The 237,074-nt window shown below is 41.8% G+C and overlaps 1 protein-coding gene and 1 long non-coding RNA gene across 5 annotated transcripts; one reads left to right on the top strand and one right to left on the bottom strand.

The window, feature by feature from the left end:
- Positions 1–16,807: 16,807 nt before the first annotated feature.
- Positions 16,808–149,513, bottom strand: birc6 (baculoviral IAP repeat containing 6). Of its 4 annotated transcripts, none has more exons than XM_026190469.2 (73): positions 149,063–149,513; positions 132,801–132,982; positions 129,449–129,586; positions 123,558–123,751; positions 120,171–120,282; positions 118,150–118,232; positions 117,834–118,059; positions 117,127–117,296; positions 116,363–116,421; positions 113,399–115,057; positions 107,237–107,386; positions 106,924–107,149; positions 105,749–105,909; positions 105,439–105,570; positions 105,138–105,269; positions 104,562–104,728; positions 104,052–104,185; positions 103,754–103,915; positions 103,499–103,630; positions 103,003–103,100; positions 102,755–102,902; positions 102,509–102,642; positions 101,508–101,654; positions 101,236–101,423; positions 100,329–100,640; positions 100,054–100,153; positions 99,635–99,849; positions 99,290–99,498; positions 96,572–96,924; positions 96,228–96,447; positions 93,131–93,267; positions 92,780–92,917; positions 91,785–91,912; positions 91,448–91,579; positions 90,984–91,199; positions 90,705–90,888; positions 89,901–90,104; positions 89,321–89,454; positions 88,482–88,635; positions 88,251–88,367; positions 87,982–88,142; positions 87,411–87,537; positions 87,197–87,307; positions 84,821–85,079; positions 84,134–84,705; positions 83,319–83,494; positions 83,089–83,185; positions 82,330–82,524; positions 82,014–82,214; positions 81,182–81,461; positions 80,848–81,104; positions 80,075–80,183; positions 79,500–79,736; positions 78,534–79,377; positions 78,181–78,324; positions 77,233–77,362; positions 71,866–71,997; positions 71,576–71,737; positions 71,285–71,458; positions 67,066–67,265; positions 66,516–66,849; positions 65,912–66,129; positions 62,681–62,845; positions 61,942–62,113; positions 42,243–42,465; positions 40,706–40,851; positions 37,814–37,924; positions 36,206–36,423; positions 33,487–33,648; positions 33,004–33,081; positions 29,603–29,791; positions 21,011–21,145; positions 16,808–18,040 (listed from the first exon to the last, which is right to left on the bottom strand). In XM_026190469.2, the coding sequence occupies exons 1-73, from the start codon at positions 149,271–149,273 to the stop codon at positions 17,861–17,863; spliced, it is 14,997 nt and encodes a 4,998-aa protein (XP_026046254.1). In that variant the 5' UTR covers positions 149,274–149,513; the 3' UTR covers positions 16,808–17,860. The 4 variants fall into 4 exon arrangements, with proteins under 4 accessions (XP_026046254.1, XP_080144337.1, XP_026046258.1 ...); XM_080288211.1 differs by having other exon boundaries at positions 89,321–89,364; XM_026190473.2 differs by having other exon boundaries at positions 89,931–90,104.
- LOC145419774 (uncharacterized) lies at positions 51,592–54,578 on the top strand. The gene is made up of 2 exons (XR_013901116.1): positions 51,592–52,581; positions 53,301–54,578. It is a non-coding gene; the product is annotated as an uncharacterized LOC145419774 (long non-coding RNA).
- Positions 149,514–237,074: the final 87,561 nt, after the last annotated feature.

The raw sequence follows: 237,074 nt of genomic DNA, 5'->3' as shown, positions 1-237,074 counted from the left end.
AGCCAAACACTAGGATCATCTCTGAAATTTGGCCACCGCCCTCACATCTTATATACCCACACAGACATTCAAACAAAGAACATTCCACAGCACATCACGTATCCCTACACCTTCAGTCCAGCCCATCCTTGACCCCCTCCCACTCTAAGAAAAGTTACGACCACCGATCACCTCCCTTGAGCAGGGTACCTGGATGTCTTCAACTTACTATAGGCTCTCTGTGAAGGTGCAATAACATTTCAGGCCCACTTGTGATAACATTCTACATGCATGCATACAACTGGTGAAAGGAGTGATCTTGCTGTACTAAAGTGAGGAAGTGGTGGAATAGAATAGAATAGAATAGAATAGAATAGAATAGAATAGAATAGAATAGAATAGAATAGAATGTCTTTATTGTCACTATACAGTTGTACAATGAGATACAGAGCATCTCCAACTCAATGCAAACATCATGTACATCATGTACAGATATATAATCCGGTGTAAAAAAGTAAATATGTAAATAAATAGTGTTATGTATAATACAGTACGGGTTATTGCTCACAGAATTTGGTATTACACAGTGTTGATGCCTCGGCATCTCAACTCAACTCTCTCCTGCTTACTCTACCGCTCCTTCACTGACACACACACACTTTTGAAATGTGCTCTAGCACAACCAAAGTCTAGTTTAAGCATATTTAGTTACCCTACAGACAGCCAAGTGTGAGTATGCCCAGAGTAGAGAGTCCAGCACATGAAGTGCAAACCAAAAAGCCTGTTAAAGTGGAAATGGGTATCCCCTTAATGCCTGGTGTATCATATTTGATATTCACAGTTTTCTGCATGAGCTGTGTGTTTTTCTCCCCTGAAAAACCAAAATAAATTTCACAATACATTTTAAGCAATTTTTAAAAATGGCGGATGTAGCAAATATGATACAAATTAAAATTTTTATATGGAAATTAAAATGTTACGTCCTTGGTGGCAGAGCCCCTGGTGTGGATGAGGTCCGCCCCGAGTTCCTGAAGGCTCTGGACGTTATAGGGCTGTCCTGGTTGACACGCCTCTGCAATGTTGCGTGGAGATCAGGGGCAGTACCCCTGGACTGGCAGACTGGGGTGGTGGTCCCCATCTTTAAGAAGGGGGACCAGAGGGTGTGTTCCAACTACAGGGGGATCACACTCCTCAGCCTCCCTGGGAAAGTCTATGCCAGGGTGCTGGAAAGGAGAGTTCGTCCACTAGTCGAACCTCAGATACAGGAGGAACAATGCGGTTTTCATCCTGGTCGTGGAACACTGGACCAGCTCTTTATCCTCTCGAGGATACTTGAGGGTGCATGGGAGTTTGCCCAACCAGTCTACATGTGTTTTGTGGACTTGGAGAAGGCATTCGACCGTGTCCCTCAGGGTGTCCTGTGGGAGGTGCTACGGGAGTATCGGGTGTCTGGCCCATTGCTATGGGCCATTCGATCCCTATACAACCGTTGCAAGAGCTTGGTTCGCATTGCTGGCAATAAGTCGGACTCGTTCCCGGTGGGTGATGGGCTCCGCCAGGGCTGCCCCTTGTCACCGTTTCTGTTCATAATTATTATGGACAGGATTTCTAGGCGCAGCCAAGTGGCGGAGGGCTTTCGCTTTGGTGGCCTCAGAATCTCATCTCTGCTTTTCGCGGATGATGTGGTTCTGTTGGCTTCATCGGGTGAGGGCCTCCAGCTCGCACTGGAACGGTTCGCAGCCGAGTGTGAAGCAGCGGGAATGAGGATCAGCAGGCCATGGTTCTCAGCCGGAAAAGGGTGGAGTGCCCACTCCGGGTCAGGGATGAGTTCCTGCCCCAAGTGGAGGAGTTCAAGTATCTCGGGGTCTTGTTCGCGAGTGATGGGAGAAGGGAGGGGAGGGGGCTCAGAGTAGAGCCGCTGCTCCTCCACATCAAAAGGAGCCAGTTGAGGTGGTTTGGGCATCTGACAAGGGGCAGACCGAGGACACACTGGAGAGATTATATCTCTCGGCTGGCCTGGGAACGCCTTGGTATTCCCCCGGATAAGCTGGAGGAGGTGGCTGGGGAGAGGGAGGTCTTGGCTTCTCTGCTTAGGCTGCTGCCCCTGCGACTCGGCCCCGGATAAAGCGGAAGAAGATGGATGGATGGATGGAAAATGTTATTAATTTTTAAAACAAATTCATCTGATGGTTCGATAAACTCTCCATTTTTAGAAAATAAGAATAAGAAAATAAGCAATCATTTAATGATTCAGGCTTTAAAGTGCTATAAAACCTAGAATTACCAAGACTATACTGATGCAGGCATTTTGTTATAAATGATAACAACAAAGATCAAAAACAAACAAAAAAATAAATGGGAGAATTGAAAGAAATAGGAAAGTTTTCCAAAAAGTAATGGATAAAAATGCATCCACCTGTGGGTGGTTGTAGCTTAGGAGGTGGAGCGGGTATCTACTAAGGTTGGTTGTTCGACTACTGGCTGCTCAAGTCTGCATGCTTAAGTATTCTTGGGCAAGATACCGAACCCCAAATTGTTCTCCAATGTGCTCATTGGAGTGTGAATGTTAAATAAAAAGCATTTAAGTGTAGAAAATAGTGTTTGGATGAGTAGAGCAAGTTGTATAAAGCACTGTGAGTGCTTGAGTAAAATAGCAAATAAGAACCAGTCTTTTTACCATCTTCTTGTTTCCATCAGAGAAAGGAGAGTGCAGCCTAATTCCACCCCATGAGATATTTGCAGCAGCAAAAGTATGACTACACAAATTTAGATTCTTCACCAAGTGGGAAAGGGTAGAAGATGCACTGAAACTGGCCCTCAGTTCCTCCAGCGTGTCTTGGGTTTTTAACCAGGTTCACTCCTGGCACCACATTTCAGAAACATGTCATAGATCATCATCACTGGCAGCACAATTTTGATCCTTTCACCTGTTTCTTTGCTTTAATTTTATTGTATAATTTTCTTCCCCATACTAAACTGGAGTATCACAGTTTTTGGTCATTCCTGCAGAAATATGACATGTAAAATTAGCTGTTTTTTTCCAAGTGTTAGCAACCTAATTGTCTTAATCCTAGCAAGTCTTAAAACAATGCTTGAAACACAAACAAACAAAGACTCTCTGTTCAGTTACTCAAACAAGGAGAAGCACATATTTCCTTTATAAGACCAACTAAAGCAGTTCAGTTGCAAAAGTCAGCAATTAAGTGGTGATTACCACAGAAATCTTTAAACTTGCATTCACTGAATTCAGTCTATTTTTATAAAATAACACAGGCCAGTGTCTATGTTTTAAAAACTGTGCTGTGACAGATATGGAAATAAGCAGGACACAGAGATATAAATAGCCCTTTGACTGATATTTATTCTTGGCAGCCTAATTATGTCACATCATTGGAGCCAAATGCAGCTTTTTGATGTGGGTGTGTTATGAACAAAGCAGTGTTCAGCTTTGTGTACAACCACCTCAAACAGACAACTGACAGATGAACATTTTTTGATAGATACTACTCGTAACAGCACACTGATACGATGCAAAATAACGTGTTACTGATGTTATTTTAGGGGTGCAATTTAGAAGTTTTAGGATATACATATAATACCTATGACTGTGCAATTCCATAATTTTCTGTAATGGCCTGCATTTGTATAGCGCTTTTCTAGTCACTAAGGACCCCAAAGCGCTTCACACTACATTCAGTCATTCACCCATTCATTCACACACAGGCGATGGCAGCTACATTGTAGCCACAGCTGCCCGGGGCGCACTGACAGAGGCGAGGCTGCCGGACACTGGCGCCACCGGGCCCTCTGACCACCAACAGTAGGCAAACACGGAGTTAGTACCTTGCCCAAGGATATTTGGCACGCACTCAACAACACTCAATGAAATCAACAGAACCACGTCATCTGCAAAAAGCAGAGCTGAGGTCCTGAGGCCACTAAAGTAGAAGCTTTCTGGCCCTTGGCTATGCCTAGAACTTCTATCTGTAAAAATTCTATGCAAAATCAGTGACAAAGGGCAGCCCCGGCAAAGTCCAGCACCCACTGCGAATGAGCATGATTTATTGCGCGCAATGGGGAGTGAGTTCTCACTGCAGTGGCACAGGGACCAAATGGTTTGCAATGATGGGCAAGATATCCCATACTCCCGAAGTACCTCCCACAGAATACCTGATTTTATCCTCTCCAGTACCCTGGCATAGGCCTTCCCAGGGAGGCTGAATAGTGTGATTCCCATCTAATTGAAGCACACCCTTCAGGCCTCCTTCCTAAAAATAGGAAACCACTACCGCAGTCTACCAATCCAGAAGCACCCCCTCATATCCCTACATGCCGTTGCAGAGGAATGTCAACCAAGACAGCTCTACAAAATCCAGAGCCTTTAGGAGCTCCAAGTGAATCTTACCCAACCTAGGGGACCTTCCACCAAGGACCTGTTTAGCTGAGTCAGTGCACTTGCTCTAGTGATGTACGAGTCATCCCTCTCAGCCAGCAGTTTTATTATTAAAGTGCAATTCGAAAATGTTTTTTGAAATGAAGACTTAAAAAGCATTTTAAAAGTCAGTTTATTAAATTGGAATTCAAAAATGAATTTACAAATGCAGATTTTATTCTACAATTCATTAATTAAGCACAGAATTTTTTATTTCGATGCGCGTGGCTCTTGTGGTCCTCCATACTTGTCTCCCCAGAAACACTTCCCTTGTGCTTTTGGAGATCTGTTTTTTCCTATTTCCGTTGTGTTTCGTGTGCTTTTGCAGTGTTTTTCTTATTGCTGGCGTTTTCTTAAATTGCAGTCCATTTGGCCTCTCAGGGCCACCGTAAAATTGGCGTTCTAAGTCCTATTATGCTAAACTGAGAAAGAAATAATTTTTTCACGCAGATACTCTTTGAGAGATTCTCATAATACTAAGTGAGAAACTGAACCGGTATGAAAGCACATTGGTGGTGTTAAGGCGTTGCCTTCAGTCTCTGGAGACTTGAAGAAACTCTGCTTTCTTGACTTGTGGTGACCATTTGGCATCTACTCTTGAATTTCCTTCATCTGCATGACCACTGAAGGGTTGGGCTCACTTTTGAGTTCTCACTCTCAACTATCAAAGTATATATCATGCTTAAGTATCAGAGATTACTTTGGATATCAACATTAAGCATGAAAAAGACTAATAGAGTAAAAGAAGAAAAAACATGGAGGGACCACACGATCTGTTGCTCAAAGGTGAGAAAGTCACCGCACTAAAAAAACCCAATCCAGATTCTCCTGCATCTTTGGGCTTCTGCCCACAGTCATGTACATTAAAAATGTAATATAAGATAAGATAAAATACAATATTATCATTATTAGTAGTAATAATTTTAAAGATTGTTTAAACTTTTTGAAACGCATCATTTATTTGTATGCATCAGCTGAAGAAAGCATCATCTAGCAAATAGACTATTAACAAATATAGGTACTAATATACTGATGAATCACTACTTTGTATGTGTAACATTTGTACACACCATGTACATACAGATTTGTGCATACACACAGTTATATGAATGAGGTCCATTGTCTCTGAAACTGAGACCTTAGTAATCCCAGGCATTTTTTTAGTCATCACAACTCTAGTATTCTGAACTTCAACAAACAAAATCGACTCAAAATCTGGATATTTGTGACCCTTGACTGTCAGTCATGCTGTCAGGCTCAAAAGAGACCCCTTTTGGAACATCTTTTGTCCTGTATTGTGCATTGTATGGAGAGTTTTGTATTGTATGAGTTGTAAGTTGGGGCTTTAGACGGGTACTTGAAAGTACTTGAACAGATTTGTGTCCAGAGGTTTTGATCTGGATTAATGGAAAGATCTCACTCTCACTTTGTGGTTGGGAGGGGGATTGAATTCTCAATTTTTAACAGTAACTTATACATTTTATACAGGTCTTTATATTAAGGCTCTAAAAGCAATTATGATACTTAATACCGTTGCTTATAAAAGGCAGATTAGAGAATTTTGTGTTTCCACAGAATACTTGCTCTAGGTCCAGCCATGGGCTGTCTAGCGAGCTTGATTTAATTAATTTTGAAATATATAGCAGTCTATAAAATAAGAAATAGTAATACAAATTTGGTAGTTCTAGACGACCACTGAGTTTTCAAACTTATTTGTGACGGTTTATTTTTCTATAAAAATTTAGAGATTTTTTAGTCTAGTGACTTAAACCAGGCAGCAGAGGGTTTATTGGGGATCACAGAAAATAAGTAGTTTATTTTAGGCAGAACCATCATTTCAACTATGGCCTCTCTTCCCATGAGTGATGTAGGTACTGCAATATGTAAGATCATCTTCTACTATTTTTAGTGGAGAAATATAAGGTCATTCGTACCAAGTCTGAGAGTCCGTAGGAAAAATTTAATATCTAATGTCTAATTTGCAGTTCAGCAGCAGAACTGTTCATTTACTTACCAGAGCAGTCTGACATGGATGAGAACTTATCCATGAAAGCGGGCAGCCCCGTCTGGTTCTTCTGTTTAGACTGAAGTTTTGGGAAGGAAGAACATTTGTCCTAGCACATGCATTTGGAGAGCTGGAAAACCTTTTGATCCAATTTATGAAGAACGAACCAGATTTGTGTAGAACTGCTAATAGAAATGTCCAGTTTACTGGGTCAAATTCTGTCTCCCAAAGAGACAACTGTGGTTTATAATTTGTGGATGGAGCAAGAATCTATCACATTTACTAGTCTGCATGTATTGCTGGCTGAGTGTCGACCCTTGATAAAACCTGTTTGATCGGGGTGTGTCGATGGAGTGATTTTTTCTAATGCTCTGGCAATGGCTTTGCAGAGTATTTTGGGGTCTACATTTATGAATGAGATTGGGCAGGAGGTGGATGGGAGTGTAGGATCCTTCCCTGGTTTTAGAAGTATTTGTAATAATGGCAGAGTTCATGTTTGAAGATCGTGTGTCCTCATTCTGAATTTGAGTTGCCATTTAAAAAAAAACCTGTCATAGCGTACTAGCATAAACCAGCGTAGACCAAAATTCTTTGTAAAACTCTTCTGGAAAGCCACCTGGATGTGGGGCTTAACTGTTTCAGAAATGTTGCAGGGCTTTGTGAATCTGTTTTATCTGGATATCTGTGATGACTATAAAGCTTCGTAAAAGTCTTTATTTATTGATTTGTTGTGGATCATGAGTAATGCTCCCAGTCAATCTTTAGAATAAATAGCTGTTTTTTCTATATTTAGTTTTAACTGGTTAGCAAGGATTTTCTTTTAGATTTGTTGCCATGTCCAAAGTTTGACATCGTGTTTTCTTCTTAAATATTTCAATTAATTCTAGTTTTAGTTTTCTCAGGGTGTTAATTCATGTGGTGAGGAAGCATAGGCAGATACTAATAATTATTTACTAAGTAATTTTTCTTTATTTTTTCTTAAGAGAAAATTAAGATATTTTAAGATATGCTGGTGTGACTCTTTTCTGTCACAGAGGTGCATGATCGGTCTTAGTGATAGAATGAGTGTCCGTAATATCCCTCAGTATCGGTGTTGATGTCTGCAACGCTGGCCCTGCATTTACTTGGTATTGGATTGAGATGAAAGTTTGCAGTATTGCACGCCAATAATTGAAATTTCCTTGTTCTGTTTTGGTTTTTAAACAGTCTTCCACAAACATTAGGTGCATTAACACCACCTTCTGGCTGCAAGCACATTACATTTGGTAAAAAGTGTTAACAGTATATAGTGTAAGAACTGAGCTTGTATTAATAATTTAATGAAAATTAGAAAAGTGATAACATTTTCTACTATACGCCCATCATTAATGTAAATAAAACATAAGTACACTGTAAAATATAACTTGTTGTTTCAACTTAAAAATATGATGTAAAGGGCTGCTTAAATTTTTAAGTTAAGTCAAGAAATAAAGTTTGTTCTTGTAACACAACCAAATGTCATGTTGATGAAAAATCACATGTTGTCTAAACTTTCGTCTTAGTTGACTGAGATTTGTTAGTCAGTTCAACTGCTTTAATTGTCATTTTTACTTGGGAAAACTCTTTCAGCTAAATTAAAATAATCTATTGTTTAAACTCTTGTCCTAGTTCAGTTGACTTGGGTTTTTTAGTTAATTCAAATACTTTAGTAGTTCTTTTAACTTAGGAATCTATTTTAGCTTAACTAACGTAATCTGTTAGCCAAGTTGATTTAAGTTTATTAACTCATTCACTGCCATTGACGTCTATAGCCGTCAATGGCAGTGAATGAGTCAATGGGTTTAATTCATTCACTGCCAATGGCTGGCAGTGAATGAGTTAATTAACTGAGCTCCTTAAGGTATCTGAGTGAACTCGTGAATCAGTTTCATTTTAATTATCAGAGTTGATTGACTGGATGTAAAGAAAAATGTGTATTGAACATCTTAAGTTTTTTTTTTTTTTTTTTTTAGCTTTCCAACATCTATTTCAGCAAAACTACTTGTTAGGATTATCTTAGATCTCAGGTTTAAACATCTACATTCCTTTAAAATTTCTGTTGTTTACAGAAAAAAATTAAAACCCACAGATGCTATTAAAAGTGTATCTGATCAATTCATGCAGAAAGTTTGTTTTAAAAACATGACAATTACTCAGGAGCACCCAACATTCAACATTTATTGCGCCATCTTAGTCATCTGAGAAACAGAAAAATCAGTGACGTAACTCATCAGGCTCACAATCCATCAAAACTCAAAAGTTGCTGGCTGTGAAACAATAAATTTGAACTTGGTCTTGAGCCCAGTTTGGGGGAAGATTAAATTCTGACCAATACTCTGGAGCAGGAGGGATTCTTGTGAATTGTGGACAGCTGGTCAACAGAACCCTCACCATGGCATGAGCTTATCAGACTTTCAACAAGATGAGATAAATACTGCTGTGTTAAAAGTAACAACATAAAGTCTGCATTATTGTAATGTATCAACGGGACACTTGCTATTTTACAAAAGTTATTCTTTACATTTGCAAAATTTTTAAACTTCATTGTGCTCAGTCACACCTGTTAGCATAAAACTTGAAATATTAAAATAGTACAAAACCTTTGATAAGTGACAGTAAAGATCAGTTTATAACAACTAAGACATCAAACTCTTGTATTTGTCTTTGTTTACAATTGCAACAAATTCCACAGAACCAACAGCTCTGAAAATGAGTGCATGCTCCTGAAACATTTGATAATATGTAAGTTTCAGAAACATCAGTTTCAGTCGGCTCAATTGCAAAACAAAGGAAAAACTACTGACTTGCATGAGATAAGCATCTGCAGAGTCCACCATTATATTGTTGTTCACAGACGTTTCTTAAACCATGAACAAATGAGTAATTGTCTAATCTGGAATGTAAAGTGTAGTCATTTAGTGACATACAAAAGTGAGAATGAGAACTTGCAAGTATCAAAAAAACAAACAGTAAAATAAAAACTGTCCTTAATAACGCTAAGGCAATTGTATGCTGTGAGCATACAATTACAGTTCTGTATGGCTTTCTGCAAGAGTCTGTTTCTTGGACCATGCACTAGTGAGACGCACTGCCTTCCACCAATGTTCACGAGGACGTTCTGAATGACTTCAAAGATGCCCTTAAGTTCCTTTGGATAGTCTATGTTGAAGGCAAAAAGAAGGCCCATCAGCATGGAAATGGCACTTGAGACATCCCTCAGATTAGACAGGATTACTGCCGCCTCAAGGACAACCAACACATGGATGATGTCTTCTTCTTTCACCAACACAATGCCAACTTTCATCCTCTTAGTAAATGTGTCTTCAATACCTGTCGGCTATAAAAGGGTTCAAAGACAAGTCCCCTAAGGACTCCAAAGCGCTTTACACATCCAGTCATTCACACACATGGGTGGATGACTGAATCGTGGCTCAGGAGTTGACAGTTCGTCTTATAATCGGAAGGTTGCCGGTTCGAGCCCCGGCTCCAACAATCTCGGTCGTTGTGTCCTTGGGCAAGACACTTCACCTGCTGCCTGCTGGTGGTGGTCAGAGGGCCCGGTGGCGCCAGTGTCCGGCAGCCTCGCCTCTGTCAGTGCGCCCCAGGGTGGCTGTGGCTACAATGTAGCTGCCATCACCAGTGTGTGAATTTAAATTTACTTTTGCTAAATATTGGCTGTGCTCTAAACCAAATGTGGCTGAGAATACACGAAATGTGCAAACTGCAGCTACACTACAGGATCAGATTGTGGCTCCACAGACCATGCTTCTTTAATCAGTAAAGAGTTTATTTTTTCCTCTTATATTAACAGCATGAAAAAAGAGCATATAGACATGGCTGGACACGTTGCATAACTGGCACTGAATATCAACATCTGCTTTTACCCAGCTGCCCAATGACTCTGGGCCAGTAACCTTTAATTGCTTACCCAGTCTACACAGTCTCTTTCCAGGGTCCAGGACACTTCACCAAAGTATTGCCCCCCACAGCTGTAGCAGTGCAGCCCCTTAAATATCCTAATATCTCTGCCATTACTATATACAATATGAGAAATCAAACGTAAAGCTGAAGTGAACAGTACAGCAGCGAAATGTCAAAGACCCTGGGGAAGACATGAATAAACACAAGACACTAATAATATCAATGCTAGCTTGCCAGTTTGTTTTTCTGAAACCCAGACCATCTGCAGTGTCAAAGATCTTGTAATAATACATTTGGTGAGGAAGAAGTACACATGTTATCATGTGGCATCTATTGTTTCATCTAAAATCCACTGTGGTGCTGTCATTATTAAATTTACTAAAATAAACAATGCTAACCTTCACAGTCTTGAGAGTGTGTGAGGGATCTTCCTTTAGAAGATGAGGCCCTCTGTCTTCTTCCTTTGTGTAGTCAAAGGTCAAAGAAGTCAAAAAGAAAACAAAAACACTTTTTAAACAGTGTTTATGAAGTTCACAGCTTTTTGATACATAATTCCATCAATAATATCAGGACATTCAAGTAGAATATGATATCCAACCTTCCACCAATATACACAGATTCTGTAAAAGTTACCACACTAAATGTCCAGTTGTGAAATATGATGACAGACTTATCAGCTTTCTTTCAATGAGTTCATCAGTTGAACTGGATAACCTGAAACTTAAACAAAGGATTAGATTTCGCAGTTGAACACTTACATCATCACCGAAGCATTTTATGAGCCTAGTCAGCCCTCCTATGCCGCTCTTGATTTTGTACAGCTCCATGAACCTCTCCATATTGGTCAAGCACAGCAAAAAGGAACCCTTTCAGGTCAACAGATGTAAGACGGGCAAATTCTGCTTCAGCCTGAGCAACAGAAGAAGAGGGGTGGGGAGCACAGGCAGAATTTTAAAAAATGCTTTGAGACCCAAATTTAAGCAAACCGTCATCTGAGGCCCATTAGAGAAAACACAAACGCACAAAAGCAAACAAACAAAAAGATGCACGTTACCTGCCGTTCAGCAAACAAGGAAGTTCAGAGAACAATAAGCTCTGTCTTGAAATCTTTTAAAGTAGAATGATTGTGAAAATGACTTATGTGATGTAAAACTTTAGTAAACGTGTGATTAAAAGAACACTGAGTAAAAGGACAAGTAACAATTTCCTTATTCCTCAGATGTTTACCTTGATGAGCAACACTGCTTTAGTCCAACTGCCTCAAAGTTACACAACAGGCTTTTTACATTAAAGCCAGCGAGTCCATTACATACTCGCTTTTTATATCTGAAATACTGTGCACATTCTGTGTATATGTAGTGGACAGCAATTTACCCAAGAGTCCACCTCACTTAAATGACAAAGACAGATGTGATCATCTAGACCTCTGAAAAAAAATGAATGACAAACCTGCAGTTATGGATGTTATTACAACCACAAGAGCCTAAACAGTCTGCTCCACTGCTTTGTTAATGAATCATTTGTTGGTAGCACGTCTGAATATTTAGTTTATGCCACCTGCATGCGATCATCAATATTACTTCTTTAGAAGGACCCTGACACTACAATCTTTATATCATTTGTTCTACAGAGCTATTAAGCTACAATATAATCTGTGTTGTTTCCAGTATGACAAAATGCACAAATTGTAACTTACCATTTGACTCCACTGACAAAAATAAATCCCCAGCAAGTGTCCTGAGAGGACAGATGGTTTGAAAGAGGAGTGAAAGAAGCCATCTATGTCCACTGTGAGCGACCATCTTTGAACAGAGGCGGGGGTTTACGACACCAACTCTCTGCCATCTATAATCCAGTTTTGAGATCCCTTCCCAGACGCCTTAACGCCCACTCACATCCTGGGCCATCTGATCTCAGGAATTCGCATGATAAGGTGGGGCCAGGTGTCACAGTGAACTCACCCAAAACTCTGGCTGATTGGGACCCACACCCAGTTTCACACCTTGGCTCAGGTGATTAGAGGATCATTAGGGGGTCCTTTTGTCCCTCTGTGGGGGGAAACTCCCACTAGGTTTATATCTGGGACTCTCCACCATTTGACCTTAGAACTGAAGAAGCTTCTCGGATGAGAGGTGAAACGTCTTCAAGCAACTTAAAGAAGTCCAGACGCTTTGCTTTGCAAGCTCCTTTGACTACGTTTACGATGACCTGGATGACTGAGAACCTTCACAGACATATCAGACTGATTCCAGACAGATATGCACAAGGAGGAGGAAAAAAAAAAAAAAAAAAGAGTCCTGATCTTAATTTTACATATTCAGTCACAAAAGAAATATTGTAAATTTTGAAAATCATATCTGTCATGTGACTTGAATTATATTAAAATTTAATATACCGCTCATTTTTAATTGATGTTTGCTGCAGGGATTGCATTTGCTTCATTCCACTTTGAAAAGATTCAACAAAATAAGCAATTTTCCCAAACCTTTGTGTGCAGTTGTTTTACTGCTCAAACTCCTTATTTAGCTTCCTATTCGTACAGGTTTTGGGCCCCACTATAGTCGAAAGAGTCTAGGTTTTAAAGGGTTTATACATGAAGTACTGCACTTTTTTGGTCAACACATCCATTCCATTTGTAAGAACATTTGTATCCTTAGAGATGTGCTTTCAGCTGCTTCACAGTGTCGTACTATATTTCTTACTATTTCTGTGCAATGAAAACTAGCACCACAAATTCTCTCATCATGTTTATTCATATTTAAAGTAAAGCTAAGATATGCTTGCAGAAATAATTACATAAATAAAAATCCCAAGATGCAATTTCATGTATTATTTTAAATAATCAGACAAATGAATTCCTAAATTACTAAAACAAAATAAAACATTTACCAAGCGAAAATTGTTTAGTTGAGGTGCCTCTGATGACAGTGGCACATCATCAAGATACATGACATCAAATGGCATGGTGTTCTTTCTTCAGTTACAGATATTCTGTACTTAAGTGGAAGTACAAATACTAATATTAAGTTAAAATACTCAATTAACTTCTTTACTCAAGTAAAAAATTACAGGCTCTGAAATGCACTCAAAGTATGAAAGTAGGATCTCTTTGGAGGACGCCTCTATTTTTGTGTAAAGCTAACTGAACCTTTTACTATATTAACATAACAATAAAATAATATCAGTATATGCGACTACAACTTTAGTCTAACTTTTTAAAAATTCTAATTATGCTAAGCTTGCCTCCGAAGAAAAAGAGGAAAATAAACATCTATTTTCTGTTGCCTACGTTGTAGAGGGTAACTGCCTCAAACGGGTGGGATTCAGCACGTGGGGAACACTAAACTGGTTGTAATGGCTCAGTGTGAGGAAAAGAATCATAACCCCGAACCCCAGTAGATTTTCTTAGTGTACAGGCTGTGATCAACTGACCTGTTGCTCTTTGTCGATGTACACAGCTTAATTCAACCAGATATCAGCAGATGTTTCAGGAGTTGTCCTGGTCAATGGTCCTAATCTAATAATCATCATTAAAGGTCCAAATGAATCTCTGCAACACTTGATGTAACCTTACTCTCACCATGAAACCAAAGCCACTGTGTACCAATGTACTGTAAATCCATCACAGTGCAGCAAACTAACCTGCTCATCCTGCACTAACCTGCAGAGGATTTTCATGCAGCCTTTAAATAACAGTTAGCCTACCTCGGTCTGATTTGCAGCACGTTTTACTATATGAAAAAAAATCCCATAATGTCACATGTAATTTAAAAACATAAGGACCTACACACTGAACACTCCTTACCTTTAAATCTGGATATGGTAAAACTCTTCGTTGGATGTTGGCTTCATTTTGTGTTGACATGATTCCATACTGCTTTAATAAATTTGAGGTGTGGACTGCTGGTGTTGCATTGTGTTTTTCTACAGCATTGACAGCGTTTGGCATTACTTTCATGCTGAAGAATGGAGCCCTCGTTAATCAAATGCTTTCCTTTTGATGGATCAAAACCCGACAGTACTTTTTAACATTCATAATTTCATTAATGTTGACAAGATCTCCAACATCACCGGCTGAAATGGAGCCTCAAAACATGACAGAACCTCCGGTGTTTTACAGATGGCTGCAGACACTCACTGCTGGATCTCTCTCTGAACATATTGTTAATGGACTGAACCAAAATTCTTACATTTGGATTCATCACTCCATAACACCCGTTGCCCCTGATTTTCAGTCCAGATCACATGTAATTGGGAGGATAAATGGCCTGTTCTCCAATGGTCCACCTAGAGTGACTCTCATAAGTGAACAAAAGACATAAGTGAACAGTACACTTGCTTGGCACCCACTATAACTATTTTTTCCCAGTAACACTACTACTACTGATAAAAATAACAAGTTTAATATTTTTTGCATGTGAGAGTGTCAATTCTTGATTATTCATATCAAAGATAAATTACTGTACAAAAACAGTTTCATGTGAACTGGGCACTGATGACAGGGCATCTTAACAGTGTTCAGGCTGGCCTGAAGGACACTACTCAGGCTCTGAACATGGCAGCACACAAACACATCCCAAGCACCAGATCCACAGAGGCAGGAGTCTACCATAGCCAACAGATGTGCAGACTGTGCCCTGGAGACTGCTCAACACATAGTAGCAGCATGTAAGAACCAAGCTGGGCCCAAATACAGAGTGCCACAACAGAGTACAGGAAATGTATGTATGTACGTAAATGGTAAATGGACTGGTTCTTAAATAGCACTTTACACAACTTCCTCCATTGGCACAAGCATTTTTTTCTGTGCTTGAGTGCTTTCCATTTTTTATTCACACTCCAATTGATGCATTTGGGAGCAACTTGGGGTTACCCAAGAATATTTGACATGTAGACTAGTACCCAGGGATTGTACCACCAACCTTGCAATTAGTAGATGACCTGCTCTACGTCCTACGCTACAGCCACGTTATATACATACATATATACAAACTTTCTTTTTTCTCCCAGGGATTTTTTCATCACTTTGTACTGTTATTAAAAACAGCATTAACGTGCAACAGTGGAGGTCAGGAAGAGAAAACTGCTTACAGAATTGCTAATAAAGTAAATCAGAAACCACAGTGATGGTGATTCTACCATACAGCCATACCTGAACAATATGACTTTAATGTAAGAACCAGCAGAAGAAAACGTTATGGTCTGATGCATTTTTGGTCCTAGAGTTACTGAGCTGAAACAGAAATTTATGCTTCTCAACATATCAGTGATGGACCGAAGAATATGTTCGATAAAACAGCAGCAAATTTTGGAAACATACTTTGTAAGACCTGGAATACTGAAGATGGAAGAGAATAATGATCTTAAACAATAGGTTTCACCTTGATCCTCACATCGTTCAAACGAAACATCACTGAATATCTGTGGAAAGACCTTAGAAGTACAGGCACACAAGGAGCTCCAATTTCTTATCAGCCAGTGCTAGCAAAGAGGATGGACCAAAATCCTCCAAACAGGACCTGAAAGAGTCTCAGAGGTGCTTCACGAACCATTTGCAAGCTAGTTGCCAAACTTGGTATTATTAATTGTTGAGCACACAAGGTGTGTTGCTCAGATAAGATGTAGGCAGTATCAGGTTCTATATCAGGGGTCTTAAACTCCAGTCCTCGAAGGCTGGAGGCCTGAAACTTTTCCATGTGTCCCTGTTGCAACACATCTAAATACAATTAAGTCATTAGGAAGACTATCGAACTTGAGTGCATGCTGAGGTGGCCATTCAGCTATTTGATTCATGTTACAGCAGCTCATGAGTGAATGAACATAGTGCAATAAAGTACTTTTAGAAGTAGATTTTTCCAAACACTTACATTTACTAGAGTGGGGTTAGGGGTTGCCACTTCAGCATGCACTCAAGTTCTATACTCTTGCCAATGACCTAATTTTCCCAGGGGTTGCACCATAGCTTTATAGCACATACAGCAGGGAGTTGTGCACCCCTGGCGTAGGTGCTATTAAGAGCTGGACTTGCCCAGATCACCACAGAGCAGTGTCAAAACCAGCCAGTAACATAAGCTACACCCTTGCATGTGCTGCAGTCAGTTCTTCTTTTTTCCATTTGATTTTTCAAACTTCTCTCTTCAATGACTTTTCAGTCAAACTCATCAACAAGTCTGCATACCAACCTGTAATTGTTAACTAAATTAGGCAAAGATACCCTAGTAGAGAAGAACTGGAGGTTTCATTTGAAAATTCTTCTCTAAATTCCTGCTTTTTGGATCTCAGCCCAGGTTTTCCTGAGTAAGCTACTCAAATCCCCAAGTTTTCATAAAATGTTCTGAGAATCTCAGTCTCCCTGTTCGACATGGTCTCCAGTTGTTTTCCCCCAACACGCTTTCTAAATCAGGCGCTGGGAAATACAGAGGAAAAAAAAAAAAAGCATTCAGTCAGTCACATACTTTCAAGCTCCATTTAATGTCCTAGCAAAAGGAGAATGTGACTGCCCTAAAGAGTGAGTAAAATAGAAAGTGCATTTTTTGTTCACTGGAGTTCAACATAAAAAAGATCAAAGAAGTTTCTTTTATGTCAATGGAGCAGAATATTCTTAATTTTGTAGAAATAGCAAAAGAAATCAGTAAAATCAGTTGGGAGCATTTGGTGGTATGGTGTAGATCAAAGGCACATCACAGCTTTGTATCTCACTGGGGATTGTTGCACACGCACAGAAAACACACATACACATGCAAAAGCCTTCAAAGTACATTGCCCCTGTGGCTCTGACGCAGTCTTGCTGTGATCTACAGTCATGTCGATGGAAAGCGGTCATGGAGGAGTTCTGAGAGGCAACAAATGTTTATCCAGAGCATGGTGCTTTTAATTTGGAGCCTGTAAAAGTGATAACATAGCATTTAAGAATGTCCATCTGAACCTTATTCAAGTGGATATGATCCTAGAGAACGCAGACGAGCATGAGCAGAGGGGCTTTTTTAAAAATCTCGGATTGTGTTACCTGTGTGTGCGTTTTTTTGTGTTTTTTTAGGATCCTTAAAGACCAGTACATCCTTGGTTACAACTGTTCTTGCTCTAACAGTCCAAAAAAAAAAAAAAAGGAAACGAACATTCAGTAAACATTCTTCTCTTAAGGTAGTTCCCTTATATAATCTGTAATCTTCCTCTGCCGTGTATACATAAACAAGTTTAATAACATACCAATCAGTGGTTATTTCACAATTGGAAAAAGCACAAAATGTTTACACTCCTTTACAGGTAAATAAAAGTTTCTGTCAACTCTTTAATAAAGGCGTAGCATAGATCAGAGTTCCTCTTGTCGCCTTCGCGTCCCCTCGTTCTCTGCTATTCTAGTTAGACCTTTACATACAAATATGGACAAAGTGATGGCTCGTGCTCTGAAGCCACCAAGTCTATGAAAGAGGAGGAAGATGATAAGGAAGAGGAGGGTAAGGGCTGGAGATGCTGGAAGGGTAAGGAAGGGGGCAGGTGGGAAGGGCTCATAGCTGGCCCTCACTGCAGTGGCTGTCCTGACTGCCACCGGGCTTTTCTGTGTCCTGACTGGATAGCTCTTTGAGGATGAGGGCGCTGCTCTTCTCTGTAAACTCATCACCGTCGGGCTCCAGTCCGTCAGGGCAGGGCAGCTTCAGGAGCTCCTCTCTGAGCTGAGCTGTGTGTCTCTGCACAAGAGATGAATTAGTGTTAGAATCCTGGTTACTTCTTTGGCCTTAATTTGTTTTCCCACGTCTCACGTGAAGAGTTCAAAGGTGGCTATTGTAACAATTTTGAAACCATTTGGGACAAAATTTAACAGCGAAACAAACCCGAACAACAAATCGTGACATTCCTATTTACGTTGAAAGAGGACAATGATGAAAAAATGATACCCGAGTCTTGGTACTGAAAATATTGAGAAGGAGACTTTTCCAATAAACTGCCACTAAAGTTGTACACCAGGGAGGGACCAATGTTCTAATGGGTTTTTGCCATGCTAGTATCTGTGGGGACACAGAAAACTGCAGTACCACTCCTTACGGCATCAGCTGCTCTGAGTTGGTGCTAGTTGGCTAACATGGTAAATATCTGCAAATCAGTATTTTCAAGTGGGCTGAGACTGTGCCTCTCATTGTTAAACATCTGTCTTAGTTTCTGGAAAGGTTAAGTACCACCAGACACTATCAACAGACTCCTTCTCTAACCATCTGGGTGGGCAAACAAACATTTAACCTGCTGAACAGTTTTTAAAAACTATGTTCACATCAGAGTTTTTTGCTGCCATTTTGCTTTCACTTGGAAACAAATAACTCGCATCTTTCAACAGACAAATATTTTTGTGTTTAGGGAAAGCTGGGTATTCTTGTCATCGTGAAAATGACAAACTCATTACCACCACTGACGGGCCTGAAGTCAGGCCATTATGCTCCAGCTGGCGCACCGGAGCAGCAGACGGCTCAGAATGGGGTTTCGGGAAGCAGATTTCAAGATATTACTATAATTCTGTGGTGGTTATAGCAAAAATACCACAGAGGAAGAACAGCAAATGCAAATGCAAATGCAAAAAAAAAAAAAAACGAGCAACAGCTTTACTTGTGTCAATGATGAAGTGGATTGCTCACGCCAAGTAAAAGATAAGCATAATGACCCGTTTATGCTCACTGCTGTCACCACATTACAATTGCTGGTCTGCAGCATGATCTGCTGTCATTTCGACTTGCCATGGACCTTTTATAACTACCTCTTGTAACTTGTGGCACATAGAGTGAATGGGCTGGGGAGGCAAAAGTGTGATTTGGCTGGTCCTTTCTGTTATTTTAGTGATATATCAAATCGGAGCTTAGAGATTCACAAAATACAGAGTGGGAGATGCTTTGTCTGAGCTATGACACCCAGACCAAGTGTGCAGCAAGTCTGGCTGGAGTGAATCTGATCACCGTGAACTAAGCTCCATGTACATTTTATAGTTTACATGTCTGCGAGTCAGCTAGGGTCCACTTGGGTCTGACTTACATAAATTTTGTCTTTAGAAATTGAGCAATCGTCTCTGAACCGGCCAGTGTTTCTGTGACCGCAGAGAATTTAGATTATATTGCACCAACTCCACACGGGTACTTAAAGCAGACTTCAACTGCCTATATAAGTAACAAGTACCCATGCTTTGTGTCACCACCTGTCCGTGACCTCAACAGAGTATAATCCCGGTTTAACAGTCATTATGGCAGAAAACAAGTTGCGAAGGAAAAATAGTAATTGTTACAGCAGTACAGGAAACAGTATTCAACAAAGGAGGAAGCCACAGCAATAGAGAAGGACAAATGAAGACAAAGAAATGTGAAAAAAGGAAACAAAAATGAGTGGAAATGCACAAAAAGCATGATCAATGACTGTAGTAAGGACTTTATTACTTTCGAATATCTTTTAAAATCTATTTCACTACAAAGAAGCTCTGACTTGTGTCCTCTCTGCAGCAGGGGCTAAGCTATAGAATCAACAAGTACATAAATGATAAGCAGCTCAAAACATATTTGTAACACTGCCCCTAAACAAAGCTTTAACATATAGATGTATCTGTAAATCTAAACAATACATAATGCCAATTCAATATCAGTCAGTTTTCAGATAACAGTGTATTAGTGTTGCTGTAACCTTTCTTTTCTTGCTATACTACAAAATAAAGGCAGAAAATGAAGCAGAACCTGTCATTTTCAGCCATGGAAGCTTCTTATTAAATAGAGCTCATTGTTATTTAGAGAAAGGACTTGTTATGTGCAGCCTCAGTTTGCGGGTGGGGGTTACAGTGTTACTTTGTGTGTGTTAGAAACTCCTGTTTGTCTCAAAAGGAAGTCAGGTGGGGACAGGAATTAGGCCGGCCGAGTCCCTGTCCCCTGCAGGTAGCTCACTGCTTATTAGTGCGACATGCAGGAGAGCGCTTACATGCACTGCTGCTGGCTAGCTAACTCTGTAAAGCTTCATATCTGAAACACAAGGCCTGGCATCATCCAACAGAGTGTGAAGTCAGTGTACAACAGCAAAAAAGTGGTCAAAAAAATCTGTAACCAGGATGTTTGTCAGTCTCTTATTATATCAGGATTCTCCTTCTGAATGTAAAGTCACAAAATCATACTGTTCCTTGATCGACCCTAGATTTCAGGGGAGCGCAAAAGGAAGTGTATATATGTGGCGGACATATCGTCATCATGATGTACGGAGAAACTCAAGCATACAATTGAAGTGAAAGTGAAGATCTTTATCATTTTAAACATTTTGAGGTTTGGGTGTTTATTAGCAGCAATTTCCTCACTGACATCATTACTGTTCTGCTGGATTATCATGTTCTGATAGGTCACTTGCCAAAGTTTGCAGTGTTAAAAGGTGAACTAAACCAAAGTGGATGAGACTAAATTCAGTAACTGACAGCAAAATTAAACAAATATTGTATTAAACGTCAACACACTTCAGGATTCACATAAAAAGAGCTGGCCATCCACAAATTAAAGAGCTGCTGCTCTTCCACTAGTCTGCATATCCAAGCGCCCTTGGGACACTTAAAGGCATGGAATAAAGTCTTGCATGGATGGATTATAGTAGAAACGATAGATGTTTTGAGTACCCAAAGTAGAAAAGAACTATGTAAGTACTGGCAATATCTTTACCTTTAAAGCAGCAGCATGATGGGACATGGTGCGGCCGACCCTCTTGTCGCTGCTGTACTGCTGGATGTCAGCGATCCACTCCTCACACTGAGACATGATCTCTGTTCTCTTCAGGTAGAAGTGTTTATGGATCACCTGCAAACACACAACAACACCATTTATTCAAAAGAGAATAAACTTTGTTATGAAACTGTCACTGGCTCTGCCGTGTATGTTTACAGAAACATTAAAAACATTTAGCACATTAAGAAATAAAAAACAAACAAACAGGACTCCAACCTACTGATAGCTACCCAGGTTCTAACACATAACTGAAACAACGCATTCCTCCACAAACGAGGCACACTCTAGTCTCAAGAGTCAGGCTGATATTATTTGTGCAACACTGCTTGATGTCAGCCATCTACACCCAAGTCTCTTGCTTCCCTGCCCCTACAGTCAACTTCCTAGCAACAGTCGCCATGGCTGTGCTATCAGTATGCAGGGAGTGCGGTGCTAGATGTGTCTGTAGCTGCTATTTGTTGCTATTGGAGGGAGGGGATGAGTTATCATGGTGGCTGCTGATTTGCTGTTTATTAGAAACAAAAAGCAGAACAGGCAGCAGAGGGGGTTTAGGGAATGCTTTAATCCATCTTTCCTTTCTACAACTCCCTCCTCTCCATCTCAATTCCATCTTTTCCGCTCAAATGGTATAACTTTAGTATTTCTTCTCTTATCTGTTTTAGGCAAACCAAATACCAAATATCAAGAATATTGTTGGAAAATGTATATATTCCATATAGATACAATTTCTAATAGTTTTCTAATCAAGTACTTTCTAATAGTACTTCACCCTATTTTTGATGCAGATAATGTACTTTGCCATAATTTAGTGATTCTTTTTAAAATTGTAAATTTAACATATGCTGTAATATTATACATCTACACAAGCATACTTCACAGGCATTCTCTTTGTCCTCAACAGACACACATCAATGTTTTAACATCCAACCCCATGTTAACTACACCTGACAACCTGCTGCTCCATAATTCAAGCATGTACTCTATAAATAGTAAGTCACAACACTGGACTCTCAAACATTCTTGTGCCAAAAATCAAATATTACCTATGCCATTAGAACTTTTACATTTACACAGCTCAACAAAATTGGTGGTAGGAGAGTGACGACAGTATTACCTCCAAAACCACAATATGCAGATTTTTACTGGTTTACTGGTTATGTGGTGAATGAGATGCTATCAATATGAACTCCATGCAAATAAACACCGCACAAGCTTTAAATATTCAAGACATTTGTAGATGGGAGATTATAGTTTTCTCACAAGGTCACAAAAAAACATTTCCCATTGAATATGTTCAAATGATTCTCACCCAGTGTTCACTGTCTTTATTGGCTAACTGACTAAAATGTCCAGAGTATGAGCTACTGTGATTCAGCCCCATGATAAGAAATATAATGTTCTTGGTAGAAGAAACCCTAAATTAATACATTGTGCTGTCTCAGTCACTGATACTGGCAGCACAAACAACATTTTTTGGTAAGAGAAGTATACTATTAGTACAAATACACCAACTGCTGGCAAGGAGGTCTACAGTACGCAGGCAACTTTCTCAACTAAGCAAATCAATTGTTTCCATAAAATCAAATGTAGAGAGAATTTTTCAGAGACTCTGGCTCAAGCAGTATTTGATTGACATGCTGAGCTCATATGGTAATCACAGCTTTAGAAGACATTTTCTGTGATGAGGAGGCAGCAGTGTTCAAAACAAGGCCAAGATGCTTGATACATGCAAGAAGCTGATGACAGGGCTGGAGAATAGTGGAGCTGTTTCTAGCTTAGTCAGAACAGCAAACGTGGATACAGTGAGGCAAAAAAGTATTTAGTCAGCCACCGATTGTGCAAGTTCCCCCACTTAAAATGATGACAGTGGTCAGTAATTTGCACCAGAGGTACACTTCAACTGTGAGAGACAGAATGTGAAAAAAAATCCATGAATCCACATGGTAGGATTTGTAAAGAATTTATTCGTAAATCAGGGTGGAAAATAAGTATTTGGTCAATAACAAAAATACAACTCAATACTTTGTAACATAACCTTTGTTGGCAATAACAGAGGTCAAACGTTTACTATAGGTCTTTACCAGGTTTGCACACACAGTAGCTGGTATTTTGGCCCATTCCTCCATGCAGATCTTCTCGAGAGCAGTGATGTTTTGGGGCTGTCGCCGAGCAACACGGACTTTCAACTCCCGCCACAGATTTTCTATGGGGTTGAGGTCTGGAGACTGGCTAGGCCACTCCAGGACTTTCAAATGCTTCTTACGGAGCCACTCCTTTGTTGCCCGGGCGGTGTGTTTTGGATCATTGTCATGTTGGAAGACCCAGCCTCGTTTCATCTTCAAAATTCTCACTGATGGAAGGAGGTTTTGGCTCAAAATCTCACGATACATGGCCCCATTCATTCTGTCCTTAACACGGATCAGTCGTCCTGTCCCCTTGGCAGAAAAACAGCCCCATAGCATGATGTTTCCACCCCCATGCTTCACAGTAGGTATGGTGTTCTTGGGATGCAACTCAGTATTCTTCTTCCTCCAAACACGACGAGTTGAGTTTATACCAAAAAGTTCTACTTTGGTTTCATCTGACCACATGACATTCTCCCAATCCTCTGCTGTATCATCCATGTGCTCTCTGGCAAACTTCAGACGGGCCTGGACATGCACTGGCTTCAGCAGCGGAACACGTCTGGCACTGCGGGATTTGATTCCCTGCCGTTGTAGTGTGTTACTGATGGTGACCTTTGTTACTTTGGTCCCAGCTCTCTGCAGGTCATTCACCAGGTCCCCCCGTGTGGTTCTGGGATCTTTGCTCACCGTTCTCATGATCATTTTGACCCCACGGGATGAGATCTTGCGTGGAGCCCCAGATCGAGGGAGATTATCAGTGGTCTTGTATGTCTTCCATTTTCTGATGATTGCTCCCACAGTTGATTTTTTCACACCAAGCTGCTTGCCTATTGTAGATTCACTCTTCCCAGTCTGGTGCAGGTCTACAATACTTTTCCTGGTGTCCTTCGAAAGCTCTTTGGTCTTGGCCATGGCGGCGTTTGGAGTCTGACTGTTTGAGGCTGTGGACAGGTGTCTTTTATACAGATGATGAGTTCAAACAGGTGCCATTCATACAGGTAACGAGTGGGGGACAGAAAAGCTTCTTACAGAAGACGTTACAGGTCTGTGAGAGCCAGAGATTTTCCTTGTTTGAGGTGACCAAATACTTATTTTCCACCCTGATTTACGAATAAATTCTTTACAAATCCTACCATGTGCATTCATGGATTTTTTTTTCACATTCTGTCTCTCACAGTTGAAGTGTACCTCTGGTGCAAATTACTGACCTCTGTCATCATTTTAAGTGGGGGAACTTGCACAATCGGTGGCTGACTAAATACTTTTCTGCCCCACTGTATGTAGCAATATGTAGGCTTCTGATGAATCTGTAGGGCAAACACCACAACACTTCACATGCATGTGAAATATATCGCTACTATTTAGACAAAAATAATGCAACAAGGAAGGTTTCCAGTAATTATATCTGTGCTCAACCATGAAGGCAGTTGATTGTGAGGATTCCTCTCATCCCACTCATCAAAGTGTCACCTTCCTATGTCAGGAATCTAGGTGCTGAAGGTTATCCTGTACGAGAAATGACATGTTGTACTTAGGCAAGTTAGAGACGCGACAGAATCTGTCTCAAGACAGATCAGCTGAGCTGCAGCTGAGACCACCGTGTCAGAATACACTACTGCATCTTCAGCACCAAAGAGGAGTTTTACAAGGTCGCTAGTCAATGACTGACACGAGTCTCGCTCTTCAATTCACATATGGTTGTCCTCTTTTCACATAAATGGACTCGACTCCCTGCTCAAATGAGCATTCCTCCCTGTTCAGAATGTGCACATCATCACTGAAACAATGACCACTGGCCTGTAAGGTGTAAACAGATTATGGTACGCTTGCGTAGTGAGGTAGCTCATCTGAGTTGTGCCACCTGCTTAGCCAGAGGTTGTTTGGTTCCTGCATGTTTAATTCACTATATTACTTTGTGCTGGAGCACCAGATCCTTGGGTTGGACTAAAGTTTGGTGATGTGTGCTTTAGGGTTTAAAAGCCACAGAGATGTGTTTTGAAGAGAAAAAAAAAAAGACATCCCAATATTCCTGACACATAAGGGATCGCTAATAGTCTTGGTTTAGGCAGTGGTTGTCGTTCTCCTGTCCTGGATTGCCTGGATTATTTTTAGGTATCGTCATAGCTGTGACAAAGGTGGAATAACAACCTTTACTCAGGGCTTTTTTGATAAGATATTCTTCTGTTAGCCTGGGGATAGTGTTAACTCTGTGTTGTAGCATTCTGATAAATCCCAGTTTGTGCTTCAATGCATGAGAGTCAAACCTCCAGTCAACCAGCTGGAACACTCTGTGTCAATGTCTGCCTCAGCTGAGGACATGAAGGTGCTAAAAGGCCAGTGGTGAGAAAAGCACATGGGAGTACCTCACCAAGCTTCATTAAATTTCCTTGCGCCTAACGTGTGTTATTGCTCAGCTGGGTGGCATTGTCAAGTCCTACTTATGTCTCCTCAATATCTTTTGCTCCAATACTCCATTTCACCTACTAGATGTCACAGATTCATTTTTTACATTTAATTTGAGCATTTACTTCTGTATAAAGGCCAGAGGGGTTTCTACTGTTTCGCCTTTAAATGTCACTAGAATACAAGCAACATTGATTGTGGATACATGCCAATTATGTCCTGCAACATAATTTCCTGATTTCCTGGGACTCTGTGAAGAACATGGAGAGGAAAGGCAGTTGGTCATAGTGATATACCTGTGCAGGAATGAAGAGGTCTAGGAACAAAACGCAGAAGATTTTTTAAACCATACTGTTTAACAATTTTGGAGACTGAGAAGATACCTGTGGAATGGAGAAGAAGTATGATGATGCTGACTTTCAAGAATGAGGGTGATGTGCAGAGTTGTAGTAACTAGAATGATAAAATTGATGAGCCATACCAAGAAGGTATGGGAAAGAGTTGGTGAAGCTAGGTTGAGAAGATAAGTAACAACTGGTGAGCAAAAGTATGGCTTCATGCAGAGAACACGTTAAACATGGTATTTGAGAGTTTTGATGGAGAAGTACAGAGAAGGTGGAAGTAAACAGAATGTCAGAAGGGGTTGCACTGGGTCTGTGGAAAGAATGCCAAGAGAGGAACTTGGGGATTACATCAGAGATGGGTCTCCTCTTGTTTGCAGTGATGATAAATGAGGTCTGCCTGAGCAGAGTGTCTGTGGACAATTATGTTTGCAGATGACATTGTGATCTGTAGTGGACATAGGGAGCAAGTGCATGAGACCCTAGAGAGGAATGAAAGTCAGCAGAAACACAACAGAATACACTGTGAATAAGTGTCAGGGGTGATTTGTGACAGGAGGACAGACTGTAGTGAGACCTACATGGTCTATGGCTTAGAAACCGTGGCACTAACAAAAAGACAGGAGGCCAAGCTGGAGGTGGCAGAAGTGAAGAGCCTAAGATTTCCATCTGGAGTGACCAGGATGTACAAGATTAAAGATGAGCATATCAGAGGCATATCAGGTTGAGTGTGTTGGAGACAAAGCCAAGGGTGAGATTATAGTGATGGTTTGGACATGTATAGACGAGAGACAGTGGATATACTGGACAAAGGATGTAGAAGACAGAGCTGCGAGCAGGAAGAAAAGAGGAATGTATGGATTATTGTATTGTAGGAGGACATTCAGAGGGTTGATGTGACAGAGGATGTTGTCAGGGATAAAAATAAATAAACAAACAAACATAACAACAACAAAAAAACATCATTGATTTTATACAGTACAGTTTTCTAAAAGTCAAATCTTTGGGCATGTTTGCTGGATGACTGTGTACATAAGCATTTTCATAGTCATAAGTGTTACTTTATGTGAGTACAAGGTATTTTCTGTCTTTCTGGCCATTTGATTAAAAAAAAAAAAAAGATGAGTACTGGGTACTGGTACAGCTCACCCAGTTGAGAAGACGACTCATCTACTAAAATGCCGGTGAAGGGTCCCACGTTGGTCTTTTTGGCATGTCTTCTACTCTCTTTCCTGTGCACTCTCAAACCGAAACATGTTTTTCTTGTAGCAGATGTATTCTATGGTAATGTTACTCAAATTGGGCTTGAACAACTTTTTCTAAATTAAAATTTCAATATGACAAAGAGTTTTGTAAACCTGCACTGAGTCTATTAACAATGTGAAACTTCAAACCAGGGTGATGCTGACTCCACCAGATATGCCACAGGTAATTAACATTAATTTAGCAAGTTAGTCAAACCAATCAGTGGTGGTTGTTATGCCTACTGCATACTGATTAGTGGTGTAATATTCATCTAGAGGGTCTGCCAGATTAAGCCATTACAATCCAAATAGCCTTAAGTGGTAGGATGGTAATAAAACCCTCCAACACTAAGCTTGTACTTAAAACCTACACTCTGAAGATGGAACACATCTTTTATGGAAGAAACATATGGAATAAACTACTTGGTTAGAAAGCTTTAGCTCGTGCATGTTGTTAAGAAATGCCTGAAAATCTTCTTTTTATTGTTATAAATTCTAATGATAAAAGAAGAAGAAAGAACAACGTCAAAAGAATATTAGGCAATTGAAGCATATTGGAAACACCTGAATGAAAATGACAAGGAACATATGATGGATACAATCTCAATAGATCCAACTGATGGCAGTATAAATTATTTGAGATGTTGAATTTGAAGATTGTATTTCTGCCAGAGAAATGGCTAGTGTGTCCCAAAGCTTGCCACTTCTATACAATTTTTTAGCACCTGGCAAGTGTGACTTCACACACAGTGACACTCTTGACAGAGCAGAGGGCACAAGGGATGGATGGAATTGGTTTACTGTGTGGTATGTAATTTTTGTATGATGCATTAACAGGCAGAATGTGTGATTTCTCAACTCATACTGCTCAGGTTAATGGACCCGCCAAACGATGAATAAACACCAAGCCTCTGGTCTGTCCAATGATGTCCAATTATCCTGAACATTTACCAAAGGAGAGAAATGCATCTTTAAAGCTGAAAGCTCATTGCTAGCTCTAATCATTCTTACTAGAAGGGCATTCAGAGGATGTCCTTTTAACATCAACAACAAAATGTAATGTGTTCTCTCTTCATCATGCTCTGCCTCTCTAAACCATTTAGTGAAATTGGTCCAGGTATTTTTTTAAAAACAAATTCAACTGGAGACAATTTGGCTTTTACTCGAATGAAGAAATTCTGAATATGTTTAATGCATTTTTTGTATGAACTTCAACTTGAATATACAGGTCAGGGACATTTCTAACAGTTTTCATTCTTTATAAAGCAGAAAAAAAGCACAAACATCATTTCTGAATTTCTTATATTTCTTCTCCTGAGACGGGAAAATAAAACAGGATTCCAATCCTAACATTCTGAACAGATTGTTCATTATCAGTATCGTTATGTCCATCCCATTCATGACTAACATTTACTCCACATTTCCTCAAGCAAGAAATTTTTATGTTAGTAAAGTATAAGGTAAAATGTGTGGTCGCCTGCCATATATTTATTTAGATTTGTTCCATTTAGTCTGTTTTTCTCATGTAGTGTCATCATGATGATGGGATTTTTTTCCTTTTCTCCCTCTGTTCATTTCTCCCTTTCTCATTTTCATCTCTAAAGCACTCCTCTTCCTTCATTTTGCTTTCCTGACATTTCTGAATGAGCCTGCTTTGGATGAGCAGGTTGAAAGATTGTTATCCTCCCCTGCACTGTCTGTCTCACCACAGGCCATTTAAAACATTGCAAGGAAATCAAAAAACTGTGAGGGAGAGAGGGGGGAGGAGAGGCAGGCCCACCTCCAGATGCTGCGATCCACCAAGAAATTCTTGTGAAAGGAATTTATTTACTTATTTGTTTTTAAATGGCTCTTGGGGAAGAGAGGTTTTGTTTTCGGTTTTCAAATGTGATGCTGAGAGGCATGTAACCAATCTACTATGAGGATGAATCATCCAAAATGTTGTATTGACTACAGAAGTATAAAGGAAAAATAAGATTTAGTATAAAAATACATAATAATAAATAGAAGCACGAGATCAAAAAGTAAATTAAGCTGTCTGGGTTAAAGTAGTTGCTCAGTACATTGATGTGAATACCAGGGTTAATACTCAAACTGAGTCCAAGTCTACAAACGTTAAGGGGCCTGGGTCTGGGGAGAAATCTTTGGATCTGGTGTCAGCCAGCAGTTTTCACGTTATTCAATATTAGCGGCTAGAACTGGGTTCAGGGTAGAGTTAGGTTTTGAGAATTAGTTGTGATTTTTAGCTTGGTGTTAAAAACAAGAAAATATGACAACTGATCATCCAAACAACATCAAAGTCGACACTCACCTGGGTCCAGTTTTTGTGTTGTTTTCTACCAGAAGGATTTTTTTTTTTTTTTTTAAAAGCAAATTGAAAAACAAGGTTTAAGTGTAAAAAACAATGGTCCCTACCTCTTTAAAGCATGGAGAAGGGTTGCGCATTTGCTCCAGCATGGCCCACTTGACAGTGGCCTGTCGGATGTTGCCGTCGTATTCCCGAGAGCTCTGGGTGCCACTGGGAGTTCCTCTAGATCGTTCATACCCTGGCTCATTGAAGTAAGGCTCAGCCACCAGGATAAGGGACTGCACTGACACTAGCACCTGGTTTGCAAATTAAAGGAAATATGGGAAAAATGGAAAATGTGATTCAGGATTTCAATTGCAGGCATTATTATTATTATCATCATCATCATCATCATCACCACCACCACCACCACAATAATAATAATAATAATAATAACAACAATAACAGTAATAATAGCTTAGTGCAGCTTCCAGATAAGCTAGGAAGAAAAAACCCCCCAAAAAAAAAACAAACACATTTTAAGACTTACAACCAAGTTAGGTATAATCCTGATACACTGACAAAATGAGCCTGAAATCCCCTCAGTGTCCTCAACATATGAATTGATCTTGGCAATGGTGTACACTTAAGAGTCTGACAAAAGCAAGGGATGTTTTGGCCCCATAAAAATACAGCCTTCAATATATCTTTATTAACAGCTCCATTAATGCCTCGGCCTGTCTCAAGGAGACTAAGGACATCTTCCTGCATTGCTCTGTCTGTTCCAAGCCACTACATAACCAACAATGACGATGTTGTGATTGGAGGCCTGCCTGCTGGCCTGAGCCACTGTGGAGCTGGATGAACTTGAAAATGCTCCATCAAGTTGATACCAATGACCTTCAATTGATACAGTCTGCTCCTCTTAAACTGGGCTGCCTAATTTCAGAGCCAAAATCCACTCCAGATGATGACCACTTTATTCTAGCCAACTCCGGTCTCCTTTTCAACATATTTTCCAATATTGATCACACATTATAATCAAAAGACATCATCCATTCATCGATTCATTCTCTTCCACTTATCTTTGTCTCAGTCAAATAATGATCTGAGGGATGTGTTAACATTTCATGTTTAGGGACATATGTATTTATCCATAGACAATGTAGCAGACTGAATTTAACACAAGAAATTACAAGAGTAAGATAATTATTTAGCTTGAAATAAACAAAATCTAGGCTTCAGCAAAGTCCAGACAACTGTACTGACACACACACTGTAATAACATGGGAATGGTTGGTGATATTAAAGTCCTGTTTGTGGCACATTAGTATATGTGAGGGGGCAAACTCCTCAAGATGGGTGGTGACCATGGTGGCCATTTAGAAGTCGGCCATCTTGGATCTTGGAGCGGATCGAAATTGTGTTGATATCTGGTGAACGCAGTAACCGGGTCATTGCAGCAGATTTCAATGCAAGACACCCTACGAGACCATCCATCTCCCACGATCCCTCCAAGACTGTTGGAACAACAAAAGTGATGGTTTGGTGTGGGTCCATTCTTCATCAATGGAAACCTCAAGGCCACTGGATATTTGAAATCGCTACATGATGATGTGTTTCCCTCTTTATGCACTGAAGCTGGCACGTTCCCTGAGTTTTTCCAGCAAGATGGTGCACCACCACATTATGGGTGCCAGGTCCGAGCATTCCTAGATGAACAGTTTCCTGGAAAGTGGATTGGTCGTCGTGGGCCAGTTGAATGGCCCCCAAGGTCTCCCGATCTGACCCCCTTAGACTTTTATCTTTGGGGTCATCTGAAGGCAATTGTCTATGGTGTGAAGATACGAGATGTGCAGCATCTGAAACTACAGATACTGGATGCCTGTGCTGGCATTTCTCCTGCGGTGTTGCTATCAGTGTGTGACGAGTGGGAGAAGAGGGTTGCATTGACAATCCAACACAATGGGCAGCACATTGAACACATTTTATGAGTGGTCAGAAACTTGTAAATAACTCATGAAAGAATAAAGTTACATTGAAACCAAGCACACCATTGTTTTTCTTGTGACGTTACCAATAAGTTTGATGTGTCACATGGCCCTCTTCCTATTGAAAAAAAAAAAGGTTGTATCCAAGATGGCCGACTTCTAAATGGCCACCATGGTCACCACCCATCTTGAGGAGTTTGCCCCCTCACATATACTGATGTGCCACAAACAGGACTTTAATATCACCAACCATTCCCATTTTATCACGGTGCATCCATATAAATGGCCCACCCTGTACAATGAGATTCAAGTCCAAATACGTTTTTCCTAAATAGAAACTAATGGTTCCAATTGAGAAATATTAATTTTATACATTTTGGGACATCGATGGCAAACAATATACAGTTAAAGAAAAGTGAAAAATGTTTAATGATACATCACTAGGAGGGCTAATAATAACTAAGCTAGGTTTGAGACTTAAAATAAGTCTTTATGTGGATTACTCATCATTGTATTTTCTTGAATAACAGCTTTAAAACACACTTTGTTTCAATACAGATCCTTTAGGATATAACATTTCTGGGCCAAATCTTGCAAAGGTACCTGGCCTGGGCTACTTGATCATAAATCAACAAAATAGTGTGTATGTGTATTTTCACAGTTTATATGGAGCCCATATATAGTCGTATGTATACATGACCCCCTGTAAAACCCCCTGAGCACATACTTTTTTGTTTTTGTTTCTTGCGGTAATCACACTGTTCTTAGTTGCTAAAGTTCAGCTTGTGGAACACTGCTGCGCCTGTCAATGCCAGTTCTCTCAGAGAGACCAGTAAAAGGGCATTGGATGACACCACTGGCAGGAAAATTTTCAATAATCAGTTTGGTACCATACCATTTTAATTTTCAGATTTATTACTGCTCTATGAACTTTATGCTGAAAGGGGAGTACTGGAAACAATACTGTCACTGGTATATGCACACACATGAAAGAAACACCAGTAAATTCTTCTAGCAAGCAAACACATCAAGAAATAAAGACATGCAGACCATCAACCTTTATTACTAATCCTATTTCAAAATGAATGATATCGAATTTTCAGTTCATCTACATCTGATTTTAGAGAGGCATCTTTATGTCTACATCCAAAGAAAGGTTTAACGAAAAGGGGAAAAAAAGAAATAAAATTAAAATTAGAAACATTTCAGATTAAGAGTCTACAAAATCAAGTCTAATGACAGATGGCATCTTGGGCATACATGCCAACTGATTGCAACTTCCAGATGAGTGATGTGTGTAAGCAGGCATAACCCAGAGGCTGAAATGATAGTGGTTTGTGTTTGGTTTATCAACACCCACACAGTCATAAAGAAAAATAATAACAGAACTTTAAAAAGAATCCTTCATGGTAGCTGTCAGAACCCCAGGGCCATTAATACAAGGTTCCTAATAAACTATAGCCTATGACACAAAGACTGAGACAGAAGCCTGCTGATCCATTGATACAGGTGATTGTTATGATGGAAAACCATCTTACCTGTAAAAAGCTTGAGGTCTGTGGGTTCCATTTCTCTTCTGGTCTCCCGTGCCATGTGTTGAGGATACTTAAACAAACCTGATTAATAAAAGACAAACAAAACATTATGTGCCAAAATCCATGTGTATTACCAATGTTAAACATACAATATTTAAGTCCAGTAGATTTTTGTTACCCCTCTCTCAGACTTAATATGGGATGTGGGCAAATTGTCTGATCTATAGAGTGGTTCAGATATTCATTGAAGCTTGTTTCAGTGAACACACACACACACACACACACACACACACACACACACACACACACACACACACACGCACAGACACACACACACACACAGCAAAGTGCTCAACCATCTAATCAGATTATCTGCACAGTTTGTTTCTTCTACTTACAGTACCAAAATTCTGAGAATTCAGTGAATTGGTTGGCAGATTTTGCAATTAATACACATTTTAAAAAGAAGAAAAAAAATACATTTACTTTGCCATCATTGTAGAGGTTTGGGTTAAAGCGCACACTGTGTCCGCCAGTGGTCTCCAGATTGACCAGAGGTGGTGAGTTGGGATAGTCTTGGGGAAAATAAACATCAAATTCGAAACAGCCATTGGCATATGGTGTGTCAGCTGGACCAGTGATGAGAACCTATGAAAACAAACAAAAGGGAAAGCTTAAATATAAACAAAGATTAGTTATCAGCTTAGTCATTATCACGCTGAAAGAGGGTTAATTGGAGAAAGGTGAATGTACTGATAACAGTAAATTTAGATTTTAACAAAAGTGCAAATGGCAAAAGTTTTAATGGAGAAATGGCGCAGACACAGCTAATGCTGTTTCACAGCTGCAACAAAGTAATTACAAACAGGCCAAAGGGTAAAATTAGAGGAGAATTCTAACTACAGTACTCACTGCTGAGCATTTGTGGCAAAATCTGATTTATTTCCTAAATATAACAAACATAAATATAATGTCTAATTGATATTGAGTAGACTTGCTGTTTAACTAGAGTTGCTTCACACAGCACAGTTCATAAACACAGACGAGGGCAGGGACATTGACTGCCCAATAAATGAACAACCCTGCCTTCATGTTTAAAGCTCTCTTTACCACAACAACAAGGATATTGGCTGATAACACTGACAAACAACGGGGACAACTAAGCAGTCACTATGCAATATACTGTGCCATAGACCATTTGGCTGCTACATCTCATTAATGAGTATATTTCATTGCTAGCTTGCCTGCACTCAGTGGATCTGCGTTCGACTACTCCGCCTAGGCTGCACTGTCGAGCACAGATCCACTGAGCGCTCAACACAGACAGCATCGTCAGAAGGAAAGTTGATAAAATAAATTGAAACATTTGTATTGTTGGATACATATGCGTACCGAACCGAAAGCACTGTATCAATCGGTTCAATATCGATACGAATATCATTGCACCCCTAATATATGCATGCACACACACACACACACACACACACACACACACACACACACTCTTTTTCACCAATTTTGTTTTATTCTGATTTCTTACTGTGCAATTTCTGTCAGTGTTCTGCTACTGGAAACTGAATTTCCCAGAGAAACCTACCCGAGGGATTAATAAAGTTCTATCTAAACAACATCACTGGCAAAAAGCAATGACATGACTCCCAGACCACTGAATCTTTTTCCCTTGTCTAAAGTTCACAAATTAAGTCCAAAAGTTTACAAACAGAATCGGCAACCAAGGGCACCTCTAGCAGTCTAAAACCCACTGGGTTAACGTCCTACTTAATACTGGCTACTTGAACAACACAAGTCACTACAGTAGTACGTATAGGGACCAAATAGTCTACAACAATGGGCCAGATAAAAGATTTAAATATTCTATTGAAATCAAGGACTTCAGAACAACTTTGGGTTCAATGACCTCAAGTCATCTTAGGAATGAATTTTCAACCTTGGCACATCTTTCTTTTATGAGTTTCTATCATTCCTCTTGGAAAATTATTCAACCTCACTATCAAGTGCTTGAATTAATGCCTCAATTAAAGGTAGGTGTATGGTGCTGCTGGACCAAGTCTGGACTAAGAACTTCTAAATACCTCTAGTGAACATATCTATGCAGGTGCATTGCATAAGATATTCTATTCACATACTGAAGTGCTCACTGAATTTATATCGGGCATATTCTAGTCCTAAGTAAGGTAGACGTGTTTTCCTTTCATAATGCGAACATCCTGACCCTTGTGCAAACGACCACATTGGTCTTGAGTAGTGTTAGGGGTTTTGTAACACTGAGATTACGTAGCAGCTACACTAAGATTTCTGGAGGGCACTGGGTGCCACTCATGCATTAAGGTTATTTTGACATCACACATCACAGGCACATCACTTTCATTGCACTTTCCACCAAAGTCAAGTAAATCTGGTGTGGAAGCATTTTGAGACTGAAACTGACTGTGCCACCTGGAGAGTGCTGAATAAATGCAGTTGGCTGTTTGGTTATTAATTTAAGGATGTGGGGTGAGCTACTAGGATGTACTGACCCCTCACAGATCTTGATGTTTCCACCTCATCAGCCACTGTCCCTCTCTGCTCATGCTATTCCTTGGGCCATGCTATTATAGGGGGAAGTTAATTTTGGTAAATTCTGAACATGTTTGCATAACAGGGGCGTTAACTGAGGTCAAAGATATTTTCTTACTTCAGTTTGTGATTACAGATAAGAATATACATCCATCCATTGCATTTCTTGACTAATCAATGTCAATGTTGCACTGTTGTGTGCAGTGTTTTAATCATATGTCAGCTTTGTTGTTAGTATGCTGCGTCTTTATTTGGAATATTTTCCTGCCAAAATGGAGCTAAACAGATGAGAATTTTGACATTTAGCAAAGGAGACTTTGCCATTAATCAACTTGCGGTGTAAGAGCCATTTATCAAATGTCACTAGGGGAATGACTAAGAGCTGCTGATGACAACTCATATGGCAGGAGCACCACAGAAAAACAGCACACAAAAATCCTGGGAGTGTTGATTCACTCACCCACTTCTCACACGAGTGGATTCTACTAAACCCAGAGTGCATTCTCAATCAAAACAGTTACTACAACACACAATGTATCCTCTGTATTCTTATCATGCAGTGTGAAGTCATCGTAGCCTGCTATAAATCTGTAGCCCTAAGCCTAAAATAGCGGATAAGCTCTATTACCTTCATGATATCCAGCCTCTCCTCATCGCAACGGACAAAGACACTCGAAGAAGCAGACAGAGGCAGAGAGGTGGACAGAGTGACAGCCTCTTGGGCAAGGCGGCGAGATCTGGCTGCGCTGTTTGTATCACTGGCGTTCTTCACCTGAGACATGTAGTGGTAGTTCACCTTGAACATCAGCTTTCCATCCTCATCTTCTGATACCATTTCAAAGGTGTCTGGACAGAGAACAGACACACAGGTCAGGATAAGTTCAGCGCATTACTGTGCTCAACCCAATTATAAACACAAGTGAAAATGGAGTTTTTTTCTTTTATAAGCCATATTCAAACAGATAAAATGCGATCTAAATTCACGGTAATAATTAAAGCAATAAAGGGAGATGAAATACTGTTTGTGGTCGTGGTATGTTACCCGTTACAGGAAGATCGACCTGCTGTTCTGAGTTTATGAACCTCATACTCCATTCCAGAATTAATCAGATCTTTTATATTCATTTTTATTCACTTACATATACAACACACACACACACACACACACACACACACACACACACACACACACACACACACACACACACACACACACACACACACACACACACACACACACACACACACACACACACACACACACACACACACACACACACACACACACACACACACCGAAAGATGGACACTATAGAACCATGACAAAAAAAGATAAATAAATAAAATAAAATGGACACAGCAGCCCTGCTAGCACTAAAAACTCTGGACTCTTCCAGAGAAAAGGCTAATGAATTCTGTGTGTCCCAGGTTAGCTCACTGTCAGCATACTTGTAACAAGTACTTGTAACAAGTCTCATAGCGAATATATTTATTATTTTTTTTAAGATCTCAGATCCAACTGATCTGACATCGATGTTTGTGCTTTATGGCCAGGAATGTGAACTTCTTGTGAATAAACTGGTAATAACAGGGATTAGTAACAAAACAAAATTTAAAAGAAAAACTGTTTTTTAGTTAAATGCTAAAATGACACATACTGCACACAATTTTTATTAACATCCTTATGCAACAAGTCTCTTGTACCTTCATTGAATTTATTTTTAACTCCCGATCTGACTGTACTTTTTTACCACAAAAAACAAAAGTGTGTAAGTTACTGAACAAGTGCAATATCTTTTATAGCTAAAATGCTACAAAAAAAGCTCAGATATTGCTGTATATTGTTTAAACAATATACAGCTTGAGTCATAACGTGAGAAACATTCAGATGAAACAGCCACCCTGTCTTGAGTTGTCTATTTCTATGCTGTCTGCATACCCAAACACTGTTTACAGTCAAGTCACTTACAATGACCTCAGACATCAACCTGCTTACAAAATCAATTGCAAGACAGCAAAAACAGTGTAATTAATCATGACATGGCTGAGTGGAGAGTGATGGACAAGACAAAAGAGATCAGCTGGATGGGAAAGTAGCCTGATTCTGCTTCCCTTTCAGAATACTGGTGTGAAGACATTAGTAAGCATGTCAGACATGAGATAGAACAAGAAGATTTATAGCAGAATGGTGCATCACTTTTTGTGTGTATATATTTACTGATTGATAGAAACTCACCAAACTGTAGTTTTTTCATGGCAGCTACATATTTTTCCTCCAGAGAGCGGAGTACGGACAGGGGCTTCGGCCGGCTTGACACCTTCCTTGAAGACTCCACTAGTTTCTTCTCTGGTAAAGAAAAGGTTGAGAGTAGGGAGCAAAAATATCAAAGCCCAGAATAAGGAAAAAGACCTAGGAATGTGTGTGTTTTATGTTTAGGTGTTTCTCACTGTGCTCATCTTTACCAAAACCTCCCACATGCCCAACAGGTTTGTTATATACTGAGAGTTAATAATAAAAGTCAACTCTACCTCTCACTTATCACATCTGGTTTCAAAACACCAAGACGACAATGACAAATACTCAGCTAGAGGCTTCAAAATGGGATTTCAGAAACCAATGCAACTAAATCCATTTGGTGCACAGTTTGTGTGTGTCTGACCAATGTAGCCAGGACCACTGAACAAAGGGATATTTTCTGTGCATCTAAGAGTCCCTTTAGAAATGAAGTGTCCTTTAACTCAAATGAAGACTGAGGAAGTGCAATATAAATTATGTCCTGCTACATTCACAAATGGAAATTGATGAGGTACAAACTAAAACCAATACATTCCAACATAAAGGTTCTGTAATAAATTCTTGCTTCATTAAGGTTCTAGTCAATATTCAGTTTTAGTTTGAAGTGTTAAGTCAATTCAGTTTGGAGGCTTCAATTTTAGATGTCACTGACCTACATTGCATTATATACAGTTATTCAGCCTTGTTTATTTAATTCAAGGCGCTATAAAGGGATGAGTTATTTCTAAGACTTTTGGATAAATACTGAATTTCAATCAGCATACATTACGTCTATTAGTGTTACATTTAGTAATTGTATTTTCTGAGATTAATTAATAATAATACTGTCTTCACCTAGCTACCAAGACATATAAGCAACAAGGCAATTAAATAGTATTGTGACAAAATATTTTACAATTCAGCGGCAGGCTCATAGTTGCTGGCCCACTGAGGTGATCTCAGCAGCTTTCACAAACACAGGAAAAATGATAGAAGTGATAAAACTTACGAGAAAAACAAGAATGGGTCAAAGGCTATGCTCTCCATTTCCACTGCTGAGATTAAGTGTAAAAAGGAAATAGTGGCAACAGCAGCAATATAATTACAATATAAGACTCAAATTTTTTTTGTCTGCCTACTCTATAGAGCAAAGGCACAGCTAATTGTCCTGGAAGATTTCAAAGGCGAAGACCAACTTAATGGATGAATATGCAGATCTTTTACAGAATGTAAAAGATAATCTAGACAACCTATTCCACAGAAAATGTTGCCCTCTTACTTAAAAGATCTATGATTGGCCAATGTTTTCTGTGGAATAGATTATCTAAAGCTTTAAAATAGAACCTAGAATTCAGGGTTTCTGCAGGTGTGCTAACAGACATGAACCCTATAATTGCAATATGCTCAAAAGTACTCTACTCCTCCACCATTAAATCAAATTCACAGTTTTTTCCTGCTCTCAAGCACATCAACAGTCATCAATTGCGAGACAATTATTTACAAGCTCAAGAAAGAATATTATACAATTTTTCCATAAGGATATGTTTAACAAACAGAACTGCAATTGAATCTTGGAGGAATACAAACTGTAGAGAGCAGTGGCTGATATCATTATCTGGCCTGTTCAGATAACTGAACACTTCAAAGGGACTTTTTCTCTTCTCAGTCAATATAATCAAAACAGAGGAGGATGGTAACTCATGTCAGAGACATTTCTTAAAGCCTCTACACTAATTAAAAGATTATTCATGTATTGTGCACTAATGCTGCAAAGCTATACACTGGACAACTCTGCATAACTGGTAATCATAGAGCCCTTTGCTATATGGATTTCTTTACATGAAATGACAGAACATTAATCTTTATCTATAGCCCCCTACCTCACATGCACACTTCCATCAAGTCTAATAGCCAGCTCCCCACGTAAGTGCTCAGTTAGATGACCAATTTATGTAGACAGAGCATAAAAACTTAATGCAGGGAGTAGCAAGAAATGGATGGGTGGGAGAAACCTAATATTGTAATACTGTGAAGCAGCAGAAACAGGAAATGTGTCATGCTTCATCATGACACAGACATTTTACTGATGGCACTGCTACCTTAAGATGGCTAATGACTTGTCTCTCTTTATTTTTCGATGTCTTATACATGTTAGGTCATATGTACTTTGGCCTTTTCTATTCTTCAGTCTGAATCTTGTGTTACAATTTTAACTGACTGTTTATCTTTGTAGGGCTCATACGACATTTCAGAACCCACCTTGGAGGAGGGAGAAAAAAAAACCCCAAAACAAAACATAGGCCAAGGAATGTGGAGCAAATTTAAACAAGACAAATTTCCCACGTGTGGGACTAATAAAGGTTATCTTATCTTATCTTAGTAGCATATAGTCCATCATCCACCACAAAAGCTACAGGGTAACATTAGAAGCAGATTTAGATAACAGTGAATGTGACCTGCAGTTTCAGACAGTTTGGTCAAGTTCAAATTTTCAATAACAGTCCAATGGTGTCCTTGATTGAAATTAAATTGTCGGGCTGCAGTCAGTCATTTAGACTTTGATAAGCTAAAGACAATAGATCTGGCACCTGCTAAAATCATTCAGCTCAAGTTGTGACACGGGAAATTTGGAGGGAGGGAGGGGCGTCTCAGAGCTTCACATTTTTTAAAAAATATTTGATTTCCAAACTTGTTTTTATACAAATCTGGGTATGTGGTGTGTTCACTTAAATGTACTGAACAGTGTGACCTGAGAGCCTTCAGATTTAGAGCAAACAGTGCAGAGAATGAGAACTCGGCAAACACAGTTGTTTTTTAGGTAATAAAGCCTCATGTTAGGCTGTGTATACATACCCTGGTTGGCCTGCCGTAGGTTTGTAGTAGCAGCGTAGACTATCTCAGCTGTCCTCTGGATGTCAGGCACCAGCAGAGTCAAACCCTCGGGCTCTGGGTCTGAGCTCTCTGATTTTGCCACACCTTTACTTTTATCTTTCTTTGACCTGGAACACACACAGATTGTGCTGTTTAATAACTTGGTTTTTTTTTTAGAAATTTTTCTGAAACAAAAGATGATTATATGGATGCAGGTTTTATTGCTATAAATTATTATTATTGTTATTATTATTAAGATCTGTTGCCTGTTATTTAAATTATCCACTTCTCTGGGAATATAACCACGTCAGTAATCTAGATAACAATCCCCATCCCCAGTTTACACATTTTTACCCTGAAAGAAAATAAAATTGCTATATAAGATAACAATGTGTTTGTGTGGTGCTTCTCTTCCATGGCCACTCTTAGAACTTTGCTCTGCACATTTTAAAACAGTATTTTACATTCTGCCAAATATATGGGCTCAACAGCTGCTTTCATCAACCCAGAATTGTGACTTAAAAATGAAGACAAGTCCCTAGGAAACACAGCTGACAGTTCAAGTGATCACTCTCAGTGCCTGGGTATTTTTCTTCAGTTTTTAAAAAAAAATAAAATTAAAGTCCCTATTTTGTGTGTGGACCTGGAATGTGAGTACTGTGCTTGTATAATGTCCTATGGCCATCAAAATGATGCTCCACACAAGAAAGGCAACGCAATGCAATAAAGGTCTGTCATTTTAAATGACATCTGTCCCTTAGGTTATATCACAGACATTCCCATTACACCTGACATGGATTCTAAACTCCTGTGGCTCAAAATCTTACCTGCACCAACCACTATATGCCTTCAATAAGCTATCTTGCTCTCACTAACCTGTTATGAACTACAAGGTTTGCTGCCCCTTGGTATGTTAAATAAACTATGCTGGCAGCATGACAGCTACTGCAACATTCATGGCAGGCATTTTCTAAAAATACCTTCAAATGCATCATTCATAACAAGGCACTGTGACATGTATGTACACAGTGTGTGTGTGTGTGTGTGTGTGTGTGTGTGTGTCAATCTCACTACAGTATGTTGTCAAAAAGCTTACAGCAGCAGTGGTTGAGCTGAGCGTGCTGGATATAATAAAAAATGCACATACATTTTTTTTTTTTTTACAGAGCACAGGCAGTGTCCCTTTTGGGGTACATTTTAATGGTAAGTGTGAATACAGCTTGAGAGATAAAGAGCCCATCTTCAGCAGTATTGTTTGTTAATGATAATGAAGAACTGGGATAGTAAGGTCTTGGCTACATCCAATATTCAACTTAAATTTGTGGTGACATAAAGGATCTGATTTTTGTAATCTAAAATGCAATGAAAAAAAAGAAAAAACAAAACAAAACAAATAAACAAAAGAAGCCCATAAATGGTTTAAATAATTGAGATCACTTAAAAATTTAAAACCTTAAACTCATTAAAGCTTTCTCTTAAGGTGAAAAGAGTTATTCCCACTTGATTTTATTTGTGTCACCTGAGGCGATTGGTGTATGTGTCAACGCATGTTTTCATCTTTGCCAGCAGCATCCCAACAGAGGTTTGGCCCTCAGCATGCTCTTCGTCCTCTTCTTCCTCATCCTGGCCTGGGTCTCCAGTCAGAGGCAGCAGCAGAGGAACCAGTGCCGTGCAGGTAGAAATGGCCCTCAGCAGCTCCAGTAGTGCTCGATAGAGGGGGACGTGGCGTGCCATATCTAGAACTGTAGAGACAACGTGGATACAGCGTTACATGTTTGCTGGTAGATATAACCTAATCTAGGGTCACCATTCCCAACATCATGGTCCAGAAAACTGATTGCTGTGAAGTTGCTCACCATCTGTTCAGTGCTGCCACTATTGACATGATTCAATATTTCAGCAGAACCTATGAACAAAGTAGTGGAGTCCTTTCTGCAGCTTCCAGACACTTGTGAAGGCAAACTAATGACTAAAGACTTCTGCCCTGTAGCCTAAAGGAGATGGAGGTTTTCCAACAACATAACAAAGACTTGCATTACACTTTGTTTTGTATAACAATTAAAAAAAAAAAAAAGTAGAATTTCACAAGAAGGCAGCACGGTGGTTAGCACTGTTGCCGCACAGCAAGAAGGTCCTGAGTTCAATTCCACCATCAGGCCGGGGTCTTTCTGTGTGGAGTTTGCATGTTCTCCCCGTGTTTGCGTGGATTCTCCCTGGGTACTCCGGCTTCCTCCCACAGTCCAAAGGAACTCTAAACTGCCCATAGGTGTGGATGTGGGTGTGAACGTGAGCGCGAATGGTTATCTCTGTCTATGTGTTCACGCTGCGACAGACTGGTGACCTGTCCAGGGTGTACCCCCCTCTCGCCCTAAGATAGCTGATAAAGGCTCCAGCCCCCCGCAACCCTGAAAAGGATAAGCACAAGTGGATGGATGGATGTGGAATCTGGTTTAGCTGTCAGGGCCTCTTCTAGCTCAGCTTAGTAAGCCATTACCATGGAGATGTTGTGGGCTCTTACCGACAGAGCTGCTGCCTTGTAGCACTTATCCATAAGGCTAGACTAAAAACGGTCTGTCTTGGAGGGGAGGGATGGAGCCGATGAGGGTAGAGACGTCTTCGGGTGAAGATGGCTTACTACCATTGGCTCCACTTGCGGCATCTGGCGGAGGCTGACTGACTCCATCCCCCTTACAATCCAGCAGGGAGCTCCCCACGATGGGGTGTTTTCTCACTGTATGGCTTTGCTTTCCACGTCACCGCTATCTCATTGAGTAGCTCGGGGAAAACAGGCAACATATACTTCCCTGGGTTTTTTTTTTGCATTTGGCAATTTCTTACCATCAAAACAAGATTTTACAACCCCAGTTTGCACAGCGGGCCACAGATTGTAGACCCTCGCATCTTCGGACTTGTACATTTTCCTGCACGTCGGCATCCAGGGGAGACGGCGGTGACAATTTTTCAACCTCGCTGGTAGCTGAGGGCTTTGCAGCTCAGCGGCCACACAAACCCAGAGACCTCATGGAGCCGCAACCCACAGTGCTCAAGATCAAGCTGCAGTCCACACCACTGCGTAGTGCCAGAAAACATAAAGGCCTCTATCAGAGCCCAAAACACCCTGAAGAATGTCTTCGGTAAGAATATATGTACGACCATAAATAACAGTGAACTTGCCTAGATGCTTAGCTACTTAACAAAAAAGCTCTTTCGCCCAGTGTGAAGTCAGTCTTGTAGTTTTATTTCAAGATGTTTGAAGATATTCCAGTCTGGCTACAAGGAGCACAGTGTTTGACAATGTCTCTTTTTCAAGGTTTGGCTGCCTTCGGTAAAAGTCTGATGACAAGTAGCCACAGGAATGGAGAAAGGGATTCCGAAAGTGTTTGAAAGAGGTCGCTTGTTTTTTTGTTTTGTTTGTTTAGAAAATAAACTATTTGGCAAATGTGATTTATGACTCAGTGTTGGGCTCATTTTCAGTTATTGTTTGCATGAAGCAGCACCTTACAGAAGCCATCGAATACAAGGGTCTGTTGAGACAGTGTCAGCCTCCGCTCTTGTTTGTGGCTCCCAGACTGTTTTACATTTATATTGAAATTTCCAAGTCCTTTCTGTTCTACTCCTAGCATCTGCACAACACTGAGCTTTAATCCTTTAACCACTGTCTGTGGATGACACCTTGCAAGAAATCTCAATCCCCTTTTGATACATCTATGTAATTACTGGGGGCAATCGAATCCGAATTCCTCCTATGAATTGTCAATGTCCGGTTGTTTTCTCCAACCTTAAAAGGAAGAGGAAACCAATTTAAGCAGGCTCTACTGAATGGGGGAAAAAAAGAATATTCGAGCATCTTTTAAGCACATAAGCAAAACACAAGATTAAAATCAGACAGTTTCAGAAGGAACATAGGCAGTTAGTTTTAAAAATTTTACTGCTTTAAAGACACAGCAAAAACCTCTGTTTGAGCAAATCACATAATTTGTTTTGACACTTTCTATAAGCAAAAGTAATATTTCTATCCTTTTTTAACATGGCAAATTGTAAATAGACTGGTTCTTATACAGGGAGTGCAGAATTATTAGGCAAGTTGTATTTTTGAGGAATAATGTTATTATTCCTCAAAAATTCCTGACAGTGCGCCCCAGGGTGGCTGTGGCTACAATATAGCTTGCCATCACCAGTGTGTGAATGGGTGGATGACTGGATATGTAAAGCGCTTTGGGGTCCTTAGGGACTAGTAAAGCGCTATACAAATACAGGCCATTTACCATTTATTGAACAACAACCATGTTCTCAATGAACCCAAAAAACTCATTAATATCAAAGCTGAATGTTTGTGGAATTAGTTTTTAGTTTGTTTTTAGTTTTAGCTATTTTAGGGGGATATCTGTGTGTGCAGGTGACTATTACTGTGCATAATTATTATGCAACTTAACAAAAAACAAATATATACCCATTTCAATTATTTATTTTCACCAGTGACACCAATATAACATCTCCACATTCACAAATATACATTTCTGACATTCAAAACAAAACAAAAACAAATCAGCGACCAATATAGCCACCTTTCTTTGCAAGGACACTCAAAAGCCTGCCATCCATGGATTCTGTCAGTGTTTTGATCTGTTCACCATCAACATTGCGTGCAGCAGCAACCACAGCCTCCCAGACACTGTTCAGAGAGGTGTACTGTTTTCCCTCCTTGTAAATCTCACATTTGATGATGGACCACAGGTTCTCAATGGGGTTCAGATCAGGTGAACAAGGAGGCCATGTCATTAGTTTTTCTTCTTTTATACCCTTTCTTGCCAGCCACGCTGTGGAGTACTTGGACGCGTGTGATGGAGCATTGTCCTGCATGAAAATCATGTTTTTCTTGAAGGATGCAGACTTCTTCCTGTACCACTGCTTGAAGAAGGTGTCTTCCAGAAACTGGCAGTAGGACTGGGAGTTGAGCTTGACTCCATCCTCGACCCGAAAAGGCCCCACAAGCTCATCTTTGATGATACCAGCCCAAACCAGTACTCCACCTCCACCTTGCTGGCGTCTGAGTCGGACTGGAGCTCTCTGCCCTTTACCAATCCAGCCACGGGCCCATCCATCTGGCCCATCAAGACTCACTCTCATTTCATCAGTCCATAAAACCTTAGAAAAACCAGTCTTGAGATATTTCTTGGCCCAGTCTTGACGTTTCAGCTTGTGTGTCTTGTTCAGTGGTGGTCGTCTTTCAGCCTTTCTTACCTTGGCCATGTCTCTGAGTATTGCACACCTTGTGCTTTTGGGCACTCCAGTGATGTTGCAGCTCTGAAATATGGCCAAACTGGTGGCAAGTGGCATCTTGGCAGCTGCATGCTTGACTTTTCTCAGTTCATGGGCCGTTATTTTGCGCCTTGGTTTTTCCACACGGTTCTTGCGACCCTGTTGACTATTTTGAATGAAACGCTTGATTGTTCGATGATCACGCTTCAGAAGCTTTGCAATTTTGAGACTGCTGCATCCCTCTGCAAGATATCTGACTATTTTTGACTTTTCTGAGCCTGTCAAGTCCTTCTTTTGACCCATTTTGCCAAAGGAAAGGACGCTGCCTAATAATTATGCACACCTGATGTAGGGTGTTGATGTCATTAGACCACACCCCTTCTCATTACAGAGATGCACATCACCTAATATGCTTAATTGGTAGTAGGCTTTCGAGCCTATACAGCTTGGAGTAAGACGACATGCATGAAGAGGATGATGTGGACAAAATACTCATTTGCCTAATAATTCTGCACTCCCTGTATCGTGCTTCTTCATACCACCTGGCTGATTCAACTATGCACACACTCATACTTCAACGGACTCCTCAACTTGGGGTTTCTGAGCTACAAGCAGCGCTTTGAGACCTAAAGGGGACCCATTAACCTGATTTATTATTAGGGTTCAGATTAGCTTTGCAAATTTCAGTGTAAAATAATTTAATTTAAAATTCTTTGGAAACCACTCTTTGCAAAGTCACAGGTCCTGTAATCAGTAACCTTTTTCCCCACAGAAAACACCAAGCTCAGCTATGAAATGCTTGGTTCCAACATTTGTTGAAATATGAGCTTAATCTTAATCCACAGAAATGTGTCATGGGCAAAAGATGTACTTGGAAATATTGACATTTATAATATTTAAACTAGCGTGACAGAGATTTTAGTTTCAAAGTGAAACGACTCAACAACTACTGGATGGAACATCCATATTACACACAGACGGATTCTAACAATTTCTGCCAATCCAAAATGTGCAGAACACTCATTTGGATATCACAGCTCTCTCTGAATAAATTAATATCCATGATATCTGTAGTCTCCATCACCAAATGGAAAACTGAACAATGATGTAGAGCAAACGGCAAAGACAAGAATCTGACCTTTTGTGCTCAGCCACAAGATGAGCTGCAACCCAAAGAGGATGAACATCCATCAAAACTATGACCATTCTGGTAGTGCTGACCTGCAGTCATTGCAGCACTGAGAACAGACAATCTCCACTCTGTGTGATTTAAGGCCTTCAGAGGGCAATATGGAGACAGGTGTTTGGCGCAGCAATTCTGGATGTTCAGCCTGATTAATAGTTATCAGGCCTATAGACCTGTAGGAAAGCACCTGTGATGAATTAGTGTGGCATGTATTAGAGCTGCTTGAAACAAAAGTATTACTGCTGGATCCTGTTCACCCATTTAATCTCCACTAGTTTTAAATCAATCGTCTTACTGAAATTATGCATCCATATGTTGCATACCTCCAGAAACACAGTGATGTTAAGATGTAGATATTAAAGGCAGTCTTCGATTAAAGTCTCTTTAGTAGACAGAAGCAGTAATTTTCTCCCCTAACTTTTCAATTAACCACTGTGTTAATTTAATGCCGTACTGACAATTTTTGGTATCAAAAAACAGTGTCCACAGTGAAATACTCATTTAGATTCAGTGTTGGCTGATGCTCCTGTCTGCTTGGGGATGTGGAGTAATTTACGGTTGGTCACATACTATGGATCAGAACAGTTATTTCAGGGAAACAGTAAAATACTGTGAGCTGTAGGACCCCTTTCTTTATTTAAAAGTCCAACATTTGTCTGCTCATTATAACAAAGCTTACTTCTTGTGAACGAAGAATTTTAAAAACCAGAGTGCTCATCAATCCAAAACAAGACAAATGATCTAAAGGAGAAAATTCATGACTATTGCTTCTTTCCATAGAAGGGGGAGTCCTGCTAAAATGACACAGAATCTAAGAATTCGAGCCAAACATAATTAGAACTGTTAATTAGCCACTGTAAGAAAAACACCTAATAGGAAAGACGACATAAGAAGAAACACCTGCTCTCAAAATGTTAAAATGCAAGTACACACGCTTTCAATTTGAAGGTTTTATGCATCAAGATAATTCACAAGTAGAATAGATTTGAGACAGTTGAAAATCTTCCCAGAAGCAGACATCCCAGTAAATTCACTGCATGACCAGACTGTGCAATGGTCAGAGAAACTGGGAGGAGAAAAAAAAGCTCAGCTCAGCACATTAAATGTTACAATTCGTCACGACCTCGTGGATGGTTTGCTTAGAAGGGTTGCCATAAGAATGCCTCATCCTTCTAAAAAGAACACAGCAGCAGATCTTAGATTTGCAAAGCAGCATTTGAATAAATCACAAGACTTCTGAAACAACACTCCCTTCTTACTCTGTGAGGAAACGCGTTAGTGTAGCATGTTCAGTCAACCGTTCACACCCGGCCATACAAGAACTTCTTTCAATGCTTCTTCTACAGAAAGGCTTTCTATCTATCATTCACATTCATAATGATGGATATACTTTAGAGACTAACTGCCGATTAGAGTGACTGCCCCGGATGACCTGCTCTTCCTCCTGAGCTACAACCACCTCAGATGCTTTATTAATCATTAATGCAGAATTCCAAAGGACTCAACTTCTTTCTTGCAAGTATACGCTCATTAATCATAACATTATGACCACTGAAGTGAAGATGAAGTGTTGTGAACTGATGTAAACAGTTTTTGATCTAGCAGTGAGTTATTGTAAACAATGGTTGGGGAAAAACAAAAGACTTAAACCGCTAACTGCTACTTTAAAGTTCTAAGTTTGCTAGTTGTTCAAGTGACTAAAAAGATATCTGACATTTGCTGATCTCTTTGTAACAACATGCTCTTCTTAATGTTAGCACCCAAGGAGACAACAGATTTTGACACCTTTCATCATGAACTTTACATACCACCACAATTAGTAATTAAAACGGTCAATAACACCAAGTTAAATAACATTAAACAAGTGTTCACTGAGTCCGCTTTAATGGGGAAACAGGAGAGTTGATGCGTAGGCAGGTTGCTGCTACAAGGGACGGGTGTTGAGCACACGGGTCACACTGAGTGGGTGGCAAATACTGTGACTCAAGCACGGCTGGACAGTGTCAGGTCTTCCTGACCCCTATAGGGCAAAGGAATAGAGCGGGGAGTAGCTGAAATAGTAAGACTGTGACATGCCTCCGCCAACACACAGTCTGCCTGAGTGGACACCGTAGATAATGTGCATCAAGGAAAGTCTGTGTGGAACAACCAGAAAAAAGTAGCCTGGAGCTCTGTACCATTTTAAAGCACAGAAGAAATAGTGGCTGCATTTTTGTGCAAAAAGAATCCCTTTACAATCCAAGCTACTCAGGTTACTTAGTTTTGGGTTGGCACACACTGTGAACACAGTAACTGGGTTAGAATAAGTAGGAAAACAAAGTGCCTACCAAGAAATAAATAAATAAACACAATTCCTCGCTTCTATTTCTAACTATTGGGGCCAAGAAAAAACAGCCTCTTTTGGGTTTATGTTTTATTATTGCCATTTATGCATAGAAATTTATAATCATTTATGCTTAGAAAGTATATAAATGTTTGTAGACTGATAGAGGTTTGATCCTTAGCAGTCTGTAAAGACTGTGTGTGCCTTCCAGAGTGTTCTGGCATGCACATACACACCCTAAGGTCATGAGAGAGGTCATACCTTCTCTTCTTGATTTATACTATAGGAGGACACCTACTCTGTATCTGCATCTGCGTAAGTATAAGTGCCTTTTGTTTAGGTGGACCGCTGGACTCCTGGCACCAGCTTTGGGGACTCTTCACAGGGTCACATGTTGATCCCACACACACGCATGCCTATACGTACACACGGATAAGGTACTCTTTGTTCACATGTATGCCTGTGTAAAACGTCATATGTTAATGAACTTGTGCATAGACGTGTAACCACAATAAAGAGCAGTGCTACGAGGGAGCAGACGAGAGCAACTGGGGTCAAGCGAAGGAACGACGCTCATCACAGTTCTCTCCGTCGTGCACGAGCAATACAAAGAACTTTGCCGACTCGTGTCTTTGCTGTTGCAGTAGAATTGTCTCGTTCCAGCGGTGGGTCTGTGCTAGACAGACCCACCAGCCTCCTTAGATAAACATTTTTATTCATCAAAGTTAGTTACATGAATAAATTAGCAATGATTTCCAAACTATGACTAAAATGACAACTAAAAGAAATTCATAATTATCCCAGTTCATCATGTAATTATCCTACATCCCACCTCATAAATAAGACAAAAGATTCTTAATCAGACATGATACCAAAATAAATAAATAAATAAATAAAACCCAGCAGAAACTCCTTATTTGTTACAAAAATTCACCTTTTTGATGTTGATGAAGTATATTGAGATAGACTCTTTTACTTATAACATTCTGTTGTACCTGGTTACCAGGTAAATTAAATACTGCTGAAGCCAAATTAATTCAGTCTTAAATTTAAGGTCTGATAACTAAAATTAATTAATTTAACGTTAATGTATCAACTAATGTTTAAGCAAACATATCCCATACATAGATGCAATAAATGTGTGCATATGAACAGAAATGAAACAAGAGCTTAAGAGAGGATTGAAGCAGAAAAAGCCTTAACAAAGCAGACTCCTCTAGTCTGCATGCCTACACATTCCTTGGGCAAGATCCTGAACTCCAAGCTGCTCCAATCCATCCACTAGACTGAGTGTGTGCACAAATGTTCAAAAGTGCTTAGATAAAAGTACTCTATAAATGAGTGTGACTGGATTAACAAGAAAGCACCTTGAGTGCTCAATTATGTACCAGTCACTTTACCATTTAGTACAAGCTAACTAACTGAACACATAGTAATTGAGCCCAACAACACTGACCTTCTTTTCCTTTATTAAAAAAAATATCACTAATGGTTTTCAATGGTGCTACAGGAGGACTGGAAGATGACACATAAAAAAAACGTATCAACATCAAGTTTGTTTTAAGGTAGTAAAATATTTCATAGAAGCATAGAAAAAGGTTACAGCAGAGTGAGGAGGTTCTATCACAAAATAAAGGGGGAAGTTAGAAAGACAAAATAGGCAGGCTTGGTGTCCGTTTCAGAAGCCACTGGTTAGAGATGAATATATCTAACTGCGTGCAGACCCCCACATCTTTTCACGGCCTCATCCTCTTTGTCCTCCAACCAGTCACATCCATCCTTTATTTCCCCACCGCCTTTTATTGCTGCCTCCTCCTCCTCAACTCCTCCCCTCTCTGCAGGTCTTCCAGAATAACAACAGCTGATGACGGGCACGACTGAACTCAGCCGAGAGCAGCGCAGAGAGGCTGAATTTGCCTCCTTTTTGGATATTTGTCTTGTGTTTTGCTAGGTGGTAAATGAGCGAGTGTGTGCATGAGTATATGTACTCCACCAGCACCCACAGCAGTGGAGGGAGGAGACAACTCTAAGCGTGAGCGATGTCGTCTCCCCCCTTCCTCCTCCTGCTCCTCCTCACTTCCTCCCTCCCCCCTTCTCTCGTTCTCATGCTTCTTCCAATTCATTGCCATGGACATCAGGATCCGTTCTCGCTCTCTTGCCATCATTCTGCTTGATTATGCAATGCATAGTCCTCCCACGATGACTAACTGGTGTTGGAGAACCGCCGTAACAGTGCTGTCACTGGTGGTAGGCGCGCATCCATAGTGTCATATCGATTGTCTGACACCCCGACTGCTTTTGGTTTTCTACAGAAATCTGCTCCATGGGAATTTACAGCTTCTCCTGCTCCTCTGGAATATCACCTGCCACAGACTGCTAATTTGGGGAGCTGCATGTTCTTACCAAGCTCAGAGGAAGCTTGGTGACAGAGAGACTTATCAGTTCATTCAGAAAAAATAATCACATTGCTTGCAAGGCTTTTTTTTTGTTTTGTTTTTTTAAAGGCATTCATTTCTAATAGAGGCCAGTAGAAAATTGGGGAGAGTGTGTTACAGCATAAGGTGTAGGCAGGCAGGGGGGTTTCAGCAAAGCCGTTACAGGGAAATCAAGAGAAGGAGCAGACGGTCAGTATAGGAGTAATTCAGGGGAGGTGGGAGGGAACAAATGAGGAGAACCCCTCTCCTCTCCACTACGCAGAGGCTGCTGGTGCTTTAGCAGCAGCAAGGCAAACCTGCTGATGAAAAAAAGGAGAAAAAAAAAACTGGCAAGACAAAGGGGGAACTTAATCAGAAGGGAAGTTTGTGGGTAGGGTTGTTGAACTTGACAGGTGGCGCTATAAACAGGAGAAGGAGACAAGTGTCACAAGGAGGTTTTCATTGGAAGCGTCGCTGAGCACCGAGAAGCTGTCGTGGCATCGCCGTCTCTCTCCGCCACTTGGTCTGTCGCTTATAGGCACTGGAACAGTCTCTACCCAGCCTCCCCACCTCTTTTTTTTTCTCCACATGTAGAATGCCCTTAAAGCCATGGTTTTTCTGTGAGGACCCAAAAAGCATGCCGGATGATGATGTCTTACACCTAAGGCGCTTTAGGGTAAGCCACTTTCCCCTTCCTACCCTATTGCTTTTGACTTATCTGAATTTAAGAATAATTTTCCAGACTTGAAGGGAAAGAGTGTGAATGTTATTCTATTATAAACCCAAGGATAGAAATATCCTGTTCATCTTTCAGACAACATCGTTAGCTCCTAATTTTTACCTTCTAAGACTTATCCATAGGGAAAATGGGAATTATGCTCAGAACAACTACTTCAAGGAGCCTGGGATAGGGGGGATTATTAATTTAAGACCTATACAGAGGAGGTGGGTGTAGCATGCTCAATCTTTAAATCAAACTTATTTTAACATGGAGAATGCCAATGAGCATCATTGCTAACAATTTAAAAGCTTCATTCCAAGTAATCCTAAAATGAGGCTGACTAAGTGCTGGCTCCTAGCTCACAACTGAGGAGCTCAGCTACAATCTGTAGCAGGTTGTAAGAAGCAGTCTTCAAAGACTAATCTCCATTCCACTCTATGCAGCCATTGTTGTATTTGATTCATGATTAATTTTCCTGTGGCTGGTGGGGTGGGAGAGATTATGTTGGCACTGCCTGAACCAGGGCTGTTTGAATGTGTTTTTTGAGCAAAAACTAGCAGATTAGTAGTACAGTAAAAAGGATGCAGCTGAGCAATGAAAAGACACCCAATTATGATTTGATGTTACTTTCAGTTCTTGTCTGACACAGTCCCCTTCACTTCCTTTCATTCCAGATAAGTGCACCCTTGCCAGGTTAGGTGAATAACAGCACCATGGGTACTACAGTCATCACCCTTGATGACGTGCGGGCACTGGAGCTCAAGGAGGAGCAGGAGGAGTCCATACTGGCCATGCTAGGCATCATTGGCACATTTCTTAACCTGTTTGTAATCGTTTTTGTTTATATCTACACCACACTGTGACATACCAAAACTGAAGAAAAGGATTTCTAAATCAGAGAAAATATGCCAGAAAAGCTGAAGTGAGCAGTAGTGAAGGACGGGGTTAATTAGAAAGCCACACATGTTGGAGAAAAAAGTTTGAAATGAAAGTCTATCCCAGAGAGAGGAGAAGGGAAATCAACAGACTGGTTAAAGATGTAAACAAACAAGCCATATTGCCAAGCCACAGCCATGAGCCGACAAGATAACAAAGGGCTGGGAGACATGGCAGGAACAGGACTAGGCTGGAACCAGGGTATGCCAGATGGACATCATCAAGCTCCCAGCCAGGACTGACTCCCCCGTGTGGCCCAAGAGGAAAAACAAAATTTCCCTAGATCAGATTTTTTTTGGACTGTTGTACTTACTGGAAAGAAGTGTTGTAGAAACCCGATATATTTTCTCTCTTTTTAAATTCAAAACTTTGGGGAGCATAATTGCTACTTGTCTGGAAGGAGTTCTCAACAATATGATTAAAGGCAAAGTCTATAAAGTGACAACTGGAAGCTGCTTCTGGAAACACTGCTGGTCACCTGTAAGTCTTCAGGGCCACAAAATGTGTTTGATTCAGGGCCCTTACAGTAATACAAATACAGCACTCTTCCTAAGCAATGTGGCTATACAACAACTTCCGACAGACCTGCAACTTCACATCATGTGTACCACAAATTCACACTATACTGAGGTGTTCTAGAAGTGCTTCCCAAACCCCAAAAGTGTGAAACTATTTTTGATAATACACAGGTCTTACACAGAAGTCACAGTTGCAAGACATTAAGGAATGGGATCAACTTGTAATTAAACTATGTAGTTTCCATTTGAAATGGGGCTTATGCTCTATATTCTTTCTTCATCTCTGTCCATCTTTGAAAGTCGGTGAGTGTGAGTAAAATGTGTCAGGTGCAGAGGGATCGCAGAGGTCTCTTCATTTATTTGCTCATATTCATTTAAGGGTAGTGTCAGCAATCATTTTCCTGTATTAAAAAGCTTTTGATAAATATCTGAATAACGTCTAGATGTATTGTGGAATTGGGGGACATTTGAACAATAAACACCCAAGAATAACAATAAGAATGAGTTTCCAGCCTCATCTGTGAAAACCCCCAAGGTGTTTGCGTAGAAGGATTCGTGTATATAACTTTACATGAATGGGATCTAATTACAACAATGATCACTGGTGGTGGCATCTTACGTCTCACCTTTGCCCTGATCCACTTCAAAGTGCTCATCTACCCATTTTAACTGCAAGGAGGGAAGCGTGTGGTAATAGAATCTACAATTCCACGGGTGAGCAGTGATAAACTGCAAATTCACAAATCCACAGGGACATTGTGGTAATGAATGAAGGTGGTGCTGTGGCGTATTTAGCTTTCACCTTGTACTGATGTCAATAATATGCCTTGTGATGTAGGAAATCCTTGAAGTGTGTACGGGTTTGTATAGGGAACAAAAGACTTTCTGTGCACAAGGTCAAGCATTTCATTCAAAAACATAGTTTTCCTTAGCCTGCTGTGAAAAAACAGTTAAAACAAATGAGTGGACAAACTGTGAGGCCTATGCATTTGGAAAACACAAAGGAACTGCTTTCTTTGCCACATGATGAATCACTACCGACCATTACTCTCCTACATTATGCTAATGTTTAATCAGCAGGAATGATGTACCAAAATGGCCATTAACTGCATACAACATATTTTAACTTTAAATCATATCTGTTTGAGACAAAGCAAAACTGGAATTAAGTAGTAAGGTGGAGGGGACATGTGTCATTTCTATTTATGAAATGGATTCCAGATTACTTAATTCCAGTTTTGAGATGTATGCAGAGATGGCAAGGGGGGCAGACATATTTTAGTTCAGGGGAGTTATAAAAAAAACAAAACAAAACCTCGTAAAAGTTGACAGACCAATTTAATGTCTTTAGTCAAGTAAAAGTCAAAAACCTATGACCTACAGAAGATTATCTTGATGGACAGGCTGTGATTAGTTGACCTGTGCTGCTGCTGCTCTGAGATTTACTGCTCATTAAGGATATACAGTGGGGCAAAAAAGTATTTAGTCAGCCACCGATTGTGCAAGTTCCCCCACCTAAAATGATGACAGAGGTCAGTAATTTGCACCAGAGGTACACTTCAACTGTGAGAGACAGAATGTGAAAAAAAAAAAAATCCATGAATCCACATGGTAGGATTTGTAAAGAATTTATTCGTAAATCAGGGTGGAAAATAAGTATTTGGTCAATAACAAAAATACAACTCAATACTTTGTAACATAACCTTTGTTGGCAATAACAGAGGTCAAACGTTTACTATAGGTCTTTACCAGGTTTGCACACACAGTAGCTGGTATTTTGGCCCATTCCTCCATGCAGATCTTCTCGAGAGCAGTGATGTTTTGGGGCTGTCGCCGAGCAACACGGACTTTCAACTCCCGCCACAGATTTTCTATGGGGTTGAGGTCTGGAGACTGGCTAGGCCACTCCAGGACTTTCAAATGCTTCTTACGGAGCCACTCCTTTGTTGCCCGGGCGGTGTTTTGGATCATTGTCATGTTGGAAGACCCAGCCTCGTTTCATCTTCAAAGTTCTCACTGATGGAAGGAGGTTTTGGCTCAAAATCTCACGATACATGGCCCCATTCATTCTGTCCTTAACACGGATCAGTCGTCCTGTCCCCTTGGCAGAAAAACAGCCCCATAGCATGATGTTTCCACCCCCATGCTTCACAGTAGGTATGGTGTTCTTGGGATGCAACTCAGTATTCTTCTTCCTCCAAACACGACGAGTTGAGTTTATACCAAAAAGTTCTACTTTGGTTTCATCTGACCACATGACATTCTCCCAATCCTCTGCTGTATCATCCATGTGCTCTCTGGCAAACTTCAGACGGGCCTGGACATGCACTGGCTTCAGCAGCCGAACACGTCTGGGACTGCGGGATTTGATTCCCTGCCGTTGTAGTGTGTTACTGATGGTGACCTTTGTTACTTTGGTCCCAGCTCTCTGCAGGTCATTCACCAGGTCCCCCCGTGTGGTTCTGGGATCTTTGCTCACCGTTCTCATGATCATTTTGACCCCACGGGATGAGATCTTGCGTGGAGCCCCAGATCGAGGGAGATTATCAGTGGTCTTGTATGTCTTCCATTTTCTGATGATTGCTCCCACAGTTGATTTTTTCACACCAAGCTGCTTGCCTATTGTAGATTCACTCTTCCCAGTCTGGTGCAGGTCTACAATACTTTTCCTGGTGTCCTTCGAAAGCTCTTTGGTCTTGGCCATGGCGGCGTTTGGAGTCTGACTGTTTGAGGCTGTGGACAGGTGTCTTTTATACAGATGATGAGTTCAAACAGGTGCCATTCATACAGGTAACGAGTGGGGGACAGAAAAGCTTCTTACAGAAGACGTTACAGGTCTGTGAGAGCCAGAGATTTTCCTTGTTTGAGGTGACCAAATACTTATTTTCCACCCTGATTTACGAATAAATTCTTTACAAATCCTACCATGTGGATTCATGGATTTTTTTTTCACATTCTGTCTCTCACAGTTGAAGTGTACCTCTGGTGCAAATTACTGACCTCTGTCATCATTTTAAGTGGGGGAACTTGCACAATCGGTGGCTGACTAAATACTTTTTTGCCCCACTGTACATAAGATGTAAACAGATGTTTCACGAGCCATCTTTGCTTAGACTCCAGCCATTATCAGTATACTGTTTACACTGCCCTTAAACTAGATCATATCAAGTTGCATAAAGTTAGAATTAAGTGAATTAAAAAAGAAATCTAAGTATCATCTAACCACCTAACAGTAACCATTAGCAACACAGCCATTGTGCACCAATTCAGAACAGTGCTTTACTATAAACTCACCACAGTATGACAAGCTAATCAATTTATCCTGCACATCCTCCAGATGTTGGATCTTCACGATCTAATACACAATCTAAATTGGCACCATGACCACAATTATGGACATTTTCAACCAAAACACTGTTCCAAATCGTTTCAACCTAGTTAACCTCAACTCCTCAGTATAGCACTATAAATGATGAATAAATTATGTATTTGCATCTTTAATGTTTTTGTATGTGATAATCCAGTGATACACAAATAATATCGTATTTTGTGTGCTATTGTTCATCCATTTAGGATCAAATCAGTTTAAAGGTCTGAAGGCTCACACTGATGCCAAAAATCTTTCCTCAAATGTGTTAAACCCTAAAGTTACAAGCCTGTTTTGAAAATATGAGGAGTAAAAAGAACAGATTTGTGTAAATACTCGAGTACAATTAACAAGGTACATTGTCAGTTCCCACCTTTGGATATTTAAAACAAATCTTCCTCTTACTCATTGCAGTGGTAGGCACTGTAGGACTGCAATCTTCTGGACAGATACCTCTAATGTTAAGCCTGGAATTACACTTCCAGTTTGGGAGTTATAGGTCCTAATGCTCCTAATCCCACTGGGACCACTTAGAACTTAACTTTCTAAACCTGTTCCAGTGGTTCCCGCAGTCCTTGATGCTTCTCTATTTTCTCGTGCTCCTCCTTCCTGATGTTGTTGTCTCATCTATCAAACCTACAGTCTTCTGCATCTTCTCAACCACAACTATGTCTGGTTGGTTGGTCACAGCTGCTTCTCTGTGTGAAGGTAGAAATTCCACTGACCGTCGCCCTGTTTTTAATTCATCATCACCTTTAGTGGTGTCCCATATTGGTTCGATTGGGGCTTGAGGACTTCTAATCTCTATGCATCACAGATGTTCTTGGACACTATAAGCCACTTGGTTGTGCCTCTCAGTGTACATAGTCCCAGCTCACATCTTCCATCTTGCTACTATGTGTTTGATAGTCTCTGGGGCAGTCTTGTAGCAGTCTTCCTTTCTACCATGCTCAGAACACCTCTGTTCTGTCCTTCCTAGCCACTGGTAAGATTGATGTCAGCCACTTCCCTGTGTAAGTCAATGGTACATCCCATGTGGCAGATTAAAACCAACCAAGGCCCTGAAACCAACTAATCTTCACCCTCAACCTTTCAGGTACTCGCATAGCAGCGCCCTTATTTGTGCAGTCAAGCAATCAAGGAGTGCTGTTAGCTTCCTCAGCTAGTACGAGTCATTTTGGGTTCTGGTGCTGTTCAGGTCTTTATTCTGGAGACTCGTTGTTTCTGCTCTGGAAGATTGCTATGGTACGCTCAATTTCAGTTCTGGCTGTGTCTTCCATTGTGAAATTGCTCCCTTGTAGCTGAACATATACTCTGAATGGATCTTTGGCAAGCAGGCCATTCATTCTCTTGGGCTCTGCTTCTCTGGCATTTCTTCAGCCTAGTGGGCAGAGTTTCGCAGTTTTTGGTTCTTCAGTTATCGAAAACTTGTTGTGTCTCTTTTATATTCAAGACATGACCCAATTTGAGCAAGCATTTGGCAATAGTGGGAAGGGAAAACTCCATTTAACAGGAAGAAACCTCAGATAGAACCGAGATTAGGGAGGGGCACAATCTCCAGAGAGACAGAACAAAAGACACTGCAGAAGAGAGCCAGAGATGAAAAGTAACTAATGATTAAATGCAGACAGGTGTATAAACATACAGTAAATGAAATAGGTGAGTGAAGAAGCAGGATAGTCCAGAATGGGAAGCTCCCAGTAGCCTATTGCAGGGCAACAAAAGGAGGATAAAAGTTCAAGACCCCAAGATCCCTCACATTGTTACTTGAGGCCAAGGTAAGGCAATGCAAGTATCTTTTTTGACACCAGGAGCAAAAAAAACAAACAGCTGAATTATGTTAGTGTTAAAAATTCTGAAACAAAGTATGTTTTAGCCGAAAATATGAAAAATCTTACAAATATTTCAGCTATATTTAATAAATTGTCTTATTGAAAAAAAAAAAGGTTTTATTTTTCAAAAAGACATATTTTGTGTTTTGGACCATGCTGTATTTAAAAATGAGATGACAATGAATTAAGTGCTCCATCTCTCGATGTGTGTCAAAGTGCCCGTTATAAATGTTACCTCGAGCCAGTTATCAGATTTGAAAGAGGCAATGAAGGCTAAGGTGTAGAATGAAGAAACTTAAACTGCCAGTTAAGGATACTACAGAACATGGCTAAAAAAAGAAACAAAAATAGCAACATTTTACTAAAAGCTTCACAGACTAGAGTATATTAAAAAAGGACGCAAAATTTCTATGGGACTGTATTTTTTCTTGTGCGCGTGCAGTCAATGTGATGCTAAATTAAATAAGCAGAGCATAGACAATAATGTTAGAGAAGGAGAGAAAACCAGTGTTCACTACAGTCAGCTCTGGTCAGTCATTTATTCACACCTTGGACCTCCTGGCCACCTGGCTTTCATGTAAAAGGTGGTCCAGCTGCTCCCAGCTTCTATTTGGCAGGACACACCATGATTTCAATTAACTCTAATCAATGTCTACTCAACACATGACATTATACCTATGTGCTATTAAGCTGGGTGATAAATATATCAGTTTTAAAAGTATTACAAAGGACATGCTTTAACACAGCATGTGGAAACACTTGGATTTAAACACACGTCAGAGGCTTTTACCAGATAATGAGGAGTAATTACAACACTCACAATGCTATTTATCAGCTGTTATTTAATTATGAGACCAGGGGCACATTAATACAAGCCAGCATGCATGCTTACATACTCCTGCAAAGTTAAACAACCAGCAGCATTAGGCACACACAGGTAGCATACACTCACTGTAACAGGCTCTGGGATGATACTAGCGCTTTACCAGTCCCTAAGGACCCCAAAGCGCTTTACACATCCAGTCATCCACCCATTCACACATGATGTGTCGCCATCACCAGATGCCCAGGTGATGGCAAGCTACATTGTAGCCACAGCCACCCTGGGGCGCACTGACAGAGGCGAGGCTGCCGGACACTGGCGCCACCGGGCCCTCTGACCACCACCCGTAGGCAACAGGTGAAGTGTCTTGCCCAAGGACACAACGACCGAGACTGTCCAAGCCGGGGCTCGAACCAGCAACCTTCCCATTACAAGGCGAACTCCCAACTCTTGAGCCACGATCGAGGATATAAGCAGTGGGCTGACCTAACCTTAACTGTGCAGCACCGTCTACATTCACTTGCATTCATGTATATATTTATCTGCTTAGCACTTTTACTTTTTGAAATTGGAGTTCTCTCTTTGCTATACAATATAAAATTACTCTAAAGTCCCTGGAATCCAAGATTTCATGCCAAAGCTGTAGCTTTGTCTTCTTCTTTGCAAGCTCCTTTGACTTTGTCTTCAACAGTATCCCTGCTAGACTCTTAGGTATAAACAACAACGAACACGTTTAGCCAGTGAGCATACAGCTATGGTTAATTGTGTAAACAAAAACTTTAAAGTGGCATATAGGTGTTACTTTCTCTCTGTGTCCACAGAACACCGAGTGTTAAGTAGCAGACTGCTTTTCTGATTTTTGCTTCCCAGGTTGATAGCAATCAGTTAAATTTATCATTTTTGAAAATTGGTCTTTTTTTTTCTTTTTTTTTTAAAAATCTGCCCACAAACACAAATGCCAGAAACCCTTCAGGAAATTGATTTCATGATGTTTTCGAGTATGTAGAATCTAAATAATGAAACATGGAGCGGTAAGACTTCTTAATGACAGATTTCTAAACACATACTATAGGAGCAATGATAACCACAAACTTATCAAGCCTATTGGAAGTATGCAGCTTTCTGCATTTTTATAGTGGGCAAGCTAGATTCAATTACAGGATATTACATTGTGCTTGTCACAGACTTACTTGAGTTGATCAATATTCTCAGTGAAAAATGTAAGTTACTATCAAGCAGACAGTAACTTACATGTTACTTTTGGTAAGATGCATACCAGGTCTCAGCAAACAGACTGTAAATAAAGATGTTATGAAGACTCAAGGTGACTTGAGCCGTAAACTATCCCCATCTTGATGCCTAATAAAAAGTGAAATGTTTATTTTCATTCTCGTGATTGCATTCTCAGTTGTTCTATAGTTCTGTGTCATTAATCTCTTACAAACTCAGCTACCATCACTTATCAGCAGTCTCTCCTTAGAGAATTTAACATGTTGCCTAAAGGTCTGTGTCATGTTTGATGTAAACCACAAAAGTCCTATTTCCTTTGTGTGGGTAAGCACTATTCATTTCAGTGAATAGAACGAAAGATCTAAGGGATACAACATTATTTTTACAGATAACCCTTTCATGTCCACTTCAGTGTGACAGGAGAGTCATCTTTCTTGCTTAGTGTTTATGGTAGAAATTCCTACGTGATCACTCTGTTGAGCTGAAATATACAGAGGTTCAAATCACTTCTCCTCAGCCAACCGGTGGGGCCTAGGAATCAAGGCGCACAGAGGCTAGATCCGTCTCTCTGTTGGTCATACTCATCACTTGCAAAGACATGGGCCCTACCTGAGTCGTTGCGTAGGTAGGAGGACATGGCGGGAATGAGGCAGGACTGGCTCAGCAGCTCTAGCAGCACTGCTGGCAGTGCTGAGCTGTTGTGAGCTCTGCTGGCTGTTGAAGAGGCATCAGCAATGTGGCAGCCACTTGAGCCTGCTGGGTTGATATAGCTTGCCAAGACCTAGTAAAGAAAAACAAATGCAGAATTAAAATTTACCCTTTATGAAGAAAAGCGTTCATGTGACCTGCTCTGGATGAGGGCGAATCCATGTTTTTGATCACTGTGTGTCTTCAGATGTCCCTTCCTACACACCACAACTGCCAGGATGATAAGCATACCTCTTTATTGGGAATCAAATATATGCACCAACTGTATTGTTGGGTGCTCATCTCTCACTATGACAAGGCACAGTAAGTAACATCAAAAGAAATTAAACATAGCTAGATATGATACCTTTGCGTGGTTCATGGTTCAAATGAATCCTTACTCATCTTAAATTGAGCATTGCTGCAGCCCTTTTTTTATCCCCTGCCCGAAACAAGCCGTTTTAGTTCCCTGCCCTCCATTTAACCCAGCTGTCTGCTCATTATTTGCGTCTTGTAGTTTGGTCAGTCTGTTGAATTTGAATACTATAGTGCAAGTTCACAAAAAAATTAATGGGTTCATTTATGGCCCATGTTTCATAGGGAATACCAGGCAAAAATAACCCACCTTAAAAAAAAAAAAAAAATGCTCATTTGCACTTACCTGGAGTAGACAAGTGACATGCTCTTCCTCTAGCCTTTGCTTGGTGAGGGCCTGCTCTACGTCCCAGCCTGACGCTGTAGATCCAGTACCAAAACCCGTTCCTTTAGCCCAGTACAGCTGTTGCTCCTCACTGGTCCCCCCACCATGGCAGCTGGATATCTGTGGCTGCCACACACACACACACACACACACACACACACACACACACACACACACACACACACACACACACACACACACACACACACACCAAAGATTTTGCATTTTTACTTCCCTTTAACAATTATTAATGAAATTCAGGCGTAAACACTGTTGCTGCTTTTTCATCACGTTTTATCATGTATTCAAAAAGGTCAGAGTTGGTTGTGGCCTACATAGAAAGCTGCCATAAAACATTTGTGATGGTCACATGGAGTCAAACAAGAAATGAGTCAAAGGAGCAGACAGAAAATTGGTCCCTGAAGTTTAAAGTTAATGTTTTGTTCAATTGTCTCTCATGTTTAAAACACAGTGTCTTATCTCACACCAGTGCTACCACTCCAGAACATGGGTCTCAGGAGATCAAGGTCAACCACTGCCAGTGTGATGCGTTTGGCTCAGATTTGTGTATTCACACAGTCCCTGAACAAGCATGAGACCGGACACATCACCACCACAACAAAAACAAGGCAGGTCTGCTTCAGGAACCCAGTGACAACACCTCCACTCAGGGGGTGAAAAACTCATAAGCTCATATGCTTTAGCTAGATATGTTTTAATTTTTTCAGTTTGGTGTTTGAAACATGATAAGAAAACAGGTCTAACTGGTTTATTCTTTTTCTGGGATACCAAACCATTGTTGACTCTGTTCTTACGCCTCTCTTTGAGGCCCCTTTAATTTATAAAAATTAAAAAAAAAAAAAAAAAAAAGCGCTGAAGACCTACACCTGAGATCACAGTAACTATGATTTCAGATGTGACCTCTGCCATTCACACTAGGAAAACAATCATTGATTTTTCCTACACATTAACACAAGCTGCCATTAAATGCATACAAACACAAACCAGGCTCTCTCTTCCCGACTTTATTTAAAAGCCCATTGATGCTATATTGCTGTCAGAATGGTTTGTAAATTGCTCTACATTTGTATGTAAAGCACATCCTTAATTTTTTTGTTTCAAGAGCTAAACGTCCATATACTTTGCACTTAGGGCTGTGCGATATGACCAAAATCTCATATCCCTATATAAGACATCTATCGTCCCGATAACGATATAAATCACAAAAATGTAACATTTTCTGTAAATTCTGTCAATCTCGGGCAGCTCGACTTGTGTGAAGTGTTTCCAGCTGGGCGTCGTGTACCTGGAGTTGAGTGTTTTAACAGAGGCATGAAACTATACATTTTTAGACATAAGTTGTAAAGGCTGCAGTTTTCTTTGAGTATTTATTACACAGCGTGCTGCGGGGAAAGCCTGTTCTAACGTTTGAGTCTAAGGTTTATTTTTTAGCACCTGGTGGCTCTTTTTTAATTCTCATCTGTAAACAATCTGCTCTTTCACGTGATTCAGTTTATTTTGAAAAGTCTCAACAGGATCTTAAGCTTTATTTTGAAAGATTTATGCGGAAAATAAACAAGCCAACACGTGATGGTTTTACTGTCGTTGTTGCTGACGACAACACATAAAAACCAATGACTGCGATCAAAACAATGAAAAAAATATTGCCATAAACGGTTTCTTTTGCGACACCACGAAACAATAGCGTAAAATGAAACGATAGACGTTTTTATATCGTCATCTGATATATATTGTTATATCGAACAGCCCTATCTGCACTTCTTCAGGTCATAGAAGATGTGCAGTTAGCAGAGTCAGGCAAGTCGAGGTGAGGTACTACCCGTTTCTCGGATGCACAGCCTTTTCTCCCTGCAGCTGTTTGTTTTTTATCATTCACTATGAACAATTAAGCCATTTGCCAGGCAAAGGTACGCTAAGGAAGCCGTAAGTAAAGCAGCAAGACAGAGGGTCATTAATAACGGCAATCGTTTTTATCCTCAGTTACTCCATTACTGCCAACAGCAAAACACTCAGGCAAAGTGAGAGTAGCCAGTGGCATGAAGCTGGGTTAGTCTGACAGAAGTAAGAAAATGACAAGAGCTGGACAGGACTCTCTTTTCTTAGACATCTCACAGGCTGGTGAAAGGTTCAAGAAATGATTCACAATGCAACACCGACAGGAAGCTGTCATCAGCCACAAATTTAAAAGAGCCAAAATGTATCATCAGGTAGGGCTGGGCTATATCATACCGTTCACGGTAATACCGGTAACTTTGGGCAACGATAGGAAAATGACATATCGTGATAGAATATGGGTAAAACGCGCATGCGCAGTGCCTTTGTTTACATACGCACATGGCGGCGACGCCGAATGAGAAGAGCGAAAGCGGATCGTTGAATGAAACAGATGAAGCTGAACTGGTTTGTAAAAATGCTGCAGCTTCAGTGGTGTGGAACTGGTTTAGCTTTCATCCGTCAGATACACAACAAAGCACTATTTTTGGTAGCGCATGCTAGCGGGCCGTCGTTATTACCGTGTTGTTTGGAAAATACGGCACACTTAAAATCAATCCTTTGATTTTTCTGAAAGTCGACAGAGCCCCTTATAATCCCGTGTGCCTTATGTTTGAATCCTGGTTGTGTTTGCTGACCTCGAAACGATTTTATGTACACGGTGCTCGAAAATCTGTCAAATGTTTTAGTACGACTTTGCTAAGCTACGAAGCCGCACCACTTGATAGATTGTCGGAGCATTACGGCTTTCATAGGCAGGAGCCTCGCGGAGTGATACGTACTGTGCTCCAACATAATATTACCGTATTGTGTGTGTATAACTTCTTTGAAGTTTTGTGGATATTATACATGGTTATGCTGAGGATATGTCGGACAGTTTCCACTGGAAATGCCTTTTGGTTAAACTGTCAAGGAATTTGCACTGTTACGTTTTTATATAACTTTAATGCACATAAAACAGCTGCTTGTTTAAGTGAAAATACATAGATTTTTTTTTGCACTAATAAAGTTGTGGAGTTGTAAAGTGTTTTGTCTAGTGTCAATTATATCGTCAGTTATATCGTTATCGCAAAATTTCAAATGTATATCGTGATAAATCTTTTTGGTCACATCGCCCTGCTCTATCGTCAGGGACAATTGACGATTAGAAACAGAATGTATGTGTGATATGGGTCATACCTCAGAGACGCTGGTATTGGCATTGGGGTTGCGAGGGGCGTGGTGGCTCAGAGCTGACAGACAGGCTAGAATGAGGTGGATGGCACCGATTTCCAGAGCCATGCGACGCAGAAGCACACCGTCGTCTGTGGTCAGAGGGGTGCTGCTGAACAGTGCTCGCAGGACATGGAATGGTAGTGTGGGGAGCACGTTGGCTGATGGAGATTGCAGGATGTGACCTAAGAAGATGTCAAAGCAGACACTCAAAATAAGAAGGTTTTGATGCTGCTTTTATATTTGTTGTTTAGATTTGTGTTTTAGTCGATTAAATCACACATGAACAATCCATTTTTATTTTACTTTTCTTGAAGGGGGGGGCAAAAAGGAAAATAAGACACCGTGCTGACAAACTCTCGCTGGTTAGAAAACACAGTAAATTTTATATTTTAGTCAATTGGGGACAGACAGGAGAAATAGCTGTGTGCAAAGGATCTTTGCAAGAGCTTTCTTTCAAATAGCTTAGCAATTCTCAAACTTTTTCTGGCATTAAATACTTCCCAAGCTAAAAGTTCAAAGCCCAAGGTGAATTTCAGTGCGGACAGCTGTGACGTGTTTTCAGACTTACTGCCTTCTCCATCGTCTGTGACACCCAGTACCAGCCGCAGCAGACACTGGGCATGTTTCCTCTCCTTTAGCAACACCTCTGCGTAACCTGGCAGGCGCAGGAAGAGGCCAAAAGCTGCCAGTGAGTGGGCAGGGATGGGCGACATGGTCTGCACTGAGGATGATGACGATGAGGATGTCTGGGACTGTTGTTTGTTGATGGGCGGTGGCTCCGCTGCAATGGACTCTGGTGCCTCATACACCAGCTCACCCGACTGCTCTATGGTCACCCACTCAAACTGGTCGCTGTCCTTGGGCTTCTCCTGTGTGCTGGAGGGAACCACAGGAGCGCTGACCTGTGAACAACCGCAACGACGAGTAAAGGCTCAGCGAAGGTGTGAAATGCAAGACAATGCTGACAGGTGAATTTAGGAGACACACAAGGCTCTTTATCAGGGCAGGTAAGCTCAAAACATTTGTTGTGAAATAAAAAGTTAATACTAAAGAACTGCTGTATGTATGCAAGTTGTTCAATTTCTAATTTTCTGTGCCTCTTGAAAGCTGAGTTTTACCTGCTGAATGACATCGGGGTATAGCATGGGCAGCCTCTCCGCTATCAGGGCCAGGCCCCCCATGCCAGCAAAGACTTGCAGAGGTGACTGAATGGGACTCGTCTCCAGCAGGGACTCATCAGCTGCGGCATCCAGACATTCTTCATTAGGCATCATTGGTTCATCCTCAGGGCAGCTATTCAGGATGTCACAGTGATCCACTGCAAGTAGAGCAAAGAGAGGACCTTGTACGTTCATCCACTGGCTGAGACTGAAAACAATTACAAGCCTTTTGTTTGTTTCAGCAAACTCTTAACAGTTCAGTAATCTCCTGTAAATCCACCTGCTATGTTTGTCTTAATTCTGTCCATAATAAATATTTTTACACACATTATTATGTGATATGTTCTGAGGTTCAACCACACTATACACAGAGAAGGTAAGGTTCCCTGCAGGGTTCCTTAAGCTAAATCTGGAGAATCTAACGCCTTTCTGCAGGTCTAACTGGTTTAAGCATTAAATAATTTAACTAAAAATGTTTATGTTTAATTACTAAAACTAAAATGTTTACAAATACATTTTTGATGACAGAACTAACGAAAATATCTACAAATTTTAACAATTACTAAGATCTTTTTGGAAGAAAAGTGAATTCAGTGCTTTATAAAAGAGATTGATTGAATTACAGGTTATTCTGAACTGCAAATCACAAAAAGTTTAATTGTCTTAAAAAAAAGCAGCAGGCAATAGCAGGTTATATCTACTTTGAGAAAACTCCTTGGTCATTGTGAATAAAGATGTGACGTTACTTGTGATGAACTTGATTAACTGGGCTGATTGCTATGCATTGTTGCATTGTGTCAACTCATGGTTAAATAGAATCAACAGAATCTTTTAACCATATTTAACTCTTTCCCAGAGTTTCATCACTCTTGCAATCCTTATCCAACGTCTGTATTAATCCTGAGGATTCTAACTGAAGACAACACTGTGTGTCACAGTTGTGCACTGTCACAAACTGGTAAGTTTAATTCTGTAATAATAAGGTTTGTGGAAGTGAAGCCTGACAAGGTCCTTTCTCTCAAAAGAAAACCAACTGGTTTACAAAATATGTAAAGAATTTCCCTTAATGAAATTAAATCCCTGATGCAAAGTCTGAATCAGAGAGAGATTTCACCGAGCCACAAATCCCTGTCATCGGTAAGCTGTCCTGTACTGCAGGTGTCTAATCTCTACAGGTTATGGAATGACACAGTGAATCAGGATCCACAGAGAGGATGACTCTATTGGTTAAATGAAGATAATGACAGACCCCGTCAAGCAGTTAGTGTCTGGGCAGTGGGCACATTTGGGTAGTTTATTCGAGTTCATTGGAAGGAAGTGATGAGTCAGTACCCATTCGTTATGTGAAGGTAATGGCTAAAGAAAAACTGAGCTGCTCAGTTACATACTCAAGGTATGTAACTGGGGTGAAAACCGTTAACAGTTTTCCTTTTCTTAAATATCTGAATTGTCTGTATTTGCAGGCAGTGAGTATTCACAAAAAATTTGTGGATAGAAAAGACTCAAAAGGTGTACAATTCATCCAGATGATGGAGCAAAAAAAAAAAAACCAAGAAAAAAGAAAAGAGCAAGCATAAAAGAAAAATATCTTATAAAATAAAGTAAAAGTTAATAAACAATGATTTCTTTAAAATATTTCTTGAAGGTATGTCCTCCTGGGATTTTACTTTTTGTTCTATATCTTTTGACTTATTTGAGCTCCACTACTAAGTCCTGATGTGCTCAACTAAGGGCATCCTGGCCTTATCGATGACATCTCATGTGTTTGGGTGGCCTCATTTAGCTCCAGAAGATCCAAAGCTGGTGTGTGCTTTACATTACTGCATCCGGCACTTTGCATTGAGTTGTGGGGAAGTAAGGTTTGGATGCAGGTGCTAAACATGGATACACATTCCATGAACCTCTTTGTACACTGTTCTTCAATTAATCTGAAGTTCACCTGAAGTTTGGAGGTCTGAAGCGATCGGACGTTGGTGACCTCTGCAATGGACCCTGCTCTGATTTTGTGGCCTATCACTTCGTAGCTGAGTTGATACTGTTCCCAGTCACTTACACTTTATTACAATACCACAGTTTACTGTGGAATATTTAGCAGTAGTGGATAAATTTTACGTGCAGGTGGCATTATGGTTCGCTGTAATTCACAAAGCTCATGAGAGCAACTCAATGTGTGCAGAATTAGTCTGCACTCCTAGCTGCTGATTTCATACACTTCTGGCAATGACTGGACCAGTTGAATCCTTTATTTGGATGGAGGAGTGAATACTTTTAGAAATACAGTGTATTTTGATTTAAAGAATGGTTCACCCAAGTCACCCAAATTCTATATTGCCTTTTTCTCAAGTTATGCCATTCACATGATTTTCAGAAAACATTATTTCTGACATTGAGGTCAAGGTCACCAGGATCCAAAAACTTCCAAGATTTTTAGTACATGTACCTATGATATCAATTTGAAGCTCGTAAGTCACTTTATTCTATAGCTTTCACATTCACAAACTCGGGTATCTACGCCGCCCGCTCACCTGACAACATCTGCCCATCAGCCTTTACAGCCGAAGGGTAAAAATGGTAGTTATAAAAGTCTCATTTCACATACCCTATGATTTCTTAAACAGTGACACATGAGTGTTAAGATGGAAAATATGGATTGTGGATAGGACATGTCGCATGGATAAAGGGAATATGAGCATATCTGCAGATTCACCAGTGCTGACATTGACATTAAAAATTAATTTGACCGAGTACTGACCCATGAGTCTGCAGAATCAAAACGCTAAATATAACCAGCCTGAAAGTCACCACTTCTACAGAATGACAGCATAGTTTTGAATGGGATATCAGCAGTTGGATTCAAGCAACAACCTGTCCTGACTGAATGAAATTCAATAGCAATTTACAATGTGAGTCAATAGGTAAGACTCTCACAGTAAGTGGGCACAAATTCAAATATACCATCTTTCAGCCATAAAAAAAACCTCATGTTCACAATCGTTTAGAGACACAAATGCAACACTAACGTCCCTATAAATGTTGTACCAAAGCAACATATAAGGATGAAAAGGCTTAACTCCCAAATGAATGCAAAGGTAAGCAGGAAAGTGTTTGAACAGTTTGTGCTAAAAAAAAAAAAACACTCTGCAAGCTTTTAGACTTCAAAGCCTCTCAGTACAGCCTGAGAAGCAGCCAAGGTGATGTGAACTGAGTTCAGACCAAAGTACAATTCCATTAAATCTTGATGTGAGAGTAGAGTGGAAAAAAACAGGTCTGGATTTTTACTACATTTTAAAAACTCCATTTCTATTTACTTGATCATAGTTACTGAAGTGGTCTTGAAATAATAATAAAAATGAGAAGAATCTTAGTTTCTTCCATTTCTATTTGATAAGTTAACCTTCATTTCATATTTAGATATGTGAATTTGACACAGAGGCACCACTGAATAGACTAGCTGACCGTGCCAAAATCCCAAATGTGACATAATCTGAAAGATACTGTTTGCACAGTTGAGAAAAAACACCAGAACAGGTGCAGGACTCATTACAAATTAAGAGTTTGTTCAGCCTCTAACCAGGACTAGCGTGGTCTTTGGTTTGGGACAGCTGAGGGAGAGCCTGATGTGGGTAGTCAGGGGTGTGAATTCAAAGTAGCCAATCACAACATCATGTGATGACAAAGTGAGAGGATCAACTTAAGCACACTGTAACTAAGGTCCTGTGAGTTTTTCAGCAGGCAGAGCCTTTTTCGTTTGTTGGTCCTTTGGCTTTACTTCTATAATATTGCTGCATTTTAGCTGCAGTATCTCAATTATTTGGTATGTAGACATCCTAGAAAATGCTGCATATATGGCTGGGTGTCTGCATTTTAGTTTAGAAATGACTGGATGTTTGGTGCTGTTCATATGTCTGACTTCACGTATTGGGTGCAGCTTGATGCATCTTTCACAAAGATTTGGCTTGTTTATGTTTTGCGCTCATGTGCAAAAGAGAAATCTCTAAATTATCAGTGAAGGAATTTAGACTGCTTACAAAAAGTTAAAATTGTAATTAATCATCAAAAGTTTTACAGTTAAAGTAATAAATAAGTCAGCTGTATTGATTTTTTAAAGCATATTTTTAGTGGGACATCAGTATAATATCTGAACTGACTCCTCCTTAGGAGCTGTGTGTTTTATTACCTTTCTCAGTGCGGAGTCTCTTGAACGAGTCAGTCTTTGAAAGGCCGGGGTCAGAGATGACCTTGGAGCCCAGTTTCACTGTCAGGCTGATGGACTGGTAGCCCTGCGGTAGCTTGCGGTCATACAGAAGTGTGAGTAGCTGGGCCAGGGTCATCTCAGGTGGGAGTGGCTGACCTGGATAAGAGGACAGAGTACACACCGTTTCTCTTCGGTAATATGTGAACATTTTACATTTTACTCAAAGACCTGCGCTTGTTGCTGTCTGATATGAATCGGTTGTGTATGTGGCACCTGGAAGCAGCTTGTGGTAGAGGTGGAAGACAGGGACACTGATGGTTTTAGCTGAAGGATCCACACTGGATGAAGCAGTTAACTTGTCACTCATGACACGGCCTCTCCTTGATGGAGGCCGGGGAGGGGTGGAAAGAGCTCGCTTTGATTGGGACTTTAAGCCTGAAGGCAGAGAAGAAAATAAAAATACAGAAATACAGAACAATATTTGTTTTTCAACAAAATGCATCATAGCTTATATACTGTGTCATTATTAGGTGTGTAAATGACACAAGACACACATACTGTACCTGAGGCTACTACAACACTGTAGTTGTCCTGGAAGCCGTTGTCTGCCTTCATCTTCTCTTTCTCTTCATGATTCTTCTTCTCCTTATCCTCTTTCTGCTCGTTGATCAGTTTGGCAGTAATGCTGGGTGTATCTGGATAAACAGACACAGAAAATTAAATATATATTTTGTCACACTTCTTGGTTTTTTTTATTGCTTTGGTTTAAATAACATTAGCAAGCTAAAAGAAAGAAGGAAAGAAAAGATGCATCAGATGCAAAATTTGTTCACCCACACAAGAACAGCCAGAAGATGCTATGTCTTATAGACATGCATACTGCCCTGTAACAGCAGCAGTGTATCAGGTTTTTCAAGGTCCCAGGGGGTGAGCTATTCATCATAGCTGCCTTGTACTTAACAGGTAATACCGAAGCTCACAGCATCAGCGCTGCACAGCTGACCTTGATAGCCAGAGAATGCCAAGTGAATTAAACTGCAAGGACAGAGCTGACTGCTGGGATATTTTGTTAATAATTTAGGCTGTAATTAAAACTGCAGCTCTTATAACTGAAAAACATGACTTCTCCAGTTCTTAATTAATCAAATTTTGCTTGGAATTTGAGAAAGGGCTGCCCCCTTGTGTCCTTACTTTACAAAGCCAGTTAAAGTTGAAAAGCGTGAGTTGATCACCTCTCCCTTCTTTCTCCGAACATAAACAGGATCTCTATGCTCAAAGAGCTCTAGTTTTTTGTCTCAACTGATTAAAGGACCTACTTGTAGCATGCATATTCTTTTTCCCAATTGCATCAGCATACTTCAGATTGGATTTGTGTTCTTCAGAAGTGTTTTTTCGTGGTCTTTAACGTTGCAGTTCGTTCCTGTACAGCTTTCTAGTAATGGTCTTCTTTGAGACTACAATTCCTGACTTGGCTAAGTCATGCACTAATGTCTTGGCAGTGGTTCTGTAGCCTTTAGACCTCACTAGTCTCATTTACAAAATCTGAAATTTTCCACTTCCTACTTCTGCCAGGCTACCGTGTAGCTCTCTTAGATTTTTTTTTTTGATCCCTCCCCACATCAAAGTCAAACGACTCACCAAAGTTTAAATATCGTAACACTGATGAGAAACTATGAGCTCAGACCCCAAGTGGCTACAATCCTCAGTGAAGCCAATAGCGTGCAAGCACGATAAGCCAGACAAAATATTCTCCACCAGTATTTGGGGTTACTCTTTAACCCAACTGAGGCCAGGGTGTATATCCTGCTCCCGCCCAGGCAGCACAGACATTCAGGACGCGGAGTCCATAGCACTGCACAAGCAAAGAGACAATAATCAGATGCAGAAGGACACCAGCGAGCACAATCATGGTACTAGGGCAGCCCTGCAGTCTCAAAGGGCAGCCACCCAACTCACCGACTGCTGACGGGAAGCCCGTTGCGCAATGTGACTCCCAACCACCATTTCAGCCTGCCCCCAACATCAGTAGTACATCTCTATGTAAATGAAGCTATTCTAAATCTTGCATGTGCCAAGCTACTGCTGCACATTAAAAGAACAGAGATAGTTAAGGTCCAATTCCACTTTGTAAAGGACCGGGGGGCAAAGGACACCAGCCAGCATAAGTCCCAACCAACCCACCCAACCCAAACTTTACAATTGCATTTCATCCATCCATTCTCTTCCGCTTATCCAGCCTATCCCAACTACCATAAGGCAAGAGGCAGGGTGCAGGTTGCCAGTCTGTCGCAGGGCCAACACATAGGCTACGTTCACACTGCAGGTCTTAATGCTCAATTCAGATTTTTTGATCAAATCAGATTTTTTTGTCTGCTCGTTCACACTACAAATAAAATGCGACAGCAAACGCACTCTAGTGTGAACGCTCAAAGTGGCCCGCATGCACAAAAGAAGACGTCACACACACAACGGCTCTGTTTAGACCCAGAGCAAACAGTATTGTTTGACTGATGGCCCTTAATATAAAGACTTCGGACTTTACATTTCCCAAATTTTGCTTTAAGTTATTTGTTATTTACATAATAATGTAGATAACCTAATAATGATCCTTATTGCTGTTTTAGAGGAGCTGTGCTTCCAAGGATAGCTGCAGATTTCTGTCAGAATCTGCAGATTATACAGAACATATAAAATGTTCACGTTTCTCCAACGTTGTCTTCCCAACAGTTTCACTGGATGGACAGGAAGCGTTCACGATGTCTTCTCCGGAGCTGATAATTGGCGTCTGTCTTGTGTCAGTGATGTAAAAGACGGATTTAATGCGACATGACCATTGAAACAGCAGTCGCTTTCTGAAACATCGGATATGTATCGGATTCAGCACCACATACGAAAGTGACCCAGATTGGATTTGAAAATATCGGATTTGTGCTGTTCACACTGTCACACCATGATCGGATATGGGTCGCATAGGGTCAAAAAAATCGGATTTGATGCGCTTTCACCTGCAGTGTGAACGTAGCCATAGAGACAAAAACAACGATTCATATTGACAACTAGATTCACCAATTAACCTAATCCCACCAACTGCATCTGTCTTTGGACTGTGGAAGAAAGCCAGAGAACCCATGCAAACACAGAGAGAACTTGCAAATATGCAAACTCCCCATCACTGTGCCACTATGCTGCCCTCAATTGCCTTTTATACTTGTATAATTCAATCCATAAGACTCTATTTTAAACAAAAGTGGCAGAATACTTAAGAGAGAGTGCCCATCTGAATATTACTACATACTACGATGCTTTTGAATCAACTTTTGGGGTTCCTCTAGTAGAGCATTTCTAAGTGTTTTATACAACATGCTTCATTCACAGAGTCACATGATCACTTTTTTCCTACGCCCACGTGCTTTCTATCCAACATAAAAGCCCTTTGAGTGCTCAAGAGTAGAAAAGCACTATATAAAGAACCAGTCCATTTACCATTCACATAGGTTTTTACTCCACCGGATTATGAATCTAAGGGTTAAGTAACTCCCAAAGCAGTACCTTGCCAAAGGATATGTTTGCATGCAGCAGCCACGATCAAACAACAAAACTTCCAGCTGGTAGATGACCTGTTCGACCTCCTGAGCACAGCCACCCAAAAGGTTTCACATTTCAGTCTTAGAATGGACCTATTAGCATACCTTAAAAACTAGAGGCAGGGACCAATTTTAAGTATCTTTTTCACTTTCAGTGATACAAAATTAGCAAAGTCTGACTGTTCGGTAGCATTTTGGTTATGGACCAATGTTAAGTCTAAATGAATGTTTAATGTCTCTTATCCAGGGTAATGTAACGATTGCTCATTGGATAACCACGGCCAGAAGACTGAAAGAGAAGTGTATTTTTGGACTTAAGTATCAACTCCCAAATTCTGTGTTGGTGGTAAGAATGTAATTTCTGCCATTTATTTTATCACTACTGTTGATACTACCTTTAATGAGCACACATCTCTGGGAATAAACTTACTTCTGAAATTAAGAGAAGGATTACTACGTTTCACATTCACTGAACAAAGAATTGTAAACAAGATACTTTGATAAATATGCAATAGGAATCAGACAGTAAACTAACACTGACAATACAGTGTTCAGCGGGATATGCTGTAATTTATGTTTGCTGTGCTACAAACTTGTTACAACATATTTACTTCAAGATGGTGTTTAAAATTCAAAGAGAGACCAAAGGAGGAATGCTCCAATGGGAAGCTTAACCGAAGCAGTTGCCTTGTCCTGTTTAACACAGTGCAAGTTTGTACAGGACAGTGAAGTACACATTTGCGAGCTGTGAGGCAAGACAATATTATTGAAGCTAGTTTAGAGGCTTCAAACCATTATTTGACAATAATTTAGTGTGAAACTTTTATGGTCTAACATATTTAGAGCACACAAAAACATAATTTGATTTTCCTATTACAATTTGCAAACATATTCCCCGTACATCAGCTTCCTTCATCTGTCAAATGCTTACATTCAAACAGTTTCTATTGGCACAACAATTGTGTATTTCTCCTCCAAACTCTTCCAAAATGGCCTCCTGGCTTCATGAGTTTGCAAATATGAAAACAGCCACTGTTACTGCAAGACATAGCTGGACTGGCCATCGCCCGGTATGCCCGATGGTGATTTTTCGTTTTTATGGGCAGATGATTTTTTTTTAATAATAATAATAATAATAATAATAATGGATTGCATTTATATAGTGCTTTTCAAGGCACCCAAAGTGCTTTTTTTTTTTTTTTAAATTTGTAACGGCATGAACAATGAGAGGTGGTGGATTGGCTAGATGTTGGCCGATGTGTAAAAATAACTCAGTTGTTTGGTGGTGGCTATGGCGGGGCTTCCACAGAGGCCAGTGGGTAGATGAGGGAAGGTGAGGCAGGAGGAGGAGAGACCCGAGGCGGCCGCCGGTCTGAGTGTCAGGTGAACTGAACTTCAGGTAAGAAGTTATGACTGCAGTCTATCTGGTCAGATATAAACCAAGTTTAGGTGGAGTTTATTTTCGTTATGCTGACTTTTTACAGTCAGTTACAATAACTCGTACTGCGTGCTAGCTAGCATGACGGAGTTTCTATACAGCATTCTCAAAAGCTAAAAGAAATGTTTTATTACACCAAGAAAGATTTCCAATCGATACTGGTAGGAGAAAATTTATGCTATAGTAGGACATTTTCATGTGAGTGTAAGAATGAGCATCTTTTCTTCAAGGAAAAGAATAACTGGAAGAAGAAAAAAAAAATAGAAAGATGTTTCACTGACAAAACTTTACATAAGGACTTGATGGAGGCAAAAACAAAGACTTCTAAAAGATGTCTGAACAAGCAAGAGCTTAAATTTTCTGAAATCTTGTAACTCTCAAAACTGATTTTAAAAAAAAAGAAAAAATATTTAATCAAACGTTGATGGAAAAGTAGATTTGTTGAAAAAATTAATTGGACTGTAGAGTCCTGGAACAGTTTTGTGTTTTGGAATGACTTGAGAAAGCTTGGAACTGAGCTTTTGCTTATTTGCACTGAAAGGAGCCAGCTGAGGTGGTCAAGATGACTCCATTACACCTCCCCTCTCAAGCTTTCTGGAGCTAAGAGGAGATGCACAGGGAATTTTTTTTTTTTTTTTTATGGACCACCCAGGACGGGAAAAAAAGGTGCGAGGGGAAAGAAGAAAAGGAGGTCAAAAAAGGTCAGTGAATACTATACAGTGTTGTGGTTCCCAAACAAAGAGCATGCAATCTCATTCAAGTCAAGAGCAGAGAAGACATTTTCCATCAGTTACAATGCAAGTGTAACCTGAAGGCAGGAACATCTACATGTACTGGTACATACTATGAGCAGTGAAGTCTTTATGTGGTTGTTGTTGTAATGAGAAATTTTCTGTCTTGAAACATACCAGAAACCCGGTCCAAGACTTCAGCCAATGTGGTGGAAATTGGTAGATGAAGGGTGCGGTACTTGTGGCCTGCTCCATACATGGGATGCTGGATCATGTGGCTGGTTGCATTGATCCGTCCTTTGTATAACTGAGGAGGAGGAAAGGAAAAAAGAAAACACCACAATCAGGTTAGCTGCAGAAACTAAACATAAAGAGTATATTGTACTTGCTGTCAATATGGGACTATTTAGCTGTTTTCTGGTCTACAGCCAAATAGTCCATTTCTCTGTAACATACAAAGCACTGTGTGTTCTGACATCTTTCTATCATCTTGGCCACCCCCAAGGTTTTCTTAATTTTGTAGTTTTTGGGACTTCACTGCATGGTGCAGGCTGTACGCCTCATGCGAATCACTGAAACAGCTGCCCTAGTCTGAGCATCTTTTGTTAAGTAGGTGTCGCAATTTGGCCCTAAACAAAGTTGCCCAGAACTTTATGCCTTTTTCAAATCACATCACCTTTAGTACCTGGAATCCATAAATGTTTGCACTAAATTTACTCAATTATTGAGATATTTCAGCTAGATGAATGAAAAATGACTTGCTTTGGGTAATTAACCAATTTCTCCATACAATGCTTCCAGGCACTCATGTCTCCAAAGCTTTTGTAACAGTCAGCAACTGAGCAGTAGAAAGTATAAACCATTAGGGTGTAACTGAGAACACATAATGCCAGGCATGAATCAGTGTGAAGGGACCGTTGTGATACAGAAAAAAACAAACAAACATATGCTTCATACTGCTGCACTGCCACCTTAAGCTCACAGCAAGTACTTCATCAGGCATTTGCTGTATGTCACATCCTCATTTCAAAGTCTTTAATGAAATAACATTTATTTAAGAAAAAGCACAATAGTTTGTGTAAAACTTCTGAGCAACGCTGTTGACCACATAATTGAGTTACCCACCGGACAGGGAGACTGTAGGAAGACTGTGACCTTCTCATCCTCCAGCATGAGCTGCAGAAACAGTCTTCGAATGAAGCCTGAGATGTTTCCAGAGACAGGTACATTGCCTCGCTGAGGTGCTGATTGGAAGAGTTCACAGAGAACCTGCAGCCAAAGACAGAAGTCTTAAAAACCAAGACCGAAACCAATGAATATCTACATTTGAATTTCAATTTATAAATAAATTAGCTTACCAACTAGCAATCATTAAATAACACGTTTGTCTAATTATGTGTGCAAATCTACATCTAACAAGTTAACATTATTATTTTAATTTTTATTATTATTTCATCTATAATAACTAGTAAGAGGACCTGTGCCATAAGGCGCTGGTTGTTAGGGTGGCAGGAGATACACTGGAGAAAGAAGGCCACAGTGGCATTCTCCAGTGCTGTCCTCTGCTGGGTGGTGAGTCCTCCTGTCTGCCCTGAGGAGGCCAAGGAGAAGCGTGAGCCTAAAGGCTGAGGTTGGGATGGAGGAGAACCTGCAGCAAATCCAGGCTGACAGCCAGCATTGGCCCCAGCACTGGCACTGGAGTGGCACAGTAGGAACAGCAGTGCCGTCCACAGTGGGTTGACCTCTGGTCCTCCCAGCCAGTCCTTCATGGTGTGACTGTTGCCTACTTCTGTGAGAAACCGGAGCACTGGAGCAGCCAGCTCTGCCGAGAGAGGCGGGCGATTGTGTGAGGACGAGTGAAAGTGGTGATGATGGTGTCGTCTCTCGGCCTGACCAGCGGGCAAAGGCAGGTCTGCACTGGCCAGGAGGCTGAAACAGAACTGAGCCAAGCTGCGAACCAACAGCGAGGGCAAGCCTGAATCCAGCAGCTGCTCTATTGCTCCTGGTGACTGGGAGGCAGCCGCTAGTGTGGTTAGCTGGGATTCTGACAGATTAATGTGTGGCCTGGCATGCTTGGAGTCGTCGGTAAGTCCCGCCGCAGTGGTGTTAGCATCATGCTGCTTTTTGCCATCATCAGTCATGGCAAGACGTCGCTGCTGAGCCTGAGAGTGAGTGGCGATGGGTGGTGAGACAATCCCCATCCAGGACATTAGCAAGGAGAAGTAGCTGGGATGGATGTGACACATGGAACACAACAAGCTGTCCACGGCCTTCTTCAGCACAATGTTGCATGGCAGCGACATGGACCAGTTATACAGCAACCTGAAGGGAACAGCAAAGAAAAGAATGGAATCAGTAATAAATCTGCTAAGAAGAATATTGTTTAAACCCACTAATGAATCCAACTACATGCATGTGTAATAACTACAAGACACTGGACTGACTCAAAGAGCTCTCTGTTGAGCAGTGTAGGCAGGTCATAGTCGACAGGCAACTCATAGCTGTGCCAGAGGATGGCTGCCACACAGTGCAGGTGGGAGGGCGATGGCATAAGGAGACCATACTCCCTTGATGAAGCAGAGGAAGAGCCAGCAGCATGCCCAATGTATCCCATTGGACCACTCATCTTATGGGCTGCCACATGGGAAGAGTCATGGACCCACTGCAGAAGAGCCTGGATCCTGGAGGTTTAGAATTCAGAGATTTGACAAATAAGTCAAATGGCTCAAGTGCTGGGCACGGTAATGTTTTTTCTGTTTGTTTGTTTTTTTTACATAAAAAAGGTCCTCAATTTCTTAGTGAGAACCACCTTGGGGCAGAATTTATATGCAACAAACAATGAGATGACAGTAAAAAGACAAAAAAAAAAATGAAAAGGAGAGTGAAAGGACACTTTTTACTATCAGCTTATGAGTCTGTCCGGAATATCACCTTGACGGGAGACTGTTTCTCATCAGTTGATGCACTTTGAGAGAACCTAAAGGGGGAGTGTTGAGTCGTGGCAAAGACGGAGGAGTACCTGTCTTTGGTCCCTGCGTCCTGTGTGGTGCCCAGCTGGTATAGAATGTCTATGGTGGAATCTGAGGAAAGGCCGTTTAGTCGTCCAAACAGCAGAGGACTGTTCAAATCTTTAAAGAAACAGTACATTTTTTGATGATGTTAAATTATTGAAACATTTTTAAAAATAAAAATGCTGATAAAGTCATGCTGCCTGCCCAGAATATGATGCACATGTGTCAGAAAATTCTTCCACAGTCCAAATATTAACAGGTTTACTGGGAAGTGGTTAGTTTAACATTGCACTGTGTATTGTGTAATGTCTTGTTAAATCCATTGCTTTACACAACAATTTCAACACTTTACTAAGGCTAAGAATCACAAGTGGTCTGTAATTAATAATCAGACCACTAACAAATATTTTGTATTTTTGCCCCATAAAATGTAGTTAAACCAAATGTATTTGGATAATGCAATATCAGATAAATATTTACAAAAAAAATTCAAGACAAAACACCAGACAGATAAGATAATAAGATAAGATCACATTTACAGCTATATGTATTGCAATCACACAGCGCAAAAACAATACAGCACCAGATTCATTAATGCTAGAAAAAACCTTTCTAAATGGCAAAACAACATGTGAAACTTGACCTTGTTAATCTTTCAAACCGCCACATCATTTAATAATCTCTCATTGTAATAAATGTGGCTATTTTCAATGGGGGTTTTTTATGCTTTTTAAGGACATATAGTCACGTCTCAGTAGTGACTCAGCTATGAGTGACTCACTGGCAGGGTCGGTGCCAGACGCAGCACAGTTTCTCAGCAGAATGTCGATGAGTTTGAGTCCAATGCGTGTGGATTGCAAGCCGATCTTGACCAGCACAGCCTCAATGTTGGGTGAGTGCATGCCACAGTAAGGTGACATGAGCAGTGCGGCGCAGGTCTGCAGCAGGTTGGCAGTGGGTGCTGCAGCACTGGCCATCATGGCTTCCAAGTCACTGACGTGGGTCAGGCAGTGGTGGAGAAGACGCAGCCAACCAATGCTGTACAGGGAGATGGAGAAGTTCATACCAACAGCCAAATATAGACACACACTGCATACAGGATGCATCATGATTACCTTGTTTTGGAGACCTGGTCCTCAGAAGGCAGAAAGGGGTTATTGACTGTTGCAGAGGAGGTGTTACCAAATGCTGTCAGACCCAAGAGTTTGATCTGAGAGAGACCCAGGTTGCTGGCATCACGAGGCCGATGTAACCTCAGACAAACAGCCGAAGCCACCTCTGCTTTCACCAGCTGGATCTTAATGTACGTCAAGCCACTCGTGATGACTGGCGTGGACAGCGGCAACATGTTGACCCCATCAGCACTGATCTCCACTGAGACCGAGGAGGGACAGGCTGGTTGGTAAGACGAAAGGCAGAAAATGAATGGGTGAACTCCTGAAGTGAAACGAAGATTACTGAATAAACACCATAATGTCTGCCACTGTTTTTTTTTTTTAATTAACAGGAATTTAGCTCAATGTGAAGGGAAAAGCAGTGTCCTCTTGACCAACATTTTAGTATAGTTTATTTACAGTAGGGAAAATAATTCCTTTATCCCAGGCTGAATTTCTAAGTTTGCTTACTAACTAGAAATGAACAGTTGTTGGTAGTTTCATTTTAATTGAGACAGAATATCAACCAAAATTCCAGAAAAAACAAATTACATAAAAGTTTGTAATTTTTATGTAATTACAAAAAATTACAACTCAACTCAATGACATGTCAACTCAATGACACTGACATGTCATTGAGTTGAGTATTCAATCACAAAGCAAAAAATGGCTTAGTAGTTGATTGAGAAACCCTTGTGGCAAGCACAGCTGTTAGACATTTATTGGTCACCAGGTTTACACAAATCTCAAGAGAGGTTGTGGCCCACTCATCTTTAAAGAAATTCCTACTCACTAGCTAGAGAAGCTAGGTGCGGCTGGATATGAAGCTCCTTCAGCAGCACGGCAGCTGGAAGATGGATAGTGAGATCACACCAGGCCTCCTCTGGCAAGAAGATGTAAGACCAGGCAGCGGAGCGGGCCCGTCGGTGTGGAGGGGTGGCCTGGAGGAGGACCTCTGCAGGCTGTGCTGTTGGGCTGCTGGATGTGATAGTACCTGGGAAGCAACACAGATCATGCAGATTAGAGAAGAGTAGGAATACGATTGTCAATTTTATTCAGGTATTGTCCTATGAGATGGAGTGATGGAATTCAAAATTAGCTGAAAGCACCTAAAGGAGCAAAATTGTGGAGTCCCTCAGCATTGTCCGGCTCCGATGTCATCACTCTGGCTTTGAGGTTTCCATCTGCCGTCTTTCCTGGACCTGTATCTAAGAATTTCATGATAGTGGACACCATGCTGCGTGCAGTGTTCACAATGGCTCTAGTGCTGGTCACCATGTTGTTACAGATCAACTGGACACCTCCTGGTTAAAGACAAAGTTATGCTTTCTTATACATCAAGTACAGCATAAACCATTGACTGCTATTCTTATGCAATGCACCTATGTTCAATTTCTACAAAATTAGAAACGACTGAAAAAATCTGACTTTGCTAAATTTTTCAATTCCTTCCACAATCAGTGGCGTGACAAAGATGTCAGGTGACTCTTCGGGCGCTGATCAACAAAAAGAACCTTTTGTGACTTAAACTCCATGTGGGTTTTAATGGTTATGGAGATATTTTTCCATGACCATTAACACCTAATTGTGCTAAATACTATTCTATTGAACAAGATATGGCTCAATGTGCAAACAAAAGCTGGGAAGATGGAACTGCAAGCTAAGAAACATGGATGAGGGAGTAACTTGTACTTCAAATACTTGGTTTACAAAGAAACTCAACAGCAAAACTTTAAAACCTATTCAAATCTTAAAGCTTGGGGCTCTCTGACATGAATGTTGAAACTATGAGTAAGGTCTTGGTAGTACTATGGACACAATGCTTTGACAATCAAAGAAATATACAGATATTAGGTGTATACACCCACCCATGTCATGGAAGGCCTTAAGAGCCTCACTGGTATCCAACACTCGAAGTATGAACCACAGAAGAGGCTCTGACAGTTGACAGGTGGAGAGCGATCCCTAAAGAATGTGCAATAACAAGATGGAGGAAAATAAATAAATAAATAAATAAATAAATAAATAAATATGCGTCAGCACTGCTCTGTATTTGTTCAGATGATCAAAGGCCAGACCCCAGCAGAATGAAGCTCACCTGTCTGCCCATATAACCACAAGCCATGTAAGTGAGGATGGGCTGTAGCATGACCTGGACTGAGGTGGCTCTCTTGCTCAGAGTGGTAAGGATGGTGAAGAGGCCGTCACCCACTGAGATGGCATCTAGACCACCGTGGAAGTTCTCATGTTTAGTCAGGTGGAGACCGCTGGCTCCTGCAGAACACAGAGCAAGAATAGTCAGCTCATAGTTATAGGCAATGCTTGTCCACATACATTTAAATATGTTTGGTGCTTTGTTAAAGGAACAATTCAGCCACAAGTGAAATTTTATCAGACGCATTCTTACTCTTACAGAGTTTTATGGTAGTGCTGCTAATGTTAGATGGCTACTGGTATACAATTGTCATTACTAATTTAGTTAGTTATAACTCAAGCTAACCTCACAAATGTATTTTGTGACCAAGAGGCTGCTTCTGCACAAACCGTGCTTAACATCCTAAACATAACACTTAATATTTCTATCCCACTGCAGCTTCACTTAAGAGTTTGTGGCCAGGTGATGTAAAAACAACATTTACTGCTAATGTTGCACAATTTTTGGCTGTCATTTACCAAGAAAATATCAGGCTCTCTGCCTGCTAGAAACTCAACTTTGTTCACTGGCTTTTGTTCAAACTATCTTTGTGCACCATTTGGTGCGTTGTGTACTATTTCGGTGATATGTGTGTTTTTAATTCCAGAAGCAAGGTTTATGAGAATGGTTTAAGTCAAACAACAATGAGGCTACAGACCATAAAATCTGAGTGCTGAAATATTTGGTAGATCACATAATTCTTTGTAGAGTTGTCTTACCTATGATCATGGCCATGGCGCTGCTGTTGCACTGGCCCAGCGCAGACAAGATCTGGCTCATTATCTGCTGATTGGCAAGCACCAGATCAGCCACACCTGCAGGAGGGCCCTGATTGGATGCTGATCCACCAGCTACACTTTCTTTGCTGCCACAGACCTTCTCTTCATCAGACACACTGCTATCAGCTGCTCCACTGCCTGATGGTGGCAGCCGCCCGCTGAACTCTCTGTCTCCAGACAAAGGTAGTTGCACCAGCACATTCACCAGCTTGAGAAGATCAAACATTAGCTGGTCACGTGTGGTTTCTCCACAGACTGCCTTTGCGTCTCCTGGCCGGATTATGTTGGCAAACAGACCCCCAAAACAAGCTCTGGCTCCCACTGAGCTGTCTGAGCCACTGCGAGAAACCACTTTATCTGAGCAGGTAATGTAGTGGTGAACCAAGAACGTGATGGACTCAATAACTGAGGTGATAGTGGCCACTGACACCACCTCAAAATTTTGCTCTAGAGTAAACTCAAGCAGCTTCACCTGGGCATCCAATGGACCCTGGCCTGACTGGAATGGACCCCTGAGAGTTTCAGAACCATTAATTAGAACCACTCATACCATTAAACATTATACTTACTGTCAAAATTATTGATTATACCTAATGTACACTAACAACTAAAAAAGTGAAAATGTACCTCTCAGTAGACAAGATGTGCATGAGTTTGAGCAGGAACTCGCTGAACATCTGTGGACATGTGGAGGACAGGTGAACCTGCAGGCGGCTCAGGAACTCGTGCATGGCCTGGGTGGCAGTTGGTCCCACCTGAGAGCTGTGTTGGCTTGTCCCATTGGTGCTGCTGCCAGACAGGAAGCGCACCAAGACATGGATCAGGTTGGGATCAGACACCATCTGCTGAGCTGTGCTTTCCTGAGAGCTCATCCCGTTGTTGGAGACTAGAATTTCAGAAGTTATTTTTTTTAAACAAAATAGTAATAATAATAATAATAAAAGCAGGTTATGGTAATCTAGACAACTGGGGGGGGGGGGGGGGTTCAGCTGGACTTTTTTTAGGTTTATGAAGACATTTCATGTCTTACTCAAATGATAGAGAGTCACAGGTATTTAATCCCTAGTGAGCTGTTCCCTTTGACATAGTCCTGAGGGTCACTGACCCACTTTTGATCATGCGAGTCAACACATTAGAGCCAAGATGTTAAAAAAACAAAACAAAAAAAAAACGACAAGGGATAGCAAGACTCCATTGCATGTAGGTGGCTGATAGCCGTTGTTGTAAGCCACCTACAATGCAATGGTTCAACAAGGATCATGTTAAGATGTATGTAACCTACTGCGCAAGTGTCGGGGGCATGGCTACGCGCAGGCATGAATGGGGGAGTAGAAGTTTAGAGGGTTGGCTTTTCGGTGGTGGTGCAAAGGAAGGTGACCATTTAAGTTGGAGTTTGAATGTCAACTGTGAGATTATTGGACTAACAGTCATTCACAGTGGACGGCCCCAACGGTTGTGGGACTATTAAGCCACCAGGAATGGCTCGGCAGGAGGTGGACTGACTAAGCCAGCCACTTCCACACCATTCAGCGCCACATACTGTCTATAGCAGGACACAGTGACACAGGTAGACAGTTGCTTGAGCGAACCGTGTCATTAAAATCTGGGAATATGGGTAGGCAGCTTTTGACCATTGTTGGCTCTGAGGGAAAACGCCTGTGAATCATTCCACTTTCTGAGGTGGATGCAGAAAACAGGAAACATGTTGTCATGGCTGGTACAGCTCATCCTCTAACATACCATGCATATTCAGGCCGATGCCCAGCATGTCATCCTGCTGAGTGGTTAACTCAGACTGAGGTTGGCCAGTGCTCTTGCACAGTTCGTCTCTCACTTGGGAAACTCATCAACATACATCATGTGGTCATCTATTTGCTGGGGCATCGACTGGCATCAATTGCTTAATCTGATATCATCTGACTCAGATGAAGCATGTTCCCTAAATTTGGAGAGGAGAGGGTCAATCCATGTTATAGCCATCTTTCAAGCAGTTTATCCACAAACGTCACCCATCTTTTCAGAACCAAATGTGGGACATGGCGGCAAAAGTCACAAACTATGGGCTCAACCAATCCACCCTAGTGTGGACAATCCCCAGGCAAACAGGGTACACCTTATCATGGAAAGTGAAACCACACACCTGAGGAAAGGGGTGAACACAACATTTTTGCTTTGCTTGCTTGGATTTGATACTCATATCAAAACGCAAAGCAAGAAACAATGCTCAGGAAACCTTCAACATTAGTGCTGCTGAAGGAGCCCACATTCCAACCGAGCAGTGATGGCTAACAACAATGAAGGCTACCTTAAAGTTGGTAGACAACAGAGCTAACTAACAGTAGCTAGCTAGCCCGACTCAGCAGAGGTGTTGTTACCGTGATGAAGAGTGTACAAACTGAGGAATGACTGTGATAGGACTATAGATGTCCAAGAGGGTCGCACATATGTCATTACAGGTCACCTGCCTTGAACGTGTCAACAGAGTTGTCTTAAGCCAGGACATGTGTGGGGTTGATATGTGCTGAACGAGTGAAATGACTGAAAAGAAACGCGGGTGCACTATAAAAAGGTGGATTAGTTTGGATTTTTTAACATTTTTTCATAAACATGAAAACAGAAACATACAAGAATGCTTAAACGGGGGCAACCGTTGTTCAGGTGGTTGGGAAGCTCATCTGTAACCGGAAGGTTGCCGGTTCGATCCACCTCTGTCCTGGTTGTTGTGTCCTTGGGCAAGACACTTTACCCTACCGCCTACTGGTGTTGGCCAGAGGGGCCGATGGTGCGATATGGCTACAACTGTGGTCTGCCTGGACCAGTGTGTGAATGTGAGAGTGAACGAATAGTGGAATTGCACAGTGCTTTGGGTGCCTAGAAAAGCACTATATAAATGCAATCCATTATTAAACAACTTTCTCAATGATACCCCTTGCAGAGTCATTTGAAAATAATGTGAAAAGAAAATCCACTGGTAAACAAACCAGTGAAGAGTCGAGTACTGACCGCAAGCTGGCATATTAGTCATCAGAGTGAGAGAGTGCAGAACCAGACACCATGTTCTCAGGGAAGTGTTGGGGTACCACGCCAGCACGGTTAGGAAACTGCTGATGGATGCTGAACACAGACACAAACACAAAAAAGAACAATATAAAGCAATGTAACCATATATAAACTCCATACAGCTCCAAATTAGAGAGCGGAGTAGAAAAGCCCTAACCTTGGTTGAGCGGGATGGTGGGCACTCGGCTGGCATTGAACAGAAAGATGTCAGACCCGCTCTCCTCGCTGCCCCCAGAACAAGTGTTCAGACTGAGCGTTAGCCAGAGCTGCAGCAGGGATTCCAGCTGAGAGTGGAGAAAATAACATTTAGTGTCTGTGGGTGTTCCCTTACTCTTCTTTATCGAAGTCATACATACAAAATTCTGCAGTGGTCACCACTTATATTTAAAAATAAGTCCTTTCAGAAGAGTCCAACCAATAAAATCACTTTTCTGTCAGTACATTCCAGATGTTCAATTTACAAGGTTTAATAAATACAGCACCGTACAGTGTGGTTGTTCAAGTGCAGACATGTTTCAGAAGGGAAAAAAGAGGTTTGTTTAATCTTTTAAGTTACAAGTTAGATATTATACTTCAAATTTACTCTAAAAGAAGTTAAAGTAGAGCATTGGACTAAACAGCAGGTAAGAGTAATTGATCTTGTGGGTCCAATGACTTTGTACTCCTGAGTACTAAGCATCTGAATCAAAGCATCTTAAACTGTGATTCCAGTTAGTGGCTGTTCTGACCTGTACATGGTGGACCAGCAGCATGGAGAAGAGCTTGTTGAAGCAGGCACTCAGAATTGGGATGGATGAGGGCTGGACTATCAGGCTGCTGTTTGGGGGAGAGCCTCCACTATGGAGAGCTCTGAGCAGGGAGTCATCAGTCCCATTGGAAGACTGGCTCACTATAAGCACAACAGAAAATCAGTATCAGACCATCAGCACAAGTCCAACACTGGAACACTGGAAAGAATGTGTGCTTCACTTCACTTTTAAACTGTTACTTCATTTACCTGTGGATGAACTGGAAGTGAGTGCTTGTAGAATGGAGTCCGCTTGTAGAGTTGCCATCATTTTTAGCATCAGCTCAGCCTGCTGCTCCAGGCCCACTTCTAGTCGGGCATCCAGTGCTGTGAAACAGAGGCAGAAGCTCAAAAAGTGGCATGGAAAGAATGCAGAAAATGTGTTCAGGTCCATATTGGAGAAAAAAAACCCCTAAAAGATAAAATTAGGCCTCTCCTCACCCTGTGACACGGACACTGACAGACCCTGCGACCCTGGCTTTTCAGCAACAACTGGAGGTTTGGACACTGGGATACCAACCCCCCCAATGTATGGGTTGTACCCATATGTGCCATAGTCAGCACCCCAGTAGTCATACCACGTGCTGCTGATGGGCTAAAGATGAACATGAGAAAGGGGATGGTAAATGTAAGGACATCAACTGTCTGCAGACAGAATTCATTTCTACATTTGCTTTTGAATCTTTTTTAGTTTTCCACAGCAAACATAACCTTAATAATTACATCAAGTTCAAAGTAGTCAAATGAAGGCAGAAGAATTACTTTGAAAACGTCATTTGCAATGAGTTCGTTTTCTGTGATGCTTTAGATCACTTAGCTAACAAACATAGCTTGTTACTCTTTTCAGGTTGTTTGATCTTACAGCAACATTAGTTTATATCTTAACTGTGATTTTAAGCAAGAGAAAAAAGTCCTTTATTTCAGGTTTAACAACAACATGTTTTTCTGAACATAGGCTACTGCCTGTCTTTCTTTCTGGTATGAGTTTGAGTAAATGAATCACTGCATTTGCTTGCAGCTGGAAAAGGGTGCTGCGAAAACGGCGCTTTTAGTTTTTCTGTTGACTGTTTCTCCTAGCTTCAACCAACATTACTAACAAACTTACTCATGGGCAAATAAATAAATAAATAGCTCTTGTAAAAACGATCTGTGAAAGGCCCAGCCTATCATCGATGGCCAATAAATTAGTCCAATCACCCAACCTTAGTGAGTGTCACTGCATTAATTTCCAGTAGAGACATGACAGAAAGAATGAAAGTAGCTTGTTATCATGCACATACCTTAAACACTTTGGCAGCAAGTGGATCTTTTTCCAAATCAATATCTAAAGGATCAATATCAACATCCATCAGGTCTTGTAGCAAGTCAAAGTCTATGTCTTTATCTTTTTCCAAAGATGACAGAGGTGGAGCACCTTTGGATAGTGAAAACAGCTTTAATATTGCCAAGCACGCACATTACAAAAACATACAAGCAAGAAAATCTCTCACATCTGTAGACAATTTTAACCCCAATCCAGCTAAAACTGTAGTCTTGTATGGGAGTAGTTTTTTTTTAGCTAGTTCACTGCATTTAGCCTTGCTGAATATAGTTGCCTGCTCACCCTGTGAGGTAAACTGGCACAAGGAAAAATAAAATACACACTGAAATTGTGCAAAAATTAAAGGCCTAAAACTGGCTGGAACTATGCCTGAACTGCTCACTCCAATTCATAATAGCTACAAATAATAACAACACACTGTGAGAAAAAACAATAAACTTGTCACTCAAGTCAGTGTAAGTGTGTGTGTGTGTGTGTGTGTGTGTGTGTGTGTGTGGGGGGGGGGGGGGGGGGGGTGTTATAGAGGGCTACCCACGCACTTTGGAATACTGAGGAGGTCCCGGTAGTACCTGCGATGATATCAGGCACAAGGGCCTCATCAATGCTCTCTACCAGGGGGATGGGTGCTGGCTGGGACAGCGAGTCCTCCGAATCTGCTCCCGCAGAGGAGGACGATGTCCCGGCTTCCTCACACACCACCACCTCATCCATGACATCTAGAGAGCCTGGAGACAGCAGTTCACCTGAGAAGAATACATGTTCAAGTACACCAGACATGCACCGACTTAATGAAGATGAAGTTGTTAAAGGACACCATACATGAAACAGAAAATCTGAATAACAAGTCTAATTTTTACATCAATAACAATAAGAAAATTTACAATCCATGTGCTTAATGTGCCTCATTATATTCTATATTATTGCTTTGATAAAAGCTTGTGAAATGTGCTCTGTAAACATTGTACAACCACACCAGTGGCTCTGTGAAAATGGTACTATGTCAAAACTAAAGTAAAAAAATGTTACAGTTGGAAAAAGTTAGAGACAAAAAAAGAAAAGGACCCTGTTGAAACAAATATGTGCACCAAAGTCTGCACACCACGTTTTTTGCTCAAGCTAATGTGAGAACATACAAATATAATTCCCCAACTTTCAAAGAGATTAAAAAAACAACAACAATTGGTACAATAATCTGCTCTAAAGCCAAATTGAAACTCCAGCAACAACAATGTGCCAAACTAAATGTTCAGCTTCACACAAGATTTAATATGTCACCCGCTCGCCTCACAAACAGTGCGTTTTAATCAGATTCAAACAAATGTAACGCTAAGCTGAAAACACACCAGCCAGGATGTCCTGTAGCATACACGTGAGGGAATATTGTGCCCAGGCGCCTCCCCAGGAGATGTCCCCCCGGTTAAAATCCGTTCCCACAAGCAAGAGAAGCAGGCGTTCTAGCTGCTGCTCAGACACCACTTCGCACAAGTGGATTGTGGGCCTTGTGGCGTTGGCTATCCTAGCCAGGACCTAAACAAATAAGATAAATATTTGTAGTTTTAGACTGTCAAATTTGTGTATATATATTCCCAGTGTTAGATTAACTCCCAGTGTTAGATAAATACTTTGCAGACAAAGAGCAGCAGATCAGCATGGCAGGTGAAATCCATGGAGAGGAGAAAGAGGGCCAGCTTCTGCACCACAGAGATACAGCGTTCATGAGATAAAGTGAAGGGCAGAGGTTCTACTTCTGGGGCTTCTTTGGCTGTTGTGGACTCTGTATCCAATGTGGAACGGGGCCATTCAGCTGTCCGCCGCAGACGGATCAGGTCTTTAAAGTGCTGAAAAAGGAAAAAATTAACAAGTTGTAGTATTGAAAATTAATCTCCGTGATGCACAGAATTGGGATGAGACAAAAGGGTGATATTCACAGGTGGAGTAGGTACTGGAACAGGAGAACAGGAGGTTTGCCCTCAGCAAGCTACTGAAATAATCACTGACTAATCAACTAATCAAAGAAGAAATGGCAGATTTAGTTGCAGCCCTCCTTCACAGCCTAATCTTTTTGAGTGTGTGGTGAGCTGCTCACCTTGGATGTAGCTTGTTTCAGCTTGGCTTGTTCCACCAACAGTTTGTAGGAGGAGCCTTTGTTGCTCTGGATCTTCTCCTTCTCGATCTGCTCCACCAGAGCCTTCTGTTTTGCTTTCAATAGATTTAGCTGCTGCAATGAAAAGGCCACAATAAGTTTATGTACTGTAAAAGTATCACTCCAGAAATATCTACTTGTTGGATGCATTCCAATATAGGAAACAATCCCTAACCTGATTCTAACAAATGCAAATTTCAAATCAAGTTTTAATTAACCACTTAAAAATTGAGAAAAACAAATATGAAGGTGTGCTGCTTTTGAAATGGGACACATTTACCTGCTTGTGATGGACAAGTTGCTTACGGATTTTGCGTGAGTACAGGCGATCCAGGCTGCTGCTGCCTTTGGCTGACCTGCTGGAGTTCTGAGACTGGAGGCTGTTATTTATGAAACTCCACTGAATACCTGCAGGACAAAAAAATACAGCACATTAATGAAGGTAACACAAGACTGACAAACAACTAAGGAGTATGACGTACAATCAAACAGCTTAATTCCAAATGATTTAGCTGAGTTTGAGGACTGCGACAAACATCTTTAGCATACAGTGCAGTTTGATTGTAACCATTTCCAATCATATGTAAAAGATGTATGTTTGCATTGATGTCATTTAATGTGCAGCTGAGTTAGCAAGATCTTGTTAATCATCATCCATTTGAAGCATAAGCATCAAAGATTTATGGATTTGAGACTTTTTTCAACAAAGTCCAACCACTAAGTAAAGAGTAAAAATCCTGACCACTTTTTCTCTTTAGTTATTCAGATACCATCTTTCTACCTATATTTAGGAACTACCTTAATAAGCAGTCATTGCTAAATGTTTAACCATAATTTTGTTTTGTGCTCTCTTGCAGTTGTAGACTTCTAAATTGGAGAATGAAAAAAAAAAAGCAATTGCATTGTGTCATCTAATTGCGTAGTGAGTAAAAATGTTGATATTCTGCCAACCACTTCATGCAAGCGTTGTCTGAGCCTTTTATATGTGCAATATTTTATATTCTATTTATATCTATTCAGTTCCTCACTGAGTTGATATTCATAAAGATTACTATTAAGCTTCTGCTGTTTGGTAATTGATACCCTTTCAAAGCTATCAATGAATTAACAGCAAAACTGCAATCAGCAACTGGTCAGTGACAATCAACATCTGTTTATGTTTTGTTTCAATTTCACAATTTCCAGTGCCTATAGATTAAAAAAAGAAAAAGAAAATTTAAAAAAAACAAAAAACATTTACACATATCAGGGAAATGTAGAATGCAGGTATTTTACCTGTTACAGGTCTTTCCCGCTCTTTCCCTCCCAGGTGCTTCTTCCCTCCTGAGGCCTCATCTTCGATACTTGCTACATAGTCCAACAGTCTGGAGACCAACATCACTACCCAGCTGATCATGGGAATATCCAAAACACCTGTTTAATTTTTACAAAAACAAACAAACAAACAAAAAATCAACTTCATTTCAAACACACTCTTGTATCCCACTTTTGAACAAACCAGTCTGTTTAAAAATAAATAAATCTGACTACATAATAATTAACACTGACTTTAACTCTATCTGTAACTTCTACTAACTCAAGTTAACATATCAGGTGCTGCAAAGACGCTATTCTCAGTTGCTTTACCTTCAGTTCTGCGCTGAGCGGCAGCTTGTGGCTGCTGCAGTGGAGACAGGAGACTGTCCAGGAGATTCAGAAGGCCTTCCAAAACACCGCTGTTACTTAGGGATCTTTGGCCAATGCATGACAGGAGCATGAATACCCTAACATGAATACAGATTAAGCATACTGCAGTTAGTATCCACAGCATCCATAAGACCTGAAAGCTAAGTTTGATGTCTCCAGAAGAACAAGCCAAACGACGTGCTACATAATTTGTGCTTCTGCATCTCCATGTATGAGTAGACAAATCTAAGCAGCCAAAAGACTGAGAGGGCACTTTACTGTGTTGCAGTGAAATACTTTTGCAGTTTTTAGACTTGCCTCAGCATAGTAACCAGAGAAAAGGCAACACTAAAAGCCAAGCATCTATGATCCAAGCTGTGACAATAAATGACATGAAAATTAAGTACAATTCCCTTTAAAAACAAAATACACCTACAAGCATAATAACATGGCTGGAAGAGTTACATGTTCAGGATATGCATGGCTTCATGATAGTCTTTGGTGTATTCCATATTCTTTGCAGTTTGTGCCCTGATGTTGATTGTTTTGAGTGTTCTCTGTTTGTTCACATAGCCATGCAAGTCTTTGTGAGACTGTTCATTGCTTGTATAAATTATTTGATGGCGAACTTCTTACTGGTCCCCATCATCATGTGCGACTCCCTATTGGATATTGTTAGTCTCTGTGCTTCAGGAGCCGAAGTTAGAACTAAACATCAGCTAGTTTGTGGATTTGTTTATTTTAAACAAACAAACAAAAACAAAAAACAAACCCTAAGGTTATGTGTATAACCCCAGTTCTCTGAGTAGCATAGTACAGTGAGTGTCTCACTATGGGAAGGCCTCCTGTGTGACCTCATCAGAAGCTCAAATACCTTTACGTCTTTACAGGCTGGCTAAGTGACACCCATGTCATGAGGGGCTAGTGCCTCAGATGTCATTCAAAGCAAGTCCACCTCTTCCTTGCTTCCATAGAAGGCGGGTGGTCTGGTGAAACACTAACTCATGCTACTCAAGAGAACCGGGGTTATATACATAACCTGAAGTTCTCTTTGATAGCATTTGTTTCGTGTCTCACTATAGGAGGAAGACTAACTCCCAGATTGACAGACATGCCTGCTGAGAAGACAACTGTCACCAATAGCACTTCACAGGGGAGAAGCTCCCACCTGGGAAGACAGAGGACTGAATGCACCAGGTTAGGCGCTGTTACATCTAGCCTGTAAAACCTAGCAAATGTGTGAGGTGAGGCCCACCATGCAGCTGCACACACCTCCTGGATAGAAACTCCCTTAAAGAGAGCCCATGAGGTTGCCAGACCTCTAGTGGGGCAAGAGGCTGAAGACCCCTGCTAGTGAAGGCCAGGGCAATTGCTCCTACTATCCAATAGGAAAGGCGCTGTTTATACACAGGATTTCCCATATGTGGGAATCTGAGGTGAAAGGCGTGGGTAAAAGGCCAGCAGTTCTACAGAGGAACATGTGCCAAGAACCTTTGGGATAAAGGCAAGGTTGACCTTCATATAGAGTTGTCTTCAAGGACAGAAATGTTAACTCAAACCTGTTCCAGGGATTCAAAAGGGAAACAAGAGAATGCAGCTCTAAGCACCACTTTTCAAACACACGCCACGCTCTAGAACAGTGACTAGCGTCGATAACACTGTGGGGAAGCCCCACAGTGTTCAGGTTAAACTACTCACATAGAGCTAGCCTCTCTAGGTGGGGATGGAATATTTCCCCCCATGCAAGAGACAGGAGGTCTCTGCGCAGCAGCTGAAAAATCTCCACCAGCCAGTGCTTCCCTGGGCAGTGTGGGGCTATCAGGATGACAACGTGACCATTCTCTCTCGCTCTGGGCAGAGTTGGAGAAATGAGGGCATAGAGGAGGGTTCTTGGAGATTGTGAGCCACAGCATCCATCCCCAGTGGAGCTTTCTAATCGTGCAGGGGGGAAAAAACAAAACAAAACAAAACAAAAAAAAAAAAGGGACACTGAGCATTCTCCAAGTCCACAGTCGCCTGATCGAATTGCAGCCAGATCTGCTTCACCACCTCGGGTGAAGCTTCCAGTCTCCACACAGTGAGTTGCCCCTAGAGAGAAGATCTGCTCCAAAGTTCAAGATCCATGGCATGCGAGTTGCTCTCAGAGACAGCAGGTGAACACTGCTCCAGACCATCAGTCTGTGTGCCAGTGTGTGTAACTTGGGGCACTGTCTGTTGATGTAGGCCACAAATGTGGAATTGTCCGATCTCAATGAAACATGATGACCTCTATGCCAAGGCAGAAAATGTTTTAGCGACAGGTGAACTGCCAGCAGTTCCAGACAGTTTATGTGGGTAGAGTACATGTGAGAGCCCCATCCCTCATTCACTGCTCTGCCTTTGTTAGTGCCACCCTAGCCAACCACATACCACATGTTGCCATATACTTTTTTGATTGGTCAACATGGTACACTTTAACACCAATAGGGAAGGGGTGTTTTTTTTCTTTTCCTTTCTTTTTGCTCTGCAAGCGGAGAATTCTTGCTATAGCACTGTAGTTAGAAAACACTGTTTCTACCATTTCTTCCAGGAGTAAATACCACTGTTTTATTCAGAAAAATACACCGCATGTATTTTTTATCATAACTCTGGGTTTACATGGCCGATCAACAATTATAAATTCATATACAGTCCACACATCCACACTTTTGAAATGAAGAATCTGGGTCGTTGCATCTTGTTGCTGTGTCATCTTAAATTGGTCATGTGATTTGGACGTGCCAGCGTATCCATCGACTGCAGAGGGTTAAACAACTCTATGGTGGGAGAGGTTGGTTTTGATTTGGTTTATGTTTCCTTTCCTTTCCTTCTTTCTTTTTTTTTTTTAACCGTTCATTAGAAGTCAACATTTTGATACAAACCAATGTGTAATGTCATGATTAGATTTTCCTGTGGGACTGAAAAATTATTTTATTTTTCATTAAAAACCCTACCTTTTTTCATTATTTATTATTATTATTTATTGAATTTCACATTAATCTAAAATGTTGTGACTATATGGAATCTGATAGTTCTTTACCTGTCCTGGGGAAAGATGAGCAGCTGTTCAGAGTTGTAGAGCTCCTGCAGTACATTAGAGAGGAACTGGCCCCACCAGCGCTCGCCTCCACAAAGCTGCACCAGCAGCAGGCCGGCATGAAGTCGGATCTTGGGCGTCCCACTGATGCAAAGATGTTTGAAGAGCTCCTCACAGGCCTTGGCATGGAATGTGCTCTGGAGCACCGAGGGGACAGAATGGCCTAAAAATACCCATAAAAATGAATCAATCATGTGTAACAACGTTTCAATCCACACGTTACTAACAAAGTCATCTGTGAAATGTACAACTTCACTAAAAAGCAGATCCAGCAGAGTTCAGCTCACCATTATTAGAATGCAGCAGGCTGAGCAGTGTGTCCAGCAAGTAGCGGATGATGGTTCTCAGTTGCTCTGTGGAGGAGTTGTGAACTAGCTCCTTTGCTTCCGGAGCCCCAGCTGCTGAGAGTGACTTGCGGCTGGTACCCAGTGATACACGCAACCGCTGAACCGCATGGTGAGCCAGGTTAAGCTGTAGCTGCAGCTGGATGCAGTCCTGGTAGGCTGAGAAAACACGCTGATCTTCCTCAACAACCTTATCTGGTTTTCTTAAGAAGTACTGGGCATTGTTGGCGCTGTTGAGAGGTGGCAGGTCGATGTTCTGCAGAAGAGTCTCTAGCCGATGGCAAGCTAGATTATACCTGGTAAATAAATACAAAATTGGAAAATTCACAACACCACCAAAAAATTTACAAACTTCTTTTGCAGATGGTAAATGGTAAATGGCCTGTATTTATATAGCGCTTTACTAGTCCCTAAGGACCCCAAAGCGCTTTACATATCCAGTCATCCACCCATTCACACACACATTCACACACTGGTGATGGCAAGCTACATTGTAGCCACAGCCACCCTGGGGCGCACTGACAGAGGCGAGGCTGCCGGACACTGGCGCCACCGGGCCCTCTGACCACCACCAGTAGGGAACGGGTGAAGTGTCTTGCCCAAGGACACAACGACCGAGACTATCCAAGCCGGGGCTCGAACCGGCAACCTTCCGATTACAAGGCGAACTCCCAACTCTTGAGCCACGATCGCCCGTCAGATGAAATCACTACATTATTTAAGTTATCCCAGGTGGACCTTTGTCAAAACTGGAAAGGCACCTAAAGAAAGCTCCAGCCGATCCAGGAGAGAAGGACAACCGCTGCCCAAGCGAACCCTGTAGTGATCCCATATGTGTCAGGAGTATCGGAGCAATTGAGACACATTTTTTCTAAACACCGGGTCTCTGTGGCTTTTAAACCCCAAAACACGCTGCGCCAAAAATTGGTCCACCCCAAGGATCGGGTCCCCCGAGACAAACAGAGTAACATAGTGTACGCTGTTAAGTGCCAGGAGGATTGTCAGGATTTATACATCAGGGAAACCAAACAACCTCTGGCGAAGCGGACGGCACAACACAGAAGAGCTACCTCGTCAGGCTAGTGGACACTCTTTCAAAGATGAGGATGTACACATCCTGGACAGGGAGGAACGCTGGTTTGAGCGCGGAGTTAAGGAGGCCATTTACGTGAAAAGGGAAAGACCATCTCTGAATTGAGGAGGGGGCTTAAGGGTACAGCTTTCGCCATCTTACAATGCTATGATTGCAGCCATTCCCCAACTCTGTGAATGGTACTCATGGCCATTGATCAGTGGTCTTTGATCAGTGGGTTTTGGTCAGTGGTTGTTGATCAATGGTCATGAGAATTTGCATATTAAGATTAAGGAACTGACCTCCCAGCCCATTGTTCCTTCAGTGGGCTGGGTTCAGTCATTGTGTAAATGTACTGTTTATAAGATTGGGGAAACCTGCAGTCAGCTGAGACTGAAGAAGTCACTTGGATGAGTGACGAAACGTTTCTCCCACAAAATGCTACGTCCAGATGAGCAGAATCAACTTTTGGATATTTAAGTTCAGTTTTACTAAACATAGTCAGGCCTAATTACTGGCAGACCTGTTGAATCAAGAAACCACTTAAATAGAACCCATCTGACAAATTGAAGCAGACCATGATCTAATGAAACAAAATCACTGATGTCTATCAGTCTGAAAAGGGCTAAAAGCCATTTCTTAAGCCTTGGAACTTCACTGAACCACAGTCAGATCCATTATACACAAATGGAGAAAACTCTGAACAGTGGTGAAGCTGGTGAGGCTGCTCTGCTGCCTCAGCACCTGGAAGACTTGCTGTGGTAAATGGGACCATGAATTCTGCTGTCTGGTTATGATCTCAAGCTGAAGCGTACTCGGGTTTCACAGCAGGACAATGGTCCAAAAGACACCAGCAAGTCCACCTTTGAATGGCTTAAGAAAAACAAAATGAAGACTTTGGAGTGGACTAGTCAGAGTCTTGACCCAGAATTCAATTGAGATTCTGTGGCATGACCTTAAAAGGGGGGTTCATGCTTGAAAATCCTCCAATGTGGCTGAATTACAACTATTCTGCAAAGATGAGTGGGCCAAAATTCCTCCACAGTGCGGTAAAAGACTCTTTGGGAGTTACTGTGAACACCTGATTGCAGCTGTTGCTGCTAGGGTAACCAACCAGCTCCCCTTAATAATAATAAACTTCATTTGGAAACTGAATTTTGTGTTTATTTGTGTTATCATTATCTAATAATTAAGTTTGTTTGATGATCTGAAACCTTGTGATACACGTAGTGATATAAAAAGTGTGATATACAATATACACAAACATTAGGAGATCAGGAAGAGGTCAAACTCTTTTTCACGACATTGTAGTGCTTTATACATGTCTTGTTTAACCATTTCCATCTAGCATTCACACACATTAACACTGTGATAAACACATCGGGAGCAACTTAAGGTTCAGTATCTTGCTCAAAGATATTTGGCATGCAGGCTGGAGTAGCCAGGAATCAACTCACTGACCTTTCAATTAGGAGATGACCTGCTCAACCTCCTGAGCCACAGACACCACCAAATATCTCAAGTCTGTTCAATGAAGCTATAGTCAAACTCAAATGAGGCATCTGTATCTGCTTTACTTCCTGTCTCACCTGCACTGGATGTCCTCCTGCAAAGCCACCATCATGGTCAGGTGTTGATCCACATCTGGCTGACTGGCAGCTTCGCTCTCTCCCCGAAGAGGATCATGCATCAGCTTCAGTTCACTCTCCCAAGGCAGGATATAAGTGTGGCCATAGTAGAAGCCCAGTGGAATCTTAGCACGAGCATTGGTGCTGCCATAGCGCCCAATCACAGTGATCTGAGAATATGAGGCAGCCCACAATAGCAGTATTACATCCATCATTGCGGCAGATTTTTAACTCAACAAAGAAATTTAAAACATCACGTAAGCCAACCCACAACTCTGCCCCAAAGTAAAACAGAGAGAAACAGACCTTCATGAACCTGCAAACAGGTGGTGGCAGCAGGTCATGCAGAATGAGGGAGTGGGTGCTGATGTCTGTGGCCACCACCAGCCTGCGGCCATCCACCTCCTCACCCAGAGTCCAGATGTCTATGGACAGAGAGGCCAGGTCGCCACAGGTGGGGATCAGAGCATCCGTCAGCAAAACAGGACGGCCAAAGTCCAAAGTTACAAAACGGCGAGCTCCTGGGAGGAAAAACATAGCACACTCATGAGCAAGCTCAGTTTATTTTCCACAAATATTTAATTTGACGGTATTTCCTAACGTAATTAGCAACAAATGAAACATGATTAAAACTTTCAGAAAGTTTCAGAATCTTCCAGTCTTAAAATATTGACATTTAAGCACTAGGTTAGGTGGTCAATATGGAATAGTCCTACATGACATACCCGAGTGCATCCGCTCTATGATGATTGACTGATGTGGAGGAGGCTGCAGGAAGTGAGATGCCTGGGAAATGGCCAAAGCCAGACCACTGCCCATTGGGCTCTGAGGCAGAAAGAGAGACATTTCTCATTTTACTGCAAAGCAATCTATCAAGTTAGATAAATCTATCTAGATCTAAAATCATTTGTTGAAAGTGATATATGCAGCAATAGCTATATAAATATCCCAATGACTCAGGGATAAATAGCCACAAAGCATGGAGCTACTTGTTACTAACTGGTTTGGCTTTCTGTGTGTTCTTGTGTGCAGCCAGGTTGACAGGCCCAGGGTCCATCATGGAACCAGGGAACAGGTGAGCCAGCTCAGCACTGAAGGCTGCAGAAACCACCTCATTGGGGGGTGTGAGAGGAGGGGTCATGAAGAGGGGTGTGGTTTTAGGTGTTGGGGGGATGACGTCAGAAGGATGAATGAAAAAGCCTGGCGCAGAGGAAGAGTTTGAAGGCACAGAGTTGTGTATAGGTCCCACGCCTGAGGCAGCAGCTGCTGCTGCTGAGGTGGTCTGATGCAGCTTAGCCTCCAGCTTGGCCTTCTGTTTACAGCATACAAAGAATATTACAGCCACAGGATAAAAACACTAGATTTGTATTAGAGCAACATGGCAAACTTTAGAGAAATCCAAAACTGGAAAAAGCTTTCAGCATTTCTTGTCTTTTAATTTCTTGGATCTCTTCAGTTTTGTGCAAACATTTAGTGTCCAGTCAGAACATGGTTTCCACAGCCATGAACTGTGGTTAGGTTTTTAAACTGTATCAAGTCCTTGCTACAATAATAGCATTTCTCGGTGGAAGAAATTAACAATCTGTAACATTTGGCTTCATATCCTTTATGAACCTTTGAGACTTTTTCTTACATCATCATGTCATAAAGATTTCTGCTAAATAAGTTTTATAACTTGGTCATTTGGTTCTCAGAAACCAGTGCCAAACAAACTCCTATTTCATCACTTCTCTACCTAGTGTGTAATTATTTACTTTTGAACCATTTCTATTCTGTTCTATTCTATTGTGTTCTAATAGCTAGTCTGTCTTAGGGTAAGAAAATGCTAATATGACCGCACTCCTGTCATTGAGTTTTGTTGAGCTCCTGCAGCTTAAACAGGCCAGATAACTGAACTAGTTCTTCACCTGCTGCTGCAGCTTCAGCAGCTGCTGTTGCTTCTCCTGCAGGACCTGCAGCTGCTGCTCTGCTGACACCATAGCATGAGACAACGACTGGAGAGCCACCTGAGCTGCAGAACTCAGAGCCGTAGAAGCTTCTCCAACCGTTCCCGTTGACAGGCCGCCCACTGTTGGGGTCACACCAAATGTACTCACTGGAAACAAAGAATACAACTTCAAGAAAGGACAGTTCCCATACTAAAACCTCAGCTAAAACCAAGCTAAGATCAAATGGTTACCAGTGAACATGCTGGCGTCATCTCGCTCCACCCGTGTGCCATCACTGGTGGAGATACAAGTAAAGTGCAAAGGTTCCACCTCCAAGAGTCCTGTTAATGCTGTGAAGCTGCCTTCTGCTGCTGCACAGCTGCTCACTTTTCCATTCCCTACGAAACATACAACATTCAAAACTAACTGAAAAAAAATATGCTTAACAAGCATTTGAGTTCCTCCTTTCACCCTTAAAACATAATGCTCTTTTTAATTTTTTCCATAAGCACTTGGTCAGAGTGGGAAAGAAAGATTCCCTTTTAACAAGAAGAAACCCCCAGCAGAACTGGCAAATGGAGGAGCAGCCAGTTGCCGTGGCTTGTTGACGGTGACTGGAGAGGGTGCACACACACACACACACACACACACACACACACACACACACACACACACCAAAAAACCCCACACTTTTTAGTACAGACCTATTGCAGCTTAACTAAGGGAGGACTCAGGGGCACCTTATTCAGCCTCCTTTCAAGTTACCCTGTGGAATTTTATTTCAACAGAAGTGTCTCCACTTGATGGGCTTCAAGGGTTTCTCAGTTTACTAGCTTGCTTTTTTTTGCATAAAGCTTGACTGGAATCTTTCAGGTCCAGTGAAGGTGCAATTTTGGTGTGTGGATGGGTAGACCCACATAAGTTGCAGCTTCAACTCAGAAGTTGCAAAAAGTCTCACTGAAATCTGACAAGCCAAGACAAGTCTGTAGTTTGAAATGATTATATAGTAGATATTATGAAACTGTTCAGTGTATATTTTGCACACTGTACTTTAAAAAGCCCTGCGAGGTAAAAGATGCTTTGAGTTTTTTTCCCCTCTCAACTAGGTGTCAGAGCAGACTTGGTCATTAAAATGTATTTCATTTTCACATTATAGAGCCTTCTTGTGATAAAGGAGAGCAGTGCTTTAAGATCTGCAAGTTCAGGTCAGTGGTCACAGAAAGAAATTCCTGTGAAGTTTTAGTGCTCATACCTGAGAGTATGTCGGAGAGGTCGATCTCATCAGACTGCACTCCGATGCTGCTGTTGAAGGCATTCTTACATGAGGAACCGCTGACCTCCAAGTCAAAGAGCACTGGGTCAAATGGAGAGCTGTACAGTCCGTACCTGGGAACGAATAGATAAACATCCAAGAAAGGGGGATAAAATAAGGTGACGATAAGATGAGAAAAACGTAATTTATGAACCTAGGGTTTAGACTAAAGAGCTATACAGATACCTGGTCTGCAGCAGGGCCTCCAGTGGTGTGAGGCGGTCCTGCAGCTGTCGAGAGATGGCGGTGAGCAGGGAGGCACAAGCAGTGCTGCAGTCTGCCAGGTCCTCCTCCTTCACGTAATTTAACAACACAAAGTACCAGAACACTGAGCCTGGAAGCCCACAGAAGAAAGAGGAGAGGGTAAAACATCAAGTCTGGACAGTCAAGAAACACAGACAAGGGAGAGTGCTAGATGTTGCTCAATCACTCACCACCAGTTGCTGCTGCAGGCAAGTAAGGCATATTGTCCAGCAGAGCCTTCAGAAGGCTCACGCCAAAACCCTGCTGACTTGGTTCTCCTTTCCCATTACTGTAACAAGAAACAAAACTACGTGCTTGTTATTTTATTTAAGTAAACCTAAAAAACAAAACACAAGATACCAAGAGAGAACACATGTTACATTACAAGAAATTAATAACCCCTAATGTAAGCCTTGACTTGTGGTAGAGCCCTCTCACCCTTAAAAACATAATGTTGGCTGACACAACGCATTCAGCAGAGCACCCATTACTTTCTTTTTATGCCGAATGTGAGAAATTAACTGCACACTCTGTCTCTCTTCCCTTTTCAAATAAGTGGACCTGCCTAACAAACAGCATCTTAGCACTCCATCAGTGAACAAGGCCTCTACCTTATGCGTGTTAAGTTGTAAATTTGCCCAATTGTAAAAGAACTGTCTGCATCTTTGGCTCAAACAGGCTTCTTACCTAATGCAAAGTGCAAGAAAGCGAGCACATTTGTGTGCTATACTCCGGCCAGCCTCAAAGAAACACACCCGTACAATATCGGTAAGCCTCGTCCTGGTTTTCACCTGCAGACTCTCCTTTCCTTCTTTAAGGCTAAAAACAGGACACAAAATGCAATATTCCAATTAGTACAATGTGAACGTGATGGTCATGTATAATCTAGAGCCCTTATGGTAATGCTATCTTATATCTGTATGTCTCCAGGTTGACTTCTACCTGCAAGGTCCATTGGAGAAGACCCCAGCCAGCCAGCACAAGATATCTAGGATGAGGCTCTGGGCATGCTCCGTGGCTGGGTCGCCCTCTGTTCGCCGACACAGTGCATCCAGCAGCTTCTCATGGAAGTCTGGGAACTGCAGCATTGCACAGCGTTGGACCCTGAAAACGACAGAGCAGCAGACACAGACCAGCTAACTTGTAAAAAACCACCACAAAAACCATCTAAGCAAAAATGTATCTGTGTTAAATGTTTAACCTGACCACAGTGCCAGCAGCACCTCAGCAGTTATCTGACCTTTCTTTGGGAATTGACGTCTTCTTGAACCTTCTGATTGTGACTGAAACTTCCTGAAGCAGGTCGCATCCTCGCAGGTTTTCTACTTTCTTTGATGGAGCTGAGGTTTCCGTCTTCACTGCGGAGACTTTCTCCTACACACAAAAATAAAAGGTAGCAAATACATGAATGTGGCTTTGTTTGGCATTTGGTAGTTTCACAAAGTCAAGGGTAGACCAGCTGTTCATTTTTTTTGGAATGTTTTTATCTTGGAAAACAAAATGATTGCAAAAACAAGACTTTTCATAGTATAAGAATTATTCAATAGTTCACTTTGGACCAATCAAGTTAACATCTTCCGTTTTTTTCTTTATTTAAAAAATAAATAAACTCTCCACTTTCAGTGGAAACAAATGAGCCGACAGCCTCGGTTGACAAAACATATAGAAACATTACTCTAAACGGGCTGTAACTTGATGAAATCCAACACTTATGTGCCATCTGACTGGCTTAGGAACTGTAATTGTGTACCTTAGAAGCCTGAGCCCTTTGAAGGAGGGTTGACAGTGAGTGCGCTTTGGTGCCCTGAGGCTTGGAACTAGGCATTCTCACCACGGGGCGGGGGTTCTCCTCCGTGCCCTTATCACTTACTGCCTTGATGTGAACCAGGAAAGAGCGGTACTTCCCTCCTGCCATGCCTGCAGCAGAGAGGGATCAACAGGACAATTGTAAAACACTGACACACACCTGTGTAGATGAATATGAACTGCAGGCTATGATCAGGAAGTCATTTCACATCTAACAGTCAGCATTATAACCATCTCACTGAATTGTTTATGTCACGACGATCTAGGAGTTTGACCATGAATTTCCAAATAAAAGGGCTTCCAAAGTAGTTTGGAATACTGGTTTGACAAATTAACTTTATTGTCATCATTCCTATATTTACATCAACTTGAAATGAACTGTGTGTTTGGCAGTCTTGATGATCACCAATGCCACTGGAGAAACAAATATTAATTCTAAACCAGTACGAGATTCAGGTGGCTATTGAAACTGCTTTAGTCTGATATACTGAAAATTAAGACCTGGCTATGTGTTTATTACCTTTTACCAGCTTGGGGCTAGTGAGGCTGAGCATACCAGCATGGCCAGAGAGGTCTAGCCCACTGGCCAGCCATACTGGACCACACAGGATGTCCTCCTTGTGGTCTTCCAGGAATGGACACAACATGGAGCCTGCAATAAGCATATGAAACCACAATTTTATGTTTACATACAGTTTATTTACAAAAAGAAAGAAATAATTTCAAAGTCGAATCATCATCTGAAATGAAAGGTTCTAGGTGAGTGATCATCTGCAGGGCAAATAAGTGTTTATAAATTCAAACTGCCTAAAATGTTTGACCTGATGTCTCCTCTATGTCCATGAACTGGATGTCCTCTGTGAAGTCTTGCATTACAGGTTGGCCATTTCTCTCCCCATTTGCATGAAGGACATTGGAAAGAGGGAACGAGATCTGCCTGTCCACAGCTGTTTCTGTTGAAGCGATAAGGAGTAATACTGAGATGTATAAAGTCAGTTCTATCTAGTAAGAATAAAATACATACTAACTGAATGAGAAATGATGAAAACTTCCCCCCAAAAGAAAGCTGCTTTAATCTGAAACACTGCTGGTTAAAAGCAATCATTAATTGTATAAAAACAATGTCCTCACCACTGACTTTGCCCAGCCCAGGTGCTTTGTTTTTAAGCAGAGTGACCTGGATCTGAGGAATGTTGACGATGTTGGCATTCAAGACAAACTTAAAGTCCACATGGCCCACCATGCAGGCCTTGGGCAGCACCAGTTCAAACACATGCTCATCCCAGCTAGAGCTGAAGACAGAACAGAGGTCATCATTATTAAAGAAAGTATTCCTACACGATCACATTATCAACCATTTCAAATATTAAGCATGTCAAGCTACACACTGACTCGTGAGCATACCAGTTGATGGTGAAATGTCTGTAACTCCAGTAGATGAGGAAAGTATGATCAAGATTTCAGATACAAAACAGAAACCAAAAGTAGAATTTGCTGCTCTAGAACTGTTGATTATAGCTGAGATTCAAGTACATATGATTCAAAACATGAGTTATGTCTAAGTGTGACTGGAACATGTGCGAAGACCTGACTAGCAAACAAGACTGACAACTGTTTTGATACATTAGCAGCAGATTCATAAATAAATATTCAAAATGTTGGTTATCAACTGGGAGATGTGTTACTGATACCCGGAACACAGACTGGTGACAACGAGTTGATCCGTACATGTCATTTCTATACGGTTTTGGATTTTCTACCCTGCGTGTCAGCTGGAGTGTACCTGTTGCTAGTGGGCTAGCATACTAAAGCTAAGGGTAAGAGCAAAGGATCTGATGATTTTACACCAACAGCTTCTTTTTTCTGTACATTTTTTTTACTTTAGCACAAACTCAAGTTGACTAAAATTAAAAAGCTTAGCTCGTTAATGCTTTCCCTGTCTGCTTCTCTTGCTCAACCTAACAGTTATCTAAGAGACTAAACTTGGCTCAAATGTTTGCTCCACCTCTCTTGTCTGCTCACTATGTGAGAGGTCCATTTACACTGACAGTAAAAGCAGGGAAGGGAGAAACCAGTACAACAGCACTAGTCGGTACTTAATACATACAAAAAAAGTTAGTATTTTGTTATCTTTGTTGGCAACAGGCAAAGATTTCAAGGAAGAGTGATTCTTAAAGAAAAATCTCCTCACAAACCTGTGGGACTGTGTTTTCTCCTGCAGTCTTTCACTTGTTAGGCAAATTTGCATCCCTACACTATAAAGCCACTAGCTCAGACATAACAGTACAGATAATTAAAACTGCTACCTGTCACTTTGAAGTTTCCAAGTACGTGTGTGCTGGGCTGCATCTCCATGGTGCTGCTGATGAAGGTGCTGTGGGTGGCGTCGCTGTTGTTGCTCCTGCTGCACCTCCACCCAGCACGGGGGAACTGTGGCTGAGAAGCGTGGGGTCAAAGTCTCAAAGCGTGTCAGCTCTACCAGGGACATCAGAATCTCTGTGGTCAGTGGTTGATCTACCAGTAGGTCCACTCCTAAACAAAGGCCAGAACACTTTTTAAGTTACGCATCAAAACTGATGTAGTGAATTACTGACTCAGTGTGTCTAGAGACAGGTCTACCTGTAATCCCGGGGCTAGAAGGGTTAGAGGAGGGTTTGGCCCCCTCAAGCAGCAGTTCAGCCCCTTTAGAAAGGGGGCCATCAATAAACATGTCTCCGTCATCTACATCTTCACACACACCTCCAATTTGAAGGAAATGAAGTTCTCCACCTTCAGGAGAGCAGAAACAAAAAAAACATTAGAAAAAGATACTCTAAAAAGAACCTCCAGTTTTTCAGAAATATTAATCCTTATTCAGGAGATTTTATGTTGTTTCATATAATAAATTCATATTAAATTATTGTTATTTTGTTCTAATAATAAATAAATATAGACACTGGTAGTAATTTCACAGTGAAATTGTTCAGACAAAACAATTCAAAGAACTTCTAAGAAAATTCTAACTGTCATTTAGCAATTTGAAAATTGTCTTAAATAATATGAAAAGGAAACAAAATGGTCTAATTTTTGTCCTGGTAATGCTTCAACTTTTTCATAACATTATGAAAGGCCACATAAGACCTTCTTCTGCTCTCAGACAAACGCCTCTGGTTGTGAGCACATAACCCTAAACCACCAGCAACTCAACCTTCTATTTCCAAGGGGCAGCCAATCAGCAAGTAGATCTTAAAGGATGGACCTTCAAGGGTAAACAGATAAAACAGCTTGCTTCATCCTTTGTTATTATTATGCAAAATGTGTTTAAGTGGCATAAAGATTAAATAAGTTGTTTTTCAATTAAACTCATGGAAGGAATGGTGTCTCAGGTCATTATGGATCACTGAAATCAATCTCGGACACCTATGATCATTAGTTTGCCAGGTGAGCCCAGTTAAAGGAAAAACTACTAAAGAAGGATGTTCCACATTATTAAGCAGACCAGCATTTTCAAGCAATATGGGAAAGAAAAAGGATCTCTCTGCTGCTAAAAAAGTGAAATAGTTGAATGCCTTGGACACGTTAATGTTCATGTAACGTTAGATATTTCACAAAAACATAAGCGTAATCACTATGATGTTAGGAGATTTGTGGCTGAATCAGAGCACACATGGGTTCATGCAGATAAAGGTACAATGAGGAAGGTTTCTGCCAGGCAAATACATCAGATTAAGAGAGCAGCTGCTAAAAGGCCATTACAAAGCAGCAAACAGATATTTTTGAAGCTGCTGCCGCCTCTGGAGCCCCGCAAAAGTCAAGGTGTAGGATCCTCCAGAGACTTGTGAGTTGTGCATAAATCTTCTATTTGGTCAACCCTAACCAATGCTCACAAGCAGAAATGGCTGCAGTGGGGCCCAGAACTACATGAAGACTAGTTTTCAAACAGTCTTGTTCACTGATGGGTGCAGTGCAACCCTGGGTGGTCCAGATGAATGGAGTCGTGGATGGTTGGTGGACAGCCACCATGTCCCAACAAGGCTGCAACATCAGCAAGGATGTGGTGAAGTCATGTTTTGGGTCGGAATCACGAGGAGAGAGCTGGTTGGCCCTTTAGGGTCCCTGAAGGTGTGAAAATGACCTCTGCAAAGTATGTAGAGTTTCTGACTGACCACTTTCTTCCATGGTAGAAAAAGAAGAACCGTGCTTTCCGCAACAAAATCATCCTCATGGAAGACAATGCACCATCTCATGCTGCAAGGAATACCTCTGCATCATTGACTGCTATCAGCCTAAAAGGAGAGAAACTCATGGTGTGGCCCCCATCCTCCTCTAACCGCAATCCTATTGAGAACCTTTGAGGCATTCTCAAGCAAAAAACTATGAGGGTGAGAGGCAGTTCACATCCAAACAGCAGCTCTGGGAGGCTATTCTGACATCCTGCGACGACATTCAAATAGAAACTCTCCAAAAACTCACAAGTTTCATGGATGCAAGAACTGTGAAACTGCTATCAAATAAGGGTTCCTATGTTAATATGTAACTTGCCCTGTTAAGATGTTTTTGATTAAAAAAAAACTTGATTTCTCTAAATATGAACTCCTAATGCTGCAGATTCAACAAATGACCATTTTCAATTCTCTACAATCTTTAAAGTGTTTTGAAACTGTGTGCTTAATAATATGGAACAGTGCATTTTAAGTTTTTTATTTTTGAAAAACATACCGTTCTCATTGGGAGGTTTGTTCAGTAACATTTGAATTACACTAATGGTTGATGACTCAAATTATGCTGACTGTCATTTGAATTGACTATTTCAGAAAATCAGAGAAAAATATCATTAGCAAAATAATTTGGAAGACAGTGTACTTATATATATTTTCAAGAACAAGGTCTATGTGCACAACTGTAATGACTACGGGGGGATAAGGGATAAGGAGCTACATCATGAAGAAATAATCATAACTTGCATCTCTCAGGGAGCAAGAACATGAGGGGAAACAGCACCTTTGCATGGTTCTGGCTCATTCTCAGCTAATTCATTAACATACTCCTTGTGGTTAGTCTAGCTCGCTGCAGGTACATTGACAGGTTTCTCCTTGCCTTTGGAGTTGGATGAAGATTACCTGTGAGTCAATCGAGCAATCTGTCTTAAAGATATGAATAGGCATCTTCAGCCAGGACACAGAGGGACATGACATCTCATATTATATTTGCTGCACTGAGTAAGTTCAATGAAAGGGAATTACCTACAACAGATCAACAGTATCTAAAAATCATGTATTTAAGAGATAGGAAAATAAATCAAGATGAGCTGACAGTATAACTGCCTCTTTGTTACACCACCATAACAACCCTCTCAACCCTGCTTCCCCGTGATTTAACACCGCGGGTGTGATTTGCAGATGCCGTGCAGGTGCGTCCATGCGGCACCACAGACCACGCCCCACCACACATACCTACATTCAACACAGAATGGAACACCATGGATTGGCCTACCTACAGATCCTAGACCTCAAATAGTGTGGGATCATCTACATAGACAACAGAACAAAATCAAGCCAACATCCAAAGAAGAGCTTTGGAAAGTACTTCAAGAACCCTGAAGACTACTTAAAGAAATGACAAGAAGGCGTGCCTAAAGAATAAAAGACAACCATACTACAACATACAAATACTGACTTTTAAGCTCTTGAGAATTCTTTTTTATTTTTGTTTCAATAAATCACTGCACCAATGTCCCATTTTCCTTGTAGAATATAACGAAATCATACGTGGCTTAAGACTTTTGCAGTATAGCATTCCATTACACTGTTTAACTTCTTCATGTGTATTCACTGAAGACAAAGGTTTTCACGCAAAGAGCTGGATTTCAACCTAAATCTGTGTTTGCTGGTTCATTAGTCCCACCGTATATATTACACAAGAAAAAGAAAATAAACAAATGCTGGAATCTTTCTAGTCAACAGCTTTTAAACAAACCAATGAGTCACTCGATGACATCTTCCATCATTGTTATGAACACAGTGTTGTTTCACTAGTTATGCAAAATGTCCTTTCATTCAAGAAATAATACTGCATCATGTAGAGAATAAAACATTAAAAAAAATTTATGTTATATTTTTCAAAAATCACAGTCCAATTATTTCATAAAATAATTCAACTACTTAAAATAAAACAAGAGAAACCGAGTAAGGATGTTGGGGTTCTTCCTGGTGGATGAGGGGGTTTCTTCTTTCTTCACTTTAGGGTCAGGGAACGGGTCCTGACTGTCATCTGCGAGTGGCAGTTCAGAGTACCCAGCCTTCTTAGAGTCCCTGGGTGGGATGCTGGAAGGTGCTCAACCTGGAGACTCTGTTGTCCTGCTGGGAGACTTTGATGCTCACGTGGGTAACGACAGCGAGACCTGGAGGGGCGATTAGGAGGAACGGCCTCCCTGATCTGAACCCGAGCGGTGCTTTGTTATTGGACTTCTGTGCAAATCACAATTTGGCGATAACATACACCTTGTTCAAACATAAGAGTGTCCATAAGTGCACATGGCACCAGGACGCTCTAGGCTGCAGATCGATGATTGATTTTTGTAATTGTATCACCATACCTGCGACCATATGTTCTGGACACTCAGGTAAAGAGAGGGGCTGAGCTGTCAGCTGATCACCACCTGGTGTTGAGTTGGATCAGGTGGCAGGGGAGGACGCTGGACAGACCCGGGGCACCTAAACGCGTAGTGAGGGTGTGCTGGGAACGTCTAGCAGTCCCCAGTCCGTGAGATCTTCAACACATACCTCCGGCAGAGCTTCAACAGCATTCCGAGGGAGACTGGGGACATTGAGTCCAAATGGACCATGTTCAGCATCTCCATTGCCGAAGCTGCTGCATTGAGCTGCGGCCGCACGGTGGTTGGTGCCTGTCATAGTGGTAACCCCCGAACCAAATGGTGGACACCAGAGGTGAAGCGAGCCACCAGGCTGAAGAAGTCCTATCGGGCTTGGTTAGCCTGTGGGACTCCGGAGGCAGCAGACAGTTATTGACAGGCAAAGCGGAATGCGGCTCGGGCAGTGGCTGAAGCAAAAACTCGGGTGTGGGAGGAGTTTGGAGAGGCCATGGAAAAAGTGCACTGCACTGTGTATAGTGCTGGTGGAGCGCTGCTGACATCGACTGAGAAAATTGTCAGGCGGTGGAAGGAATACTTCAAGGACCTCCTTAGTCCCATTGACATGTCTTCCGAGGAGGAAGCAGAGTCTGTGGATGAGGGGGGTGACCCACCAATTTCTGGGGGCGAGGTCACTAAGGCAGTTAAACAAGTCCTTGGTGGCAGAGCCCCTGGTGTGGATGAGGTCCGCCCCGAGTTCCTGAAGGCTCTGGACGTTATAGGGCTGTCCTGGTTGACATGCCTCTACAATGTTGCGTGGAGATCAGGGGCAATAACCCTGGACTGGATGGTGGTCCCCATTTTTAAGAAGGGGGACCGGAGGGTGTGTTCCAACTACAGGGGGATCACACTCCTCAGCCTCCCTGGGAAAGTCTATGCCAGGGTGCTGGAAAGGAGAGTTCGTCCGCTAGTTGAACCTCAGATACAGGAGGAACAATGCGGTTTTCGTCCTGGTCGCGGGACACTGGACCAGCTCTTTATACTCCCTAGGATACTTGGGGGGTGTTTTGTGGACTTTGAGAAGGCATTCGACCGTGTCCCTCAGGGTGTCCTGTGGGAGGTGCTACGGGAGTATGGGGTGTCTGGCCCATTGCTACGGGCCATCCGATCCCTATACAACCGTTGCAAGAGCTTGGTTCGCAATGTCAGCAATAAGTCGGACTCGTTCCCGGTGGGTGATGGGCTCCGCCCGGGCTGCCCTTTGTCACTGATTCTGTTCATAATTTTTATGGACAAGATTTCTAGGCGCAGCCAAGTGGCGGAGGGCATTCACTTTGGTGGCCTCAGAATCTCATCTCTGCTTCTCGCAGATGATGTGGTTCTGTTGGCTTCATCGGGTGGGGGCCTCCAGCTTGCACTGGAATAGTTCGCAGCCGAGTGTGAAGCAGCGGGAATGAGGATCAGCACCCCCAAATCTGAGGCCATGGTTCTCAGCCAAAAAAGGGTGGAGTGCCCACTCCGGGTCAGGGATGAGTTCCTGCCCCAAGGGGAGGAGTTCAAGTATCTCGGGGTCTTGTTCGCGAGTGATTGGAGAAGGGAGCCGGAGATCGACAGACGGATTGGTGCTGCGGCCGCAGTGATGCGGCCGCAGTGATGCAGACGCTGCACCGGTCCGTCGTGGTGAAGAGGGAGCTGAGCATAAAAGCGAAGCTCTCAATTTACTGGTCAATCTACATCCCTACCCTCACCTATGGCCACGAGCTGAGTGGATAAGCTACAGGAGGTGCCTGGGGAGAGGGAGGTCTGGGCTTCTCTGCTTAGGCTGCTGCCCCCGCGACCCGGCCCCAGATAAAGTGGAAGAAAGTGGATGGATGGATGGATGGATGGATGGATGAGTAAGGAATTTCCAAAGTACTGACATACACATGGCCCAGATTTTATGTTGAGATTACTAATAAGAATCTAACATAAATCCGACCCTTAATTGTTTTATACAGAACACCCATAAACTTTGTGAACAAAAGGGCACTACTTTTACACTAGACTTAATGAGTTATAACATAAAATACATAATATGATGATATAAGTCTAAGAAAATTTGCACACATGAAAGAAAAACTTTCATAAAAAGATAAAGTCTGTTTATTTATTCCATCAGCAGCAATACTGTCAGCAGGGAAATATGCAGAAACAAAAAGAAGGGAAAAACCTACCTTTGGTGCAGGCACAAAGGCGATCTGTCCCAGAGCAATAGGTAACTGAGACAAATGGGTCCGTCTCCTCTGCTGACCCCTCCTTTTTAGGTGGCTCCACCTTAGCTAGGACCTCTAGTGTGGACAGGTCCAGTATCATAATAAACCCAGCCCGTGTGGTTACCACCAGGTGGCCCAGGCCTGTCACCTCCAGCCGCTTGGAGTCTTTGTGGGTGGAGGCAGAGGTGGAGGGACTGGTAACAGTAGTATTGCTGCTGTTGGTAGCTGCTCCACACACAGTCCCAGTTCCAGATTCAGCAGAGCCTGACGGACCTGTTCCAAGCCCAGAAGAGCTATTTTTTGGAGTTGTTGGGAGAGCCTCCTCAGGAGCCTCTTCACTGTCATCTTCCCTGCTGTCAAGCACATCAGGAGGAAGCAAAATAAGGGAGGTAATGGCATCCCGAGAGTCCCAGATCTGCTGTACTTTGATAGGTTCCTCATCCAAGGTGACAATACGGGTGGAATAGTTGAGCTTGTATAGTGCAAGATATCCACCTCCACTCTCATCACTTGGGGACCTTTGCTGCTGCTGGTCTCCTGGGGGAAGGATGAGCGGTGTCTGTGGTGGCGATCCACCTGGGTGGTGGCCTTCCACCCCATTTGCAACTGGATGTAAGGGGTCTGCTTTTCGTTGGCTGCAGAGTGCAGAGTGCAGGCGGTTGAGATTATTAAGAGCTTCTACTTGGTTTGTAGCACTCAGAGACTCAGAGCCACAGGGCTGCAGGGCAACCAGCAGGTGCACACCATCCCAGCAGGGTGTTATCGAGTCCACATAGAGATTCTCCTCCTCGAGCTGTTTGGGCAGCCTCAAGCACTGTACCAGTGCTCCAGGTCGAGGCGGACTGGAGGCTGTTGCTGCAGCCAGTGTGCTCCATTTTTCCATATGCCCATCCAACCCTGCCAGATTGGCAGCATCAGCAAACTGCTGAATATAAGTGATGGGGGGGTCCTGAAGAAGAAGCTGCTCGTGGGTGTCAAACTCCATCTCAATGATTTGTGGCACAGTGAAGCCCTCCTCATGGAGCCCCTTGCTCATTAGGTTATTCATCTGAGCAAAGACTTGTCCTGAGGACTTGTCATCTACTTCTCTGATACTGTACAGCAGAAGCACAGGTATAGTCCTGCGTACAGCTGGAAGAGAAGAGGGGCTAGCAGGTTGGGAACCTGCTAAATTAGAGAAACCCTGCTCTTGTGCTGCAGTTTGAGGATTACAAGTCTCTATCTCCATAGGACCCTGTTCCTGTAGAGGTCCAGGGTGAAAGGGCTCGGTCCCATGAGTCCTAAGTGGACCATCTGCGGTCCTGCGTGTTGTAGCTGTGGTTGTGGTTGTAGGTCGAACCATGGGAACACTGGATGCTGAGCGATAGCTGAGCAGGCCTCCAGCCAACAAGCAAGGAAAGGGAATGTTGTGGTGGTCAGGGGCCTTGTCCTTTGTTTTGGCCTGGTTATGAATCTTAGTTTGGTTTAATGAGGGGTTGGCACCAAGCTCCTCGAGGTCCTTAACAGTATCCTCCAACACACTGGCTACTACCTCCCATTGAAGCTTCTCAGGCTGTTGGAGCACACTCAGTGCCGTCACTCCTAGGCTCACATCCATGCTCTCCCACTGGGACGGCTGGCCTGAAAGAGAAGGGGGGAAAAAATGGTCCAAGTTAGTCTTCGCCAAACTATAACAAAATCAGTAATTCAAACAACATTATTTAAATGAGGCTGGGAAATAGGGTTGTAAAAATCTTCCAACCAACAATTGTCAGTCCAATAATCGACGATGGGCAAAATATTCGCAGACTTTTTGATGGGCGGAGCAATGTAATCATGCACGGACTGATTTGTGTGTTAACAATACAGAAGTCCAAACATGGACGAACTAATTTCCCCCAAAAATTAGGGCTGTCAGCGTTAACGCGGTCGTCATGATTAACGCGATTCAAATTTTTAACGCGGTCAACCCATCTAGAGCACAGAATGAATAAACTTTGGACAAACTGCCCGAAATGCGTTGACAGAGACATTTCAGGGATTTTGACTCAGTTTGCACAACAGATGGGTTAACTGATAATTGTGTTAGTCGTGATGATGGCGCGTTAACGCTGACAGCCCTAAAAAAAAATATATATATAAAGTTGCCAATTTGGGATGAAAGAGTTAAACCTAAGGATGTAACCACAGCAGTGTGCCACTTGTGCAGACATATAGTGCGAGCAAAGTACTGAAACACCACAAACTTGCACAGCATGTACGTGTCCACCGCTGAGTATGCTGGGCTATCACCACTGCAGCTCCATCAACGAGCATTTCGGTGCACTCTGAGGAGGGCGCATTTGCGCACAGATGAAAGAGGGTGCTGTTAAAACAGCCCTATTATTTTTTCCTGTTGACTGCTCCATCATTATTAGCAAACTCACTCATGGGCAAATGAATAAGTAAATCGCCCTTGTAAAAACGATGGCCGATGGGCTCAGCCTATCGTCGATATATTTGTCCAGTCACCCAACCCTACAGGGAACTTAGTGCACTCATAGTATCTCATGATTGTTATGATTTCAGACTATTAAAACATTCTATTTATTCATTCTATTTATTAAAAAAGAGAAACACTGAACTCCGTGACAATTTTTTGCCCTGAAATATGTACTTTCACTTGGTTTCCCAGCAATTTGCAGAATGTAATAGGCTCCTACTGCCAAAAAATGTACCTAGAAGATGCTTGCTGACAATCATTAAACAACAAAAAGAATATAAAACTTTAAATACCAGATGCTAGACACATGAAATATTTGAAACAAAGTAATATTAGTATCAATGTTAAGTCAAAGTCAAAATAAAAAGAAATATCTAAATGAAACTACAACAATGTCAATAGTTTCTTTGAACTTTTACAAAAAAAAAAGGAAGAAAAAAAAAGGAAGTTACAAATGCTTGTACCTGTTACTGACTCTGACCGGGAATGCTCATCACTGTCTGAGTCCTCCAACTGGTCATCACTGGAAAACAACAAGTGAGAAAAATCAAGACTAATATCATAAAACAAAAACTAAGAACCCTGACTGTAAAAACTTACAAATACTAAGTTAAATCCCTCTTTCTTTTTACTTTTATTTTTACATTGTTTATTGTATTTTTTTGGTTTTCTTTATTCTTTTTTTTTCTCTTTTTTTCCCCTTTTAAAACACTTTCACCTTTTTTCCTCACATAACAGAAAAGCATTACCTCTTGCTAAACTGTCACATTTTATGTCACAGACAAGTCATTATCATCTACTTAAAGCAGAACAAACCAATCAGTTCAAACCTATGTTCACCACAAAAATCCCAAGAAGCAGATGCCATTATACGCTCAAATTAGTTTCTGATACTGGCTATACATGCTCCCCCCACACTCAACCAGTTAATTTTTGAATATACATTTTGTATAGGGTTTTTATAGATAATTAATTTAATAAATAAACTGTTGAATACAAAATAGAAATGTATGCTGGAGTTTGTCAGGAGAAACATGCTGCAACAAAGAACATTTTCTTCTCAATTTGTATCAGGAACATTCTCTGTACTGGAAATACTATAAAATCCATGAGTCTGAAAGGGCTGGTCAACTCTAAAACATTGTATCCTTATTAATAATTTCAAACACAATATTCCTATAAAATTATCTTTCAAGTTTAAATGAATTAAAATGTGAATGTGTTTTACCTGTCTCCCTCGAGTTTGGGTAAATCGGAGCAGGAGGATGACTCTTCTAACCATGCCAAAGTTGGTCTCCGAGACTCAGTTAGTGCATGCTGGCCCTGCTCACCACTAGACAGGATCAACTGTCTCAGAATGGCTGGGTCATATGGGTTGATGTCAAACTTCAAGTGCACCTGTTGAACACACAGGTACACACTTTTTACCTGGAGTCATAGTCAACAACATAAACAAGACTGCCCTACTCACTCAACTTTTGTCTGCTTATGCTCCAAGCTAAGCAAGTAAGCAATCAAATCATGTAACATGTTGAAAAGAGCCTCAGGAAGTGTATTAGTGTCCTGCTGAGGCTCGTACATAGACTTAGTTATAGTGTGACTTCTTTACAAATCTGATATGGTAACAAAGTAAAACAAAGCTGCTCAACTGTTTCTATGCACCATGTGTATCTGGGAAATTATAACTTAAAAGACGTGCTTTGGGTTGGTAACAAGGATCAGTTACTTTAATCAGCTGCTTTAACCAGACATTTTTGAGTGCCCTTGCTGGCATCATGCCTTTTACCAATAAAGTAGGTCGATGGATTTGTGATATCACTGTTGCATTGCTTTTTGTTCTAAGACCTGGTAGGGCACTATAAAGTGCTGTGTTGTGCATGCATTCCATTGTGCAGGTAAAGAGTCAGCCAGGCAAGGATTGGTTGGTACTCTGACCTTCATCATTTTGGAGACATCCCAGATGCAAATCTTGCCCCTCTTGGTGGCAGCAGCCAGGAACTGTGGGCAGCTGCCAAAACCATAGCAAGCAATCTTGTCTGAACGATCAGGACTGTTTGGAAACTGTGCGGGTGTTGTTGCCAGTGTCACCGACAGCGGGACGTTCTGTGTGTGCTCTCCCTTCACAAATGGACAATTGGGAGAATGCCGCTCATGTTCAGACCTGGGGAGTAATAAAGAAACGCTTGCCATTATAATACAATTATTATGTTGTGAGTAAGATGCATGTGTGTTTATTTAATAATCCACTCACCAAGGTTCGTCTGTTGGTTCCCAACAGACCAGGCACACGCTGCAGGTGAAACACATGGCTCTGTCATCCCCTGATGAGGCAGGCTGCAGGAACACAGTAGGGAGGGGGTTAATTTCACTGACCGCCTACTTTCCCTGCTGATTTTTATTGTAAAGAATGTAGTGTTTGTACAGCACATGTTGTAAAAAATAAATATATATAAAAAATAGTGCTGTCAAAATTATCGCGTTAATTGTTAAGATCAACGCGAAATGTTTAATGCATTAAAAAAATTTAACGCTGATTTTGTTTTTTTATTAATTTCCTGTAATCTAAGACCTTTAAATTCATGAGCACCTCTGGAGGAGGGGGCAACAGTGTGCTATGCTGGCGTTTGGCCTGACAGAAATGATTAGAAGAAGAAGAAGAAGTGACACCATGCTACTATCTAGCTAACACTAGCTAACACACGCAAGCATGGACGAGGGCGGACTTTTGGGTGGAAAGTTTCTCTTTAAGAAGTTGCCTGATGGCTTGTTGGACAAAACGAGAGTAAGATGCACAATTTGCAACGCTGAATTCAAGTACCACAGAAGCAGTTCATCACTGGCGTATCACCTGAGAGCAAAACACCCAACTGAATCCACCTCTACGGGACCTCGCCAGTCTACGCTTCAGGAGTATGGTGCTTGTGGACGAATAACAAAAAATGTGAGAGAAAAGGTAACCAATTCCTTGGTTGTTTGGATAGCTAAAAACTGCCGACCAGTTAGCATAGTAGAAGATGATGGACTGAGAGAAGTCATTCGTGCTGCATCAGGAGATGAGTGTTACAATCTGCCCTCGAGAGGAACCATTGTGTCGAGACTGCACACTTTGTATGGGGACCAGAGGGCTCAGCAGTCCAGCAAGCTTGTGCAAGTAAGGAATGTCGCTCTCACCGGAGACCACTGGACTTCGGTGAACAACGATAATTACTTAAAATATAAAGAATAAAAAAATGTAATTGGAGCCAGGCTATTAATAAAGTAATTGAGATTAATCGCAATTAATAACAGAAAATTGTGAGATTAGTTAGTTAATTTTTTTTAATCTATTGACAGCACTAATAAAAAAACAAACAAACATGAAATCACTACAGATAAAAATGGTGTTAGGTTTTGTATTGTTGATTGTCATTTATGCTTAGAAATATTTAACCATATATGCTTAGAGGTGTATAATCAATTGTGTAGTGATAAGACTGTGATCTTTAGCAGGCTGCAAAGGCTTGGTGTGTATTCCACACTAGAATGCACACCCGCAGTCTAGGAACATCAGAGAGGTCCTATCTTCTCTTTGTTGATATATGGTATAGCAAACACACGTATATCTCTTTAAGTATAAGAGCCTTTTGTTTAGATAGATCTGCTAGACGCCTGGCACCAGCTTTGGGGAGTCTTCACAGGGTCACATCTTGACCTCACACAAATCACACCACACACACACACACACACACACACACACACACACACACACACACACAGGCAAGGTACTCTTTGTATGTAGACGTCATATGTTAATGAACCTATGCATATTCATGTAACCTCAATAAAAGGGCAGTGTTACGGGAGAACGGACGAGAGCAACTGGGGTCAAGCGAAGGAACGGCGCCTGTCCGGTCTCTCCCGTGCACGAGAAACATGAAGAACTTTGCCTACCCGTGTCTTGCTTTGCTGTGTAATTATATTGTCCTCAACGTTCCAGCGAATAGGTTCGAGCTACAAACCTATCAAATGGTGCACTTAAAGTTGTCATAGCTTTAGCTAGTTTGCATTACAAAGCAAATTAACATGGTTATACGGTTGGATGATACCATGTGTGTTCCTTTAACTTCATAATCTTGCAGTCAAGTAGAATGTCAACATTTTCCACTAACCATGCAAATCTTCCCTTTGAGTGCTTGCAAATATTGTGATTCATGTGAACCACATGTGTGCATATAACATTGCTCGTCAGAGCTGACAGATGTAAAGGCAGTTTAGAATTCTCACAGAACCCACCTGGTGGTAAAACCCTGCTTGTGCCATTGGATCAGGCTGAGCCCACCTGTACCCAGCATGTGGCCACGATGTGAATGTTTCCCTCCTGTTGGCCTCGCTGTACATCAGGGATCTGCAGAGAACAAGACCTTTTAGAATAATACAAGGCATTCTTGAAATTACACCTGGTATGCTGTTTTGACTACATCGTTGTTGTAGTTTACACTACACCGCATTCCAAATTATTAAGCAAATTATATTTTTCTTTGATTTTCTGAAATTGGCGATTCAAATGACAGTCAGCATAATGTTTGAGTCATCAACCATTAACCCTCTGGCGATCCTTTAAAAAAAAAAATCACACCTAATACCCTGGGGACCGTTTTCGGCCACGCCCCAAAAAATGCCATATTCGGGGGTTTTAACCCTTTTAATCGCAGTTTAATTACATGAGCGCACCGTTTTTTTAGCCCCAAAAAACAAAAAAACTAAATATTTTCCAAAAAAAACATTTGAAGTAATATTTGTTTGTTATTATAATTAGGCCTTTGGATGGTCCAAAGATTGGCACCAAAATTCATTTCGATCCACTTTTATTTTTTTTGCAGGAGTGCATTTCATAAAATGCACACACTATCGGTCCTAATCGACCACGCCCAAAAAAGTGCTATAAAAAATTTATATATTAATATTTTATTCCACTTTAAATTAGCCAATCTTTTAGACCTACTTCTCCTTGAAATATTCATGTCAAGTTTTAATTACATTTCGCGGATTTTAACCCTTTATATCCCGGTTTCGTCACATGAGCGCACTGCTTTTTTTGCCCCAAAAAACATAAAACTTGAATATTTTCCCAAAAAAAACATTTGAGGTAATATTCAATTGTTATTATAATTAGGCCTTTAGATGGACTAAAGATTGGCACCAACATTCATTTCGATCGCCTTTTTTTTTTTTTTCAGGACCAGAAAATGGTCTCCAGGCGGCAAATGCTCCTCCTCTAGGAGCATCTTGCCGGGGTAAGTCGCGACGATTACCGGGGCACGATCACCGGGGACCCCTTTTTCCAGCACACACGCCCGATACCACGTGACAACAAATACGTCATTTCCTGTTGACTAAAAAAAAAAAAAAGCACCCTCTCACGGTCCTAAGGGCCGAAAATGGTCCCGCCCGATCAGCGGGCGAAGCCGCTGCTGCACGCCGGAAATGAGGCTTCATTTCCCGCAGGTCTCTCTAAGCAGCCCGCTGTTTTCCAGCAGGGGTCAAATGTGGAGCAAGGGCGCCACCTGGTGGACAAATAAAAAAAATTACAACTCTAAGGCCTCTTCTACAAAACAAAAACGAAACCTAAGCCGTCACCCAGATGTTAACGGTAATAATTCTGCAGTGAAAAATAGCGTTTATAATGGAAGTCAATGGGCCGAAAACGGTCCCCAGGGTTTGAGGTGTGGGGATTTTTGCTGCTCAGCCATTTTAGGCTGATTTAAGAAATTCACACTGAAATATTAAAATTGACAGAAAAAAACTATCCTTTGGCAAATTTGGTTATATTCCACTGAACACAGTGGAAATGGCATGCATTTAAAACATGAAAGTGGCACAAGAAGGGCCCAGGATAGCCGGAGGGTTAAGAGTATAATTCAAATGTTACTGAACAAAACTCCCAATGAAAACAGTACGTTTTTCAAAAATAAAAAACTTAAAATGCACTGTTCCAAGTTATTACGCACACAGTTTCAAAACATTTTATAGGTTGTAGAGAATTGAAAATGGTCATTTGTTGAATTGGCAGCATTAGTAAATCAATTTTACTGAAATCAAAAGCTATTTCAAACAAAAACATCTTAACAGGTCAAGTTACATATTAAAATAGGACCCCTTATTTGATAGCAGTTTTACAATTCTTGCATCCATGGAACTTGTGAGTTTTTGGAAAGTTTCTATTTGAATGTCGTCGCAGGATGTCAGAATAGCCTCCCAGAGCTGCTGTTTGGATGTGAACTGCCTCTCACCCTCATAGTTTTTTGCTTGAGGATGCCTCAAAGGTTCTCAATAGGATTAAGGTCAGGGAAGAATGGGGGCCATACCATGAGTTTCTCTCCTTTTAGGCTGATAGCAGCCAATGATGCAGAGGTATTCCTTGTAACTTGAGATGGTGCATTGTCTTGCATGAAGATGGTTTTGTTGCGGAAGGCACAGCTCATCTCTTTCTACCATGGAAGAAAGTGGTCAGTCAGAAACTCTACATACTTTGCAGAGGTCATTTTCACACCTTCAGGGACCTTAAAGGGGCCAACCAGCTCTCTCCCCGTGATTCTGACCCAAAACATGACTTCACCACGTCCTTGCTGACGTTGCAGCCTTGTTGGGACATGGTGGCCATCCACCAAGCATCATCCACTGCATCCATCTGGACCATCTAGGGTTCCACTGCACTCATCATTGAACAGGACTGTTTGAAAATTAGTCTTCAAGTAATTCTGGGCCCCACTGCAGCCGTTTCTGCTTGTGAGCATTGGTTAGGGTTGGCCAAATAGAAGGTTTATGCACAACTGCAAGTCTCTGGAGGATCCTACACTTTGATGTTCGCAGGGCTCCAGAGGCGGCAGCAGCTTCAAATATCTGTTTGCTGCTTTGTAATGGCCTTCTAGCAGCTGCCCCCCCTGATGTATTTGTCTGGCAGAAACCTTCATCATTGTACCTTTATCTGCATGAACCCATGTGTGCTCTGATTCAGCCACAAATCTCTTAACATTATGGTGATCATGCTTTCGTGAAATATGTAAGGTTTTCATTACGTGTCCAAGGCATTCAACTATTTCAGGCTTTTCAGCAGCAGCAGAGATCCTTTTTCCTTGCTATATTGCTTGAAAATGCTGATCTGCTTAATAATGTGGAACATCCTTCTTTAGTAGTTTTTCCTTTAGTTGGGCTCAGCTGGCAAACTAATGATCCTAGTTGTCCGAGATTGATTTCAGTGATCCAAAGAGCCCTGACACACTATTCCATCCATGGGTTTAATTGAAAAACAACTTATTTAATTTTAATGAGACTTAAACACAATTTGCATAGTAATTTGGAACGCAGTGTATGTGTGAAAACTTTGTCATATGTTTAAGTCTCAGAGGGTTAAGTTAAGTGGTTAAGTTGAAAGATAGAGCAGGGATAGCTCAGTAGGTAGAGCACTCGCCCCATGATCAGAAAGTCAGGGGTTCAAATCCACCATTTGCAACCCTGCAGTACCCCTGAGCAAGGTACCGTCTCTACACACTACTCCACAAACTCTTTATTGTGTTTAAAAAGCTCAATCAAAAACATACTTGCATTATACCTAAAAAATTTATTCTGATTCAAGTGCAAATGACCTGAATATGCACAATGTGACAAAAAGCTTACTCTCACCTATCTACAGAGCGCCCAGGGCCCACCCCAAGCTCAGGTCTGGCGCTTGACAAGAGGTAGGAGAGCCTGTCCATGATGGATGAGGCCACAGACAAGGCAGCTACGTTCTGGTTTATCTTCTTCAGCTCGCTGACAATGGCACTAGCCACGAGCTTCAGCACATGGTGGGGAAGATGGAAGGTCACTGTTGCCCACTGAGATCAGAAGCATAGGGGAAGAAAGGAAAGGCAGTTATGAGCATAGTCAAAGGAAAGAGTTGGGTCTATATATAATCATATCTGAAACAAAACAACAGTTAAGCAGCATCAAAATAGAACCATGACTTTGGTGGTCCCATTCGCAACTCGGCCTACACTCTTTTTCACTTCACGATAGCTGTGTGTAAAACAAAAACTTCATGACAACCGTATTGTTGAAGTATCTTTATAAAAATAAAAATAACTAAAACCAAACAGGAATCTTCTCAACTTTGTTTATTGTGCGTTGTCTTTTTGGTAAACTGAACTACAAAAATAAGTGCATTGAGGTGATGACTATGTGTAGTGAGATGTTGACAAACTTTGTTATATTCAGGGTGCACAGTGGTATTCAGTGTTGCTTCAGATAGTGCTGGGATTTAAATTTTTTATTGATAAAACGTGCTATACAAATAAATATTACTCAGTTATTAATTTAATATTGAGCTGTCAGGAAAGTATCTCTTGCCACACATGAGAACCTATAGAGAGCTTGGTGCATTCCTAAAATTGCACATGGGTACAAAGAATGGAGCTGTAGCAACAGCTCTTAGTAGTCTGTGGCAGTAGCAGATAGCAATCGGCCTATTTGGGTTTACGGTTTTATGTTTCAGAGTGCTAAACTCAAAGTGTTGTTTAAAGTTCATGTTTGAAATGAGCCATTTCAAATGTTATTGGTGGTTTACATTGATCCTTAAATTTCTATATACCACTGCTGCATTTGGGGATTTAAAAGAAAATAATAGTTTAGTAGACTATAGCGGAGTGTGGTCTGTGGCTCGGCTGCAGGGAAGGAGTGCAGTGGGTTCTGTCGGTAGTTGCCAGGGGAGGTTGGTTAAAACAGATGGTGTTCACTGCCTAATCATGCCTCCCCTATTTCACTAGTGTACCGGCACCTGGAGGTGTGTGGAGTTGGAGACAACGGTGGAGCTGGCGGACGTGGCAGACTGAAAGAGTAAACTGCATCACTGTAAATAAAGAAAACCTACATCCTAAACACAGTGTGTGGCATGCGTCGACAATTTAATAGTCTACCATTAAACCAAGTGGGTTACATAAACAATATGTAATGTAAACAAAATTCTGCACTGCTGTATCTTAGTATAAACTGAACTGGCTGCTTTTTGGGAGTCCTGGGTTTAAAAACAAACAAACAAACAAACAAACAAACAAACACAAAAACGGAGAGAAACACAGGGACAAAATCAAGCGGCCTTATGCGGCCTGGATTTTCCAATGAAATCCAGAATAACATTCACACAAATAGGTATCATCCATACATGCATGCATGCATCATCAAAATTCTTTTACAGATAATTGTTACGGCATCAAAGGAAAAGTGCTGCAGAGCAGCACACCTGCCAGTAGCAGCAGCTTTGTCCTGCTTTGTCCTGTCCTACTACTACAAAACTTATCAGCAGAAATTACACACAGAACACTTAGAATAGAATTCAACTTTATTGTCATTGCACATGTCACCAGTACAAGGCAACGAAATGCAGTTTGCATCTATCCAGAAAGTGCTTTAGCAATAATATAGATATATTACAAAATATATATTAGCAGATACAAAAATATGGGTCTATTATGGGTATGTTACAATGTACACGGTGTACAGTGCTCTTGATGGTGCAGCGGTAGAACTTCACCAGGATGTCTGAGGACAGGTGGTTCTTTCTCAGAGTCCTCCAGCTTGAAGCAGTTGGGATCCTCGGAGATGTAGACACCCAGGAACTTGAAGCTGCTCACACGCTCCACAGCCGATCCATCTCCTCCCTGTAGGCGGCCTCATCGTTGTCATTGATGAGGCTAATCACCATGGTGTCATCTACAAACTTAATGATTGCGTTGGAACCATCGGCAGGTCTGCAGTCATGGGTGAAGAGGGAGTAGAGGAAAGGGCTCATCACACAGCCTTGTGGTACACCAGTGTTCATTGTGATGGTAGATGAGCAGTGGTTATCCAGCTGGACACGTTGGGGCCGGTTGGTCAGGAAGTCCAGTAAGCATTTACACATGTGGGAACTGATGCCCAGGTCTGTTAGCTTCCTGATGAGTTGTGAAGGGAGGATTGTATTGAATGCTGAACTGAAGTCTATAAACAGCATTCTGGCGTGGGTGTTGTTGTTGTCCAGGTGTGAGAGGACAGAGTGCAGCACGATGGAGACTGCATCCTCTGTGCTCCTGTTCTGACTGTATGCGAATTGGTGGGGGTCCAGGGTGGGGGGGAGACAGGCCACAGAACCACAGTCACTTCAAAATGTCCTTCCAACACATTTGGCCTTAATGGCCTAAATTTGCAGTTGCAGCCAAATTTGGGAATAAACTGACCAGCAGAACAATTAAATCCAATGTACTAGCTCAGTGTTCCAGGATTACAGTGACACATTGTGTACACACAGTAACAGTTAACAAAAACCAAGTACTGATTTTGGAAAGCACTACATGGTGTGAACAGGACCTTTTAACATACCATATCCATTAGACAGACCCAGGTGTAAATAACTCCTTGAATCACGAGTAATATTTGCTTTTGGCACCAAAATATAAAAATAAATACAAAAGTAGGGTTTTGTGAGAAGACTATCTATATGCAGGGCTCTAGAGTGCGACCAATTTGGCTGCATATGTCCATCCATCCATCCAGCTTCATCCGCTTTGTCCGGGGCCGGGTCGCGGGGGCAGCAGCCTAAGCAAAGAGGCCCAGACCTCCCTCTCCCCAGCCACCTCCTCCAGCTTATCCGGGGGAATACCAAGGCGTTCCCAGGCCAGCCAAGAGATATAATCTCTCCAGTGTGTCCTGGGTCTGCCCCGGGGCCTCCTCCCGGTGGGACATGCCTGGAACACCTCACCCAGGAGGCGCCCAGGGGGCATCCTTGTCAGATGCCCGAACCACCTCAGCTGGCTCCTTTCGATGTGGAGCAGCAGCTGCTCTACTCTGAGCCCCTCCCGGATGGCCGAACTTCTCACCCTATCTCTAAGGGAGAGGCCAGCCACCCTTCGGAGGAAGCTCATTTCTGCCGCTTGTATCCGCGATCTCGTTCTTTCGGTCACTACCCACAGCTCATGGCCATAGGTGAGGGTAGGGACGTAGATCGACCGGTAAATTGAGAGCTTCGCTTTTACACTCAGCTCCCTCTTCACCACGACGGACCGGTGCAGCGTCCGCATTACTGCAGCTGCAGCCCCAATCCGTCTGTCGATCTCCGGCTCCCTTCTCCCATCACTCGCGAACAAGACCCCGAGATACTTGAACTCCTCCACTTGGGGCAGGAACTCATCCCTGACCCGGAGTGGGCACTCCACCCTTTTCCGGCTGAGAACCATGGCCTCAGATTTGGAGGTGCTGATCCTCATTCCCGCTGCTTCGCACTCGGCTGCGAACCGTTCCAGTGCGAGCTGGAGGCCCTCACCCGATGAAGCCAACAGAACCACATCATCTGCAAAAATCAGAGATGAGATTCTGAGGCCACCAAAGCGAAAGCCCTCCGCCACTTGGCTGCGCCTAGAAATCCTGTCCATAAAAATTATGAACAGAACCGGAGACAAAGGGCAGCCCTGGCGGAGCCCATCACCCACCGGGAACAAGTCCGACTTATTGCCGGCAATGCGAACCAAGCTCTTGCAACGGTTGTATAGGGATCGAATGGCCCGTAGCAATGGGCCAGACACCCCATATTCCCGCAACACCTCCCACAGGACACCCCGAGGGACACGGTTGAATGCCTTCTCCAAGTCCACAAAACACATGTAGACTGGTTGGGCAAACTCCCATGCACCCTCAAGTATCCTGGAGAGGATAAAGGGCTGGTCCAGTGTTCCGCGACCAGGACGAAAACCGCATTGTTCCTCCTGTATCCGAGGTTCGACTAACGGACGAACTCTCCTTTCCAGCACCCTGGCATAGACTTTCCCAGGGAGGCTGAGGAGTGTGATCCCCCTGTAGTTGGAACACACCCTCCGGTCCCCTTTCTTAAAGATGGGGACCACCACCCCGGTCTGCCAGTCGACAGGTACTGCCCCTGATCTCCACGCAACATTGCAGAGGCGTGTCAACCAGGACAGCCCTACAACGTCCAGAGCCTTCAGGAACTCGGGGCGGACCTCATCAACACCAGGGGCTCTGCCACCAAGGAGTTGTTTAACTGCCTCAGTGACCTCGCCCCCGGAAATTGGCGGGTCATTCCCCTCATCCCCAGATTCTGCTTCCTCCTCGGAAGACGTGTCAGTGGGATTAAGGAGGTCCTCGAAGTATTCCTTCCACCGCCTGACTATTTTCTCAGTCGACGTCAGCAGCGCTCCGCCAGCACTATACACAGTGCAGGTAGAGCACCGCTTTCCCCTCCTGAGACGTCTGACGGTTTGCCAGAATCTCTTCGAGGCAGTCCGAAAGTCTTTTTCCATGGCCTCTCCGAACTCCTCCCACACCCGAGTTTTTGCTTCAGCCACTGCCCGAGCCGCATTCTGCTTGGCCTGTCGATGCCCGTCGGCTGCCTCCGGGGTCCCACAGGCTAACCAAGCCCGATAGGACTCCTTCTTCAGCCTGGTGGCTCCCTTCACCTCTGGTGTCCACCATTTGGTTCGGGGATTACCACCACGGCAGGCACCAACCACCTTGCGGCCGCAGCTCAATGCAGCAGCTTCGGCAATGGAGACGCTGAACATGGTCCATTCGGACTCAATGTCCCCAGTCTCCCTCGGAATGCTGTTGAAGCTCTGCCGGAGGTGTGCGTTGAAGATCTCGCGGACTGGGGCCTCTGCTAGACGTTCCCAGCACACTGCATATGTATGCGACTTAATTTCTTAATGGTGCGACAAAAAAAATAAAATAAAAAAAATTATAGGTTGCACCGACCAGCAGTTTGAGTAAAAAACAAAAACAAAAAGAGTCTCCGCAACTCATGTTTTTGTTGTTGACCACACAATTACACCCATATCATGGTCTAAACCAATCATTGATAGTCAGGGGTGGGACCTCTCTGATTGGCCGTTGTCCAGATACTCCTGTAGCCTTTTGTGTGCATGTTTTAAAGTGCTGGCGGATAGATAGAGAGAGATCAGTAACTTGAATAAGTAATATGGATTCATCACTTTATTCCTGAATAAATTTTTAAATATAAATGTACTTTGCCAGAAATGCCAGAATCTCAGGTTAAAGTTCACAAAACTATTTCAACAACAACCAAACAACTAAAACAGTAAATGAGAGCAGGTAAACGGATTCCACACAAAGACATAAACGTAAACCGTGGACCCACCGACGTATCAGAATTAGTGAGATGTCGGCTTTCTCACCAGTTGGCACGTCCACAGACACGCCAGGGCTGAAAGCCGACAGCTTCTGATGCGTCGGCGGGTCCACGCTTTGTGTTTACATCTTTTTTTTGTTCTAGATTCTGAAACTGCAGGTTTTGTCTCTCTCTAACCAAAATTGACTGAACCAACAGTCAAAGAACATCAAAACTATGCTTCACATTTGATAAACGCTGTCATGAATTCCCTCATACTTTTGCTGTTTTGCTTCCACCACGATAAAATCACATTTCCTGCACATCTCTCAGTATACTTCAAGAACAGTTTCCGAACAGTAATTCCAGTACAGAAGCTCAGAGACATACAGTTAGAAAACAAAAGGTTTTTTTAAATTAAACTCACCTTCGCCACTTTGTGATTAGCTGCTGTCTCATGTGAGGTATTCTTCAGGCCTTCTTTCAGCTGGGTGATAAAAAGTTCGTAACCCTCAGTGTTTGACACATCAATCTTTTCCTGGCAGGCTGACAGTATCTGCTGGGCCTGAACAGACACAAACACATATTAGATTTAACACTTACATATTCAGTAAAAAAAAAAGCTACAACCTCAGTTTGAGGACATTTGTATTGTCTCTGCAGTCCTGTGTTTTAAGCTTTGTGATGCAAAACTAGAACAATTCACTATACTGTCATCTGCTTTGTGGCTGTGGCTCCACTTAGTTACGATGATCTGGGGTCACCGTATTGCTGCTTGTGGTTTGTTACCCTTTTGCTGAATTAGGCATTAGTTCTCCCACTATAATTAATGGATTCCTAGGTTGTTCCTGCCATTTGATGCCATAATGTGGACTGAGTCATAATTACAAACTGCATATCAAACCATTACACAAACCAACCTATTACCCTACAATTTATGAAAGATAAAAACTGTCAATTTTTTTTTTTTTAAAGACAAACAAACAATTATATCTAAATTGTGACAAACAGATCCAAGAGTTTCTTACAGATTTGGATCATGTGCACATGTATTACACTTTCTTAAATTAAATATTCTGTGTACTACTGGGTGGATAGTGTAGCAGTTCATTCACGTGAACTTTTCACACAAAAGTGTGAGACCAAAAGAACACACAAACCCCACATCAGGCTATCATATTGCTAGTGTACTCCCGAACAGTGTAAGTGGGTTTGCTAGGTTCATCACTGGACAGTGAGCGCAAAGGTCCATGTGGACATCCTTGTGCCAGCCACTTGGGACTGTGCGGACTCATGCACAGAGAATTCACATTACACTGCACTAACTACACGTGTCCAGCCAGCAGCCTTCAAGCGGACTTTTAGAAGTACAAGGGCAATCCCAAAATAAGGTGTCCTATTGTTTTAGAAATACAAATAACCGTTTATTTTCTAGAATATTTACATCATTTTAAAGCTTGAAGACTTATTTTCCTACATAATCGCCATTTCGGTCAATGCATTTTTGTAGACACTGTGGCAGTTTTACAATGCCCATGTCATAGTTGCTCGCCGACGCTGCAGAATCGCCTTTCGGACAAATGTTCTTTCAACTTTGGGAACAGGTCGTAGTCACTGTGTGCAAAGTCCAGACTGTAGGTTGGGTGGGTGATGAAGTTCCAACCAAACTAATGCAGGTGAGCGACAGTTTGACGGGCGATGTGTGGACGCGCAGTGTCGTGGAGAATGCTTACGCCCTTGCTCAGCATTCTCTTCTCCGGTTCTGAAATGCCTTTCTGAGTTCTTCCAGTGTTTCACAGTACCTGTCAGCATTTATTGTGGTCCCAACAGGTAGAAAGTCAACCAACAATACCCCCTTTTGGTCCAAAAACACAGTTGCGCACTGTGCGTAAGCATTCTTCACGACACTGCACACGTCCCCCATTAAACTGCCGCTCTCCTGCAAAACTTTGGTTGGAACTTCATCACCCACCAACCCTACAGTAAAGTGAAATCTTTAACAACTTTATTTGCTGTAATTATGCTAACAGCTAAAATTATATCTGTATAACAGAGTATTTCATTTCAGGACTTTCAAGATTTAATTTCTCTTTCTGCCGCCTTATCCTGTGGTGTTTCATAGGATCAGATTTGGGACCTGTAACATTTACCTTGTTAATGTTGCCTCTTGGACAGATAATCATCAATATGAAAAACGCATGTTACGATTTTTATGCAGATGATATCCAGCTGCCCTGTTCTTTCTGACCTAACAAACTTTCTGATCCACAAACCTGTCTGACTGCTATCAAGTCTGGGTTAAATGCTCCTTTTCCTTATGTAAATTATGACAAAACAGAGACTCTTATCATCCGAAGTGTCAAAGAAAGCTCCTCCTCTAAAACTAGCTTGCATGTTCTATTCCTGTAGTGTTTTCCTGGAATGTCATGTCAGAAACCGATTAATTCCTAAATTTTTCCCTCTAAGGAACACTGCTAAGTAAAAACATGTTAATCACCCCAGTATATCTCAGAGCTTATATGAACCAGCTCTTCTAACCAGTCTCTTCGGTCTTCACATTTGAGATTATGGTTGATACCTCATAGTCATTTTAAAAAGTTTTTACACAGAGGTCTTTAGCAAGTGGGTCCAAAACTCTGGAATCAGTATTCCTCATTCCTTGTTTGACTTATTCTGAGGCAACCTCTAAAAATACCTCTTCCTATTCAGAAAAGCATTAGGCCAATTATGTGTATGACCTTGTGTTGTTCATGGGTCTGTTTTAGTGTTTGCATCTTGGTGTAAGGCACTCTGTGATCTTAATTGTGAAAGGTGTGTTAAAAATAAACCTCACTTATATACTGAAGTATGGCTACAGGTGTATGGACATCCCAAGGACATTACAAATTAAACCAACAGGCTTGAAAGATTTGTCTTTACATGTAATTAACAGAGTTTATGGACATTGACCTTTGTAAATTAAATTACAATCTGCATCCATAGTAACAATTAAGGTGATTTGGTGTGAAAAAGATGTCAAGGCTCAAAGTTTAAAATTGTATTGCATTTCCAAAAGTTGCTTGACAGCATTTAATGAGTGCATTTCTATAACTTTATTGGATCATATTCACTGAGAAATATTCCAATAATATCCAACATGATCACAGTTATGATTGGAATGTTCTTTGCAGCATGGCCAATCACAACAGGAAGAATAACCATTTTATTTATTTTTTAAAGTGATTGTTTCAGTGCAAGGGAAGAGGCTGACAACTTGACAGATGCCTTACTTTCCACAGTTACAGAATCACAGGCAATACATGTTATTCTGAGCTGATAATAAATCTGTCCAGTCCTGATTAGTTATAAAACTGATCAATATAAATGGTAAATATAAGAAATGGGTAACAAAATAATACCCAAGTGTGATTTCAGGGTTTTTTTAAAATGTAAAACTTCTGCAAACATTATCCGATGTGAGCTTCATTACGCACTCTGTGAATGAGGAAATGAAAGAGTCAGACAAGTGCTTCAAATGCAGCAGGAGGGGAGGAGTCAGACAAAAACTCAATTGAAGAAAAAAAACAAACAAAAAAAAAAAACTCTCATCGAGCAAGTAAGGTTAGAGTCTGCAACCATGGTAACTGAGCCATTACAGTTACAGAAATTGGTTAGTTTCTGTAACAGAAAACCCAAAGTTTAATCTCAGGCTTAAGCTACTCAGTTTCCACCTAACTTTCTGAAACAGAGACCAGATGTCCATGTACACAGTGAATTGAAGGGCAAATATGTTCTCTCACCTCTGTGACCGGTAGCTCTAGCTGAACCATATCCTCAGGTTTTGCCACTGGTGGCTGGAGGGCTGTGTCCAGGAGCAGGATGCCATTCAGGTCCTTCCTGCATCCAACTGCATAGTCGTCCACGAAGAGCACCTTGTCCACTGCGGGAAAGTACTGACACCTGACACGGCCACCAGGTTTAGCTAGGACAGAGACAGAGGACACACACCACATAATGTGAATGTCTGAAGGCTGTTTATATGTCACTAATGCATTATATGCAAAACATGCTGGAACCAACTTACGTGTCCATTAAAATCAATGCAGTTGATATTTTATTGCCATTCACTGTTGGTAGCAAGCAATTTATCAGATGCAAGAAGAATGGTAAATTTCCACAAACTGATTACTTCAGAGTTTCATCAACAGGGTTGTGAATCTGCAGGTGCTCCTTCAAAATGCAAATCAGAGCTCCTCAAGCAAAATTTCTGCTTCTGCAAACTTTTTCATCAATGTATACATTTCTGTTCAGACAAGGGGCTAAAGAGAGGTTTTCAGTCACTGCACATGAGCTTTTGTGCTGTCCTCCAAAACCCTAACTGCAAATCACTGGACGTGATTAGGGACAGCTGGAACAAGGAAGGGAAAAGCACAAAAAATGTCTACTGCAGTGGACAATTATTGTTTTTAAACAGTTGGATCCACTTGAGCACTTTTTATGTTATAGTTTCACTGTTCTCCATCTGGATGACAGACCAACAACAGTACAAGCAAAACTGTCCCACACAGTGGTTGTACCACATATTGTCTCCATCAACAAAAATAGAGATCACTGCAGGCAGATTGGCCATTCCAATACTTCTGCTTCACACGGCGACCATGACATTACCACAGCTCCATATCATTTATACCAGTACTTACGGTGTGAGTGCCGCTGCAATATTCTTTTGAACAACAATATTCTTCTTCAGACAACATCTCCACATCAGCTGAGGTATAGGAAAAAGTCAAAACTAGAAGCAAAGAATTTGGCGACCTTTTTTTCCCCCAAAGCCTCCTGTTTTTGGTCTCTGAGCTAGCCCGACGTCCCGGAGCTAGCGATTTTTTTCAGTCGGGCTACCAAAATCTCTCTCTTCCCTGCCCGTCGGGCTATTGTAGGAAGGAAAAATATATGTCAATGCTTTTGCATTCTTTCAGAAATGTAGCTGGGTAATTATGTCATTGGCATCGGTGAGCCACTGTCAATATGTGACATATTGAAATCACGTTTGAATTTGCGCTTGGTTTTTGCCTTCACTTTGCAATCGTGCGAACTGTTTATAGAGAGCGACAGCACTGATCTGTGAGTGAGTGAGTGAGTGAGTGTGTGAGTGTGAGTATATATATATATATATATATATATATATATATATATATTTATTTATTTTAGGGGTGCAACGATATTCGTATCGATATTGAATCGTTCGATACAGTGCTTTCGGTTCGGTACGCATATGTATCGAACAATACAACATTTGTAATTTATTTTATCAACTTTCCTTCTGACGATGCTGTCTGTGTGGAGCGCTCAGTGAATCTGCGTTCGACTACTCCGCCTAGGCTGCACTGTCGAGCGCAGATCCACTGAGCGCTCCACACAGACAGCATAGACAGAAGGAAGAGCGCAGGGCACCTCCCCCACCCTCATTCAGATCTGGCGTTTGGAATTATTTTGGTTTTCATGTGAAGTATGACCCTGAAGGTAAGCGAGTCATGGACTAAAGTAAAACAGTATGTTGGATGTGCCATGCAATGCTCAATTACATGGGTGGGAACTAGTATGTTAGCGCAGTTAGCTCGTTAACGTGTTGGCCGTCTAGCCCCATGCACAGGGCGATCGGCGGTAGCTCGTTAACGGAGATTTGCCGTGTTGTGGCGTTAAGGTCATTTCAACGAGATTAACCTGAAAGCACTAGTGGGAACACAACGAATATGACTGCACATTTGCGCCGACATCATCCTAGTGCAAAGACAAAAACAACAAGCATGCTACTAACTTTAGCCGAGTCATTTAGACAGCTGTTAGCACATGATTCTCCTTATGCTGCTGAGAATATAGCCCAGAAGAAGCGGATAGTATAGCTTTTATTTTGGAAAGAGCCATTTCTCTGTAATAAACTCTCTTTTCCAAAGATGAGTGATTCCTCAATCAGATACAGGGCTCGCAAAATCGCCTGCCTGACGTCCCAGGGCTAGCGATTTTTTCAGTTGGGGTACCAAAATCTATCTCTGCCCTGCCCGTCGGGCTATTGTAGGAAAAATGTCAATGCTTTTGCATTCTTTCAGAAATGTAGCTGGGTAATTATGTCATTGGCATCGGTGAGCCACTGTCAATATGTGACATATTGAAATCGCGTTTGAATTTGCGCTTGTTTTTTTGCTTTCACTTTGCAATCGCGCGAACTGTGTATAGAGAGCGACAGCACTGATCTGTGAGTGATGATAATTTGCGCACCAATTCCTCTGACATCGTCTTATTAATTGTTAGCTTACTATGCAAACATGACAAGTGAAATCTCCCGCAGCAAGCTTAAACATGTGAGAGGTTGATCGCGCAGAGAATCGCTGAGCTTATGTGAGTGCGTGTGTAAAAGCAGCAGGATTTATATTTGACTATGATGACCTGGATGACTGAGAACCTTCACAGACAGATATATATTTTAGTTCTGCTGAGCCAAATAAGACAGGTCAGGGTGAAGAAGTGACAGCCAAAGAAAAGCTTACCACAAAACGGAGAAGTTATGACAAATCAGACTATAAGGCAAAAAGAAAGTGCAGCTTTATGGTTTCATTCATATATATATATATATATATATATATATATATATATATATATATATATATATATATATATATATATATATATATATATATGGCCGGCATAGTGTACAGGAACATCTGTGCCGAGTATAACCTAGAAGTCCCGAGGTCAAAATGGGAGATGCCCCCAAGGGTGGTGGAGAATGACCGAGCTAAGATCCTGTGGGACTTCCAGATACAGACGGACAAAATGGTGGTGGCTAACCAACCGGACATAGTGGTGGTAGACAAACAGAAGAAGACGGCCGTAGTGATCGATGTAGCGGTTCCGAATGACAGCAATATCAGGAAGAAGGAACACGAGAAGCTGGAGAAATACCAAGGGCTCAGAGAAGAGCTTGAGAGGATGTGGAGGGTGAAGGTAACGGTGGTCCCCGTGGTAATCGGAGCACTAGGTGCGGTGACTCCCAAGCTAGGCGAATATATATATATTAGTGCTGTCAAAATTATCGCGTTAATTGTTAAGATCAACGCGAAATGTTTAATGCATTAAAAAAATTTAACGCTGATTTTGTTTTTTTATTAATTTCCTGTAATCTAAGACCTTTAAATTCATGAGCACCTCTGGAGGAGGGGGCAACAGTGTGCTATGCTGGCGTTTGGCCTGACAGAAATGATTAGAAGAAGAAGAAGAAGTGACACCATGCTACTATCTAGCTAACACTAGCTAACACACGCAAGCATGGACGAGGGCGGACTTTTGGGTGGAAAGTTTCTCTTTAAGAAGTTGCCTGATGGCTTGTTGGACAAAACGAGAGTAAGATGCACAATTTGCAACGCTGAATTCAAGTACCACAGAAGCAGTTCATCACTGGCGTATCACCTGAGAGCAAAACACCCAACTGAATCCACCTCTACGGGACCTCGCCAGTCTACGCTTCAGGAGTATGGTGCTTGTGGACGAATAACAAAAAATGTGAGAGAAAAGGTAACCAATTCCTTGGTTGTTTGGATAGCTAAAAACTGCCAACCAGTTAGCATAGTAGAAGATGATGGACTGAGAGAAGTCATTCGTGCTGCATCAGGAGATGAGTGTTACAATCTGCCCTCGAGAGGAACCATTGTGTCGAGACTGCACACTTTGTATGGGGACCAGAGGGCTCAGCAGTCCAGCAAGCTTGTGCAAGTAAGGAATGTCGCTCTCACCGGAGACCACTGGACTTCGGTGAACAACGATAATTACTTAAAATATAAAGAATAAAAAAATGTAATTGGAGCCAGGCTATTAATAAAGTAATTGAGATTAATCGCAATTAATAACAGAAAATTGTGAGATTAGTTAGTTAATTTTTTTTAATATATATATATATATATATATATATATATATATATATATATATATATATATATATATATATATATATATACATACATACACAGCCAAAGCCGCACATGTGTTTGTCTGGGAAGCAGCCAGCGGGTAATGGAGCCAGCGCGTAATGGAAGAAATGAGTGTGCAGACTAGAAAAATCAACCGAACGTGACCGAAGAGAAAACAGATGATGGTTCCAATGCCGGAGAGATTGTCGAACGGAAGAGCCATAGAAGTTCCGTAGTGTGAAGGTATTTCGGCTATTTCAAGTCTGACAAAAAACAAAGTAGCGTGCACTGTAAATTGTGCCGAAAGCAAGTCTGGAAATACAGTAAACTGGTGCATGCGTCACACTGTGCGCCACGTTATTGTTTCGGTGAAATGAATTTCTACAATACTGTTAATTCTACTCTCTGCAGTGTTTAAATGCTTACATATACACACAGTTACTGTCCCTCCACACATACAGTGGGGCAAAAAGTATTTAGTCAGCCACCGATTGTGCAAGTTCCCCCACTTAAAATGATGACAGAGGTCAGTAATTTGCACCAGAGGTACACTTCAACTGTGAGAGACAGAATGTGAAAAAAAAAATCCATGAATTCACATGGTAGGATTTGTAAAGAATTTATTCGTAAATCAGGGTGGAAAATAAGTATTTGGTCACCTCAAACAAGGAAAATCTCTGGCTCTCACAGACCTGTAACGTCTTCTGTAAGAAGCTTTTCTGTCCCCCACTCGTTACCTGTATGAATGGCACCTGTTTGAACTCATCATCTGTATAAAAGACACCTGTCCACAGCCTCAAACAGTCAGACTCCAAACGCCGCCATGGCCAACACCAAAGAGCTTTCGAAGGACACCAGGAAAAGTATTGTAGACCTGCACCAGACTGGGAAGAGTGAATCTACAATAGGCAAGCAGCTTGGTGTGAAAAAATCAACTGTGGGAGCAATCATCAGAAAATGGAAGACATACAAGACCACTGATAATCTCCCTCGATCTGGGGCTCCACGCAAGATCTCATCCCGTGGGGTCAAAATGATCATGAGAACGGTGAGCAAAGATCCCAGAACCACACGGGGGGACCTGGTGAATGACCTGCAGAAAGCTGGGACCAAAGTAACAAAGGTCACCATCAGTAACACACTACAACGGCAGGGAATCAAATCCCGCAGTGCCAGACGTGTTCCGCTGCTGAAGCCAGTGCATGTCCAGGCCCGTCTGAAGTTTGCCAGAGAGCACATGGATGATACAGCAGAGGATTGGGAGAATGTCATGTGGTCAGATGAAACCAAAGTAGAACTTTTTGGTATAAACTCAACTCGTCGTGTTTGGAGGAAGAAGAATACTGAGTTGCATCCCAAGAACACCATACCTACTGTGAAGCATGGGGGTGGAAACATCATGCTATGGGGCTGTTTTTCTGCCAAGGGGACAGGATGACTGATCCGTGTTAAGGACAGAATGAATGGGGCCATGTATCGTGAGATTTTGAGCCAAAACCTCCTTCCATCAGTGAGAACTTTGAAGATGAAACGAGGCTGGGTCTTCCAACATGACAATGATCCAAAACACACCGCCCGGGCAACAAAGGAGTGGCTCTGTAAGAAGCATTTGAAAGTCCTGGAGTGGCCTAGCCAGTCTCCAGACCTCAACCCCATAGAAAATCAGTGGCGGGAGTTGAAAGTCCGTGTTGCTCGCCGACAGCCCCAAAACATCACTGCTCTCGAGAAGATCTGCATGGAGGAATGGGCCAAAATACCAGCTACTGTGTGTGCAAACCTGGTAAAGACCTATAGTAAACGTTTGACCTCTGTTATTGCCAACAAAGGTTATGTTACAAAGTATTGAGTTGTATTTTTGTTATTGACCAAATACTTATTTTCCACCCTGATTTACGAATAAATTCTTTACAAATCCTACCATGTGGATTCATGGATTTTTTTTTCCACATTCTGTCTCTCACAGTTGAAGTGTACCTCTGGTGCAAATTACTGACCTCTGTCATCATTTTAGGTGGGGGAACTTGCACAATCGGTGGTTGACTAAATACTTTTTTTCCTCACTGTACGACTCTGTTCTGCTTCTGTGCCCCAGCTTTGTTTACTTTTTCCCACCGAGGCTTCTAGACTTCTGATTGGCCAACATTTCTGCACGGTTAGGAATTTAGCGCCACCTGCTGCTTTGGCATGTTCATAGCAGCGTTTTCCTTCATTTCTGCCTTTATGTGTGGACGGGATTATTTTTTTAAAACGGAAACGGAAAATCTCCGTTTTCAAAAATACCCGTGTACGTGTGGACGTAGCCTCAGTCTCTGACTGGAAGCGCTAATTCGTCATTCGGCTTTTGTCAGACTAAAGTAACTGTTAAAACTGTTTGAAAAGCTAAGCTATACAACAAGGAGAGATTGAGAATTTCCTTTTAGTTCTCAGTTTATTTGATATTGACAAAAGTTAGTCAGTTTTGTCTGTTCTTCTGTAAAACGAACTAAGATATATTTTTAGAATTAATATTTTGTTTCTAAGTGGAATTGACAATTTAGTCTGTTTCATTTGTTCTATTTTGAAACTTAAACGCTTTAGTGGCTGCCTTTTGTGTAGTTTGCAATATTTGCCTTTATTTATCTGAAAAAGTCTCATGTTCCTTAAGTACATCTACCCTGTTGAACTTATTATGGGAAATAAATATTTAAATAAAAACAAGCTGCTGATTATTTCACATTTTACTTGTGAGCAACGGCACATTTAAATCTTACAAATATAGTTATTTGGCTTATATCGTGATAGATATCATTATCGCCTGAAATGAAAAAAACATATCGTGATATGAAAAAAATCTCATATCGCCCAGCTCTAGGTGTGCAATACTCAGAGACATGGCCAAGGTAAGAAAGGCTGAAAGACGACCACCACTGAACAAGACACACAAGCTGAAACGTCAAGACTGGGCCAAGAAATATCTCAAGACTGGTTTTTCTAAGGTTTTATGGACTGATGAAATGAGAGCGAGTCTTGATGGGCCAGATGGATGGGCCCGTGGCTGGATTGGTAAAGGGCAGAGAGCTCCAGTCCGACTCAGACGCCAACAAGGTGGAGGTGGAGTACTGGTTTGGGCTGGTATCATCAAAGATGAGCTTGTGGGGCCTTTTCGGGTTGAGGATGGAGTCAAGCTCAACTCCCAGTCCTACTGCCAGTTTCTGGAAGACACCTTCTTCAAGCAGTGGTACAGGAAGAAGTCTGCATCCTTCAAGAAAAACATGATTTTCATGCAGGACAATGCTCCATCACACGCGTCCAAGTACTCCACAGCGTGGCTGGCAAGAAAGGGTATAAAAGAAGAAAACCTAATGACATGGCCACCTTGGTCACCTGATCTGGACCCCATTGAGAACCTGTGGTCCATCATCAAATGTGAGATTTACAAGGAGGGAAAACAGTACACCTCTCTGAACAGTGTCTGGGAGGCTGTGGTTGCTGCTGCACGCAATGTTGATGGTGAACAGATCAAAACACTGACAGAATCCATGGATGGCAGGCTTTTGAGTGCACTCCACGAGCGTCTGGCAGCACAAATGAACCAGCTGCTAGTTAACGAGAGACACCCAGAATGGCTAACCGAAGGTCGAACGGTCCTGATCCCCAAGGACCCCAAGAAGGGACCTGTCCCCTCCAACTACCGACCAATAACCTGCCTCAGTACTACATGGAAGCTCCTGTCAGGCATCATATCGGTTAAGATGAACAGGCACATGGGTCATCACACTCAAAAACTTAAATCACATTTTCTCATCTTCTTTCAGTCTCTGTAAGCTAAAAGTCAACATTGGCTTAATCTCATGTGAGCGGGGCACAGAAAGGGATTGGCAAGAATACCAGAGGCGCAAAACACCAGCTACTGGTAGACAGAACAGTCAGCCGAGACTGCAAGACCAGACTGACCAACCTGTGCACTGCCTGGATTGATTACAAGAAGGCCTATGACTCAATGCCCCACAGCTGGATACTGGAATGCTTAGAATTGTACAAGATCAACAGGACCCTAAGAGCCTTCATCAGGAACTCAATGGGGATGTGGTGTACAACACTAGAGGCCAACTCCAAGCCCATAGCACAAATCACCATCAAGTGCGGGATCTACCAAGGAGATGCTCTGTCCCCACTGCTGTTCTGCATAGGTCTGAACCCCCTCAGTGAGATCATTAACAAGACTGGCTACGGATACCGACTACGGAACGGAGCAGTTGTCAGCCACCTCCTGTACATGGATGACATCAAGCTGTATGCCAAGAGTGAACGAGACATCGATTCACTGATCCACACTACCAGGCTATACAGCAATGACATTGGAATGTCGTTCGGACTGGAGAAGTGTAGTCGGATGGTAACAAAGAGAGGGAAGGTAGTCAGAACTGAGGGGATTGAACTACCAGAAGGCAACATTGCAGACATGGAGGACAGTTACAAGTACTTGGGGATCCCACAGGCGAATGGGAACCATGAAGAGGCCGCTAGAAAAGCTGCAACCACCAAGTACCTGCAGAGGGTCAGGCAAGTCCTGAGGAGTCAGCTGAATGGTAAGAACAAGATCCGGGCCATCAACACGTACGCCCTGCCCGTGATCAGGTACCCTGCTGGGGTAATAGGCTGGCCAAAGGAGGAGATAGAAGCCACTGACATAAAGACAAGAAAGCTCCTTACCATGCATGGAGGGTTTCACCCCAAGTCCAGCACCCTGAGGCTGTACGCTAAGCGGAAGGAAGGGGGCCGGGGACTGTTGAGTGTCAGCACCACAGTCCAGGATGAGACAACGAACATCCAAGAATACATTGGGAAGATGGCCCCAACTGACCGAGTGCTCAGTGAATACCTCAGGCAGCAGAAACCCAAGAAAGAGGAGGGAGACGAGGAACCATCATGGAAGGACAGGCCCCTGCACGGTATGTACCACCGGCAGATAGAGGAGGTGGCTGATATCCAGAAATCCTACCAGTGGCTGGACAAAGCTGGACTGAAAGACAGCACAGAGGCACTAATCATGGCAGCACAAGAACAAGCTCTGAGCACAAGATCCATAGAGGCTGGGGTCTATCACACCAGGCAAGACCCCAGGTGCAGGCTGTGTAAAGATGCCCCAGAGACAATCCAGCACATAACAGCAGGGTGCAAGATGCTAGCAGGCAAGGCATACATGGAACGCCATAACCAAGTGGCCGGCATAGTGTACAGGAACATCTGTGCCGAGTATAACCTGGAAGTCCCGAGGTCAAAATGGGAGATGCCCCCAAGGGTGGTGGAGAATGACCGAGCTAAGATCCTGTGGGACTTCCAGATACAGACGGACAAAATGGTGGTGGCTAACCAACCGGACATAGTGGTGGTAGACAAACAGAAGAAGACGGCCGTAGTGATCGATGTAGCGGTTCCGAATGACAGCAATATCCGGAAGAAGGAACACGAGAAGCTGGAGAAATACCAAGGGCTCAGAGAAGAGCTCGAGAGGATGTGGAGGGTGAAGGTAACGGTGGTCCCCGTGGTAATCGGAGCACTAGGTGCGGTGACTCCCAAGCTAGGCAAGTGGCTCCAGCAGATCCCGGGAACAACATCGGAGATCTCTGTCCAGAAGCGTGCAGTCCTGGGAACAGCTAAGATACTGCGCAGGACCCTCAAGCTCCCAGGCCTCTGGTAGAGGACCCGAGCATGCATGCATATATATATATATATATATATATATATATATATATATATATATATATATATATATATATATATATATATATATATATACACACACACGCGCGCATCAGCGTTAACGTGGCTTAAAAAGTTTAATCACGATGACCACGTTTAACTCTCTCAACCCACCTGATTTTGACTCAATCTGCGCACCAGATGTGATGACGGCGTGTTAACGCTGGAAGCGCTAAAAATAAAAAAAAAAACAAGTCACCAATTTGGGATTTCTTTGGCTTTAAACTAGATGAAAGAGGTAAACCAAAGGATGTAACTAAAGCGGTGTGTCACTTGTGCAGACATATAGTGCGAGCAAAATACTCAAACACGGCTAAATTCCACGACTATCACCAGCTTTTGCAGCTCCATTAACAAGCACTTGGGCGCACTCTGAGGAGGGTGCATTTCGTTCACAGATGAAAGAGGGTGCTGCTAAAACAGCGCTATTTTTTTTTTCTGTTGCCTGTTTCTATTAGCTCCATCATTATTAACAAACTTACTCATGGGCAAATAAATAAATAAACCACCCTTGTAAAAGGTGATTGGTCGATATAATTGTCCAATCGCCCAACCCTAATTCTTAGCAAACATGAACTTTCCAGGGGGGGAAAAAAAAAATTCCATCATGTGTGCAAGTGCCTTAAAAACAATTTCAAAAAAAGCATTTAAGTTTAGGATAGAGCTGGGCGATATAAGATTTTTTCATATCACGATATGTTTTTTTCATTTCAGGCGATAACGATATCTATCACGATATAAGCCAAATAACTATATTTGTAAGATTTAAATTTGCCGTTGATCACAAGTAAAATGTGAAATAATCAGCAGCTTGTTTTTATTTAAATATTTATTTCCCATAATAAGTTCAACAGGGTAGATGTACTTAAGGAACATGAGACTTTTTCAGATAAATAAAGGCAAATATTGCAAACTACACAAAAGGCAGCCGCTAAAGCGTTTAAGTTTCAAAATAGAACAAACAAAACAGACTACTAAATTGTCAATTCCACTTAGAAACAAAATATTAATTCTAAAAATAAATCTTAGTTTGTTTTACAGAAGAACAGACAAAACTGACTAACTTTTGTCAATATCAAATAAACTGAGAACTAAAAGGAAATTCTCAATCTCTCCTTGTTGTATAGCTTAGCTTTTCAAACAGTTTTAACAGTTACTTTAGTCTGACAAAAGCCGAATGACGAATTAGCGCTTCCAGTCAGAGACTGAGGCTACGTCCACACGTACACGGGTATTTTTGAAAACGAAGATTTTCCCTTTTAAAAAATAATCCTAGGTTCCTAGGTCCACGGTTAGGAATCGCCAATCAGAAGTCTAGAAGCCTCGGTGGGAAAAAGTAAACTAAGCTGGGGCACAGAAGCAGAACAGAGTCGTATGTGTGGAGGGACAGTAACTGTGTGTATATGTAAGCATTTAAACACTGCAGAGAGTAGAATTAATAGTAACAGTATTGTAGAAATTCATTTCACCGAAACAATAACGTGGCGCACAGTGTGACGTCAAAAAAATGCGCACACCTTTGACGCTGCGTTTTCTCCGTTTTTCTAGTCCACACGTAAATGCAAAAACGGAGTTTTCAAAAATATCCACCCTGGTGGGAGTTTTTAAAAATCTTCGTTTTCAGTGACCAAAAACGCCGTTTACGTGTGGACGAAAGGTGCAAACGCATAGAAAAATCTGCGTTTTCAAAAATACCCGGGTACGTGTGGACGTAGCCTGAGCATGCACCAGTTTATTGTATTTCCAGACTTGCTTTCGGCACAATTTACAGTGAACGCTACTCTGTTTTTTGTCAGACTTGAAATAGCCGAAATACCTTCACACTACGGAACTTCTATGGCTCTTCCGTTCGACAATCTCTCCGGCATTGGAACCATCATCTGTTTTCTCTTCGGTCACGCTCGGTTGATTTTTCTAGTCGGCACACTCATTTCCTCCATTACCCGGGCGGTACGGTGGCTGGCTGCTTCCCAAACAAATACACATGTGCAGCTTGGCACTTGTGCTGTACGTAACAAGTCACGTGACATAACGCTGCGGCTGTGATTGGTTCGGCTCTGCACTACTTAATTTGGTTTGGCTGTTCTTTTTTTTTTTTTTTTTTTCTTAAGAGGACAAGAGCGGCGAGGTCTATCGCAATAGTTTAATTTTTCTATCGAGAAAAAGTTATATCGCGATACATATCGTTATCATTCTATCGCCCAGCTCTAGTTTAGGAGTTGAGATTTTTCATGTCCTTGAGTCTGTAGACATAAATTTCATTTTCAGACAGTGAGCACAAAGGTCTGTGAAGATGTCCACGTGCCTGCCAATTTTTTGTGACTATGAGACTTTATATATTATATATTACATTGTAGAGTATAATGAAGGTTTGAGAGACTGGGTATACTAAAGGAGTCACCTTTACGGTGATATAGGGCTGTTCTATATAGGGTTCTATATAGAACCACTCTATGGTTCTCTATAGGGCTGACCTTTCACAATAAAGTTGAAGATCCTGTTGAGATTTTTCAAAATAAACCAAATCGCAGAGTGTTTTCAGATGAGAAGCTAAAAAGAGCCATCAGCTGCTAAGAAAAAAAAAACAAAACCTTAGGACAGGCTTTCCCCTGCACCACGGGGGTAATAAATACTCACAAAGAAAATTGCCTCCGTTTCAACTTATGTAACACTCGATTCTAGGTACACGACGTCCAGCTGAAAAAACTTTGCACAAGTCGAGTTCAAAGAGATTCACAGAATTTACAGAAAATGTAAAATTTTTGTGATAAATATCGTTGTCGGGACGAAAAATGTCTTATATCAGGATATGAGATTTTGGTGATATCGCATAGCCCTACGGTGATATGATATTTACGAGAGGCAAAACAATCAGTATATGAACATTAACACAGTGATAATAAATACACGGCAGCACAGACTGCACGAAAACAAAAGGAAAAGCAGTGCTTTGATTTTTCTAACCTAAAAAAACAAAAACAGAACAAAAAAAAGTTCAGATAGTGAAAAATACATAATACATACAAATAAGCTCTGATATCAAACCACTTGATTTCTCTCATGTTTTACATCTCAATTACTCTTTATACACAGATCAACTTTTTTTTGTCCGAGTATAATACTCATTGACTGTTGTGTTTGCTCTTCTTTAAGGTAAGATAAGGTAGAAAGGTAGGAAGTAAAAAAAACTGGAAAAAACAGACAGGCATCTTCTTAAAGTTCTGACTTTAATCTTTAAAAATCTGTGGTATGAACTGAAGACCAAGGTCCATGTCAGACGACATTAAATCTGCAGGGGTTTGAGAGACTTGTCTGGGAAGTTGAGTTTGGGTTGTTAAAAAACGTGTGAGACATATTGAAAATCACAACAAACAACTGCAGGATGATAACCAGCAAAAGGGTTATGCAACTGACTATTACCAATGGGGGCTAAAAATTTTAATCGTAGTAATTTTTTGGTTTAAGTCTGACATTTACAAGAGAGACTATGTGTAGTAATAATGTTTATATGTTTACATCAAATCTGATCTATAATTTTATCTACTGTAATAATTTTGACCTTCAGTAATCATTAAAAACAACACAATCAAGATAAGACATCAAGATAAAACTATTAATGTGTTATAAATTCATAATGATGTCGAGATTCATCCCCTTTGTTATAAATCCAAAATGCTTTAGATCCTTTATTTCTGATGTTCTTCGGGGTTCTATAATATGCCTCAGATGTTTGCAAATTGCTGCTAATTGCTGGTATTTAATTCTGGCTCTGAGTTTAACCCTGATTAAGACTTAGACTTGATAGGCATTGGTCTCTTTGTAATCACTCAACATGAAGTCAAAGTGCCTCCAGTGATTTTTACCTACTTGCATCCAACAAGAACCATTGGATAATCATCAACAAAAAATTAAAAAAACTTTACTGATGCTTTTCCAGTTCCCTCATTAGCTGAGCAATACAACTTTCAGTGACCCAGCATACTAACCCTAACCCTAACCCTAACAGCTCCACGTGGTCTTTATGGTAAAGTAAGATGGAACAACTGTAAAACAATATGGATTTTTGTATCATGAGTTCAGTCACTTCCCATTTCTTAGCCACAAAACAACACACTTTATAATGCAAGCACCAAGTCATTTAGCTCTATAGAGGTTTTGCAGACATGTGATATTAACTTGTTGACCATTTTGGATGTGTAAAACTTCTGAAACAAAATGAAAAACCTGTTAAAAATTATGTAAATGGGACAAACTATAGCAACTATGAGTAAACGAGTCAGTATAGCTCATTTCTGATTAATGACAGTGATACTGAGGTGAATTGTTAGAATTTTCCACTGCTGTGCAGCTGTTAGCTCCTTTTTGCTGCTATTCATGGCTGTTAACGAAACTTCTTTGAAGACAAATGAACTCTTGTGGTGTGAGAATGTAATCAAACTGGTGATCAGAGTGGAGATAGTTTAAAAGTTTTAGGACACTAGAGTCTAATGTTAGCTGGCATGACGCTAGCTTTTAACATTATGTTGTTGTTTAGCCATCTCATGTCAGCTGTCCAGAGACGACAGCATCGCATGTCTGATCTGCTAAGGATAGCTAATTGCGACAATAACAAAATTAAATTAAATGTGTTTATGTAGAATTTCTTATGTTACAACCCTAAGTTTAGTTGAGGAGAGAGGATGAGGTGGATATGAGAAAGCAAGAGTAGTCCCGGAATAGGCAGCTGAAGAAGATGAGAAAGAAGAAAAAAAAAAAAAAACCTAGAAAGATATCACGAAAATATAAATGTAAAAATTTTAAATGGTCAAATATTGCTTGAAACTGACAATGGTGATTTCACAAGGTCAAATAATGTAAGATTGTTATACTATTAATCTGACCTTTTTCCAATTCTGTTATCTGAAACAACAGGATAGTGTTTTAGAAAAAAAAAATCTCTTTCTGTCCTTGATTTTTAATGTACCTAACCACGCAGCATGATATAGGCCTTGTGAGGAGGGGGGAACAATAATTTCTATGTTAAGTACGCATATTGGCCATACATATAACATGATTGTTACCACACATCACGTCCAATATGGTGGACCTCTATAAGATGAGGAAATCAGAGGTGAACATTATGAGCAAATACCATTTCCAAAGCCAATACTCCTTTCTGATATGATATGAGATTCCTCAGCCAAATCAACAGACCTCTATTCAGATTGCCACCAGAATTCAGTGGGTTCTTCCTTTGCCCATATCAATCCACCTTGGACTGCAAATCATAAAAGCAAGCAGGGTTTTTTGTTTGTTTGTTTACACAATATTGCAGAGTCAAAGAGACCAAGAGCACCAAAAACGTAGCTGTTGTAAGGTTCTACCTATTACCTCTTTAGACAAAGTAATAACAGGTGCCATTATAAGAAACGAATCCTAATAAACAGACATTTCAAAATATGCAAATTTTATTAAATAATAAAAGTCAGGATGAAAGACACGCAACCATTAGCAAACGGGTGCCATTAATATGTTAACAATACCAAAGCTTCCTATGGGGCACCCAAACCAACAATGGTAATGAATTTCTCTTTCACCAGTTCTGTAAAAACTCCATCTATGCACTAATGTTCAAACACCAGGTATAGGAGGAGCACGTCGTGCTCCTCCTATACCTGACTATACAATGCTTTAACATGTTCCGTCAAAAGTAACTTTCTGACAAACTCTCTAAAGCTTTATTAAGTTAACTGATGTGAACAAACACGTCCACACTGTTACACTGGCACAGTGAGTTTACTTTGAACATCACACCAGTACTTCCAAACAACTGACAGTGCACCCGGTGGGTTGTGAAGTAAAGCACCCGGGGAGCCGCTAGCTAGCCTACTGACTATCACAACAATTCAGCGAAGAACATAGTACCACATCCAAGCGGGTGATAGTAATTCTGATACTTCAGATAGCCACCGTGTAAACTGTAGTTTTAACGACACATCATACATGACCACCAATATGACAGAAACTGACCGGGAAGGTTAACCGGCTAACTGGCACTTTCCAGCTATTAGCAGACATGGGAGATATGTCAAGTTGCAGCTATAGTAAACATTAGCAAACGCAGGTGTTCAAGAAGAACTTGAACTTGTTTGATCATAAACACACCAATGTCCAAAGACGATGACCCTGGTTTAGGCAGAAAAGGCTACATAAATCCTAGTTGCCAAATACCCTGACTAGGCCATGCTAGTAAGAGCTAACATTAGCGGGCTGAGGTTACAACTCAGCCAGTGTCGTGTTTAGTGTCTGTTGACAGTCAGTGTTTGGCTTGTCAAAACTGAAACTGCTGGTGAAATGGCTTGACAGAGGACTCCGATATTTACCGTGCAATGCTGAAGCCTGAAGAATGGCCCCCGAAGTGCCGTCAATTACTTTAATACTGCCGCGGCTGGTGACGGCCAAGATAGCGTTGAGGGCCGGGTGGTAGGACAGGCTTAGCAGGCCCTCCTCGTCGCAACGCAGGCAACCGTCTCTCAGCACAATCCAGTCTGAGGAGGTGGACGAGCCCGAGCCCGGCGAGGCCGCGGCCGCCATCTTTCCTTATTTCTCCCTTCCCTTCCCTTTTAGGTTTGTAAAGATCCGATGGTAGACGTAATACTGCTAAATCTATAAGACTAAGTCCAAACTGTCACTCCTCTGCCACTGCTGACTCCTTTTGCGGCTTCTTCTCCTCCGGCCGTCACCGCAGCAGTGGCTATTCACCATCAGCGCCGACAAACTCCAGGCTGGGCTTTCTGTCAGTTACACTCTAGGTAAACGGAGCTAGCGTATCTCGGCACCACATCCCGCGATAACGCCGACACCAAACGAGAACATCGGCTGGACAAATCATTAAGAACAACAAAACAGTGGCTCCGCAACAAAAAGTACATTAAATTGGTTATATTTTGGTTCTATGCGTTAACTGAATTTTTACAGTGATCATCGGCTTCAAACACTAAACACAGATGAATTTGATATTTCAAGTGAAAAATGTAAATTAGGGCATCATGGAAAAGCACTGCCCAGAAAAAGAGTTTCCTGCAATATTTTTTTTCAGTTAGAATTGGAATGCAACCTAAGCAGACCTTTTTTTTAACTGCACAGTAATGTGAGAAAACAATTAAACCCTGAAAACTTGCTGGGGTCAACCCGAGAGGAAACTGATTTTATTTTTAAATTCTATGCAACTCTAATAAGTCGTTTGCCAGTATTAAAATTAATTTATAAGGAAATTCCATCACTTGTGCAAGTGCTAGGGCAGATTTTATATTCATTTCTCAATAACAGAAAATGTACAGGACTGTGTAGAGCATAGTCTTTTAATCAATATAAAGATAAGAACTTATAATAACTATATAAATAACTTTATTATCATGGGAAACTGGCAGCGCTGTTGTAAGGAGTGGGATCCTCTCATAATAACAGAATTAAAACAGATAAAATGAATAAAAGCAAGATCATTTTTTAAAAAAATACATAGAACTTAATTCACCTTTTCTTCTAAAACATCTGCTATAGCCAATGATGCACCCTGAAAACTTGGAATCAAAACTACTACAACACAATGACCAAACTGATAGTACTCTCACCATCTGTTTTTTGGGCCTCAGAGAGAATTCACAGTGGGTTCCTGCTTAAAAAATACATCATGGAATTTGCAGTTTAGTTTTCACATTAAGGTGTTAAGTAAATTAAACATATTAAGTAAATCCCTGGACTGTTTTTCTCCACACAAGATAACTTAAGAGGTTACAGTTCTCAATACTTTGCCAACTGACTGATTACATCAGCTTTGTCTCACCAGTCAGCACCGAGCCTAAAGGTCCTGGGCACTAAGTACTTATACAGAGAACATGGATCATTTTCTTTGTGATTTTTCCTTACATGGTGTAAGTGTATGTGAGTTGATATATGAATAATTCATGTACACAACATTCAAAGTAGTTTTGTCAGACTCAACTCTTCTTTGACTTGGACTGACACACCCATCTCTCCAATCCACTATCCTCTGACTTTCCTTTTTGCAAGGAACTTAATGTCCTAAAGATTAAATGGCAATTTTTAAATTTAAGGGGCATATAGACAGGAACTAGGTTTCTATTCTCACTAACATTGGTAAAATAGCACAAGTTATCTCTATATGTTTAAAGTATTCAGGCCACCAAATTATAAAATATAAAGTCAATCTGCAACAGGCAGTGTTGGTCAAGTTACTTGAAAAAAGTAATCAGTAACTAATTACTGATTACTTCCCCCAAAAAGTAATCCCGTTACTTTACTGATTACTTATTTTCAAAAGTAATTAATTACTTAGTTACTTAGTTACTTTTTAAAAACACGATTTACAACCTGAAGAGGTGATAAAGCGATAGATCTTTCAGCCCAATTCTACTTTTTCTGCATAATCCATCATACAAAATGTAATCAAATGGAAAAGTCTCTTTTTTTTAACTTGTTTTATTAGTTTTAATCTTTTAACTTTATGCATCAAGCAAAAATTTAATTATATGCAACATTCTCTGACTTGAATAAATTAGTTTAACATTTAAACCTATTTTCTACACATTCCAGCACATAAAATAAAAAAAAATTTGTGTTTACACTCACTCTTTCAAATAGATGCAAGTAAAACACAGCAGAAAATAAATAAAGTCAAAGACTCAGTGGTCCTGTTGCTCTATTTTCACCTGTAAAGCAGGACTATGGTAGGCGGAGGTTTACCCTGGTGCAGGTGTGCCGTGGTCAGTTGAAGAATCCGCGAGTTTCTCTGTGAATTTCCCATTACGTCGTTGCGCACTCGGTGCTTGTTTGGAAATTTAGGGGGTTTTTTCGCTGTAAAAAGAAGTTTTCTTCCCACGCATGATGGACGCTAATGTTTTTGTCACTTTTTATGGAATCAAACTCAAAGTAACGTCAGTACTTCCACGCTTTAAACGCTGCACGCTCATACTCTCTCCCACAATCGATATGTGATCCATTGTTGATCTGCACACAGCTGTTGTCACGAACAGCGCACTCGCTTACGTCACTGTCGTGAGACATTCTCGCAAAAAATCACGGTTTTAGTAACGCAGTAACGCAGCGTTACTACGGGAAAGTAACGGTAATCTAATTACCGTTTTTGCAATAGTAATCCCTTACTTTACTCGTTACTTGAAAAAAGTAATCAGATTACAGTAACGCGTTACTGCCCATCTCTGGCAACAGGCAAAACTGACCAAAGAACAATTTCAATACGAGACAGATTATCAATCCAAGGAAACTCGATATATAAAACTTAAGCTTCTCGATGAGCTCGAACAACTACTGAAGGTTAGGCGAGCACCTGAAAATGGCCAACCATTATTTGTTAGTCTAATCAAACAGATGTTGGCCATGTTTCTGAGGTCGGTTTTCTCCTTTTTTATGTTGTTATTTCAGTTTTTCTCCTGAAATGAGGTATGAAATGTCTGTGATGCAGCTGATCTGGTCTGTCTTGAGCAGTGTTGGGGAGTAACGGAATACATGTACCGCCGTTACGTATTTAAAATACAAAATATGAGTAACTGTATTCCGTTACAGTTACCGTTTAAAAAGGTGGTATTCAGAATACAGTTACTTTGTTGAAATAAATGGATTACACTGCGGTACTTTCCTGTTTCATTTTGTCGTGGGTCAGGACTGTTTGGGTTTTGTTTGACAGCTACGTTCTGTTGTTCCAGGCGGCAGCATTACGGTTGCCATGGTTACAGGGCGACGCTCTCTCTCTGCGACTGTGTGTTTCCTGGGTGAGAGAGCGCCTTTTCGTTGTTGTTGTTGTTGTGCTAAGCTAACAGGCAAAATGCTACAAGCATAGCTCTAAAGAATGTAGCATCATGGGCAGTGTAGTCCGTGTTGCAGGGAGAATGGACTGCCATACACGTTATGGGTCTGTGAGCGAGGAGGGAGAAAAAGGGGAGTGGAAAGGTACGAGTTGTCATCGAGGAAAAACGGGAGCTGGAAGCATGTAAATATAATAATAACCACTTCAGCCAAGAAGAGAGCCTGACGAGCCCAGTTGTAAGTAAGCTATTAAGACTCGACTGTACACCGTGTTCGTGTTTTCCTCCGAAACAATAAGTTCTGTTGGAGCAGCCTTTCAACTGCGGTCAAGTGAGCCCTCACTTACGAAGTCGCAGTCAAGCTAGCCGCCCCGCCAGCCGCACCTAAAATGTTGTTGCACTACTCTTACGCATATTACGGTATAGGTGCCGACTGGCTTAGAAACGCAGTGTTTTCTGTCCTGACACTATTTTACTTCACAATCCACTCCCAGTTTTGGTTAATCTCCACTTTCACCCCTGTGATCCACAGCCCAAATTACTGTATGATTCAGAGAAAATTAACAATAAAATTTACCCAATTTACTCAACTATACTTTTAATGTCCTCATCTTTGAGCTCAGATTACAGGAAAACTGAAAGAGGTGACGCAGATATCTCACTGGATTCTGACTCTGGGTGACCCCCACTCTGCATGCTGTGATCCACAGCCAAAATTACTGTACAGTTTTTGAGAAAATTGATAGTAAAATCTTCCCATTTTGCTTTACTGTACTCTACATATTGACATCTTTGATCTCCGATTACAGGAAAACTGTAAGAGGTGACGCAGATATTTCACTGGATTATGAATCTAGGCCATCTCCAGTCTTCACCCTGTGATCCACAGCAAAAATTACTGTACGGATTTTGAGAAAATTGATAGTAAACTTTGCACAATTTACTCTACTGTACTCTATATATTCTCATCTTTGAGCTTAGATTACAGGAAAACTGTAAGAGGTGACGCAGATATCTCACTGGATTATGACTCTGGGTGACCCCCACTCTGCACCCTGTGATCCACAGCAAAAATTACTGTACAGTTTTTGAGAAAAGTCATGGTAAAATCTTCCCATTTTGCTTTACTGTACTCTACATATTGACATCTTTGAGCTCCGATTACAGGAAAACTATAAGAGGTGACGCAGATATTTCACTGGATTCTGAATCTAGGCTGTCGCCACTCTGCACCCTGTCATCCACAGCCAAAATTACTGTACAGTTTTTGAGAAAATTGATAGCAAAATCTTCCCATTTTGCTTTACTGTACTCTACATATTGACATCTTTGAGCTCCGATTACAGGAAAACTGTAATAGGTGACGCAGATATTTCACTGGATTATGAATCTAGGCCATCTCCACTCTTCACCCTGTGATCCACAGCCAAAATTACTGTACGGATTTTGAGAAAATTGATAGTAAACTTTGCACAATTTACTCTACTGTACTCTATATATTCTCATCTTTGAGCTTAGATTACAGGAAAACTGTAAGAGGTGACGCAGATATCTCACTGGATTATGACTCTGGGTGACCCCCACTCTGCACCCTGTGATCCACAGCAAAAATTACTGTATGGATTTTGAGAAAATTCATAGCAAAATCTTCCCATTTTGCTTTACTGTACTCTACATATTGACATCTTTGGCCTCAGATTACAGGAAAACTATAAGAGGTGACGCAGATATCTCACTGTATTCTGACTCTAGGCTGTCGCCACTCTTCACCCTGTGATCCACAGCCAAAATTACTGTACGGTTTTTGAGAAAATTGATAGTAAACTTTGCACAATTTACTCTACTGTACTTTTAATATCCTCGTCTTTAACCTCAGATTACAGGAAAACTGTAAGAGGTGACGCAGATATTTCACTGTATTCTGACTCTAGGCTGTCGCCACTCTTCACCCTGTGATCCACAGCCAAAATTACTGTACGGTTTTTGAGAAAATTGATAGTAAACTTTGCACAATTTACTCTACTGTACTTTTAATATCCTCGTCTTTAACCTCAGATTACAGGAAAACTGTAAGAGGTGACGCAGATATTTCACTGGATTATGACTCTGGGTGACCCCCACTCTGCATGCTGTGATCCACAGCAAAAATTACTGTATGGATTTTGAGAAAATTGATAGTAAAATCTTCCCATTTTGCTTTACTGTACTCTACATATTGACATCTTTGAGTTCCGATTACAGGAAAACTGTAAGAGGTGACGCAGATATTTCACTGGATTATGAATCTAGGCCATCTCCACTCTGCACCCTGTCATCCACAGCCAAAATTACTGTACAGTTTTGAGAAAATTGATAGTAAAATCTTCCCATTTTGCTTTACTGTACTCTACATATTGACATCTTTGAGTTCCGATTACAAGAAAACTATAAGAGGTGACGCAGATATTTCACTGGATTCTGACTCTAGGCTGTCGCCACTCTTCACCCTGTGATCCACAGCAAAAATTACTGTACGGTTTTTGAGAAAATTGATAGTAAACTTTGCACAATTTACTCTACTGTACTCTATATATTCTCATCTTTGAGCTCAGATTACAGGAAAACTATAAGAGGTGACGCAGATATCTCACTGGATTATGACTCTGGGTGACCCCCACTCTTCACCCTGTTATCCACAGCCCAAATTACTGTACGGATTTTGAGAAAATTGATAGTAAACTTTGCACAATTTACTGTACTGTACTCTATATATTCTCATCTTTGAGCTCAGATTACAGGAAAACTATAAGAGGTGACGCAGATATTTCACTGTATTCTGACTCTAGGCTGTCGCCACTCTTCACCCTGTGATCCACAGCCAAAATTACTGTACGGTTTTTGAGAAAATTGATAGTAAACTTTGCACAATTTACTCTACTGTACTTTTAATATCCTCGTCTTTAACCTCAGATTACAGGAAAACTGTAAGAGGTGACGCAGATATTTCACTGGATTATGACTCTGGGTGACCCCCACTCTGCATGCTGTGATCCACAGCCAAAATTACTGTACAGTTTTTGAGAAAATTGATAGTAAAATCTTCCCATTTTGCTTTACTGTACTCTACATATTGACATCTTTGAGCTCAGATTACAGGAAAACTATAAGAGGTGACGCAGATATTTCACTGGATTCTGAATCTAGGCTGTCGCCACTCTTCACCCTGTGATCCACAGCCAAAATTACTGTACGGTTTTTGAGAAAATTGATAGTAAACTTTGCACAATTTACTCTACTGTACTCTATATATTCTCATCTTTGAGCTCAGATTACAGGAAAACTGTAAGAGGTGACGCAGATATCTCACTGGATTATGACTCTGGGTGACCCCCACTCTGCACCCTGTGATCCACAGCAAAAATTACTGTATGGATTTTGAGAAAATTCATAGCAAAATCTTCCCATTTTGCTTTACTGTACTCTACATATTGACATGTTTGGCCTCAGATTACAGGAAAACTATAAGAGGTGACACAGATATCTCACTGGATTATGACTCTGGGTGACCCCCACTCTTCACCCTGTTATCCACAGCCCAAATTACTGTACGGATTTTTAGAAAATTGATAGTAAACTTTGCACAATTTACTGTACTATACTCTATATATTCTCATCTTTGAGCTCAGATTACAGGAAAACTGTAAGAGGTGACGCAGATATTTCACTGGATTATGAATCTAGGCTGTCGCCACTCTGCACCCTGTCATCCACAGCCAAAATTACTGTACGGTTTTTGGGAAAATCCATAGTAAATATGCACAATTTACTCTACTGTACTTTTAATATCCTCGTCTTTAACCTCAGATTACAGGAAAACTGTAAGAGGTGACGCAGATATTTCACTGGATTATGAATCTAGGCTGTCGCCACTCTGCACCCTGTCATCCACAGCCAAAATTACTGTACGGTTTTTGAGAAAATTGATAGTAAAATCTTCCCATTTTGCTTTACTGTACTCTACATATTGACATCTTTGAGCTCAGATTACAGGAAAACTATAAGAGGTGACACAGATATTTCACTGGATTCTGACTCTAGGCTGTCTCCACTCTGCACCCTGTGATCCACAGCCAAAATTACTGTACGGATTTTGAGAAAATTGATAGTAAACTGCACAATTTACTGTACTGTACTTTATATATTGACATCTTTGAGCTCAGATTACAGGAAAACTGTAAGAGGTGACGCAGATATCTCACTGGATTATGACTCTAGGCTGTCGCCACTCTTCACCCTGTGATCCACAGCAAAAATTACTGTACGGTTTTTGAGAAAATTGATAGTAAACTGCACAATTTACTGTACTGTACTTTATATATTGACATCTTTGAGCTCAGATTACAGGAAAACTGTAAGAGGTGATGCAGATATCTCACTGGATTATGACTCTAGGCTGTCGCCACTCTTCACCCTGTGATCCACAGCAAAAATTACTGTACGGTTTTTGAGAAAATTGATAGTAAACTTTGCACAATTTACTCTACTGTACTTTTAATATTCTCATCTTTGACCTCAGATTACAGGAAAACTATAAGAGGTGACGCAGATATCTCACTGGATTATGACTCTGGGTGACCCCCACTCTGCACCCTGTGATCCACAGCCAAAATTACTGTACGGATTTCTGATAAAATTAAATCCTATTCCATTACCAAACAAAATGAGTTCATTGAAGTATTTGCTTAACTACAAGAAATGTCTTTCCACACACAATTTAAATTTTTCAAAATGTCATTCACACACCACCTCAAGTATCAACTTCAGTTTTAGACATTATTTATTCAGTGCTTAATCACAACAATAGTCAACTTAAGGCACTTACATAATAAGTTAAACCTTACAATAATACATACAGAGAAAAACCCAACAATCATATGACCCCCTATGAGCAACAGTGGGAAGGAAAAACTCCCTTTTAACAGCAAGAAACCTCCGGCAGAACCAGGCTCAGGGAGGGGCGGCCATCTGCCTCAACCGGTCAGGGTGAGAAATTACATTTCTCAGATTACTGATTTCTCATATTACTACTACACAGTTTAGATACACTCAACAAAAATATAAACGCAACACCTTTGTTACTGCTCCCATTCCCCATGGGATGGACGTAGAGACCTAAAATTCATTCCAGATACACAATATAACCATCCCTCCCAAACAGTGGTCACAAATCAGTCCAAATGTGTGGTAGTGGGCACATCTGCCATATTGAGATAATCCATCCCACCTCACAGGTGTGCCACATCAGGATGCTGATCTGACATCATGAGTAGTGCACAGGTGTACCTCAGACTGCCCACAACAAAAGGCCACCCTGGAATGTGCAGTTTTTTGCGCTATTGGGGGTCTGGGGACCCAGAACCGGTCAGTATCTGGTCTGACCACCATTTGCCTCATGCAGTGCAACACATCGTCGCATGGAGTCTATCAGATTGTCAATTGTGGCCTTTGGAATGTTGGTCCACTCCACTTCAATGGCTGTGCGAGGTTGTTGGATATTCGTGGGAACTGGTACACGCTGTCGTATACGCCGGTCAAGCACATCCCGAACATGCTCAATGGGTGACATGTCCGGTGAGTATGCTGGCCATGCAAGAACTGGGACATTCTCAGCTGCCATCTGCCCTGAACAATGTGAACCATGATTCATCCGTGAAGCGCACACCTCTCCATTTGCCAGATGCCATCGAATGTGAGCATTTGCCCACACAAGTCTGTTACGGCGACGAGCTGGAGTCAGGTCAAGACCCCGATGAGGACGACGGGCATGCAGTTGAGCTTCCCTGAGACGGTTTCTGACAGTTTGTGCAGAAATTGTTTGGTTGTGCAAACCAATTGTTCCAGCAGCTGTCTGGGTGGCTGGTCTCAGACGATCTTGGAGGTGAACCTGCTGGATGTGGAGGTCCTGGGCTGGTGTGGTTACACGAGGTCTGCGGTTGTGAGGCTGGTTGGATGTGCTGCCATATTCTCTGAAACGCCTGTGGAGACGGCTTATGGTTGAGAAATGAACATTCAATGCATGGGCGACAGATCTGGTTGACATTCCTGCTGTCAGCATGCCAATTGCACGCTCCCTCATTGCTTGTGGCATCTGTGGCATTTTGCTGTGAGACAAAACTGCACATTCCAGGGTGGCCTTTTGTTGTGGGCAGTCTGAGGTACACCTGTGCACTACTCATGATGTCAGATCAGCATCCTGATGTGGCACACCTGTGAGGTGGGATGGATTATCTCAATATGGCAGATGTGCCCACTACCACACATTTGGACTGATTTGTGACCACTGTTTGGGAGGGATGGTTATATTGTGTATCTGGAATGAATTTTCGGTCTCTATGTCCATCCCATGGGGAATGGGAGCAGTAACAAAGGTGTTGCGTTTATATTTTTGTTGAGTGTATCTAAACTGTGTAGTAGTAATATGAGAAATCAGTAATCTGAGAAATGTAATTTCTCACCCTGACCGGTTGAGGCAGATGGCCGCCCCTCCCTGAGCCTGGTTCTGCCGGAGGTTTCTTCCTGTTAAAAGGGAGTTTTTCCTTCCCACTGTTGCTCATAGGGGGTCATATGATTGTTGGGTTTTTCTCTGTATGTATTATTGTAAGGTTTAACTTATTATGTAAGTGCCTTAAGTTGACTATTGTTGTGATTAAGCACTGAATAAATAATGTCTAAAACTGAAGTTGATACTTGAGGTGGTGTGTGAATGACATTTTGAAAAATTTAAATTGTGTGTGGAAAGACATTTCTTGTAGTTAAGCAAATACTTCAATGAACTCATTTTGTTTGGTAATGGAATAGGATTTAATTTCATCAGAAATCCGTACAGTAATTTTGGCTGTGGATCACAGGGTGCAGAGTGGGGGTCACCCAGAGTCATAATCCAGTGAGATATCTGCGTCACCTCTTATAGTTTTCCTGTAATCTGAGGTCAAAGATGAGAATATTAAAAGTACAGTAGAGTAAATTGTGCAAAGTTTACTATCAATTTTCTCAAAAACCGTACAGTAATTTTTTCTGTGGATCACAGGGTGAAGAGTGGCGACAGCCTAGAGTCATAATCCAGTGAGATATCTGCGTCACCTCTTACAGTTTTCCTGTAATCTGAGCTCAAAGATGTCAATATATAAAGTACAGTACAGTAAATTGTGCAAAGTTTACTATCAATTTTCTCAAAATCCGTACAGTAATTTTTTCTGTGGATCACAGGGTGAAGAGTGGCGACAGCCTAGAGTCATAATCCAGTGAGATATCTGCGTCACCTCTTACAGTTTTCCTGTAATCTGAGCTCAAAGATGTCAATATATAAAGTACAGTACAGTAAATTGTGCAAAGTTTACTATGAATTTTCTCAAAATCCATACAGTAATTTTTGCTGTGGATCACAGGGTGCAGAGTGGGGGTCACCCAGAGTCATAATCCAGTGAGATATCTGCGTCACCTCTTACAGTTTTCCTGTAATCTAAGATCAAAGATGAGAATATATAGAGTACAGTAGAGTAAATTGTGCAAAGTTTACTATCAATTTTCTCAAAAACCGTACAGTAATTTTGGCTGTGGATCACAGGGTGAAGAGTGGCGACAGCCTAGAGTCAGAATACAGTGAGATATCTGCGTCACCTCTTATAGTTTTCCTGTAATCTGAGGCCAAAGATGTCAATATGTAGAGTACAGTAAAGCAAAATGGGAAGATTTTGCTATGAATTTTCTCAAAATCCATACAGTAATTTTTGCTGTGGATCACAGGGTGCAGAGTGGGGGTCACCCAGAGTCAGAATCCAGTGAAATATCTGCGTCACCTCTTACAGTTTTCCTGTAATCTGAGGTTAAAGACGAGGATATTAAAAGTACAGTAGAGTAAATTGTGCAAAGTTTACTATCAATTTTCTCAAAAACCGTACAGTAATTTTGCTGTGGATCACAGGGTGAAGAGTGGCGACAGCCTAGAGTCAGAATACAGTGAGATATCTGCGTCACCTCTTATAGTTTTCCTGTAATCTGAGGCCAAAGATGTCAATATGTAGAGTACAGTAAAGCAAAATGGGAAGATTTTACTATCAATTTTCTCAAAAACTGTACAGTAATTTTGGCTGTGGATCACAGGGTGAAGAGTGGGGGTCACCCAGAGTCAGAATCCAGTGAGATATCTGCGTCACCTCTTATAGTTTTCCTGTAATCTGAGCTCAAAGATGAGAATATATAGAGTACAGTACAGTAAATTGTGCAAAGTTTACTATCAATTTTCTCAAAAACCGTACAGTAATTTTTTCTGTGGATCACAGGGTGAAGAGTGGCGACAGCCTAGAGTCAGAATCCAGTGAGATATCTGCGTCACCTCTTACAGTTTTCCTGTAATCTGAGGCCAAAGATGTCAATATGTAGAGTACAGTAAAGCAAAATGGGAAGATTTTGCTATGAATTTTCTCAAAATCCATACAGTAATTTTTGCTGTGGATCACAGGGTGCAGAGTGGCGACAGCCTAGATTCATAATCCAGTGAAATATCTGCGTCACCTCTTACAGTTTTCCTGTAATCTGAGGTTAAAGACGAGGATATTAAAAGTACAGTAGAGTAAATTGTGCATATTTACTATGGATTTTCCCAAAAACCGTACAGTAATTTTGGCTGTGGATCACAGGGTGCAGAGTGGAGATGGCCTAGATTCATAATCCAGTGAAATATCTGCATCACCTCTTACAGTTTTTCTGTAATCTGAGCTTAAAGATGAGAATATATAGAGTATAGTACAGTAAATTGTGCAAAGTTTACTATCAATTTTCTCAAAAACTGTACAGTAATTTTGGCTGTGGATGACAGGGTGCAGAGTGGCGACAGCCTAGATTCATAACCCAGTGAAATATCTGCGTCACCTCTTACAGTTTTCCTGTAATCGGAGCTCAAAGATGTCAATGTATAAAGTATAGTAAAGCAAAATGGGAAGATTTTGCTATGAATTTTCTCAAAATCCATACAGTAATTTTTGCTGTGGATCACAGGGTGCAGAGTGGGGGTCACCCAGAGTCAGAATCCAGTGAAATATCTGCGTCACCTCTTACAGTTTTCCTGTAATCTGAGGTTAAAGACGAGGATATTAAAAGTACAGTAGAGTAAATTGTGCAAAGTTTACTATCAATTTTCTCAAAAACCGTACAGTAATTTTGCTGTGGATCACAGGGTGAAGAGTGGCGACAGCCTAGAGTCAGAATACAGTGAGATATCTGCGTCACCTCTTATAGTTTTCCTGTAATCTGAGGCCAAAGATGTCAATATGTAGAGTACAGTAAAGCAAAATGGGAAGATTTTACTATCAATTTTCTCAAAAACTGTACAGTAATTTTGGCTGTGGATCACAGGGTGAAGAGTGGGGGTCACCCAGAGTCAGAATCCAGTGAGATATCTGCGTCACCTCTTATAGTTTTCCTGTAATCTGAGCTCAAAGATGAGAATATATAGAGTACAGTAGAGTAAATTGTGCAAAGTTTACTATCAATTTTCTCAAAAACCGCACAGTAATTTTTTCTGTGGATCACAGGGTGAAGAGTGGCGACAGCCTAGATTCATAATCCAGTGAAATATCTGTGTCACCTCTTATGGTTTTCCTGTAATCTGAGCTCAAAAATGAGAATATATAGAGTATAGTACAGTAAATTGTGCAAAGTTTACTATCAATTTTCTCAAAATCCGTACAGTAATTTTTGCTGTGGATCACAGGGTGCAGAGTGGGGGTCACCCAGAGTCATAATCCAGTGAAATATCTGCGTCACCTCTTACAGTTTTCCTGTAATCTGAGGTTAAAGACGAGGATATTAAAAGTACTGTAGAGTAAATTGTGCATATTTACTATGGATTTTCCCAAAAACCGTACAGTAATTTTGGCTGTGGATCACAGGGTGCAGAGTGGAGATGGCCTAGATTCATAATCCAGTGAAATATCTGCATCACCTCTTACAGTTTTTCTGTAATCTGAGCTTAAAGATGAGAATATATAGAGTATAGTACAGTAAATTGTGCAAAGTTTACTATCAATTTTCTCAAAAACTGTACAGTAATTTTGGCTGTGGATGACAGGGTGCAGAGTGGCGACAGCCTAGATTCATAACCCAGTGAAATATCTGCGTCACCTCTTACAGTTTTCCTGTAATCGGAGCTCAAAGATGTCAATGTATAAAGTACAGTAAAGCAAAATGGGAAGATTTTGCTATGAATTTTCTCAAAATCCATACAGTAATTTGGGCTGTGGATCACAGGGTGCAGAGTGGGGGTCACCCAGAGTCATAATCCAGTGAGATATCTGCGTCACCTCTTACAGTTTTCCTTTAATCTAAGCTCAAAGATGAGAATATATAGAGTACAGTAGAGTAAATTGTGCAAAGTTTACTATCAATTTTCTCAAAATCCGTACAGTAATTTTGGCTGTGGATCACAGGGTGCAGAGTGGGGGTCCCCCAGAGTCAGAATCCAGTGAAATATCTGCGTCACCTCTTACAGTTTTCCTGTAATCAGAGCTCAAAGATGTCAATATGTGGAGTACAGTAAAGCATAATGGGAAGATTTTGCTATGAATTTTCTCAAAATCCATACAGTAATTTTGGCTGTGGATCACAGGGTGCAGAGTGGGGGTCACCCAGAGTCATAATCCAGTGAAATATCTGTGTCACCTCTTACAGTTTTCCTGTAATCTGAGGTCAAAGATGAGGACATTAAAAGTATAGTTGAGTAAATTGGGTAAATTTTATTGTTAATTTTCTCTGAATCATACAGTAATTTGGGCTGTGGATCACAGGGGGGAAAGTGGAGATACACTAAAAATGGGAGTGGATTGTGAAGTAAAATAGTGTCAGGACACAAAACACTGCGTTTCTAAGCCGGTTTTCACCCATACCGTAATATACGTAAGAGTAGTGCAACCACATTTTCGGTGCGGCTGGCGGGGCGGCTAGCTTGACTGCGACTTCGTAAGTGAGGGCTCACTTGACCGCAGTGCCTTACAACGCCTCTCTCTGTCTCTCGCAAGAAAAGTTGACCCACACAACAAAGTAAAGCTATTTTTCGGCTACGAGCCGACAGGGACCCCGCCGTATTAGTCAGAGGTGCCTTTACTACAGTTCGGAGTCGCGGACCTTCAGTAACAGTAATAAATCACACAGCAATAGTACATTCACGTTGTTGTAAAAAGCATGATAATATATTAAGTAATCCAAAGTATTCAGAATACGTTACTGTCATTGAGTAACGTAACGGAATACGTTACAGAATACATTTTGGGGCATGTATTCTGTATTCTGTAATGGAATACATTTTAAAAGTAACCTTCCCAACACTGGTCTTGAGACAGTCCAGGCTGCACTCACCTGCAACAGGTGGAGACTCACCAGAACATTCTCTGAGTGTGTGTGCAGTGTGCGCAAAATTTTCCATGTTTCGATTTCTTTGGGGGAGTGTTTCTCTGGATGTGTGCAGATGTATGTGCATTAATGTGTGCATGCGTGGAGTTCTGACGTTGGCTGGTAGGGTGGACGTCTATGCATAATCACGTGTTTGCAAACATTTCAGTGTTTGGATTTCTTTGGGGCGGTCCATTAATGTAAAGAGCGGTGAGGCGGCCCACTCCCGGTTTTTCCTGCTTTCTTTCTCGCACCTGGAGCGCATCGAAACCTCCTCATGAGGGCTGGCTAGTTTTTGGGAGTGTGTGTGTGTGTATGTGTCTGTACAACTGTGCTTATTGTTTTGTTTATTTCAAACTGATGCGTGTCCTCATCTCTACAGTGCTGCCGTCTCCTGCATCCCGGCATGTTTCTAAGGTACATTTTCTCCTTTTTTATGTTGTTCTTGGGGTTTTTGCCCTCAGATGAGGTCTGAAATTGGGACTATTTAACAGGATTATGACATCACATATATTTAGAATCTTACCACCAATTTGATCCTTTGATCCTTGGATCCATAAATAGGGGTGAGAAGCGATGACTTTTAGTCCATTAATCACAGCATTTATGTTCTCAGAATTGAAACGTTCGCCAGAGAAGTATTTTGAAACATCTGGATCCTTTTGGGAGCAACTGTTTACAGATTCCAACATGTCTCAGAGAAAACCCTACAGATTTTTAAGGTAAGTTTTCTTTCATTTTTCTGTTTTTCTGTTGTTCACTAAAAGAAAAAAGACGCACACAGGCTCACCTCTACACGGCTGCCGTCTCCTCTAACCCTGCATGTTTCTAAGGCAAGTTTTCTCCTTTTTTATGTTGTTCTTTTAGTTTTTGTCCTGAGATGAGGTTTGAAGTGTCTGTGGTGCACCTGGTCTGGTCTGTCTTGAGACAGTCCAGGCGGTAATGGTAAATGGCCTGTATTTATATAGCGCTTTACTAGTCCCTAAGGACCCCAAAGCGCTTTACATATCCAGTCATCCACCCATTCACACACACATTCACACACTGGTGATGGCAAGCTACATTGTAGCCACAGCCACCCTGGGGCGCACTGACAGAGGCGAGGCTGCCGGACACTGGCGCCACCGGGCCCTCTGACCACCACCAGTAGGCAACGGGTGAAGTGTCTTGCCCAAGGACACAACAACCGAGACTGTCCAAGCCAGGGCTCGAACCGGCAACCTTCCGATTACAAGGCGAACTCCCAACTCTTGAGCCACGATGCCACAGTAACAGGTGGAGACTCACAAGGACATACAGATCTCACAAGTTTTGTGTTTCTCAACTCTTCTGTTGAGGGTTTCTCTAAGGAGAGGGCAGTGACGCCTGGTGGAGGTCCACCGATATAAAGGGTGGCCATGTGTGTAACAGTTGGTGAAATGTTATTATTTGACCACTAGGCGGAACTCTTGTAATCAGAATCAGAATCAGAATCAGAATACTTTATTGATCCCTGGGGGAAATTATTTTTTGTTACAGTGCTCCATTTTAAACCAACATTAAGACAAGACAGACAATACGCTAACTAAGAATAGTACAATATATACATATATATACATACATACATACATACATAAGTCACTTATAAATAAATATTTGGAAAAGAAACATGTGTAGTTGTAGCAGCAAACAGTGTGTTAAGTGGATGCGTTGTACAGGGAGATGGCCACAGGCAGGAATGATTTCCTGTGTCGTTCAGTGGTGCTTTTCGGTAATCTCAGTCTCTCACTGAACGAGCTCCTGTGACTGACCAACATGTCATGGAGTGGGTGGGAGGTGTTATCCAACATTGTCTTTATCTTGGACAGCATCCGCCTCTCCGACACCACCTTGAGGGAGTCCAGCTCCATCCCCACAACATTGCTGGCCTTACGGATCAGTTTATTAAGTCTGTTGGCATCTGCGACCCTCAGCCTGCTCCCCCAGCATGCAACAGCATAGAGGATCGCACTGGCCACCACAGACTCATAGAAAATCCTCAGCATTTTCTGGCAGATGTTGAAGGACCTCAGTCGCCTCAAAAAATAGAGACGACTCTGGCCCTTCCTGTAAAGTGCTGTGGTGTTTTTAGCCCAGTCCAGTTTATTGTCAATGTGTACTCCAAGGTATTTATAGTCCTCCACAATGTCAACACTGACCCCCTGGATTGAAACAGGGGTCAAGTGTTTCCTGGTCTTCCTGAAGTCCACGATCAGTTCCTTGGTCTTTGCCACGTTGAGCTGCAGATGATTCTGCTCACACCACGTGACAAAGGAGTCGACCACAGCCCGGTACTCTGTCTCATCATCCCTGCTGATGCATCCAACCACCGCAGAGTCATCAGAAAACTTCTGAAGATGGCAGGTCTCTGTGCAGTGGCTGAAGTCTGTGGTGTAGAGGGTGAAGAGGAAGGGGGAGAGGACAGTCCCCTGTGGTGCCCCTGTGTTGCTAATCACCTTGTCAGACACACACTGTGGGAGACGTACATATTGTGGTCTTCCTGTCAGGTAATCAACAATCCAGGACACCAGAGAAGCATCCACCTGCATCGCTGCTAACTTATCACCCAGGAGGGTCCGCCTGATGGTGTTGAAAGCACTGGAAAAGTCAAAAAACATGACCCTCACAGTGCTCGCCGGCTGGTCCAGATGGGTGTAGACACGATTGAGCAGGTAGATGATGGCGTCCTCTGTTCCGAGACGAGGCTGATAAGCGAACTGAAGGGGATCCAGATGTGGTCTTACTATGGGTCGCAGCTGGTCCAGGATGAGCCTTTCCAGGGTCTTCATGATGTGGGAGGTCAGTGCCACGGGCCTGTAATCCTGGGGGCCACTGGGACGAGGCGTCTTTGGTACAGGGACGAGGCATGATGTCTTCCACATCACCGGGACCCTCTGCAGACTCAGACTCAGCATAAACAGTTTATGAAAGACTCCACACAGCTGGGGGGCACAGGCCTTGAGGACAAGGGGACTCACTCCGTCTGGTCCAGCAGACTTGCCTGAGTGAAGTCTCCTCATTTGCATCTCAACCTGGTATTGAGTGAAGGTGATGGGTAGGGGAGGGGTGTCAGGAATCTCACAGGAGGCAACATGTGAAGAGAGAGGCTGGCACAGTGGTGTGGCTCTGGATTCCAGGCTGACTGCAGGTGAGGTTGTGGGGGTGGGAGCAGACACTGTGGTGTCGAATCTATTGAAAAACAGATTCAACTCGTCGGCTCTATTCTCACCTCCCTCAGCTCCCCTGCTGTTGGTTGGCCTGAATCCAGTGATGGTCTTCATGCCCCTCCACACCTCTCTCATGCTGTTCTGCTGGAGTTTCCACTCCAGCTTCCTCCTGTAATTGTCCTTAGCCTCTCTGATCTTGTCCTTTAGTAATGTAATTAACGCATTTTATTTTGTATGTTTTATTTTTGTGTTGAGCATGTTAACATTTTCCTTTTTTGCCTACCAGATTGGTGTACAGTTAATTTGATACATGGAAAATAACCGGTTAATTTTGTAAGTATAAGGTAAGGGCAGAGGTCACTTCCTGTTTTGGGAAGTAAGGTCAGAGAAGCTGCTCATGGTGACGGTCTAGCCGTGTGAATGTTAAAGAAGAAATGCCTAAGTTCCAATTATACCGGTTTGTCTACTTGCAGGCCAAAGTGGTATGTTTGTTTATATTTTGTGAATTTTATATTGTAATATGTTTTAATGCTGAAATACAATTTTCTTGTACATTTGTATTCACCAGTTCTACGGTGTACCTGTGTATGTTAAGAGAAGCACAGTAAACATCAGTAAAGAAGAACTCTCGTGTCTCTCGTGTATGTGTACAAGCCGGCATAGTAGAACACTACACTGCTCCGGAGAAGGCAATGAGATGGTTGGACCGAAGATACTAGCAAGAGAAGCTACTAGCAAGAGACGCTACTAGCAAGAGAAGCTTGTCACTACCCGATCCGTACCGGAAACCCGATCGGTACCCCGCATGCGCGAAAGGTTTCTACTTCCGGTCGTAGCGTTTTACGATAGTTATGGGTCAGAGTATCTGTTAAGATGTTAAGAATTTGTTATTCTTAATATCATTATTGCAAACATCTTAAAATGTTTGCAATAATGAAGCATTTCAGTACAATGTAGACAAAAACGAAAAATAAAAAGAAAGTTACGGATCAGGACTCTCCGATCCTTACTGTGCGTGTGTAAAGTCTGAACGTACAAATCGGGTCTACCTGATCCGTACCGCGCATGTGCAGATGTTTTCTTCTTCTTCTGTTCGTTTAATGGCAGTTTACTCCCCAGTGTACGAGGATACCGCCACCTGCTGACCGAGCGAATAAACCCTATTATAAACTGAATTATCGTCATTACAAACGTGTGTTAAATCTGATTTAGCGATAGTCGAGTGTGTTTATGCTTGTCTGTGAGGAGAGGATTGTTGGAATAGTGATGATGATGTGCGCTATCACTGTCAATTGTCAGTAAACACTTAATCTGGCTGATGAATCTACACGTGAGATATTACAAAGTCTGCATTATTAACTCTGTAATTAGGCGCCATTCTTCTTATTTTACGGCGCTGTTGCTCAATCGGGGGACGCTCTCTGTTGAGGAGAAAAGCATGAATTTCTTTGTATACGGATTATCCATTGTTTAAATGTCCCGGGGAGTCGAAAAGGAGGCAGAGCTGTTGAGAAATGCTTGGAGCTAACTGGGCGCTAACGGTATCATTCAAATATATTGAATGTCGCAATGTTGGCAAAGAGAGGAAGTGACGTAAGATTTGCGCATGCGGGGTACCGATCGGGTTTCCGGTACGGATCGGGTAGTGACAAAGCTACTAGCAAGAGACGCTACTAGCAAGAGAAGCTACTAGCAAGAGAAGTATCACATGCTCCAGCAAATGCATTGGATACGTAAAGAAGCAAGCTAACAAGTGAAAGATAATCAAGCAAGCACAAAAGTCCGTGTTTTGGAAGTAACAAAGCACTTGTAAATTGTTATCAAGCCTCAGTTCCATTTGAAATTCAAAGTGACCTTTCATATTAAGGAGCAGCTAAAATCAAGATTTATCAAGTAAATGTTAAAGTCAAGTGAAAATACTATTAAGACAACATGGCAGATGAAAAAGAAGATGCAATACAGCCCACTGAAGAAGAAAGTGCTGATGAAAATTTTCAAAATGATGAAAGTAAAGAGCAGACAAATGGAGAAGAAACTCCACAGTGCTCAGTATTTACTGAAGGCACACAGTCAGAAAGCTTACGCAGAAGCCAGCGCAGACGCACTCTCACTGAAAAAGGACAATCCTTACAAGAAGCCAAGTTTTTTTTTTTTTTGTTTTTTTTTTTTTTTGCCTGTCCCGTTTGGCTCTTTTGCCATCAGAATTGTTGTCTAATAGGCAAAGAAAGATGCCCAACGGATTTACTTTACCAAATTGACCATCCCAGCCTTGCCGTAATGGTCCATTTGATTCACCTTTTATTGTTTCTTTTATTTTCACTTACTGAATACGGGACAGACTTGACTGGGGGAAAGAAGGGGAGAAAGAAAGAGGGAAAGAGAAACAGCTGAGAAGAGGGACGGGGGAGAAGGGCAAAAGACAAAAACCAACAGAACGGGCAGAGAAGAAAAAAATGCATATATCAATCACCTGGGTCACCTGCTGAGAAAGAAAAAAGAAAACAAGCAGAAGAGAACAAGAGCAACAGAACAAACAACACCACAATGATACATGGGAATACGACAGCAAATACCAAACACTAAACACTACTGTGCAGCACACAAGATCAACAGAACACAGTGCGCCCCGAGGCAGGAGCCAAAAAGGGTGCAGTTTGTGGGTGTGATCACCCGTGTGTACACCTGTGAGCATGGACGCGCTTGTTTTTTGTTTTTTAAAAGGTTCCTTCTTGTAATAATCTGCTAGAGGGTGTGGGGGGGCCACAGCCCATCCTCCAGGGCATGAAGCAGGTATGGAGGAGATCAAAACTCCAGACATCCAGAGGCCCCCAGAACACAAGAGACCAAGGAAGACCAACAGAGGGGCAGCCGCGCCACTGTCCCAGAAAGAGCTGAGGAGAGTCCCAGATGAGGGCTCACTCAGCAGCCGCGGAGCAGAAGCCAGGGGCAGTTGCAGTGACGCACCCGTGAGCTCCGCCGGCAGCCAGCCGCGCCTGAGTGACCGAGCCCCAGGCCGAGAGGCCGGGGGCACCCCACCTCCGAAGTGGCCCGAGCGAGCCCCAGGCTCCAGGCCCCGATAAGCGGCCGCCAAGGAGTGAGCCGGTGTGTACCTGGACGCCCATCCCCGGACACAGAGAACCACCAACGCACCGATGTCTGAGGGGGTCCGCCACTGGCAGGGGAAGTGGTGGTAGGGGGAGATAGGCCTCCAAACCTTGGAGGGCCTGAGATGTCCCCAGAGAGGTGGCGCCTGACACCCAACCTGACATATAGACACAAGAAGCCAAGTTAAATGACTTGACAAACAATTTTGAGTGAGTTTACAAGAAGTGGAAATACCACATAAACTTATTTAAAAGAATGGTGAAGAGTAAAGACATTGAGTTAATACCTGAAGCTGTAAGTGTTATAGACGCTAGTATGACTGACATCTGTAACATTCATGATGAGATCAGGAAAATACAAAGTCCTGTTATTGAAATGCGCAGAAGATGTGATGTGTGCATGGCTATCAGTGAAACTGCCAGAGCAAAGGCTCGGTGCCTTTTAGAAGAAGATGGTGATCCAAATAGTATACCCTGGCCTGATTCAGAGCCCGTGTATGACAGCAGTTCAACCAGCACTTCTTCAAGGATCACATATAAGTCAAGGTCTATCTCTGGGATGTCAAAGCAATCATCTCTGGTCACACTACAACAAAGACAAGAAGCTGCAGCTGAAGTAGCAGCTACGGAAGAAGTCATTAAAATAATGAAAACACAGCATGAGTGTGAGGAAGAAATCGGAGAACTTGAAGTTGAGGATGCAAGGAAAAGAGCTCAATTTCTAACTGAGAGCACCTCAATAAAGACAAGGTTAAATGAAAAGAGAAAGGAAGTGGAACTATTGAAAGCATTGCAAAAGCGTAATGCAGCACAAGCAAGACTGAAGGTGTATGCTGAAAGTGTGAACAGTGAGGATGAAGACAAGTCTCCTGTTCATTCCCAAGTAAGACAAGATAGTTCCTCCCCGCTAGACTTGTAGTCAAGACCGCCTAATCCGAGACCAAGACAAGACCAAGACCAGAGGGTATCGAGACCAAGACAAGACCAAGACCAGAGGGTATCGAGACAAAGACAAGACCAAGACCAAGTTGAGACGAGACCAAGACCGAGACCGAGTCGAGACCGAGACAAAAAAAGTCTTTAAACAAAGTCGAGCCTGTATCAAGACACAGGGACTAAACCCCAATTCAACCAGACCCAGAACTGATCCGGAATTAAAACAGGACTACAACAGTAACCAAGACAGAACCAGAATCAGAACTAGATGATAGTAGCACTAAAAATCATCATAGACCTGCACTACACTTATTTTTTAATTCTACCAAAGTACAATATTTAGATTGAGAAAAGTTTATATAATTATTTAGCCTTGTTGTGCAAACAAGCCTGCATAACTTAATAAACATAGAATTTGAAAAGTAACAAATGGTATCTAAAAAGAAACACTAGGTACTAGATACATGTTCTGATGAGTTTTGGCAAACAACCATTTGACTAACATGTGTGTCTCACCTGCTCTTGTTCCATCTCTGTTCTGTCGTCATTCTCTCTCTCCCTCTCTGCTCCTCTCTCTCCCTCTCTGTTCCTCTCTCTCCCTCTTTGTGCTGACAATCAAGCCAAACACCAACATCATCAAATATACAGTTGAAACCAGATATTTATGTACTCTTCAGATAAAAACACAAACACGTTTTTAATTGTAACATCAAATCAGACTAAACGTTTATTTTTTTAGATTGATAAATATAAAAAACATATTTGTTAACTTTAAGAGTAAAGAGAGAAACTGTCTGTATTTCTTATTGCAAATGGCACCAAATTGTATTCAAATTGAGCCACACTTATGGAGCTCCACAGTTCTTTTCCTGGTGTTTTGGTTGACATCTCTTGATTTTCCCATGTCAAAGAAACAGGCTCTGTGTTTTGCCTTATATGCATCCACAGGTGTGCCACCAATTTACTCACATGGACTCTACTAACCTATCAGAAGCTTCTTCAGCTCAGAATGGAATCGTCTGGAGTTTTCCTATTAATTAACAATAAACTTAGTGTATATGTACTCCTAAATTTGATGAAAGTGATTAAAATAGACAGCTCCCTCTTTTTATTCTGACATTTAACTAATTCAAAAGATATTTCAACATTTATTTATCTAAAACAGAAGTTTACTCTAAATTGATGTTTAACAGTAAAAAAACGTTTTTATGTTTTCTCCATAAAGTGTATGTAATATCTGGTTTCAACTGTGAATATACTGCTGTGTATTGAAATTCCTCTTGTTTTGCATAGATATACTAAACAACATCCAAAGCATAATATATAAAATAACATCTACCAGAGTTTTTTCTTTGAAAGAAGCTCCTTATGTCCATTGTTGTGTACATCAGTACAATTTAGAGAGTTTGTTTATCCGTGGAGGGAAACAACTGAAAATATGAAATGTAAGCTAAGACTCTCTAAAAAATCAGCATTGCTGTTCGGCTTTTTATTTATCCATTTGTTGATTCACTCGAAGAGCAAGTAACGCAACCAAGTGATCAGTTTGATATCAATCTTTTGTGATACACCGTCATATTTACATTATTAGTTCAGTACGAATGATTTGCTTTGGTACCTGGTCAAACTTAAGCTCTCCTCTGTCTGCAGCAAACTCGCAGGCAGCAGCTTCTCCCCCCTCGCTCACATGGGTGCTGTGCTCAGTCGCCTAGTGCCTGAGCTCGGATCATACCAAAATTAGGGGGAATTTACGACGGTGCGCTCTGTGCTTTGTGTGTTGTTTTTGTTTTATACAGTTGTCAGTCAGGCATCTAACTAACAAATTACGCTCCAAAAGACCCCATGCTTCTGAAAAAATGACCTGGGCTTAAGCCCAGTAAGCCACCCCCCCGCTCCGCTGATGGTTGACTCCAAATCTCCCGAACACTATGTCGATTTGAGAACTCAAGACCGAAACAGCGAGACCAAGACCGAGACCAAGACAAAAGTCCGTCGAGACCAAGACGAGACCAAGACCACGTAAAAGTGGACCGGTCTCGAGACATCCAACTCTACTCCCCGCAACCAAGCTTTCCAAATGTGAACTCGAAACCATTCATCCCCTCTCAAGTTAGAGCTCCGCAACAAACTGCACCTCTCCAAGCCTCTGTTCCTCAAACAGCAATTCGTAGTGCAAATGAAACGCCCTCTACTGATCTTGTAAGGATGCTCGCTGAAGCTATCACTGCAAACAGAATCCCAATCCCAGAGCCTCCAGTCTTCACAGGTGATCCGCTGCAGTATAACGACTGGAAGTTGTCTTTTCAAACATTAGTTGACCGCAAGAATCTGCCAATTCAAGAAAAGCTTTTCTTCCTGAGAAAGTATGTTGGAGGTCCAGCGAAGAAGGCTATTGAAGGACATTTTCTGGTTGGAACAGACACCGCTTATCATGCTGCCTGGGAGATACTCAACGACAGGTTTGGAGATCCCTTTGTGATAGGTAAATCAAATCGTGACAAGATTCAGTCATGGCCAAAAATTAACAACAAAGACACTAAAGATCTACGTGAGTTTGCAGATTTTCTAAGCAGTGTTGAGTCAGCCATACCTTATATTCAAGGTTTACAAGTTTTGCATGATTGCGTGGAAAATCAGAGGATAGCTGCAAAGCTGCCTGATTGGCTAAGTGCACGATGGAACAGAACGGTGACAGAGTTTCAAGATGAACACAGAATGTTCCCAGATTTTAGTCATTTTGTCAAATTCCTGAATAAAGAAGCAAGAATTGCATGTAATACTATTACTTCTCTGCCTGCAATAAAGCCAACTGAACAAGAAAAGCATGCATTCAAAGACAAGCCCAAAAGAAACTACATGCTGAATGCTAAGTCACTTAGTACTACCTCTAGTGAAAGGACAAATCTCACATGTCTCTTTTGTAAGAAACCTGGTCACACGCTTCAGAAATGTCGCAAGATAATGGACAAACCAGTTGAAGAGAGAGTAAAGTTCGTGCAGTCTGAAAAACTGTGATTTGGTTGCCTCAAGACTGGTCATAACTCTAAGAACTGTACTTCCAGAAGTGTGTGTGACAAATGCCAAAAGCCTCACCCAACTTGTCTACATCAAGACAGAGAGAAAAGAGACAAGGAACAAAGAAAGAATAGCCAACAACAATCAAAGACTAACCAGGAGGACTTCCGGTGTGGCGGTAGAGCAGTATGGTTGCATAAGTACAGAGCTCCCGTAAGCCAAGTAGATAAACTCCGCTAAAACACGAATTGAAGCGTGAGACAGAACAACTTTGGAAGATGAGCGGAGGGACAACAAAAGCAAAGAGTAAAAAAACTACGGACACCCAAGGTAAAGACATAAAACATCCGAACAACGAGAACTTAAAGAACAAGAAGGGAAATTAGAAGCTGCGCTGACGCGCACGGAAGAAATGGAGACATGGAGCCACGAGGCCAATCAAACCCTGACAGAACTAATGAGAGAACAAAAAGCGATGATGACCAAATTGGATGACTTGGAACTGCGATCCAGACGTAACAATCTGCGGATCTACGGAATACAAGAGGGAGCCGAATCTAAGGCAGAATCGCTGACCCAGTTTCTGGAAGCCTGGCTCAGAGAGGAGCTTAATATTAACATCACCCTCCAGATTCAACGCGCACACCGAGCATTAACCCCGAAACCGGCAGCGGGTCTCCCCCCAAGGTCAGTCGTTGTCAATTTCCAACAATTCACAACTAAAGAGATGATACTTAAAAAGGCATGGGAAAAGAAAATAGTCACTCTGGACAGAAGCAGGGTTTATTTTGACCACGACTACTCGGCGAGAATGGTGCAAGAACGTAAAGCGTACGTGAATATCAAAAAGATATTAAAGAAAGAAGGCATCCGCTTCCAGACTCCTCTCAGCAAGATGCGAATCCACTGGCCAAATGGAGTGAAAACTTATGGCAACGCGGAGGAGGCTGCTAACGACCTGCAAGCGAGAGGGTACAACGTGGAAAAAGGGATAAACAGCCGGGAGAGAGAGAGCACCGAGGGACGTCTGTCAAGATGAGGACCAAGCAGGTTTTGTCAAAAATAGACAGGCACAAGACAATATTAGAAGGACCCTACACATCATACACCAAATACATAAAGACAAGATACCGGCTGCATTGATAAGTTTAGACGCAGAAAAAGCCTTCGATCGAGTCAGCTGGGACTTCCTGTACCTAACCATGGCAAAGTTCGGGTTCACTACGAAATCAATCCAATGTATTAAATCTCTCTATGACAAACCGACTGCAAGACTAAAAGTTAACGGCTCATTGACAAAGACATTCCAACTAGAGAGAGGAACTAGACAGGGTTGCTGTTTAAGTCCAACCTTATTTGCCTTGTATATTGAGCCATTGGCACAAATGATTAGACAAGACGCCCTAATAACAGGAATAGAAATCAATAGACAAGAGCATGTAATTAGTCTATTTGCTGATGACGTGTTGATAGCCCTCAAAAACCCCACAAACTCTTTTATGCAGCTTACAGAAATGTTAGGAAAATTTGGTACGCTTTCTGGCTACAAAGTAAATATACTTAAAACTCAAGTTCTAATGTTTAATTGTATACCAACTCAAAATCTTAAGGAATGGGAAATAAAGTGGGAGGCAAAAACCCTTAAATATTTAGGTATAAATATAACCAAAAACTATGACAAACTATATCAAAGTAACTATGGACATATAAATAACAGGATAAGGCAGGATATGGAAAGATGGAATACATATCCGTTAGGATTTAGTGACAGGATAAATGTGATAAAGATGAATATCTTACCACGATTGCTATATTTATTCCTCTCTCTTCCGATAAGCATACCTCAAACCCAATTCTCAGAATGGGATAAGTATATATCTAGATTTGTCTGGGAAGGCAAGCGGCCAAGGGTACGATACACTACTTTACAGCTTACTAAGGAGAAAGGAGGAATGTCGCTTCCTAATTTAAAAGAATATTTTCGTGCTGCACAGATACGCCAGATAACATATTGGTGTAGTGATGATTACGGGGCTCGCTGGAAGGATGTGGAGCTCTCCACTCTCAATGTCCCAATCCAAACAAAAATGGGTATGAAAAAGACCCCTGAATACGTAACTAAAGACCAAGATAGGAACCCGATAATATCCTTTACATTAAATGTATGGTATGATACAGTAAGGGAGTTCAGGATTGGCAAAGAGCTTGGTTTGCTAAAATGGATAGCCTTCGATGAAGAATTTAGACCAGGAAAATTGGATCTTGGTTTTAAAAATTGGAATGAAAAGGGAATCACAGCAATTTGTTTATTAATCAAAAAAGGAGAAATTAAAAGTTTTGAAGAATTAAAACGGGAATACAACTTAAAAAACAAGGATTTTTTCAGATACTTACAGGTGAGAGATTACTTTAATAAAAACATAAAAATAGAGGAAGACAAAATCCATCCTATTATAAAAATAATTATACTGGCATATAAAAGTGTTATTCCAAAAACAGTGTCTACCCTATACAAATGTTTGATGGAATCAAGACAGGAATCAACTGTATATGTTAAAGTAAAATGGGAAAGAGAGCTGAGTGAAGAAATCACTGAGGGGATGTGGTATGAAACATGGAAAGAACATAAGAATACAACTCACTCATTGAGGTGGAGAGAATTCATCTGGAAAAATCAAATTCGCTATTTTATTACACCTAAGATTAAAAATAAACAAACCAATACACAACAACAATGTTGGAGGCTGTGTGGATGGGATGAACCAGACCATACACACATTTTCTGGAAATGCAGAAAAATTCACACTTTCTGGGTTAAAATTCACTCAGCTCTCTGTGATATATTAGGTTATATTATTCCTAGAACCTGCCTTGTTTTGTATCTAGGGTACTTGGAAGGTACTGTAGATGTAAAGGATCGTTACCTGGCTAAGATTCTCCTTTTGGCAGCAAAGAAGGCCATCACCAAAAACTGGCTTAAGACAGAAACACCAGGAAAGCAGCAGTGGGTAGCAATTGTGGAGGACATTATGGAGATGGAGAACCTTACATATAAACTGAAATTAAAGGAAGACCGCTTTTTGAAGGACTGGGGAAAATGGTTGACGTACAACGGAAGGGGAAAAAAGACTGAACTGAATGAAGATGAGCATACAAGAAGAAAAAAAAAAGTGAAATGAACGATGGAAATGTTTGACACCACAGGCATGTTTCCTTTTTTTTTTCTTTTGTTTTACTTTATCTTATTTTTCTAATTATTATTCTATATGTATCTATATTTTTATACATATATATTTGTTTGTTTCTTTTTCTTTCTAATTTCACTGTCTTGAGTTTGTGACTCTCTTTGTATTCTGTTATTCTGAAGAAACTGTATGCGTAATGGACAGGTGAGTTGTTCAAATAAATAAAATAAAAAGTAAAAAAATAAATAAATAAAAAAGACTAACCAGGAAACAGAGGTTTCTGAAGTACAAGAGCAAGTATCTAACCAAGTTACATCCAACAGAGTTGTGCAACAAAAGTCAGAAGGTTGTACTTCCTCAATTATCCCAGTTTATGTATCAACTGTGGATGAACCAGAGAATGAAAAGTTGGTGTATGCTTTGCTCGATACTCAAAGTGACACCACTTTCATCTTGAAAGACACAGCTCAGTCGCTCAACGCCATGTTAGAGCCAGTTAAACTCAAGATTTCCACTATAACGTCCAAAACAAAAGTTGTTCCAAGCAGCAAGTTAAAGGACTTACAAGTAAGAGGCATTTACTCTGAAACGAGAATCAAACTACCAACAAGCTATAGCAGAGACTACATTCCTGCTAACAGATCACATATTCCCACAAACAAAACAGCAGAGAACTGGTCACATTTGAAACATTTATCAAAGGAGATGGTTCCCAAGCTTGATTGTGAAGTTGGACTACTGATCGAATATAACTGTCCTCAAGCATTGCTCCCTCTAGCGGTGGTCAGTGGTGATCGAGACCAGCCATTTGCACAGAAATCTCTGCTTGGCTGGAGCATCATTGGCTACAGTGACTCTGAAGGTGATTGTGAAGATGAAATAGGAGTAAGCCATCGTGTTATTGTTAGACAAGTCTTGCCAGCTGTAGGACCAGCTCACAAGCTCAAAACAGAAGTTCACTTTGTAAGCAGAAACAAAGTCAAAGAAATACTTACTCCAGCCGAGACACTTAATGTGCTAGAGATGGACTTTGTTGAAAAAAGTGTTGAAGAAGAGTCAATACCAAAAGAAGATGCTAAAGTGAAAGAGATCAGTATCGAAGATCCAGAACTCAAAGTCACAACAGTATTCGCAGTTAAGGCAAAAGAAGAGAAATCCATTTTAGAATGACTGGAAAAATTCTCAGATTGGACGAGAGTTGTGAAAGCAATAGCAAGATTAAGACGACGTGTAAAGTATGCAAAGAACTCAAAGGAAATGTCCAATGAAAGTACTACATTGGAAGAAAGGAAAGAAGCCGAGGAGTTCATCATACGGACAGTTCAAGGAGAAGCATTTGGAAAAGAAATTAAGATCTTAAAGGATAAGGAGGAAGTCAGACCATCTCACTCAAAGCTACTTCAGTTAAGTCCATTCCTTGATCAACACAATATCTTGAGGGTAGGAGGAAGACTTACAACAGCGTCAATCCATCCCAACATCAAACACCCAGCCATTCTGCCAAAGAAACATCATGTGTCGCTCTTGCTCATCAAACATTTTCATGAGAAGACGCATCATCAAGGCCGAGGGATGACAGTAAATGAGATACGCTCCAATGGCATATGGGTAATTGGCTGCAGTACTGAAGTATCGTTATTTATATACAAATGTGTCAAATGTAGAAAGTACAGGAAAGGCAATCAAGAACAAAGGATGGGCAACCAGCCACCAGAAAGACTGGAAGCTACCCCTCCATTAACATACAGCGGTATGGACTGCTTCGGACCATTCTGTGTAAAAGAAGGGGGGAAAGACTTGAAGAGATATGGACTCTTGTTTACATGTATGTGCTCGAGAGCTATACATATAGAAGTTCTAGATGATCTCAGTGCAGACTGTTTTCTCAATGCACTCCATTGTTTCATAGCAATACGGGGCAACGTAGGTCAGCTGCATTGTGATCAAGGCACCAATTTTATCGGTGCAAGAAACGAGCTTCTAACGTAAGCAACTCAAGTGAAGGTCAAAAAGCTGGGAATAACTTTCGTTTTCAACCCACCTGCTTCTAGCCACATGGGAGGAGTCTGGGAGAGGCAGATTCGGACAATAAGAAATGTTCTGAAATCCATTCTTGACCAGTCAGTGTCAGGTTGTTAAAGAGTGGACTCAGGCGCGGAGCTCAGAAATAATGACAGTGCATTTATTTACAGTGCAGCAAGGTGACAACAGTTCAAATGTGCAACAATGGTGATAGTGCGTCCCTCCTTCCGCGTAAGCCCGTGCGTGGTAGTAAGTGCCCGTCTCTCCTCCAAGTGCTTCCTTAGTGTCCGTAAATCCTCTGTCAATCTCTGGGTGAACACACACACACGACAGCAGAATGAGTACGAAGATCAGACAGCACTTCAATAACGTTAGCGACTCGAAAACACTACCAGGCTTAGTGCAATACTCCAGCGCTGTCTGTCGCTCAGCCACACCATTAAGTAGCCCTGCTGAAGATGGTAGTTGATTGGCAGCAGCTGGTGGATTGACTGCAGGTGCGGCAGCTCCGGGCTACAGCACTTCCGGGTCGGAGGTAGCCTGTTGCTAGGTTACCTCCTAACACATCATAGCGGAGCCGGAGGGGAAGACAGGGCGATAGGAGAGACACATACACACGCACACAGATATACACACACTGGCAGGTCGACCGGTCAGGGCGCCGTCAGATCCTGACAGTCAGCTTCAAGATTAGACACTTCATCATTGAGAACATTCATGTATGAACCTATGGCAATAGTGAACAGTCGACCACTGACTGTACAGTCTATCACCGACCCTGTAGGACTGGAGCCGTTGACACCCAACCATATTTTGATGATGAAATCAGCAGTGATCTCACCACCACCTGGAGAATTCGCTAAAGATCTCTACCTCCAGAAAAGATGGAAACGAGTACAATATTTGGCGAATGTATTTTGGACAAGGTGGAGAAAGGAATATCTGTTTAAACCTGCAACAGAGAAGCAAATGGAATAAAAACAGAAGAAATGCAAAAATAAATAACATTGTGTTATTACAAGAAGACTGTCTTCCTTTTTTTTTTTTTTTTGGCCTGTCCCGTTTGGCTCTTTTGCCATCAGAATTGTTGTCTAAAGGCAAAGAAAGATGCCCAATGGATTTACTTTACCAAATTGACCATCCCAGCCTTGCCGTAATGGTCCATTTGATTCACCTTTTATTGTTTCTTTTATTTTCACTTACTGAATACGGGACAGACTTGACTGGGGGAAAGAAGGGGAGAAAGAAAGAGGGAAAGAGAAACAGCTGAGAAGAGGGACGGGGGAGAAGGGCAAAAAACAAAAACCAACAGAACGGGCAGAAAAAAAAATGCAGATATCAATCACTTGGATCACCTGCTGAGAAAGAAAAAAGAAAACAAGCAGAAGAGAACAAGAGTAATAGAATAAACAGCATCACAATGATATATGGGAATATGACAGTAAATACTAAATATTAAACATTATTGTGCAGCACATAAGATCAACAGAACACAGTGTGCTTTGAGGTAGGAGCCGAAAAGGGTGTAGTTTGTGGGTGTGATCACCCGTGTGTACACCTGTGAGCATGGACACGCTTGTTTTTTTGTTTTTTTTAAAAGGTTCCTTCATGTAATGATCTGCTAGAGGGTGTGGGGGGGCCACAGCCCCGTCCTCCAGGGCATGAAGCAGGTATGGAGGAGATCAAAACTCCAGACATCCAGAGGCCCCCAGAACACAAGAGACCAAGGAAGACCAACAGAGGGGCAGCCGCGCCACTGTCCCAGAAAGAGCTGAGGAGAGTCCCAGATGAGGGCTCACTCAGCAGCCGCGGAGTAGAAGCCAGGGGCAGTTGCAGTGACGCGCCCGTGAGCTCCGCCGGCAGCCAGCCGTGCCTGAGTGACCGAGCCCCAGGCCTAGAGGCCAGGGGCACCCCACCTCCGAAGTGGCCCGAGCGAGCCCCAGGCTCCAGGCCCCGATAAGCGGCCGCCAAGGAGTGAGCCAGTGTGTACCTGGACGCCCATCCCCGGACACAAAAAACCACCAACGCACCGATATCTGAGGGAGTCCGCCACTGGCAGGGGAAGTGGTGGTAGGGGGAGATAGGCCTCCAAACCTTGGAGGGCCTAAGATGTCCCCAGAGAGGTGGCGCCTGACACTCAACCTGACATATAGACACAGAAATACAGGCACACACATATACAAACATCCATTCCCACCCTCATGCTCTCATATGCACTTACTCCACACTCAACCAACGTGGAGACAGAAAAAAAAAACGAGACGCTGTACACACGATCACACTCCCCAAGTGTACTCTACAAACCGGGTCTAGGTACCCTTGCCCCTGGAGGGGGAACTGCACCCAGACCCAGGTGGTGTTACCCTTTTCCCTGCGGTGGGGGGAGGCAGACCGCCCCGACTCCGCAGCAGCAGGGAGGCCCCACACTCCAGACCGCAGTCGGACGGCCAACTCCTCCTCCTAGCCCCCCCGCACCAGCAGGTCGCAGAGAATGGGGGTGAGAGAAGACTCCAAACCTCCCTCCACCCGCTCATTGTAGTGTTGATGCATGTGTGTTCTAAGGTGCAATTAAAACACAGGAGGGCATGGAGCTACCTGCCAGAGAGCAGCAGGTAAGCGCATGGTCCCTCCTGCTAGCCCTCAATGTCTACGTGTATTTAACCTTGAGAGGTGGGCAACGACGCCAGGGGTGGGGTGTACACCCTGATGGTACTTTGGATTCCGTGTATCGTGCCCACCCCCAAGATCCTATATGTATGTGTAATGAGAGTGTGAGTAATGTGAATGTCTAAGTTGTGGGATAAAATTGAGGCAGAGGCAGCCAGAAGGGGACAGAGGGGGGGGGGGGGGGGGTAGCCTCCTCTGCACCCTGGTGACATACCCCTACTCCAAGGTCCTGCATGTGTGGGTGGTTGTGGTGGAGCGGGAAGAGGGAGGCAGCTGGAGATGGGGAGGGAAGGAAGGGAGGGGCAAGTGACCCCTCCCTGGGGCCAGCTCCCCCGCTGACCCCAGTAGGCACCCCCATACTCCGCGACCCGCCAGGGAAAGGGGGCCCAGGCCCATCCAGACCGGGGCCCAGTGCAGCAGTGCCCCCCGGCCCCACAGAGCCCGGGACAGTCCACCCAACCCCACCACAGAGAAAACTGCACCCACCCCACCATCCACTCATCTTCCAGACTACATAAGACAATAAACACCCAGGCTGAGATCTTCCTCCACCTCTCCTGTATCTCCCCCTCCTGCAGAGAGAGCTCCCGAGGAGAGGAAAGCTCCTGCAAGATGTGACAATCTCCCCCACCAGTTGAAGAGCCCCCCAGGTGGCTCGATGTACCGGCGGCAACCTGCTCCAGGGCTGGGCCCCCATGCACCCACCCGCCCACAACCCCGGCAACACACCAACCAGGACCCAAGCCCCCGAGGCCCGGCCCGGGCCCCAGCCCAGAGACGGAGCGCCCCCAGAACCTCACGCCCATCCCGGACCCACCCAGGGGCAGCCAGGCTACCAGGTCAGTAACCCACGTCCGTCAGCACAGACCCTCCCCTAGCCCCGCTGCACGCAGCCGCGAGGAAACAGTCACCTGAGAGCCAACAGAGCCCCTAACCGGACATGACCGCTACCCCGGGTTGAGCCCCCCAAGGAAGATGCCTCCGGGGAACCCCCCGACGCCCTAAGCCTGTCCCTACCCCCACACCAATCACAACAGTGAAGGCGGGACCAAACTATGACCCCCCACCCCCACTAGGTGATGGAGCTGATCAAAGGAGCCCAGAGCAATTGATCTGATGTGGTGGCAGAGGCTGTATCAAGACTAATGTAATCTAATAGATAATTTCTATATTGGTTAGAATTAAGATTATTTTTATTTTTCCAGTTCATGAGGACTGTTTTCTTGGCTATGCATAGGGCAGTGAAAACCATATGGGCGATATTCTTTTCTGAAGTGACATTATCTAAGCTGCCCAACAAACACACTAAGGGGGAAGTTGGAATGTTACATTTCAGACACTTCGATAAGTCTTCACATATCTCGCGCCAAAACTTCTGAACTGGTGGACAGAACCAAAGAGCGTGGCTATAATTGTCCGGTGAATTGGTTTGGCAGTGTGAGCAGTTGTTGGTAGACGTAGAAGAAGACTGTCTTCCAAGAAATCAATGGAAACTCGCCAAAGTTGTGGAAGTCACTCCAGGAGCTGACGGCAGAGTCAGAAAAGTTAAGCTTCTCGTTGGTGACTCTACTAGAGACAATAAGGGGAAGCACACAACTAAGACGATTTTAGAGAGACCCATACATAAGACTATACTTTTACTTGAAGCAGAGTAAAAACTAAACATAATGTTTATTGGTTAACCTTCGCTAAGTTCATTGTTGGGTCAAATTCCTTTAGGATCACACATGCTGTTGCGATAGTGTGATGGTGGGAGTGTAACAGTTGGTGAAATGTTATTATTTGACCACTAGGCGGAACTCTTGTAATGATAATGTAATTAACGCATTTTATTTTGTATGTTTTATTTTTGTGTTGAGCATGTTAACATTTTCCTTTTTTGCCTACCAGATTGGTGTACAGTTAATTTGATACATGGAAAATAACCGGTTAATTTTGTAAGTATAAGGTAAGGGCAGAGGTCACTTCCTGTTTTGGGAAGTAAGGTCAGAGAAGCTGCTCATGGTGACGGTCTAGCCGTGTGAATGTTAAAGAAGAAATAAGTCCTAAGTTCCAATTACACCGGTTTGTCTACTTGCAGGCCAAAGTGGTATGTTTGTTTATATTTTGTGAATTTTATATTCTAATATGCTGAAATATAATTTTCTTGTACATTTGTATTCACCAGTTCTACGGTGTACCTGTGTATGTTAAGAGAAGCACAGTAAACATCAGTAAAGAAGAACTCTCGTGTCTCTCGTGTATGTGTACAAGCCGGCATAATGTGTGTGTATCTGTTAATATCTGGATGTGTGCAGACTTATGTACCTTAGTTTGTACATGTGTGGAGATCTGAGGTTGGCTGGTAGGGTGGACCTCTGCACATAATCACAAGTGTGTGCAAGCATTTCCATCTTAGGATTTCTTGGAATTTGGTTTCTTTGGGGGAGTTTGTCAGAGTTTTACCCCTAATACTGCTGGAGAAACAGAAGCTCACTCAGGAACAAAGTCACACAGAGCTCAGGTTTTCACTCGCGAGAGGGAAGCAGTTGTCTCCAACCCACTTCAACTTGCTTTCCCCCTTCAAGTTGTTTTTATTGGTTACACACATGAACGCACATAAAGCATGTTGCTGTATTACCTATATCTGGTTACAAAGTGTAATTGTGCTGTGAAAGCATGGTTATACAATGTGTGGTTATATGATGGGAGTGCAGCTCTCCCAGATTGTTGTCGGTAGAATCTGTGGTTCTCAGTCACCCAGGTCATTGTAGTTTAATTGTTAAGGAGCTTGGAAAGAAAAGCGTCTGGACTTCTTTGAGTTGCCTGAAGACGTTTCACCTCTCACCCGAGAAGCTTCTTCAGTTCTAAGGTCAAATGGTGGAGAGTCCCAAATTTAAACCCAGTGGGAGTTTCCCCCCAGAGAAGGACAAAGGACCCCCTGGTGATCCTCTAATCACATGGGCTGAGGTGTGAAAGTGGGTGTGGGTCCCAATCAGCCGATTGTGAAACCTGGCCCCACCCTATCATGTGATTTCCTGAGGTCAGATGGCCCAGGATGTGAGTGGGCGTTAAAGCGTCTGGGAAGGGATCTCAAAACTGGATTATAGATGGCAGACAGTTGGTGTCGTAAACCACCGCCTCTGTTCAAAGATGGTCGCTCACAGTGGACGTAAATGGCTTCTTTCACTTCAAACCATCTGTCCTCTCTGTCCAAAATGTGAACATTGGCATCCTCGAAATAATGACCTTTGTCCTTTAGATGCAGATGAACTGCTGAGTCTTGTCCCGTGGAGGTGGCTCTTCTATGTTGTGCCATGCGCTTGTGAAGTGGCTGTTTGGTCTCTCCGATGTAGAGGTCTGGGCATTCTCGCCCATGGCTCCCCCGTGTCACCTTTGGCTCTCGGAGGAGGCGGATGCACTTTTTCTCCTCTCCCTTATCTTCCCTGCTTATGTCCTTGTCTAGTCTCGTGTTTTTTTTTGTATTTTTCCTGGAACATTCTCTCACAGTCTGTTCTCTAAAACCCAAAAGAGGAATTATGGATTGGATCAACTGGTCCCTAAATGCAATTGACACCCCTTTCTCAACGAGAAGTTTGGGCTTGGGTGAGCCTGAGTGCTGAAGATATCTACCTGTTCGAAACCATGGTAACAGGTTTCTGGCTGATCGGAGCTGGCTTGGCCCTGACTTATTGAAGAATTAAGAAATGGGGGTTTGAACCGGCTGTTCAAACCCCCACAAGGCTGCCCGCTGGGATTGGAACGATGGGAGAGGCGTGAGTTTCTCAAAATGGGCTCATTGAGTCAGCACGGATAAGATCTTGGAGAGGCCTCCCTACCCCGGATCCAACGCCACCTCCAACGCTTACCTCCCCTCTGATGTGGACATTGGGTCAGTTGGAGGCGCAGTCGAAGATTGCAGCGGTCCCAGATCAGATGTACACACTGGAACTCTTTCCCATGTTGCTGTCTGTGTTTATTGTGCTATGGTGTGTTGATATCTGTGCATTCCTGTATTATCCTTCTGTGTTACACATTTCGATGTTTTTTCCCTCACTACCTAGCTTGACCTGTCTCCCCAATGTGATGTTTGTGTATTGTATGTACAGTCGGCAAGGTCTGTCATCTCGGTTGTGGGCAAAAGACCTGCAACTGACAAATAAAGGCTATCTCATCATCTCATCTCATCTCATGTTTTTGTCTGTAGAAACCCTCGTTGTATTTGAAATATGTAGTGGTGAGGCAGAGGTCTAACAGTGTGCAAATCTGATCGGGTGTGAGGTTGGTCCTGTCTTCCAAGGAGCTGTCTTCTTGTAGTCGTTTTCTGACAGTCTCCACTGCCTCCGTAGTGGGTATGCAAGTGAAGAGGGAGACTACATCAAAGGACACCATGGTTTCACCTGGGTCCAGGGTAAGTTTCTGGACCTTGTCGGTGAAGTCGGTGGAGTTCTTGATGTGATGTGGGGTGTTCCCCACAAGAGGTGCTAGGACGGTAGCAAGGTGTTTCGAGATGTTGTAAGTGGCTGAGTTTATGCTACTGACAATGGGTCTGAGTGGGACACCTTCCTTGTGGATCTTAGGAAGTCCGTAAATGCAGGGTATGGCATCCCCTGGGTAGAGGCGGTGATATGTAAGTAGAATCTGTTCTTCTCAAGGCTGCTTGTTCCCCTTATCAAGGTCCTGCACGTAGTCATATGCGTAGGTTACCTCGATAGCAAACAGAAGCATTCTAGCTTTTTAAATGGCAACCTACAACACATACATTAAACCTAACAGTGTACAACACTAGAGGCCAACTTCATGTCCATAGCACAAGTGACCATCAAGTACGGGATCTACCAAGGAGATGCTCTGTCCCCACTGCTTCTGCATAGGCCCAAACCCCCTCAGTGAGATCATTGACAAGACTGGCTACGGATACCGACTACGGAATGGAGCAGTTGTCAGCCACCTCCTGTACATGGATGACATCAAGCTGTATACCAAGAGTGAACGAGACATCAATTCACTGATCCACACTACCAGGATATACAGCAATGACATCAGAATGTCGTTCGGACTGGAGAAGTGTAGTCAGATGTTAACAAAGAGAGGGAAGGTAGTGGGAACTGAGGGGATTGAACTACCAAAGGGCAACATTGCAGACATTGAGGACAGGTACAAGTACCTGGGGATCCCACAGGCAAATGGAAACCATGAAGAGGCCGCTAAGAAAGCTGCAACCACCAAGTACCTGCAGAGGGTCAGACAAGTCCTGAGGAGTCAGCTGAACAGTAAGAACAAGATCCGGGCTATCAACACCTATGCCCTGCCCGTGATCAGGCTGGGATAATAAACATCAAGACAAGAAAGCCCCTTACCATGCATGCAGGGTTTCACCCCAAGTCTAACACTCTGAGGCTGTACGCTAAGCGGAAGGAAGGAGGCCAGGGACTGGTGAGTGTCAGCACCACAATCCAGGATGAGACAAGGAACATCCACATCTATCTATCTAACTAACTGACTATATATATAAGATAAGATAAGATAAGATAACCTTTATTAGTCCCACACGTGGGAAATTTGTTTTGTCACAGCAGGAGTGGACAGTGCAAAAGTTATGAGGCAAAAATTAGAATATATATATATATATATATATATATATATATATATATATATATAAACTGCATTGCATGCTACTTTTGATGTTTAGCAAAGGACAGAAATCACAGAAACATTGTGTTTTCATACTTTTCTCCATTTTTTTTAAAACCACTTCTCTCTGAGCAAAGCACACTAACTGTTAGCTAACATCAGATTTGACTCCACCATAAACCAAATGTTCACAGTAATTAAAAACAAATCAAACAAACAACAGTTTTCACATTACCTTTCCTCATAAAGCGCGGTTGTTCTATCATGCAGGTGTTTTACGCTGGTATCCAACTCATGATTTTGCAACAGACTTGCTGGGTTTTTTGCTCTTCATACACGGGGCTGCAGTTTGCCTTTACAAAGTTCTTTTGTTACTTGTGCCCACACACTTCTGGAAAAGGCCAGTGTGCATGGATTCATCTGTGTTTGCCATTACACACTTCAGCACCTTTGGCCAGTGAATTTCAGCTTCCTTTTCACATGTAATATACAGCTGGCCAATACGCTCCTCCTCTGATATTTATGAAACAAAACACAGTTGTGGGTACACCTTGGCTTTCTTTCGAGGTTCCCTGGTTTACTACATGAGTCCATGTACCTGGCTTCAAAATGGTGTATTCCCCCTCTTTTTGTGTGTGACTTTATCTGGAATCGCATGTATCAAATGTATCACTGTTCAAATGGGATCCACATTTAAAGTCTTGCAGTCTTCGTTTTGTGAAGGAGAGTCCTTGGTTCAAAAGCATTGTCATTGTCACTGCTGTCTGTGTCAGTGGTTCTGTTTTCATTACTGTAATCCAGAGCAGCCCAAACATTGTGTCTGTTTAATTTGACAGAGGTTTAAAGGGCTTTTGGTGTCATCTTTTCACCAAGTTGTTTGCACAGATTTTGCCACATGTCATCCCATGTTGGAATGTTTCCATTTTTTATGACTGCTTGTTTTGAAGAACAGGGGACTTCAAATACTGCAGTTTTGTCTGCCACTGATTTCTTTGGCATCTGTTAAGCAAAAATAAAAACTGCAATCTAGCACTGCTACAATTTGGTTTTTAACTGTAATTCAGCATCTTTATATAATAAAAATGACTTATTTTAATACACTGCTTTGAAGTAGTGATTTGAAGTATTGATGATTGCTGCCGTTCGTTAAATCTAACTTAAAAATGCTGATTAGATAGCTAGCATATGTTTTCTTCAACTCTTTTTTTTCTCTCAAAAGTGAATGCGTGTGATAGCACCCACTGGTGATCACAAACCAAAGACAGGTCGCTATCTTTGTTTTTTGGTTGTGTTGTACCAATTTTTTCTAAACAAGATCTAGTTCAAAATTCATTTCATCCATGTTAAAATGAATTTAGTCAATATCCACACCTCAACATCTAGTATTTGTAGATAAATCCATGATCTGTACAGATAAATGTGTAACTGTGTCAATCTCACACGTGCCAGTCTATTATTGCCCTATGTGACAATGGCAACAGAAGTGTTACTCTTGCAATACAGCTTGGCCCTTTCAGGTAATATAAGATATGATAAGATAAGACAACCTTTATTAGTCCCACACGTGGGAAATTTGTTTTGTTACAGCAGTGGACAGTGCAAAGTTGCATAGAAAAATTAGAGAAATAAACTGGAATAAGATATCAATAAGATACTGTACACAATAGAATAGAATAAAATAAAATACTATATACAATTGAATGAAATACAGGGTGGGCCATTTATATGGATACACTGTAATAAAATGGGAATGGTTGGTGATATTAAAGTCCTGTTTGTGGCAGATTAGTATATGTGAGGGGGCAAACTCCTCAAGATGGGTGGTGACCATGGTGGCCATTTAGAAGTCGGCCATCTTGGATACAACTTTTGTTTTTTCAATAGGAAGAGGGCCATGTGACACATCAAACTTATTGGTAATGTCACAAGAAAAACAATGGTGTGCTTGGTTTCAACGTAACTTTATTCATTCATGAGTTATTTACAAGTTTCTCTTTGTTCACAGCCATTGACATGTCGAAGAGGTTAACACGTGAGGAGCGGATCGAAATTGTGTTGATATCTGGTGAACGCAGTAATTCATTGCAGCAGATTTCAATGCAACACACCCTACGAGACCACCCATCTCCCATGCTACAGTTAGCAAACTGCTTGCTAAGTTTCATGACAGTTACACAATTACACAGCTGAATTCGCGTTTATTATTATATTTAGAAAATACCACAGTTTTTATCTTTGTCTGTATCATTTTATTTTCTTGTATTTATCCACAACACCTTAAAGGCCGGTCCATCTGACATTAAACTGGTCCGTGATGCAAAAAATGTTGGAGACCGCTGCTGTACAGTACATAATGCGTTTAGCTTGTCGAATTCATATAAATCTTCGATCGCTAGCTGTGTGACTCTGAAGTGCTGTACTGATAGGTTTGTAGCTTGAACCTATTCGCTGGAACGTTGAAGGCAATATAATTACACAGCAAGCAAGACCCGAATTAGGCAAAGTTCTTCATGTTACTCATGCATGAGGGAGACCTGCCTGGAGCTAAGTGTCGTTCCACCACTTGACCTCCGTCAGACTCTCAGCCAGGTCCCCCATAGCACTCCTTTTATTGTGGTTACATGAATATGGGTCATTAACATATAACATCTTACATAGGTATACATGTGAACAAAGAATACTGTGTATGTGTGTGTGTGTGTGTGTGCCATACACTTTACACCAGGGACAGTGCTTCCTGTGAGGCCATCTACACCACACAGGGGCCTGTACTGTTGGATGAGGCCATCCACATTACACCAGGGTGTGTGGTGCTGGCCAATACCATCCACATTTCACCAGGGCCACTGTTCTTAGCTTAGGCAATACACATTACACCAAGGACAGTGCTTCCTATGAGGCCATCTTCACCACACCAGTGAGTGTGCTTTTGGCTGATGCGATCCACAATATACAAGGTCTTGTGCTACTGGCCAATACATCCAGATTTCAGCAGTGCCAGTCTTGTTGGATGAGGGAATCCACATTACACCAGGGCCTGTGCTGCTGGCCAATACCATCCAAATTTCACCAGGGCTTGTGTTGTTGGCTGATGGGTTCCACAATACACAAGGGCCTGTGCTACTGGCTGAGGACATTCACATTACACCAGGGCCTGTGGTGCTGGCCAATACCATCCACATTTCACCAGGGCCAGTGCTTCCTGTGAGGCCATCATCACCACACCAGGGCCTGTGGGGCTGGCCAATACATCCACATTTAACCAGGGCCTGTACTGTTGGCTTTTTACCATCCACATTACACCAGCAACAGTGCTTCCTGTGAGTTCATCATCACCACTCCAGGGCCTGTGCTACTTGCTGATGCCATCCACATTACACCAGGGCCTGTGGTGCTGACAAATATCATGCACAATTCACCAGGGCCAGTGGTGTTGGCTAAGGCTATTCACATTACACCAGCGTGTGTGGTGCTGACCAATACCATCCACATTTCACCAGGGCCACTGTTCTTGGCTGAGGCCATACACTTTACACCAGCGACAGTGCTTCCTGTGAGGCCATCATCACCACTCCAGGGCATATGCTACTTGCTGATGCCATCCACATTACAATATGGCCTGTGGTGCTGACAAATATCATGCACAATTCACCATGGCCAGTGGTGTTGGCTAAGGCCATGCACAATACACCAGGGCCTGTGGTGCTGGCCAATACCATCCACATTTCACCAGGGCCACTGTTCTTAGTTGAGGCCATACACATTATACCAGGGACAGTGCTTCCTGTGAGGCCATCTTCACCACACCAGGGCCTGATGCCATCCACAATACACAATCAATCAATCAATCAATCAATCAATCAATCAATCAATCAATCAATCAATCAATCAATCAATCAATCAATCAATCAATCAATCTTTATTTATAAAGCACTTTTCATACAGAAAAAATGTAGCACAAAGTGCTTTACATAGTTAAAAGCAGCCCACCCCACCCTCCAACTCACTCCCCACACTCTCAATACACATATATCCCCCCCACCCCCACCCACACACACATACACACACGCGCACACTTAAAGAGTAAAAATTGGGCTGGGCTCGCATGAGCCAAGTGAGGAAACACTTTGGCTGATGCCATCCACATTACACCAGGGCCAGTGGTTTTGGTTGAGGACATTCTCATTACACCTGGGCCTGTGGTGCTGAACGATATCATGCACATTTCACCAGATCAAGTGGTGTTGGCTATGGCCATTCACATTACACCAGGGTGTGTTGTGCTGACCAATACCATCCATATTTCACCAGGGACAGTGTTGTTAGAAGAGGCCATCCACATTACATCACGGCCTGTGATGCCGCCTTCTACCATCCACATCACACCAGAGACAGTGCTTCCTGTGAGGCCACATTCACCCCATCAGGGCCTCTGCTGCTCGTTGATGTCATCCACATTACACCTGGGCCTTTGGTGCTGACCGATATCATGCACATTTCACCAGGGCCAGTGGTGTTTGTTATAGCCATTCACATTACACCAGGGTGTGTGGTGCTGACCAATACCATCCATATTTCACCAGGGACAGTGTTGTTAGATGAGGCCATCCACATTACAACAGGGCCTGTGCTACTGGCTGAGGATATTTACATTTCACCAGGGCCTGTGGTCATGGCTGAGGCCAATTACATTTCACCAGGGCCTGTGGTGGTGGCTGATCCCATCCACAATATACAAAGGCCTGTGCTACTGGCTGATGCCATCAACATTACACCAGGGACAGTGCTCCCCATGAAGCCATCTTCACCACACCACTGCCTGCGTTGCTGGCAGAGAGCATCCACATTGCACCAGGGCCTGTGGTGTTGCTGGATGAGGCCATCCACATTACACCAGGGCCTGTGCTACTGGCTGAGGACATTTACATTTCACCAGGGAGTGTTGTCATGGCTGAGGCCAACAACATTTCATCAGGGCCTGTGGTCATGGCTGAGGACATTGACATTACACCAGGGCCTGTGGTGCTGGCCAATACCATCGACATTTCACCAAGGCCAGTGTTGTTGGCTGAGGAAATTCACATTTCACCAGGGACAGTGCTTCCTGTGAGGCCATCATCACCACACCAGGGCCTGTGCTACTGGCTGATACCATCCACATTACACAAGGGCCTGTGCTGCTAGCCTTCCACATTACCCAAGGGCCTGTGTTGCTGGCTGATGCCATTCACAATACTCAAGGACCTGTGCTACTGGCTGATGCCATCTACATTACAGAAGGGCCTGTGGTGCTGGCCAATAACATCGACATTTCACCAAGGCCAGTGTTTTTTGCTGAGGCCATCCACATTACACCAGGGACAGTGCTTCCTGTAAGGCCATCTTCACAACACGAGGGCCTGTGCTGCTGGCTGAAGCCATTCAAATTACACCAGGGCCTCTGGTGCTGGCCAATACCATCCACATTTCACCAGGGCCACTGTTGTTGGCTTAAGCCATCCACATTACACCAGGGCCTGTGCTTCCTGTGAGGCCATCTTTACCCCACCAGGGCCTTTGATGCTCGTTGATGCCATCCACATTAGGGCCTGTGATGCTGGCCGATATCATGCACATTACACTAGGGCCAGTGGTGTAAGCTAAGGCTATCCAGATTACACCTGGGTGTGTGGTGCTTACCAATACCATCCATATTTCACAAGGGCCAGTGTTGTTAGATTATGCCATTCACATTACACCAGGTCCTGTGCTGCTGGCTGAGGCCATTCACATTGCAGTAGGGCCTGTGCTGCTGGCTGAGGCCACCTATATTTCACGAGGGCCTGTGTTGATGGCTGATGCGATCCACAGTACACAAGTGCCTGTGCTACTGGCTGAGGACATTCACATTACAACATGGCCTGTTGTGCTGGCAAATATCATCCACATTTCAACAGGTCCAGTAGTGTTGGCTGAGGCCATCCACATTACACAATGGCCTGTGGTGCTGGCCAATACCATCCACATTTCACCGGGGCCTGTGGTGCTGGATGATGCCATAAACATTACACCAGGGCCTGTGCTATTCGTTGATGCCATCCACATTACACCAGGGCCTGTGGTGCTGGCCAATACCATCCACATTTCACCAGGGCCACTGTTGTTGGCTGAGGCCATACACATAACACCAGGGACAGTGCTTTTGGCTGAGGCCATCATCACCACACCAGGGCGTGTGGTGCTGGATGAGGCCATCCACATTACACCAGGGCCTGTGTTACTCGTTGATGCCATCCACATTACACCAGGGCCTGTGGTGCTGGCCAATACGATCCATATTTCACCAGGGCCACTGTTGTTGGCTGAGGCCATTCACATTAGACCTGGGCCTGTGGTGCTGAACGATATCATGCACATTTCACCAGATCAAGTGGTGTTGGCTATGGCCATTCACATTACACCAGGGTGTGTGGTGCTGAGCAATACGATCCATATTTCACCAGGGCCACTGTTGCTGGCTGAGGCCATACACATAACACTAGGGACAGTGCTGTTGGCTAGGCCATCATCACCACACCAGGGACTGTGGTGCTGGCCAATACCATCCATATTACACCAGGTCCTGTGCTACTGGCTGATGCCATCCACAATACACAAGGGCCTGTGCTACTGGCTGATGCCATCCACATTACACCAGGGCCAGTGGTGTTGGCTGAGGACATTCACAATACTCAAGGGCCTGTGCTACTGGCTGATGCCATCTACATTACAGAAGGGCCTGTGGTGCTGGCCAATACCATCGACATTTCACCAAGGCCAGTGTTTTTTGCTGAGGCCATCCACATTACACCAGGGACAGTGCTTCCTGTGAGGCCATCTTTACCCCACCAGGGCCTTTGATGCTCGTTGATGCCATCCACAATAGGGCCTGTGATGCTGGCCGATATCATGCACATTACACTAGGGCCAGTGGTGTAAGCTAAGGCTATCCACATTACACCAGGGTGTGTGGTGCTTACCAATACCATCCATATTTCACAAGGGCCAGTGTTGTTAGATTATGCCATTCACATTACACCAGGTCCTGTACTGCTGGCTGAGGCCATTCACATTGCAGTAGGGCCTGTGCTGCTGGCTGAGGCCACCTATATTTCACGAGGGCCTGTGTTGATGGCTGATGCGATCCACAGTACACAAGGGCCTGTGCTACTGGCTGAGGACATTCACATTACAACATGGCCTGTTGTGCTGGCCAATATCATCCACATTTCAACAGGTCCAGTGGTGTTGGCTGAGGCCATCCACATTACACAATGGCCTGTGGTGCTGGCCAATACCATCCACATTTCACCGGGGCCTGTGGTGCTGGATGATGCCATAAACATTACACCAGGGCCTGTGCTATTCGTTGATGCCATCCACATTACACCAGGGCCTGTGGTGCTGGCCAATACCATCCACATTTCACCAGGGCCACTGTTTTTGGCTGAGGCCATACACTTTACATCAGGAACAGTGCTTCCTGTGAGGCCATCTTCACCACACCAGGGCCTGTACTTTTGGCTGAGGCCATCCACATTACACCAGGCCCTTTGGTGCTGGCCAATACCATCCACATTACACCAGGGCCAGTGGTGTTGGCTGAGGACATTAACATTACACCAGGGCCTGTGGTGCTGGCTAATACCATCCACATTTCACCAGGGCCAGTGTTGTTGGATGAGGCCATCCAAATTACACCAGGGACAGTGCTTCCTGTGAGGCCATCATCACCACACCAGGGCCTGTGGTGCTTGCTGATACCATCCACATTACACAAGGGCCAGTGCTGCTAGCCTTCCACATAACCCAAGGGCCTGTGTTGCTGGCCGAAACCATCCACATTTCACAAGGGCCAGTGGTGTTGCTGGATGAGGCCAGCCACATTACACCAGTGCATGTGCTACTCGTTGATACCATCCACATTTCACCAGGGCCTGTGTTGCTGGCTGATGCCGTTCACAATACTCAAGGGCCTGTGCTACTGGCTAATGCCATCTACATTACAGCAGGGCCTGTGGTGTTGGCCAATACCATCGACATTTCACCAAGGCCAGTGTTGTTTGCTGAGGCCATCCACATTACACAAGGGTGTGTGGTGCTTACCAATACCATTCATATTTCACAAGGGCCAGTGTTGTTAGATTATGCCATCCACATTACACCAGGTCATGTGCTGCTGGCTGAGGCCATCTACATTGCACCGGGGCCATGGGGTTGGATGAGGACATTAACATTACACCAGGGACTGTGTTGCTGGCTGAGGCCATTCACATTGCAGTAGGGCCTGTGCTGCTGGTTGAGGCCACCTATATTTCACGAGGGCCTGTGTTGATGGCTGATGCCATCCACAATACACCAGGGCCAGTGATTTCTGTGAGGCCATCTTCACTAGACAAGGGTCTGTGCTGCTTGCTGATGCCATCGAAAATACACCAGGGCCAGTGATTCCTGTGAGGCCATCTTCACCAGTCAAGGGCCTGTGCTGCTAGCCATCCAAATTACCCAAGGGCCTGTGGTGCTGGCCGAAAACAACCACATTTAACCACGGCCTGTGGTGTTACTGGATGAGGCCATCCACATTACACCAGGGCCTGTGCTACTCGTTGATACCATCCACATTTCACCAGGGCTTGTGTTGCTAGCTGATGCGATCCACAGTACACAAGGGCCTGTGCTACTGGCTGAGGACATTCACATTACAACATGGCCTGTTGTGCTGGCCAATACCATCCACATTTCACCCGGGCCACTGTTGTTGGCTGTTGCCATCCACATTACACCACTACCAGTGCTTCATGTTAGGCCATCATCACCACACCAGGGCCTGTGGTTCTGGATGAGGCCATCCACATTACACCAGGGCCTGTGCTACTCGTTGATACCATCCACATTTCACCAGGGCTTGTGTTGCTGGCTGATGACATCCACAACACAGAAGGGCCTGTGATACTGGCCAATACAATCCACATTTCACCAGGGCCACTGTTGTTGGCTGAGGCCATACACATAACACCAGGGACAGTGCTTTTGGCTGAGGCCATCATCACCACACCAGGGCCTGTATTGCTGGCTTAGGGCATCCAGATTGCACCAGGGCTAGTGCTCCCTCTGAGGCCAACTTCACGACAGCAGGGCCTGCGCTGCTGTCTGAGGTCATCTACATTTCACCAGAGCCTGTGTTGCTGGCTGATGCAATCCACAATCCACAATGGCCTGTGTTACTGGCTGATGCCATCCCCATTACACCAGGGCAAGTGGTGTCGGCTGAGAACATTCACATTACGCCAGGGCCTGTGGTGTTGGCCAATACCATCCACATTTCACCAGGGCCAGTGTTGTTGGATGAGGCCATTCACATTACACCAGTGCCTGTGGTGCTGGCCAATACCATCCACATTACACCAGGCCCAGTGGTGTTGGCTGAGGACATTCACATTACACCAGGGCCTGTGGTGCTGGCCAATACCATCCACATTTCACCAGGGCCAGTGTTGTTGGATGAGGCCATCCAAATTACACCAGGGACAGTGCTTCCTGTGAGGCCATCATCACCACACAAGGGCCAGTGGTGCTGGCTGATACCATCCACATTACACAAGAGCCAGTGCTGCTAGCCTTCCACATAACCCAAGGGCCTGTGTTGCTGGCCGAAACCATCCACATTTCACAAGGGCCAGTGGTGTTGCTGGCTGATGCCGTTCACAATACTCAAGGGCCTTTGCTACTGGCTGATTCCATCTACATTACAGCAGGGCTTTTGGTGCTGGCCAAAACCATCGACATTTCACCAAGGCCAGTGTTGTTTGCTGAGGCCATGCACATTACACCAGGGACAGTGCTTCCTGTGAGGCCATCTTCACCACACGACGGCCTCTGCTGCTGGCTGAAGCCATTCAAATTACACCAGCACCTCTGGTGCTGGCCAATACCATCCACATTTCACCAGGGCCAGTGTTGTTGGATGAGGCCATCCGCATTACACCAGGGACAGTGCTTCCTGTAAGGCCATCATTCAATTCAATTCAATTCAATTTTATTTATATAGCGCCAAATCACAACAAAAGTCGCCTCAAGGCGCTTCATAGATACAGAGAAAAACCCAACAATCATATGACCCCCTATGAGCAAGCACTTTGGCGACAGTGGGAAGGAAAAACTCCCTTTTAACAGGAAGAAACCTCCGGCAGAACCAGGCTCAGGGAGGGGCGGCCATCTGCTGCGACCGGTTGGGGTGAGAGAAGGAAGACAGGATAAAAGACATGCTGTGGAAGAGAGACAGAGGTTAATAACAGATATGATTCAATGCAGAGAGGTCTGTTAATACATAGTGAGTGAGAAAGGTGACTGGAAAGGAAAAACTCAATGCATCATGGGAATCCCCCAGCAGCCTACGTCTATTGCAGCATAACTAAGGGAGGATTCAGGATCACCTGGTCCAGCCCTAACTATATGCTTTAGCAAAAATGAAAACTTTTAAGCCTAATCTTGAAAGTAGAGATAGTGTCTGTCTCCCGAATCCAAACTGGAAGCTGGTTCCACAGAAGAGGGGCCTGAAAACTGAAGGCTCTGCCTCCCATTCTACTTTTAAATACTCTAGGAACAACAAGTAGGCCTGCAGAGCGAGAGCGAAGTGCTCTAATAGGGTGATATGGTACTACAAGGTCATTAAGATAAGATGGGGCCTGATTATTTAAGACCTTGTATGTGAGGAGCAGGATTTTGAATTCAATTCTGGATTTAACAGGAAGCCAATGAAGGGAAGCCAAAACAGGAGAAATATGCTCTCTCTTTCTAAAAAGTTCTAGTCCCTGTCAGTACTCTTGCTGCAGCATTTTGGATTAGCTGAAGGCTTTTCAGTGAGTTTTTTGGACATCCTGATAATAATGAATTACAGTAGTCCAGCCTGGAAGTAATAAATGCATGAACTAGTTTTTCAGCGTCACTCTGAGACAGGATATTTCTAATTTTAGTGATGTTGCGCAAATGGAAGAAAGCAGTCTTACATATTTGTTTAATATGTGCATTGAAGGACATGTCCTGGTCAAAAATGACTCCAAGGTTCCTCACAGTGTTACTGGAGGCCAAGGTAATGCCATCCAGAGTAAGAATCTGGTTAGATACCATATTTCTAAGATTTTCAGGGCCGAGTACAATAACCTCAGTTTTATCTGAATTAAGAAGCAGAAAGTTAGCGGCCATCCAGGTCTTTATGTCTTTAAGACATTCCTGCAGTTTAACTAATTGGTGTGTGTTATCTGGCTTCATGGACAGATAGAGCTGGGTGTCATCGGCATAGCAGTGAAAATGTATGCTATGTCTTCTAATGATGCTGCCTAAGGGAAGCATGTATAATGTAAACAGAATTGGTCCTAGCACTGAACCCTGTGGAACTCCATAATTAACCTCAGTGTGTGAAGAGGACTCTCCATTTACATGCACAAATTGGAGTCTATTAGATAGATATGATACAAACCACTGCAGTGCAGTACCTGTAATACCTACAGCATGTTCTAATCGCTCTAATAGGATATTATGGTCAACAGTATCGAATGCTGCGCTAAGGTCTAGCAGGACAAGCACAGAGATGAGTCCACTGTCAGAGGCCATAAGAAGATCATTTGTAACCCTCACTAAAGCTGTTTCTGTGCTGTGATGAGCTCTGAAACCTGACTGAAACTCTTCAAATAAACCATTCCTCTGCAGATGATCTGTTAGCTGTTTGACAACTACTCTTTCAAGGATTTTTGATATGAAAGGAAGGTTGGAGATTGGCCTATAATTAGCTAAGACTGCTGGGTCTAGAGATGGCTTTTTGAGTAAAGGTTTAACTACAGCCAGCTTGAAGGCCTGTGGTACATAGCCGATTATTAGAGATAGGTTGATCATATTTAAGATTGAAGAATTAATTAATGGCAGGACTTCTTTGAGCAGTTTTGTAGGAATGGGGTCTAAAAGACACGTTGAAGGTTTGGAGGAAGTAATTATTGAAGTTAACTCAGAAAGATCAATTGGAGAAAAAGAGTCTAACTTAACATCAATGGTACTAAGAGTAGCTGTAGATAATATTACATCTGTGGGATGATTACTGGTAATTTTTTCTCTAATGATAAAAATTTTATTTGTGAAGAAGTTCATGAAGTCATTACTAGTTAACGTTAAAGGGATGGTTGGCTCAAAAGAGCTCTGACTTTTTGTCAGCCTGGCTACAGTGCTGAAGAGAAACCTGGGGTTGTTCTTATTTTCTTCAATCAGTGATGAATAGTAAGATGTTCTGGCTTTGCGGAGGGCTTTCTTATAAAGCAGCAAACTATTTCTCCAGGCTAAATGATGATCCTCTAAATTTGTGACACGCCATTTCCTCTCCAGAGTCATCTGCTTTAGGCTACGTGTTTGAGAATTATACCACGGAGTCAAATACTTCTGATTAGAGACCTTAGTTTTCACAGGACTTAGTTTTCACATCATCACCACACCAGGGCCTGTGGTGCTGGATGATGCCATCCACATTACACCAGGGCCTATGGTGCTGGCCAATACCATCCACATTTCACCAGAGCCAGTGTTGTTTGCTCAGGCCATCCACATTACACCACTGCCAGTGCTTCATGTGATGCCATCATCACCAAACCAGGGCCTGTTGTGCTGGCTGAGGCCATCCACATTACACCAGGGCCTGTGCTACTCGTTGATACCAACCACATTTCAGCAGGGCTTGTGTTGCTGGCTGATGCGATCCACAATACACAAGGGCCTGTGCTTCTGGCTGAGGACATTCACATTACACCAGGGCCTGTGGTGCTGGCCAATACCATCCACATTTCACCAGGGCCACTGTTCTTAGCTGAGGCCATACACATTACACCCGGGACAGTGCTGCTCGTTGATGCCATCTACATTACACCTGAGCCTGTGCTGCTGACCAATATCATGCACATTTCACCAGGGCCAGTTGTGTTGGCTGAGGCTATTCACATTACACCAGGGTGTGTGGTGTTGACCAATACCATCCATATTTCACCAGGGCCACTGTTGTTGGCTGAGGCCATACACATTACACCAGGGACAGTGCTTCCTGTGGGGCCATCTTCACCCAAACAGGGCCTCTGCTGCTCGTTGATGCCATCCACATTACACCTGGGCCTCTGGTGCTGACCGATATCATGCACATTTCACCAGAGCCAGTGGTTTTGGCTAAGGCCATTCACATTACACCAGGGTGTGTAGTGCTGACCAATACCATCCATATTTCACCAGCGACAGAGTTGTTAGATGAGGCCATCCACATTACTACAGGGCCTTTGCTACTGGCTGAGGACATTTACATTTCACCAGGTCCTGTGGTCATGGCTGAGGACAACTACATTTGATCAGGGCCTGTGGTCATGGCTGAGGACATTCACATTACACCAGGGCCTGTGCTACTGGCTGAGGCCATCCACATTATACCATGGCATGTGCTCTCTGTGAGGCTATCATCACCACACCAGGGCCTGTATTGCTGGCTTAGGGCATCCACATTGCACCAGGGCTAGTGCTCCCTCTGAGGCCAACTTCACGACAGCAGGGCCTGCGCTGAGGTCTGAGGTCATCTACATTTCACCAGAGCCTGTGTTGCTGGCTGATGTGATCCACATTACACAAGAGCCTGTGCTACGTGCTGTTGCCATCCACAATACACAAGGGCCTGTGCTACTGGCTGATGCCATCCACATTGCACCAGGGCCAGTCTTGTTGGCTGAGGACATTCACATTACACCTGGGCCTGTGGTGCTGAACGATATCATGCACATTTCACCAGATCAAGTGGTGTTGGCTATCGCCATTCACATTACAGCACGGTTTGTGGTCCTGACCGATACCATCCATATTTCACCAGGGATAGTGTTGTTAGATGAGGCCATCCACATTACAACAGGGCCTGTGATACTGGCTGAGGACATTTACATTTCACCAGGGCCTGTGTTGGTAGCTGATCCCATTCACAACATACAAAGGTCTGTGCTACTGGCTGATGCCATCCACATTACACAAGGGCCATTGATCCCTGTGAGGCCATCTTCACCACACCAGGGCCTGTGGTGCTGGCTGATGTGATCCACAATTCACAAGGGCCTGTGGTGTTTGCTATGGCCATTCACATTACACCAGGGTGTGTGGTGCTGACCAATACCATCCATATTTCACCAGGGACAGTGTTGTCTGCTGAGGCCATGCACATTACAACAGGGCCTCTGCTACTGGCTGAGGATATTTACATTACACCTGGGCCTATGGTGCTGACCAATATCATCCACATTTCACCAGGGCCAGTGGTGTTGGCTAAGGCTATTCACATTACACCAGGGTGTGTGGTGCTGACCAATACCATCCATATTTCACAAGGGCCAGTGTTCTTGGCTGGGAGAAGATCTGGCGTTCTGGTTCGACTGGGACGGCGCACTAACAGACCACCGTTACCCAGTTTATTACTGGCTAATGTGCAGTCTCTGGAGAACAAGCTGTGCGAGCTTCGGGCACGGATCTCATTCCAGCGAGAGATGCGGGACTGCTGCGTGATCTGCCTCACAGAAACCTGGCTATCGGACAAGGTACCGGACTCCGCAATACAACTACCGGGGTTCTCCGTGCATCACGCGGACAGGTCACAGGATCTTACTGGGAAAAGCAGAGGCGGTGGTGTGTGTTTCATGATCAACAACAGCTGGTGTGATTATGCGAACGTGCTCCCGGTCAAATCCTTCTGCTCACCGGACCTGGAGTACCTGATGATTAAGTGCCGGCCATTCTGGCTACCGAGGGAATTTACAGCAGTGATTATTACGGCTGTTTACATTCCCCCACAAGCCGACACTGACCGAGCACTCAGGGAACTGTACAGCGCGATCAGCAGCGAGGAAACCGCACACCCAGAGGCAGCGTTTATCACGACCGGGGACTTTAATAAGGAAAACCTGAAGAAAGTCTCACCCAAACTCCACCAACACATCCATTTTAACACGCGTGGAGACCGGCTACTCGACCACTGCTACACCTCTTTCCGGGATGCGTACAAAGCCCTCCCCCGCGCTCCATTCGGCCAATCAGATCACCGCTCCATCCTGCTCCTGCCCGCCTACAGGCAGAAGCTGAAACAGGAAGCTCCAACCCGGAGGGCGGTGCACTGTTGGACGGACCAATCGGAGTCTGCGCTGCGGGACTGTTTTGATCACGCGGACTGGGAAATGTTTCACGTGGCTGCTAGGGACATTGATGAATACACAGACTCAGTCTGCGGATTTATCAGGAAATGCGTGGAAGATGTCGTCCCATCCAGAACAGTTAAATCCTTCTCAAATCAAAAACCCTGGATTAACGGAGATGTTCGTGCGGCACTGGCGGCACGGAGCACCGCCTTTGCCTCCGCGAACACATCGGACTACAAACACGCACAAGACGATCAAAGCAGCCAAACGTGAGTACAGGGACAGGGTGGAGCAACAGTTTGACAACCCTCGGAGTATGTGGCAGGGACTAAACACGATCACAGACTTTAGAGGGAAAACCAGCACACCGCAGACCACGGCCTCTCTGTGTGAGGATCTAAACGTATTCTACGCTAGATTCGACACAGCGAACACCATGAGACCGGACAGTGTGCGCACCGCGGATGACGTCAGTGCGCACACTGTGTCTGAGGAGGATGTGCGGAAGTGCTTCAGGAAGGTGAACGCACGCAAAGCTACTGGTCCGGACGGGATTCCCGGCCGCGTCCTCAAGTCATGCGCGGCTCAGCTGGCTGGAGTGTTCACGCACATCTTCAACCTTTCCCTCTCTCTGTCTGTAGTCCCAGCCTGCTTCAAAATGGCCACCATCGTCCCTGTACCCAAATCCTCCACCATCTCCTCATTGAACGACTGGCGACCTGTAGCCCTGACCCCCATCGTAAGCAAATGCTTCGAGAAGCTGGTCAGGGACTTCATCTGCTCTGCACTACCCGACTCTTTCGCCAAGACAATGCGTTTCTCACTGTTACATGCATTTGAATGGGGAACTCGACCGAAACAAAGTATAGGTTTTCATTATGTGAATAACTTGGAAATCTTAGCTCAAACAGCTGCAAAACCTGTTTGCCCAGCACGGAGACCTTGAGTTCTATAATATAAGGCCATAAACATGTTTGTCTGAGTCTTCTATCAAAAGTTACAGCTATTTCTATGAAGTTGTACAAAAACGCTTTCTTTCGCCAAGACAGTGCGTTTCTCACTGTTACATGCATTTGAATGGGGAACTCGACCGAAACAAAGTATAGGTTTTCATTATGTGAATAACTTGGAAATCTTAGCTCAAACAGCTGCAAAACCTGTTTGCCCAGCACGGAGACCTTGAGTTCTATAAGATAAAGCCATGAACATGTGTATCCGAGTCTTCTATCAAAAGTTACAGCTATTTATATGAAGTTGTACAAAAACGCTTTCTTTCGCCAAGACAGTGCGTTTCTCACTGTTACATGCATTTGAATGGGGAACTCGACCGAAACAAAGTATAGGTTTTCATTATGTGAATAACTTGGAAATCTTAGCTCAAACAGCTGCAAAACCTATTTGCCCAGCACGGAGACCTTGAGTTCTATAAGATAAAGCCATAAACATGTGTATCCGAGTCTTCTATCAAAAGTTACAGCTATTTATATGAAGTTGTACAAAAACGCTTTCTTTCGCCAAGACAGTGCGTTTCTCACTGTTACATGCATTTGAATGGGGAACTCGACCGAAACAAAGTATAGGTTTTCATTATGTGAATAACTTGGAAATCTTAGCTCAAACAGCTGCAAAACCTGTTTGCCCAGCACGGAGACCTTGAGTTCTATAAGATAAAGCCATAAACATGTGTATCAAAGTCTTCTATCAAAAGTTACAGCTATTTATATGAAGTTGTACAAAAACGCTTTCTTTCGCCAAGACAGTGCGTTTCTGCCTGTTACATGCATTTGAATGGGGAACTCGACCGAAACAAAGTATAGGTTTTCATTATGTGAATAACTTGGAAATCTTAGCTCAAACAGCTGCAAAACCTGTTTTCCCAGCACGGAGACCTTGAGTTCTATAAGATAAAGCCATAAACATGTTTGTCTGAGTCTTCTATCAAAAGTTACAGCTATTTATATGAAGTTGTACAAAATAGCTTTCTTTCGCCAAGACAGTGCGTTTCTCACTGTTACATGCATTTGAATGGGGAACTCGACCGAAACAAAGTATAGGTTTTCATTATGTGAATAACTTGGAAATCTTAGCTCAAACAGCTGCAAAACCTGTTTTCCCAGCACGGAGACCTTGAGTTCTATAATATAAGGCCATAAACATGTGTATCCGAGTCTTCTATCAAAAGTTACAGCTATTTATATGAAGTTGTACAAAAACGCTTTCTTTCGCCAAGACAGTGCGTTTCTCACTGTTACATGCATTTGAAGTGGGAACTCGACCAAAACAAAGTATAGGTTTTCATTATGTGAATAACTTGGAAATCTTAGCTCAAACAGCTGCAAAACCTGTTTTCCCAGCACGGAGACCTTGAGTTCTATAATATAAGGCCATAAACATGTTTGTCTGAGTCTTCTATCAAAAGTTACAGCTATTTCTATGAAGTTGTACAAAATAGCTTTCTTTCGCCAAGACAGTGCGTTTCTCACTGTTACATGCATTTGAATGGGGAACTCGACCGAAACAAAGTATAGGTTTTCATTATGTGAATAACTTGGAAATCTTAGCTCAAACAGCTGCAAAACCTGTTTGCCCAGCACGGAGACCTTGAGTTCTATAAGATAAAGCCATAAACATGTGTATCCGAGTCTTCTATCAAAAGTTACAGCTATTTATATGAAGTTGTACAAAAACGCTTTCTTTCGCCAAGACAGTGCGTTTCTCACTGTTACATGCATTTGAATGGGGAACTCGACCGAAACAAAGTATAAGTTTTCATTATGTGAATAACTTGGAAATCTTAGCTCAAACAGCTGCAAAACCTGTTTGCCCAGCACGGAGACCTTGAGTTCTATAAGATAAAGCCATAAACATGTGTATCCGAGTCTTCTATCAAAAGTTACAGCTATTTATATGAAGTTGTACAAAAACGCTTTCTTTCGCCAAGACAGTGCGTTTCTCACTGTTACATGCATTTGAATGGGGAACTCGACCGAAACAAAGTATAAGTTTTCATTATGTGAATAACTTGGAAATCTTAGCTCAAACAGCTGCAAAACCTGTTTTCCCAGCACGGAGACCTTGAGTTCTATAATATAAGGCCATAAACATGTTTGTCTGAGTCTTCTATCAAAAGTTACAGCTATTTCTATGAAGTTGTACAAAAACGCTTTCTTTCGCCAAGACAGTGCGTTTCTCACTGTTACATGCATTTGAATGGGGAACTCGACCGAAACAAAGTATAGGTTTTCATTATGTGAATAACTTGGAAATCTTAGCTCAAACAGCTGCAAAACCTGTTTTCCCAGCACGGAGACCTTGAGTTCTATAATATAAGGCCATAAACATGTTTGTCTGAGTCTTCTATCAAAAGTTACAGCTATTTCTATGAAGTTGTACAAAAACGCTTTCTTTCGCCAAGACAGTGCGTTTCTCACTGTTACATGCATTTGAATGGGGAACTCGACCGAAACAAAGTATAGGTTTTCATTATGTGAATAACTTGGAAATCTTAGCTCAAACAGCTGCAAAACCTGTTTGCCCAGCACGGAGACCTTGAGTTCTATAAGATAAAGCCATAAACATGTGTATCCGAGTCTTCTATCAAAAGTTACAGCTATTTATATGAAGTTGTACAAAAACGCTTTCTTTCGCCAAGACAGTGCGTTTCTCACTGTTACATGCATTTGAATGGGGAACTCGACCGAAACAAAGTATAGGTTTTCATTATGTGAATAACTTGGAAATCTTAGCTCAAACAGCTGCAAAACCTGTTTGACCAGCACGGAGACCTTGAGTTCTATAATATAAGGCCATAAACATGTTTGTCTGAGTCTTCTATCAAAAGTTACAGCTATTTCTATGAAGTTGTACAAAATAGCTTTCTTTCGCCAAGACAGTGCGTTTCTCACTGTTACATGCATTTGAATGGGGAACTCGACCGAAACAAAGTATAGGTTTTCATTATGTGAATAACTTGGAAATCTTAGCTCAAACAGCTGCAAAACCTGTTTGCCCAGCACGGGAAACTTGAGTTCTATAAGATAAAGCCATAAACATGTGTATCCGAGTCTTCTATCAAAAGTTACAGCTATTTATATGAAGTTGTACAAAAACGCTTTCTTTCGCCAAGACAGTGCGTTTCTCACTGTTACATGCATTTGAAGTGGGAACTCGACCGAAACAAAGTATAGGTTTTCATTATGTGAATAACTTGGAAATCTTAGCTCAAACAGCTGCAAAACCTGTTTGCCCAGCACGGAGACCTTGAGTTCTATAAGATAAAGCCATAAACATGTGTATCCGAGTCTTCTATCAAAAGTTACAGCTATTTATATGAAGTTGTACAAAAACGCTTTCTTTCGCCAAGACAGTGCGTTTCTCACTGTTACATGCATTTGAATGGGGAACTCGACCGAAACAAAGTATACGTTTTCATTATGTGAATAACTTGGAAATCTTAGCTCAAACAGCTGCAAAACCTGTTTGCCCAGCACGGAGACCTTGAGTTCTATAAGATAAAGCCATAAACATGTGTATCCGAGTCTTCTATCAAAAGTTACAGCTATTTATATGAAGTTGTACAAAAACGCTTTCTTTCGCCAAGACAGTGCGTTTCTCACTGTTACATGCATTTGAATGGGGAACTCGACCGAAACAAAGTATAAGTTTTCATTATGTGAATAACTTGGAAATCTTAGCTCAAACAGCTGCAAAACCTGTTTTCCCAGCACGGAGACCTTGAGTTCTATAATATAAGGCCATAAACATGTTTGTCTGAGTCTTCTATCAAAAGTTACAGCTATTTCTATGAAGTTGTACAAAATAGCTTTCTTTCGCCAAGACAGTGCGTTTCTCACTGTTACATGCATTTGAATGGGGAACTCGACCGAAACAAAGTATAGGTTTTCATTATGTGAATAACTTGGAAATCTTAGCTCAAACAGCTGCAAAACCTATTTGCCCAGCACGGAGACCTTGAGTTCTATAAGATAAAGCCATAAACATGTGTATCCGAGTCTTCTATCAAAAGTTACAGCTATTTATATGAAGTTGTACAAAAACGCTTTCTTTCGCCAAGACAGTGCGTTTCTCACTGTTACATGCATTTGAATGGGGAACTCGACCGAAACAAAGTATAGGTTTTCATTATGTGAATAACTTGGAAATCTTAGCTCAAACAGCTGCAAAACCTGTTTGCCCAGCACGGAGACCTTGAGTTCTATAAGATAAAGCCATAAACATGTGTATCAAAGTCTTCTATCAAAAGTTACAGCTATTTATATGAAGTTGTACAAAAACGCTTTCTTTCGCCAAGACAGTGCGTTTCTCACTGTTACATGCATTTGAATGGGGAACTCGACCGAAACAAAGTATAGGTTTTCATTATGTGAATAACTTGGAAATCTTAGCTCAAACAGCTGCAAAACCTGATTTCCCAGCACGGAGACCTTGAGTTCTATAAGATAAAGCCATAAACATGTTTGTCTGAGTCTTCTATCAAAAGTTACAGCTATTTATATGAAGTTGTACAAAATAGCTTTCTTTCGCCAAGACAGTGCGTTTCTCACTGTTACATGCATTTGAATGGGGAACTTGACCGAAACAAAGTATAGGTTTTCATTATGTGAATAACTTGGAAATCTTAGCTCAAACAGCTGCAAAACCTGTTTTCCCAGCACGGAGACCTTGAGTTCTATAATATAAGGCCATAAGCATGTTTGTCTGAGTCTTCTATCAAAAGTTACAGCTATTTATATGAAGTTGTACAAAAACGCTTTCTTTCGCCAAGACAGTGCGTTTCTCACTGTTACATGCATTTGAATGGGGAACTCGACCGAAAAAAAGTATAAGTTTTCATTATGTGAATAACTTGGAAATCTTAGCTCAAACAGCTGCAAAACCTGTTTTCCCAGCACGGAGACCTTGAGTTCTATAATATAAGGCCATAAACATGTTTGTCTGAGTCTTCTATCAAAAGTTACAGCTATTTCTATGAAGTTGTACAAAATAGCTTTCTTTCGCCAAGACAGTGCGTTTCTCACTGTTACATGCATTTGAATGGGGAACTCGACCGAAACAAAGTATAGGTTTTCATTATGTGAATAACTTGGAAATCTTAGCTCAAACAGCTGCAAAACCTGTTTGCCCAGCACGGAGACCTTGAGTTCTATAAGATAAAGCCATAAACATGTGTATCCGAGTCTTCTATCAAAAGTTACAGCTATTTATATGAAGTTGTACAAAAACGCTTTCTTTCGCCAAGACAGTGCGTTTCTCACTGTTACATGCATTTGAATGGGGAACTCGACCGAAACAAAGTATAAGTTTTCATTATGTGAATAACTTGGAAATCTTAGCTCAAACAGCTGCAAAACCTGTTTGCCCAGCACGGAGACCTTGAGTTCTATAAGATAAAGCCATAAACATGTGTATCCGAGTCTTCTATCAAAAGTTACAGCTATTTATATGAAGTTGTACAAAAACGCTTTCTTTCGCCAAGACAGTGCGTTTCTCACTGTTACATGCATTTGAATGGGGAACTCGACCGAAACAAAGTATAAGTTTTCATTATGTGAATAACTTGGAAATCTTAGCTCAAACAGCTGCAAAACCTGTTTTCCCAGCACGGAGACCTTGAGTTCTATAATATAAAGCCATAAACATGTTTGTCTGAGTCTTCTATCAAAAGTTACAGCTATTTCTATGAAGTTGTACAAAATAGCTTTCTTTCGCCAAGACAGTGCGTTTCTCACTGTTACATGCATTTGAATGGGGAACTCGACCGAAACAAAGTATAGGTTTTCATTATGTGAATAACTTGGAAATCTTAGCTCAAACAGCTGCAAAACCTGTTTGCCCAGCACGGAGACCTTGAGTTCTATAAGATAAAGCCATAAACATGTGTATCCGAGTCTTCTATCAAAAGTTACAGCTATTTCTATGAAGTTGTACAAAAACGCTTTCTTTCGCCAAGACAGTGCGTTTCTCACTGTTACATGCATTTGAATGGGGAACTCGACCGAAACAAAGTATAAGTTTTCATTATGTGAATAACTTGGAAATCTTAGCTCAAACAGCTGCAAAACCTGTTTTCCCAGCACGGAGACCTTGAGTTCTATAATATAAGGCCATAAACATGTTTGTCTGAGTCTTCTATCAAAAGTTACAGCTATTTCTATGAAGTTGTACAAAATAGCTTTCTTTCGCCAAGACAGTGCGTTTCTCACTGTTACATGCATTTGAATGGGGAACTCGACCGAAACAAAGTATAGGTTTTCATTATGTGAATAACTTGGAAATCTTAGCTCAAACAGCTGCAAAACCTGTTTGCCCAGCACGGAGACCTTGAGTTCTATAAGATAAAGCCATAAACATGTGTATCCGAGTCTTCTATCAAAAGTTACAGCTATTTATATGAAGTTGTACAAAAACGCTTTCTTTCGCCAAGACAGTGCGTTTCTCACTGTTACATGCATTTGAATGGGGAACTCGACCGAAACAAAGTATAAGTTTTCATTATGTGAATAACTTGGAAATCTTAGCTCAAACAGCTGCAAAACCTGTTTTCCCAGCACGGAGACCTTGAGTTCTATAATATAAGGCCATAAACATGTTTGTCTGAGTCTTCTATCAAAAGTTACAGCTATTTCTATGAAGTTGTACAAAATAGCTTTCTTTCGCCAAGACAGTGCGTTTCTCACTGTTACATGCATTTGAATGGGGAACTCGACCGAAACAAAGTATAGGTTTTCATTATGTGAATAACTTGGAAATCTTAGCTCAAACAGCTGCAAAACCTGTTTGCCCAGCACGGAGACCTTGAGTTCTATAAGATAAAGCCATAAACATGTGTATCCGAGTCTTCTATCAAAAGTTACAGCTATTTCTATGAAGTTGTACAAAAACGCTTTCTTTCGCCAAGACAGTGCGTTTCTCACTGTTACATGCATTTGAATGGGGAACTCGACCGAAACAAAGTATAAGTTTTCATTATGTGAATAACTTGGAAATCTTAGCTCAAACAGCTGCAAAACCTGTTTTCCCAGCACGGAGACCTTGAGTTCTATAATATAAGGCCATAAACATGTTTGTCTGAGTCTTCTATCAAAAGTTACAGCTATTTCTATGAAGTTGTACAAAATAGCTTTCTTTCGCCAAGACAGTGCGTTTCTCACTGTTACATGCATTTGAATGGGGAACTCGACCGAAACAAAGTATAGGTTTTCATTATGTGAATAACTTGGAAATCTTAGCTCAAACAGCTGCAAAACCTGTTTGCCCAGCACGGAGACCTTGAGTTCTATAAGATAAAGCCATAAACATGTGTATCCGAGTCTTCTATCAAAAGTTACAGCTATTTATATGAAGTTGTACAAAAACGCTTTCTTTCGCCAAGACAGTGCGTTTCTCACTGTTACATGCATTTGAATGGGGAACTCGACCGAAACAAAGTATAGGTTTTCATTATGTGAATAACTTGGAAATCTTAGCTCAAACAGCTGCAAAACCTGATTTCCCAGCACGGAGACCTTGAGTTCTATAAGATAAAGCCATAAACATGTTTGTCTGAGTCTTCTATCAAAAGTTACAGCTATTTATATGAAGTTGTACAAAATAGCTTTCTTTCGCCAAGACAGTGCGTTTCTCACTGTTACATGCATTTGAATGGGGAACTTGACCGAAACAAAGTATAGGTTTTCATTATGTGAATAACTTGGAAATCTTAGCTCAAACAGCTGCAAAACCTGTTTTCCCAGCACGGAGACCTTGAGTTCTATAATATAAGGCCATAAGCATGTTTGTCTGAGTCTTCTATCAAAAGTTACAGCTATTTATATGAAGTTGTACAAAAACGCTTTCTTTCGCCAAGACAGTGCGTTTCTCACTGTTACATGCATTTGAAGTGGGAACTCGACCAAAACAAAGTATAGGTTTTCATTATGTGAATAACTTGGAAATCTTAGCTCAAACAGCTGCAAAACCTGTTTGCCCAGCACGGGAACCTTGAGTTCTATAAGATAAAGCCATAAACATGTGTATCCGAGTCTTCTATCAAAAGTTACAGCTATTTATATGAAGTTGTACAAAAACGCTTTCTTTCGCCAAGACAGTGCGTTTCTCACTGTTACATGCATTTGAATGGGGAACTCGACCGAAACAAAGTATAAGTTTTCATTATGTGAATAACTTGGAAATCTTAGCTCAAACAGCTGCAAAACCTGTTTGCCCAGCACGGAGACCTTGAGTTGTATAAGATAAAGCCATAAACATGTGTATCCGAGTCTTCTATCAAAAGTTACAGCTATTTATATGAAGTTGTACAAAAACGCTTTCTTTCGCCAAGACAGTGCGTTTCTCACTGTTACATGCATTTGAATGGGGAACTCGACCGAAACAAAGTATAAGTTTTCATTATGTGAATAACTTGGAAATCTTAGCTCAAACAGCTGCAAAACCTGTTTTCCCAGCACGGAGACCTTGAGTTCTATAATATAAGGCCATAAACATGTTTGTCTGAGTCTTCTATCAAAAGTTACAGCTATTTCTATGAAGTTGTACAAAATAGCTTTCTTTCGCCAAGACAGTGCGTTTCTCACTGTTACATGCATTTGAATGGGGAACTCGACCGAAACAAAGTATAGGTTTTCATTATGTGAATAACTTGGAAATCTTAGCTCAAACAGCTGCAAAACCTGTTTGCCCAGCACGGAGACCTTGAGTTCTATAAGATAAAGCCATAAACATGTGTATCCGAGTCTTCTATCAAAAGTTACAGCTATTTATATGAAGTTGTACAAAAACGCTTTCTTTCGCCAAGACAGTGCGTTTCTCACTGTTACATGCATTTGAATGGGGAACTCCACCGAAACAAAGTATAGGTTTTCATTATGTGAATAACTTGGAAATCTTAGCTCAAACAGCTGCAAAACCTGTTTGCCCAGCACGGAGACCTTGAGTTCTATAAGATAAAGCCATAAACATGTGTATCCGAGTCTTCTATCAAAAGTTACAGCTATTTATATGAAGTTGTACAAAAACGCTTTCTTTCGCCAAGACAGTGCGTTTCTCACTGTTACATGCATTTGAATGGGGAACTCGACCGAAACAAAGTATAAGTTTTCATTATGTGAATAACTTGGAAATCTTAGCTCAAACAGCTGCAAAACCTGTTTGCCCAGCACGGAGACCTTGAGTTCTATAAGATAAAGCCATAAACATGTGTATCCGAGTCTTCTATCAAAAGTTACAGCTATTTATATGAAGTTGTACAAAAATGCTTTCTTTCGCCAAGACAGTGCGTTTCTCACTGTTACATGCATTTGAATGGGGAACTCGACCGAAACAAAGTATAAGTTTTCATTATGTGAATAACTTGGAAATCTTAGCTCAAACAGCTGCAAAACCTGTTTTCCCAGCACGGAGACCTTGAGTTCTATAATATAAGGCCATAAACATGTTTGTCTGAGTCTTCTATCAAAAGTTACAGCTATTTATATGAAGTTGTACAAAATAGCTTTCTTTCGCCAAGACAGTGCGTTTCTCACTGTTACATGCATTTGAATGGGGAACTCGACCGAAACAAAGTATAGGTTTTCATTATGTGAATAACTTGGAAATCTTAGCTCAAACAGCTGCAAAACCTGTTTTCCAGCACGGAGACCTTGAGTTCTATAATATAAGGCCATAAACATGTTTGTCTGAGTCTTCTATCAAAAGTTACAGCTATTTATATGAAGTTGTACAAAAACGCTTTCTTTCGCCAAGACAGTGCGTTTCTCACTGTTACATGCATTTGAATGGGGAACTCGACCGAAACAAAGTATAGGTTTTCATTATGTGAATAACTTGGAAATCTTAGCTCAAACAGCTGCAAAACCTGTTTGCCCAGCACGGAGACCTTGAGTTGTATAAGATAAAGCCATAAACATGTGTATCCGAGTCTTCTATCAAAAGTTACAGCTATTTATATGAAGTTGTACAAAAACGCTTTCTTTCGCCAAGACAGTGCGTTTCTCACTGTTACATGCATTTGAATGGGGAACTCGACCGAAACAAAGTATAGGTTTTCATTATGTGAATAACTTGGAAATCTTAGCTCAAACAGCTGCAAAACTTGTTTGACCAGCACGGAGACCTTGAGTTCTATAATATAAGGCCATAAACATGTTTGTCTGAGTCTTCTATCAAAAGTTACAGCTATTTCTATGAAGTTGTACAAAATAGCTTTCTTTCGCCAAGACAGTGCGTTTCTCACTGTTACATGCATTTGAATGGGGAACTCGACCGAAACAAAGTATAGGTTTTCATTATGTGAATAACTTGGAAATCTTAGCTCAAACAGCTGCAAAACCTGTTTGCCCAGCACGGGAAACTTGAGTTCTATAAGATAAAGCCATAAACATGTGTATCCGAGTCTTCTATCAAAAGTTACAGCTATTTATATGAAGTTGTACAAAAACGCTTTCTTTCGCCAAGACAGTGCGTTTCTCACTGTTACATGCATTTGAATGGGGGAACTCCACCGAAACAAAGTATAGGTTTTCATTATGTGAATAACTTGGAAATCTTAGCTCAAACAGCTGCAAAACCTGTTTTCCCAGCACGGAGACCTTGAGTTCTAAAATATAAGGCCATAAACATGTTTGTCCTAGTCTTCTATCAAAAGTTACAGCTATTTCTATGAAGTTGTACAAAATAGCTTTCTTTCGCCAAGACAGTGCGTTTCTCACTGTTACATGCATTTGAATGGGGAACTCGACCGAAACAAAGTATAGGTTTTCATTATGTGAATAACTTGGAAATCTTAGCTCAAACAGCTGCAAAACCTGTTTGCCCAGCACGGAGACCTTGAGTTCTATAAGATAAAGCCATAAACATGTGTATCCGAGTCTTCTATCAAAAGTTACAGCTATTTCTATGAAGTTGTACAAAAACGCTTTCTTTCGCCAAGACAGTGCGTTTCTCACTGTTACATGCATTTGAATGGGGAACTCGACCGAAACAAAGTATAAGTTTTCATTATGTGAATAACTTGGAAATCTTAGCTCAAACAGCTGCAAAACCTGTTTGCCCAGCACGGAGACCTTGAGTTCTATAAGATAAAGCCATAAACATGTTTGTCTGAGTCTTCTATCAAAAGTTACAGCTATTTATATGAAGTTGTACAAAATAGCTTTCTTTCGCCAAGACAGTGCGTTTCTCACTGTTACATGCATTTGAATGGGGAACTCGACCGAAACAAAGTATAGGTTTTCATTATGTGAATAACTTGGAAATCTTAGCTCAAACAGCTGCAAAACCTGTTTGCCCAGCACGGAGACCTTGAGTTCTATAATATAAGGCCATAAACATGTTTGTCTGAGTCTTCTATCAAAAGTTACAGCTATTTCTATGAAGTTGTACAAAAACGCTTTCTTTCGCCAAGACAGTGCGTTTCTCACTGTTACATGCATTTGAATGGGGAACTCGACCGAAACAAAGTATAAGTTTTCATTATGTGAATAACTTGGAAATCTTAGCTCAAACAGCTGCAAAACCTGTTTGCCCAGCACGGAGACCTTGAGTTCTATAAGATAAAGCCATAAACATGTTTGTCTGAGTCTTCTATCAAAAGTTACAGCTATTTATATGAAGTTGTACAAAATAGCTTTCTTTCGCCAAGACAGTGCGTTTCTCACTGTTACATGCATTTGAATGGGGAACTCGACCGAAACAAAGTATAGGTTTTCATTATGTGAATAACTTGGAAATCTTAGCTCAAACAGCTGCAAAACCTGTTTGCCCAGCACGGAGACCTTGAGTTCTATAATATAAGGCCATAAACATGTTTGTCTGAGTCTTCTATCAAAAGTTACAGCTATTTCTATGAAGTTGTACAAAAACGCTTTCTTTCGCCAAGACAGTGCGTTTCTCACTGTTACATGCATTTGAATGGGGAACTCGACCGAAACAAAGTATAGGTTTTCATTATGTGAATAACTTGGAAATCTTAGCTCAAACAGCTGCAAAACCTGTTTGCCCAGCACGGAGACCTTGAGTTCTATAAGATAAAGCCATAAACATGTGTATCCGAGTCTTCTATCAAAAGTTACAGCTATTTATATGAAGTTGTACAAAAACGCTTTCTTTCGCCAAGACAGTGCGTTTCTCACTGTTACATGCATTTGAATGGGGAACTCGACCGAAACAAAGTATAAGTTTTCATTATGTGAATAACTTGGAAATCTTAGCTCAAACAGCTGCAAAACCTGTTTTCCCAGCACGGAGACCTTGAGTTCTATAAGATAAAGCCATAAACATGTGTATCCGAGTCTTCTATCAAAAGTTACAGCTATTTATATGAAGTTGTACAAAAACGCTTTCTTTCGCCAAGACAGTGCGTTTCTCACTGTTACATGCATTTGAATGGGGAACTCGACCGAAACAAAGTATAAGTTTTCATTATGTGAGTAACTTGGAAATCTTAGCTCAAACAGCTGCAAAACCTGTTTTCCCAGCACGGAGACCTTGAGTTCTATAATATAAGGCCATAAACATGTTTGTCTGAGTCTTCTATCAAAAGTTACAGCTATTTATATGAAGTTGTACAAAAACGCTTTCTTTCGCCAAGACAGTGCGTTTCTCACTGTTACATGCATTTGAATGGGGAACTCGACCGAAACAAAGTATAGGTTTTCATTATGTGAATAACTTGGAAATCTTAGCTCAAACAGCTGCAAAACCTTTTTGACCAGCACGGAGACCTTGAGTTTTATAAGATAAAGCCATAAACATGTGTATCCGAGTCTTCTATCAAAAGTTACAGCTATTTATATGAAGTTGTACAAAAACGCTTTCTTTCGCCAAGACAGTGCGTTTCTCACTGTTACATGCATTTGAATGGGGAACTCGACCGAAACAAAGTATAAGTTTTCATTATGTGAATAACTTGGAAATCTTAGCTCAAACAGCTGCAAAACCTGTTTGCCCAGCACGGAGACCTTGAGTTCTATAAGATAAAGCCATAAACATGTGTATCCGAGTCTTCTATCAAAAGTTACAGCTATTTATATGAAGTTGTACAAAAACGCTTTCTTTCGCCAAGACAGTGCGTTTCTCACTGTTACATGCATTTGAATGGGGAACTCGACCGAAACAAAGTATAGGTTTTCATTATGTGAATAACTTGGAAATCTTAGCTCAAACAGCTGCAAAACCTGTTTGCCCAGCACGGAGACCTTGAGTTCTATAAGATAAAGCCATAAACATGTGTATCCGAGTCTTCTATCAAAAGTTACAGCTATTTATATGAAGTTGTACAAAAACGCTTTCTTTCGCCAAGACAGTGCGTTTCTCACTGTTACATGCATTTGAATGGGGAACTCCACCGAAACAAAGTATAGGTTTTCATTATGTGAATAACTTGGAAATCTTAGCTCAAACAGCTGCAAAACCTGTTTTCCCAGCACGGAGACCTTGAGTTCTATAATATAAGGCCATAAACATGTTTGTCCTAGTCTTCTATCAAAAGTTACAGCTATTTATATGAAGTTGTACAAAAACGCTTTCTTTCGCCAAGACAGTGCGTTTCTCACTGTTACATGCATTTGAATGGGGAACTCGACCGAAACAAAGTATAAGTTTTCATTATGTGAATAACTTGGAAATCTTAGCTCAAACAGCTGCAAAACCTGTTTGCCCAGCACGGAGACCTTGAGTTCTATAAGATAAAGCCATAAACATGTGTATCCGAGTCTTCTATCAAAAGTTACAGCTATTTATATGAAGTTGTACAAAAACGCTTTCTTTCGCCAAGACAGTGCGTTTCTCACTGTTACATGCATTTGAATGGGGAACTCGACCGAAACAAAGTATAAGTTTTCATTATGTGAATAACTTGGAAATCTTAGCTCAAACAGCTGCAAAACCTGTTTTCCCAGCACGGAGACCTTGAGTTCTATAATATAAGGCCATAAACATGTTTGTCTGAGTCTTCTATCAAAAGTTACAGCTATTTCTATGAAGTTGTACAAAATAGCTTTCTTTCGCCAAGACAGTGCGTTTCTCACTGTTACATGCATTTGAATGGGGAACTCGACCGAAACAAAGTATAGGTTTTCATTATGTGAATAACTTGGAAATCTTAGCTCAAACAGCTGCAAAACCTGTTTGCCCAGCACGGAGACCTTGAGTTCTATAAGATAAAGCCATAAACATGTGTATCCGAGTCTTCTATCAAAAGTTACAGCTATTTATATGAAGTTGTACAAAAACGCTTTCTTTCGCCAAGACAGTGCGTTTCTCACTGTTACATGCATTTGAATGGGGAACTCCACCGAAACAAAGTATAGGTTTTCATTATGTGAATAACTTGGAAATCTTAGCTCAAACAGCTGCAAAACCTGTTTGCCCAGCACGGAGACCTTGAGTTCTATAAGATAAAGCCATAAACATGTGTATCCGAGTCTTCTATCAAAAGTTACAGCTATTTATATGAAGTTGTACAAAAACGCTTTCTTTCGCCAAGACAGTGCGTTTCTCACTGTTACATGCATTTGAATGGGGAACTCGACCGAAACAAAGTATAAGTTTTCATTATGTGAATAACTTGGAAATCTTAGCTCAAACAGCTGCAAAACCTGTTTGCCCAGCACGGAGACCTTGAGTTCTATAAGATAAAGCCATAAACATGTGTATCCGAGTCTTCTATCAAAAGTTACAGCTATTTATATGAAGTTGTACAAAAATGCTTTCTTTCGCCAAGACAGTGCGTTTCTCACTGTTACATGCATTTGAATGGGGAACTCGACCGAAACAAAGTATAAGTTTTCATTATGTGAATAACTTGGAAATCTTAGCTCAAACAGCTGCAAAACCTGTTTTCCCAGCACGGAGACCTTGAGTTCTATAATATAAGGCCATAAACATGTTTGTCTGAGTCTTCTATCAAAAGTTACAGCTATTTATATGAAGTTGTACAAAATAGCTTTCTTTCGCCAAGACAGTGCGTTTCTCACTGTTACATGCATTTGAATGGGGAACTCGACCGAAACAAAGTATAGGTTTTCATTATGTGAATAACTTGGAAATCTTAGCTCAAACAGCTGCAAAACCTGTTTTCCAGCACGGAGACCTTGAGTTCTATAATATAAGGCCATAAACATGTTTGTCTGAGTCTTCTATCAAAAGTTACAGCTATTTATATGAAGTTGTACAAAAACGCTTTCTTTCGCCAAGACAGTGCGTTTCTCACTGTTACATGCATTTGAATGGGGAACTCGACCGAAACAAAGTATAGGTTTTCATTATGTGAATAACTTGGAAATCTTAGCTCAAACAGCTGCAAAACCTGTTTGCCCAGCACGGAGACCTTGAGTTGTATAAGATAAAGCCATAAACATGTGTATCCGAGTCTTCTATCAAAAGTTACAGCTATTTATATGAAGTTGTACAAAAACGCTTTCTTTCGCCAAGACAGTGCGTTTCTCACTGTTACATGCATTTGAATGGGGAACTCGACCGAAACAAAGTATAGGTTTTCATTATGTGAATAACTTGGAAATCTTAGCTCAAACAGCTGCAAAACTTGTTTGACCAGCACGGAGACCTTGAGTTCTATAATATAAGGCCATAAACATGTTTGTCTGAGTCTTCTATCAAAAGTTACAGCTATTTCTATGAAGTTGTACAAAATAGCTTTCTTTCGCCAAGACAGTGCGTTTCTCACTGTTACATGCATTTGAATGGGGAACTCGACCGAAACAAAGTATAGGTTTTCATTATGTGAATAACTTGGAAATCTTAGCTCAAACAGCTGCAAAACCTGTTTGCCCAGCACGGGAAACTTGAGTTCTATAAGATAAAGCCATAAACATGTGTATCCGAGTCTTCTATCAAAAGTTACAGCTATTTATATGAAGTTGTACAAAAACGCTTTCTTTCGCCAAGACAGTGCGTTTCTCACTGTTACATGCATTTGAATGGGGGAACTCCACCGAAACAAAGTATAGGTTTTCATTATGTGAATAACTTGGAAATCTTAGCTCAAACAGCTGCAAAACCTGTTTTCCCAGCACGGAGACCTTGAGTTCTAAAATATAAGGCCATAAACATGTTTGTCCTAGTCTTCTATCAAAAGTTACAGCTATTTCTATGAAGTTGTACAAAATAGCTTTCTTTCGCCAAGACAGTGCGTTTCTCACTGTTACATGCATTTGAATGGGGAACTCGACCGAAACAAAGTATAGGTTTTCATTATGTGAATAACTTGGAAATCTTAGCTCAAACAGCTGCAAAACCTGTTTGCCCAGCACGGAGACCTTGAGTTCTATAAGATAAAGCCATAAACATGTGTATCCGAGTCTTCTATCAAAAGTTACAGCTATTTATATGAAGTTGTACAAAAACGCTTTCTTTCGCCAAGACAGTGCGTTTCTCACTGTTACATGCATTTGAATGGGGAACTCGACCGAAACAAAGTATAAGTTTTCATTATGTGAATAACTTGGAAATCTTAGCTCAAACAGCTGCAAAACCTGTTTGCCCAGCACGGAGACCTTGAGTTCTATAAGATAAAGCCATAAACATGTTTGTCTGAGTCTTCTATCAAAAGTTACAGCTATTTATATGAAGTTGTACAAAATAGCTTTCTTTCGCCAAGACAGTGCGTTTCTCACTGTTACATGCATTTGAATGGGGAACTCGACCGAAACAAAGTATAGGTTTTCATTATGTGAATAACTTGGAAATCTTAGCTCAAACAGCTGCAAAACCTGTTTGCCCAGCACGGAGACCTTGAGTTCTATAATATAAGGCCATAAACATGTTTGTCTGAGTCTTCTATCAAAAGTTACAGCTATTTCTATGAAGTTGTACAAAAACGCTTTCTTTCGCCAAGACAGTGCGTTTCTCACTGTTACATGCATTTGAATGGGGAACTCGACCGAAACAAAGTATAAGTTTTCATTATGTGAATAACTTGGAAATCTTAGCTCAAACAGCTGCAAAACCTGTTTGCCCAGCACGGAGACCTTGAGTTCTATAAGATAAAGCCATAAACATGTTTGTCTGAGTCTTCTATCAAAAGTTACAGCTATTTATATGAAGTTGTACAAAATAGCTTTCTTTCGCCAAGACAGTGCGTTTCTCACTGTTACATGCATTTGAATGGGGAACTCGACCGAAACAAAGTATAGGTTTTCATTATGTGAATAACTTGGAAATCTTAGCTCAAACAGCTGCAAAACCTGTTTGCCCAGCACGGAGACCTTGAGTTCTATAATATAAGGCCATAAACATGTTTGTCTGAGTCTTCTATCAAAAGTTACAGCTATTTCTATGAAGTTGTACAAAAACGCTTTCTTTCGCCAAGACAGTGCGTTTCTCACTGTTACATGCATTTGAATGGGGAACTCGACCGAAACAAAGTATAGGTTTTCATTATGTGAATAACTTGGAAATCTTAGCTCAAACAGCTGCAAAACTTGTTTGACCAGCACGGAGACCTTGAGTTCTATAATATAAGGCCATAAACATGTTTGTCTGAGTCTTCTATCAAAAGTTACAGCTATTTCTATGAAGTTGTACAAAATAGCTTTCTTTCGCCAAGACAGTGCGTTTCTCACTGTTACATGCATTTGAATGGGGAACTCGACCGAAACAAAGTATAGGTTTTCATTATGTGAATAACTTGGAAATCTTAGCTCAAACAGCTGCAAAACCTGTTTGCCCAGCACGGGAAACTTGAGTTCTATAAGATAAAGCCATAAACATGTGTATCCGAGTCTTCTATCAAAAGTTACAGCTATTTATATGAAGTTGTACAAAAACGCTTTCTTTCGCCAAGACAGTGCGTTTCTCACTGTTACATGCATTTGAATGGGGGAACTCCACCGAAACAAAGTATAGGTTTTCATTATGTGAATAACTTGGAAATCTTAGCTCAAACAGCTGCAAAACCTGTTTGCCCAGCACGGAGACCTTGAGTTCTAAAATATAAGGCCATAAACATGTTTGTCCTAGTCTTCTATCAAAAGTTACAGCTATTTCTATGAAGTTGTACAAAATAGCTTTCTTTCGCCAAGACAGTGCGTTTCTCACTGTTACATGCATTTGAATGGGGAACTCGACCGAAACAAAGTATAGGTTTTCATTATGTGAATAACTTGGAAATCTTAGCTCAAACAGCTGCAAAACCTGTTTGCCCAGCACGGAGACCTTGAGTTCTATAAGATAAAGCCATAAACATGTGTATCCGAGTCTTCTATCAAAAGTTACAGCTATTTATATGAAGTTGTACAAAAACGCTTTCTTTCGCCAAGACAGTGCGTTTCTCACTGTTACATGCATTTGAATGGGGAACTCGACCGAAACAAAGTATAAGTTTTCATTATGTGAATAACTTGGAAATCTTAGCTCAAACAGCTGCAAAACCTGTTTGCCCAGCACGGAGACCTTGAGTTCTATAAGATAAAGCCATAAACATGTTTGTCTGAGTCTTCTATCAAAAGTTACAGCTATTTATATGAAGTTGTACAAAATAGCTTTCTTTCGCCAAGACAGTGCGTTTCTCACTGTTACATGCATTTGAATGGGGAACTCGACCGAAACAAAGTATAGGTTTTCATTATGTGAATAACTTGGAAATCTTAGCTCAAACAGCTGCAAAACCTGTTTGCCCAGCACGGAGACCTTGAGTTCTATAATATAAGGCCATAAACATGTTTGTCTGAGTCTTCTATCAAAAGTTACAGCTATTTCTATGAAGTTGTACAAAAACGCTTTCTTTCGCCAAGACAGTGCGTTTCTCACTGTTACATGCATTTGAATGGGGAACTCGACCGAAACAAAGTATAAGTTTTCATTATGTGAATAACTTGGAAATCTTAGCTCAAACAGCTGCAAAACCTGTTTGCCCAGCACGGAGACCTTGAGTTCTATAAGATAAAGCCATAAACATGTTTGTCTGAGTCTTCTATCAAAAGTTACAGCTATTTATATGAAGTTGTACAAAATAGCTTTCTTTCGCCAAGACAGTGCGTTTCTCACTGTTACATGCATTTGAATGGGGAACTCGACCGAAACAAAGTATAGGTTTTCATTATGTGAATAACTTGGAAATCTTAGCTCAAACAGCTGCAAAACCTGTTTGCCCAGCACGGAGACCTTGAGTTCTATAATATAAGGCCATAAACATGTTTGTCTGAGTCTTCTATCAAAAGTTACAGCTATTTCTATGAAGTTGTACAAAAACGCTTTCTTTCGCCAAGACAGTGCGTTTCTCACTGTTACATGCATTTGAATGGGGAACTCGACCGAAACAAAGTATAGGTTTTCATTATGTGAATAACTTGGAAATCTTAGCTCAAACAGCTGCAAAACCTGTTTGCCCAGCACGGAGACCTTGAGTTCTATAAGATAAAGCCATAAACATGTGTATCCGAGTCTTCTATCAAAAGTTACAGCTATTTATATGAAGTTGTACAAAAACGCTTTCTTTCGCCAAGACAGTGCGTTTCTCACTGTTACATGCATTTGAATGGGGAACTCGACCGAAACAAAGTATAAGTTTTCATTATGTGAATAACTTGGAAATCTTAGCTCAAACAGCTGCAAAACCTGTTTGCCCAGCACGGAGACCTTGAGTTCTATAAGATAAAGCCATAAACATGTGTATCCGAGTCTTCTATCAAAAGTTACAGCTATTTATATGAAGTTGTACAAAAACGCTTTCTTTCGCCAAGACAGTGCGTTTCTCACTGTTACATGCATTTGAATGGGGAACTCGACCGAAACAAAGTATAAGTTTTCATTATGTGAGTAACTTGGAAATCTTAGCTCAAACAGCTGCAAAACCTGTTTTCCCAGCACGGAGACCTTGAGTTCTATAATATAAGGCCATAAACATGTTTGTCTGAGTCTTCTATCAAAAGTTACAGCTATTTATATGAAGTTGTACAAAAACGCTTTCTTTCGCCAAGACAGTGCGTTTCTCACTGTTACATGCATTTGAATGGGGAACTCGACCGAAACAAAGTATAGGTTTTCATTATGTGAATAACTTGGAAATCTTAGCTCAAACAGCTGCAAAACCTGTTTGACCAGCACGGAGACCTTGAGTTCTATAATATAAGGCCATAAACATGTTTGTCTGAGTCTTCTATCAAAAGTTACAGCTATTTCTATGAAGTTGTACAAAATAGCTTTCTTTCGCCAAGACAGTGCGTTTCTCACTGTTACATGCATTTGAATGGGGAACTCGACCGAAACAAAGTATAGGTTTTCATTATGTGAATAACTTGGAAATCTTAGCTCAAACAGCTGCAAAACCTGTTTGCCCAGCACGGAGACCTTGAGTTTTATAAGATAAAGCCATAAACATGTGTATCCGAGTCTTCTATCAAAAGTTACAGCTATTTATATGAAGTTGTACAAAAACGCTTTCTTTCGCCAAGACAGTGCGTTTCTCACTGTTACATGCATTTGAATGGGGAACTCGACCGAAACAAAGTATAAGTTTTCATTATGTGAATAACTTGGAAATCTTAGCTCAAACAGCTGCAAAACCTGTTTGCCCAGCACGGAGACCTTGAGTTCTATAAGATAAAGCCATAAACATGTGTATCCGAGTCTTCTATCAAAAGTTACAGCTATTTATATGAAGTTGTACAAAAACGCTTTCTTTCGCCAAGACAGTGCGTTTCTCACTGTTACATGCATTTGAATGGGGAACTCGACCGAAACAAAGTATAAGTTTTCATTATGTGAATAACTTGGAAATCTTAGCTCAAACAGCTGCAAAACCTGTTTTCCCAGCACGGAGACCTTGAGTTCTATAATATAAGGCCATAAACATGTTTGTCCTAGTCTTCTATCAAAAGTTACAGCTATTTATATGAAGTTGTACAAAAACGCTTTCTTTCGCCAAGACAGTGCGTTTCTCACTGTTACATGCATTTGAATGGGGAACTCGACCGAAACAAAGTATAGGTTTTCATTATGTGAATAACTTGGAAATCTTAGCTCAAACAGCTGCAAAACCTGTTTGCCCAGCACGGAGACCTTGAGTTCTATAAGATAAAGCCATAAACATGTGTATCCGAGTCTTCTATCAAAAGTTACAGCTATTTCTATGAAGTTGTACAAAAACGCTTTCTTTCGCCAAGACAGTGCGTTTCTCACTGTTACATGCATTTGAATGGGGAACTCGACCGAAACAAAGTATAAGTTTTCATTATGTGAATAACTTGGAAATCTTAGCTCAAACAGCTGCAAAACCTGTTTGCCCAGCACGGAGACCTTGAGTTCTATAAGATAAAGCCATAAACATGTTTGTCTGAGTCTTCTATCAAAAGTTACAGCTATTTATATGAAGTTGTACAAAATAGCTTTCTTTCGCCAAGACAGTGCGTTTCTCACTGTTACATGCATTTGAATGGGGAACTCGACCGAAACAAAGTATAGGTTTTCATTATGTGAATAACTTGGAAATCTTAGCTCAAACAGCTGCAAAACCTGTTTGCCCAGCACGGAGACCTTGAGTTCTATAATATAAGGCCATAAACATGTTTGTCTGAGTCTTCTATCAAAAGTTACAGCTATTTCTATGAAGTTGTACAAAAACGCTTTCTTTCGCCAAGACAGTGCGTTTCTCACTGTTACATGCATTTGAATGGGGAACTCGACCGAAACAAAGTATAGGTTTTCATTATGTGAATAACTTGGAAATCTTAGCTCAAACAGCTGCAAAACCTGTTTGCCCAGCACGGAGACCTTGAGTTCTATAAGATAAAGCCATAAACATGTGTATCCGAGTCTTCTATCAAAAGTTACAGCTATTTATATGAAGTTGTACAAAAACGCTTTCTTTCGCCAAGACAGTGCGTTTCTCACTGTTACATGCATTTGAATGGGGAACTCGACCGAAACAAAGTATAAGTTTTCATTATGTGAATAACTTGGAAATCTTAGCTCAAACAGCTGCAAAACCTGTTTTCCCAGCACGGAGACCTTGAGTTCTATAATATAAGGCCATAAACATGTTTGTCTGAGTCTTCTATCAAAAGTTACAGCTATTTATATGAAGTTGTACAAAAACGCTTTCTTTCGCCAAGACAGTGCGTTTCTCACTGTTACATGCATTTGAATGGGGAACTCGACCGAAACAAAGTATAGGTTTTCATTATGTGAATAACTTGGAAATCTTAGCTCAAACAGCTGCAAAACCTGTTTGACCAGCACGGAGACCTTGAGTTCTATAATATAAGGCCATAAACATGTTTGTCTGAGTCTTCTATCAAAAGTTACAGCTATTTCTATGAAGTTGTACAAAATAGCTTTCTTTCGCCAAGACAGTGCGTTTCTCACTGTTACATGCATTTGAATGGGGAACTCGACCGAAACAAAGTATAGGTTTTCATTATGTGAATAACTTGGAAATCTTAGCTCAAACAGCTGCAAAACCTGTTTGCCCAGCACGGAGACCTTGAGTTTTATAAGATAAAGCCATAAACATGTGTATCCGAGTCTTCTATCAAAAGTTACAGCTATTTATATGAAGTTGTACAAAAACGCTTTCTTTCGCCAAGACAGTGCGTTTCTCACTGTTACATGCATTTGAATGGGGAACTCGACCGAAACAAAGTATAAGTTTTCATTATGTGAATAACTTGGAAATCTTAGCTCAAACAGCTGCAAAACCTGTTTGCCCAGCACGGAGACCTTGAGTTCTATAAGATAAAGCCATAAACATGTGTATCCGAGTCTTCTATCAAAAGTTACAGCTATTTATATGAAGTTGTACAAAAACGCTTTCTTTCGCCAAGACAGTGCGTTTCTCACTGTTACATGCATTTGAATGGGGAACTCGACCGAAACAAAGTATAAGTTTTCATTATGTGAATAACTTGGAAATCTTAGCTCAAACAGCTGCAAAACCTGTTTTCCCAGCACGGAGACCTTGAGTTCTATAATATAAGGCCATAAACATGTTTGTCCTAGTCTTCTATCAAAAGTTACAGCTATTTATATGAAGTTGTACAAAAACGCTTTCTTTCGCCAAGACAGTGCGTTTCTCACTGTTACATGCATTTGAATGGGGAACTCGACCGAAACAAAGTATAGGTTTTCATTATGTGAATAACTTGGAAATCTTAGCTCAAACAGCTGCAAAACCTGTTTGCCCAGCACGGAGACCTTGAGTTCTATAAGATAAAGCCATAAACATGTGTATCCGAGTCTTCTATCAAAAGTTACAGCTATTTATATGAAGTTGTACAAAAACGCTTTCTTTCGCCAAGACAGTGCGTTTCTCACTGTTACATGCATTTGAATGGGGAACTCGACCGAAACAAAGTATAGGTTTTCATTATGTGAATAACTTGGAAATCTTAGCTCAAACAGCTGCAAAACCTGTTTTCCCAGCACGGAGACCTTGAGTTCTATAATATAAGGCCATAAACATGTTTGTCCTAGTCTTCTATCAAAAGTTACAGCTATTTATATGAAGTTGTACAAAAACGCTTTCTTTCGCCAAGACAGTGCGTTTCTCACTGTTACATGCATTTGAATGGGGAACTCGACCGAAACAAAGTATAAGTTTTCATTATGTGAATAACTTGGAAATCTTAGCTCAAACAGCTGCAAAACCTGTTTGCCCAGCACGGAGACCTTGAGTTCTATAAGATAAAGCCATAAACATGTGTATCCGAGTCTTCTATCAAAAGTTACAGCTATTTATATGAAGTTGTACAAAAACGCTTTCTTTCGCCAAGACAGTGCGTTTCTCACTGTTACATGCATTTGAATGGGGAACTCGACCGAAACAAAGTATAAGTTTTCATTATGTGAATAACTTGGAAATCTTAGCTCAAACAGCTGCAAAACCTGTTTTCCCAGCACGGAGACCTTGAGTTCTATAAGATAAAGCCATAAACATGTGTATCCGAGTCTTCTATCAAAAGTTACAGCTATTTATATGAAGTTGTACAAAAACGCTTTCTTTCGCCAAGACAGTGCGTTTCTCACTGTTACATGCATTTGAATGGGGAACTCGACCGAAACAAAGTATAAGTTTTCATTATGTGAATAACTTGGAAATCTTAGCTCAAACAGCTGCAAAACCTGTTTTCCCAGCACGGAGACCTTGAGTTCTATAATATAAGGCCATAAACATGTTTGTCTGAGTCTTCTATCAAAAGTTACAGCTATTTATATGAAGTTGTACAAAAACGCTTTCTTTCGCCAAGACAGTGCGTTTCTCACTGTTACATGCATTTGAATGGGGAACTCGACCGAAACAAAGTATAGGTTTTCATTATGTGAATAACTTGGAAATCTTAGCTCAAACAGCTGCAAAACCTGTTTGACCAGCACGGAGACCTTGAGTTCTATAATATAAGGCCATAAACATGTTTGTTTATGGCCTTATATTGGCTGACTCTTGGTGGCGCTGTCACTTGGTGTTCGCTCGCTCTGTGGTAGAGTATCACTTCCTGTTCCTGCTCAAACACAGTGGTGTTTCTGAGTAGCTTATTTGCTTAGCGATTTAATTAACAACTTTTAAATACATTCTTCTTTCATAGTATAATCTTCACGTGCTTCCTCCGAAGCACACTTTCTGTGTACTCACTACCTAATTTATAGCCAAAGTATTCACTCACTGTCTCTGTACTGTCTCGCTAGCCTAGCTTAGCTCGTAGCCGACTCATTAGCACCATGGCTACTTCACCTGTCCCTCCTGCACTTTCTTGCTCATTGTGTCAGATGTTTAGTTACTCCTCGGCCTCCTTTAGCAGTAATGATATCTGTAACAAATGTAGCATATTTGCAGCGCTGGAGGCCAGGATTACTGAATTGGAGACTCGGCTTCGCACCCTTCATTCACCCGCAGCTAGCCAGGCCCCTGTAGCTGGTGCAGCCGAAAATAGCGTAGGCCCCGCTAGCTGTTCCCCGGCAGGTCCCAAGCAGCTGGGGAATCAGGGCGGCTGGGTCACGGTGAGGAGGAAGCATAGTCCTAAACAGAAGCCCCAGGTACACCACCAACCCGTTCATGTGTCTAACCGTTTTTCCCCACTCGGCGACACACCCGCCGGGGGTCAAACTCTGGTAATTGGCGATTCTGTTCTCAGACATGTGAAGCTAGAGACACCGGCAACCATAGTCAATTGTCTTCCAGGGGCCAGAGCAGGCGACATTGAAGGAAATTTAAAACTGCTGGCTAAGGGTAAACGTAAATTCAGTAAAATCATAATTCACGTCGGCAGTAATGACACCCGGTTACGCCAATCGGAGGTCACTAAAATCAATATTGAATCGGTGTGCAACTTTGCCAAAACAATGTCGGACTCTGTAGTTTTCTCTGGTCCCCTCCCCAATCAGACCAGGAGTGACATGTTTAGCCGCATGTTCTCCTTAAATTGCTGGCTGTCTGAGTGGTGTCCCAGAAACGATGTGGGCTTCATAGATAATTGGCAAACCTTCTGGAGGAAACCTGGTCTTGTTAGGAGAGATGGCATCCATCCCACTTTGGATGGAGCAGCTCTCATTTCTAGAAATATGGACAAATTTATTAAACCCCCCAAAATATGACTATCCAGAGTTGGGACCAGGAAGCAGAGTTGCAGTCTTACACGCTTCTCTGCAGCTTCTCTCCTCCTGCTACCCCCCCAAAAACCCATCTCCATAGAGACTGTGTCAGCTCCCAAACAGACAAAAAACAAACTAAAAACCAGCAACAAACAACTTAAACATAAACAATCACAAAGAAAGAACAATACAGTATCCACATCTGAACCAAAGAGTAAAACAGTGAAATGTGGATTATTAAATATTAGGTCTCTCTCCTCCAAGTCTCTGTTAGTACATGACTTAATAATTGATCAACAAATTGATTTACTCTGCCTTACAGAAACCTGGTTGCAGCAGGATGATTATGTTAGTTTAAATGAATCAACACCCCCGAGCCATTCTAACTACCAGAAATCTCGAAGCACAGGCCGAGGGGGCGGTGTGGCAGCAATTTTTCACACCAGCCTATTAATTAATGAAAGACCAAGACAGACTTTTAATTCATTTGAAAGCCTGATGCTTAACATTGTCCACCCCAGCTGTGAAACTCAGAAACCAGTCTTACTTGTTATCATCTATCGTCCACCTGGGCCTTACACAGAGTTTCTGTCTGATTTCTCAGACTTTATATCTAATTTAGTTCTGAGCTCAGATAAAATAATTATTGTGGGTGATTTTAACATCCATGTAGATGCTAAAAATGACAGCCTCAACATGGCATTTAATCTGTTATTAGACTCAATTGGTTTCTCTCAAAATGTAAAAGAACCCACCCACCACTTTAATCACACTCTAGATCTTGTTCTAACATATGGCATCGAACCTGAACATTTAACAGTGTTTCCTGAAAACCCTCTCCTGTCTGATCATTTCCTGATAACATTTACTTTTACAATAACTGATTACACAGCGGTGAAGAGTAGACTTTATCAAAGTAGATGTCTTTCTGAAAGCACTGTAACTAAGTTTAAGAATATAATCCACCCACTGTTATCATCTCCAATGCCCTGTACCAACACAGAGCAAAGCAGCTATCTGAACGCTACCCCAACAGAGGTCGATTATCTTGTTAATAATTTCACCTCCTCACTACGTACGACTCTGGATACTGTAGCTCCTGTGAAAACTAAGGCCTCAAATCAGAAGTACCTGACTCCGTGGTATAATTCTGAAACACGTACCCTAAAGCAGATGACTCGTAATCTGGAGAGGAAATGGCGTGTCACAAATCTAGAGGATCATCATTTAGCCTGGAGAAATAGTTTGCTGCTTTATAAGAAAGCCCTCCGCAAAGCCAGAACATCTTACTATTCATCACTGATTGAAGAAAATAAGAACAACCCTAGGTTTCTCTTCAGCACTGTAGCCAGGCTGACAAAAAGTCAGAGCTCTTTTGAGCCAACCATCCCTTTAACGTTAACTAGTAATGACTTCATGAACTTCTTCACAAATAAAATTTTTATCATTAGAGAAAAAATTACCAATAATCATCCCACAGATGTAATATTATCTACAGCTACTCTTAGTACCATTGATATTAAGTTAGACTCTTTTTCTCCAATTGATCTTTCTGAGTTAACTTCAATAATTACTTCCTCCAAACCATCAACGTGTCTTTTAGACCCCATTCCTACAAAACTGCTCAAAGAAGTCCTGCCATTAATTAATTCTTCGATCTTAAATATGATCAACCTATCTCTAATAATCGGCTATGTACCACAGGCCTTCAAGCTGGCTGTAGTTAAACCTTTACTCAAAAAGCCATCTCTAGACCCAGCAGTCTTAGCTAATTATAGGCCAATCTCCAACCTTCCTTTCATATCAAAAATCCTTGAAAGAGTAGTTGTCAAACAGCTAACAGATCATCTGCAGAGGAATGGTTTATTTGAAGAGTTTCAGTCAGGTTTCAGAGCTCAGCACAGCACAGAAACAGCTTTAGTGAAGGTTACAAATGATCTTCTTATGGCCTCTGACAGTGGACTCATCTCTGTGCTTGTCCTGCTAGACCTCAGTGCAGCGTTCGATACTGTTGATCATAATATCCTATTAGAGCGATTAGAACATGCTGTAGGTATTACAGGTACTGCACTGCAGTGGTTTGTATCATATCTATCTAATAGACTCCAATTCGTGCATGTAAATGGAGAGTCCTCTTCACACACTGAGGTTAATTATGGAGTTCCACAGGGTTCAGTGCTAGGACCAATTCTGTTTACATTATACATGCTTCCCTTAGGCAGCATCATTAGAAGACATAGCATACATTTTCACTGCTATGCAGATGACACCCAGCTCTATCTGTCCATGAAGCCAGATAACACACACCAATTAGTTAAACTGCAGGAATGTCTTAAAGACATAAAGACCTGGATGGCCGCTAACTTTCTGCTTCTTAATTCAGATAAAACTGAGGTTATTGTACTCGGCCCTGAAAATCTTAGAAATATGGTATCTAATCAGATTCTTACTCTGGATGGCATTACCTTGGCCTCCAGTAACGCGGTGAGGAACCTTGGAGTCATTTTTGACCAGGACATGTCCTTCAATGCACATATTAAACAAATATGTAAGACTGCTTTCTTCCATTTGCGCAACATCTCTAAAATTAGAAATATCCTGTCTCAGAGTGACGCTGAAAAACTAGTTCATGCATTTATTACTTCCAGGCTGGACTACTGTAATTCATTATTATCAGGATGTCCAAAAAACTCACTGAAAAGCCTTCAGCTAATCCAAAATGCTGCAGCAAGAGTCCTGACAGGGACTAGAAAGAGAGAGCATATTTCTCCTGTTTTGGCTTCCCTTCATTGGCTTCCTGTTAAATCCAGAATTGAATTCAAAATCCTGCTCCTCACATACAAGGTCTTAAATAATCAGGCCCCATCTTATCTTAATGACCTTGTAGTACCATATCACCCTATTAGAGCGCTCCGCTCTCGCTCTGCAGGCCTACTTGTTGTTCCTAGAGTATTTAAAAGTAGAATGGGAGGGAGAGCCTTCAGTTTTCAGGCCCCTCTTCTGTGGAACCAGCTTCCAGTTTGGATTCGGGAGACAGACACTATCTCTACTTTTAAGATTAGGCTTAAAACTTTCCTTTTTTCTAAAGCATATAGTTAGGGCTGGACCAGGTGACCCTGAATCCTCCCTTTGTTATGCTGCAATAGATGTAGGCTGCCGGGGGATTCCCATGATGCATTGAGTTTTTCCTTTCCAGTCACCTTTCTCACTCACTATGTATTAATAGACCTCTCTGCATTGAATCATATCTGTTATTAACCTCTGTCTCTCTTCCACAGCATGTCTTTATCCTGTCTTCCTTCTCTCACCCCAACCGGTCGCAGCAGATGGCCGCCCCTCCCTGAGCCTGGTTCTGCCGGAGGTTTCTTCCTGTTAAAAGGGAGTTTTTCCTTCCCACTGTCGCCAAAGTGCTTGCTCATAGGGGGTCATATGATTGTTGGGTTTTTCTCTGTATCTATGAAGCGCCTTGAGGCGACTTTTGTTGTGATTTGGCGCTATATAAATAAAATTGAATTGAATTGAATTGAATTGAAAATTGAAGTTTGTCTGAGTCTTCTATCAAAAGTTACAGCTATTTCTATGAAGTTGTACAAAAACGCTTTCTTTCGCCAAGACAGTGCGTTTCTCACTGTTACATGCATTTGAATGGGGAACTCGACCGAAACAAAGTATAAGTTTTCATTATGTGAATAACTTGGAAATCTTAGCTCAAACAGCTGCAAAACCTGTTTTCCCAGCACGGAGACCTTGAGTTCTATAAGATAAAGCCATAAACATGTGTATCCGAGTCTTCTATCAAAAGTTACAGCTATTTATATGAAGTTGTACAAAAACGCTTTCTTTCGCCAAGACAGTGCGTTTCTCACTGTTACATGCATTTGAATGGGGAACTCGACCGAAACAAAGTATAAGTTTTCATTATGTGAATAACTTGGAAATCTTAGCTCAAACAGCTGCAAAACCTGTTTTCCCAGCACGGAGACCTTGAGTTCTATAATATAAGGCCATAAACATGTTTGTCTGAGTCTTCTATCAAAAGTTACAGCTATTTATATGAAGTTGTACAAAAACGCTTTCTTTCGCCAAGACAGTGCGTTTCTCACTGTTACATGCATTTGAATGGGGAACTCCACCGAAACAAAGTATAGGTTTTCATTATGTGAATAACTTGGAAATCTTAGCTCAAACAGCTGCAAAACCTGTTTGACCAGCACGGAGACCTTGAGTTCTATAATATAAGGCCATAAACATGTTTGTCTGAGTCTTCTATCAAAAGTTACAGCTATTTCTATGAAGTTGTACAAAATAGCTTTCTTTCGCCAAGACAGTGCGTTTCTCACTGTTACATGCATTTGAATGGGGAACTCGACCGAAACAAAGTATAGGTTTTCATTATGTGAATAACTTGGAAATCTTAGCTCAAACAGCTGCAAAACCTGTTTGCCCAGCACGGGAAACTTGAGTTCTATAAGATAAAGCCATAAACATGTGTATCCGAGTCTTCTATCAAAAGTTACAGCTATTTATATGAAGTTGTACAAAAACGCTTTCTTTCGCCAAGACAGTGCGTTTCTCACTGTTACATGCATTTGAATGGGGGAACTCCACCGAAACAAAGTATAAGTTTTCATTATGTGAATAACTTGGAAATCTTAGCTCAAACAGCTGCAAAACCTGTTTTCCCAGCACGGAGACCTTGAGTTCTATAATATAAGGCCATAAACATGTTTGTCTGAGTCTTCTATCAAAAGTTACAGCTATTTATATGAAGTTGTACAAAAACGCTTTCTTTCGCCAAGACAGTGCGTTTCTCACTGTTACATGCATTTGAATGGGGAACTCGACCGAAACAAAGTATAGGTTTTCATTATGTGAATAACTTGGAAATCTTAGCTCAAACAGCTGCAAAACCTGTTTGACCAGCACGGAGACCTTGAGTTCTATAATATAAGGCCATAAACATGTTTGTCTGAGTCTTCTATCAAAAGTTACAGCTATTTCTATGAAGTTGTACAAAATAGCTTTCTTTCGCCAAGACAGTGCGTTTCTCACTGTTACATGCATTTGAATGGGGAACTCGACCGAAACAAAGTATAGGTTTTCATTATGTGAATAACTTGGAAATCTTAGCTCAAACAGCTGCAAAACCTGTTTGCCCAGCACGGGAAACTTGAGTTCTATAAGATAAAGCCATAAACATGTGTATCCGAGTCTTCTATCAAAAGTTACAGCTATTTATATGAAGTTGTACAAAAACGCTTTCTTTCGCCAAGACAGTGCGTTTCTCACTGTTACATGCATTTGAATGGGGGAACTCCACCGAAACAAAGTATAGGTTTTCATTATGTGAATAACTTGGAAATCTTAGCTCAAACAGCTGCAAAACCTGTTTGACCAGCACGGAGACCTTGAGTTCTATAATATAAGGCCATAAACATGTTTGTCTGAGTCTTCTATCAAAAGTTACAGCTATTTCTATGAAGTTGTACAAAATAGCTTTCTTTCGCCAAGACAGTGCGTTTCTCACTGTTACATGCATTTGAATGGGGAACTCGACCGAAACAAAGTATAAGTTTTCATTATGTGAATAACTTGGAAATCTTAGCTCAAACAGCTGCAAAACCTGTTTGCCCAGCACGGAGACCTTGAGTTCTATAAGATAAAGCCATAAACATGTTTGTCCTAGTCTTCTATCAAAAGTTACAGCTATTTATATGAAGTTGTACAAAAACGCTTTCTTTCGCCAAGACAGTGCGTTTCTCACTGTTACATGCATTTGAATGGGGAACTCGACCGAAACAAAGTATAGGTTTTCATTATGTGAATAACTTGGAAATCTTAGCTCAAACAGCTGCAAAACCTGTTTTCCCAGCACGGAGACCTTGAGTTCTATAATATAAGGCCATAAACATGTTTGTCCTAGTCTTCTATCAAAAGTTACAGCTATTTATATGAAGTTGTACAAAAACGCTTTCTTTCGCCAAGACAGTGCGTTTCTCACTGTTACATGCATTTGAATGGGGAACTCGACCGAAACAAAGTATAGGTTTTCATTATGTGAATAACTTGGAAATCTTAGCTCAAACAGCTGCAAAACCTGTTTGCCCAGCACGGAGACCTTGAGTTCTATAAGATAAAGCCATAAACATGTGTATCCGAGTCTTCTATCAAAAGTTACAGCTATTTATATGAAGTTGTACAAAAACGCTTTCTTTCGCCAAGACAGTGCGTTTCTCACTGTTACATGCATTTGAATGGGGAACTCGACCGAAACAAAGTATAAGTTTTCATTATGTGAATAACTTGGAAATCTTAGCTCAAACAGCTGCAAAACCTGTTTTCCCAGCACGGAGACCTTGAGTTCTATAATATAAGGCCATAAACATGTTTGTCCTAGTCTTCTATCAAAAGTTACAGCTATTTATATGAAGTTGTACAAAAACGCTTTCTTTCGCCAAGACAGTGCGTTTCTCACTGTTACATGAATGTAACAGTGTCTTCTATCAACAGTTACAGCTATTTATATGAAGTTGTACAAAAACGCTTTCTTTCGCCAAGACAGTGCGTTTCTCACTGTTACATGCATTTGAATGGGGAACTCGACCGAAACAAAGTATAAGTTTTCATTATGTGAATAACTTGGAAATCTTAGCTCAAACAGCTGCAAAACCTGTTTGCCCAGCACGGAGACCTTGAGTTCTATAAGATAAAGCCATAAACATGTTTGTCTGAGTCTTCTATCAAAAGTTACAGCTATTTATATGAAGTTGTACAAAAACGCTTTCTTTCGCCAAGACATTGCGTTTCTCACTGTTACATGCATTTGAATGGGGAACTCGACCGAAACAAAGTATAAGTTTTCATTATGTGAATAACTTGGAAATCTTAGCTCAAACAGCTGCAAAACCTGTTTTCCCAGCACGGAGACCTTGAGTTCTATAAGATAAAGCCATAAACATGTGTATCCGAGTCTTCTATCAAAAGTTACAGCTATTTCTATGAAGTTGTACAAAAACGCTTTCTTTCGCCAAGACAGTGCGTTTCTCACTGTTACATGCATTTGAATGGGGAACTCGACCGAAACAAAGTATAAGTTTTCATTATGTGAATAACTTGGAAATCTTAGCTCAAACAGCTGCAAAACCTGTTTTCCCAGCACGGAGACCTTGAGTTCTATAAGATAAAGCCATAAACATGTTTCTTTGAGTCTTCTATCAACAGTTACAGCTATTTATATGAAGTTGTACAAAAACGCTTTCTTTCGCCAAGACAGTGCGTTTCTCACTGTTACATGCATTTGAATGGGGAACTCGACCGAAACAAAGTATAGGTTTTCATTATGTGAATAACTTGGAAATCTTAGCTCAAACAGCTGCAAAACCTGTTTTCCCAGCACGGAGACCTTGAGTTCTATAAGATAAAGCCATAACTATGTTTGTTTGAGTCTTCTATCAACAGTTACAGCTATTTATATGAAGTTGTACAAAAACGCTTTCTTTCGCCAAGACAGTGCGTTTCTCACTGTTACATGCATTTGAATGGGGAACTCGACCGAAACAAAGTATAAGTTTTCATTATGTGAATAACTTGGAAATCTTAGCTCAAACAGCTGCAAAACCTGTTTTCCCAGCACGGAGACCTTG

Source organism: Astatotilapia calliptera, chromosome 13, assembly GCF_964374335.1.
Source record: "Astatotilapia calliptera chromosome 13, fAstCal68.1, whole genome shotgun sequence".
NCBI classification, from domain to species: domain Eukaryota; kingdom Metazoa; phylum Chordata; class Actinopteri; order Cichliformes; family Cichlidae; genus Astatotilapia; species Astatotilapia calliptera.
The sequence above is the reverse complement of the archived record's forward strand: the minus strand, read 5'-3'. Positions and strand labels throughout refer to the sequence as shown.

Coding starts and splice junctions, on each gene's coding strand:
- birc6 (XM_026190469.2), bottom strand. CDS start 149,273: ATGGCGGCCGCGGCCTCGCCGGGCTCGGGCTCGTCCACCTCCTCAGAC. Junction 88,368..88,481: donor GTCAGTGTCCGTGTCACAGG/GTGAGGAGAGGC, acceptor TCTGTTTCACAG/CACTGGATGCCCGACTAGAA. Junction 29,792..33,003: donor AGACCTCAAGCTTTTTACAG/GTAAGATGGTTT, acceptor TTTGCAAACCAG/GTGCTAGTGTCAGTGCAGTC.